Source organism: Cavia porcellus, unplaced genomic scaffold (assembly GCF_034190915.1).
Source record: "Cavia porcellus strain 051 isolate PalLab524CR breed Dunkin Hartley unplaced genomic scaffold, mCavPor4.1 scaffold_28, whole genome shotgun sequence".
Taxonomy (NCBI): Eukaryota; Metazoa; Chordata; class Mammalia; order Rodentia; family Caviidae; genus Cavia; species Cavia porcellus.
Genome location: NW_026947511.1, coordinates 32,363,146 through 32,600,555, shown reverse-complemented (window position 1 = coordinate 32,600,555; position 237,410 = coordinate 32,363,146). Strand labels below are relative to the sequence as shown.

The 237,410-nt window shown below is 42.4% G+C and overlaps 2 protein-coding genes and 1 non-coding gene across 10 annotated transcripts; 1 reads left to right on the top strand and 2 right to left on the bottom strand.

Moving 5' to 3' along the window:
• Positions 1–7,737: 7,737 nt before the first annotated feature.
• Positions 7,738–39,074, top strand: Dusp29 (dual specificity phosphatase 29). 2 transcript variants are annotated; one of them, XM_003473607.5, is made up of 4 exons: positions 7,738–7,850; positions 17,685–17,915; positions 31,183–31,403; positions 38,494–39,074. In XM_003473607.5, exons 2-4 carry the CDS (start codon positions 17,719–17,721, stop codon positions 38,721–38,723), a joined length of 648 nt encoding a protein of 215 aa, XP_003473655.1. In that variant the 5' UTR covers positions 7,738–7,850; positions 17,685–17,718; the 3' UTR covers positions 38,724–39,074. The 2 variants fall into 2 exon arrangements, with proteins under 2 accessions (XP_003473655.1, XP_063094768.1); XM_063238698.1 differs by lacking the exon at positions 7,738–7,850 and adding an exon at positions 12,241–12,315.
• Positions 39,075–43,327: 4,253 nt separating this feature from the next.
• Positions 43,328–235,462, bottom strand: Kat6b (lysine acetyltransferase 6B). 7 transcript variants are annotated; one of them, XM_063238696.1, is made up of 18 exons: positions 235,442–235,462; positions 217,044–217,114; positions 212,225–213,078; positions 111,218–111,326; positions 102,082–102,197; positions 101,762–101,843; positions 99,422–99,554; positions 95,818–96,746; positions 94,707–94,828; positions 93,057–93,172; positions 90,894–91,035; positions 87,676–87,837; positions 84,113–84,206; positions 58,290–58,521; positions 57,770–57,929; positions 56,835–57,161; positions 50,156–50,447; positions 43,328–47,219 (listed from the first exon to the last, which is right to left on the bottom strand). In XM_063238696.1, the coding sequence occupies exons 3-18, from the start codon at positions 212,843–212,845 to the stop codon at positions 44,695–44,697; spliced, it is 6,162 nt and encodes a 2,053-aa protein (XP_063094766.1). In that variant the 5' UTR covers positions 212,846–213,078; positions 217,044–217,114; positions 235,442–235,462; the 3' UTR covers positions 43,328–44,694. The 7 variants fall into 7 exon arrangements, with proteins under 7 accessions (XP_063094766.1, XP_023422529.2, XP_003473856.2 ...); XM_023566761.2 differs by lacking the exon at positions 235,442–235,462 and adding an exon at positions 230,759–230,897; XM_003473808.5 differs by lacking the exon at positions 235,442–235,462 and adding an exon at positions 230,442–230,578.
• On the bottom strand, positions 217,576–217,677 carry LOC111758023 (U6 spliceosomal RNA). Its single transcript, XR_002792264.1, has one exon. It is a non-coding gene; the product is annotated as a U6 spliceosomal RNA (small nuclear RNA).
• Positions 235,463–237,410: the final 1,948 nt, after the last annotated feature.

Sequence of the window (237,410 nt, the reverse complement as noted above, 5' to 3'; positions counted from 1 at the left end):
GGCAGTCGTGAGTTCGATCCCCAGTACCGATAAAAAGGAAAAAGACAAAAAAAAAAAAAAATTAACTAGACAAACTTCTAAATTAAAAACATCCTACCCCCTATATTTAGGTTCTGAAACCCATCAAGTCAAATTGATTCTATTTGTATTTATTTATTATTTTTTTGAGACAGGGTTTCAATACGCAGTTCAGGCTGGCCTCTTACTTTGTAACTGAGGCTGGCCTCAAACTCTCAGTGATCCTCCTGCCTCAGCTTCCCAAATGCTGGGGTCACAGGAGTAAACCAAAACATCCAACTGCCAAATGAATTTTAGAAAGTATTCTGAATTAAAATTGTACTATTCTTACTGGACTTGGGTCTAAAACACTGTAAATCCTTGTGTTGTCTGTTGAAAATTTGCTAGAGGTTTCATTCTGGATACTCTCATGTTAAGAGAAAAGGCAAAGGCCGGGACTACAGCTCAGTGACACAGCACCTACCCAGCAAGCACAGGTCCTGAGTTCGATTCCTGGTACCCAAAAAGAAAAGATCAAAGGTATGCACGGCATACTTTCTGTATTCAAATGGAGTAACTGTAGCAAAAGAGAGGCCAAGCCAGGAAGTTCAGCCTTCGGTTTCTGGCACTGTCACAAACCTGTGGGCGGGTCCCGTCCCTGCCTCTCACAGCTGGTCAGGCCAGAGCTGCATGCATGTTAACCGGGAGCTCTCTGCGTGTTAGGGCATCGGTCAGGAGAGGCTAAGGGCTGTGACGACGACATCAGGGCCTCGGCGGCCTAAAACCAACAAAGTCATTTCTCACTCGAAACGTGGGCTGATGGAGGCCAGGGAGGAAGCCTGGACCACTGAGGGGCAGATCCGTGCCTGCCCCTCAGGATGCAAGGGGCGGGACAGTCACAGGGTCCCCCGGCCTGCAGGGAGGATGGGGCATGGCCTGACACCCAGGAAGAAGCAGAAACAGTAGACATTAGTGACGGGGAGCAGGCGTTTCACACCAGGCGCTGAAGTTTCAAAATGTATATAAACACACGCATTTATGCACATTAACATATAAATTCTTATAAGCCCTAAAGTGTATATGCTGTCATTGCCATGTTACAGATGGAAGACTGGGCTTCAGAGAGCCTAAGTGCGCCTTCTCAAGGGCTCGTGCCTGGCAGTGGCAAACTCTGAACCCCACTTCTGTCAGCAAACCATGTTTAAAACTTCCAAGTCTTCATGCTGAGCTGGCCTGAGTGACTTATTTACCAAGAAAATGCAACAAAAATGACACGAGCTTTTGGGCTGGGTTAGGAGATATCTCAAAACCTTTGCCTGGTTCACACAAAACAGCTTCTCTAGGAACCCGGAGTCACCCACCACACAAGAAGTAGGACCACCCCAAGACCCCCAGGCAAGGGATGTCAGGTGCAGGTATGCACTGGTCCTAGACAGCTCAGATCTAACACCTGGGTGACACCTGCTTGGATCCGATGCACCATCATATCTGTTAGCTAATGCTACAGCGTGGCTTCTGTCAGCACCACGTGGAACAGAAAACTGCCAAACAGAAAGAGTATGCCTTTTTTCTATAGTACATCATCAGATAACCAGCACTGGGGTGGACCCTGGTGACCACTCAATCAGCCCTGGAGGAACGTGTGACTGACAAAGTCACAGTGGTCAGGTCCATCCTCCCCCAGCCAGAAGCAGGAGGCTGAGGCTGCACAGCTACAGATGGATGATGATGGCTCAGGGCCAGGGGCCTCTCCTGGACGAGGAGAGATGGAGGGGGCTACAGGGTCTTCCACCCTGGAATCGCCCGCCTAGGACCCCTCTCCTCCTGTCAGCTCACCTACAGCACTGTGACCCACAGGTTTCACCCAGGCAGGAACCTCTGGGGCCTAAGTAGCTTGGTGACCCTGATGCCAGGCCGCCCTGCCTGTGGAGTGACAGCAGCTGAGGGCTGCTGATCAGGCAGGGAGGAGCCTTGTGCAGTGGATGATTTGATTTCCTTGGGGTTAGAAGCACACTTTATTTAAGAGGAGGGCCGGGACAGGTACTGTGGCATTTGGGTAAGGAACTCATAGGCAGAACTGCTAAGGGGAAAATGACATGGGATGGAGCAAAAGGGCTCTTCAGATTCCTGTCACACCAGGCCACCTCCATGGACACAAGCACACAATGCAGCCGCATAATGCGCCCTTCACGCCTGCCCGGTTTCTGAGAGATTCCTCTATTGGGTGAGTCTGCTGTCCTGGCCGTGGATGGGCACGGCGTTGGTCAGCTCTCCATCACTGTGACAAACACCACAGATCACCAGCTTAGGAAGCGGAGCAGTTCATCCCGGCTCCGGGGAGATAACTCGTGCAGATGGGAGGGGCCACCAGTTTTAGGCAAAGGTCGAGGGTGCCTTGCGACACTTTAAGGAGGGTGTGGCCAGCACCCACAGCCCTGTGAGGGACTCGTGAGGGTTACCTGCAGCCCTCTCAGCAGGCCCCAGCTACCAGCAGTGCCACCCTGGGGCCGAAGCCACTAGCTAAGGCACAGGGGGGGAGATATCATTAGGCATCACTCAGGATTCTGCTGTGGGAGACAGACTGGGCTCGACTCTGAATATGTGGTTATGTTTGTGCTGATGGAGATCAAAGTCAGGACCTGGTGTGTTGGAGGCCAGCAGTTTACCACTGAGCTACATCCCCAGCCGCCTGAATACCACACAGGCAGTGGGAATTTACATCCTCAAGGAGCCACTGGTGATGGGGCTAAGGTGACCTAACACAACTCCTGCGGAAGACAGGCTGGGTGACCAACATCGCAGGCAGATGGTGCAGGAAGAGGAAGCTGAGACACAGATAGCAATCAGATATTGAGGGGGGCGAGGAGTGTCAAACTGGATTTTAGCTGCATGTGGGGAACAACTGTAATCCCAGCACTCTGGGAGGCTGAGGCAGGAGGATCGAAAATTCAAGACCACCCTGGGCAATTTATGGGCTTGGCAAGATTTTGTCTCAAAATACACACAAGGTCTAAGGATGTAGTCCAACATGAAGATTGTGGGTTCAGACCCCAGTACTGAAGCAGGGGGAAAGATGCCAGTGGATTTTAGAAACAAGTCCACAGCGGGCCTAGGAGAGACTGTACTACTCACATCCCTCTGGCTGCAGAGAACCTCCGTGGTGACCTGAGGACACCTGGCAGGGAACTGTGGCCACAAGGCTTGGGTCCTGCCAGAGGGATGGAAGAGGAATTCCTGTGTGGAACCTTTGAGAAGACTCTTTAAAAGAGAACAGTGCACCCTTCAGTAACTGGCAGGAGCGGGAATGGGACTGCAGGGCTCCCCACTCATCCTGGACATCCTCTACATGAGCCAGGAAGTGATGTCTGTTGTGTTTAAGCCACCATTTTCCAGTAGCCTGTGGTTGAAAAGAACCTGTGGAATCTGGCCCCTGGAGTCACCTTATCTCCCAGGAAACACTCTCAACTTCCAGGATAGTCTTTGTTTTGGTTTTTTAGACCAGTTTAGGCTGGTTTTGAACTCACTCTATAGCGCAAAATGTCCTTGAACATACAGGGATTCTCTTGCTTCAGCCTCCCAAACGCTTGGATTACAGGCATCCATTATTGCGCCCAATTCTTTGTGTTCTTATAATGAGATTTTTACAAGGAATCTCAGGTCCTGAGTGAGAGTCTCTCTTCTGTAGCTGTAGGAACCACATCCATTCATCCTGACTTCAGTCAGACCAAAGTACCACTGGGCAGTGTGGTCACTGAGAGAAGACAATGTACCATTGTGTCCAGGCCTGTCTCCGGAACAGCTACCATGCTGGGCTGTGTGGCCCTCTCATTCTTGATGTAGCTTTGTCCCTCTGGTGAAGCTGCATAAGGAGACCAGGACATAGTCAACCACCCTCCCACCACCAACTGCCACCATCAGCTGAGCCACTGCCCAGAAGAACGGAGCCCAGGGGACACACGGGCACAGAGTTCCATTCCAACTCTGTCCTTTAACCCATGTCGGCACCCTGAACAGATATTCCCCTGCCTCAGCTTCCCAGGGTGCTGGGATTGGGGCGCACATTCCCAAATTCTCCAGCTACTCCCACCCTCTGAGGTCTCCTCAGACTCATCAGTGGTCACAGGCCAGGTGGTTACAGGCCCTGAAGAGGAAACAGCTACCTGTAAACTCTGCTCCTCACAGAGGCGCTAATGGAGGTGCAACCAGACAATCCTGAGTAGCAGAGACCCTGCCCTGAAGACACCTGGAAAGGCCTGAGTCCGCTGGGGAGGCCACCGCAGCCCACAGCCCAGGCCCCGGTCTTCAGCCCTCTCCCAAGGCTGGCAGCAGGCTGGCCCTGTGTTGTGACAGCAGGGCGAGAACAGGTTGGATGGCAGAGGGGCGTCCAGGTCGGAAGCTCACTCACGACACATGGCACACGGTCAGGGAGCCCCCAGTGCAGCAGGGCGGCTCCTGTGAAGCTGGGCCCAGCGGGCAGAGGGCAAAGTGCGGCCCCAGGCCAGGTTCCCATCGCCACACTGAGCACGGGTCCTGTTCCTTGGGATCTGGACCTGGGCTCTCTAGGAGTGGGGCTGCTGCACCCCAGAAATATCATTGGCAGGAATGGAGATGGTGACATGTCCACAGAAGTGGACAGAATGATAGGCTGTGCCCAAGAGGACTAGGCACCAAAGTCCACCCCTCTAGGGGGACAGTTTTAGGGACAAATGCATGGGGTTGTGTGACCACAACTACAAGATATAGAACATTCTTCTCCTTCTCTCCCTTCTCCTCCTCTCCCTTTTCCTCCTCCTCCCCTTTTTCCTCTTCCTCTTCTTCCTCCTCCTCCTCTTGCACCTCTCCTCCTCCTCCTCCTTCTCCTCGTTTTTGAGACAGGGTCTTACAGTGCAGTTCAGGCTAGGTTTGAACTCCCTTTGTAGCCCAGGCTGGCCTCTGACTCAGTTTCCCTCCTGCCTCAGCCTCCTGAGTGGTGGGGTTACAGGTGTGCACCACCATGCCCAGCATAGAACATTCTTACCAGCATTGGGTATCAACAGCTATTTGTCTTTAGCCATCCTAGTAGCCGTGTGACAATGTCACAGAGTGTGTAATATCAGAGTTCACAATGTAAGGGGCTTATAAAAAACACAAACTGAGCAACTGGGTGTGGCGGACATGCCTGTACTTGGGAGACCGAGGCAGGAGGATCATGGACAGTCTGAGGCCAGCCTGGGCTACACAGTGAACTCAGGACTGGCCTAAACTATACAGCAAGAACCTGTCTCAAAACAAAAGCAAAAGATAAGCTCACAATAGGAGTTCCCATTTCCAGAGTTTTATGGAAGATACTACTCAGGACTATCAAAAAATTCTCTTTTTGGCTAGGAGATCGTTCAGAAAAATGTGCTGGTGGGCTCTTATGATGAGAACTGGGGTCCCCGGGCTTCCCCTGCCTGTGAAGTAGAGACTGAGGGAGCTGGCATGCTCTGCATCATCATCAAGATCATGACCATCATTATTATTTTGGTTTTCTGATACACGGTTATGCTTTGTAGTCCAGACTGGCCTCAGAACTCATGGTGATCCTCCTGCCTCAGCCTCCCAAGTGCTGGGATTAAAGGTGTGTGCCACCAGACCTGGCACTGCATAAGGAGAAAAGAAGCTGAAATGGTTCAAGGAAGAAGGATTCCTGTGAGTTTGAGGCCAGCCTGGAATCCATAGCTAGATCCTGCCTCAACAACAACAAAAAAAGGTGTGTGTGATTCTAATCCATAGGAGCCGGGACAAATGGCAGTGTTCACCCGTCTCTGAAAATGGAGAAAGAGGGTGACAGAGACTCCGTGCTAGAACCACACAGGCGATGCCTACGTCCATGCAACTGTGGGGCGGCTCCTAGATAGCAGCTCCATGACAGCGATGGTGGCCATCGCATTCCCTGCACTCGAAGAGCTCCAGGTGCACATGACCTCGGGGACCCCACAGGACACGGAGTTCATCCCGTGGCTCCTGCTCACCCTTCCCCACATGGGGCAGACTTGAGGCCCAGTGCTGCCCTCGGAGTTACACAGAGGTGCAGGGGTTCCTCTGGCTCCTCCAGGCCTCCTGGCACTGTGCTCTCCTGCTGAGCTCTTCCCAGGCTCCTGTGGAGCCTTCCCCGGCCTCATGATCTCCCGCTGCTGACACCCCATCTTGGGGGCCCTTCATGCTTCTCAGCCTTGTGAGGGGCTGAGACTCCCCTTGGACTCCTGCTAGAAAGAACTCCTGCCCCAGACCCTGTCTGCACTGGCACCACTGACACCCTTAGCTCCCAGGATGACCACAGCAGGATCTGGATCTTGCCGCGCTGAGCCCAGACCTGGACAGCAGGGACATTGGGCCCTGCCCTTTTGGCTTTGCTGGAGGCTCAGACTGTGTCTTTCCTTCATGAATATTCTTTGTAACAAAAAACCCATAAAAACTAAATTAAAAGTTTCTCAGTGAACAGTAGGATCATAAACAATGACTACATACATTCAGCGCAGCTGGCCCTGCAGGCAGGGACCCAGGTCTTCACTTCTTGAATAAAGTCATAGAGGACAATGTAACAACCTCAGGGCAAAAAGACTATGCCAGCTGAAAGGTGCAGGAGACTGGTGCACCCCTTAACCTCTCACACATTAAAATATGTCCCAAAGGAGCTGGGCATGGTGGTGCACCTTGTAATTGCAGCACTCAGGTGGCTGAGGCAGGAGGATCACTGCAAGTTCAAGGCCAGCCTGGGCTGCAAAGTAAGTTCAAGGCTAGGCTGAACTGAACTGCATAGTGAAACCCTGTCTCAAAAATAAATAAAAATAAATAAAATAAGATATGCCCCAAAGAAAGCCAGACATGACACATGCCTATAATCCCATCAGTCAGGAGGCTGAGGCAAGATGGTCACCACCAAGGCCAGCCTGGGCTACATAATAAAAACAAACAAACATTAAAAAATGGGGAAAAATGCCCAAAATGGGGTGACATGGATGGTACTTGGAACTGTAGAAGCCCTAATTTTACTAGAAATTCTGCCACTTGGTGTTAAAAAGAAGGGCTACACTGCAGGGCTCGGTGGGACGTTGTGTAGGGGAAAGTGGCTGGAGCCAATAAGCAGGAGGGACAAGCCAGAAGAGAGACTAGGGATGGCCTGGGGGATGTCGAACTGGGGGTGTTTGAGGTGCACTAATAAACCACACAGCATATTTCACAGCGTGGCCACGTGCTGGGCACCGTGCTAAGAACCAGCCACATTTCCTCCCTGCCAGTGTCCAGAACAACAGAAGAGGAGAACGTGCTGCCCATCACAGAGCCGAGGAGGACAGGCCTCCTAGCTTCACCATCCCCTGTGTGCGTGGCAGCCTTTCCATTGCTCCGGGGACAGCGACAAACCCTCAGGAGAGACTGCAGTGGAGGGGCCTTCATGCTGGATGCCCCTGTCCTCCCCTGGGCTCTGTGGCAGCAGACAGATCTACCATGTGCCAGCTATTTGAGGGCAGAGCTCACGGCAGGGCCTGCAGAGGCGACACCTGGCCTTGTCCATCCACAGGAAACAAAGCCGGGAAATCCCCATCTGTCCCCACCCCTGTGGCCACGCATCCTGCATCTGTGGCTGGCCCCAGGGACAGGCATGTGGGGCCCAGGTATGGGACTTCCTAAGTCAAGGGTTTCAGGTGACACTGGCGAATCATTTTGCAAGCAAATGCCACAGGTCTCCTCTCAGACTGGACGGCGCACAAGGTCAGCGTCAGCAGATCTGACCCTAAAAATAGGCTCCCTGATGCCAGTCGACAAGGCTGGCTGTGGGCTGCCACATGCCCACAGAGCAGCACCTCCTGGCCAAGCAGGTCCCACACACACAGGTAAGGCCTTGGGCGGGGACGCTGGGACCTCCTGGTTCTGCCAAGTGTTCTTGAGGGGCTTTTCCCTACTACTTCTGGGGCTGTGGAGACCAGCAGATGTCCTGGAAGTGTGAAAGGTTCCTTGGCATCGCAGCACTTTTCAGAGACACGATGGAATTTTGTCTACTTCCCTCTAAATCGAAGTTTCTGGTTCTATGACTATTTCTAAGTGATAACGAGGTGGGTTAAGATCACAGGGCCCTTCTGGGGTGTCTAGAGCATTATATAATATGTCGCTTTTCAACGAGGCTGTCCATGGAGCCAGCTGAGGGCAAAATCTTGGGGGCCTGGGGGCTGGGGGGAAGAGGGAAATCAATGTGACTGTGCTTGTGTGAGGGCAGCATGGACTACAAACGAGAGCCTGAAGCCCAGGGACCAGCCTGCTCCCTGTGTGCTGGGTAACACTAAGCACCAGGGCCAGGGCGACTGTTCTGGAAGCTTTTCCCAGTCTTGGTGGGAGGAAGGGGCCAGGCTGATGTGCTGATTGTGAGAGAGAGGCTGGTCCTGCGGTCAGAAGGGGGAAGGTGTCCTGTGTCTCCAGTAGAACTGTCTCCTTTGACCCTGGCGCGCTTGTCCTGTGGCCCCAGGTCACACGTGGGCCTGGAGTCCAAGAGCTGCTGTGTCTGGGACTCAGAGGAGCATTCCGGAGAGGCCACCAGTAGCATGGGACACCATGACTTTCTGTTGTCTTGCTCTTCCGGTGTTCCCACCTCTTAGTGAGAAAACCATTTTGGTTACACCAACAAACCAGAGGCCTCTGACGTTGACAAGAGCTGAGTCCTCAAGTGTGGGGTGCGGCGGGAGGAGGGAAGAGAGCTGGGGAGGTCGGTCACCCCGCAGGCCTTCAGGGTACTCAGGAGTCGGCTGACCCCAGCCCAGCTCTGTGCTGAGAACTTTGCCCGGAAGCACTCATCTCCTCTGTGAGGATGGACACCATTGTCTGTATTGTCAGGTGAGGAAACCGAGGCAGAGAGATTCAAGTGATTTGCCAGGTCATGCAGCTTAGACAGTGGGAGAGGCTGAACTGTGGAGTTCAGAGGCTGACAGTGTAGCCACTGGATGTTTTTGTTTGGTTTGGTTTGGTTTTTTGAGGCAGGCTCTTGCTATGTAGTTCAGGTGGCCTTGTGTGTAGCCCATGCTGGCCTTGAAGTTGTGTGACCCTCCTGCCTCAGCCTCCCAAGTGCTAGGATTACAGGTGTGCACCATCACGCTCAGCTTCTTCGGGGGACCCCGGCTGGTTTTGAGCCCTCCTCTTCCATGGGGAGGAGGGAAGGAGTGAAGGCTCATACCAGCACCTAGGTATTCACTGCAGGGAGAGAGCCCCCCCAAGCCCCTGTCACCACAGCAGGCTGTGCAGGATTGTCTAGGCCATCTCATGGGGCCCAACTTCCCAACAGACACCACCCCACACATCTTTTCCTACACTTGGCTCGAACACAGCTCTGGTTCCTTGGCTTCTGGCTCCAGGTCCCTGCTCTAGGAGACACCTGAAGCCCACACCGACGTACCAAGGGCTCAGCTTATCCCATTTACCCCAACAGCCAGTGAAGGGGCACTGTCCCCACTTCCAGATGAGACTTATGTGAGACGCTGGGGTCCCTGCCAGCTCTAGACACATTTTCACACCACCCTGCACTTGGCGGGGGGGAGGAGCACACAAATGTGGGAGGCCCAGGCTTGTCTTAGGAGCTCTATCTGTGACGAGTGAGTTAACCTGTTGACCTGGTTGGAAGGCAAGGCTGCTCCGGCTAAGTCTCTGTTGCTTCTCGTGGTAGATCAGTGTGGGTTTCCTCTCTGACCCTCTGTTGTCATCTGAAGCATGGGGCAGTTAGTCTACTTTGGAGGTCTCAAGAGCGACCTGCAGACACACAGTAGAAGCAGCCACCCTTAGGATCCCTTCCCAGGGGCTGGGCTCCTCTGGGAGCTTTGGCAGCAGCTTCCAGAGGAAGCAGACCCAGTCCCAGCCCTGCTAGGTCCAGGGCTCCCCTGCCTGGCATCCTGGAGCCAGGCCTCTGAGGAAGGGTTCCTGCAGCAGGAAGTGGAGGGCCCACAGCAGGGGCTGGACCCTCACAGTCTGAAATCCCTCAGGCTTCCCCTGACAAGGAGAGTTTGTTCTGAGGGGACACTGGGTGGGAAGCAGTTCTCCATGCTAAGCAGCTGGCTGCCTTTCCACACATCTCCAGAGGAGGCAAAGGCCTAGCTGCTTGGGGTTGGGGCCTACAGCAGGCCTGGGCCAGACGTCCCTCCCCACAGGCCCCCTCCCTGTCCCCACTGGCTGGTGTCCACCCTTTGTGGGAGAAGGAAAGGGTGTGGCTTCCAGCTCCCCACCTTCTGCAAGGCCCCTTCCGCCAAACCAAGACTAGGGAAATCAATTAGAGGAGTTCAAAAATTACCACCCCGAAGCGCTCTGAAACCATCTGAGGAGTTAATCAAATGAGTTCATGACATCGACACCACTGGGGGGGGGATATTCAATTTCCTCTCAAATGAAGGCTTTTCTGTTTTTCTTTTAATAAAAAGGATTTTACACTAATTCACATAATTGCCTCCTGTTACCCTACTTGCCAGAATCTAAAAGAAAGGAAAAATGCTTACGTTTGGATTATAGTTGCTACATTAAGAATTAAATTATAGGCAACAAAAAAGATTATTGGGTTTTCAAAAATAATTTTTTGGGGAAAAAAATCTATAATTTTTATTTTCTAGCTGGGATCGCTTTGGTAGATTTCAATGCATAAAAGCAAGCACTGACATAGCAAATTAAAATATGCACGTATTTATATGCGTCCACAGCTGCCAGCCCCCACAACGTACACTCACACCCCACAGGTTTTACTCTAATTGTCATTTGCCCAACCACAGTAAGGTTTTCACTTCTTGCAAAGCACATTCCAGACCCAACTTGGGTGGAGTCAGGAAGAAATGTGTGTGTTCATTCATCCATCCATTCATTCACCATGGTCCTGGGGATTGAACCCAGGGCCTTTGCACAGAGCTGCATCCCAGTTCTTCTCATTTTTATTTTAAGGCAAGCCCTTGATAGATTGCCCGGGTTGGTCTTGAGTTTGTTGTTCTGCCTCAGCCTCCTGAGTAGCTAAAATTACAGACGGTGCCACCATGCCTGGCTGTGTGCACGTACTTAAACCTAAACTAAGGTCCCTCACGATTCCGGTGCACTGGGAATATGGACACCTATAAATACAAAATAATCTCCAAGGGAGGGCAGATCAGAGTCTAAACTTTTCTACTGCACCCAAAATTTCTAGACATGAGAGACCCCTCTGGCCCAGCCCACCACCCTGGCCCAATCCTCTCCCAGGGCCGAGTGTCAGATACTGGGACACAGGAATAAAGCTCCCGTGAGGTTGAGTCAAGGAGAAAATGGTGGTGCTTCCTGTTCCCATTCTAGCGCCCTGATGCGACTGATTTAGGCTAAACTAAGGGGAAGCTGGGATCACTGAGGGAACCAAAAATAGCCTAGACATTCGATAGGGCTGGGGAACCCTCAAATCAGAGGGGGGAATAATTTCCCTTCCAGCCAGATTCTCCTTGAAGCCTGAGCACCCCACACTTGTACCAACCTCTTCTGGGGCTCTGCGCCTATTACTTTCTTTTTCTTAAGAAATTGTATAAGGCCAAGTGTGGGAGTGCATGCCTGTAATCCCAGCACTCGGGAGGCTGGGGCAGGAGGGTTGTTGTGAGTTCGAGACCAGCCTGGGCTACATAGTGAGTTCAAGGCCAGCCTGAACTACATGGTGAAACCCTGTCTCAAAAAGAACAAAAAAAAGAAAGAAGTCGTATAAGTTGGGGACCATCTAGTGCGGATTCCTCTGGTTCCCCAGGAAGCATGAGGGTCTAGTGTGACCTCCAGGACACAGACTTGTCCTCATGGAGGCAGGCAGTGCCTGGAGAGAGTGAGGGCCACTTGGGGCCTCAGAGAGAGTGGGCCTCGCCCTGGCCTCACTTTACAAGTGTAAGGTGTGCATCTCCCCGCAGAACAATTCTAAAATAGCGTCTCCCCAGGGTTTTAATTCTTTTCCCTCTGTATGTTTGAGTAACACGTAGTTACCACAGACAGTTTAGAAAAGATAGTTACTTAAACAAAAGAAAACAAAATTCACAGTAATTTCATTGCTGCAGATAAGAACATAGCCAGTGTTAATATTTGGTGACAACCTGGTGTGGTGGCACATGTGAAAAGCTGCTTTAAAAAAATCAAAATAATTTTGGTGACAATTATTTTTGTGTAAGAACAGGACCATACTGAAAAAAGTGCTTTTAAACTCCTAGCCTCTTCCCTTCAAGCCCACGACTCTTTTTCTTGTCTTTTTTGACACAGGGTCTCACTGTGCAGTTCAGTAGCCCAGATCAACCTTGAATTCACAGTGATCCTCCTGCCCCAGCCTCTCGAGTGCTGGGATTACAGGTGTGTGCCACACCACTGGCATTTTCTTTGCTTTCTTAAAATCACCTTTTATTCTTTGCTTTCTTATACTGTACCTGTCATGTATAAGAAATGGCTTTGCTGGGGATTTAGCTCAGCAGCATAAGCACCTGCCTGGATCCCTAGTACCCAAAAAAAGAGAAAGAAATGGCTTTGTCTAACACTGAGTTCAACCATGAGGGCCAGCATAGCTGTGGGGCACCTCCAGGTGACACTGGGAATTCCTCCTTCTCAGTAGCTTGGAGCCATCTGTCACCTGGAAACTCCTTTCAGGCCTCAACCTTCCCTTTCCTGTACCAAAAGGTCTTCTCATACCCCTTCTAGAATGTCCCAGGAAACTCGAAACTTTCTTGCTTTACTGTACAGAGTTGGTTTTGTTTTTTTTGTTTTTTTTTTTTTTTTTTTTGTACCAGGAATTGATCTCAGGACCTTGCACTTGCCAGGCAGGTGTTTATGCTGCTGAGCTATATCCCCAGCCCCAGCATTTTGGTTCTGTTTGATCCATTCTACCACTTCCCAGGCCATGCTGCAGGACTTTTTTTTTCCTGTCAAAAAGATCCTCAAATGGTGTGTTTCTGTTAAGCACAAGGTCCGTACTATAGATCTTAAAAATGACAGACCTAGGGCTGGGGATTTAGCTCAGCGGCATAAGTGCCTGCCTTGCAAGCAGGCAGTCGTGAGTTTGATCCCTGGTACCGATTAAAAAAAAAAAATGACAGACTTAACTTGTACACTGTCATTTGTCGCTATGGCTCCCCAGCCAGTCTCTTCCCCTGGTTCCCCAGCCAGACCCCTTGGAAGAGATTTAATTTTTCCACTGAAATGAATCACCCATCTCTTCAGCTCTGCTCCTCTGATTCACCACCTCCGAAGGCGGAAGTATTCACATGGCCACTGTTACTTTGGGGGACAGCCAGCAGTCGCGTGGTGCCAGAGCGGTGAGGAAGTGGGTGAGGTCAACTGTGACGTGTCTAACGAGCCTGCCTTTCCACTGGGCAGCACTGGGCTGCAGCGTTCCCTGGATGGCTGGTCCTGTAAAGACACTCATGAAAGAGGACTTGCAGAACTGCTCCAGAAAGTGGCAGGAGTAATGGGACGGACGAGTGTGTTCAGATCGAGGGAGGGTATTTTGGAGGAGATTAATGGCTGTGTTTTTACCGTAATCAACTCGTGACTTAAACATTCACTACATTATTTTGAACTCCCCTTGTAAAAGGCACTGTCTGCCAGTCATTGACAGTGACTTGAGCAAGGAAAGGGACAAACCCGGGACAACATCTGCTACCGCTGCCTACATTGAAATACTAATGCATGTTTTAGAGAAATCTGGTTTCCTGCCTTCTCACAAATGTATGAGGAAATCTAGCCTGCGCTCCTACACGGAGTGGAGTGGCAGCTCCTCCAGGGAAGTGTCTGCCCTTGTTCACGCTTCTGTCCCCACCTCCTTCTAAGGTCTCCTGCTTCAGGCTGACAGCCAGGCTATTGTTGGTTTCCTCGGGCTGTGTCATCTGCCAGTGCCCGTGAAGCATCCTGGCATGGCCATCTCTTGACGAGGACGTTTACAGAGGCCAAGCAGCCTTCAGAGCTGGCATTTGATTTCCTGGGACCAAATCTCTAACTATGCAGCTGTAACTGGAACCCGGAGCCGCTCTTGACAGCTTGCCTGGCCCTCATTATGACATTTAGCCTGTGATTGATATTGCGTGTGTCATGGAGACTTTGGCAGCTAATCTCGGGGTGGGATCTATGGAAACCAAACAGAACAGATTTGTCTTCCCTGCCATTTTGGCTGTGATCTGGGAAACAGACTCTCTTGGCCTCTCTGCAAATGAGGTATCTGAGAGCCATGCAGAGAGGGATGCACACAGCCGCCCTGAGGATTTGGAAAGATTACAGGTCTGCGGTTTCTGGACGGCTCCTCGCTTTGTTCTCTTCCCCATCCAGCGGTGCTGGGGGATAATGGATCCCAGAGCCCCTCTGCGTGCCAAGCTGCTCAGGGTGGACCGAGCCGCTTCCGCTTCTGTCTGGAAACGCAGCTGGGCTTTCAGCACAGAGGTGGGGGCCTTGGGAGCGGAAAGGGGCAGATGCTCAGAGTGCAGTGGCTCCAGCATCACCCCAAAATCACCTTTCTGAAGCCTCCGCTACAGGCAAGCAGGTCCAAAAGGGTGTAAACCACCACCACACCGTTTTTCACCCCCGGCACCAGCTGAAATTCAGGAGTGTCAGACGTAGGGTCCCTAGGGGTGGGGCACAAGGAAAGCTGTCACTGTGTGCTTAGGAGACCAGGGGGTCTGTACTGGTTCCTGTGGAGGAGCCTCGGCTACCCCTTGGGATGATTCCCCTTCCTGCTGGGCCCTGAGGTCAAAGTTAGTCCTTGGCTACTGCTGGGAGGAGGACAAAGGTCAGTAGCTCCCTGCAGGTCAGCCATGCTTCACCAGCCTGGTTGAGTCCCCACAAGGCCTCTCAGGCCTTTATCACCCATCTCCCTACCAACTCATTCATTCTTTTCTGCCTCAGTTCATCCATTCACGAAGGCATTTTCTCATTCAACAAACACTTCCCAGCCAAACGTGGCGGCACACACCTGCAACCTCAGCACTTGGGAGGCTGAGGCAGGGGGATTGATGTGAATTTGAGGCCACCTGGGCTACACAGTGAGTTCAGGGTCAGTCTGACCCAGCAAGACCCTGTCTCAAACAGCAAACACACACACACACCCCAAGCAAAGGTTTCCCTAGCCTGTGCTGTGTTCCAGATACTGAGGCTACAGAGATAAGAGACTCCAAGCTCGTCCTGCCTTCTCTTCGCCCTGCAGCTCGGGCCGAGCTCTGGCCCAGCCTCAGTGAGGAGATGGAAGGCCCCTTACTCCCTTTCTCTTCTCAGAAGCTCCTTGATTCTTTGACCACATTTCAGGCAAATACTTAGCGTCAGACTTGCTGGTTAAAACATAAGCTCCTAGGCCTCTGTCCATCTTTAGTGCCGAGTGGAACTGATGAACACAGTGTCTAGGCCACTCTTCGAGAGGCCCCAAAGAAGGGTCCCATCTGCCCTGCACTGCCTGCACCCCCGGCAGGAAGCACGCAGTGCAGGGGAAGTCACAAATCCTCACCTCCTATATCACCACCAACACACACTGCTAACCAGGGTCCTTCGGTACGTCTGCTATGGACTCAGTAGATCAAAACCCCCAAAGCTGGATTTCAGTCCTTTCTAAAGGTCTCACTGTAGTGCCTCAACTGACCCTCAATGCCTGGGTTCAAGTGACCCTCTTGTCTCGGCCTCCTAAGCAGCTGGCACTACCGGGGCATGTTATGGTGCACAGCGCCTTTTTATGAATTGTTTCAGAGGATTCCAAACACACACAAAACACACACAGTAACTGTGACCACTGTTCAACCCCAGCCACCACTGCCCCCAGCCAGCTGTGCCTCACAGCTTCATCAGGCTCTTATTTATTTTTTGAAACAAGGTCTTGCTACATAGTTCAAGCTGACCTCAACCTGATAGGATCCTCCTAGCTCAGCTCCCAGATGGTGGGATTACAGGTGGGCACCACCACGCCCAGCTCTTTCTCCTTTTATTCTTGTGTTGTTAGTAGTCAACACTGGTTGCGTGGATCCAGTCCCGCATCCTCCCTTATCACCTGGAATACAGCATCAAAGACAAAATTCCCCTCATCTCTCCAGGAGTAGAGTTTGTGTCAGAAAGGAACAACGCAAGCTAGATTCCAGTTACCCAGCTTCAAAATAAGGAGCTCCTCCCTTACCACCTCCCAGCAGTGAATAATTAGGTCCTTTGCCATCTCAGTGAGCAATGGATTTCAATCCGGCATTCTTTTTGTTATTTGTATTCAAGTGGTCTGCTTTAGATAAGTGGGAGCCTTTTCAAGCAGGATTCCGAGAGGTCTTTGATCCTAGTGGTCTCTGAAGCCCGACAGGCTCCTTTCCTCAGATCTATCTGTGCTGTTCACACCATGTCCACTTCTCCCTCTCCATGAGCAAGGGTTGCGTGCCGCAGGCACCTTCTGCACAATTCACCTCCTCTGTGAAATGGGGAGACGCACGCTGCCCACCTCAGAGAGCACTTAAGGTTAAACGCATTTATAATCGTGAAGAACTTGGAACAAAATGATGCATGCACAAAATTAGTACTGTTTAAGTACAGCCCTCACTCAGCACCATAAGCGATGGGTTCCAGGAGCCCCCAGGACACCCTGATGGACAAGGGTACAGGATTTGGGTCTAATCTTTGTATTTCCTCCTACGTACTTTAAACCAAGCCTGGATTCCTTATAACCCAATGCAATGTGTATTCACTGTGAACAGTTGTACACTGTATTGTTTAGGGAATACGTCAAGGAAAATAGTCTGTGAGTGTTCACAACAGGTGCAGTTTTTCTTTTTGGATGATTTTTGATCCTCAGTTGGTGGACTCCACTGACGTGGAAGAATCAGAATAGAAGGTTGGCTGTATCTGTCAAGTAGTATACAAATAAATAACATTGCGGCCCCACCGTGCTCCTCAGTCACCGCCTCTCTGACTCCCCTCGTGGGGTTGTGGGACTGGAGGTGATCATTTACTGAGCTCAGGGAACACCAGCCGCCCTGCCCCACACTGACTTCATTTCCAGGGGACAGTAAGAACTCTGCATTCCGCCAGCGGAGCCCGCCACGCTCTCCCACTCCAAGCCCCTTCCAGAGTGCAGGCACTGCGTTTCCTTGTTGAGACATTAGGGCCGCAGTGACCTGCCTCCTATGGTGACCCCTGCAAATGTGAGCCCGTGTCCCAGCCAGCCGGCCAACCGCCACACGGCCAGTTCTCTCAGTGTCCAGGTGTCATAGCCCCACCTCTGTGAGTGGCAGTGGAGACCCCGGCCAGGCCCGCTCTGGACACAGCCACACCTGCCTGTTGGCCAGCAGCTCTCTGTGGGTGTCAGGAGGGCCACCAGCCTGCAGGCAGGGACCTCCTGGGCTTTCTGATTCAAGTTTAGAACTGTCTAAATAAGCAGGATCCAGTCAGTAAAGGAAAAAGTAGGCATCAAAAAAGGGTAAAGTCTAAAAGAAAGGTGGGAAGGCACCGGATGCTGGGAGGATTTCTTGGGCCCAAATCCGTTCTGAGGTCTGCAGTGTGCAAATTCATCTCAGCCTCTGGTCTCCTGGCTCTGGAAACACTAGAATGTCGAGACGGTCATTTAACTGTCACCGTGGCCATCTCCACTTAGCTGTGTCCCTGGGTGAGTGTGCAAAGACACAGCAGGCGGGGCAGATTTGGCTTTCTCCTACTGTCCCTGTAGCAGCCACCCCTACCCAGTGTCCCCATCAACCCTCATTCTGACCCTCTCTCGTCAACAGCTGCAGAAAGGAGAGCAAACCCCTTGGCTCCAAAATGACGTCTGGGGACGCGAAGACAAACCTCACGAATGCCTACCCGCCTGCCAAGGGGCTGTTTCCGCGGGCCCAGGAAGCGGAGGCTGAGGACTATTGCACACCTGGCGCCTTTGAGCTAGAGCGGCTCTTCTGGAAGGGCAGCCCCCAGTACACCCACGTCAACGAGGTCTGGCCGCGGCTCCACATTGGTGACGAGTAAGTGCCCAGGGAAGGCAGCAGCCCGTCCCCTGCCGGCTCACCCCTCGTGCTGGCCATGACCTTTGGCTTTGGTTAGTTGTGCCATGCCATCCCTGTGTGGGTGCATCTTCATTTTACAGAAAAGCCAGGGCAGAGGCTTATTTCTGTCTTTCATAGGCATGCAGAGGGTCTGGCCACAAGGTGGCTGCAGGGTGTTATACTGCTGTTGGGGATGCTGACCAACATCTGTGAGATTCAATCAGCAGGACTGAGAGAGAAGGGAAGACAAAATGACCATTTTCCAAAAGGAAGTCTTACCTGAGACTTCCCCTGCCCCTAGCTGCAAGGGAGGCTGGGAACTGTAGTCTTTTATTTTAGGTGGATATAACAGCAGCAAGAATAACATCAATTGTCAGATTGAAGGCATAGCCCATGCATCCGGAATGATGGTCAGGCTAAGTCATAGTCACCATCCCCTTTTCTAGGTGTTACAGCCACCATTCCCCATCCCACAAAAAACTGACTATAGATCTTACTAGTAATAATAATGGCCATCATTCACAGAGTAGGATATCCAGACACTGTGCTAAGCACCCCACATATGTGGTCTCATTTCATCTTAAGGATAACCTAATAAAAAGCAGTTTAGTAAGTGCCCCTCAGGCCCCACAGCATGACAGCAGAGAGCTGAGGTTCAAGTACAGCTTTACCCAGTCCAGAAGCTCGGTCCTAACCACCACCCCAGCTCGTTCTCAGGCCTCCAGAACGTCAGCTCATGTTCCGTGTGTCCACGGAGCAGACAGGACAGGGGCCCTGCCAATGGGACCTTAACACACATCTTGCTGCTTTCAGAACTAGAAATAATTAATGGGCTGTGATAGCACATGCATGTAATTCCAGCACTCAGGAGGCTGAGGCAGGAGGATCACTGCGAGTTCCAGGCCAGCCTTGGCTGTGTAGTGAGTTCAAGGCCAGCCTGAACTACATAGTGAGACCCTGTTTCAAAGAACAAACCTGCTAGAAATAACTACCTAGCCAGGAAAATCACCAAGGCAGAATCTCTTATTTTTTCCATTTTTTTAAAAAAACGTGAGGCATTATACAAATTACACATTCCTATAATCCCAGCTACAGGCAGGAAGATTGCAAGTTTAAAGCCAAGCTGGGCAACATAGCAAGACTTATCTCAAAATAAAAAATGTAGTAGAGCACTAATCTGGCATGTGCATGGCCCTGGATTCAATCCTCAGGAACAACAAAAGTCAAAAGCTTTTTTAAAATACTAATATAAACTAAATAAGAGGTTACAAAAAATTGTGTAATCTCTTAATTTTACCACTAACCAGTATTAAGTTCTCTAGCATATTTCTACTGCTTCATGTGTGTTATTGCAAACATAAGGAAACATATAAAAGTTTCATTTCTTCTACACAATACTTTAAAAAAGGAACAACACCACACATACTCTTCTGTACTTTGAATATTCTATAACATAATCGTTTACTCAATCACTTTTATTTTATTTTATTTTCTCTTAATTTAAAGAGGATAAAACAGAATAAAACCAATTAAAACAAACCAGTGTAAGAGATGCAGGGCTTCAAAACATTACAAAATTGATAATAGTTACCACAATGCCTCTTGATGTCTTCCAAATAGCTGCAGATAACTTCAGACATAGTAAAAATCAAACAGAACAGAATAGAATAGAAACAGTAAAAACAAAACAATGAATGCAATAAAGGACTTCAAAGCAAGCCAATAGTAAATCCAAAATTGCTACCATAATATTTTTTGCTATCTTTGAAATAGCTGCTCCTGCCATCAGATTTGACATACTCAAACAAAACAAAAGAAAACCCTAACCCAACAAAACAATGGATATGATAAAGGAATTCCAAAACTAGACCATAGGGAATCAACAGTGGCTGCAACCCTCAGAAGGAGATCCCCCCTAGATGCCACACTGCGTACCGCTGCCCTCTGAACCTCTGAGCAGACCCCTGGCCCGAGACCTGCAAGGTCAGTGAAACACCACAGCACCGCAGGCATCCAATTGCATTTCACCTCCACAGCTATCATCACAGCCTGTGTGTCTCCGGATAAGCCAGTCACTTACAGAGCAGGTGGGGTGGGAGAGGTTGGTGCTTCTTGTTTGCCAGCCTGCGTGTTGGAGGGGGCTGGGGTCTGTCTGTTCCAGTCCACTGGCGACCCATGCATGATGGCACTAGTTCCAAGACAGGGCTTGCTTCCTGGTGTGGCCTTCTCTCTACCTGCAGTCCAAGAATGGCGCTGACTCACGGGGAGAGGCTGGGGTCTGTCCCGGATCCCTTTCTAGTTGAGAATATTAGGGTCTTAGGTGAGGGAACAGAGAAATTCTGTTTTCTCTTTTGCTTTTAGCTTCATTTGGTTATAATTCACATACCATAAAATCTATCCTTTTAAATGATACGATTCAGTAGTTTTATTCTGGTTGCAGACCTGGGTGACCATCACCACTATGTATTTCAGAATACTTTTATCACCTAAAGAGGACACCTGGAACCATTAAACAGCTGCCTCTCATTCCCCAGCCCCTGGCAAACACCAGTCTGTCTACTTTCTGTTTTTATGCATTTACCTGTTCTGGATATTTTGTATAAACAGAATCAGACAGTACTCGGCCCGTGAGGCTTGGCTTTCTTCCATCCTGCAAACTGTTCAGGGCTCTCCCAAGTCCTAGCATGGATTAATATTTTACCCCTCTGTATCATCAAATAATCTGTGTACTATTTTTGCAAATTTTCTGTAAAACTAAAATTTGTTTCTTTTAAAAAAATGTACATATACATTTCATCCCAAAATCACTTTCAGAAGCACAATTCACAGATCTGAGTATTACTGTATCACAGATATAAGAATATTACTGTATATGCACAAAATATCTATTATAACGCTAGCAAAAAAAGTGAACCTGACTCTTTTATCTTTTAATAATGATATATTAAATCTAGTAAATATATTTTCCTATTGTAAAAGCAAAGTATGCTCATCGTATGACCGGGCAAGTATTCATTCCATATGTGCAATAAAGTGATAAAAAAAACCCCTCCCCTGTAGGTTTCCATGGATTGTGATGCTGTTTGTAAAATAGCGTGGTTCCTAACCAGTGAGCATTCAGTAATGGTTAGCTATAACAATAAAAGAGAGGTTAGCAGAGAGAAGACAACTTCAATTTCTCAAGCCCATTGTTCCAAAGCCATATATTTCAGTGCATTTCCTCCTAGACTTCCTGTGCATTATTTTTAGTTGAGTAATTAATTTGTTTTTATGTATCTGTAACTTCATTGATTATTATTTTATCTCATGTTTCCCACCTAACTTCATTCATAAGCATTTCCTTTATTACAGGCTTCCCACACTGGGAATAATAACAGACAACATATCAGAGGGATAGGAGACCACTTATTCATTTATTACTTCCCTTGTTGTTGAACATAATGGTTGTTTCCATATTCTCACTTTTATAAACAGTACTGCAGCAGACAGCTTGATGCAGCATTTCCGCATGGAGGACATTTTCTTTTGGTTTCTTTTTCTTTTTCAGTACTGGGGATCAAACTCACAACCTTGTGCTTGCTAGGCAGGCGCTTACACCACTGGGCTAAATCCCTGGCCCTAGAGAATCTTTTCTTTAGCTCTAAGCTTAATGGTGCAAATGGGGGCAGGAGATTACGGTGTTCAAACTTTGACCACCTCTGTGTCTTTGGTCACACTGGTCCCTTTGCCTCAATGTCTTCCCTTCACCTTACCTCCTGGTTGATCTCCCTTCTGTGTTCTGTCCTGATCATTCTTCAGAGTTCACAAAAGTCCCTTCTGCCATGAAACTAGCTTTCTCTGATGCCCGCAGTGAGAAGCACGTCTCTCTCTGTGTATTATATATATTAGATAAATATTACAGATATTTATATAAATATAGATATTTATATTATATATAATATTTATCTCTCCTATGGCTGATAATAATAATAATGAGTTGCATTGAATTCTTACCCATGTGCTATGCCTTGGGCCAGGCTCATTCAGAATCCACAGTAACCCTATGGAAGTATATTATCACTCCCATTTTATAAATGGGCAAACCAAGGCTCAGAGAGCTCAGTCAAGTCAGTTAGAATTTCCTGGGCAACTTGCAGGGACTTGAAAAGGAAAGAGACTACTAAGTTTCAGGTCATACTACCAGTAAATCACAGAATTTATACTCAAAACCCAGGTTAAAAAAAAAACCCACCCATCAGCGAAAGGAGCATCTTGGTATGTAAGGAGAGAAGGTACATGTAGAAACATCAGCAGAAGTGTGTTGGAAAGAGTCAGGCCTGGAGTCTTGGCTCCGGCAATTATAGCTGCGTGACCTTGGATATATTATTTCACCTCTGCGCCTTCTTTGGTGATGTTATCGGGCTTTTCTCAGGGAGTGAAGATTAACTGCATGCAAACGAGCCTCAGAGCTGGGTCTGGCATGCAGTGAGTACCGAGCACACGCTTGGTATTATCATGGATCTGAGTAAGATCGCAGAGGACGTGGATTCCATCAAGCCTGGCTTGGGAAGATGTGTAGGGTTTCAAAGAAATTCCAGAGAGCAGGAGCAGGATGAGAAAGCCATGGAGGTGAGAACAAATCGGGTGATTTATCTGGAACAGATGGGACGAGGGTGGGAGAAAGCACACTTTCAGGAGGTCTGGGACTCAGCCGGCTTTCAGCACTGTGCTGTTGGGTAAGGCTGTGATAATCTAAGCTTCGTGCTGACAGGCCGGTGGCCTTCCAAGCCCATGGTGCATTTCTTACTCGTGTGACAGCCTGACTGAGCTCCACTGTGACCTGCTCCACGGCCACCGGAGTCTATCCCTGATCTGTAAATTGCTGGGATATTTTTCTCTCTTGCAACTGAGACAAAGAGACATGGAAAACCATAACTGGGAATTAAGGCAACGCGGGCTATTTCTTCTTTTCTGTTTTTCTTTTTTCTTTTTTCTTGTCTTTTTGAGACAGGGTCTCACTATGCAGTTCAGGCTGGTCTTAAGTTCGCTTTGTGGCCCACGCTGGTCTCCACCTAGCTACGATTCTTCTGCCTCAGCCTCCCGAGTGCTGGGATTGCAGGCGTGTGCAACATGTATTATTTCTGCCTACGTTTCACTGGACAAGACGCACATCCCTGCCAAAGTCTCTTGATGACAGGGCAAGAAAGTATAACCTGCCCCTAGCAAGGCACAACAAATATTCTAAAGAGAAACACAATCCACCACAGCTACCTGCTAAGGAGTAATGGCTTTTGGTAGCACCTTTGACCTCACAGGGCTTATGTTGTCACCTTTATTTTGCAGGGCGGGGGGTGGGTACTGCAAATTGAACTCAGGATCTCACGCTTGCGAGGCAGGCTTCACATAACTGAGCTAAATCCCTGGACCTTGTTATCTTTAAAAACAGTTGCTGAACTGAGTTTGATGATATGTGCCTGCAGTCCCAACACTTGGGAGGCTGAGGCAGGAGGATCATATAAGTGAATTCGAGATCAGCTCACGCTACATAGTGAGTTCAAGGCCAATCTGCAATATATACTAAGAGTTTGTCTCAAAAAAAAAAAGTTGCCATGAAGTTTCAAAGAAATAAGGAATGTGAAAGCATTTTGTAAATCATAAAGTAAAAGACAAATGCAAATGTTATTGCTATTATTGGAGAAAGGAATCCAGCAGGTAGGTCAGGACTGGCTTGTGCAAGGCTGAAAGCCAGGCAAGGATTTCGTTCAGGAAGCCACTGGTGGTGGTGGACATGTGGGCAGTGAGGATGCTTGTGCTTGAGACTGCAGGACCGTGCAACGCGCTGGCCTCAGACCTCTGCCTACATTCAACCAAGAAAATGCCACTGCCCTTTCAACTCGATGCAGCTCTGCCTACTGGGGCTCCAAAGCAAACACACACACACACACACACACACACACAGAGTCTGGGCAGGCTCTGGCCAGGTGCATATGACCTGGGTGGCCCTCTGGGACAGGAAGCCCAAAGTCAGCATCGTCTAGTACCTGTCTCTGATATCAGCCAAGGGTTCCTTCCTATGACGCCCACTCAACCAGGTTAACAAGACTCACAGAGACCAAACGACAGTGCAGTGGATTCTGGGACCACAGCAAACACACAGAGGTCAGAGCCCAGGCTGTGAGCAGGCCCAGTCCTCTGGGTCTCTTGGTCTCCTTGTAGGCATTGCCCAAAGCAGCGAAAAGCTCCACACTGGCTCCTCGGGCATAGAATCTCAGTTTAATTTGATATTTGCATTTGATCTGAGTTTTTCTTCCCAAAAGCACCTGAGAAAGCCACCTAAGAAGGTGCCAAGGCTCTAAAGTAAGGACAGTGTGGCTGCAGGAGTAAGGATGGGTGTCCCGGAGCAGCCAGGGCCACCCTCTGCTCCTGGAGCCTAGGCCAGGGACTCTTGGGACCTGCTGGGGGCAAGCTTCTCCCCAAGATGAAGCTCCTCCTTCTCATCTTTCCTCCAGGCAGAATGGCCACTCATCTGGGCCAAACACTGGTTTCTCTGTGGCCTTGGCAGGTCACCCAAGCTCTCTGGGCTTCAATTCTTCCATATATAGAATGTGGATTCAATGTGTTAACACTCACCTGATGCTTGGTATGGTGCATGCCACACTCACTAAGTGTGAACTATTACAGATGAGGCAGGCAAGAACAGGTGCTGGGCTTTGCCGCTGTGGCTCCTCCGGACAGCAAACAGCCCTGGGTCAGGTTTCCTCTGGACACCCAAGGCAGAGTGTAGGGAGGAAGGCGTCTCCTTCAGCCTCCTCCAGATCATTCTCCTCCCTTCCATTGACACGTCCCGGCCTGCCAGGGACCTGGGTGACCCCAGGTCTACAGATGCGGTTGCCATCTGTGCCCAGTGCCCTTTGGATTTCCAAATTTCTACAACATTTTCTCAATGCAGGTTACACCAAGGGGATTCACCAAGGGGCTGCATGGAAACTCCAAGACTCCATTGGCAATCAGCCCAGGAGAGGAGGGGACAGGTGGCCCTGCTGAGAGGGGGGCAGAATTCCCACAGGGAGTCTTCCTTGTTTGAGACACAGCCCCGCCCCCACCCATTTCCCATAATCCAGGAGGGCCTGACTCCGCCACACCCAGGGTGCTGCAGGTCTTGCATGGGCTGAGGTTCATGCATGCCTCCGGGAACAGAATTTATGTCCCCATGGCACGTGACCACTAGCTACGTGTGGGCTCTGGCTGAACATTTTGTTGTTCTGAGACTCAGTTTCTTTGTTTGTTAAATAAAAGAATGATTTCAAAGGTCTCTTCCAGCTCTAAAATAAAATTCTTTAAGAAACACCCTATTAAATAAATTAGGCTTTATTAGATTCAAGCACACACTTGTTTTATTACTTTTAAGTCATTCAAATTAGATTCAAATTAGGTTAACCAAGTGTTGCCCTCCAGAGAGCCAGGGACTCAGAGATAAGAATAATTCATCGGCTCTTATCAATCAGCAGCCCCTAAATGGGTGCTTCAGAAGTGCTCAAGGATGCTTGAAAGCACTAAATTTCTGTAATTTAAATATTCTCAGTTTAATCTTGTTCACATCTTTCATTTGCTTAGCAAAATCTTTTTTCTTTCTATTTTTTCTCCTATAGTCAGCAGGCGGGAAACTATCCCAGCTACTGTCAAAGTGCTTGCAAGTTCCCAGGCAGGGGGGCTCACATGGTAAGGCTGGGCTGAGACAGGATAACGGAGAGAGTGCACCCCTCTCCAGGCTGGGGGCTGGGACCCGTCCCTGGGAACCTGTGTGCTGGGTGCTGGTGAAAGTTGTGCTGTCTCTTAAGCTGTAGAGGCCTCAGGCAGTGCCCATTTTTATTAAAACAAAGTCTGGCTTTGGGGTTATCAAGAGCCAGCTGCCCTCCCTACATAGCCTGATTTTCCCCAAATGACTGTCGCCAGCATCCACTACCCCAAGTTGCTTTCCAGGGACCTCTCTGTTTTGCCCTTTTTGAGTCTGAGCCCAACAGACTCAAATTCAGATGCATCCCCAGCGCTGTGGTTGGGGAGACAGAGAGGGTTGGTGGTGGATGCAAATCAACCGTCTGTGGCAGCCCCTGGTGAGGAGAGTGTCACCTGCACAGCTAGGACACCTTCTTCCCCCAAAAGGAACTAATTTGGCCTCAAAACACAAGCAGCACTAATGACCGCTTCTCCAAGGTGAGCGCTGGATGGTTTAGGATGCAGCAAAAACACACCAAGGTTGACAGCTGAACGTGCTGGATGTAGCCAGAAAAAACTAGAAAAGCGAGACCCAGAACCTTCAACTACTGACACTGAGGTACAACTGGACTCCATTCTTGGGCAGGTGGCTGAGTGAGAGGCCTGAGGGTCTGGTGGTCACAAGCTGCCCAAAGTTTCCTAGGTCAAAGCTTCAGCAATATCAAAGAAAAGTCTCTCCTAAGTGCTAAGACAATAACATCAATGAAATCATTGTACATGTTTACACAGTAAATGGACATAGGGCATGTTCACTACTGAAATTTTCCAAAATGCACATGGACATAAAGAAAATTAAAATTTCCTCGAATCACCTCACCCAGGAATGAACACATTTTATGCCACTTTTCTGCTACTCTCTTCCCCCAGAATTTATCTCTGAACCTATTCAAAGCTTGAATATTGCATCATACAACTTCCCAAGCACTCTGTAAGGACGGCACCGGCTGTGTGAGGTGTGTCTGTCCACCAAGAGGAGAACACTGAGGGCAGGCGTGGTAGCACACCCCTGTGATCCCAGCACTCGGGAGACTGAGGCAGGAAGATTGGCAGGAATTTGAGGCCAGCCTGGGTTCCACAGTGAGTTTGAGGCCAGCCTGAACCGCATAGTGAAACCCTGTTTCAAAAAACAAAACAAAACACCTAAGACATTTCACTTTCATGTTAGGTGAATTAACTGAGATCAAAAGCTACGGAGGTGCCCTCTGTTTCAAAGTCCACCTTCGAGGAACAGGCACTATCAAGAGTCCATTGGAGAAGGAGGACACCCTCAAGGCCACACCCGGGGAGTGACATGTGGACTGCCACATGCAATAGAATAAAAAGGTGCCAGGCTGCAGGATACAGCCATCAGCAGACAGGAGCCCAGGGTCAGGTGTGGGAAATCAACCGGTCCTCTGCAGAGGCCAGGATGGGAAGAATCAGCATGACTGCAAGGGGACTTTATGCAGACCCAGGGTGGCTCATTGCCACCCTGAAAGAAGCTGGCAGGGGTCTGCACAGCTGCATAGTCAGGGCTTGCAATGCCTGGGCAAGGCACCCGCTGGCAGAGGCTGAGGGGTCAGGCTGAGATCAGGAGAATAACAAAGGTTTTTTTTTTTTTTTTTTTTTTTTTTTTTTTTTTTTTTGTCTTTTTCCTTTTTATCGGTACCAGGGATCGAACTCACGACTGCCTGCTTGCAAGGCAGGTGCTTGTGCTTATGCCACTGAACTAAATCCCCAGCCCCTAACAAAGGGTTTTAAGCCCGGATGTCAGAACACTGCCCAAGGCACTGCCAGGTGGGGCGTGTGCTTAATTGCCACTCCCCAGGGGTACAGTGGCAGCGAGCTTTGGCGACACCCAGAGAGGCCTGCAGGAGGCTGGGCCAGGGCAGAAGAGGAAGGGAGGGGTGCTGAAGGAGCCGGCCCATTGAAGAAGGGTGTCAGCAGCCCAGTGTGGAGTCAGAAGCCAGGGCTGGACCAGACGTTCTCGGGCTCCAGAGAACTGGGTCACAGCAGGGGGATGGCATTGTTTTCCTTCAAAACAAAAGGCCATGGGCCCAACAAATGTGTGACATGTTCAACCTCACTAAGACAAGTCGATGAAAGACAAGGAGTTTTTTGGCCCCTACTCATAAACCTAGCAATTCACTTTTTAAAAAAAATCTCAGCCAGGCGTGTTTTTCACTGATGTGTCTTACAGCTCACCTGTGATCCCAGCACTTGGGAGGCTGAAGCAGGAGGATTACTGTGAGTTTGAGGCCACCCTGAGCTACATAGGGAGTTCAACGCCAGCTTGGACTGCATAGTGGGACCTTGTTTTATTTTGTTTTGTGGTACCGGGGATCGAACTCATGACCTTGTACTTGCCAGGCAGGCACTTATGCCACCGAGCTAAACCCCCGGCCCTGGGACCTTGTCTTAAAATAAATAAATAAATTTAAAAAGGCAAGTCACATATTTTTCCTAGTGCATATGAAAGGCATGTTTATAATACATGGTAGTCTATCAAATTATTAAGGATTACGTCTAAAAACGTAATGGCCACGGCGGCACACACCTATAAATCTCAGGCACTTGGCAGGCTGAGGGAAGAAGCTTGCAAATTCAAGGCCAGCCTAGGTAATGGCAACATTTAAAAAAATAAACAAGGACGAAGTGTGGCGGCACAGGCCTACAGTCTCAGGACTCAGGAGGCTGAACAAGAGGATGGAACGTCCAGGCCCGACTGGGCAACGTAGAGATATCCTGTGTCGAAGTAACATAAAAAGGTTTGGGGGATGTAGCCCAGTGGTAGAGCACTTTTACAGCATGTGTGAGGCCCTGGGTTCCACCTCTATCACTGCACACACACACACACAAAATATATATATGTATATATGTAGATCTGTATTTATAGATATAGATGAAGCAGTATCTGTGAGGCAAAGTAAAGAAAGGTACTTGTACAACAGTATATAAAATACATAAATCTATCATAGAAATATAACAGGAGGATGTTACACCAGAAAGCTAGTACTGTAATATAGTTCTTTAACAGGGTAGCAGTATAGGCAGTTTTCTCAGGCAGATCATGTTCCCTACATTCTGCATCGCATATTTGTTATTTTTGTAATGAGATGACATTACTTCAAAAATGAACGGATTGAGTACATGTAGGATTTTTCTTCAGCAACCAGACATGAAGGTCTCGGCATCATCTAGAGTCTGCAATATGTTTTTCTCCCACTGAAATCTTTTCTTCTTTAGCAGAGCAGATAGGAGGACCCATGGTCTTTCCTCTGTGCCTATCACCTCAAAACGCACCTGTTTCTGTCTCCTTCCTATACAACATAACTGAACAACAAAGTATCCCGCTTGGGCATTTAACAAACAAAAGTGCACAGGACTGGGTAGCACCTCTGCCCCCACCCTGCTTCTAATAATTGTCCAGCTGGGTGCTGCTCCAGCTGGGGACAGGAGCCTGGGTGTCTGTGGTCCACCAGGCACTGTGTTAATTTGCAGAATTTGCTGAATGTGGGCTCTGGGGAATCAGGGCAGGGTAGGTCTCCAAGGAGTTGTGTGAGGACTCTCAATCTCTGCTTCTGACCCAAGCACCCAAAGGCCCTCAGACACCCTCCAGGGCTACTGCTGTGTCCTCATGAGCCCTTTAAGACATTCAGAGGGAACAAAGCCAAAGCCATTCCAGGGGTAAATGCAGTAAGTCCTGTGCACATCTGCCCTGATCCTTGACCCTAAAAGCAACTAAGTGTAAATTGTTATTTATTCAAACTGCCATTTGATTCTGTTGAAATCTAGCCGCTGAACCCAGAGAACATGCTTTGCGGTGTATGTGCTTCCTGTCAAGGACAGTTAATTTTAATTTTTCCACTGAGCTCAACCTCAAAGTAAGGTTGATTGCTGCTCGGCAAGATGGTCTGCATTAGCGGAGGCTTTAACTGAGTGCAGATCTGTGTCCCCAAAGCACGATGCTTGCTGGGACAAGAGGAAAAATGAAAACCAGACCTTTCCGAGGAAAAGTGCAGAGCAGACTGTGCTCTGTAATCAGGATGGCTGTGCCAAGCGCCGGCTGGGGCTGAGGTGCCGCTCCCCACCCTCTCCTCACCGCAGTTTCCACGGGAGTTCTCACAAAGGTTTCTAAAGGCTCAACGCCCGCGTTCAGCTTTCCCTTCTCCAACACTTGGCCCCACTGTGGTTCTTCTCATGGCAAACAAAAAGCTCCAGGAAGCCAGAGAGAGACACAAGGGTAGCCTTGGTAAAGGGCCAGGGCTGTTTTGGTGCAGCGCGCCCCCTGTTGGTCCCTGCTAGCAGCAACATGGTCACTTGTCTTCAAGTCCTTTTATCAATGGCCTTGAGATAGGCCTTCAGCTGAAGCATAACGTCACTTTTGTCCTCTTGCAGTTGAAAGCCCTTCCTCGAGCAGCATGCAGCCTTGTCTCTGTACCACTGAGCGATGTCTGCTCAAAGTCAGCCTCAACGTCTTTCCTCAAATTCTGTCTAAAGCTCCTCTTGACCCCCAAATATAGACTGGCATCCAAGTACTTCCAAGATCAAACCCCATGCTGCCTCTCCAAATTTTTCTCTCCTTATCGCTCACATCTTAGGCTCTAGGCAGGCCAGTCCCCTCTCCCCCACAGCTGGTCACAGCAAGTCCTGCTGTGACACAACCTGGCCCAAACTTTTCTCCCCCTCCCCCTCCTTGTTTCCTTTATGTATTTATTTATTCATTTTTTCCCTATACTACTGCAGCAGCCTCCACAGACCTAGCTCCTTCTGGTGTTTGCCCTTCTCTAGTCCCTGTCCACTCACCAACCAGACTGACCAGTCCGAAAAGTGAACAATGCTCATCCTTCCTCAAAGCCTAAGGCTTAGAGTAAGACCCAAGCTCGTGTCTCTGGCCTAGAGACCCACCATGATCCCAGCCCTGGCCCCAAAGTTAAGGCAGCCTCACTGCCAGCCTCAGGAATGCCCCCAAAGTCGGTTCAATCCATGGGATGCTCAAATAGCTGTCCTCAGAGCAGCGCTTTGCCCAAAGAGGCAAAAGACTCACTAAAGCAATCATTTCATACCCACGTTGTATCCACCAACTCTGTGAACATCAGTTCAAGAAGTTCACCTAGCCCCAACCAAACCCTCACAGGGAGAGATGGGCCTTGAGCCTCCGCACCCTGTTAATATAATACTCTAAAAGGTCAGAGGAGAGGCCAACTGTCAAGGGTATCCCAAGCCTCCGTGCAGGCAGTGCGGATAAACAGGTTATTCATTGGGCAGCGTTGGGCGGACGCGGAAGGTCCTCTGGATCCGGGGTGAATGATGACCCCAGGCCTGGCCCAGTGCACAGCCCACTCACTCGTACCTCCTTCTCTTCTCAAAATACTGAACAGCGGGCGGCCTGGGGTCATCAGAGCAAGAGCTCTGGGACTAGGTTTTGGGGCTTCCACGCGGTTCCTTTCCTTCGGGAACCTGAAGCCCCGCGGCGCCGCCCTCTCGCGACCCACCTCTGTCCCTTTGCGTCCAGGGCGACAGCGCTGGACCGATATGGGCTGCAGAAGGCGGGCTTCACACACGTGCTCAACGCCGCCCACGGACGCTGGAACGTGGACACCGGGCCCGACTACTACCGTGACATGGACATCGAGTACCACGGCGTCGAGGCCGACGATGTCCCCACCTTCGATCTCAGCGTCTTCTTCTATTCCGCGGCAGCCTTCATAGACGCGGCGCTCCGCGAGGACCACAGTAAGAGCCAGCCCCCAGCCCTAGACCACGCCCCCAACCCGAGACCACGCCCCATACCGAGACCACGCCCCCGCCCCGGCCAACCACAGACCAGGCCTCTATCGTAGACCACGCCCCTAAGGCACAGGCCAGTAGCGGGGTCTGAGTGGTTCTCATACCTGGTACACTGGGGTTACGCATGGGAGAGGGAAAGACAACTGAGCCTGTGGAGATTCGGGGTTTGAGGTCATGCTGCAGCAGGGGGCTCTGGCCTTGACGGCCATTCCGGAAAAATGGAATCGGAGGGTTAGAAGAAAGGCCTTGGTCTGAATTCCTGAGAAACTTTAACCATCCTTAAAAAAGGCAAGGGCGGCCCGGGTGCTTCCAGGCTGGGACTAACTGGATGTGAACTGTACCTCGCCCCAAACCCGACTTAGCCCAGGGCTTTGATGCCAGAAAACCTTCCGGGAGCTGACTCGCAGAGGAATCCACGGGCGATTTTAAAATTGTCTAGAAACTAGCCAGGCTCACGCCTAGCCCCAGCCTTTCCCAGAACCTCTTGGTGCGGCAAGGCCTCCGGTGGAAAGCTGACAATCTTAGCTAAACTGTATTCAAGAACCTGGAGTTTGCATCCACGCTACTCCAGTTTGCCAGCATTAATAAACAGTCTTTTAAATCTCAGTGATAGTCTTCACGTTCGCAATGTAGTTCTAGCTGTCCTAATTCAGGAGGGGCTGCAAGAATGTTCTGGAGAGAAGCATACAACTGAGCTGTGTGTGGGGCTCAGACAATACAGGTGTTGCTGCAGGGGCAGAGTTCAGAGCATTCCTCCGAGGCCACAGGGACCACCGCTCCTTAATCTGTGCTTTGACTTCAGCCCTGCCTGGGAAGATCACATCACTCAGGGCATCCAGTTACTGGGAGTCTCTCTTGCCTCCAGAGATTGGGATTACAAGGTTTGGTGATTGACCAACTGACGTGCTTTAGGAACTTGCAGCCTGGGGCTGGGCCTCAACCAGTTCTGCCAGATAGTCCTAGACCTCGACAGTCATCCCAGAGTGGCCATAGCCACCATCAGTTTGTTATTATTAAGGTTCAAAAGCAAGGGCACAGAGAAAACCACACGGAGCTGCTGAGTTGGTGTTGGAGGACGCCTCCCTTCTAAGCCATCTCTTCATGAATCTATTTACGGACGATCTTTGGCGTTCTATATATTCTGGGTTCCCAAGTGGGAGCCAAAGAGCAACTGGACTGACTCATCAGCAGGAGGTAAAATTCACCTCCCAGCACTTGGAGTTCATGGAGAACACGTTGGACACGCAGAGCAGGAAAATTCCACAGCAACCTCCCTTCCTGCCCTCGCTCACCGCTGCTGTGTCTTGGCCCTGGCCCTTAAGGGAAGGGGCCTGGCAAGCTTTGGAGAAGGCAGGGCTGGGATCACATTCCAGTCACAGAGTCACGAAGGCCGTGAAACTCAGGGGGAAGCCGTGACGTCTCCGTGCAGTGATGGGAATATTGATCCGACGATTCTAATGAGCAACAGCAATGCACAAAGCACGGGACCGGCACGCAGCAGGCTGGGGATGCGTTTGATAAGGGAGTCATGGGCTGTGGAGCACGTGACCCTGCCAGCATGTGCACACCATCACCATAAGGCTTCCGGTCCTAAAAGCAAAAGAGAAAAAAGACATTCCAACTTTGAACTTGTGTGACACTCCCTGAACGCCTGTTTTAGGTTCCTGGCACATCATTTTGAGGCAACCCCCACTGCCAGATCCGGAAAGACTCAGGCTCGGGAGCCGGATGGTTAAGCCTGGGCGGATCACAGAGGAGGCGCCAGGCTGGTGTGGGGATCGTGACCGCTGCACCAGGTGGGCAAAAGCACCCAGCAAAGGCAGGATTAAGAAAGAACAGTGCAACTGGGCATGGCGGCACATGCCTGTAGTCCCAGTACTTGGGAGGCCGAAGCAGGAGGATCACTGTGAATTCACAGCCAGGCTTGGCTACAAATGAACTGTAGAGCGAGAGCCTGTCTCAAAGAACAAAAAAACAAAAAAGCCAGGGCCTAAAACCCCAGCCTTTCAGAACCAGACAGCACGTAAACAAATGTGAGCTGTGGGGTGTGGGTAGGGGGGTGCTTGTGGCTCAGCAGGGAACCCCACATCCCCTTGAGGGAGCAGCTGCGAGTATTTTCTTGTAAGAATTGGTGCAAATGTGGCAGAAATCTCTGATCTGAATTTTACTTTAAAATCAACCACGGCTAAGGTGTGGGCAACAAACTGAAATTTCTTGAAGGATTGCAAGTCGATGGCTGTCCACTGACATCTGTGCCGTGGCCAAAGCCACAAAACAAAAGGCTTATTCACTCGCTCGGAGACAGAGTGCTGCTGGCTCAGGTCGAAGTGAGTGACAGGTGCTCGGCCTGCCCACCACGTGCAGCGGGTGGCCTGCTGGTGTCAGTCACGTCCCGGCAACCAGGGACACTGCGGTGGCATCACAGAGCTGGCTCTAGGCACACGCTTCTTACAAGCCTGAGCTAAGAGGTGTCACGCACAGTCTGGACCAAAGGGAGGCGTGCTCCCCGCACCGTTCTGTCTTTCCTGTCCTCCGTGGGCTCCTTTCAGCCTTGGCTACCGTGTCCCCCGCCCCAGCACGCCCTGCCCATTGTGTTTACTCCTATTAGTTTTACTTTCTTGCAGTGCTGGGCACTGAACCCAGGGACTCACACATGCTATTTGTTCACTCTTTTCAAAAAGCATCCCTACCCGGGGGTCAACACCTGTAAGTTCAGCACTCAGGAGACTGAGTCAGGAGGATTGCCTTGAATGCGAGGCCAGCCTGGGCTACACAGTGAATTCAAAACCAGCCTGCAGGGCCAAGGATTTAGCTCAGTGGCCCAAGTACCAGCATGGCATGTGCAAGGTCATGAGTTGATCCCTGGTACCAAAAAGAAAGAAAGAAAGAAAGAAAGAAGGGGCCAGGGATTTAGCTCCGCAGCATAAGCACCTGCCTGGCAAGTGCAAGGTCATGAGTTCGAGTCCCCATGCTACCTCCCCCAAAAAGAAAGAAAGAAAATTTTAAAATGTACCATAAAAGAAGCCTGCTTTCCAGCAGGAGGTGCCTCTCTGGGGTGTTTAAAACTGAGTGCTTTAGGTGTCACTTGCCCTCTCACATTGCCCTCCCTGCACCCTGAGCCTGGTCTCTGAGGACTGCCATGTCCCAAAGCTACTCAAGGAGCACTGCCATCTGTGAGCCCAAGCATTGGCTCCAAGGCAGGAAAGGAGGCCAGCAAGGGCCTAAAGTCAGGGAAGTAGGTGCTGAGGGGAAAGGGATGGAGGAACCACCTGGCAGGTGTGTTCCTGAGAGCGACGGGCTAACTTTCCGATCACCGCTGACCACGTGCAATGGAGGAGCTGTGGAAATTCTGGCCTGGGGTTTTCTGCATGAGAGTCTGTGAATTCTGTGAGTGAAAACAAACCATTCCTCTTAGGAAAAAAAAGAATATGAGAATTCACCTTTAGGTGAAGATAAATATCTAATTGACTTAGCATGTCATAAAACGTCTTGGTGTGTAAGACTAGCCTTTCTTTTAAAAGAAATGCAGTAAATTAGAAAATATCAGCATGCAGCAAAGACATTATTTTGTGACACTTTCTTGTTTGTTTTGTTTTGTTTTGAGGTAGGATCTGGCTTTGAACTCACTATGTAGACCATCGTGGCCTCCAATTTATGGCAATCCTCCTGCCTCAGCCTCCTGAGTCCTGGCATTATAGGTGTGAATCACCACACCCAGGAATTTTGGGGAACCTCTCTGACATGCACTCACTGACAATGCTGTGTAGCAGAACACAGGCTCTGTGTCACAGTGCTACGGGCGGTGTGATGACCTGAAGAATCGTCCTTCCCCTCCTCCCCCGGAAGAGGAAAGGCAACGGGAATGAAATCCTGGCTGGTAAATGCAGTAGGTGAGCTCTAGGGCCGCCACCACACCGAAGTGGGTGAATACGGCGGCTCCTTCTGTGCCCAGTTTCCAGCCTGGCCCAGCTGTGAACACGGCAGTGACCAGACAGCTCCTGTCTCCTAGATCTCTCTGGTTTTCTGGTTTCAGAACTCTTTGATGCACACCTGTAATCCCAGCACTTGGGAGGCCGAGGCAGGAGGATTTCTGAGTTTGACATCAGCCTGGGCTACATAGTGTGTTCAAGTCTGCTTGGACTGCAGTGAGACCCTGTCTAAAAAAAAAACAAGAATCAAAACAATCCACTGTTCAATCTTGCACGTTGAGGGCATCTTTTAGCATGATTTCACAGTGGCCTGCACTGGTTATTTGCAAAAGCGGTTCACTAAGTTATTTGGTTCTTCCAAATGTTGACACTTTTCATTGTAATTTACCAGGCAAGCCATGTTTGTTATTATCTCCCCCATCGGTATGGACATATCTTACCCGTGCTGGGAAACCGTCATTCTCCAGTCATAAGCACGAGTTTTCCATAGTTCTAATTTTTGCTTGAAAAGCTTGCATTTTCCCCCTGGTAACAAGTAGGTCTGTTGTTTTCTTTGTCACTTTGTTTCCTTTTGAGAAGACTTCAGCCAGATGCCCAAGTTTGAATGCCCACGGTTTTTCTATCATTTGTCCATTGATGGAAAAATAAGTTTGAGGAAAAGAGGGGGCGATTCAGCCCCCCAGCTCCGTCGTCCCCCGCGAGCTTTCCCTGGAGACGGGCGCCGTACTTGGGATGCAGCCAAAGAGCTGGTGCGTGTGTCCCAGCCCGCCACGCGGAACGCTGAGAAGCAGAGCCGGGCTGGCACTGGAGGAAACACATCCCCACTGTTTAACGGAGGATCTCCTCGCCTCTGTCCCACGACTTCGAGGAGAGAGCTGGGGCCGGGGCCATGAGCCACGTGAAGGTCCCAGACGTTCTGCCCATTGTTGCCTTTGTGACCATCGCCAAGGCAATGTCACATGTGCGTCAGCACTGTCAAAGAGGGGCTGTCACCACAGCACTGTTATGGAAATAGCGCTGACCCCAGGCTCTCCTGAGAGTGAGGGGGCGCCTCCCACTTGAGCTCATTTAGCTCATGAGAATATTTATCCTTTGCCTTTGGCCTACAGCAAAGTAAAGCCTCTCTCCTTCCTTCCTTCCTTCCTTCCTTCCTTCCTTCCTTCCTTCGTTCCTTCCTTCCACCTTTCTTCTTTCTTTGTACAGGGCCTTCACATTGAGCCCATTTCGCAGTCCTTTTCGTGTGTTTGTTTGTTCTTTGAGACAGGATCTCACTTTGTAGTGCAGGCTGGCCTTGAACTCACTGTATAGCCCAGGCTGGCCTCAGGTGTGCAGTGATCTTCCTGCCTCAGCCTCCTGAGTGCTGGGATTACAAGCATGTGCCACCATGCTTGGCTTCTTTTTATTTCATTCTATTTATTTATATAAAGACAAAGACTCTCTAAGTCAATAAATTGCCCGGGGTGGGTTCAAACTTGAGATCCTCCTGCCTCAGCCTCCCAGAATGCTAGGAGTATAGGAGTGTGTCATGATGCCTACTTTCATTTTTTAAAAACCTGACCATGTGATTTTTACTGAATTGTTTTGTTTAATGCTGATCTGATTTCGCACCCCTGCTTGAGGAACCTGAGGCTCCATAGGCTGAATGTTATTCACCCAGCAGGTAGTTGGTAGCAGAACCAAGTTTGAACCGCAGGCTGCAAGATGGGGTCAGGGTTCTGCAGGCCCCCAGGCTATAGGGATGCTCATGGACGCCACTGCCAACCATGCCAGTCTGCAGGCTGCACTCAAGGACTTCGGGGAGCGCTCTCTCCTCCAGGGTGAAATCCAGCAGCACAGCCATCGTGCACAGTGCGTGTGCCCCTCTGCCCTGCACTGCAGCCTGCGCAAGTCTGGGCTCTCCAGGCTCTCCCTGCCGAGGGAGAAAAGCAAGAGAGGGAATTGTGCATTCGCTGATCTAGAGACTCCTGGGAATAGTTGCATGGAAGGAGCGAGGCCTAGGAAAAGTGGAAGCCCTGCCACCGCTGGGCCAAACAGAGAACTGTGTCTCACAGCACTGAGGTACAGAACCTTCCCTGGAAGAAGAAACCAGCAGGACTCATTGCTCCTGGGAGCCCGGGGATTGCGTAGAAGGCTTTTCAATGAGCATCCTCTGATGTCCTATTTTATATACTTCAGTGTTTATTTATATTGCATATAAATATGCAAGATGTGATTGAAAATTAGAGTTTAAATAGACGGATTTATTACAGTGAAAGACATGGTCACGAATCTTCCTCACCCTCATGCCCTTTCTCACCACTGTCTTGTTTTGGGGTTGGGGGTACCGGGAATCAAACTCAGGATCTTGTGCTTGCCAGACAGGTGCTTGAACACTGAGCTGTATCCCACTTTCTAAAGCAGTTCTGGATGTCTCCTTCCCCAAGGTCATGCTGCTGTGGCCGATCAGTGTGCAGAATCCTTCCCAAACATTTCCCTTTCATGGTCATCTTGACCTTGGGGAGGAGCCAGATGTTGCATGGTGCCACAGAGGAATGTTTTTATGAGCCTGCCTTTCCGCTGGATAAAACTCAGCAGCAGCATTCACTGTGTTTCTGATCATGTAGAGACAGTCACGAAAGTGGACCTCTAGAGCTGCTCCACAAAGCAGTGAGAGCCACAGAACAAGTGCATTTGGTGGGAGGGTCACAGCAATGTGCCTTTTACTGTAATGTTTTTTAAAAATGAAATTGACCACTGTTTTTGATCATCCTGTGTATTTCCCAAACTCACATTCTCCAGCTGACTCAGGAGTTCTCACGTAGAGGTACTTGGGCAGGAGAGAACATGAACTCTGTTTTCCTCTTCTTCCTTACTGAGGCGGCAACAGGAACCCCTGTCATTTATGAGCCTTTAGTATGTGCCGAATATGCCCCAAGTGTGCTCTGCACAAATCACCTTCTCAGCAAGTGCCCTTGTAGGAGGTAGGGGCACTGCCGGTTTTGTAGCTGGGGGTCGGTTGTAGGCAGCCAGGCTATGGGCAGGAGGGGGAGAGTGCGCATCGGGACAGAGTGGCCTCCCTGGGCCACTGCGCACTTCAGCCAGCATTTCTTCTCCCCATCCTCCTGCAGATAAGATCCTGGTCCACTGCGCCATGGGCCGCAGCCGCTCGGCGACCCTGGTCCTGGCCTACTTGATGATCCACAGGAACATGACCCTCGTGGACGCCATCCAGCAAGTGGCCCGGAACCGCTGTGTCCTGCCCAACCGAGGCTTCCTGAAGCAGCTCCGAGAACTGGACAAGCAGCTGGTGCAGCAGAGGCGACAGGCCCGGGGTGGGGATGGCGAGGAGGAGCTGTAGGGCACCCCTCCAGGCCCCAGCCCAGACTCAAGACTGAGAGGGACAGCTGAAAAGCGTTCTGGCCTGTGACTTTGTGGGTCACAGAGAAGGAACAGTGAAACCAAAGGTCGATTTCTCCCAAGCTTACTAAACTTCCCAGTGTGTGCCAGGGACAGGGAGGACTCAGGGCCACCTCCTGGCTGAGCCCAGGACTCTGTCACAGCACCTTGAGCACGACAACCCTGGCAGAACAGGTTGCAGATGGCTCCTCTCTGCAGAAAATCGCCTGAGTTTTAAGACGGAGGCAGAGGAGGATTTGAAAATGCGTGGGCATTGTGTTATGATTAAATGTTTGCTTTTGTCACAAGGAAAGTCATATTCTTACAGAAAAGAATTTAAAAGTACAACTTGATTTTCTAACCAAGCATGATTATGGGAGAGTACATCCAGGTTATTAGGGGCCCCCAGGCACCCTGTGATTCTTCACCCACAGAACCCCAGGTAGGCCGTGATCACCCTCTGGCAGTGCTGCTCACCTGGTGGCAGTGGGATGTGGGATCCTTCCTCATGGAGCTGCCAGCACCCCGACAAACTCGATGCACTGTGGTAAATTTGGGCCGGCAAGAGCTTGGCTTTAAAACTGGAGGTGGAGAAATGAGGCACTCTTAGGGTCCTAGGATTCAGAGAAGCCCCTTTCATTCTGATCCCAGTCAGAGCAGATCAGATTGGCTTGACTTCAGGATTCACAGATGTGATTCCTGTGGACCGGGCAGCCAGGCAGCCAGGTGAGCTCTGGCGTGGGTTTGCTGGCCTGAGATCGAAGCCAACCACGAGGCTGTTCGAATTTTCACTCTGGAGAAAACGGTGGTGTGAAGTGGTCAGCTAGTAGAACCAGGAACTCTGACCCAGTGAGATCCCAGGGAGAGATGCTGCTGGCGAAGACTATGAGCCAGAAAGAGACAGCACTTGGGGAGAGCGGAGTGCATGGGGAAGCCTCCTCACAAACCAGGGCGAGGGGTGCAGTGCTACAGCTGGGCTGTGGCTTTTTGCAGGAGAGGAAGTTCTTGCTGGAATTGGGGCAGAGTCCAGGGATTTGGCAGTGAGGCAAAGCCACCTGGCCCTGCAGAGAGGACCTGTGGCCGAGACCTTGTGGCTGGACCAGTGTCCTGGGACTGCCAGGGAGGCCTCTGGGATGGTCACCCTGGCCCAAGGTCTCGCACAGACTCACAGAGAGACGACTTTCATTGAGACGCCTATGTTAAGAATGTCAGCTTGGGGCTGGGGATTTAGCTCAGCGGCATAAGCGCCTGCCTTGCAAGCAGGCAGTCGTGAGTTCGATCCCTGGTGCCGATAAAAAGGAAAAAGACAAAAAAAAAAAAAAAAAAAGAAAAGAAAAAAGAAAGAAAGAAAGAAAGAATGTCAGCTTTCCACTAAATTAAAACCAGGGACACCACCGGGGAGTCACACAGCAAAAGGCAAAGCTGATGGAAATGGAAATGTAGAGCGATTGGCTGGTCCGGGTGCAAAAACTGAAAAGTTCTGGGTGAACCAGTGACAGGACTGCACTGGACAGTAGCACACGGCACGGTGTGACAGCCCAGGCTGAGGACGGACTGCCCCACACCCTGGGGCGGGGTGGGAGAGACACAGCCCTAGAGGACCCCAGCTGGGCTCCCCGAAAGGCATCTGGTGGGCTCCTGAGTCAGGATCTTTGGGTCAGCTCAGGGCCGTAGAGCCAGCCAGCAGGTGCTTCTATAGCACCTGCAGTGAAGCGGATTTTCGTGCCGCCACCTCCCTCCGCGCCTCCCAGTGCTGCTGGGCAGCAGTAGCAGCCGCAGAGAACTCAGTGGTGCTGTCTGGTCTCCTCCCAGTGACTCCCAGGTACTGGACGTTTTTCTAGCATTATTTCACGTCTTCACAAATGAAATGTTTATTTGGCTAAATACGTATCAAGAACTTACCATCTGCAGAAAAAAGCCAGGGCATGGAGGGCAGATGTGAAAACAGAAGCATAGGTTGGAATACAGCGCAATCAGGAAACAGGTGCTGGGATGGAGGAACACGGGCAGCGCGGTGGACAAGGCCACCACAGGCAGGGCAGCTGAGGACATCGGAGTGGGCAGGACATGTGCTCAGCTGAGGCAAGGCCGGCCAGGTGAGGGAGGGGTGGAAAGGGCGCTAGAGAAAGAAAAATCACAGTGGGGTTTAAGCAGTCATGGTGTAAGCTGTGGTGGCCCACACCTGTAGTCCCAGCACTCAGGAGGCTGAGGCAGGAGACGCACCAAGAGTTTGCCTGAGCTACATAGTGAGTTCAAGGACACCCTGAACTATACGGCAAGACTTTGTCTCAAACAAAAATACCCCCCCCCCCAATAAACGAATGCAATCACTCTGAAAGAAAAAAATCACTTTGGCTGCAGGATGGGGAACAAGACAAGAACCCAGCTAGGCTGAGGACAGGAAAAGGGCAGAGGGCCCGGACCGGAAGACAGGAGACTGCTGTCAGGGGTTGTTTTGGAATCAGGCAGGAAGATGGAGAGGACCTACGAAGAAGGCAGAAGACTTGGTTCTAGGTGGTGCTTAGTTCTGAGCTTGGGGCTGAAAATCACCAGCTCGGTAAGTCACTGCCACCAAACCCAGGTATCCCAGGTCATCCCTGGGCTCTAACACTCACAGAAATGACTCCAACTGGAGCTGTTTCTGGCTGTTTTATTAAGAGGTGGAACTAGCTAAGAGAGAGGATGTGGCCAGGCCTGACTATTGCAGAATACGAACACTTACAGCCAGGCAAGGCTGTGGAGGACAACCCAGGGAGGGGACAGAGGGCAGCCGGCATTACTGAAGCCTGGGAACAGACTAGAAGGCACTGTGGCAACCATGCTCACACGGGCTGCACTGCCTGTAGACCACAGACTCACTCCCCAAAGCAAAGGCACGCCTGTTTATATGGTGCTGAAATTTTAGTGTCACGTATTTATCAGCTCAGTCTTTTAAGTCGCTGAAGTGACAAATCACGGCTTTTCCACAGTAAATGTTTTAGGGAGAAGCTGGGATTTGGAGGCCTGGATTGGCTTCAGTTTATGAATCCAGCCGAGCACATTCGGGTGTTTATATAGAGTCCTAGAGCCCGCATCTTCCAACCTGCAGACTGGGAGCCTTCCTGAGAAAGGATTCTTTGTAATAGCTGTCTAGCATGTTCTAAAACTGCACACTGCTGGAGGGATGATGCCTGCACATCTGGCCAGGTGTGCTCAAGCTGTTCAAGTGAGGTTGGCAACTTGACAAGCAAACTCGTTATAACTCTTACAAAGTGAGTGAAGGACACATTATTACTGGGTTTCTTGATGCGGCCTGTGAATGAATCCCAACTCACTGTGATTCAGTTCTGTGAAGCCAAACTCCTCTCTTCCAGGATGTCTGGTGTCAGCTATAGGCCTGAAGGGAAGTAACCAATGAGAGTGGAGGGGTTTGGAGGGCATCTGAACGGGCAATTTCTGCCCTATATGAAGCCTTTCTGGTGTTGGGCCTGTAGTAAGACCTGAGGCACCTCAGCACTGTCCTGATGTTGTCTGAGAAAGCCACTGAGATGTGTCCCCAAGTGAGGTGGGCACGCTGAAGCCCAGGCAACCTCCAGATGCCAGGGTGCCATTCACAGCCACAGCAGAAAGGAACAGGGGGGAATCTTAGCCCCCAGGGAAGCAGCGCAACAGGACAGGGACAGTTCCAAGGTGGGTCCTAGCCTGCCTCCCCTTTCGCTGCAATAGCCCGAGAGGAGGCTCAGCGGAAATCCTCCTCATCCACTTCAAGTGTTTATATCCACTGACTTTGCAGGGGTGGAGAGAACACACCAAAAGGGAAACTGGGATCCTGAATGCACCTTGCCTGGCACTGGGGAAGCCATGCTGCTGAGGAGGAGCCCGGCATCCCACAGCTCTGCAGCCCTGGGGTGCGTGGCTGTCCTGACTCTGCAGAGCTCCCACCCCGATGAGCATAGCCCTAATTGTTGTGTGTTATGCTGATGGTTGTGACTTGCTTAGCAGAGCTGTGAGCACGTGCTGCTGCAACACAGTGAGCTATCTTCACATGGGTGCTGAGCCCGACAGCCATTTCTAGGTTTGTTATTTGAATAATCAATGTTTCAATTCTTAGGCAAGACTCCTCGGAATCCTGTGCAATGTTGGTGAGCTTTTTTTTGGTCTGAATTTCAGCTTCTAAAGAAAACATACAATCATTCACAACAGAGCAAAACTTTCACACGCTTTTAAAGGACATAAAATTTCAAACGTACAGTCCCAAACTGGGTGCTTTTGCTACGGTGGCCCTAAACTCAGGGGAGTTTATACAGACTGTGCAAACAAGGCAACTGGTAATCTGTGCAGGATCTCTTTGCAAATGAAGATCAAAGTCAAAAAGAAAAAAACAAATTCACTTTATTTTAAAGACAATGATCGGCATACAGAAGGTATGCACTAGCATAAAATAAACTTTCATGAAAAGCATTAAAATCCATTATAAATTAATTTATTAAATAGGTATTTGGTATATGTGATGGTTTTATTAGATATTACTCTTATTTATTGCCAACCCTCCCCAAAAGTCAAAAACAAATCAGAAAATCTCATAACTCCAATTTACACTAAATAATTTATTTTCCCAAAATGTGTATGTGTTCTGAGATGTGACACTTGATACAGTTCCATTGGTCATTCTCTATCAATCATAATATGACAGGACACAAGAGGCTAAAAATGGCTCATCATAATTTATTTTATGTTAAAATGTACAGCTTTTTTTGTTTTTGTTTTTTTGTTTTTGTTTTTCTGAAGTAACTGACTAAAAAGAGAACAGATAAATACAAGAGTGTTGCTGGCTCCTATTTTATACAAGGGTTACGCCTCTCCTGCTTGGCCCTTACTGTCACCCTGTACAGGTACAAAGGCTACAAAAAAGGGAGCAATATAAACAGACACAAATAACTTTTTTGCTTTTTTACATGCGATTTGTAAGCTTAGTTTGAGCTATTCACAAGCTACTTCTCTATTTTTCCTTAAAAAATAACTCCAATATTTTATAAAGATAGAAAAATCTACAGATGGAATGAAAATGTAAAGTTAGAGGCATTTCCATAAAATAGCAACTTTACACCAAATTCACTATTTTTTTAAATCCTGCCAAGTATTTGGACATATATGAAATGTTTCAAAACCTGACAGATAAACACTGAGATATGCTTCATTCAATAAACAGAAGTCTGCATTTATAAAACAGAAAGCTGCCTTTTTCCCCAAAGAAATCTGTCACCAAAATGGAAAAGGGTCTCAACTTTACACCAAACAGTTAGCAATAAAACCCTTTTGACTAACCAAATGGGAATAGCTTTTATAGCTCTTTACAGTTTTATAATTAACAAAAATATAGTTTTTTTTTAAACCCTCAAATTAGGGTACCCTAATCAAGGCAAAAAACTTAAGAAATGGCTTACTGTTAGCACAACACTTGTACAGTACTACAAAATGCACTGTCACTAACAAAGACATTAGCGGCATGCTGAAGTGTCACCTTAAACAAAATATACAATAACTGAAATGCTAAAGGCATTTACATGGAGTGATGGGGAGGAAAAAAAAGCTCTAGGTTCAGTATTAAAACAGATAATTTGGGGGATTTGATATCCACATTGTTTTAAGGGAAGCAGGCACAATCAGTGTCTGCCTCCAAACTGTAGTCCAGAGAGAGGCCTTCCTTTGCCAAGGATTTCATATAAAAGTAACAGAAACCAAGGTACCAAAAAAGAAAAAGAAAAGAAAGAAAAATAACTTGTATAAGGCTTTCTGCTGCATACAGCTTTTTTTTTTTTTAAATAAATGGTGCCAACAAATGTTTTTGCATTCACACCAATTGCTGGTTTTGAAATCGTACTCTTCATAGGTATTTGTGCAGATCAATCCATCTGACAGTGATGCCCAGAGGGTGCTGGGGCCGCCCCGGCTGCCTACCTCCTCATGTAGGACCCATTGAGAGACTGCTTGGACATGCCCGTGTTCATGTAGCCATGATGTCCCGGCGCTGTGTACATCATGTTACTGTGGGGCGGGGTCTGCATTGGCTGCTGGGCATATGGCTGGGTGCCCATCATGCCCATCTGCATCTGCATAGGGTACTGGGGCGTCTGGTTCATGTAGCCATGATTGCTATGGTAGCCACTGTTCATCATGGGTTGGGACATGCTGTACCCATTCATGGCGTTCAGAGTGTTCATGTTCACGGAGTTGACGTTGTAGGCTGGGGCTGGCATCAGGTTCACACTCATATTCATGCCTCGCTGCATCGTTAAAGTCCGCGCAGGGCCCTGCATGGCTACGGTCTGGGAGCGCCCATAGATTTGTGACTGATGGGTGGCAGCGGCTGGTGACAGAGACGCCGACTTGGTTCTCATGGAGATGTGGCCCTTGCTGGCGATCTGGGTTTGCAGTCTTTGGCTGTGGGAGATGCCGATGTTGGATGCAGCCATGTTCCGCTGCAAAAGTGGCGGTGGCAGATTCATTGGAGGAGGAGTTAGGTTCGGGGGTGGGGTCATAGTAGCTTGTGCTTGGGGTCCCCCCGGGACAGAGTGTGGAGACTGAGAAAGCTGGACGAGCCCTGTGTTGCTTAATGGTGTAGACAAAGAGGCACTGTTTGCATAGGAAGTCACAGCAGCGGAATGGCTGTAAGGCAATGAATGATCAATAAGTGTATTAGTTAACTGCTGCAGTTTGGCAAGGCTGAAGGTGGCGGATGGCTGTGGGTAGTGCCCAGCCCCAAAATCACTCTGCCCCATTCGCTCATATAAGCCAATGTTGGCATTGCCCGCCTCAGGGATGTCGGCCAGCTGCATGGGCGGGGAGAAGTTGGCTGCCATGCTGCACTGCGCCAGCTGCTGGCTGCTGCTCGGGGGCCTCTCCCCCACGCAGCCCTGGGGAGACTTGACGCTGCAGGTCGGGGGAGAGCTGATGCTGGTCTGCTGCAGCATGCTGCAGCTCCCGCTCATGTTGGACATCTGCTGCGTGACGGCGCAGCTGCTCTGGGTCAGGTTGCTGGAGGTGAGGTTGCTATAGGAGCAGCTGTTCTGGGAAGAGCCGTTTCCACAAATGCTGCCACCCATTGTAGAGTCGTAGCTGCTTGGGTTTTCATAGTTCTCCGTTGTGCTCTCAATGCTGCCCAGGTCACTAAATCCGCTGTCCACGACTTGCTGGGAGTGGTCGGAGACAGACGGGACGTCCATCATTGGACTGGTTTCCATGTTCTGTAAGGAGGGCACTGAGATGGCGCTCTGGTCAGGGCTGATTTGGGCATAGCTGTTCTCCATGGCAGGGACGCTTGGGCTGTTGACAGAACGGACTGACTGGCTGGGATGGGAGTGGACAGATGAAACTGGGCTGCTGTGGTCTGACTGCTGGCAATCGTCCAGCGTTGCGGCGATCTGTGGACTTTGGTCTGCGTGGGTGTAGTTCTGTAGGCTCCTACAGGCCTCCTGCGTCTCCGCACAGTCCTGAAAGGTGTCGTCCTGTTCCCTGTTCTCCTGGGTCAAAGACTGAACCGCCTGGACAGTCTCTGAGTCAATCTCCAAGGTGGCCGTGTTCGCCTCTTTGAACTCGGCATCTACTTCCTCGCCGTCCTTCTGGTCTTGCTTCTGAGCCTGCTCTTCTGGGGGCTCCCCGTCAGACTCGGGTGCAGTTTCGGTGTCGCCAGCAAGCTCCTTCGGCTCACTGTGACACGAAGCCGCAACATCAACACCACAGTCCATCAGGACCTCTGAGTTCGAATAACTGGGCTGAACACTAAGGTCTAAAAAAGCCTCCTGGTTTTCCAGCACCGCTTTGAAGGCTTCTCTTGGGAGCTCTTCCTTCTCGGCTCCGGCAGACTCCATGTGGCTGTCGTCTTCATCGTCCGCATCGTGGTCCTCATTGTGTGCCGGCTCTTCGTCCTCTTCCTCTTCCTCTTCGTGATCATCCAAATGCACATGGTCTTCTTTTGCCACGGAAATTTCGGGTTCCACTTTTTCCTGATTTTTAGAACCATCTGGGTCTTTTTCTACAATTCCTTCTTCCTCTTCTTCTTCTTCTTCTTCCTCCTCTTCTTCTTCCTCCTCCTCTTCGGGTTTGATGAGATCATCGGACTTCTCGCCTGGTGATTCATGTGGACTCCCAGGCGTACAGGATTCCTCCCTTCTGTTCCCATCCCGAGGCAGTGGGGCTTCTGAGGTCTCCTTCACCTCCTGCTCCATCTCGGCAAGAGTGGGGCTGCTTTTGTCTTCGGAAATCTCCTGCTGCTCCTCCACTGTGACCTGCTCATCGGGCTCCATGGGCGTTTCTGGTGGGGTGTACAAATTCAGTTTAAATCCGGTCTTCCGCTCTTTGCTCTGCCTCCACTTAGACAGACCTCGCTTGGTTCCTTTTGGCCATGTTTGCTTGCACTTCAGAGTTTCAGGATTGTCTTTGCTGCCTTCTTTCAAGTTATTTGCATCTTCATCTGTATTGTCTTTGTGAAGAGACGGGGAGGGGGGAAAAAAGCAAAGTTAGAAGGCAAAACCAGACAAACCTGATCATTCCTCTAAATCAACTAGCCAGCACTGCTCTCACTTTAGCTTGATAGAAGTAGCTGGTAAAGACAATCAGGACTAACCTGGGATCATATTGTGGCAGAAGCCAAGAAAGGAGCCTTGGCATGGGAAAAATATATGAGCTGAACAAATAAGACATTCTCTGGATGCCTGGATTTCTTACAATTAAAAAAATTACTTTGAACACCTACAAAATAGGAAACGCACTGAAAAGGGAGTAAAGGTCTCATATCTCAATCACTGCCCTGGAAAAATGACTGGAGCCGAACTCCTGTATGAACCTCAAGGAAGTTAGCTACTGTTTATGGACATTTGCTGGATTTAAATGAGCTCAGATTATATTATGTGTTTTGATTTGAATGTTTGAATTTTTATGTTTTCTGGCATAAAAATAAATGGTGTATCTCTAAAACAGATGAGTAACTAAGACACACAAACATCATCATTTTTAGGGTCATCAATTTTGCATGATAACCTACAATGTAAGGCCCACAAAATTCCTGAACATTCAAAATACAGGTAATCTTTTTAGTACTCCTTTCCTCATAATGTACTTTGGATGAGTTTGCTGCTCAAATGTATTTACAGTAAGATAATTAGGAACAAACAATAATTGTAAAGTTCATTTCAGTTCAGGTAGCCTTATTTCTCTCTCTCTCTCTCTGTCCCCTTATCTATGTGAATAAACACATAGGGTTATACAAAAATAAGCAAACACTAAATAAGTATACACTACAAAACATCCATGCCTCAACATTTGTGGAAGGTTAGAACCATACTAACCTTCTAGAGTCACTGGTCAGTTAAAGGAAAATCTTCCTAAAGAACAACAACTATCTTATTAAAAACCCCACCTTGGCTGGGCATAGTGTGTAGGACCATAATCCCAGCTACGTGGGAGACAGAGGCAGGAGGACTGTAAGCCTGAGTCCATCTTAGTCAGCTAGTGAGAACCTATCTCAGAATAGAAAAAACTGAAAAGGACATAGTGGTGGAGCTCCTGTCTAACAAGCGGGAAAGCCTGGGTGGGGTTCAATCGCCAGTGTTGAAAAAGCAAAACAGCAACAACCAAAAACCTAAGCATTAATAAACACCCCGCCCTGTCTTGGAGAATAGGAGTAAGGTCTAACAATTAGAAAGATTTCCTTATTGCAGAATGGAGTGATTTCTAATCTAATCAGCACACCGCAGGAGGAGCTGGACATTCCTATGTAATAAAAGCATCATACATACACTTCCTGCAGGCTTACACACAAAATGACTATAGATTGCAGGCCACGGAGAATGATCCTTCAGCCTTACCAAGTCCTAGGCCTGGAATGTTTCCTTTCTATTCACAATAGGAAGAAAGAGCCACCAGTGGTTTGGGATTCAATTTTTTTTTTCTTTTTTCTTTTTTTTTTTTTTTGGTGCTGGGGATCAAACTCTCGACCTCATGTTTGCCACGCAGGCACTTATGCCACTGAGCTAAACCTCCAGCCCCCAGGATTCAATATTCTTAAGCCACTGGTTCTATGAACTTTCCTTTTTAGAAATACCTCTTTAAATCAGGAAATGAGTTTTCTGACAATTATTCTGAGTTAAGGAGAGAATCCTGAAAGGAACTGAATATAATACAGCCACAAAGAATTTCTAAAGGTAAATAGCACACAGTGGAGAGGAGTAATGGTAAATCTTCTACAGGCTCTAGAGAAGACAGCCAAAAGGTGGAAACACCTTCCCTATCTCTGAGTTTGTTGTTTATTTTTATTTGTTCATTTCAAGAAGCTACAGATCAAGGCTTGGTCTGTGTGTATGCAGGACAAAATGCTAGGCCCTCAGCAACACATGTTGTTGTTAACTAAAGAAGTTGTTAACTAAAGATGCTGGTTGTGTTTCCCTTCTTTTTTGGGGATCAAACTCACAACCTCATGCTTACCAGGCAGGTGCTTATGCTATGGAGCTAAATCCCCGGTCCACTGGCTGTGTTCCTAAAACTGGCTTTTCAAATACTAGAGTGGAACTGTGGTTCCCAGTGAAGTGAGACAGTCCATTTCCCAAACCATAATAGGTTCTGAGTAGTCATTTCGGAGCAGAAATACAGACTGTCTCAAAAGCCTTCATGATTCTGTTAGGAGTCAGTGCCCAGAGAGGCCCAAGATGGGTGCTTCTCAATAGGGCATCAAGGAAAATTCACTGGTGTTTGTATTTTTGTAGAGGATGAGGAAGGAAACGTCCCTCAACTTACGTGGAAAGTTACTTTCTTGATTTCTATGCTGTCCTGTGTTACCGGAGCTATGACTAAGGGTATGGGTGAATTCAGGATAATTATTCAGGGTATCTCTACTACTAATTATTAAGATGTACCACTAATTTCCTGGTATTTGTTTTCCAGGAAAAAGAACAATAACGTGCAATGTTCACACTGATCATAACATAGGTATGCCCTGAATTCCAAAATACTACATGTAAAGAAAAGTATGTATTATAACCAAGGATATGCAATGTGTTTCTTTTTTAAAAACTGTTACTTTATTTTCTGAGACAGGGTCTTATTATAAAGCCCAGGCTAGCCACAAATTTGTAGTAATCCTCCTGCCTCTGCCTCCTGAGTGCTGGGATTACAGGCATGTGCCACCATGCCCAGTCTAAAATGTGTTTCTTATAGACAGACTTCAAATTTCTGCAAAGGTGAACCCAGCTATAGGGAAGTCCTGAACTTCGGAAAGAAAGGACAGACACTGTTATGAATAAGAAAGGACAAAGGGCACTTATGTCAGGTGCACTGCTGTGACCTCCCAGCTGCCACCGGAACAACTCCAGGAACGAGCTGTGCACACAGTCAGCGGTGAGATCTGTGTAACGTTCTACTTACTTCTGCAGGGGTCACTGTTCTTAAAGCAATGATTGTCTTTTTCTTCCTCCAGCTCTGCCTGCCTCTTCTTCCCAAGCTGGTGCTGGAACGCTTTCCTCAGCACCGGCTTCTGGCTCTCCTCCTCCACTTCCAGCTCGCAGGTAGGCTCCAGCTGCGGCATCGGCCTCTCCTCATCTGAGTGGTCAAAGGGCTCGTTCAGAACTTCTGTCGTCTCCGAAATGGTCTCGGTTGTTACACTGCTGTTGATTCTCCTGCGTTTACGACCCCTTTTCTTCTTTAGTACAAAAGGCCTCTGAAATTAATTCCAAACGTAGTACAAATCAGAGCTCAGGCGAAATTAAACGGGTGAGTCAATGTGCGGCAGCCGTGTGCTGAAGCACGGCTGAGCGTCTCGCACGTAAAGGCTGCCGTGGTGCCTTTGTACTTAACCTTCCATTTGATGTTTAACGTCCCTCTCGGGCTCTGACTACACAGGCAAGTGTTTTCCAAATACAACAGTTGTTTGCTCAAGCAGATGCTTCGAGAGGGAATGGCCTAGCAGCTTGACAGTAGATTTTAAAAGCTAAGCTTTGCTTTCCTAGCATTTATGTTCCAAGTGGTATACTTGCTGGTTTCAATATCCTGCACACACACAACAGACACGCTAAGGTCATCACAGACCCTGATGATTGTAAATTTGCTAGCCATCAGGTCATCCACTGAATGCTTGATAGCTGTGTTTGAGGGGAGCACACTTCATGCAAAGCCTATTTGTCAGCGTAGGTGACTAGTCTACTCGTCTCCTTTCAAACTACGAAGGGACAGGGACGAGTTTTAAGAATGTATTTTTCCATTGCCTAAAAAGTCAACAAACTTATGTGGTTGTTGGCTACTGGAATGTGAGGAAATAATAATTTTGGAAAAATAATTTAATATGGATGGCATCTTAAAAAGTTAAAAACTTCTTCAAAATATTTCAAGTGGACAACAAATTAAAGATAGCAGAACTGTATCTTTGGTAACTCTTGGATACATTAACAAACCTCTCAGATTACTGTCTTATGATAGTATGTGCCTTCTTCAATGAACAGAAGAAGAGATGCATGGAAATTAATAAAACAAGTGCTACCCTTCTAATGCACATGAAGCTGATTTCCATGACAAGGAAGGAGAGGAGGGATTGACGTGGGTTATGGTAAAATAGAACTTTGTCTTATCCACAGAGGGGTTGGGAGGATGTACTCAGAAGAAAAAGGTATACATGAATTGTTTATACAATAAAATAGGATTTTAAGGCTTACCAAAAAAAAAAAAAAAAAGTTAAAAGAAGCCAGGTATGGTGCACACCTGTAATTCAGCATTTTAGAAGGCCAACGCAGGAGGATCAACAAGCTTGAGTCTAGCCTGGGAAATTTAATGGGACACCCATCTCAAACAAAACAAAAAATTCCAATCCTATGAAGAATGTAATCATTATGTTCTGCAAATATGTAAAAATAACAAAAAAAACAAACAAACAAAAAAAAAAAAACCATAAAGGCTGGAATGAAGCTTAGTGAAGGTCCTGGATTCAATCCCCAATATTGGGGGTGTGGCAGGAGGCTAAAAAAGACAGGTGTGGTGGCACACACCTGTGACCCCAGCATTCTGGGAGGTAGAGGTACAAGGATTGCCAAGTCTGAGGATAGCCCAGGCAGCTTAAAAGACTGAAAAATTTTAAAAACAGCTGGAGATGTAGGTGAGCTCGAAAAACCTTGGCTTAACCCACCAGTGTCATTTAAAACAAAAAAGTAAGTGGAAAGAAATGGACGTGCCTGACAAGCGCAAGGTTATGAGTTTGATCCCTGGTAGCTCTCCACCCCGAAAAAAGGAAAAAAGAAACAGAAGTGTTTATCTTTATGTAAGACACACTTTTTTCATTAGTATGAAAAGGGTAGCACAAATGACTCTCTAGAATTGTAGTGATAAAAAAATTTTTTTTTCCAAATACAAAAGTATTTAATGATAAAATTTCAACAAAGGACTAACAGGTAAATTTGCTGCTAAAATTGTTGGCAATGCAATGCAAAGAAGGGTTAGGGGTATGGCTTAGTGGTACAGGACCTGCCTAACAAGGCAATACTCTGGGTTTGACAGCCAGTACAAGTCAGCCCTGGTAGCATCTGCCTGGCACCCAGGAAGCCCGAGTCAGGAGGATTACAAATTCAAGCCCAGCCAAAACAATTTAGCAACTTAGCAAAACAGTATTAAAAAAAAACAAAAGAAAGAAAGAAAAGAAAAAATGAAAAGGGATGTAGCTCAGTGTGAAGGTCCTGGGATCAATCCCGGGTGCTGAGGTTGGGGGAGCGAATGTCCTGGTAGATTGTATCTAAGAATTAGTATGTAGTAATAAAGTATTTTTTTTCCAAATACAAAAGTAATGATAAAATTTCACACAAAGGACTAACAGGTAAATTTGCTGCTAAAATTGTTGGCAATACAATGCAAAGAAGCGTTTTACCTTTTTAATCCTCTGAATGTTTTTGAAGAACACAGATAGTAGGCCGTTTAGTCATATTCTTAATATGACATTTGTGCTTATTAATTTCCCTAGTCCTATCTTCCTTAAGATAGAATTTTCCCAAGCTGAGTGTAGCCCACATAACAAACAGGTTTCTCTTAGGTTGGGTCCATTCATATAGCTGTAGTCCATGTCATGCTTGGGATGATTCTGGCTTTTGATGTCTTTAGGACAAGCTCATCTCACTATATACGTAAAATATGGTCATTCTTCTCAAAAGAAATTAAAATATTAGTCAGAAGGCTGAGGTTCACTCATGGAATGATCTCTTCTCCCATTTTCCCGCAGCTACTCTCCCTCTGACCGCCAGGCCTGGAGAAAGAGCCCTGAGTCAGGGGACAAAAGTCCCTGCCCTGCATTCTCTCTATCTCGCCTCACTTCGTGTCACACATAGATACAGGACAAAGGTATCAGAATTGGGATAGAAATTACCTAAAGAAATAAACCACCCATTCACCTTCTTTACCAGTTCAGATGAGAGACGACATGCTTCAGAAAAACCATCAAGTTACTAAGGTAGGAAGAATTGCATTAACATGTACTTGGCCACGAACGAAAAATATCTGCATGAAAAATACCTAAAATATGACTTCCGGGAGAACATGGCGGACAGATAACAGCAACTACCGGAGGCTCTCTGAAAGACTCGGCTCAGAAGCCAGGAATGGTGCGGACTAAGGAGACATAAGCAGGTGGAGATATGCTCTGCTGACTCAGGAACAAACTGGGCTGAGAGAAACCAACTTGGAATGCATTCCTGGTGCTAAAACAGGAACAGAAAAGCCTCGGTGTGGAGCTGGACCCCGCGCCACTGTAAGCCGCGATTTGGGTTTCCCGCCGCGTGGTGGCTGGCTGCCTCTACAGCAGCTCGGCAAGGAGAGAGACGCGCAGAAGCTCTGAGAACGGCAATCTGCGAACGGCAGGGAGACGTGCACTGACTTGTGGTGAGGTGAGTGAGAGAAACTGACACTCTACCACAGTTTGACTCCAGCGGAGGACTTTCTGGGCCCCGGCAGTCCTGTGGGAGCAGGGCGCGGTGGTGACTCCAGCCACACATCCCCCTCTCGGGCGGGATTGGTGAAAAGTGCCTGGCCTGTGTGACGCTGCCGGCGGACCTGGTAGGCTGTCCCAACCCAGATCCCAGAGCCTGATGGTGGCCGGGAGGGGAGACATGTAGGCTGCCTGGTCTGTAACTCCCTGGTGCGCAGCGGTGAGCGGGAACACCTAACTGGCGCAATTCGATCAGGCTGTGGCTGACTGGGAGAGAAGCTGGGCCTCTTATATAAGCTTGCATATATAAGGAACAGAGAAGAAGAGGCAGCATGGGAAGAGGCAGCAACAAGAAAGGCTCCTCGGCCCCCAATTCTGAGAAACAGGCAATAGCAGACACCGCACCAATATACATAAGGCACCATATAGAGAGCCTCATAGACCAATTCAGGAATGAAGTTATCAATGACCTGAAGCTAGAAGTATGCAGAATAGTTAGAGAAATGCTAAGTACCACCCAAGAAAAAACAGGTGGTGGAATGGAAGAACAGAAAAAAAGGGGAGAATTGTTTGATGGAGAAAACAGAGAAAGCATAGAATACGTGAAGCAGGTTCAAAGGGACTACCAAGATACTAAGAAGTCTATAGAAGACTGGCATAACAGCTTGAAAGAAACTAAGGACAGACTATCTGAACTGGAGGGCAGACTTGTAATATGGGAGAATGAAATGAAAAACTTCTTAAAAATAACAAAGAAACAAACAGCAATAATACAAAGACAAGAAGATGATAAGAGGATCCATAACTTAAGGATTAAGAACATAAAAGAAGAAGTAGGGACACAAACAAGTGAACTACAAAAGCTACTCACAGAAATAATCCAGGAGAATTTTCCTAATTTAGCAAAAGGTAAAGATACTCAGATGTATGAGGCATACAGGACCCCAGCTACCTACAACCCAAACAGAGCAACACCCAGGCATATAATAATAAAAATTCCAGAAATTCAATACAAGAACAGAATATTAAAAGCTGTAAGAGACAAGAAACAGACCACTTACAAGGGAACACCCATCAGAATTACAACAGATTTCTCTGCACAAACTATCAAATCACGAAGAGCGTGGGGGGAAATAATTCAAGCTTTGAAAGATAATAATCTCCAGCCAAGATTGAGATATCCTGCACAACTGTCCCTGGAAATTGATGGAAAAACAAGGTGCTTCCAGGATAAAGAGGAACTGGGGGAATTTGCAACCACCAATTCAACTCTACAGAAAGTATTGCAGGATATTCTAAAAAAAGAAAAATACAAAGAACCCAGAAATAGTGGCGGGGAGGCCACAACGAATGGAGCAGAGAACAAAATGAAGAAGACAAACTGACAGCTACTGACAGAAAAAGAGCTCAACAGAAATGAGGCAGAGAAGATTGGATGATAGGAACAGCTATTTTGGAGAAAATGACATCTTAATAGGTAATACTGATTTAGTATCATCTTGTTTTGAAGTCTCATCTAACTTTTGTCCTTCTGTCTCCAATGGTCTAAATAGGCTGTATCTTATTGGATTTTATTATGTACGATAGTATAAGCAAAAACCTTTTAAAGACAAGGAGATTATACAGAAACCATTGTTCATTTTCTGTTAGTCGATTCTTAATACTCTGTAATGCTGTCATTCTCTTGAATGGTTTTACATTGTTTTGATATACTTAATGCTACAGTATACGAAGTTGTACTCAAGGATTTCAAAGAAAGAGACAATATGGTAACTACTTTTAGGTTAGGATTATCTGGTGGTGAAACACTATTCTGCTTAAATGGTTATGTTTTGATCTGCGCTGTTTCGTTGTTATGCCCTCTTTTATCTCAATTTCCACTCCATTGTTTACTTTTTTATCTTTATCCTTTTAATTAAAGGAAAAAAATTGCAGGATATATTATAGTAACCCACTTTGACTTTTCATTACCTTGATTTAAAGCCCTGTATTACTCTCACCATCTGGTTTTTAACTGATGTTCCCTATTCTGTTTTGCTGGATAGTATCAGGTTCGAAAGTTTAGGCATCAGCTGTGAAGATAATGAGATTCATTATGACGCCCATTCTTGTTGACTTTTATCTACTTTTGAAGACCTACAATGTCTCCAGTGTTTTGGTTTTGTCGGTCTTATTCTTTACTGTTTTGTTCAATTGTATTATAACTAACGATATAGGCAATTCTATTAGAGATAGCGGGAGGCATTATGGTAACCATTGTTGATCACCTTGTATTATGGTTTTACATTATCTATTATGTCCACCCTTTTGACTTGACCGATTCTGTTCTGTTATGTCACATTTGGTTTTACTCTCTTCCAAAAAAGTAATAAGAACCGTGGGAGCAATGAAACCCAAAATGTGTAATAGTCATGGTACAAAAGAGAGGAAAAGAAAGTGCTCCAAACTATATAACTGCATGTATATTTAAGTGTATAAGATAGAAAATGATATCACAGAGTTTTATTGGATCAATGAACAGAACTGTTTGCAGTATCATTGATGGAATGTTCACTTTACAAGCTTTAATTTTGTGACTTGAACAATTATTTCTAAGATGACAATATGTAATCCATTAACTAGTAATTTCCTACTGTTCATTTTTTTCTGTAAATCTGTATAACTTGTACCCTTTCCCTGCTTTTTTTTTTCTCTTTTCTTCTTAAATAAAATTAAAAAAAAAAAAAAAAGAAAAAAGAAAAATACCTAAAATACTTTGTAACAGTGCTATGTCAAAAACAAGGAGGAGAAACACCAGCGAAAGCCTGAGCTTCCAGTGACCTTGGCTAAGTCTTCTGGCGGCCCTAGGCCTCGGGTCATTAAGTGCTCTCTGGGGCCCTTTCAATTCCTATTTGCCAGTTACTCTACTCCTGCAGAACAGCAGGTGGCAGTGACTACTAGACTAGGACACTGGCCGGTCTCTGGTTTCCTGCTGTGGCCATCAGTAAACACCATCATGACTGTAAGGTAAACAATTATGGTATCTCATCACTGGGGCTGTGTGCACATAAACTACACTTGAAATAGAGAAAGTGAAACGAACAATGCTGGCAATGACAAATAAGAGTTGATTGAAAGAGACTTGCAGAGTTTCAATCTAAAGACACATACCTTTCTCTTTATAGCAACTGACTGTGGTTTAGTCAATCGTGGAGGAGAGCTTCGAATATTTTCTTCCTCTTCCTCATCTTCCTCCTCCTCTTCTTCCTCTTCTTCTTCCTCTTCCTCCTCCTCCTCTTCTTCTTCCTCTTCACTGCTCTCTTTAGCCAATTCCATCAGCTGCCCACGTTCCCCGGCCCCTGGGCGGCCCTCCGGAGAATGCAAATACTTATTTTTCGATTGTACTTTTGCAGGTGATTGCCTACTGTTCGCTCTAGATGACAGGATTTCCTGGTCCTCCTTTTCCCAGCAGCTAGCTTGTTCCATCAGCCTCTCAGCCTAAGGAGGCGAGAAATGGTGAACAGTGAGAGGGCAGCTCCACAGCCAAAGACTCTAAGAATCAATAGCAAAGGGTCTCTAAGTGACCCTTCACCGACTCTTAAGTCGGAACAGGACAGTCAGCCAGCCATGCAAATTCTGGCCGCATCATCAGAGGAACCCTTTGCATCCGTTAGGATAACAAATCAAAGGGGATTGGGTTTCCTGGGATACTTAGCATTATAAATGATGCAGTTAATTGATTTGAGTCCTTTATCACTACATTACATGCTCACTGGCATGGAGCACTTTAAGCAAGTTCATAAACACAAAGAATCGATTGACACTGCAGCCTAGGAGCTCAGCAACCAAATCTGATCTGATTACATGCTGTCAGGAGTGAAAAATGCCGCTCTGTGATCAATGATAAATGTTTCACTTTTCATACTCAATTCAATAAAATTATCATGTCTTACCATGCAACCTCAGTTAGGATAAATTAGTGCCATATCATTTCACAAGCACTCTACACATAAACAAGACTTTGACAATGACGGTAATGACTTTCTCAGCGAAGAGAGTTATAAGATTGAAGTTACACAAGTTAGGATAAAGAAGTCAATCACTACCTCTTTTTCAGCTTCTCGTTCTTCTTCAGAAACTGCAACATTAGAAATTAAAATTGGCGTCCACCTCAGACATTCTGGATCAAGTTCATTGACCCGGGAACAGGTTTTCAGCTTTTCCATGTGGTCCAGTATCAACTTTTCCCTTCTAATGATGACAAATCTGTAACGTGATAAGGCAGAACAAAGTGCAATCAAAAGCTGCAATTTCATTTCCCCTTCACACACTGACACATGCTAGTGTTAATATTACCCAAGTCAGACAAAAATCAGCAGGCACATGAATAGAAGGGTACAACAAAGTGAAAGAAAATAAGCCAAAGAGTATCATTTCCTGGTTTTTTTTTGTAGAATTTTTTTTTGGGTACTGGGAATCAAACTCAGGAGCTGCTTGCCAGGCAGGTGCTGTGCCACTGAGCTACATCCCTGGCCCAGAGGAGTCGTTTTGGTAACACCAGCAAAGGACCTATTTGATGGGAGGCGCTTCAGAGGCGGCAGCATTGCCCAGGGTCTAGGTACTCACCTGCCATCTCTCTTGTCAATCATGTGGAGGTGCTGCAGAGTGGTGGCAATGTCATGGGGGCACATGCCCGTAGCTCTGCTAATTGCCTTGATGCTGATGTGTCTCTCATGGTGGTGGCAGAGGTATTCTAAGATGACGCTCTTCCAATAGGCCAGGTAGGAGAGACGGCCCAGATCAGAGAGTGGCTTTTCAGGAGACCCTGCTTGGCCTTCTCTTCTAGAAAGCAAATAGCCTAGGGTAGAAAAGCAAAAGCCCACACTTGCTAAGGTGTTTCCAGAGCTATGAACATGAGCTGCAACAGTACAGTTAGCAACAAGGTTGAAACATCACATCAAGGAGGCGTATCTTTTTACGTATGAAGCCTCTTCCCAGGTAAGTGACTGGATCTCCAGGAAGCTTCTGCTTCTGCATCCTTTCCAGTGGCACTATTATGTCAGTTCACACAGAGCGCACTGGCTTCAAAACATACATTGTGGTGTACTTAACAACATGACGGTGTAATTAACAAAGCCTGAAAACTGAGACTGAAGACATTACTTCTGGTAAATCTCAACATCCGTCTCCTACCAGCTTGAAAGTCTTTCAAAAACTCAATGTCAAGCACTTACTCAGAAATCCTGTTGAGGGACCACCCCAAACATTAATGGGCAAGTTGTTTTCCACAGGAAGGACCTAATGACCCTTTGACAGCTGGGTCTTAATAAAAGAGAAGGGCCTCGCTGGGCTCAGAGTCTGCACGGCCTGTTAGTTTTAACTAGCCGGGTGATCTGAAGACCTGTTTTAGGACTAATAAAAGAATGTCTTTCAAGTCAACTGCTGCAGTTCACGTCAGCTCCGCTAGCTCTATTTTCACCTCTTTCATGGAAATTAATTTATAATCCAACCCCAGAATGCTACTCATACAGATTAAAAAATACACACAACATAAAAGCTCCTTAAATCAAATTATTTCATGTACACTCTAAAAAGCCCGAGCACATTAAGCTTCTGAACACATGCCGCAGCATCACTGTGAAGGTTCCTTGGCAAAAGAACTTTAAAATGAGGAAAACTTTAAATCCACTTGAAGGAATGAATGAAAGCTGGCGGCTGTCTCGGTAATTAAGAGCCACTTACGAAGTAGAGAAGAAATGCTGTAAGCTAATGATGTCTCCCTTCTCTAATTATCTATTTCAACAGCCTCACCTTCATGAACTTCCTAAAGTTAAACAAACATCACCACATACAGTAGGTGGCAGCAATTACAAAATCATGCTGCTCTGTGAACCACCCAAATCTTCAGCATTTTCTTCTTTATCTACATTTCCAAAATGGCTGCATTCAAGAATTTTTACAATTTTAGATTTTGTGTTACAAGGAGAAATCAGTGCCTCTGATGCATTTTCCTGCCTCTTAAAATCACTGCAAATAATGTAGAAAGATAGCACAAGAAATCCAACCTGAATGCTACAGGGATATAATAACAGCATTTTACATCTTAATGGCTTTAGTCTGAATGCTATTACAAAGAATAGGCATAAATTCAACATTAGCTTTTGCTGAAGTCTTTTGACTTGACTCTTTAACTCATATTTAACTGCAAAGTATTTGATTAAATGCAAACAAGTATCACCATATTTTACAGTCAAACCACTGGCGACGCGTCACCTGGCTGCAGGCTGGAGCTCTCGACAGCAGTGTCAGGAATGCTAACAGCAATGGCCGTGTGCTGCGCTGTGCTGTGCCACAGCCAGCCCTGTCTCGTCCTGTCAGAGGGAAAACCTCTCTCTGCTGCCAGAGCACGAAAGCAGCCCCTCAGAATGCGGGTAACTGTCACATCCATCACCTGCCTCCTAAGCGCTTGGCACATGCTGAAAAATGTGCTCAGCGGAAGGCTGCAGCTCTGTGCTCCTGGGGGACAGAACACAGAACTATGGAGAAGGAACTCTCCCCTTCTGTACATGAGATTCCACAGTTAAAAGCCCTCTGCAGTGGCTATGGAAATCCTCAGGCTTTCACTGGTTGGTATCTGAACCCCAGTTGGAGATGGAAACTTCCCCCTCTCCTAGACTGGCAGAAAGATTTTGCACAAATGAAGGCTTGGGAAGTTAAGTCTGTGCTGTCCCTAGTGTGAGTGGTGACCTTACCCTGGAAGCACAAGGGCTTTGTTCTGTGTACCCTTCGCACAGGTCCTACTCAAGACTGAGAAGCAGCACCAGAATTCCAGAACACCTTGCTTTATCCAGCTGTTCGTGTTTGGTACCAGGCAGGTACCAGTTCTATCTGGTGGCACAGAGGTGTCTCATCAGGGCCTGGACCTTGATGGGAGAGGCCACTCAATCTAGCAGGTAACCTAGGTCTTGGGCAGCACTACGCACAAATCTTTCAGCACTGGCCATTCCTGCCACAGTAAGTGGCTGTCTTCTGGACATTTCCTTAGACTCCCAACTGCAGCCCATGACTGGCATAAGCACAACATCCAGCGTGACAAACGCTGACCAGCACGGGCACGCTGAAGTTACTCGTCTTCCCCAGCACCCATCCTCCCTGGGTAAACAAAGGCCAGGCGGGAAAGAGAACTTCTGGCATGTACAGGCAGGAGGTGCTTTCCTAGGTGCCGGGAGAAAGTTGGAAATCTGACCTCTAAACAAAACACATCAGGCGGCTTTTCACGGTTCAAGTGCCAACACCGCAGAACACACAACGCCACCTCCTGCTTGGCCTGCAATGAGTTTCTCTTCTCAGATTCACAGATCATCAAAGGAACTTACAACCAGAGGGAGCAAAGGACACTTCTGCCAAGAGCCATGTGGAAGTCCACAGAATCCCCTCCCAAAGGAAGTTCTGGGTATAACAGTTATCTACTAGAACAACCAAAAGGACCACAGATCAATTTCTTAGGCCTTACTAGGGAAGTCACCTGCTATCTGATCATCTCTAGAGTTTAGAAAGGAAGCCCATGTCTGCTCAGGGGCTCTGTGGGCCGCTGGGGTGAGGCTGGGGGATACCACCCAAATGTCAGCAGCAGCAGAACCATCAAAACATAGGTGCCCCCCAGGGCACAGTGCACACTGTCAGCTCCCTAAAAACATAGGGTTTTAAATAAAAAAACTTCTTGCCACCCATTGCTTCTTCCTACTTTTTCTAGGATTTTCAAAACATAATAATGATTCAGCCCATCAACACAATAACTTTTGATGAGAACATTTTACTTATTGAGTAATTATAGGGATGTGGTGGCTTAAGTTACAGCTCTTAAATTTAACTTACCAAAAAGTTTCCAAATAATTGATCTAAGATGCAGGGAAATAAAAAGCACTTATCTTGGAAGCCGGTGTATTATCCTGAAGCATCTGAAACAAGTACAATACACCCCTGGTGAATAGATTCCCATAGTGCGCTACCACCTCTCCTCAACTCAGGGCACTTTTAACCAGAGAACCTCAGTTACTCTGGAAAACCTGGCTGTGTCAGTCGGAAAACAAGAGTGATGCATGGAGAACATATCCTAGCAGCTGCTGAGCTGGAGGTGCTGCCAAACGGTGCTAACTTGTGAGTAGGGGCCCTCCAATTAAAAACTGAGTGGCCCATAACCCCACTGCAGCTCTCCTGGCCGAGCAGAAATGGGCTTCCTCCTCTGCTCACTGGACCTACTTACCCAGGGGAAGGAAGGTGGGTAATGACATGTAGGCCACATGCTTCATCAAGGTGTTTCGTTGAGGGAACAGAACATGATCTCTACAAAAGTAAGCCTTTCTGAATTGTGCTACCTGGGACCCAAGTGTACCTTGTTTCTGTTAGTGTTGATTCTTTTATCATTTTTCCCCCCCTCTGGTACCAGGGCTCAAACTCATGACCTCACACTTGCCAGGCAAGCGCTTGTGCCACTGAGCTATATCCCTGGCCCCTCAATTCTCATAGTAACTAGCTTTGATATTCGACGTTTGAAATGGTTAACACTTTCCCAAGAAGAAAAAATGTGGTAAAGAGATGTGTTCATGGAGACAGATTCATTATGATAAGGAACTACCTAGAAAAGTTCAAGATTGGTTTCTATAGACACAAATTCCCAAATTAATTTAACTCCTGGCATAAAAACTGCCAGGTGAACCTTTATTCATAGGGACATTCCTTGCTTTTAAAATGAGTGGTGATTCGAGACTGCAGTGTAGCGTAGACCACCAGCAGAATAGTGTGCTCAGGCAAGGGTGTGCCTGTGGATAGGTCCCCCAAGCTAAGGGCGGCTGCCCTCCACCCTTGTGCAACTCCCTCTTCAACACCCTGAAGCCAAACCCCATGAAGATCCTCAACACAGAAGTGTAAACTTTGTCTCACTACTCAGTCTCAGCTCCTATCCATGTGGATTATGTGAGGTCAAGGTCACCAGCTGCTTTTAGGGGAAGATAATCTTCAAGATTACACATCTTTCATCAGACACCTGTTTCGCTCACCAAACCCTACTAAAAGGCTCACATCAGTAGGTAGCAATGGGTTTACAAACCTGGGAACAGACAGCAGGGCGGGGATTTATGGCAGCTCTTGAGCAGAGGAAATCTGATGATTCAAACCATGTGGTTCTCGCCTGGAAATGGCAATACACTGTGCCACTGAGCTCAGCAGGACTGGTTTCTGGGGGTGAGCAGCACTGTGATCAAGTGGATGAAGGCCCCAGGGGTAGTTAGATGCTGACAGATGACCTTGACAGGCTGGCTACACTCCTTAAGTTCTGCTACATCTCCTTAAGTTTTGCAGTTAGTGCAGAAGGAAGCTGAAGCCTAGTTCTCACATTGTTTTGAGATTATTGTGACCAACGTGAAAACTTATGTTTCCTATTTATTAAAATATCCTGGAAAATAAAAATCCTGAATTTCAGATATCTAAGACACCTCTCCTATAATTCGATGGGCCTGGTGTAACTATGTCACAACCAGAATACAGACGCTTCTCACAAGTAGGTTCCATTCCTGCTACTAGGTCATTGAAAGAGGAATTGTATATAGTATGTACAATATTCAGGAAAAGGAAATAGTCAAAGGAAAATTCAATGTGGTGACTTTCCTTTTATTTGCATAACTCTTACATGCAGTACAGTATAATCAGCAAAAATTACAATATTGTATTAAGCCACGTATACTATACCCCCCAAAAAGGCAATGAGGCACTATAAAGAAGATGTACAAAATTGCACCAAAAAAAAAAAAAAAAAAAAAAAGGGTTGTAAGTTTGGTCTGTCATTAACCAGGCAGGTTGTTCAATGAGGAATATATTGATTTTCAAGGTCCCAAAGTGTGGTTCCCTAGAGCACCAGCATCAGATTACTCAACAACCTCTTAAGAGTTGCAAATTCTTTTTTTTTTTTTTTACTGTGATTTGTTTTCATAAAGAGTTGCAAATTCTTAGATCTTAGGGCCCTGGATCGCAATTTGCGACTGCAGCCTCGGCACCTGTGCTTTAACAAGTGACCCCTGGCGATTCTGATGCATATGAGTTTGAGGACCACGCTGTAAATTCTGCTTTGCTCATTTTGCTGAGCAAGTTGGAAACCTCTTCATGAGGTAGGGGAGCCGCTGGCTGGATGGTGGGCGTGGAGGATTCAAATGGATGCCATCTTGCCCGGCTCCTTGATCCTGGACAGCTGAAGAATGGGCTCTCTACAGCCCTAAAGACTGAAAGTTACCCTGGAAAGCAAGAACTTGCTGAACCACTGCCTGTGCCTCTCAGCCTCTACTGGGCAAATAGTTCAACCCTTGCTACAATAGAGACTGTTATTTGGTGGATCCAGGCTGGGGCTCAATTTCCTGTACTGTGAACTACACTTGAACATCATGCATCTTGGTCTTCATCTTCTAAAACTTAAACTGTATTTACTTTTTTTAAGATGCTGAAGAGTTTTCGTGCATAAGAGCTATCTCTATAGCATTTACAAAGAAATGAGAACTATCACTCATTTCAAAATGTCAATTATCTCATTACATGTTTCCGTAATTTTTAATGAGGACACCCAATATTTTCTAAAGTGTAAATAGAACAATGAGAAGAGAGAATCCCACCACCACTACACCCCCATTTTTGTAAATCTCTTCAACTTCTGGCTTGAGAGAAGACAGCAGAATTCTCATACTTTTTTTATATCAGATCATGAAATTTCAAGAAAATTCCAATGTATATTGTAAGAGAAAGAAGGGAAGCTAGTCTTACTCTGAAATAGTTTTGACCTTGTGGAGTCCCTAAAGCACACTTTGGGCATTATATGAAAGATGAAAAGGAACTTTAAAAAACTGGACAACACAATCAGAGGTATTTGAAAGCCCTATGAGATGTACTGAGTACAGTAAGCTAACAAGAGGCTAAAAACCTTAAATAGAATCCCAGGGCCACCAAGCATCAACCCTACAACCTTGGGCAATTTATATAACCTCTCTGTGCTTCAGAACCTCATCCACAGAACCAAACACACTCATCTCTCCCAGCTGCTATGAGAAGTAAATGGGTTAATACCAGCAGGCAGAACAATGCGCGTCATACTGCTGCACCCCTATGGAAGTGTTTGCCATTATCAGTCCTCAGCAGACTGAGAGAATGCAGTCTCCAGATGGTCCTCGGGGTAACTAAGCACTCTTACATAAGGGCAGGAATAAAACTTGCGCAGAAGGAAGGGGGCAAACGGATCTACGGAGTCGCACTGCGAAGAGCCACCTTCCTTTTCTTGTTTTTGCCTGAGGAGCCTGAAAGCAGGCCACTGCTGAGGACAGTTTTAACCCCCTCGGCCCTCCCTTCCCCTCACCAGCTAAAACCCAAACATAAATTTAACTAAAGGAACAAAACATGGAAAAAAATTTCTGCCTCGGGAATGGTCTCAAAAACGTAGCTATGCAACGTTCCCAGCAAGCACAGTTGTGTGCCTCAAACTCTCACTAGCCTCGAAATCCTTCATATCAAGGTCTGGCAGGGGTGAACAGCAAGCTGAAAGATCAGAGAGACAATGGGCAGAATCCCAGCCTCTGGAGGCAGATCTATCACCGCCCTGAATGTTCTAGAAGACACAAGTGCATCCTTGGGAAAGTGGCCCAAGTCAGCAAGACCTGGAGCGGAGACAGCACGTCCGTGGGAAGGACACTGGCCATCCTGATCTTAGATGTCTCTTCTCCAAGGCCCCACAGGCTCCCCGCAGACACCCCAGGGTTGACCTGTGAAGGTGGCTGTGGTCTTTTTTTTTTTTTTTTTTTTTTTTTTTTTTGGTAGCAGGAATCAAACTCAGGACCTTGCACTTGCCAACCAGGCACTGTGCCAGTGAGCTATGTCCCTGGCCCACCGTGGTCTTTCTTACTGCATGATCTCCACCAGTCCAAGGCCACTTGGGGAGGACGGCACCCCTCAATAACTCCCTGTGGATGGTGAACAACAGCAGCCTCAGTCCCTGGGTGCTGCCATGTGGTGTGAAAGAGCTCCCAGGCCACATTGGGGTCACTGGGCACCTTCCACAGCTCATGGAGTGTGTGTGTGTGTGTGTGTGGACATGTACTCTCTTGAAGGGATGGTCAATCTGTGTGCCAGCACCCAGGAAAAGATGAACTTGCAAGTGGGGCACTGGGGGCAGGAAAGGGGACTCCTCTTCCTCTGTGGCATCAGCTGCATGAGGCCCAAACCCCTGCAACACAAGCACATCCAAAGACAAGGCGAAGTTTTTTGTTTTGTTTGGTTTGGTTTGGTACCGGGGATGGAACTCACGACTGTGTGCCTGCAAGACAGGCACTTAAGCCGCTGAGCTAAATCCCCAGCCCAAGGCAGGGGTATATTTAAACTGTGAAGGAGCTCTCCTCGGCTCCTTTTCCTGTCCTCTAATTTAGACCATGATTTGCAACTTGGGAGTTTAAAAAACCTACTAATGCCTGCCTCACCAACCTCAGTCTTGGCTATTTGAGCCAGTCTGGTTTCAGAGGTACTTTGGGTGACATTTACACATCCCCGCCTGCTTGAACCACAGCAGGTACGTGCATGACTGTCCTGTGGGGTGGCTTTTCATTAAGTATACTGGTAAAAGCCCTGATAAAAAGTGATTGGATCCATTTGTACCATCAGTGGTTCAAGCCTTCTGCAAGGGAGACATACAGATTACGGTCCATGAAAGTAAGGAAGGGCCTTGTGGACAATACTGGGCCTCAGTATTAAAATACATTAAAATAGTGAGGGCACAGCACGCACTACACTGCTCCAGTTTTGCCACCCTAAAGGGCTGGCGTGTCAGAAGTGGGGAAACTAAGTCACCAAGGGTTGAGGCAAGGCACAATGAAGAGAGTACTGTGATCTACTTCACAGAGGAGTCACAGAGGTAAACAACAGCCAAGGAGTATTTGTCAGTGTGTGGTGTGTCACTCCAAGCAAGCTCCTGCTCCAGTATATTAGAATAATTTTTAATCTAAGGAGATGACTGAGTATGAAATAGATTCAGTTCATCAATTTATTTGTTTAAGCAAACAAGGCTACCTGTGACACAGGATAAAAACAATGATGGGATTAGAGATGAAATCAGTCACTTTTGTCCCAACTAAAACCACTTTCGGATGGCAAGAACTAACAAAAGTATTTTTACTTAAACATACTTACAGCAAGGCATGATGACGGATGCCAGTAGCCCCAGCATTCTGGGAGCTGAAACAGAAGGCCTGCAAGTCTGAGCGCAGCCTAGTTAACCTGTGAAATACTGTTTCAAAACAGCACAGGTATGTGGCTCAGCACTAACCCTTTTTCAGTATCTAGGGCCAAGCAAATTAATAGGTAACTTTCAGGAACCAAGTCGTCCAGGAAACCAATCGCTTATCACAAATCTAAGTAAAGCTCCATTTTGTCATTTCGAGGCATTTCCACTAGATGATGATTAAGTAGCAGAGCCACTGCCTTCAACATGACAGAGATGAGAAGACATGTCAGAGTAACGTCGTCTTCTTTGATGTTTTCTGATTTTGCACAGTTCAGGCTACTTTCAATTTGCTTTTTAAAATGGGCATGGTTGTACACACCTGTCATCCCAGTATTTGGGAGGCAGAGACAGGAGGATTGTCACAAGTTTGAAGCCCATCCTGGATGACATAGTCAGTTCAAGGGCAGCCTGACCTACATAGATAGACTGTCTCAAACTCCCTACCCCAATTTGCTTTTTAAGATGAATTAGGCATTTAAAAATTATTTCCTATGATAAAAAGGTAAAAGTCCGCAACAGAGATTCAAACTACTTCACAAAATAACTTAGCAGTTCATACCTGGAAAAATGCATTGTGAGATTCCACTGGGGATTTAAATCCAGGGCCTCTTATCTCCTAGACTCATGCTCTATACTAACATCCATGCCAAAGGGAAAAAAAAACGCCTTTTGAATAGCTGACTTCCCCTTACTGTCAAAATTAAAATCTGAATAAAATTTTTACATCTAAGCTATAAAACCTGACAATAAGAATTTACCATCAAAAACTTGTAAGATTTTAAGTTCTTCATTACATACATTTTGACTAAAGCATTAGCTTCAAGCAAATGTCTACACAGCCCCGCAGTGCTTCATCTGTGAGCTGACCCTCTGCTGAATCACTGTGATTAAAGGTTCATGCCTGAAAGGCCAGCTAAGGGCTTGTCTGCCCACTTTTCTAGGACCCAGATTCTCTAAGTTCTCTAAGGGCAACAGCTGTCTGTACTAGTATCTAGGCATCCAGTCTAATGCTATCCAACAGGTGAACGTGGGGTTTATACCACTGTGGGTGCTGCCACCGACCCCAGAAACAGGTTCTGGAAGACAGGGTGACTGGAAGAGCGACTTGCCCTTCCATTTCTTCTCCCATGAGCCCTCTCAAGTCCTGGGTGCGTGCATGTATATGCCAGCTGTAATTTTTCAAAAATAGGACAAAATAGGCTGCATTTCCAATTCTGGATGATGAGCTTTCATACAGCAAACACAAACACAAAGCAAGACTGAAGAAAGAAGTGGGAATACAAATCTCTTTAAAATTTTCCTTTGTTTCCAAACAAAGTACATTTCAAGAGGGAGCTGTCATTCTTTGAGTCAACTTTCTCATATCAAAGCACAGCCCATCGGCTGATCTCACTGATCAAGCACTGTTCAAAGTGTAAGGCTAAGAAGCACCTCTAAGTCCTCAGGTTATGTACACAAACCACTCTACTTTCTTTTTTACTTATTTTTTATTTATCTCCCAAATGTTTTCAAGCATGATCTGAAGTAAAAGTCTCTGACAGTGAATGGCTGTGCCCACAGTGTTGCCACTGAGCCCATTTCCACGCTGAGCCACACACATACAAGATGGTGCGTGTGAGCTGGGTGGCACTGGCTTCTGGTTAAGTGGCTGGATGGTTTGTCAGGGGATTTGGTGTATGTAGCCATCCAACCCTTAAAGACACAGAAATCACAAAACCTCAACCCACTACAGCCGAGCTGTTAGGAAAACAGCAAAATCACCACTACCAGTATTAAGACATCAATAACTCCTCCTTCAGCTAGTAGTAGGCAGTTCATTTTTCTAAGCCCCTTAAATAAGCCACTGTTTAGTTTGACTATAAAATCCCAGCAGCAGGAAGAGTTGAGACTTTAATAACAATATGTTAGTATTAGCACAGCATCAGACATGATAGCGCAGTATTATGCCGTAAGCCTTTAGATTATGTAGTCACTGTTAAAGAATTTCCATTCAGTTTTCCAAGGATCAAAATGATGTAGTAGTGTGTTCAACAGTCATGTGTCTAATAGCAGGTAGGTGACATTCTAGTTAGGATGCACACAAGCACATCATATTTAGTGAGAAAACTATGGGAAAGTTTATTTTGCCAACTAGCTTGCACACCCTGAATTCAAGAACCACAAACTAAGCTCAAATAGACATGTAATAGCTGAAGTTCATTTTTAAAAAATCAATTCAATATGCTACACTGCAATCCATCAATCACAGTGCAATCATTTTTTACAAATCGAAGTACAACTCAGAAGCTCCTGCGGGGTATATCCAACTAGGTAGAAGTGTGTTATTATGGACTGGAAGATTGGAGGAGACTGAAACTGTAAATTATGTTACTGTCTCTTGTAATTACCTTGCTTGAGAACAGAAACAAACTTCCTGTGTAATTTTTCAGAGAATGGAGATTAAGATACAGAATCACTTTTGAGACAGTTTGACCTTTCAGTAGCTATTTAATTATGTGTGATGAGGTAAAAAAATGTTTATTCTTAATTTATAAAAAGGTGCCAGAGAGGCATTTCAAAGAAAATACCTCTAAAAAGCTCTAGATTATTAATGAAAATCTGGTGATTTCTCTTCTTTTCAAGAAAGACTTGTTGAATTTTTTGGCAAAATGATGTTTAGAACAAATTCATGGGCACCATTCCTTTTATTTGCTCTCTAAACACATTTGTTATGGTCCACAAATTTTTAACTGGATGCAACTGAAAAACTGCAGGGGTGGAAGGCTGTCGGGGAACTCGGAGGCGTCCTTTGCTTGGTAGCAAAAATCGTATTAAGTTTCTTAATTTCATGGGGAAAAGTTCCAGGACTTGGCAAACGGCAAGGCAGGACTTCAAATCTACGAACAGAGAATCATCTCTGTAAGGAGGAAACCTGTTTTTCAATACATAACCAGAAGAGTCTCATTTCAGCATATTTTAAGATATTCTGGCTCTTCATTATTATTTTTTTCATTCCCATTTTTTAAAAAATGTATTTTCTCTTTTTCAAGCACTGTTTCTACTGCCTAAAAATCTGCCATAGATTTGAGAACTGCTCAGGGAATGGGCAATTCCCTATGTACACTTAAGAGCACACACCTGCCAGGATTGTTTTCTTCACCTTGGATCTTAGCAAAGAATAAATAAAGTTCTCACACTGCAGCATCTCTTATCTCTTCCGGCTCAATGATGTATTTTCTCTTCATTCCATCCCTGTTCTACACTACAGTGCCTCATTCAAATCCTGCATTTCATCTCCATTATGTCAACATCAACTCAATCATGTTTTCCTAAGCTGGGACTGGAAGCAAAACTGACTGAAAGTCTGTTCTCCGGTGGACTAGACTCAATACTTGAAGGGTATGATTCTAGGAAATTTCAGAGCATTTCCTTCATGCAAAAATGGCTCTGTAAGCCAGGCAAGGTGGCTCACACCTGTAATCCTAGCACTCGGGAGGCTGAGGCAGGAGGATCCTGTGAGTTCAAGAACAGCCTGGGCTACAAAGTGAGCTCAAGGCCAGCCTAAACTGCAAAAAAAAAAAAAAAAAAAAAAAAAAAAGCTCTGTAAAGGTTGACATGTTGCTGATGCCATTATGCCAAATACTTGTGTACCTACTTTTTATCGGAAACCGGAAATGTGCAAACTCTTGAAAACATTAATGCCATAATGCCACTGCACTAAAGAAAAAACATGTCCGGTTTTAAGAGTTCCAAAACCCAAGCACCACAGGGTGCCAAGCAAGCACTACAGGGTGTCTCCCATTGTAAGAGAACTGCTGCTGCTTCTCCTCCTACTTTTTTTTGTTTGTCTTTTTGAGACAGGGTCTCACTACACAGTTCAGGCTGGCCTGGAGCTCACTTTGTAGCCCAGACTGGCCTCAAGCTTGCAATGATCCTCCTGCCTTAGCAGGCATGCACACCAGGCCCAGTAGAGAACTGCTTCTTAAAAACAACGCATACACAACACAGGATATGGAAAGTACACAAAAACATGTAAAACCTCCCACTTGTCCCAGCCAAGCAACCCTCCTTTTCCTCCTAAGTACCTATTATCTGAATTTTTACAGTAAACTTGTTTTCTTATATTTTTAATCACCAAAAAATATGTTAGTACCTGGTAACATAGTCTTGTCCACTAAAAAAAATTCAACATTTTTGTCTCTTTTAACTTTTTGGGTTCCTGCTCCCCACCGCCTTCTTTCCCTTAGAACTGATCTGCTTCTTAAACCAGGATGCTCTGCCCTATACTTTTCTCCACAGTGGCAGCCCGGGCCAGTGCAGACCGGAGTCCCTCATCCTGATCACGATACAGCTTTCTCTTTTTGTGATGTTTGAAGCTGTGGATGTTCAGTGTCTACACTGATTAATGTATTCTTTCCTTCATGCACTGCTTGGTTATCTAGCGGTGGTGTATCTTGTGTAATAAAGACAGGATAAATACTTCCTTTTGCCAGTTTTCAAGATAATGAAGAACTGGCACTTTGCTAAATTGGTTTAGTTTCACTATGACTTTGAACTTGTGAATTTAAATATCTGATGTTTCAATCCACTGGAATTATCTTTATATTTGTCAGCTTTTTCAAGCTAATCTCTGAGTCCTTACAACATGACCCTAATAATTTTTGCTTCCTTACTGCTTAGTGTGAAAAGGAACACACTCTAGTATACAAGAAACTCCTCTACTTCTGTTAAAATAATTACTCAATTTGCCCAACAAAAAGGCCAAATTCAAATTTACTACTATATAAGGGCCACCTTTATCACAGCTCTTCATACTTTTAGCCAAACTTTTCAATACTTTCTGCCATGTAACTATACGGCATATTTTTTTCAATGAGGACAAACAGCTACATGCATAACGAATGACTTTAATCCACTTGATCAGTTTTATGCACTCTGGAAACATTAATGGGAAACAATTTTGTTGAAAAACAGTTTAACTTTTTTTTTTTTTTTGGTATGGGGGTAACTCACGACCTTGCACTTGCCAGGCAGGCACTTACACCACTGAGCTAAATCCCTGGCAAAATGTAGAAGATACTTTTTTTTTTTGGGTACCAGGAATGAAACTCACGACCTTGTGCTTGCCAGGCAGGTGATTATACCACTAAGCTACATCCCCAACCTAACAGTTTATCTTTGATGTCAACCCAAAACAAGACTCAATTTAAAAAATTACAAAGCAGAGGTTTCCATACTGGTAAATATGAAAATGTCACATGAATAATACAATGAAAACATGTCAACCACAAATCCACAGGGAAGGAAAAAAATCAGATTTCTAACTAGTATTTTCCTAACTCATTTTTTAAAAAGTTAAGGAAAAAGTTGTTCTACCTGAAATAAATTGAAATTTTTAAAGAAGCTAGCAAATAAAAAAATTATTGTATAGCCATCTGGTATGTTGACTGCACTATTTAGAAATATTACCATTAAAGGGACTTAGCAAACTTTCAACTTAGAATATTTTACATAAAACATGTTTTTACTGTCATTTTGGAAACCTAAACCAGGTTTTATCGTACTAGTTGTTAACCAATCAGAATAAAACCCCTCTTGACCTTGTCTTAATGATGGAAGTGCGTATCCCTGTGTAAGAACATGAAGAGCTGGAAGCACTTCCACTCCACACTGCAGAGCCCCACATGTGCTGGTGACCGGGCATAATCCCTGCCCCTACGTCCCACAGGTAAGGACGGGAACCTCTATCCTGCCCTCTGCAGCGCCTGCACAGTGTATGGGAAGCATATCTGCAGAAGAAAGCGATGGGGCAGAAGTGCTGGTGGGATAAGTGTGCTACCAGAAGCTTGCTTGCTGCATGCTGCCAGAATGAGGAGGATTAGCTGGACTCAGGCTTCACTGATTCCCTCATCAAGCTTTACTGGGCACCTGCTGGGAGGGAGGCTTTGTGCTTGTAGCACAGAGGTCAGAGTTGAATGAGTTCCTGTCTTCATGATGGCATCGCTCAAGTTCCATTTCTGCTGGAGGTCAGGTTATTCCTTTACTAATGATGGGGAATGGAAGCTGTCCTGAAGTGGGTTTCAACATGACTCACTGTGAAGGCCCATCAGTGTTTGAAATAGGAACAAACAAAAGATTTGTCTAAAAAAAAAAAAAAAACCAAAAACCACCTGCTTGCCAAAACTTGAAAAACTCAGAGCTTTGTAAAGCAAAACAGTAGCTTTCAGAAAAAAATGAGCGACTGACTGCAGACCGTATGTTTTCTATTTACAATGTTTTCATTGAAGCAATGAATACAAACTATTCTATAAGAGCTATTTATTTGCACTTATTTATGACAAGCTAAGTTTAAAAAAAGATACATAAATAAATTGTTGGCTGCACTGCCTCATGCAACTCATTTCAATGCATTCAGTAACAGTCAACCTCTGAATAAATCACAGAGAGCTCAATTTTCAACCTTGATGTTATCTTTAACATATTAAAGTACATCATACTTCCGCTCAATGTAATGACACAGGAAGCGCAGGGGCTTTTTAGTACAACGTGTTCTAATGAGAAAATAAGGAAAAACAGCCATTTTCTTTATTATATTACAGACTAGAATCCTATTAAAACATATGTCATCATTACACTTGATTACCCTGATCAAAACAAGCCCTCCAAACCCCAGCACAGGCCTGCGGATACAGCTGCTGTGGCGCGGTACCTCCAAGTGTTGGGGTGATGGTTACTACGGCAGGAATGGCTGGAAGAAGCTGAGGATTATTACCAAGGCACAACTTGCTGTTCTTTAATGACTGCTCACCTGAGCTCACTAGGGAGGAGAGCTGCTGGCAAAGCTCAGTAACAGAGCTTTTCTGACAGCATCGAAGGGCTAACCTAATCAATTTTTCTTCCAAAAAATAAATGCATCAAGAAATGAATTGTCTGAGAGAATCTTCAACCAACTGCATGCAAATGTGACTGATGTCACAGGTTGGGTTTCTCTGCCCAATCTTCGTGACAGAAGCTGGGCTCCAACCAAAAGTCCAGGCCTCACAAGAGGCCAGGCATGCCTGACTTCACAGGAAAGTAAACCACTGATAAGACACGTTTCTTCTTCCTGAGAAGGTACGGTAACAAGTCTTTCCCATGTTAATTATTTAACACTATCTGTTCAACATATAACAACAACCTGCTAAAAGTCAGGTCTTTCCAGGAAGTGACCAAGCAGCAGAGAACACAGCTTGCTGTTAGGAAGCTTCGTTCAGTGAAGGATATGGATAAACATCAACAAGTATATAAAAATCTGCCCAGCTTTCTAAATGACTTCGGGCCTGGCCAGCCCATGGCTGCTTTGTTTTGTTTTGAGGTCAGTACCAGTGAAAAAGGATAACTGAGGCACCATCATGGCCCTCTTTGTGAATTTTTTATAATGCTTGGCATGCAGGCTAAAAACTGAGAGAAAGTGAGATATTTATCCTGCAGCACCTCTTGCCCAGAACAGTTTATGTCTCAGGTGGGTGCAATGTGACCTTTACCCCGTCATGGATAGAATTCACATAAATTCCAGGGTTCCATAATGAGGCAACAAAAGTAGTGAAATTTTGGCCACACCAAGGCTGAAGGGAACAATGTATCTGCTGCATGAACTCACCTTATGTCACCTACACTGTACAGAGCTGCCTAGAACAAGCTCCTGAGGAGAATGAGCCTCTGTGAGACAGGGTGGTAACAGCCCTGGTTCCTTACATCTGGCCCACTGTCAGACAGATACAAGTTAGCCAGTTATCAAAACTTCTTTCCAAAATTCCATTTCTAGGCAGGGTAAAATGCTGAAAACACTTTTTTGGGTGTGGGGTGGTGATGGTTTGAGTCAAGGTCTCATTATGCAGATTGGGATGACTTTGAATTTATGATGTAGCCTTGGCTAGCCTTGAACTAGTGGTGTTCCCCCCACCTCAGCCCCTGCAGTGCTGGCATTAGGAATGTGCCACCGTGCTCATCGCAAAACATTCTTTCTACTCAAAATGTGTTTGATAGTTTGGAAGTGGAAGCTCTTTTACGTAAAACAGTTTATTGACTGTTAAAGCTGGAAGTTGGTAATAGCAGGCAACTCAAACAACTGTGAAATGTATTTATTTCTACTTTCAGACATCGTATAACAGAACACTTAAGCCAGCTGGCCAGCATTCGAGACTCGGAGAAAGTTCTTTGTGTAAGAGAGAAGACCTGCTTAGCCTCCTGGCATCACACAGTTCTAGATTATCTTCTGAAGTCAGCTTTTAGGGCAAAGAAAGGCAGAGATGCAGGGAATAAGAAACCAGGGAGAAGGTTCCTTTCTCTGTGTAAGGGTCACTTCCTCAAGCACTCAGCCAAGGATGATGAAGAGATAACCTGGGAGTCTCTATGGGTGAGTTGGGCATCAAACCTGGATTAGAGACCCTTGAGATTGAACCGAGGGGAAGAATGAAGGTGGGGACAGTTATACCACCTAACAGTCAAGAGAGAAATGAGCAAAGGTGCTAACTAAGCTCCAATTTAGCTTTGCTTGAATCATGTGGTGGCGGTGGTGGTGACAGCGCGTACTATTTTCAAGAAAAGAAAGCATAAACACACCACTCGCCACTCTGAAGACAAGAACTAAATTGTTAAGTTGCACCCATGAAATTGGATCATCAGCACCCATCCACCAGCAGTGCACGTATCAGAGACTCCATTTTAGATAGTACACAAACCTCAGGAAGACAAGGGGTAATCCTCACAGGAAAGGCACCAAAGGGGACTTCTAGAAGTGACTGTTTAATTCAATCACTTGCACTTCCTGTGGGTACAGTACTGTTCTACGAAGACAATCCTGACACCACAGAATTATTTTCATATTGGATAAATAAAGCTAAGAACTGAATCCATTGACAAGTTTTTATGACTATTATTCAACAAGTAAAGGAATACTAATTTTAAAAATGTCCAAATGGTCAGCAAACTGGTATTTTACGTAACTGATACATATTTATAAACCTTTGGATGTCATTGTTCCCTACCCCTTACTCTTTTAGTTACATGCTCTAAACCCAAGGTTATGCCAAGGAAGAAAAAGTTAACATAAGACGTATAATTAATCAGTAGGTTTGAGTACTAAATATTCATTAGGAAAGAAAGTTGTCTTTCATGAATTATCATTTCTGAATTGACTCTTATTAACCCATCTAGACACTGACTGCATTTTGTTTAGGCCTTGATTTTCCTCATCAGCGCTGTCCCCTTCTTTACACACACAGCACAGCACACGTGCGCTGCAGTCTTCCAGTTTAAAAACAATACTAGGCTCCTGTGCATCTAGTAGCTGACAGGGGCACTTTTAAATCTACTTCTTTTCAGGTAAAGCCCAGGCCTCGGAAGTATACGCCCTATTCCTCTGGGGCACAGAATACTGGCGTGAGGGACCACGACAGTTTGTGGCCCTGTTTCCAAGCACTCTTTCCTAGCTATCCCTGCAAGCATCTATGTCAGCATCTCTGTGCCCCCAAACAGAGATGACAAAAGTAACCAAGCTCAAAGCTCTTTTGGAGGATTACGATAGTGTGTAACTCAGGTGACGATCTAGAAATGTAACCCTGTTTACGATCACTGTTACTGTGATCACTGTTACTGTGTTACCGAAATGCTGACCTCCTCCGACTCTCCCAGCCGATTCCCTTCGGACTTCCTTCCAGCTTTTGCAACCTTTCCAGTTTCTTGGATGAGCTCCTCCTTCCCTATTAGCCATCAGCTGTTGGAAGTCCACACAGCCATCCTCCTCCTTGTACTGTGACACACTGTCTCCCCGCTGCCTTGCACAAATCTATACTTTCAGCCAGCAGCACAGCACTCGCCCAGAGCTCCCGGTGGCTTCCTCCTCGCACTCCCTGCTGAGCACGAGGGTGTCCAAGCTCACACCTGGCATGTCTGTTGTGAATATCTTTCCCATTATGCTTGCTTGTAAACACTATTATTGTTTTACTAGACAGAAGTTGTACGTTTTTATACAGTCAAGTCCATGGCCATAGTTTTTCATTTCTTTAATGTTTACGATAGTCTTGATTATAAAAAACATCAGATAAGTAATTTTATGTTTGAAGCTGTACAATTTTTCTGTGGTTCTTGTTTTTATCATATAAATCTTTACTGGAGTTTCTCTGGCTTCATCCATTATGTTTTTTGCTCATGAGGTCATGGTATTGAATCCATCAGTTCTGCTGGGCTACACTCCAACTTTGGGCTTTGAGTGTTTTCAGTGTCGAGTGACCCATCCAGGCACACTGCAAACACACTGGAGTCATCAGCAAGCTTGATCACCAAGCAGGACTCAGGTCGCCTTCTTTTTATTAGTTGTATTTAGCACGGTACAGAGTGGGGTCCTCTAACCAATCAATGCTGAATTGGATGGGTAAAGAACCAATGGAGTAAATTCTAATTCTTCTCTACCTCCTAGTATGGAATTAGGTGAACACATTTTCACCAACACATACTGGAGTGAGGCTGCTGTCCCCTCTAACCTACAGGGGCCACAGTGTTCTTCTACCTATGATAGGCTCAGCTGGTTTTCTACAGGTCTCTGTTAAATCACAGCTGATGGGTGTGGTGAGGGGCAGGGTGTTTGTATCCTGCTCATACTGGTTCTGCAGGCCTGATTAAAAAGGCTTATCTGCTCACCCATGGTCAGGTCATGCAGAATCCTAAACTGGAAGACTGTAGAGCATGCTCCAACTGTGACACAAGTACAGTAAGTATGTCAGTCAAACGTGCCTGCGGTAACTCACTACGGCATCTTTGAAAAGCCAAACACTGGAAATAAATCTCTATGCTGTGTGTAAGGGAGTGCATGAACGGAGCAGCATACAATAGGGTGCAGCTGGACGGAAGACTGGCGAGCGGGCTGCATGGAGGGAAGGAAGCGGTGCAGGAGGGACACTTCTCTGGGGATACTTTTTAATATCACTTCAAATTTAAAAATCATGTTTGTTTTACACACTAATTTTTAAAAAACAAGGCAGTAGGGATAAAGAAAGAAGCTAAATTTTAAGCAAACAGAAACAAATAGGTCTACCCTTATTCCCAGGAATAATATCACATTGAAGGCAAATGCTGTAAATGAACCAAGTCAAGTAACATGTAAACATAGTATTTTGATTAAATACAACGAGTCAAAAGGAACTGTGTATGAACATTGATTTGTTGTTGGAACTTTGGTTTCACACGTAGAAGTTAGCAGTTCTGAAATTACTTAATGTACATAAGTCCAGGGCAAAGCACATAGATAAATGCACTGCTGATAATGAAGCTGAGTCAAACAGGTATAAATACTCATTCTTTTTTTTTTTTTTGTACCGGAGATCAAACTCACAACTTGCACTTTTCAGGCAGGCGCTTATGTCGCTGAGCTAACTCTCCGGCCCTAAACACTCATTCTTTTCTACGTCTGGGCTCTGATAGGGCTTAAATATAGTGGAAGCACAGTAGCAATAACCACTGAGAAACACACAATGACTTTCTAAGTAATAATGCCCACTATAAGGAACCAAGGCCCTTAGGACAACAGGCCGATTTCATGGGCGGGAAAGGAGACAGAATGGGATGAATCTACATCATTAAGCTGTCCCAGAAAGTAAGGAAGTGATTAAAGGATGGGAAAAAGTCAAAAGGGCACAAGAACCAATCCGAAGCAAAGCCTATAAAGTAATTCTGAAACAGTTTATCTTTTGAGGATAATTTGATGTTTTGGAACCATCAAAATCAATGCTACTAGCAACAAGTTATAACCATTAAAATAAAATAAAACCCCATACATTCATAATTACATGTAATTAATTTCACAAATGAGGAAGAAGAGAAAGTTGTTTCTTCTAGAATGCAAACTAATACACAGAATGAACAGAGGAACTGAAGAATATTTAGAAATGATTACCTCAAACAAAAGTCCTAGAGCTAGAACTAGCTGGCGAAAACTGGATGAGAACAGGGTGTTTACCTGATCCCAAAGAATGTCCTTACCAGATCTTTGCAGGGGAAAACTGCAACGTCCCAGTGAAGAAATCGAGCAGGCAACACCTCTGCCCTGTTATAATGTGACCGGGGTGAACTGCACTGCAGACAACACAACCTCACTATCTGATAATCATACCATAAGTGTGGAAACTGCGTCTCACCAGAGTGAAGTGCCAGAGGCCCAAATGGAGGAATACTATACAATAAAGAGGCTTGTACACCTCAAAAATGTCATAAAGAAGCCCAGTGTAGTGGCTCACTCCTATAACCCCATAACCCAGGAGGTTGAGACAGGAGGATTGCTGTAAGTTTGAGGCCTACCTGGGTTAAACATGAGTTCAAGGCAAGCCTGGACTACATGGGGAGACTCTATCTCAAAAATCAATCAATGAATCAATCAAACAATCAATCAAATTAAAAGAAACCAAAGTGAACAATGGGCTTCATTGGTGGTGAACTTATAGCACAAGGCTATGGCGGGCTGTTTCTCATCATGGAACACTCCCAAAAGTTTCTCATCACTGGACTGGGATCTTCTCTGGATTAAAGGAGATTTAAGAGTCATAATAATTAAATATGACATATGATCCTGCCCTGAGGGATTTTTTTTCCCCCTTAAAAAGGGGTTTTTTGAAGACTGGCAATAATTGAAATCTGAATAAGGTATGTGGAATTAAGATAATTGCACTGAGTCAATATTAATTTCATGATTTTTACAATTTACCTTTGAGTATGTATACAGAAAACATGGTACTACTTAGAGGTAAAGGTGCATTGTTCTGCAATTTATTCTCGAAATGATTCAGAAGCCTGATATAGTGGTGCATGCCTGTAATCCTACCACTATGGGAGGTTACAGCAGAAGGATCTTGAGTTGAAATGCAGAATGGGGAACTCAGTGAGTCTCTATATGAGGAAAAAAATGGGTGAGTGGGTAGGTGGAGCTCTCGCTGTGAAAGCCCTGGGTTCAACCCCAGGCATTAAATATAAATGAATATGCAGCTATATACATATATACATATGTATATCCATACATATACATATATACTATACATATACAATATGTGATGAATGATTGTGATAATAACAAAGTGGCTGTGATAAAATGTCAATATGCATGGAATCTGGCTGGAAAATCTATAAAACTTTATGGTAGTATTCTGATAATATTTCTCACAGTCTGAGACCATTTCAAAATTGAAGAGACAAACAACGAGATAGATAAGTCCCTGCTGGGTGGGTCTGAGGGCCTTGGGAGGAAACACACCAGTACTTGAGCACCCAGCAGAACACTGGAGAAAGCGTAGGGATTTGCCCTGCCTGTGGGAAACTCTGATGCAGAAACGATAAGAGTTTTGGGGACAGATGGTTCTCAGAACTCTTGGGATGCCTGGAGGAGGGTGGACAGCAGTCTGTGCATGTAAACTCGCACATACACATGTGCATGGATGGAGACAAGACATGGGGAGGGCTTTGCAACTTTCTAAGGAAGAGGACATCACAGAACCTAGGAGAGGGGAATACCTTTTCACCTATGAGAGTCACCTTTTCTTTCACTAAGTTAAAATTGGACAAAAAGTCACAAAGCCCACGAAATGGTTTATTTTATTTTGTCTATTTTGTTTTTATCGGTACCAGGGATCGATCTCACGACTGCCTGCTTGCAAGGCAGTCGCTTATGCCGCTGAGCTAAATCCCCAGGCCCACAAAATGGTTTATGAGAAGGGAGGGGGGCTGGGGATTTAGCTCAGCAGCATAAGCGCCTTCCTTGCAAGTGTGAAATATTGAGTTCAATATCCCTGTTACCGATAAAAACAAAAAAAGACCAAAAACAAACAAACAAACAAAAAAAGAATACTGTGGCTGTATTCTTTAGGGGCTGGGAATTTAGCTCAGTGGCATAAGCACCTGCCTTGCAAGCAGGCAGTCATGAGTTTGATCCCCGGTACCGATTAAAAAAAAAAAAGAGAGAGCAGGGTCTCAGGCCAAGCTCTACATGTGGTCTCCTGGAGTATCTTCCTCTGGTAAATCCCAGGTAAGCTGTCCTAGGAGGTGAGAGACAGCTAACTGCTAATTGCAAGGGTGACATTCAATGCCATTCACGACTCATGCACCTCTCTGGCTGTCGAGGAGAATGGAGTTCTAAGCTAAGTTCTTTATGGACACAATACACTATAGACCACTGCTTCCATGGTCACAGATGCAAGTGGCAGCAGTAACTTTCTTCCTGTCTGCTTAACCAGCAATCCCAGATGAAATAAAGGTTCCACTCCCGCCAGCCTACCTGCTTTGGAACCAGCACCTTAGGCACCCTAGTAAGTGCTCTACCAGTGAGCTCCACCCCAGCCCAATCTTCCTGCTTTATAACTTTGACTCACTGAAAATGTAAAGATCAAAAGAACCCATCCACAACCACAAAATAAAACTAAAATAAATAAAACCTTTAAAAAGTCTCTTAAAAAACCAGATCAAATTGTAGAAATTCTCCAATCCTAATTTATCTCCTTGCCATAAGCTCTGAATTATGATGATGTCTGAAGTAACAAGAGTTCATGTGACCCACTCCCTTCTTCAGTGAAACAGTAGATCTAAACAGTTTTGGAAACAACCGTTATTTTAAAGAACTCCCAAGGAAATGCTACTTTTTTTCCCAGCAGCATACTCTATCTTCTTTAATACTTTTTCAGACAAGAAATTCTTTCGGCTTTAAATTGAATTTCTATTGTTTTTACACCATTTGCCATACCCTTTGAGGGTCAGAAACTGTCTCCCCACTTTGAGGGAACACCAACCTCTTTTCAACTATATAACAACCTTTCACCACACTCCTTTACCCACATCAATGTAGTGAACGTCCAGGAAAAAGAAAACCTGGAACATACCCCAGGACAACCTTGCCTGGTCAGATCCTGCTGGGTGGCATTCATTCCAACAGTCCTTTGCCATCCCGAAAGAGTTCCATCGTGCTTTGTGGTTGGCATTCAAAAACACAAGGTGGACTAGGACTCACTGCACAGGTCACATAGACTGAGCCTCTCTCAGGGACACATCTCTGTTACCTGAGTAGTCCTCTCCTGCAGAACAGGAGAGCTCTGGGCTCAGTACTAGACCGTGCTGCACAAGAGACATGGTACTCTACTTGCTGTGTGATTCTTACCTGGTAAGTACTACTCATTTCTTAATTTTGGGAAAAACCTTATTGTGGGCAGCAAGCATATCACTTTGAATATTTAATTCAAATGAACAAAAATACATCTAATGTAGATTACTAAGGGAACTATCCTTAATGGTCACACAGAAGGGCTCAGAGGTGTGACACATACATCTGATCCTTAATGCAAGGGGTTCATAGGTGTAAAAATACAGAGCCAACAGAAATTGAGGAGCATCAAAGAGAAAGGATTTTGAGTGGGTTCTCATCTATGGGCAGGATTCTGAATGGACAGAGGTTAGGGAAGGAAGAAGAGGTCATGTCAAGGAAGAAACAGCATGGACAGGAATGGAGTGATGGTGGGGCTGGGGATTTAACTCAGCGGCATAAGCGCCTGCCTTGCAAGTGTGTAATCGTGAGTTCGATCGCTGGTACCGATAAAAACGAAAAAGACAAAAAAAAAAAAAGAATGAAGTGACAGAAGCTTGCTCAGCTATCTGAGGAAAGGCCAATTAGAGAATGAAATGGAAGGGGGTGTTGGAAGATCTTGAATATTGAACTAAAATGTTCACTTTCTTCTATACGCATACACACTGTCCAAAGTTTAATGCTTGAATGGCTGCTAAGATTACCAGGAAGCATTACAGTTAAGAATGGTGCCTGCAAAAAACGAAAACAAAAACACAAAACAAAAAGAACCTCTAGTAAAAGATAAATAGTTCTGCCTTTAGAAGTGATTACAGCTACGACTATAAAACAAAAGTGACGAACTGCCAGGATGATCCTTCTTAGAATAACCAACTTCCGAGATAACTAGGTGAGGAAAGAAAAGTTCAGACTAGGGTAAAAAATTGATAAACAGGAATATTATGTAAAACAAAAAAAATAACCTTTATGTCTCAGTGACTGATTATACAAATCACTCCAAAACAGCTATAGTTATTTTATCCTCAGACTTAATATTTTCCTAATAGCAAAGATTTAGATGCAATATATTTCCGCATCAATTTCTGTAAACATAATTACATTATGGTTTTTCAAAGTAATATACCTTATTAAGTTTACACGATGTGCTAAATTTTCCTTTCAGTTAATAATCAAACTACAATCCAATCTGATCAGCAGTACACACAATTCTGAGTGATGGATTTTCACATGGCCAGAAGTGACTGTTATCACAGGATATACTGGTCTTCAGGTTACCTGGATATTCTGAATTAATTTTCCAAGTGTAGGCTTAATACTACATTTATACATATTCAGTGCAAGATTAACAAGGAGAAAAAAGTGATCCATTTTTTAAAACGTAAGGCCAACAATACTGCTCAGCACCACAGCGCCTGCCTGGTAAATGTGAGGTAATGAGTTTGATCCCTGGTTACCCCCACCTCACCCCCAAAATCTTATGCATGTGGGTTTAACTGAGGAGAATCGGAAGACACAATGTATATAGAACTTCCTTAGGAAACTGATAGTTATAAATGCTGTAATAACTTCCATAATAGAAAAAGGAAATTAACACAAACAAGATGAAAGTTGTTTCTATTATTAAAGCTTAGGAGAGGCCATCTAAAGAGTTGTTTTTCTAAATGGAAATATCCCTTTCCTGCTCTGTACTGTACAAGATTACAGGCAAAATTTGAGAAAGCTGAAAATCCTTTAAAATAACACTTCCTTTAGATTTAATGGCAAATAATTGCCTCTTTCAGTGATAATGAACATGACCACCACAGAAAGGAATGCAATTCTGCAGGTTCATTCAGGGTAATGGCTTTGTGAGCTGGTGACACAGTGGAGAGATTTGGTCTCAATTTCCTAGAGTACAATAAGTGAGGAGCAGTAGAATTTTCACTGGAGGAAGAAATTTTCTAGCCTATGTAAATATAAACAGAAAATCCATTATCTATTGATAAAAACAACAAGGAAGGTTAATAAAGTTTTATGTGTTACTGTTGTAAGAGGCACCAGCTCACTGAGTCATGAAAGTAAATAAAGCACTTCACTTACTGAAATCAATGAGAAACCGTCCAAATCCTTGCCTTTGGTGCTGGGGCATGATCATTATGCAGGAGACATTATACTTCTGCTGGCAAAGCTTTTCCTGGGGGAAGGAGAAACAGATCAAGTATGTCAGAGCTCTGCTGAAGTGGGCAATTCCTGCATGTGCCGCTGTCCTTGTGAAATAGTGCACTAAGGGGAGGGAGTGGGGTGGGTGAGGATTACGCAGCATACTGAGTTACTCAAACAACTATCAGCTGACAACAGCCCATCAACTCCAGGTTTGCCTCTCAATTACTTCTTTATTCTTGAAAGACAGTACCACAAAACTCAAATAACATAGGAATAATGAATGCAAGGAAATAGAAATCAAATGAAACAGTACAGACAGCATGGAAGAAATGCTTTCCTTGCTCACACAAGTTCGAGATACAAAATAAAAACTCAGAGGTGTCCAGTGGATTAAGCTAGGGTTTAGACGGTAACCTTGCTAAATAGTAATTTACTACTCTGCAATAGCAATCTGCCTTTTGTTTTTTTGGGCAAACGCCTAGTGAAACTAAATTAGGAGACATGTGGGTAAATGCTCATAAATACATTTCTCCTGTGAATAAAAAGTCAAAGGAAAAAAACCCCAGAAATTAACCAATCTGCATCTCAAATCAAGTAAACCACACAAAACATAAAGGTGGCACAAGAAACCCCACAGCCTCAAACAAAGTAAGACCAAAATATTACCAATAGTCATTAACCAGTATAATACGGTGAGAGACAGCTCAGAGTTTTTGAAAAATCTGCTAATTGCATGGGTACAGCATTAGGACAGCAATACTTTATTCCAGGTACACAGAAGCCACCAAAACATACAGAGAAGATCTGGAAAAGGTTTTTGAGGTTGTGAAATACAAACCACAAATGAGATGACCACAAATGGAAACAACCACATAAAAGAATTGCTTCAGAACACCCAGATCTGTAATGAATCTATTTCAAAGATCACAGGAAATGAATGAGGAAAAAACCTTAAAGGAAAGAACTAAAGATTTCTTGGTGAAAAAGATGAGGTCCCAACGTTTACATATTTGCAGCTCTCTGTAGAGCCTTAAACAAATGAGGTGGAAGCAATAATGTGAGTCCATATGCTTAGAAGACGGATAGCCCAGCACTGCATGTACACACCAAGGGCAATCACACTTTGCAAAGTTGGATGAGTGGGTCACTCCATCTATAAAGAGACGTACTGTGAACGGGAACCACACATCCTAATGACATTACTTTCCTTGTATAGAACTACGTCCATCTTAAGAAGTTTAAATCTATTCAACAGAGATCCTTTCTCTTTAACACATGCCCTGACTGCAACAGGCTTATCTGGATACTCTAAGTGCTTCTCCAGTCCTTCCTATGTTGGAAAGTGATAACATTCATGAACCCCATATTACCCATTTCATGGCTATTTTTAAGTGGTCTTTCTAATAAGTTCTAATGTCTGGGTTAATATAACTCCAAAGGGCTAAAGTCCTTCATATTCCAAGTGAAATGTCAGCACATGGGTTAATTTGCACGTGGTCACTTAATATGGGACATTTTTAGATTATTTTTTTCTATCCCGCGAGAAAGCATCAAGCGCTTTTTTTGTTTGTTAGTTTTGTTTGGTATATATGTATGTTTTGTTTTTTTAATACAGGATCTCACAGTCTAGTCTAGACTGAACTTGAACTCACTATGTAGCTCAAGGTGGCTTTGATCTTATGGTAATCCTTCTGCCTCGGCCTCCAAGTGCTGGCTGACAATGTACCACTACAACCGGCTGAATCAGTATTTTGGGATACTAAGTAATGACTGCAGCTGCAGTCATCCTGTAGAAGATGGAAGACAAAGTGAAAAAAAGTTGAGTCTGTTCCAAATGAAATGGACATGCTTGAGTCAACAATAACTGTACTTGCTGCTATAACCCAGAGGCGAGTGCAAGTCTCAGGAGGAGCACAACAAAGGACATGAAGTCAGGCACAAGGAAGTCTACACGATGGGTGCAACACAACATGTCTGTCACAGCAGCGACACAGGAAGATCCTAAAACAGAGGCCAGGAGGGGCAGTTTGGCAAGAACACGTCTCAAAATAAAAATAAAATGACTGCAAATGTAACTCAGTGGGAGAGCACCTGCATCTTATGTAGAAACCCTGGGTTCTATCCCAGTATCACCAAAAACAATCAAAGTAGCGATCACGTTCTCACAGGGAGGACAAATACTACACTATTCCTCTTCATTCTCTGGGGAAAAAGATCTCCACAAACCTACATAAAAAATAAGGTGTTCTGCAAATTATACAAGTAGATTTCCTGTTTTCCTCTATGTTAACTATTTGGCATCTTTTGAATCTGTAATGTGCAATTAACATTCTCCATTTTCACTGTTTTTACCAAATTAATAGATTAAATATTTGGGAAAAATATTCCATGAGTATTTATTTGTGTTTATGGTCTCTGGCTAGATTGAGAAGTGCCTATATATTTTATCTTTTGATTCTCCAGGAAAATGTACTTCAGTAAAACCTACAGCAATACCTGGGTTTATCAACACTTCTGACTGTAAACAATTCAGTTTACAAACAAAAGTGTTCAGCAAAATTTGGCTTCTTTTCACAAATTCTGCATTGGGTGACAAAGACAATCATGGCCATTTCACTCAAAATTCATAAAACAAGTTGGTGAAAAGAGGTACCATGATATTTCATTTACATGTAGAGTCATTTATCACTTAATACGAAGAAAAGGTGATATAAAATAAAGTAGATAGTTCTGATAATTCACCTCAGGTTAGAACTCTTTTAATTACCACCTCTGTTTATATAACCATTTCCTTAAGTTGCCTAAGCAAAATTAAGGTAAACACCTCCCTGGTAAACAGCCCGTCATTCAGGCACTTGAGTTACTGTTTCTCAGCAGCCTTTACACAGAAGAACGGGAAAGAATGCTCCGAGTCACAGAAAAGCTGCACCTTTGGCCCTCCGTGAGTCAACCTGCCCAGGCAAACAGATGGGTAAGCGAGCAGTCTTTCTAACAGTGAGGCTGCCTTAGCACGTACAACAGAGACAAGGAGTAAGAGAGTGAAGTGGGAGACACTCAGGGTATCCCGACTGCCCCAACGCCAACGGGCTAACTCACTGCGAGCTGTGGACCACGGAGGCAAGGCAATGAGAAGGAGAAAGCGCTCTTCCATGTACATTACACTGATCTTTCAAGTCCAACCCCACTTGGGGGAAAGGGAAATAAGCTTAACACTTAGAGAATCAAACATGCTAGGTGGTCTGCAAAGCAGCAATTATAATGTCACGCAGATGCTGACAGTCAGCACAGCACTCAGCGACAAGGTCCTATACACATTTCCTAGGCACCATGCTCTTTTGTCTCTTGTCTTTTTACATGAGCTCTGAACAAGAACCTGTGCTTTTCAGAAACATGTCACTTATTCAAATTACAGCCATAAAAAAGCCCTGTTCAAAGAATTGGGCTCTGCTAAAAACATTTCAAAAAAAGAAAACGGAAGGTCATGCTGGCTCTAGTTTTACCTTAGAGAAGTATCCAACCAGATGACAGCCTTTTTCATCATTTTTTGTAAGGACATAAAAAAGGAATGGCTCAACATCATAATACAACGTTTTGTGGTCCAGGAATAGCTTGGCTAACAAGCAAAGGTTTTGGCAATAAATTTTGCTCATATTCCCATCAACCTAGCAAAAGAAACAGACAACATTATTTAACATAGAAATAACACTCAATATAAAATTATTTCTTCTCCACGGTATTTCACCAAGCATATAATTTTATTTCTAAATCACAAACTGAGAGATTAAAACACTCCATTAAATAAGCATAGAGTTAAACAGAAAACAGCTGTCACTTGGGCAATTCAGAATTCTACCTGTTCGCTAAAACTAGAGTAATTTAAAGGTAGTTTACATTTCTCTTTGAGATATCTAAAGAAAGAACAAACTACTAGTGAAAGAGTAATTTTTATCTGCATTTAAAAATGATTAAGCATGTACTCTTTATTTGAACCAAATAAATCTGAATAAGGAAATGTAAAGAGATCAAAATACTTCAACTACATTACACTTTATGTTGTTTTCAAAAGGACTGCACATAAAAATAAATGAACTGTATTATTTTGATTCCTCAGAAGTACGGATTAGCAAAAGAGGCTTCCATTTTGGTTTTATCCCAAGTATCATTTTAAATATAATTGGAAAAGATAAAATTTCTATGTTGGGAATACTTAAAGAGAAAGTGAGATGAATTTCAACCTACAATAAGTACCATGATTACAGTCTACTGCTCTTCAAAATAAAAGAATCAAGCTGTGATACTGATAGCTATGGACAGGAGGCGAGGCGCAGATGCCAATTTTTTTGATCAAACATAGTTACTTGTTGAAAACAGAAAGCACAGCAGATTCCCAATACATTTATTAGGGGAAATGGATATTTGCTCACCAGAGCTCTTTAACAATGAACTTGACCATTCTCAAATCTCTTGTGGACCATACATGTTCTCATATTACACAAATTATTTTTAGACTCCATATAACTATTTCCCTTGGATGAAACCTAGGTCCCACACTTAGCAACATAATCAAATATAGGCAACAGGCACAGAAGATACAATTCTCTCTTTAATTAAAGGCAGTTTTTATGTATTTGAGAATATGGTCCTTTTGGAAATTATACTGTATTAAAAAAAAGGAAAAATGCAGATGTATGTATCTGTGAACCAAAAATAAAGAAATGACAAAGCTAAAGTGAAATTCTAACCAGTTGCAAAAGGTCTAATATAAGAGGGATATATACGAAGACAAGAAGAGAGCAATCTGTGACCTCACTGTCTTAGTAAAGTAGTGTAAGAAAAGTTGCTTACCATTGGAGTTGAAATACAGGTATTAACACCAATTCTAGAAAAAGCCGTTGGTACTTATCAACCCAAATTCCTTCTTTACATGAATAAACTCTGCAGCCTTTCTTTTGCTGTTCACTCACCTCATTTCTTTATGTTCCAAGTATAAGTACTGGAAGAGCTGATCATTCTCACCCACTAACAAGATGCGCTACCTTCCCTCTGGGACAACTTATGAGCTTCAGCCTCATAAGCTGACTCATGCTGATTTATTTAATAATGACTTAAGCATAACAATATGCTTTGTCCCTCAGGAAACAATCAAATAGCAATTTCAATTTTATTTTGGTTAGAAGAAAGGATCTAAGGGATCCAGGAAGGAGACACGAGGTGTGAGCAACAGTGAAGTCTCAAGTGAGAGCTGCTCTCTCACCTTGACTGGGGAGGTTTGGTGGGGAGCTCTCAGCACAGCTAGGCAATGTGCATTTGGTTTTACTTGTAGCTTGGTAATTCCCGCTGAGACCAGTTTTGTTCTCCAGTCCCTGGGACATTTGTTTACATTGGGAGACACTTTTTAGTGGACAGACACACTTTACAATGTATAGTAGAGTCCTACAGTAATGAATTCGCAATCTTGGAATGTCCATAGCGTCCAGGCTAAGAAACGCTGCGCTCGTTTTTAAAGAAGAACTAACCTTATGAACCTTCGCCCCTTTCCCTTAAAGCCTGCCAAATGAGTCTGATGTAACAAGGAGAAATTGGATCCAAGTGAATAAAAAAAAAAAAAAAAACCAAGGAGAAGATTTTTAAAGATGGAAATCACACCTGGAATTTGCAATGTTCTATGGCCAGTCTTGGGAAGAACTAGTGGCTCCAAGCTGCTGGAAAGCAAGCTTGGTCCACACGAGGAACTATGACACCGGGGATGTCAGGCCGGGGATCTGAGAACTGTCAGGAAGAATAATACATTTCAGACTGATCAACTTAACAGAACCTAAAAGCTAAACTGTATGTCGCAGAAAGAAGGTCTGTCTGCTCCATAAGAAGGTTTCTTGGTGATAACACAGGAATGAAAAACAATCTGCACAAGGGTTAACAGAGAATGTAAAGCAGGGCAATGAAGTATACAAATGCTGTGAAGAGGAGAACATTGAGAAGCCCTGCGAAAACACAATGCCAGGAAAGCAACACATGAAATCTTCAAGGTATGACAGATTCTGCTAGAGTGGACCTTGAAACTGACAACGAAAACATGATTAAATAATGAAACCATAGAGAGCCAAAGACTTTCTGCTACTAAATCATTTCTGAAACTAAGAAATATTTTCAAGAAATCCAAATTACAGACATATGGCCACAAGGGGTTCCTGTGAATAGCAGAGTTCTCCAGGGGTGGCCATCTACCCAGATGGGAGGAGGCCCAACATCTGCTGGGGTCTCACCAAAAGGATTATCCACCCTGCCAAGAACTGGATGGAAACACAGGTGGTTGTGTATTGAGGAGATATGTACAGCTGCTTAATTCCCTGGAAGAATGAGCACCTGCCAGACATTGGCTGGAGCTGCCGAACAAAGCTAATTCTCCTGCCAAAGAAAGTAGAATTGACAAAGAGCTGAGGAGATCATAAATTCACTGGTGAATATGTGTGGTGCAGACAGGGTTTGGGGAAGACAAAAATGTTAATGTGATGGAGTGGGGATTCTCCACTGAGTGAAATGGCTGCCTAACATGATTAAACATTCCTGAAACATGGAGATATTTTAAAGAATGGTCTGAATTTTGGTGCCAAAATCAAATATACTTTGTAGCTTCTAGACACAAATCTCACAAGCACATAGTCAACAATTAGGAATATCAGCTTTCAAAATGCTGAGATTTTTATTTACACATTCTTACCTCAAATACTGAAAGGTCTTTCCTTCGGTAAATTTCATTTGCTGGAGGATGAAACCATCCACACTTCTTTGAGTGTCTTAGCAAAATATTTTTACTTTTCATATATTTAAGACAGAACTCACACAGGTAAAGCTTTGGTAATCTGTTAAAAGTTTAAAAGTCAAACACTATCAGACTGATGATACTGCTAAAGGGAGAGGAATTATTGTTTAATTTTCTCTAAGTCACATAAAGGCTATGAAAATATTTGAAATAATTTATAAAAAGCAAAAATAATTTTTAAAGGTAGTAGTAAAGAGAATGTAAAGCTAACTTAATACTGTTTGTCATTATACTCCAAAATGAGTGTTTAATGTTTAATTTGTAACCAAATCATTGGACTCCTTAGAAATGTTCTAGAAAGCAGTTTTCAGACTGGAGCCATCACTCTAAAAATTAACAATAAGAAAGTCACATGCTGTGATGTAACCATGTGTGTTTTCAAAACTCAGATTTAATGTTATATTTCCAAAAGTCTTTATGGTCAGTGCTATAACTACAATAATCGTTTCCTTAGTGAAGTCTCAATTTTAAAAGATGATCTGCATACTTATGAGACAAGTCCTAGTCCCAGTCCTAATTGCTTTCATTTCCACTTATGAATGAGGTAATTAAAGTTATCCTAGATTTATACTGCATCAAAAGCAGTAAATTGCAAGGCTCAAAGTCAGAAGACCTGAGCTGTTTTCTACCAATTCTGTCTGAGTAAAAAATACCTTTCTCAGCCCAAGGTGGACTTTTTTTTTTAACCTTAGAACTACAACATTTGGGGGCTGGGGATTTAGCTCAGCGGAATAAGCACCTGCCTTGCAAGCAGGCAGTCGAGAGTTCGATCCTTGGTACCGATAAAAATGAAAAAGACAAAAAAAAAAAAAAAAAACAACAACAACAAAAAAAAAACAAAACAAAACAAAAAAAAAACAAAAAGAACTACAACATTTGCTGGGAGTGGTAGCACATATTTATAATCACAGTCACTGGAGATTGAGGCAGGAGTATTACCACCCTGGGTACATAGTAAGTTCAAGGCCAGTCTTAACTACATAGACTTAAAAATGATAGAAGATTGGGGCTGGAGATTTAGCTCAGCGGAATTAGCACCTGCCTTGCAAGCAGGCGGTCATGAGTTTGATCCCCAGTACCGATTAAAAAAAACAAAAACAAAAACGAAAACCGAAAAAAGATCAATTATTATTTGTACCCTCTTCCTGCTAAAAGAAACTACTGTTGGTATTTAAAAGAAAATGTTTACATGTACTTCAAGGTCTTTGGGGTGCAGGAATGGGATTTTAAAGAAAAAAATACACAGATAATATGGAGTCCCAATCCTATAGCTAAGTATAAATTTTATTCAGTCCTCCCAGGCAGATAACTTAGAGTTATCATACACATTAAAGCTTAAATATATTTTAAAAATATTTAAAAACACACAGTTAAGTGATCAGGTTGAATTGCTTAGTTTTCCATTCAACTTCAACACCTTTCCCATCTTCATGCCTGGCCAGACCTCAAGTCTGGCAAAGAAAAGTGTAAGATTCTATTCTAGAATGCAAACAAGTTCAAGAACATAACAAGCTAAAGATCTGAGAAGATGAAAAGTGTACCCTGATATATCTAAAGGGAGAAATCTACTCACAATATACAGCTGCTTAAGGATATCTTGCCAAAGCCAGTCTCAGAGCAAAGCCTGACTGAAGACAAATGAAAAAATTCTGATACTATTATATTCCCATATTTAGTAAGTTACAAATGCCAATGAAAGAAAATACTTGGGAAATGATCTTAATACTTTACAATAGCTAAAAGATTACTTTCCTGATTTGATTTCCCATAAAAACTAACATCTGCCTATTAAGCAAAGAAAGCAAGCATGATCTAAAAATTTATAGGACAAGATTTTGTTTTACTTTTTTTTGCAGGGAGCAGGGAGGAGCCCAGGCACCAAGGATGGAACTCACGACGTCGTGCTTATAAGACAGGCACTTGTGCTGCTGAGCTATGTCTTTAGCCCCAGGACAAATTTTTATTGCTTTTGTAATCAAGAAGTAAAAGTATCTAATTCCTGCTTCAGAATGGAGAATTTTCTATCCTTACATGCACAGTCTACCAGATCTATCCCCTTACCTTGCGTATTCCTGTGGGTAAGGCGAGGAGTACCAGGTTTGGATTTCATATTTTCCAAATTCTATTACGGAAGGGTACCGGCCACAGTCTTCCACCCCACTTTCACACTCTATTTTCTGGTGAGGGGAAAGGGGATTATAAAATACACATAGTAAGAGTACAGTTGTCACAGTTTTGTTTTGTTTTGTTTTTTTTAACTAGAGGATACCAAAACCTATCAAAACCAGAAAACTAGCCTTGTGAATTTGCATGTTGTTAAAAATGCACTATAGACACTCATAAAATAATTTAACATTCATACATAAATAAACATGCTAAGATCTGACTGATTCAGTCACAATGCATTAAAACTCTGATTAAAAGATACAGGTAATATAGACGTGTTTGGTCCTTTTCCTCCACAGAATATTTATTTCAACTGGTTTCTTACTTGTTTTTTCTTTTTTTTTAACTCACGAACTCCCACTTGCCAGGCAGCCACTGTACCACTGAGCTGTAACTCTGGCCCTCCAACTGTTTTTAAGTAATCAGTTATGAAAGACGCAGTATTAACTTCATATTTCACTAATTGTAATGTATTGATATATAAGGTTAAAAATTCATCTGCCTGATTTATTGTGGTACCTTCAGCATCTAGTACACTGCATGACACAGAACAAGAAATATTTCTTGAACAAAAAGAGCTAATTTTACTATGTTGCAATGAAAGGATTATCCATGCGATAGTGGCTTTGAGAGAATAGCCTGTTGTTTACTGTACATCTACATGAACTTGAAGAGGCAGAAAAATCCTAACATTTAAAGGCATCAAATCAATGACTGGGGGAAATTTGACATTTGTCTTCACCAAAGCATCTGTTAGGGAAATAATTAGGAATGAGAATACTCCATAGTGCCTAAAATAAAAAGCATCCAAAGTTCTTGGCCCTTTTGGCTGCTACCCAGAGTAACCTCACAAGCCCAGAGTGCACATACACCGCCCCGTGTACACAACAGGGATGGGGTAGTGTACCTGGAAATACAGCCAGAGACATCACATGTGGGCCAGTAATATAAACAATTGAGAATAATCTAACAAATCTGTGTCTAAGAAGTGCACGAAACACCCCTACTTTACAATGTTCGGGTGTCAGTAAGTTAAGTATAGTTAATATTTTAACTGGAATCATGTAAAGAAATTACTAGACAGTGAAAATAGAAATGACTTCAATGATTTATGAAATACAATATTGCTCTCATCAATGCCAGAGAGTTAAAAATATGCGACATTTTTCATATGGCTAGCCATCTGTGTCGGGAGAAGCATCGGTAAATTGAAAGGCGATGTTCTTTTGGTGATAATTTTAAATTGTCATTTTCTAAGTTAAGGCAAACATAGTCAGAAATCTATTTTTTTCATACCTAGTGGTGTTTTTCCAAAATCTATCTCATCTAGCACTACTGCGGTCTATTTGGTGAGGCCAGCCGAGTCTTTTCCTACCTTGAAGAGAGGTAATTCTAGAAATGCATTGCTTTAGGGGACACAGTCAACAAAAACGAGCCTAGTGTCTATCAAGCCATAAGCATACATATTCTATGAAATCAACACGGTAATCTTGAAGCTCCGGGACCAAGTGTGACTCTTATTATAATGTGGTGCCCTGTCCTTACCTCCCAAGACAGTTCCTGGGCCTGTTTAAAAACATCCAAATCCTCTTCAGTAACGACATCCTTGTTTCCAATCACATTTACATCTGTATTTTCTTGTTTGATGCTTATTTTTATTTCCGTATCTGTTGTTTAAAACCAGCAGAAAGTGTATTCACTGAGCTGAATCGTAAGTAACCAGCATATATTACCATAATGGTGGCAAATTAGCATAGCGGGCAAATAGGGATCACTTGTTTTCTTTTTTGAGCATTGTAAGTAAGGTTTGATCTCTAAACACTGCTCATAGACCCAGCAGTATCCTTTCCATATTATAGCCAAATTTGTCTGAATTAATCAAGATCATTGTTTTACAACTTTATTTAATAAAAAAGGCAAAGTCAGAGCAATATTAAACAAAATCACATTTTCCACAGAAGATCATAAGTTAAATCAATGTCTAGTTGTAGCATTCCCATAATCGGTTTTGAGATAACAAAATCTACCACTTTTTCCAAATGATACATTTTTGCTTTTTGTTTCATACAGGGTAGCAAATTTAATGGGCCAATTTGTATCATGAAATTAGGAAATCTGTTTTCTCCCTATGGTGGATACACACACAGACACACTCAAATCCAAATGCACACGTCACAGAATCACAGATCAGGCTTTGTTGAGACGGAAGCAGATGGACTTTGTCATGAGAAAGCAATGGAGCAGAGGGAGATGACGAGCTGAACACCCCCTGTTGGAGGTGCAACAGCACGGGACGGAGTGGCGCTGCGGCAGAAGAGGCAGCATGGAGAGGACATGGCAGAAGCATGACAGTGTCTACTCATGCGGGACTACGAAGCCATAAGCAACGCTATGGAGGCATCTGGGGTCCTAGTGTCACTAGGAATGGAAATAAATTATAAAAGGTGGGAGAGTATTAGTTGGAAAAACAACATTTTGGAGGTTTAGTGAGCATCAGAAAAAGGTCAAACTTTCACTGCTTCTGTATGAAAGTGAAGTGAGAACGAGAGAAATAGCTAAGACCTATGTGACAAATAGGAATTTGTTTATTTTTTCTTGGGGTTGGGGAGAAAGGGACGGGGCGCAGGTTTGGTTGGAGCTTTGACCTTTTGCTTACCATCATCCTGATCAGGTTTAATCCTTCCGTCTGCCAAGCTCCCCTTCCCTGGTGAGGGGGTCCCCATCTGAGGGGTCACTTTATATTTTAATCTGCCTAGCATCCTGTGCTTTTTAAGGAAAGTTGTTCGCTTGAAGTGAGCAATTGCTTTAAAAATACGTCCTCTAGCCATCCCCCAGCTAGAGGAGGAGTGAGAAATAAACCTACTTCTAATATCTCTTTTTCCAAAGAAATGGGCTTTAGATTTTGCCGTGGAAGGTAAGTCAGTTTTACGACGCATACGTTTGGGTGGTGCATAACTTGGGTGTCCCTTTTTTCGAGACTGTCCCTGAGTGGTATAGATATGAGAAAGTCCATCAAAGAGTGCCTTCAGCTGGCTGTTATTGGTAAGACTGCTGAAGGAGGGCGCACTGGACTGGCTGGAAGAACTCTGGGGAGAGGTAGAAGAAGTGGAGGTGCTGGACTTTTGTGAACTGGGGCTCTGACCAGAGATGGGGTTTGGGGGTGGAAGTGAAGAAGGTGGAGGTTTTAGCTTTTGTGTGGTACCTGTAGCCAACACATGAGAAGTGCATGACTGTTTCTGAGAGACCTTTTTCCTTGGACGATAGTGCTTTGAAAAGTCAATTATTTCACCTCGTGATCTGCGACCATCAGGTGATGGTGTAAAAAACTTAGTAAGGCCATCAATGAGCCCTTTGGTTTTCTTGTTAACTTTAAGTGTAGAGGCAGAAATGTAGGTGGAGGTGGTGGTGATTTTGGTGGTGGCACCAGGCCGAGTGGGGTCTGTAACAGCCAATCTGCTGCTTGAGTCCTTCCCAGATGCAGCATGACCAGATGAAGGTGTGGTACAGACTTTAGTCTTTTGACCCCTACCAGGTGACCCCCTTCCTGTGAATGCATTCATGGATCCTTCATCACTGGTTACAGACCTAGGCAAAAATTTAGAGAATAGTATCAGCATTTAATAATAGAATTATAAAGGTATCTAAAAACAAGTTTATAGCAACTAGATGCATAGTCAATGTGCTTAAACTTCAGAGATTGAACTGAACTCCTAAGAACTGTTTTTGTGTATGTGCCACCACCTAGATGTTTCTCTGGTGAAAAGGTGACGGCAACTGTATTTGCCTGTCATGATTCTCCCAGGGCCCATCCAGCGGGTACACGAAGAAATCATTTGGACCAAAGGGCTACATAAGGAAGGAAAATTATGGACAGACTGAAGAACACTTAACGGTTTCATTATAATTAAATAAAAGTTATCCCCTATGTTGTCACAAGTAATTATGATTTTCTGAAATGTCTTTGTTAAAAGTACTAGAGGAAGTCAGTCATGTGTTACTCAGAAGCAAAAGAGTGAGTTTATTTAATCTCTAGTTAAAGTAATTTTTAACATAATTTGAAAATTCAGATAAATACAACGAATATGTCCATAAATTTATACTTTAAAAAGTTAAGGAAAAAAAAAAAAAAGATACCCTCTTCTACCAGTTTATGCTTAGGATAATGTAGCCAATAATACTCTCTTAGGAGAGAAGACAATTAATTACAGCATAAAATACTGCTGAAAAAAAGGACAACAATAGCAAAAAACTGAAGAAATGATTGAAGGAAAGCTATAGCGGGTCAGACATGACATGGAGAGTCTGGTGAAGAAGCAGCACATTTACCATGGTCATTATCAGACACTTGGCGCCGGATTCTGACTGCTATTTCCCTTCATTTGATGCTGGGTTCACACACACTGTTGTGACACAGCTGCCCACATGAACAGTGGCTGCATGCCTGCCCCACAGACCGGGGCTTGGGCAGTTACCCATTTCATAGCAGGATTTTGTACAATAGAAGCATCTGCATGTGAATTATGATGATACTGGGACAGAATTATGCACTTGTCAATTTAGCTGAAGGTTAATAATGGAGAAATGGAAGCCTGAAAATGGTATGATATTGAATTACAAAAATATCTTAAAGTAGTTATAAATAAAAGAACACATTTTAGGGGCTATTTTGTGCACAAAAATTTAATTTCTATGAGGCTCCTCTGAGTCGGTGCAACTGCCAGGAGCTTTGCTTGCTGCCATAGGTTTAACCAAATCAGGTGGGTGCTGAAGGTCTCTAGTGTCACTAGATGATTCCATGTGGGCTACCCACGAACGACTCATCCCACAAAAATGCTTCACATCAGAATGCTGCCTTGGACTAGATCTGAAATTGGCTGCCCCAGAAAGGATAACATGCTTATAAAGCATGTGAAAAGGAAAACTCCCTAGACTGTCTTAAAAATTCCTAAGCTCAAAGGACAAACAAAAAGTTAGGACTGGTGCCAGACGCAATTTTCAGCTCTATCCTTTGTTTAGAAAGTTTATATCCTAATTTGGTTTTTTTAATTAGGCCCCAAGGATACAGTCCCATTTCAAGAACAATGCTTACACAAGATGAATGCAAAAACATATAATTTCTACTTCAAATGATACTAATATGAAAGATTATATTTATAAGTATGCTTTACGTTTGTCTCTAAAAACTAAATATAAATCAATTTTAAAATGTCTGCTGGTTAAAAGATTTTACCTTTTCATAGAAAACTCTAGAAAAGAGCGTTTTCTGTTTCTTCCTTGGGAGATAAAAGTACAGGAAGATAATATTTTCCTGAGAGTAAATTAATACAAAGAATTACCTCAGGAAAAATTAGGGAAAAATATAGCAAGCAAGTAAGATTTGTAGTGTTTGTTTAAGGTGGAGGTAGAGCACCTGTTCATTTTTAAATCACAATGGCCCCTTTCACTACGGCTATAGAGATGGTGACAGCCAAATGGGTGAACTCTCAGATATCCAAGTGGACTGGTTTCATTCGTCAGCACTCCACTTCAAGCAGATAGTTCAATCTATAGTCTGTCTATACAGGTCAAAAATGAATTCATTTCACTTTTTATCTCTTCTCAACAATTCCAACTACGTCCTGCTAAATGCTGTACTGGGCTTTGGAGGCAATTATATGGTAACAGGATAGAGGAAGCAGGGTTATCAATGTAGATGTACAGACTGCTGGACACGTATTACGTCTGCACGCTTATGCGTGTGCCAAATGGTCTTCTTTGGGGACAAACAGTCATTGGCAGATTTCTCAGAAACTCCTAATTGGAAAAGAAACTTTAAAAAGGGCTAATACAAAATTAGTATCAGAAGTGTTTTTCGAAAATGTTATCTGGAGTGACAAAAAAGATTCACTACAGACATGGACAAATTTTTCATTTTTAAAAAATTCATATGCAATATTTACATAATTAAGCTTTTGTAATGCTCAGCCAGTGAAAAAGTAGGCTGAAGGACCATCTCCCAATCTTGTATTCTGCTTCCATTACTGCTGCTTAGAAAGTCAGTATCACAGCTACCGCCAACCAAAGACCCCATAATACCAACTGCAGTTTAAAAATTACTATTTCAAAGAAATTTCCACAGCTTATACAAGAGGAGAAATATTCCTCATCCTCTGAACTTTGAAAAATGATGCTAAAAAAAGCTGAATGGAACCTAAAGGGGTACAATCACCTATATTTTAAAGCACAACATAAAAGATTTCTTTGATAAGATCTCAACCTACAACAATCGTTGCTTTAATTTATTTTTCGGTCGTCCAATGGGTTTTGCATATCGTCGTTTTATTTGTGCAGCTTTCTCATGAAGTAGTTTTCTTCCCTTTTTCTTTGGTCTGCAGACTTGGCAAATCCACATCCCTGAATTAATATATATATGAGAAAAATATTTTAATGTTTCATTTTAGGAGAAGATATTAAATATAAACTGCAGCTGTTTTAGGCTGCCCAGGATGCCTGTATGCAGAACTTGAAGGAAGTTGGTGGTTCCCTTCCTCTGTCACTCTCCTCCCTCAGGAAGCCATCACTGTAGAACTTCCCGGGGGGCAGGGAGATGAGAGCTGAGTCTACTTCAATCTCACAAACCTTCTCTAACATTACACCCAACATGTCACCAACTCTCCCTTCACCACAAGGAAACTTGCCCGTCAGTAATTATCTAGCTTTTTAATTGGAGGAAAGAATTTCCATTAAATCAGCTTTTGAAACTCCTAGAAAAAATGTATTTGCTTTGTGATCTCTTTCTAGAAATTTTCATTAAAGTATCATTAAAGATACAAAATATGATTTTAAAACCAAAACTTTGAAATGTGGAGTACTATCTGGCTACAGGAATTGAAACTACACATCTGCACAGGGAAACAGACCAGTGGGTAAAAACTGAAAGACCAGAACTCATGGCTATAGACAAATTTAGCATATCAAAAAGGTTATAATTCAAATCAGTGGGGCATAAAATGATTCAATTAACTACCTGGAAGGAAAACAATTATTTCCTGTTTTCTAACTTACAAAAAGAAAAAAACCTTCTAGACAGATGTTACAAAAAAAAAAAAATGTATCTGAAAAAATATATGGATATTTAATCTGAACATGACTGACACTTAAAATGAAACCATGAATAAAAAGTTTCATGAATTTGACCAAATTTAAAAAAAAATAAACTTGTGCAGATTTGGAAAATGATGAAGGCCCCAATAGAAAATGATTAATGAATCAAAGCAATTACTTTACAGATGAAGATACACAGCCACCCCTTAATCAGACACAAAAAATGTTCTCACTACAGAAAGAAAAATTTACCAGACCTTTTTTCCTATCATCAAATTGGTAGAAGGAAAAAAATTTTTTTGCACAATAAGGCTGTATTTCAACACATTTAAGGTAGGTGTTGGCCTTAATAAGAGGAACGAAATTTTCTCATACATGGGTAGTCAGTCTAAAAACCAGTACAGCTATTTATATATGTGGCTTCTGACCCAGCAATTCCCCTCCTTAAGAATCAGCTTTAGGAAATAATTGTAGATTGAAAAAAATGGGCAGTATCTGAAATGCCCATCATAGCGAGTTGGTTAAATAAATTGTGGTTCATTTAAAAATGAAGCTGCAAAATCAGATGCCTGCAGGAAGCCGCTGGATTGTGTATGATTGAAGCAAGTTGAACGTAAGACAGTAAGGAGCAGTGAGACTATGGCAAACTAAAGCAAGCATGCCCCACCTAGAGAGCTCAGAAGTACTCAAGCGCTGTCCAAAGCCAACAAAGCTAATCTGTTGGCCTCAGTCATTAGATTGCCAACTCCTGCTCTATACTGTAGAATTTGGAACTTTTAATGATATGAGAATGCTTATAATCTATCATAACCTATGCTGTTATTGAGAGGGGAAAAGTAGGTCTATAAAACCAGGCATGCAATGCTCCTCTTCTTTGTAGAAGTGTATATGGAGGCGGTAGGAATTTCGAATTGATTTTTCTTTGAATTTCTTTTCTGCCTGTATTTATTTTCCATTCCTTTCACAATGAAAATGTATGCATTTCATAACAAAAAGGCAGTTATAGTGAAATGTTTATTATATTGTGAATTAAGGTGGAAAAGGAGAATTAGTTTGCTTATACAATAAAAATCTATATTCCATCAGACACAAGATTAATTGTTTAAAACATCAATTAATGGCCAGGAGAACTGTGATGGCTTTCTGTCAGAGACCTCTGAAATCATCACTATCATCATGAGCTGTGAAAATGCTTTCTTAGCTCTACTGCACTGAGTATGATGCAAAACATTGTAAACTGTTGAATTCGACAACTTAAACTTATTCTAACAGAGGTGTAGTCTTGGGAGAGAAAAGGTCATTTTATTTGCTAATAGGTCAAAATTAGAGCTCTTGATTGTATGCATTTCCCCAAACTAAATACTTTTACACTCTTCTGTTCATAAACTCAAGCATGTGGAAGTTGGGAGGGACAAAAAAATGTGAAAAGAGCCTGCATACCTCTGAACTTTGAGACACTAGGACAAAGCTAACAAGGATGTAATAAAATACATTGTTAATGTGGTTTAAAAGGTCACCTTTTGGCATTCTGGAAAGTGGTGGGTCACAGCACTCCATATGGAATCCTCTATCACAGGAGTCACAAAAAAGCATATTATCCTGGAATATAACATATTAGAGACTAATTGAGACTGAAACCAACTGCAAGATGCCAAGATTTCTTATATCACCAGATTCAGAATAAAACATAATCATGGAGTGCCAACTTCCCAGCTGCAGTTTGACATCTTAAGTATTTAACATTCTTAAAAGGCAGGTGCAACATTCTTTTAAAAAGAACAGCTTTAATACTAAATATTAATTTACCTGGAGATGATCTACTGAAAAGTATACTTACTGCATTTTTGCCTTGGATTCTACATGCACTGCATGTCTTGCATTCGATGCACTGCCACCTTAAGGCCTTTACATTTGTTGTTAATTCAGGACAAAATTTCAAACAGGATGGGTGCCCTAGAAGAACAGAAAGCAAATTGCCTTTTGGGAATGGTACTTTAAATTTTGTTTTGAAAATCTAATTTTCTACATTTAATAGCTACTAATGCCAGACAATCAACCTCAAGAACTCAGAAACGCAAACAGATCAGAAGGTCCAAATTTGCTCAGTTGTGTCCTACCTCCAGCACTGACCATGCCTAACAACCACTGTCTTTCCAAAGTTCTTGGTTTACACATATAAGACAAGCCTGAGTATAAACAAGTTCTGCGTGCTCCACGTGACGGTTACAACTTACAACAAAGAAGGCCAAACACTGGGGCTGCAACATCATCGTCGTCATTGTCATCATCATCATCATCAGAAGGAGGAGGAGGAGGAGGAGGAAAAGGAAAACAAGAAGAAGACGAGGAGGAGGAGGTAAAGGAGGACAAGGAAGAAGAGGAGAAGAAGAAGAAGTAGTAGGAATATAATAGAATAGAATTCCAGTAGAAGAAAAAGAACATCTTATTGTTGGCTAAGACCAAAAATATCTCACTGCATCTTATCCCTGGGTCCCTAAGTTTAAATTATAAAAGTAGGAGCAGAAATGGTGAATCAGAAGCAGTTAAGAAGATGACAGTCAGGTCAAATGGCATAAATCAAGAACATATCCTCTAAAGATTCCTTCTACTTTCCTGTGGTGAGCTTTCTCACATGGTTTCAGGCACATTTTATCTGGCAGTGTTCCACAAACCAAGGCTCTTTTTATTAAAGACATAGTCTTGCAATATAGCTCAGTTGGTCTTGAACTTGCTGCAATTCTCCTTCTCAGTCTCCTAGAGCTGGTGCCCTGCACTCACTGGCACACCACATCCTCTTGCTGGCCTCACAGGAGGCATCTAGACACCCTAAGAACCACCATCATGCAAAGAAGCCCACCAGCTTTTAGGAAGTAAGAAAGTCCTCCCTATAGTGTGTGTGTGTGTGTGTGTGTGTGTGTGTGTGTGTTAGTTAATGTAGGCTCTTGAAGGCAGTTCTAGTTAAAATCTGCCAGTCTTCAGTCATAACCCTGAGGAGATCTTCAAAGCTGTTTTTTTTTTTAATCAAGTTTTTAAATAATAAAACTGTTAGTAAATTGCATGTGAAAGAACTTATATCCAAGCTGCAAAAGAAAACTGAAGGGGAGCGGGGAGGCAGATTCTGCAATTTCAGAACTGTTTTATAATTTCCTGACTTTGGCAGCCTCATTGTTTAAATATGTATTTTGGTTTGCTGCCAAAAAGGTCCTCCTCCCTAAAGCTTAACAGGTGCTTCATAAAATTCCACCCACTTGGAGATTTGGCTTTTTGAAGTAAAAATATTCAAAATCAATCATCAATATGGTTTTAGAAAGGATACAATTCCTAAGTTAGGAAAAATCTAGACATCTGTACTTAAGATGTTGAGGAAGTAAAATGCTGTCAGAGGATTATGACCTCAGGCATGAGAGACACCTCTGCAGAGGTGTTTAACCTCTGACACCAGTCTTTTACAAAGGCTTCTCTTATTTAGGTGAATGAAAGAAAGAGGCTTAAATATACTGTATAAAAATGGTATCAATCACCTCTCTCTGTTAAGGAATGGCAAACAGCTTACTTGCTGTCTTTAAGAGTTGATCTAAAAGGGAGGAGAGAGAACAACTTTGATCAGAACCCCAACCCCATTGTAAGGGGGTAACTTTTAAAGACCAGCAATTTAAATTCCAAACTTTAAAAAAAAAATGGGTCCTACTGGCTTAAAAGGGTACCATACACTCTTTTTCTTTTTGTTTTATTGCTTCCTGTAAGTCATATATCACTGGCACGTATGACCTCAATTTCATGCACTGAATTTTTCTCTACATTAGAATCTGATTTTATATTTTGTAGTTTTTACTCAGTAACTACGCTAATTCACATTTTACAGCTTAAGATTTATTCCTACAGATACTCTGTTAAAGATGTACTTTTTAGTAACTATTCATTTTGAAAATTAATGGATATCATTTTACAATGAAAAGCAGGAAATATTCTGCCTCTTCTTAACACTTTCTCTCACTTTAAGTAATCTTACATCCCACACTTAGTATTTAAGCCCTGTCAAACACAGAAATCTTCACTCTATCTTTGTATTATCAAGAGACTAGGCCACATATCCTTTCAAGCTCTAAATTTTTGTGATTCTGTAAAAGATGTGAGGAACTTAAGAAGTATTTTCATTTCTCACAGCCAACTTTAAAATAATACTAAAGACTGAGTCTTGATATATTAAACGATCTATAGTAATAAAATGATACTATTAATAATGCAATTTCTTAATTCCTATTCAGCTATTCCATAGATGCAAGACTTTCCTCTAAAATTCTTGTTCTCTCTGGTAACACAATTCAGGGGTGTTTGTCTTTCTGGAGTTTCCTTTATTGCAGTGGTTTGCAATTTATTAGATTCGACAGCAATAATATGAATCCATTCACTTATTCATTGATTTTTAATGGTTTTCTGAGACAGGGTCTCATTGCATCATTCATGCTGGTCTTGAATTCACTATTTAGCCCAGGTTGGCCTCAAACTCATCGTGATCCTCCTGCCTCAGCCTCCCCAAGTTTTAGGATTACAGGTTTGCACCAAAACACAATCAGCTCTCATTCATTCTTATATGAACACATAAAAATAACTGTTAGCTTACCACAACTTTATCTAACAAAACCAAAAGGTTATCATACACAATTAAACAAAACCAATGGAGTCACAAACCAATAAAAATGATATTTGGCAAAGCACTATGGGGCAAAACTAGAAATACTTTTGGAGGAAATGCTATAGGTTCTATGGTACACATCCGAAGATGTCCATGCTCTAATTCCTGAAAGGTGAAAATAAATGACCTGTCTTGGGGTAAAAGGAACCTCGTAGTCAGGGTTTAAGGGTGCACACCTTGTAGAGATACCCTGAATTACCTGAGCAGGTCTGATCTAATCATAGGAGTGAGGTCTCACGAACAGAGAATCTCTTCTGGCTGAGTAGACAAGTAAGATGGGAAAGGAAAACCAAAAGGTTCAGAGCAGGAAGCGGTCTTCACCATCTCTGGGAGGCTTTTGAGACACAGGAAGGCTGTCACAAGCCAAGCAGTTAAGCTGGCTTCTAGAATCTGGGGACAGCCTTTATCTGACAGCAAGAAAACAGGGGTCTCAAACCTAAAAATGCAAGGGACTAAACACTGCCACCACACAAATGGGCAAGGTTAAGCACCCTAATTAAAGCAACCTAAGTAAAAAAAGTCACGCTGGGGCAAAGCCAAAGTGGCATATACTGTGTTGGGGGTTTTTGTTGTTGCTATTAAGACCGTGTTGCTGTTTTTGGTGAAGGAAGTGACTCAAGGTTGATGAGTTGTTCTAGATGTTAACTTTGAAGAACCGAGGGGGTGGACATGCTTACAAGTTTGGTAGGCATTTATACATAAGGGATCAGGAGAAACTATGCTCAAGGGAAGAAACATCAGGCCTAGGACAGAAATCTGAAGAAACACAAAGGGCAGAAAGCTGACAAGGAATTAGCAACAGTAATGGAAGGAGGAGGCAGAGAAAATATAGAATATGGCATTGCAGAAATCAAAGAGGCTATTTCAAGAGAAAAAATTACCAATGAGTCAAAATGTGGATGAGAGGAGTGTCTTGTGTGGACAGAAACATATGGTTTAGATTTTGATAACAACTGAAAAGTGAACCCTGGATTTTGATATTTAAAGTCACTGTTAAATCCAACAAGCAAAATTTTAGTGAAATACAGGCTTAAAAGCAAGATTTCTTCCATTTCTCCCTCTAGATAATATCAAAAATGCTTTTGGGGGTGGGCATAGTTTGTCTTCCACTTTCCTTCATTATTTATCTTTGAATTCTTTGTAATTGTAGGCCTGCTTTCCAACCTGATTCTGATCTGATTCTGTATCTAGTCTGTATGATACTGGATGACTAACCAACTAGCAATCACTCAGGCATTTTTATACAATAACCTCTAGAAATTACAGCTCTTTTAAAAATACATCCCTATCACAGGTTGTACGCATCAGCTCCCTCTAGAAACAGAAGGCACGAAAGGTCTTTGTCTTTATTTTAAAGCAGTGTTAACAGACAGATAAAGACGAACTTAGGAGAGATTTCAGGTCTCTCAAGAGGACACTGAGGCTCTAGCCATGGGTAACCCCCTTAGTACCAAGGCAAGGGCCTCTCTCCTTCTCCCAGCTGCATCTGAGCAGCCTTTCTTCTGCTTCCCATTTCAATGAGCTTCCACTTAAGATGATGCTGCAGTGTTGAACTGTACACTTATCTTTGATTTGCTAATTTGAAAACACACATGCACACAACTCATCTGTAAGTAAGATTTAACCACCCGGCAATCTGAGCAGCAGACACAAAATTTCATTTGGTATAATATCTAATAGTTATGGGAAGCTAATTAAATATAATTTGGTCTTAATGAGGCAAAGAGAATATAACAGTGTTAATTTCAAAGTAGGCTGATCCATGAAAGTCAAGTAAAAGCACTTCCTACTGGTAACATTCCCACAGATCTGTAAACTACCTGGCTGGGGTCACATTCAGTGTGTGTCTAATGTGCTAAAGTTACCGATCATCTTTGCATCATTATTTCATTAAATGCTCACAACAGCTCTGTGGATGCAGGTTGTGACCTTACCCTTCCGAAGGTACAGATCAGACACTCTGTAGATACATAGCCAGCAAGCAGAAGAGAAAAGTGAACACAGGGAGCAGACACCACTTGTGGACTCCTTGATCTATACTCCCCAACTCACATTTTTACTACATGTAAAGTGAATCATTCAAAAAAAAAACGTTTGCAGGACAAAAGTTAAGTTCTGGCTATCTGACCAAAGAACCATATCAAAAATAGAGAAATGCTGAATTGGTTTTACTTTATGATATAAGCAGAAGGAAACATTTATTACTCATGTCTAGGAAATCTAAGTGGAGTCTAAACGTGACATCATACAAATGGTACTTCAGATAGAGGCAACTAAAAAGCACCAGGCGCATATGGGAAACACATTTCAGAATGTTCTTCCTTATGGGCTGTATCGATATTTCCTTTTTCTGCTTTTATATGGGTATTTTTTCACATAAACATCTTATGTTAGGGATTCCTTTGATCATTACAGACAGTTTCAATTCAATCCTAAAACCAATGGATTCTTCTGAGTGTGAGACAGCTGCCATTTCCACAAGGTCATCTGAGGGTACCGACCAACCTGTAAATTCCTTTTGAGGGGATGAACTGACTATAATGATGGAGCTTTCTACCAGGATCAGAGGACATAGTTGAAGCACAGAGTCCATCATATTCTTTTATCTTTGTCATTACAGATGTATCGTGGCACAGTATTAAAACTACAAGAACCTCCGAACTGCCTGAAATAAGCCACACTTGGATTGACTGCTGCAGTGATTCATTCATTTATTCACTTATTCATTCATTGATATACAGGGCCTTACTCTGTGATTTAGTGTGGCCTGGCCCCTCTTCACTACGTAGCCCAAACTGGCCTTAAACTTGTGGTGATCCTCTTGCTTCAGTCTCCAGAGTACTGGAGTTACAGGTGTGCAACACCACACCCAACTCTGACCTTCTTCCATTTAAAGAAAACAATGGATCCCACTCATCTGATTTGCCAGTATAAATGAGAAAGGACCAAAAGTTTTATCTCATTCAAGTAGCCGAATCCAGACTGGCATTGCACACTCAGGAAGGGGTCAGTCAACCTGATGCAAAAGCCTGATTGCACAACAGGGTTCACAGCAACACTCAGATGCATCTTCTGCCTTGAACAAAGAGACCTGCTGGCTCAGATTTCTGCCATGACCCATACCTAGAGTCCACATACTCAGGTTCTCTCTACTCGAAACTAGAGGGAGAGACTAGCTCAAAGTTGACTCCAGTAACATAAACCCTGTAAAAAGTATTCTCAACCCATTTGTCTCTGTTTGTTAGAAAACGAGAAGGTATTTTTAGAGACAAGAAAGCAGAACACTACACCCATGCACCCCTAGCTTGACCTTGAAAAAGTATGAATGAAAAGAAGCTTCAGTAAGAAAGAAATTTCTGGTGACCTCAAAGTATAAAGGAGATCAGGCCTCTCTGTTGGCAGGTGTTCAATCTGGAAAGATGAAGAGAGATTGATTACATCTGAAAGTCTGGGGTCTACTGTTCAAAATTACACCTTGATACCCTCTGAAGAGGGCCTTGAAGCTAGGAGCCAGAAGATAAAATCTTGAATTCCATATTAACTCAAGTAAGTGTATCTCCTAAGTAAGAAAATATATGAAGGGAACTTTTCTTCCCACATTTAAGTATGTCTGTAACCTGTCTAGTCCTCCAGATAGATAATATAGAAATAAAGCAGAGAAGATTGTGCTTAAAATACTGCCTTAAAATCACAACAGGTAAACCCAAGATAAGAGAACACCACTAAATTGATCAAGCTGTTACAAAAAAGAATAATTCATTCAGAACAAGCCTTGTGAGAAAACAGAAAACCTCCAGAGGGAGAACTGATGAGTGAGGCCCTACCTCACCAGCATAAAATGGGTTTTGTGGGGTTGAAATTTATTAAACTGCACACACAGATAATATTTCCATGCCCTTTTGTCACTATCCATGATACCCTGGCCAGGGAAAAGAATCTTAATAAATCTGTAAAGCCCATCAAAAAGATTGTCAGAATGCATTTTTCAAGCAGGGTTTAAAACATGTTATTTCACAGCTTCAAGTGCTAGAAGCTGCTGAACCACAGAAGGCGTCTCAAGTAAAACCTTCATAGGAGTAAGAATCATTACAGGATACTGTCATTCCTCAGAATCAGAAGAGTTCCTCTATCCAACTATCAGCACTGTCATAAATGGTGAAAAGATTTTCACTTACTGGTAGCAATTCAGGACAATATCAAACATGCCGAATGGCTAACACATAGAACACACTTAACATAGTTCTTACCGGCCCTGGACTAAGCTGTTTGCTTCTGTTCTCTTATTTAATTCCCACGAAACTGAAGAACTAAGTGCTTAGTCCCATTTTTCTAATGAGAAAACTGAGGTTTAAAATGGTTACATAACTACTTTGAGGTGGGGAAACTGGGCTGCGGTTGGCTGCTGAGTTTCCTCTCACGCGCTAATGCTCTATGAATGAAGTGAGCGTATGCTGAATGAGTATGTGTGGCCTTTGCACAGATGAGTTCTGGTTCTGCTTTTTGTTTTGTCTTTTATTTTTTTAACTTTTTAGCGGTCCCGGGAATCGAACTCATGACCGCCTGCTTGCAAGGCAGGGGTTTATGCCGCTGAGCTCCCAGCCACTTCTGGTTCTGCTTTTTCACAATTCAAGGGAGACTGCCTGGCAAGCGTGAGGTCCTGAGTTCAATTCCTGGTACCACCCCCCCACACACACCCCCAACAAACAAACCAACAAAACAACACAGAAGCAATGATTGAAGGGGACAGAACCCAGGGCCTTAACAATGCATATTGCACGGGTGGGAAAGGCAACCATACCTGAGTTTGAACCAGGGTTTTTACACCAACCTACATTTCCAGACTATTTCAATTTTTTAAAATTAAAAAAAAAAAAAAAAAAAAAAAAAAGTTTAAGTTGATGAATTGCCCAGGCTGGGCTCAAACTTATGGTGCTCTGGCCTCAGCTTTCCAAAGTGCTGGAATTACAGGCATGCACCAGAACACCTGCCTTTTAGGATTACTGTTTTTAAAGGTAACTAAAACTAAGGAAAATAGTAGTTATTCTTGACTTACTTATTTTGCCACTATCGCATCAAACACATAGTCTTGTGCATGCTAGGCATGTGCTTTACCACTTAGCTATACATCCAACCTCAGTCACAATTTTAAATAAAATCTTAAAAGTTTTCAGTAGATTAGAAAACATTAAGTGTCACATAAACATAAAATGATTCATGTTTTGTAGTCCTGGACAGGGGTGTAGCTTGATGGTACAGTGCACACATAGTACATAGCACGCATGGGACCCTTGGTTTGATCGCAAGCACTCCCCATTTCCAAACAACAACAACAAACTAGAAACAAAACCAATTATTATTCCATCTGTTGAAATATGTGCAAGAGATAGACAGAAGGACTCAGGTCAAATACGTGCCTTAACATAAAGGAAAAATTACAAGTAAAAGAAAATTTTAAAATGTGAGCACAATTTACTTCTAAACTTCCATTATGAAACTGGAAATTTTAAAAACATAATTTATAAAACCTCATAGTAAGAAAACACAAAGGTGCCATTTTAGGTTCTCTAATTTGTCAGCAGCCCAATGTTCCTACCAGTGATTCCTTCATTTTTGTAATACCTTCTGCTTAGACAACCCTTTGACATCTTCTGCTAGGCAACTACAATTTCTTTCATTCCTATTTCTTGATTCTTTTAGTGAAATGTTTAGAATCTTGGCCTTTCATTTGGAGTCACACAGAGCTGCGCTGCAGTATCACATTTAACCAGTAGGTGTCATGACCAGAAATACTATAGACTCCAACTCCAGTATCTGTTTAAACCAAGGCTTCAAGTTACAGTAAAAAAATGATTCAGGTTCAATTCAGTTGACTTGAAAGCTTAAATTTCTCTACCATAAGCCGTGCATACACAAGTAGTCCACACTACTTGGGAAGCCGAGGCAGGAGTGCCTGAACACAGGAATACTAGCAAGACTAGCAACACAGGGAGATCTGGACTCAGTAAACAAGTGCCTCTCCCTGAATTTACCTTCCGCTCCTCCCTCCACACAGAATTATCAATGTTCTGTAAAAAGTGAAGCTTGATTAGAAATACTGATATTGTCAGTGCTAATATATTCATGCTTTCCTCTGCTCCTGCATTTCCTTTCTACATTTAAAGCGAAGAACTCTACCAAGTAATTGCTTAAATGACAACTATCATGTAGTTTTAATACATAAACAGCATTGAAGTTAGGATAATAAGCCACTATACAAAACACACATAAACATATAACTTACCACTACTGCCACAATCTGCACAGGACAGGAGTTCTTCTGGTTTCTTTTCACGATTGGATTCTTTAGTCCCCAAACAGAAGCTACATATTGGAATGGGATCAGCACGGGGCTGTGACAAAGTTTAAAAAAAAAAAAAAAAAATTAGCTTTCAATTAAAAATATAAAACAAGACATGAAGATCACAAGCAACTTACACATTTCTTGACTAAAGGAAGTCTGCTGAATTAGATTTGCAAAGAAAGATTTTATAATTAAAACTATCTTAAAATATTTTATATTAAAGCATTATCTGTATATTGAAGAGTATATTTAAGATTAAGAAGTAAATTTTATTAGTTCGATGAAATCTAAGAGCTATAAAGCTTATTAATATAAGCTTCTCAAAAGGACATTATTAAAGATTCCCTTGAAATCTCAATGATTCTCTGTATGCCTGTAATACATTGATTCATCTATCTATTGAGTATTCCGGTCTATGAATATCCTCCAGTCAAGTCAGATTATTTAAATAAACATCACCAAATGTGATGTAGGTACAATGATTCACTTACTAAACACCAGATCTAAAATGTAGTATCTTTTAAAATGATATATTAACAAAGAATAAGCAAGAACTAAAATTCCTGATTGAAAGACCATAAACAAGGCTTTCCTGGCACCAAGGTCTTGGAAAGGAAACCACACCACACCAGAGAACAGAAAGGAGATAAAACTTTTGATCTCTGATATTCCCATTTTATAAAAGAAACAAAAAAACATTTGTCTAACCCTCTACCTCTCTCTAACTCTCCATATGGAAATAGCTTTTAACAATGTATAAATCTACATACATTTTAGTGTCTCCATTGTTATTTACTATTATCAGCAATGCTAGCATTCCCTTCCATATAAATATAGCTGAATGTGCCTACAGATCTGGTCACACTATTTTGAACAGCCAAAACTGTATAAAAAAAAAATGTGAAATTTTATGGCATATTCAAAGCCTTCACACATGTTGTCTGCTAGGCATCTGAATGCTACTATGATGTCCTTATATTTGAATCTTTGAAACTCAAAAATTCAGGGCAAGAAATCCCAACATAATTACAAATGTTTTTAAATGTAAATCAAAAACAAGATCTGGTTAGGTCTCATTTTCTAACTATACATCCACATAGAATAAACCTCATTTGTTCAGCCATTCAATCCGAAATGCCCAATCCACTGCCTGGTTCATAGAAGGGACTTAAAATACATTTGCTAACTGAATAAAGCAGCATATGCTGATTTTTAAAAAAATCTATCTTATATTTAAGATGATATTTCAAATGGTTATAATGATTTCAACAAATGTCTTGGCTCACTGTGACAACATGTCATAAATCAAGAGTTCATCTCATGACCAAGCACTGACAAAACTGTTTATTATGACTGTTAATTTCATCTTACAGCATGAGTGTTCATTATCTTGCCCTCATTTTCAGCTTAATTTGTTCTTGTAATGTGCCCAGGCTCTACTTTTTGAGCTAGCTATGCAAATGCATTTTTGCGGCCCCACTTAAAACATAGATTATAACACATTCTGTACTAGGAAAACCAAAAAAGACAAGCTACAACAAATTGGTCACTGACTCCAGCCACAGTTTTTTAAATGCCAGATAATCAGCACTGCATAATTATGGATCCACAGTTATTACTTGCAACTGCTCAACTGCAGTACCTTGGGAACACTTTTGTTCCTTTAAATAGCAATTAAAAGAACAATTTGGTTTTAAAGTGACAACATTCCCCTGATAGATTCTAGCTAAAACACAGTCCTCCTACTAATGGGATTTCTGTTTTCTTTTGATAGAACAGTGTTCAAGCCACTGCCGCCTTCCTTGCGGTGATAAATAATTTACAAAATGTCACGTATCATTCATGCAATGAAACAAATCCAAATCTGCAATCCCATTTTTCTTTCCCAGATGAATTTTTAGCTCTAAGAGAGACGTGGCCATTGGCCAGCATTCAGGCTCATTTTTCGTTTTTAACTAAGGTAACACAAAGGACAAAGGTGGCTAGTAGTTCATGGCCAGAAAGACTGATGTCCCATACTCTGCCCAATCATAGAAAGCATAGATGCTATCACTTTGTGCCACATTCAAGTGAACCCTACCATGCTGATGTATGCTCACGATCATTTATTTTAAGGATAACTATCTCACAGTACTCTATAAAACCACTGCATTATACAGAAATGTCTGCCCTGCTGAATTATTGATAATTCAAAGCACTTTTTGCTAACCTCAGTGTAGCCGAGCCTAATTAACTTTAAAAAACTGTCACTTGTATGAAATGAAATTTTTACAGTAATGCATGTAAATGGGTCACAGAATTATTATGATTCACTATTCTGAATCAGACTACATATAAACTGTTTTTAAAAATAATCCCTTGTTAATAAAGTAAAATGGATTACAGTCAGAAAGAGATCTGAGTAAATGGCAATTTGATTCTACACAAATCCACTACAGACAAGTGATATTTAAGAGGTTTGAAAACAGAACACCAAATTTCCAAGTCCTTTACTCTTTTCTTTGAAAGTCACAAAGGCTCCTAATTTGCTAATCACATTATTCATCAAAATGCTTGGTCATTTTAAAGCAATTCCAAGAACCAACATTCATGGATAGTCTGAAGATACAAATTATGAGCGTATTCTGGGAAGCACCTTTTTCTCCTCCACTGTGTCATGGGCATAGGGAAGCTGTCAGGTTAGGGGCTCCTCATAATATTCTTCCATGTCATCACTGGTATCATCTTTCCAGTGACTTACACTTTGCTCACTTTACAGAAGAAAGGAAGAACCGAGAGATTAGGTTATTTTCCTAAAGTTGCAAAGGTTCACTGTGGCGCTGGGTCTCAAACACGACTTTCTTCCCCAAAGCCTTCCTTCACTACCTCCCCTACCCTTTTCCAGAAAAACAAAATGTTTAAGAAGTATCTTTTCATCAGTGGCGATGGTTATTAACTAAAATGTTCCAAATCTCTTCTAATCCTTCCCATTATAAATAGCATGTTTGTAAAAGTACTAGAAAGACCATCATTAATATGCTATTTTAGATTATTCATTAATTACAATCAGAAAAGGTACCCTCTCAACCACAAACATGTCAAGAAATCTGGTTGAAACCTCCCTTACAAATATGGCACAAACTGTCGTTGTGTGCTTCCAAGGGCTGTCCTGAAGGACTTAGCACTGCCTATTGGTGAGGAATCTAATACAGAAAACAGTAGGCAATTCAAAACCAAAGATATTCCTGAAAACAATTCACCTGGATTCCATAAAGTGTCATACAAGGCAACCCCTACCTGAGCCAGAAGAGCAAAATCAATTTCAGCAACAAAAATGGTAATGAAACAAAATTTATGGTCATTGGTTAGATTCTAGGTTTTTAAAAAAATAGCTATAGCTCTAAAGGATGTCACCAGCAAAACTGGGAGAATATACATTACTATTACATAATATATAAAACAAGTATCCAAATGAAAGTTTTACTGAGTGAGCATACTATGGTTATATCAGGCAGTGTCTTTATTCTTGGGACATATGTGATGAAATATTTAGAAATCATGATGTCTTTAGCCCTTAAATGAACCAGAGAGGATAAATCTAAGTGTATCTATATGGAGTGTTCAGAAAGCGTTAGAGGAAGCCAATGTGGTAAATGTTAATGTTTGATGATTGTGTCTAAAGAGTATATTCGCATTCATGTTATTCCTTTAATTTTCTGCATGTGGACAACTTTCCCAAACAAAAAGTGGGGGTGGTGGTGATAAAATAGTACCTCTATGCTTTCAAAAGAGGTTGAGAATGAATAATTATATAGTTCGGTTATAAAAATTTGTAAAATAAAGATGTCAATCCAATTACTGATTCACAGGAAATACAGAGGACAGGGACTATACATTAATCTATGAAGGGAGATGTTGGTATCAAAAGCACAGAGGGCAAATGACCCAGTCTCTTCAACACATAAATTACAAGGGAGGCAGAAAGCAAGTGAGCAAAAAATAGATGTAGACAAAGAGTCAGGAGATTAAGAGAGCTTTAAATGGCAAACCAGCCAATCACAGTGTCTGACTGAGCTTTATTTTAACCATGATTCAAAGGAACTGAAACGTTATTACCTAGTGACAAAACTGCCTCTACTGTCTCCAGGGTCTGTTGGGAAGGGGAAAACCAAGTGTCTCCAGAGTATATAAAATGAGGACCGACATGGTATGTCAGGGACTGACAGGGAGGTCTCATTGTTGTTCAACAAGAGAATGAAATCTTACTTTCTCCTCTGTTTTGCTTGTATTTTTCAATTATGGTAAAATACACATTAGATCATTTTAACAAGTATCACATGCAAAGGTTTGTGTGTGGAGCCGGATCTTAAATACAAGTCCCTGTTCCTCAAAGCCCACCGTTTTATTCAGTAGCATTTAGTACCCTAAAAACTGTGCAAACAGCACCACCATTCACTTCTACATTTTCCACCTTCTCAAACTGACAGTTTCCATTAAATCCTAGCTCCTACTTCATCCTTGAGCCCCTGCAGCCACATTCCCCTTTCTGTCCCATCCATTTGACTCTTCTTGATACCTTGCATAATAACTAGAGCCATATAATATTTGCTGGATTATTCTTGAGGTGCAGAGGCCTTTGTAATCAGAATAGGTCACGGAGAGTTTGGACAGGCCTCACCAGGACAGCGCACAGAATCATGGCTCTCAAGCTAGGAAGGTATCTGGGACTTTTCAAAAATTCTTTCCTGACTCAGTGCAGTGTTTTAATGGTTAGATAGCTGAAGAAACTTTAAGACCTTTCCAAGCTCTAATGTTTTATTGAGTCCACAATACTTCAAAAGACACTGAAAGAGTCCTTAGGATAGCCTCCCTTGGCTTTTCTGAGAAAACATTCCTTAAATTCAGGACAATGCATTTTTGAGAAATTTTATGTTGAGTTACTTTTATTTCTGCCCTGAAGGAAACATATGAGTGCTTGTTAGTCATGTAAGTCTAAGTAGCTGGACCAAAAAAAAAAAAAGAAAGAAAGAAAATAAGTGAAAAATTCTTGTACTAAAGCAGAGCCAGAGGTATGCAGGCTCATATCCTCTTCCTGACAATGACACAAAGGGGTTCTGCACAGTTTCCGGGTCCACTCCCAGTGATGCCGGATGGAGGCCTCTCTTCGCATAACCCTTTCTTTATCTCCCTGAGTTCTATAGCTTTAATGAAACTATTAAAAACAAGCCATCTTAGTAAACCATAGGTGTAAAAAATGAAACAATTCAGTGTCTTTCACCCATTTGTATGACACCGAAAGATGTTTTCAATTCCCTCTGAGTCTCATGAGGCCACCTGTATAAAGGTACAGAACAGTGTCCAGGGTCTCCAAGTGCTGGGAATGTCACTGAGTGAGATGTGTGTATCTGCGAGCTATGAAGCTTGATTACAATTACTGCAAAATTCACTTTGGCTATAAAAACAGAAAGACCAAGCAACTTCACTTGGTAATACACGTCAGCACAAATGAACTACTTTGCTGTTTAGAATTATTCTACCAAAGACTTCAATTCTCTGAGCCCCTGTGATGAATATTAACCTAAATTCTTTTTTTCTTTTTGCTTAAAAGAATGAATTAATCACAGAGTACAGTAATAGGGTAGAAAATGCCTCACCTGAGAGCAAAGAAGCCTGTAACTAATAAAGAAAAACTCAAAGGAAAACAAAAAACAGATGTCAAAAAAACCGACATGAATATAAAACCTTAAGTGAATAACATCACAAGAGAAAACAAAGATGAATGTAAGCTCACTGAGTATAAAAGAGCTCACCACTGGAGGGCGCGTACCCCTGAACCCAGACAACTCAATTCACCGATTTCCAACCAAGTTGTGCACTAGAGCTGTTGTAAGCCCCTCTGGCACCTCTCCTTTCTGCCCTTTTCTCATACTGTACTGAAATGTCGAGTTGAGGAGTGCTTTGCTGCTTCCCACAAGGCTGTTCCCAATTGTTCACTAGGGCACAACACAAGCCCTGCAGAGGTAGCTCCTCCCTGTGGTCCCAGGGTCACTAAGACAGGCACCCAGCCGATGCCATCCCTTCTCTCTCTTCTTTGTGGTGGGTTCCTCATTTCTTGGGAGTTTGATTTGGGTATCACCTTTGGAGGTGCTGTCCCTGAGTGTGCTGTATTCCAACGACACCATTTAGATCTTTCACATCCTGCCTTATTTTTCATGCCACTAGTCACTACCTAGCACATTCTGTAGCTATTTACCTATTTTGTTTCTCCTACTGAGTCATGAGCTCCACCACAAGGGCAAGGACTGTTCCTTGCTAAAGTCCTAGCCCCAAACAAATGGACACACTGATTTGAGACTGGGAGGCGGTCCCTCCAATTCAGCAGGTCCCAGAGTATTGAATCTTATCGTTTATTTTGATGATATCCCCCGTGACCATAAACAAGCAGGAAAAGCAGCCATCAACAGCAGGGAGGCCTCTACCATTCTTTAACAGTATTCACTCTGGAACACAAAATAAATGGCATTTATGTGTGCTATACACGTTCCGGGGCACAATTTCATGATAGGACCAAAGTCCTATTCAAAAAAAAAAAAAAAGTCAAGTGAGAAAAATGTTCTCTATTACAAGCTATCAACTAGTATGGTTTGCTCGCAAATGGTTACTGTCGTATTTAAGAGTGATGTGAGGCCATAACAGGTTGCCTATATAGTATGTAGTTGTGGTGACACCTTCTGCCCACCCCCACACTTTCCCCTCTCAAAAAAAAGCTGGGGTAGTGGCACATCCCTTTAATCACAGCTACTTCAGAGAAACAGAAGCAGGAGGACTGGAAGTTTGAGGCCAGCCTTGATAACTTACTTCGGGGGGCAGAGGCAAGAGGGATACAGGGGCAGGTGTCCTTGAATTTACTATGCAGCCTCTGCTGGCTCAAACTTGGAACCATCCGCCTGCCTCAGCCTCACAAGTGCGAGGATCACAAGCGGGTACCACCACACTCAGCCAGCCTTGGTAATTTAGCGGGGCCTTGCTTCAAAATATAAGTTTTAAAGTCAGTGGGCATGTAGTTCAGTGGTACAGGGGGCCCTGGGCTATATTCTTGGTATGTACTTACTACCAAGTAAAAAAACAAAAGCCAAATAAGATGAATACACTGAGTTGGGCATGGTGGTACACTCCTGTTATACCAGCACTTGGGAGCCTGAAGCAGGAGGATTGTTGCAAGTTCGAGACCAGCCTGGGCTACAAAGTGTGCCCAAGGCCAGCCTGAACTGCAATGTGAGACTCTGTATCAAAAAGACAAAAAGATGAATACACTGAAATGTGAATTTAGAAAATTAAAAAAATAAAAAAACCCAGAAACAAAACTACAAGATCATAGATCTTTACATTTTAAAAAATATAAAAAAAAATTACACTATCTTTGTTGCTTTGTAACTAATAATGAATTACTGTCCACAACATCATGACTGACGCATCACAAGAACACCGTCCGTTTTGATTTCAGAAGGACTTACATCCTTTTTCGCCACTTCAGCACTCTAGTTGACACTTATCTAATGAAGAACTAGACTTCATTTCGTGCCACTTAACCCACTTATTCAACTGATACCTGCTGGATGAGATTGAGCCCACTCCTAACTAGGACACAGATCATGCACACTCAGGAGTTTCCTTACAGCAATACACTTGACAAGAGTGTCAGAAACTCACTAACTCTAAAAGTAGGGACTTCCGGCAGGATCTAAGTCATATCTTCTTTTTTTTTTCCCCTGAGCATTACCTCAACCCTGTGAGCACCTGCACTAACTGTGGTCACTGTAGCTGTTCCCTCCATGAGGAGTTTTGGTGTCCAGTGCCCCTTGGACTAGTCTAGGTCTTCTTTCAATGCTCCAGGATAGAACAGAACTCTGTTTACAACATGACTATTGCCATTTTCTCTGCACTCAAGTGACCTTTTTATTTTATTCTAAGCCAATTCTTTAAAATGCATCCTGCATTTGGCCCCAAGTAGATGCTAAATAAATTTTTCCAGAAGATAACTGGGGATACACTTACTATAACACATTACACAGGCAATTTTTCCATAATTTTATTTCTACGATACAGATTTTCATCAGGTCCCTCCCTCTGCTCATTATAGTTCTCTGTGGGTAATTGGTTGTGTTCTATATCATTCCAACTGCTCTGTGGACTGGGCTCCTGGGTTACTCTGGGCAAAAGGATTTATTATTGTTAATGTATGGAGATCTTGAATGTGATGGCGGTACTTTATGTCCTTATCACAAAGAGAGGGTTTGCTGTATTTTAAGAGTAGGAGCAAGTAAATAAAACTTAATAGAAGTACTCGGAAGCACCTAGAGGTGCTATATTCATAACATATATTCCTTCTTTTTACATTTAAAGAGATCATTAAAAACAACAAAAAATTATCAACGACCACACATTACTGGGAAACTCCCATGTTCAAAGGCTGATTCTGAACACAATAAAAGTCAAGCTACAAGGAAAGAGAGGAGACTCTAAGAACATCAGCCACAACAGTTGTCAACTGTGTGGAGTTAATTGAAACGCTCACACCGTATCCTGTAGTCTAGAACTTGCTCTAATTAGGCAGGTGTACCATTTATAAACATGCTGATTAAGGAAAGTGACTCTATGGGAAGGAAATAGATCTAATCTTGAAGACTGCGTTTAACAATATCATGTCATTTTTTTTTTCTTCTTCCTTTCTTTTTTCTTTTGTGGTAGATGAAGGCTATGGATACTGGAAAAAGGGGACAATGAAAAAATTACCTTCTCTCAGAGCCTTCAGTTTCTTATCTGGACAGGGACTTGGCTTTTAACATTTCATGTGCAAGTCTCCCCTCCGCCCCTGCCATTACAAACTGCAGATATTGCATTTATCTTAATAGGGATCAAAGTCTGATTCAACACAGCTGGAAATTCAACACATGGTTACAGGAAGTCTGTTAAGGATTTACAAACTATTCTCGTTGGCAAGCATGTTATGATATTAAAAATATAAACCCTATATTTATATTTTATTAGCAATATAAACTTTTGATTTAGAAAAATAGAAATTTAAAATCAACTTGCATTCAAGTGTCACAAATCTTTAGTGGTTCCTTTTTAAAGATCGTTACAAAATTTCTCTCCAGTGATTTGCAGCCTTAGTGTTTCAAGAACCTTGACTAAGGCAGATGTCATCATTTCTTTAAGGATAAGAAAACTGACAGGGACATAAATACAAAATTTATCTTGAAAATGGCAAGAAACAGAAAGAAAAAATTGGGACCAAGTTTTGAAAATGCAATGCTGTGGGTAGAAATTCTGTACAGCAATTCATCTTTTCACCAAGTAAAGCCAGAGCACAGTATGGACGGCTAATGCAAAGGCTAATGCCAGCACAGAAGACAAGCAAAGCCAGCTGCTGCCTAGCAGTAAAGGGTGCCTGGCTTCAGTCCTGACCTCATCATCATTTATCTATACAGGGACCTAAGACCCTGCCCAGGCAGATTGTGAACTGAAAACAGAGACATCCTCATTACTAATCCTGCTAAGAGAAACCTGCAGTAAGCACTTAGAGGAGACACACACAGGCAACTCTACTGATCCAAACAGGAAGAGTGCAGTGATGAGACACAGGTGGGAGAGTAACAAGCTAGAAAAGCCACTTGTTAGTCTCAATATTGTCACCACAACCACCCCTGACATATTCCACATTAAGAACTGACAGTTGAGGTGCCAAGTGCTATTTAATATATTACAAATACTTACTGAGCACTCAAGTACACAAAAAAGAATTGATACTCTGAGGCTCTGTCTTCACAGAACCAAGGAAAACAGTGTAATTCATTACCACCCTGAACTCTTAACCACCCCTTCCTCCAGGACAGCTGTTGCATGGGATTTCCATGCCCCTCAATTTTTCACCTCTCTTTTCCTCTGACCCTTTCAATTATAGCATGCATACATAAAAGGAAAGAGGATTGCCTGGTTAATTACTGTACTAGCTTAGTAGTTTGGGGAGTGACTTCTGTGTGGCAAAAGATGTATCCCTTAGGCCCCTTTTGTAGGGGAAGTTCTATAGCTTTAGGCCTGGCACCATCCTGGGCCACACAGAAACATCATGTCACAGATGTGACTACAATGTCACCGTGACCCAGCAGGACCCAGAAAAGAGACACCAGCTTTGCTAAGGCTTTTCCTGAGGGCAAGAGCATACAGAAGCCTGGGGAAGTGGGGAAAAATTTATTAAGATGAGATATGCCTATGTACCAATTCCTCCAAGATGAATGTAATGAGTGTGTATTACAAAGATGCACTAACAATTAAAACCAAGTATACAGAAGCCTACGAAGGGTATACAGTAGGAAGAGAAAGCTCACTAATTGTGTCAGATCAGTAAATTTTGGCTATTTTAGGACAAAACTTAGTACACTGAGATCTCTGAAGATCACTGTTTGGTTTATATTAACTACTACCACATTGTTGTCCAGACAAGCCATCTGTATATTTCACATACACTGAAACGTGCAGTTTGCTGAGTTATTAATAAATGCATACATTTATAAGCCATACTCTGTCACAATACAGAACTCTTCACATCACTTGAATTCTCTCTTGCTCCTTTTTAGTCAAGGTTTCTCACTCTACTTTCTGCAATTGGTATTTTGATTCTTCCCACCAGTTTTATGTGATCTGTGTTAGAACTTCTCATACATGCAATCAGACACTATTGATTCTGTTACATGGGGATTCATTTCATCTTATAATTTTTTTTAAAGATTGATGCATATTGGTGCTGACAGGAATAATTGTGACTGAGGAGTAAGATTTCATTACAAACATACTAAAAAGTATTCTTTCAATATTTTACCAGCAATGCTTTATAGTTCAGGACAACAAAACAAATAAAACCATTATGAAATTCTTATACAGGTCTTTCTGTGAATATGTTTCCATTTCTCCGGATTAAATACTTATGTTATAGGTAGATGTATGTTTAACTAAAAATGCCTAGCCAGACTGATCAAGAAAGCAGAAAATGTATAGCTGATATTACAAGGAGTTGTTACTACAGACCTTAAAAGGATAAATAGAAAAGTGCAAATTTATATCAACAAATTAGAAAACTTACAAAAAATGGCATCAAAATAGACCAAATAACAAACACAAAGAAACAGAAAAACGTAAATATCTGAAATTTCATTTAGTATTCATTTCTGGTCTATTTGTTCAAAGATTTAATAATACAATACCGATTTTACATGATTTATTTTATACGACTTAGAGGAAGAAATACATCTCAATTAATTTTAGGAAGAATAATTTTGATACCATAATCAGACAAACACATTCTGAAAAGATCCACTATGAAACTAAACATGATTTTTCAAAACTGCAAAAGAAAAATCACCTTTACAGAGGTATACTAGTGAGGTATAAACCGTATAACAAAATGAACCCTTAAAAGGTTTGCACAAATGCATATGCTCATCACAATGAAGATGGAGAAAAACCTTTTTTAAATCACCTGCAAATTGTTCCTTTAAGCCCTTTGTCAGCACTGTCCTTTTGCAGACTGAGCCTACCACTTGTCTGCTTTCCTGCACTATACATTAGTTTTGCCTATTCTAAAACTTTGTATATAAAATATGGGATGTATGTTTACAACTTCCTTGTGCTCAGTTTGCCCACAGATTGTATATGTGTGTAGTTTATTCCCTTTAATGGCAAAAGGTATCTCATTATATCACTATATCTATGTTTGTTTACTCATTCACTTGCTGATATTTGAGCTTTTTGCATTTTGGGGGCTATAGCAAGAAAGCTAATATGTTTGTGTAAAAGACTCTGTGTACATATTCTCATTTCTCTTGAGTAAATATTGGAGTAGAATTGCTAAGTCATATGGTTAAGAGTATGTTTAATTTATAAAACAAGTCCAAGTGTTTTCAAAAGTACTTACAACATCTTACACTCCCACTTGGTATTAGTTCTTACAATTTTTAGCCATTTTATAGCGTGCCTGTCTCATTGTTTTAATTTGCATATCGTTCATGGCTAATGTAACTACTCATGTTTTCGTGTTCTTTAAGGCTATTTGTGTACCTTCTGTACGGTTTGTTAGAAATGGTCACTGTGGTGTATGACCAGATGCTCTTTCAGTGTGAAAATCCTTGAGCCATAGTTTGAGAGTGCCATGGGAAGTCAGCATCAGCGGTTACTCCCTCCAGGAAGTGCCTCAGAGGAAGTGAGCCACATCACCCCAGTACATACCGCTTCCTAGGTTGGCCTTATCCACCATGTGGTTCTGGCCATGTTACAGAGCTGCAGAAATATGAGAGTATGGGCATCAGGGGCCCATTCAGGACCACTCCGAAGGTCGAATCAGGGATCAGAGGTCCCTGCACAGTCAGAGCTGCTGTTGAGCTGGATGTCACTCACCATCTCTCTGTTCCAGAGGCAGCTCTACTGTCTGTCTTGTCTGCAAAGAGTGGATACAAAGGGCATGTTTCTTAATTAAATGTCTGGTCCACAAAGTATTATCTCACTGTCTGACGCTGGCAGCACCTATTCTTTGTTAAACTGGGTTGTCTGAGTTGTAAGAAGGTCTTAGAAATTGTATATACAAGTGTGTTGCATGTGTGTGTGCATGTTTGCCTCACATGTATTATGATTATGTTTGCTCAATGAGTGGCTTGTCTTTTCTTTTTCTTAAGAAATTCCTTTGAAAAATATCAACTTTAAATTGACGAAGTTTCATTAATTTTATTACTTTTTGTGTTCAACCAAAAAATCTTTACCTATCCAAAATTTGCGAAAGTTTACTGTGTTTTCTCCTAATTTTATAGTTTTGCTTTGTGTATTTAGTCTGTGAATCACTTCTAGCTTACTTTTGTGTATGTGGTAAAGTATGGAAAATGCTCATTTTACACCACATGTGTAATGAGGACCCTTTGTCAGATTTTTCTGGCCAGGCATGGTGTGTCTGCCCGTACATTAAGGAAGTTGGGAAGCTGAGGCAGGAGGATCACTGGACGCTCTAGGTCTGACTGAGCTACCTACAATAAGACTATGTATCAAAAGAAACAAAAACATGGGGCTGGGGATTTAGCTTAGCAACATAAGTACCTGCTAGGCAAGCGCTAGGTCATGAGTTCCATCCCCAGTACCCAAAAAAACCAAAACAAAACAAAAATAAAAACACTTCCTATTGAATGACTCAGTTTTTTGTAGATCCTTTGAAGGATCTGCATACATTTTTAAAACATCTTACCAATTTCTACAAAAGTGCCTGCTGCGGCGTTTAATGAGGTTATTTTTAAGAAGGGACCCTATGATATTACGGAGTTTTCCAATTCATGAACATGGACATTTTTCTGTTTATTTAGATCTCCTTTAATTTTTTTCGACAATACTTTATAGGTTGTAGGGCTCACACTTTGCCTGGTTGCCCACGACTTTTTTTTAGGATATGGTGGGTACTGAACACAGGACCTCACACACGCTACACAGTGCTTTACCCTCAGTGCTTTTAAAACTGTTTTTAGAAAAGGTCTTGCTAGATTGCCCAGGTCAGCCTCACTTTAACCCATTTTGCTGCAGCTTCCTGAGAAGCTGAGATTAAAGGTATGTACACCATGACACCTGCAAAGTTTTGTTTTGGTAAACCCTGGCTTTATACACCATGATCCTGCTAACTACTCTCCAGTTTTAATAGATCTCACAAATATTAGTGAGGAATTTATATATATATGATTATGTGGTATAAAACTAGAGACAATTTTATATTTCCTCCCCATTTATTTGACATTTATTTATTTGTTTGTTTGTTTGTTTGTTTGTTTGTATTATCGCACAGGTTAGGAACTCCACTATTATTTCACTGAAATGGTGAAAGGAAAAATATATCCTATATTGGATCTTAGACCAAAAAAATTCAGTCTTTCACCAATAATATGGCTATTTGTTAGGAATTTCTTAGATGCTTTTTTATCAGGTTAATTACATTAAATATTTCTAGTTGTTGAAAGCTTTTTAGTCGATTTTAAATTTTGTTGATTGCTTTTCTTTCTTTTTTAAAATTTTTAAAAATTTTTTGATACTGAGGATCAAACTCAGGACCGCATGTTTGCAAGGCAGGCGCTTATGCCATTGAGCTAAATCCCCCACTTGATTGCTTTTTCTTATACCATTTATATTTCCTTCATCTCAGAATACTGACAAACTGCATTTCTAGATAAACTCCATTCCAGATAAAACTCAAACTATACTGTTTTTGTTCTATATTACTGGATTTGTTAAATTAAAAGTGGTGTGTTTGGGTGTGTGCATTTACATCCATGAGGAATCATCCCTACTATCCTTTTCTGTTACTGTTTTTACTTAGTTTTCCTATAAGAGTTCATAAAATGAGCTGGGATGTGTTCCCATCTTGCTTGTTTTCAGGAATAATTTATCATTTGTATTACTGAAAGTTTGATAGACTTTATCACCAAAGGTGTCGTCTGTCTCACTTAGAATTTTCTTTGCAGCATAGTATTAAACTTAAAATAGTTTTTCTTAATGTAGACTATTTAGATGTTTTACTGTGAGTGTCATTTGCAGTTCACCGGGTGGGCATCCAAACACTTTTTTTCCCGTTCATCTAAGTTGCCCAACTTATTCTAGAGCAAACTCAGAATACTCATTATCTTTTCAGTATCTGCAACAATAATCTTGCCTCTCACTCATGGTTATTGGTAACTTGTGTTCTTTTCCTCCACTTTCAAAAAAATTAATCTAGCCAAAGATTCCCAAACTGTATTATGTTTCCTAAGGACCAAGTTTTTAATTCTTCTATTGGCCTTTAATAATATTTATTTACAGAAAATGTTGATTTTAATGCAGGATCTTAGTTTTAACATCATCCCTTATCATTGTTCTAGGACTGTGTAACTACTAAAACCACTACTTCCAAATAACCCTCGGATTTGGAAGGCATTTGCTTTCAGCTCTCCTGCCACAACTATATCACTCCTGGGAGCTGGGGTTGGGCTCATTTACACCAATAATACCTAGTAGTTCTTAACCAGGTGCCAACATCAGAATCACTGATGAAGGCTGGTTGAGACAGGGTTTCACTGTGCAGTTCAGGCTGGCCTTGAACTCACTGTATAGCCCAGGCTGGCCTCAAACTTGCAGTGATCCTCCTGCCTCAGCCTCCTGAGTACTGCAGTTACAGATGTGCATCACCATACCTGGTCTCAGGGAGGTTTTTTTTTTTTTTTTTAATCGGTACCAGGGATGGAACTCACAACCGCCTGCTTGCAAGGCAGGTGCTTATGCCGCTGAGCTAAATCCCCAGCCCTAAGTCTCACGGAGTTTTTAAAAAATGCCTAAGGCACAACCATGGAGTTTAGTTCAGCAGATCTGGGATTGACATAAGCATCTTAAATAAAACCCTTCTGAGAAAAACCAGGCATTGTAATGCATGCCAGTACTCCACATACTGGGGAAGCTGAGGAAGAGGATGGCCAAGTTCCAGGCCAGCCTACAATACATGGTGAAGTCATCTCAACAAAACAGAACAGTTCAAAAACAATTTTACTAACACTCTTTGTGAGAAATGCAAACAACTGAGATGTTGGGTAGTTTAGGCTACATAAAATATACCTGTAGGATATATTCCTAGAAGTAAAATTATTAGGCCACAGAAATCTAATCACAAGAGGTTCCATGGTGTCAAGTATTATCTGTTTGCAACTGTGCTGTATTCTAACTCAAACTTGTCTTTCAAGCTTTTTAAAAAGTAGATGAGGAGCCATGGGAATGTAGCAGTAAGCAACTTGGTTGATCATGTCTAAGGCCCTGGGTTTCATCCCCAACATGGGGGTGAGTTGGGGGTGAGGTATAAAAAATAGACTCCAAGTCATACTTTAAAAATAAGTAATTCTTCTTATCTTTTTTTATCTTAACAAAGCAGTGCCTCCACAACCAGCCATAACTTACGGTTAATCAAAGACCAGTGTTCTCATGCCTCTGACAAGGGGCAGGAATGTAGCTCAGTGGCAAAGCACCTGGCAAGGTCCTGAATTTAATAGATAGGTAGGTAGGTAGGAAGGAAGGAAGGAAGTAAGGAAAGAAGGAAGGAAGGGAGGGAGGAAAGCAAAAGCACCAACTAGGGAATGGAGTACCAAACCACACCTGCCTCCTAGCTAGGAATTGTTCCATCTCAGCAAATTATGTGCAACAATCTTCACACTAGAAAGCTAAAACCTGAAGCATAATTAAAGGGACTGCAATGTGCGCCTATGGACATGTATGTGTGCAGGTTTTAAGAAAATAAAGAGTGCACAGTAACGTTGAGATAAGGAGTCAAAGGAAATTCTCTATGAAAGTTTGACAAATCACTAGACTTTAAAAAGTCACAGATAATTTTTTTTACTAGTCTGCAAAACTTCAATATTCCTTTCCATGTTAGTGTCACAACAAAAAATAAGAAAAAAAAAATAACTAGAATGCATATTTCCATCTACAGGAGCACATTATCAGTACCATCAGGCATGGTTTTCTTCCTCCTCTGTATCCTCCCTCTACTTTCCACTTACTGGCAGCTGTTTAAGGGCCCACCTCACATGATACTGGCTTACAATCTACAACTAGCTGTCATTCCTAAATTATTCAGATGATTTTGGAGACAATTTAGAGGAACATGATGTACGCCATTCCTCCCTAACTTTAAAGTACAAACCAAATACTACGAAATCATTTTAAAATGTAGATTGTGGAAGACTGATTCTGGGATCAGGCTTGAAATTCTCCATTTCTAACAAGCCCCCATATAATAATAATATGGTCTACAGTTAAGCATCAAGAACACGGGCTGGCACCTTATAACCATGTGTGGTGGCAAACACCTGTAATCTCAGCACTGGGAGAAGCGGGAACTGGTAAGTTCAAATTCAGCCTGGGCACCTTAGCAAGACCTTGTCTCAAAATAAAAAAGGAGAAAAGGACTGGGGATATAGTTCACTGTAAAAGCCCTAAATTAAACGTTCAAACCTCAATACTAATGAAACAATGAATGAATGAAAACAGACACATACATACAATCCCCAAATAATTAAATTTGAAGTCTGTGTTACCATATCAATATGATAATTCACCACAAAGTAAATAAAAAAGATAAGCAGGAAGAAGTGGAATGATCATAGTAGTTGGTGGTGACAATGGTTCAAGTGGTTAGTAGTAGTTACAGGGACAGTAGTAGCAGCAAACATTTACAGAATGCATCTTGAGAAGATAGTCAGGCAAGCACTTAATCAGTTATTAAAATGCCAGATAGTAGCTACTGTCATCTCCACTTTACATGAGGGAGTAGAAGTTAACTTTCCCAGATGGTTAGGCTCTAGATAGCCTATATTACACAGTCTGCAGTTAGCAAGCTTGCCATCATCATATAGGTGTCCCTTGGTCTTTGTACAGAATGGCATCTAGGTGCTCTGCCCCATAAATAGCATTTTTTGGGGGGTGTTGTTTTGGTGGGGTTTTTTTTTTTGGGGGGGGGTCTTTTTGAGACAGGGTCTCGCTGTGTAGTTCAGGATGGTCTTGGACTCATTGTGTAGCCCAAGTTGGTCTCAAACTTCCAGCAATCCTCCTGCCTCAGCCTCCCAAGTGCTGGGATTATAGGAGTGCACTGCCACACCTGCCTAAAATATCATTGTTTCATTTTTCTTTTTTTTTTCTGGCATCAGGAATCAAACTCACTACCTCATGCTTGCCAGGCAGGTGCATTAGCCACTGAGCTAAATCCCTGGCCTTATGAATAGCAAAATTTGCAGATGCTCAAATACCTCATATAAAATGATATGGTTCAGTACACGCCTCCTTAGAGTTACATTGTTTAGGGAATAATGACAAGAAAGGAGTCCTTACATGTTCATCTAGAAGCAGACCCTACAGATACAAAGGGCTGAACTGTTAGTGATGCATGCAATCATTTCCCCATTTACTCGCTGGAGGAGGCAGATGTTTATAGGCCTTCCCTGCTAGCTCCTGGAAAGTTCAGGTTAGATAAACAGATAGATCACAGTGGCTGATCTGTTTAGGTCAAGGTCAGGAAGAATTTTTAGCTAGCACTTGACAATTCAGACAATCTGCCTGTTGATAATCAAGATGGTACTTTCACAGCCTACTGAAATGACGGTAGTTTTAAACCTCGTGGCTTTGTTAATGAAGGTGTGATAGAGTGGAACAGAATGCTTTTGAAGTTATTCTGAGACTAACCTTGGTTACAATACGAATTCCAGCATATTTGGCTTGGAAGCTACATTTTATGCTTTTTAGAGATCAAGCTAAACATACATTTCTCACAGAGCCCTGTAGAGTAACCTGATCTGAGCAGGGTGCTATAACTCACTGCCAAATAAAAAGCATGATCACTTTATTCCACATACACACAAATACCATTCTAGAATAGGCCAATTAATCATGAATATAACTTTTCAGACATTACATAATTTCACATAGACTTGTTTCTAATGCCTGCCAAAGAAAACAGCAATTTGTATCACTAAGAATAAATCTACACTTGAAGAGAAATGAAAGTTACAAACTCAAACCAGTGAAACTCTGGCCCACTCTCTCATGCCACCCTCCCCCAGAATTTCTCTAAGAACTTTATTTTACAAAGCCAGCACTAATAAAACAACCTAGAATGACATAAGCTATTAAATCACATAAGTGAAATAAAAATAGGGAAATCCAAGTAATTTTTATGCCTCCAAGAGTGGCAACCTGTAAGATTTAAGTAGTACCAGAAAAATTTATGATCTAGTCAACATGTATACCACATGGCACACTCCTGGCTCCTCCAGTGTTTTCTCTCCCTCCCTCCATATCTATCTCCCTCCACCCCCCGTGGATACACTGATCACTTAGTACTTTTTTTATTTTTTAAGATTCCACTTTCCTATCTAAATTCATTGTGGCTTTTGAAATAAAATTTTCACTGATACATCTACATCCTTGGCAAATAAGGAGTATGTGACTAATTTTAAAGTAATCCACTAATATCTACACTTAACATTTTCAAATACAAATATGTTATTCTAATATTACTTTTATCTTCATTTTTTAAAAGAATATGAACAACGAAACTCAGAACCCAAAAGCAGTAAATCATCCTTGTGCTAAACTTAATGACTTTAATGACGATCTATTAGAATTCAAAGACATGGGCATAATAAACTCATGACAGATTTCTCAGAATGGTCCCCTTCTTCTATATTCATTTTTAGGATGTTCTTCATACTATTGTTTTAGAAACAAAATCAATTTCTCTTCCACTTACATTTACCTAAAATAGGATAGACAAGAGCCTGGTTTCAAAATTTCTCCAAGCAGAAACTATCACTGTCCTCTTCATCGTAAGTGTGCAAGTGTCCACACACACACACCTGGCATTCTGGTTCTTTCAACAAGATCAGAGCATTAATGTCAGACTTTGGCAGTGTGCAGAAATAAGAGGTACAATAATTCCCCAACAGTTTAAACCCTGGCCTCACTTGTCAGAATTTTGTTCAACCAACTGTGTGCAACTGTGTGTGTGAGTATGTTTGGGTTTTCTTGCTCGTTTGTGTGTTTGTTCTGTTCTTCTGAGATAGATTCTCACTATGAAGTTTAAGAGGGTCTTGAACTCACTATGAAGGCTAGGCTTGCCTTGAATTTATGACAATCCTCCTGGCTTAGGATAACAGTCCTGTAGAACTACATCCAGTATCTTGCATGTTTCGCATATTAAAATGAGTATTATTTATTTTCATTTCCTAAAAACTTAGTATATTTCAATTCTAAATGTTTTCCCAAACAATGTAACTATACAGATGTGTTTATACAGATATATGTGTGAGAATAAGTATATGCACATATATGTATAATATGGGAGTGTGCTTTACATGCTCTCCTCTCAATTAATAAACAATAACACTAGTTATTGGATGCATGCAGAGGTGCACATTTTTACAGTAATCTCAGCTAACTCATCAGGCTGAGGCAGGAGTATCACAAGTTCAAGGCCAGTAACCTAGCAAGACCCTATCTCGAAATAAAAAATATAAATGGCTAAAGATTGTATGTAACTCGTAGTACAACACCCCAAGTTTCAATGTCGATATTACAAAATACATAATACTAGCTAATGTCAACTGGATGCTTACTATGTGCCAGGTACTGCATTAAAGTGCTTAAATTACTTCAATAGTCTTATTAAGCAGATCCTCTCTCTTCTCATTCCAGTCTTATTAAGCAGAAAAATACAGCACAAAAAGGTTAAATAATGGGCCAAAAGAGCACAGCTCCAAGGTACAGAGCTCAGTTTCTATCTCAGGCAACTGATCTCAGAACCCAATTTCTCTACCTTATGAGAATCCTAAACCAGGAACAAGAGCCAAAATAACGATGGGTACTGTCATCAGAGGCAAGTCAAGGGCAAGGGTCATTTCCCAAGTGGGAAGAAGGGGTGAGTTTCTAGCTGGGATGAACACCAGAGAGAGAAACAAGATGAGAGGGGGCTCTATTATAGCCAGTGTAGATGAAAACGACATCATCTTAAGTGACTGATGGTGAACCTTTTAGAGTCTGAGTGCCCAAACTGCAACCCCAAAGTGCCAACTTTGCAATTAAACCTGAATACTGAGGTTTTAGTTCTGATAAACAGCAAGGCAATTTGGCTCGTGTGCAGATAGAAAGGACTCTGCATTCATGGGCATGGGTCTAACAAAATGCTGGCACTTGGGAAAGGGTTCCAAAGACGAATGTAGCTGTCAGTTGAGAAGGCACAACTCCCAGGAATTGAAACCCTGTGGAGGAGGAGGCCTGAGCAAGCAGATGAGGGAAATGAGATAATGTGGAGCCTGCTGGTGACCGACAGTGACACACAGGGCAAACAGCTACAGCACATGCAAAAGGAAATGAGAAGCCACTGCAAAGATTTAAGGAAGGAGCTAGCACAGTCAGGAAGTTCACACAGCCCATTCTAGGAATCCGGAGGAAGTTAAGAGAAGGTGAAAGACTGTCCTAGAAGCTACCAAACTCAGTGGGTTTCTTGATGATTTTTTAAAGACTGCCATTGTCCTACATAAGCCTGTTTCTGGAGGGGGGAAATCCAGAAAGTCTTCTAAATTGCTAAAGAAAAGTTTTTTAAAAAAATTTAAAAAGCCAAAGTGCAAAGCTTCCAAGTGACTCATTCTGCCAGTACAGCTAATTGCTTAGCAATTACTGGCCAGGATTGTCACAGAGATTATAGACATTTTTAAGGTCTTACACTGTGATGTCTTCATACCCCTAAACTTTTATTTGTTTCTAGGTTGACTTTGAGCAAACTTCCCTACTCGTGCCATCAGAATAAAGATGATAATTTTTAAAAAAAATTGTTATCTCCTCCAATAAGCAAGAGCTATACGTGGCTAGACTACACATATGAATAATTTATACTCCCCCAGAATGGTTAACATGTGCGCAATTGTCCCAAAGATACAGCTAGTTTTCTTAACAGACCAGATCATAGAAATTCCTAATAGCCATTCCCATTTAGTTAAAGGGATAAAATACAAACATTTATGGAGGCAAAACAACTTTAGTAGCTTATTGATTTAGCTTTAGGAGTATTTCACAACTGAGTCCTTTTTAACAGGATACAACCAGAGGCATGTGTCTAATCAATACTGAACATCTACCTTGCAGTTGGAGCTCATGAATTAATCAACATCTGCTCAAACTCCAAACCATCAGGCAAAAAAACCAACAGTGACCTACATCTCTCTGAACACTGTAAAACCACACCAAACAATGTTATCGTTTATAATGACAACAACAAAAGGAAATCCTAACCAGGAGCACCAATACTGAGAGTCTTTATTTATGAGTTATTTTATTTTTAGGTTATCTCTTCTTCTGTAAGGCAAAGTCCTCATGGGCATCACTTCCTCTAAGTAGTAGCCTCATCAAGTAACACTACACATGAAATGCTTAGAGAAGGCAGGGGGTTAGCCCAAGGCCGTGCAGCAAATGGAGGATTCAGGGAATCTGGCTGTCCCCACTCTTATTCAATGGTCTATGATTGCACCAAACAACCTGCTTCCTGCTCAGCATGCAAAACAACACAGGAAAAAATGGTGGGTAAGCAGAAAGCCTTTCCTCATGAGCTGAAAATTGTATAAAGAAGGTTTTAGTTCTAATTATGGTCATATAATTACAGGCACTTTAAGGAGAAGAGCCCGTTTGTTCTCCCTAGTGTGAGCAACTCACTGATTCGGGCTCTTCTGAAGCCAGCAGCCAAGTGGCGGTGGCACAGATCCAGGAGTTCCTGGAGGAGAACAGATGGACAGCCATCCTAAAAAAGAGCTCCCTGATGTTGCCCGGCAATGAAATATAAGCACTGGATAATACACCATCTTCACTCAGGTGTTCTGTGGATACAATAAAAGGGTGCACAACGTAAGGACACATTTCTCACTCTGGGTAGCAGACAATAGCAGGCTCGTCCCCTTCTGGCCCTCCCTTCTAATGAGCCCATCCTAAGGCTTCCTTTTAGCACAAGTTCAACCCAAGCAAAGGTTTTTGTTGTTGTTTCTCGTGGAATTGGGTTAAAGGAAAATTCATAATTCATCTAAATTTCTAGAACATGTTAATGAAAATTTCTCACTAACTCATAATGATGTGAGGGATTTGAGGGCACAGAATCAAAACAGACCCCTTGGGTTCATCTCGTAGCTCTATCAATTTCTAGTGGTGGCACCCTAGCCAAGTGTTTGATTTCCACTCTAAGTTCCAGTTTCCTCATCTGTAAAGTGGGAGTAATGAGTGTTTCGGTAGAACTGATATCTGAAGCGATCCTGACAGGTGCAGGATGTGGTTAGCTACTCCAAAGATGTTAGTGGATATGAATTAATCCTTACTGTATTTCACGCAGATAATATGGCCAATTCACAGTTTTTTATACTCTCCTTCTTATAATGCAAAACTGGTCATAGTGGGTAATAGATGACTATCAAGCCAGCAATGGGGAGGTTGAGGCGACAGGAATGCCACCTTGTGGCCAGCCCTTGCTATGTAATGAGGTCAAGGGCAGCCTGAACTACATAGTAAGACCCAATTTCAAACAAACAGAAAAAATGAAATGAATATTCGAAGAAAAGGAACATTGTAACTGCAACACATTTCTTATTTTCTTCAGTAGAATGAATGTTCTGTGAGAAGTTGTAAACTACATTCTAAAAGGTCAGTTCTTCTACTCCTCTTAAAAGAGGAGGCAAAACAACTTGGCATGGTAAACTGTTTTTGAAAATTGTGTCTTGAGAATTACCCTATATTCATTCATAAATTGCATAGCTAAAGACTTCAACTTTACTACATATTTTTATATTTGATGTTAAAATTCAAGTTTTTGAATTTTTGTTTCATAAAATTAGTACAATAAAAATTGGGTAAAGCTGGTCCTTAGGGCTGTTCTAGGAAGTCAAGCCCTGATGCAAATGGGTGAGAGAGATTCCAGGAGAAACTAGTCACAGAGTAAAGGAGATGGACAGCAGTGGAGAGGGGTGGGTGGTGGCTATGGTAACAATGATTTGAGCGTACCCTCACACAGGGAGAGGAAGGAAAGAGGGGTCTTTGGATGGAAAGCCAACTAGGCAAGAGCTTCCAATGCCAACACAAAGCCTCCTAGTGACCACCACAGAGGGCTGCCCCGCTCCAGTGCCCCACAAAATGCTTGAGCAGTAGTCAAGCCGCTATCCTCTGGGATACTTCTACTTCCACCTGCTCATTTCTGGGCTTCATTATCTTAGTCTTTCAATCTGTTTAAATCAGTTATGCCTGTTACTATAATTAAGTACTTTGATCAAATATTGTTATTCAACATGCAGTAAACTATGTACACAAAAAGAGTTGTAGTCCCTATCAACACTTTGTTGGATAGTTTTTAGACAGTTGATTAGTAGTAAAGAAAAAAGAAAGAAAGAAAAGAAAACATAGAGGACTGGCGAGGAAATTATAATAACTCTAAGAATCGTGTATTCAAATTGCTTTACAAATACCTTTAGAGCAACTGAAATAGAGCCCAGCACAATGACACACGCCCTGGCCTAGCTAATAAATAGGGAAGGTGGGGTCGGGACAGATGATTGTCATTTAAGTATAGGACTTGCAGACCAGCCTGAGAAACAGAGCATACCACACTACCAAACCAAACCGAACAAACCCAACACTGAAAATCTCTGAAGAAAAAAGATGGGAACCTCTAACATGCTCAAAGAAAAGCTCAGGAACTCCATCGAGCAGTTGGTGTGATGTAAATTACCTCAATTTTATAAGCTAAAATATGAATCCAATAGAAACTATCGCATAGTATATATAGAACTTTTATTTATAAGTATGTGTGTGGTACTTGGGATTGACTCCAGAGGCTCTGGGGCTATATCCCCAGTCCTTTTTTAACTTTCTGCTTTAAGACAGGGTTTTGCCAAGTTGCACAGGCTAAGCTTAAATTTACAATCCTTCTGCCTCAGCCACCCAGAGTGCAGGGATTACAGGTATGCACTGTTACTCCTGGCTAATAATTTTATTAAATGTTTTGCACCAACTTTACTGATTAACCAACCAATTGCAATTATATAAAATAAGAGTATCTACTGAATTGATATTTTTTCCATGCTGAAAGAAAGTTACAAAAAAAATTATACCTGCATAAATGGGAAAACTTCTATTTGAATACAAATCCCCATCAGCTTCCAAAAGCCTTGCTTCTCATCACATAAGCCCTGGGGGGCATTTTATATCCACACTGTACCACTGCTTCATTTTAACTAAGTCTACAGGAATGAAAATCATAGAGAAATTAAATTCAAATATTTTTAAATATTTTTTACTCAAATTACTCATCTGTATACTGAATTTAAGTAGATATTTGCACTGTGTACAACAATTATATGTTGTTTTCATTTTATGTTGTGCAAAATATATTTGGAATAATAAGGTTCTAAGCAGACATTAAATATTTTCAAAGTGTCTTAAAATAGTGGAAGAAGTTTAAATAGGAAAATATATTTTGTGGTAGCAATAATTTTTCAAGTAATATAATTTGAAGCCAACTGATTTCAAGACCTAAGCAGGGCCAGGGATGTAGCTCAGCAGCATAGCACCTGCTTTGTAAGCACAAGGACCTGAATTCAATTTCGGCTACAAACAAACAAAAAACAACCCTACATAGTATTACCATAAAGAATGGGGGGTATCATCTATTAATACTCACTCTTTTTCCTCAAAGACGTGTAAGAATGAAACCTATTCTATATTAGTAAGGTCTGTTTTATTTAGTGTGATTTCTTTTGGATAAATTCTTACTGCTTTTACACACATATGAAACAAGCATCCCACTATGAACTATATATATTTTTCCATTAATTACTCAAAGCAGATGATTAACATAATTGCAAATAATTTGAACTAATTTTTTAAAATGTGATCATTTCACAAATAATTAGACTGCAAAACTAGTAAGAGATACTGCATCTTAGATTATGTCCTGTACATGAAGATAAATACACTGGGGGCACTGAGTCAATATATGACTAATGATAATACTCATTTATTTTTAAATACTTTATGTTCACTGAAGAATACTTATCACAGGATTTCACTGTATGAAATAGCATCTGCAACACAGGGTAGCAATGGAATGTTTTCAAAACAGAGTGCCTAGAAACATTAGCCAGCACTCTGGGGGGCTAGTATTTGGGGATTTTTTGGGAGGGGGGCAGGCGCATCTAAGAGATCAGACATTCTGATAAGAAAATTAAACTCCCAGAAATAGAAGAAACTAATTTCGCTCAAGATAAATGGTTACTTTCAAATTCATTAAGAGGAAAAAATAATGGGGGCACAGATAGGTATAAAACTGAAAAAAAAATATCCAATATAAGTGATAAGGTTCAAACCACTACCACTCTGTAAGCACTATAGGTAGACAGCATTTCCAATTTCAGTCTAAAACACTTTGCAAACTGTTATGTAATTAATTATAAATCACAAAACAAATCTTGACAATACTGAGAATGGTACTTGGACAAGTATTTCAAGCTCTGATATCTATCATACAACAAAACTGAAAAATATTCATCTAGGGAAAACAGAGGTTCTTGGCTAAGAGTTCAACTAACCATCTTGTACTTATCAAAGTCATCTGAAGAGGCATTATTCCAAGGCTATTTTACTATTGTCTAAAAACTAAAAAATGCACACAAAATGGTCCATTGTCAGTGCTCAATAAATACTTGCTGACTTGATGTCTTCATTTTTCAAGGACCATAAAACCTCTCAAGTTTTAACTATGCAACAAAACCAAAAGATCTTTTATTCTCCAAGAAATTAAGTTCATATGACAAATGACATAAATAGGCTAAGAATTTTAAGATCAAGACCAAGAACCAGGCTCTCAACTGGCTATTAACCAATGACTAAAACTGTTCTGACAGAACAGAAATTACAATATTTATTTCTTCTGCAGTAGAATTAAATTATTTTTCATTTCTCTTCCTGCATTCATCACCTTCAAATTAAAATCATGTACTATTATACCGCTTGATTACATAGCATTTTTTGGGTAACACTCATATCTCTTCTCTATTTGGATCACAGTACTAGTTTCTTGGAGAAAGGAAATGTGTTTTATACTGTTTACAATCTCTTCAGGATCTAATGGAAACATCAACATGTAACAGACTTTCAAAAAATGTCTTATTTCATAAGTAATATTCTAATGTGTGTGTTGTGTGTCTTTGCACTATTTGTATCTATCTGGCCTAGTCAAAGAATAGCTATTACTTTATTTATTCTGGTTTACAGATAGGATTAACAGTTACCAGCCAGGGTTTTAGTTCAGAGGTATAAGTGCCTGCTGGACAAGTGCGAGGTTGTGAGTTCAATCCTTGGTACCAAAACAGATAAATAACCAAACAAAAAATAAAACAAAACAAAAACAAACAGTTCTCAAAAATGTTAAACAATATAAAATATTTGAAAAGAACAGCTTATATTAAGGCAGTTTACTTTTCCTTGAATTTTTCATTATACACTGATCATTATCAGCCTTCAAACAATAAAGGACCCCAAGTAAAAGAAATTATTAAATAATACAGTGTCAGTAGGCCCTTTCTTTTTCCTGGAGCTCACTGTCGACTGAGCTGAGACAAGACAATTGGCTCAGGATCCAGGTCAGCTTATGTGAGCTCAAGAGGCTGGGCAGCTCTGAGGAGCTCCTCCTGGAAACACTGGAAAACAGCACCTGAGCACCTGGTCTGAATGCAGGGAGGCTGCACAGCTCAGGGACACAGTGCAAAGCTGACTGCGGAAACTGCCTGTCTCTATCATGACTACTACTGTGACAGTGGGCACTTGGAAGTGGCACAAAGGTCAAGGATGACAGTATGCATCCTAAGGTGGCCTGAGAAAGAAACCTGAGCAAGAGGAAGTGGTCAGGAGCAAGAGACTGAACAGATGGCTACTGAGCTAACCCACATCCCTTGAGGTTTCTTTCTCCCTTCAATCAATAACCCATCCATCAATATGTGTCCAGATTGGGAACTGGGAGGGATTTTAAATCATCTGTTTTCTAAAAAGGAGATTTTTCAATCTCCCAATAAGTTTCGCAGAGCCCCAACCACTGTCCTCCAAAAAAGTTTCTTAGGACAGAATCAAGTTGCCTGAGTAGACAAAGCATCTCCTGCTGAGTCCTTGGCTCCTAGTTCACAGCCCTGAATCCTCTCCAGAGAGGTTCTTTCCGCCCACAGGGACAGTGATGTCTCATGCCACAGGGGTTTGCTCCAGGCAGCACCTTGCCAGTGTGCAGAGGTGACTCCTAATTCATTAGCATCTTTACTCTGGTTATGGGGGCAAGAGAGAAGTAACGTACAGAAGCTTGAAGGTGGCTTGCCAAGCAGCTGTCTGGGGCCAACATTCTTTAAACTGGTAGAGAACTGTTAATTTCATCAATATCTTCGTTAAGCCACAACACTTGGGTCCTTGGTAAGATTCTAATTATATTTCAAGAATATGTATTCCAAAGAGTAGTAGGGCAATAATAATTATGATAATTCCATTGCTTTGCATTTACAGGCTTTACTTGACTCTTACTTCATTATTACATTTAATCTTCAAGCTCTGTGTGAAAAGAGAAAGAATAAGTAATCCAAAATGAAAGAATGGGACCCAGTCAGTTCCTGGGAGAGCTTCCAAAGTGAGCTGAGGGATGGGATCTAAATATTACAGTCACTAAACATTTGTCCCTGACCCTCATGTGAAGCAAAGGACAAAGCTCTAGGATTTCCCAGATAAAACATGATCCTTTCACTAAAGGAGTTAGTTGTCAGATTACCTAGAGCAAAGGACATTTAAGCCAGGATTTATATTTGCTTTGTGCCTTCATATGGAACTATTTCACTAGTCCTATTTATTTATTTAGAGACAGGGTCTCCCCCAAGTGGTTCAGTTACCCAGGTTAGCCTTAAACTTGCAATCCTCCTGCTACATCAGCCTCCCAGAGTGCTAGGATTACAGGCCTGAACCACATGGCTGAGTCTTGAAGGGTGAGTGCATGTACTAGACAAAGATGACCAAAGAATATAAGAGATGTCAGAGGTACAAACCTAAGAAAATGTCTGGGGTCAGGTAACTAAAATGTAGTCAATAAGGCTGTAGCTGTAGCTCACTGATAAAATAACTGCCTAGCATGTACGAGGCACTGAGTTCAATTCCCAGCCCTTAATTTAAAAAAAAAAAATGGATAGACACATACAATACATAATATGTGCTTTCTCTTATAAGTAAATTTTTAAAAAAAAATACGCTCCGTGTTGAGCTAAAATCTCAAGTGTTTATCTCTACGTCAAAGTCAAATTCAACAACTATTGGTGTATTCACAATATACACACTAACATACACTTTTGATCTACACATATGTACATATGCTACACACTCTCCATTATCCTAACCATACCAAAACCATAACTGGATGATTATCTGTGTGTTTATCTGCTTCTGCCTGCCATCCCCCAACACTACTAGGAGTTAGAAGTATGTACAGTCAGCTCTTCTGGTGACCAGAAGGCAAAGTCCAACACATAAAGAACACTCAATATATTTGCTAAAGGAACAAATGACACATACATATCAAGCACTCTGTTAAACAATTCCTAATCCAGCAGAATAATATGACACCTAAAAATAATGAGATTCTGTACTGAGGGTCCTAACAATTATTGGAAAACAGCTTTGGAAATACAGAAAAAGCAACAAATAAGCCAGCTTTGATATCTACCTACATCATCAGCCTGTTTGCACCCTAGTAAGATGTTTTTGCAACAAATACTCATTTAACCAGAAACTATATTTTTCTAAAGTGAAGGAAATTTAAGCAATAAAAGTGACTCCTTTTGCAAACATAGGTCTCACAAAATGCTGTGTTCTTTGACAGTCACTGTAATTACCAGTGCCATTGTGAAGATTATGGAAAAGAAATTTATAAAGATTAGAACCAGACTAATCCTAGACCCACCTAGGAAATCTCTTCATTGAAACTGGGGGCAACAGCAGAGGGGTGTGCAAAACAGGAAAAAGTGTATGGGATGATTATCCCATAATAAAAGAGGTTTTGCATTCTGGTTTGGATACTGAACCTAAAAGAGCTCTTTAAACATTCTATGAATTCCAATATCAGATCTCTATGCTTGCAGATATGAGCAAACAGTTTGTGCCCCAAAGGCTCAATTAGAATAAAGTTGAAACAAGGATGCTTCAATACAGCAAACTGACCAAGTCCATCAAGTGACTTCATCACTGCAGTAGGAAGCATTTAATTGGCATATGGAGAGGTAAAGGTATGATGCTTCTGGCTGGAAGGCATAAAATCTCAATTTTGATTTCTTTCTCTTTTTTTTATTTTTCTGGGTGGGGGGAACAATACCAAAGAAACAAACGTCCAATCACCACAGTAGGAAGTAAGCCACCAATTTCCTAGTTTTAAAAAGCCTGTCAATTCCATGGTTGAGAAGTGATACTTGTTTGTTTTGAGGTTTTTTGGTACTAGAGACTGAACTCCACCTCGTGCTTGTGAGACAGGTACTGTGCCACTGAGTTATATCCCCAGTCTGTGGTTTTTTTTTAATGGATAACTTTTTATTCCTTTTTCTTCTTTCTGTGTGCACATTTCAAAGTGTGCAAGTACATCCTGTAGATCGGACCTGGGGCCTTGTGGATGCTGGGCAACACTCTACTGCTGAGTAGCATTCCTACCCTAAACTTTGCATTTTAAAAACCTGACCACAAGTATGAAAGTAGGGAATATACAATTTATACAGTCATTTTCAAAGGTAATGGCCCTTCCTATCAAAGTTAAAACTCTTAATATGCTCTTAGCTTGTAATAACATGGTTCTTAGTCATCCCATTCTTTGAATCTTTGCCTAATACAAGCTTTTATTTGGATACACCACTCCCATTGATGTTTATAAGAATGTCTTGCTATTAACCTCTAACTCAATTAGTCACCAAACTGGCAGCACACATTGCTAGGGAAGCCAACTGCTTATGAAGGAAGTTTTTTAAAAATCTGAACAAAATGAGCCACATTATGACAACTTTATTTACAGTTTTAAAGAAGTATTCCAAGCCGGAGGGGGAGACACACACTTTTAATCCCAGCACTTGGAAGTCTGAAGCAGGAGGAGTGATATGAGTTTGAGCCCCGCAAAGGCTACATAATTAGTTCAAGTACAGCCTGAATTACATAGTGAAACGCTGTCCTCCCAAGAAAGAGGAGAAGGGGGTATTCCAGGAAATCTATAGCAATAAATTCATAGTACAAGCAAGTAACAGATCCATTCTGGTAGAAACACTATTCCTGGGGGCGAGACCTATTTTAAAAGTAAGACATTATAAAAGTAAGTTTAAAACTTTTAAAGGACCCATCTACTTTCTACCATGTGTCACCTCTTCCCTTTAGTGTCCCATTTCTCCCTCAGTTCATCTGAGTAAATAATTCCATCCTTCTAGTTATGCTGGTCACTCACTGCAAATTCACCTCTTAGAAAATTTCTAACTCTCTATCAAACTGATCAACAACCCCCCCCCCACCTTCTTCTTCTTCTTCTTCATCTTGGTATCAGAAATTGAACCCAGAATATCACAAAAACTTGCCAGGCACATGCTATGCCACTGAGCCACACCCCCAGCCCTGATCAACAATTCTTAATGGCTCTATTTCAAAATATTTGCTGTGAGTCTGAGGCCGGCCTAGGCTACATAAGTGAGTTAAAAGACAGCCTATACCACATGGTGAGACGGTGCCTCCCCGCCCACACCTAAATAAACAAGTAAATAAATGTCCTAAACACACAGTAATAAAGTACTTGTCCATGGTGGGCCATCACTAATGCTTGCACACACAGGGATTCACTGTAAGCCAAAAACAAGTTTACACTGGGGTCTCTCAGTCAGAATTAGGACGTAACATGAACAACTTCCTCCTTCGCATTACTAGTGCAAGTCAGAACACAAGTGATCAGTGCATTTAAAACATATCATGACGAGATGTCTGAATTACTGGTCAGATTGACTTAGGTCATCAAAATTGAGGTCCTAAAAAGAAAACCTGCTTAAGAGCTGTGGATTTAGCTCAGTAGCGTAAGCTCTTCCTGGCAAGCACCAGGTCGTGAGTTCGATCTCCAGTTCAGAAGGAAGAAGGAACGATGAGTCCTTTTGTAAAATGTTCTGATAAAAAACAAACAAAATAAAACAAAACAAACACACCAAAAAACAAAACACAGTTGCATGCTCTTGTGGTAAAGTTTTTGTTCTGAGTGCTATTCTTTGTATCTACCACTTACCTTTGCTTTTTTCAGAAGGGGGTTGATTTAGATAAAGGGACTGGAGGCATTTGTTTCCTAAACTTAACAGGTTTGGGTTTTTTTTGTTGTTGTTTTTGTTTTTTGTTTTTTGTTTTTTTTTCTTTTTATTGGTACCAGGGATTGAACTCACGACTGCCTGCTTGCAAAGCAGGTGCTTATGCCATTGAGCTAAATCCCCAGCCCCTTAAAACAGGTTTTGGTTTTTGTTTTTTAAAAAAAGATAATAACAATTATGTATTTCCCCCTACTATTTCATCACATTTGACTTTTAAAGCTCTAATTTCCATTTTACAGGATTATATTTAAAAACCCTGGCTAGGAATAATGACCATTATAACTAAAACAGCATCCTTATATTCAAATATGTTTTAAAAGGTAGCCAGTATTCTAAACCTACTTCAGACAACCCATATAATCACATGAGTTATTTCAAGAAAAAGACCCAGACACATGTACAGAAGCTAACACTAATGTGCTGTCCTTCCAATGAAAAGGTCACTGACCTACCAGTAGGAGTTGTCTTTGCTGGCAGAGATGATAGATTTGCCTGGTCTTATCTACATCCCCTGCTCTGTCCCCATAATGAGCCATAGCCTACATGTGCAAGACAGCTGGCAAGAAGGGGTCAGGGTCCGTGGCCATGGGCCAGAGGAAAGCTTCCCATCCCTCTCAGAGCCTGGACCTCTGACCTACGCCTCATTAGCACCTTACTCAGAGCAACTGAGCTGCCACAAAAATCAACCATGGAGTGAGCATTTTGTTTACAAGTGAAACAAATCAGGTCAGCCTGACAACCAGTAAGTTCAAGTGGTCACCAGAGAATTGCCAAAAGTACTCAAGAACAAATGGTGAGGAAGAATTACGATGGCTTCATAGTTCTGGTTTTTGTGTGGTGCCCACTAAAAGCAAGATGAACTTAGAATAGGAGACTGTAATATGCAAGTCCACTTCTAATATATCACGTATTCAGCACAAGTTCACAAAAGGCAAAAAAAAAAAAATCATTCCCCAGACCGCTGGCAGAATCAGAACTCCCTATCTAGACATATGATAGAAAAGCTTCAAAACTAAAATCCAAGAAAACATTCTCAAAGTCACAAAAACGACAGCTACCTTAAACTAGCAATTAAGTCAGAAGACAGTAGACTAATACTTTCAGTGCGCTGAAAACTATCCTGAATCCTACCGTTAGCAAAAATAATCTTTAAGAATAAATGTAAAAGGCTGGGGATTTAGCTCAGCAGCATAAGTGCCTGCCGTGCAAGCAGGCGGTCGTGAGTTCGATCCCTGGTACGGATAAAAAGGAAAAAGACAATAAATAAATAAATAAATAAATAAATAAATAAATAAATAAATGTAAAATGAAAAATAACTTACATCAGCGAATCTGCAGGCACAGAATTTTTTTTTTGAGACAGAGTCTCACTATCTAGTTCAGGCTGGTCTCGAAGTTCCATCAGTCCTGCCATTGAGATTACAGGCAGGCACCACCACACCCAGCTGCAAAGAAATTGTTTTCCTCTTTCAAGTCCTGGCTATATAGTCTTCTTTTGGTGTCTCCTCAGCACTGTCATACAATGAATGCACTGCACGTCACAGGCAGTAATGTGTGTTTGCTAACTAAACTGCTCAATGGTTCAATCACATTACTAGAACTACTAGAATGCATTATTAGACCAAGAGCAGAGATGTTTCTCTTTTCTTTACTTCTCTATCTCCCATGTCTAACAATGCCAGTTTTATAATGAGCACAACAAGAGATACTATAAAATGAATTCATATGATTATTAAGAGAACTTTTAAAATATTCTGTGCTACATAACTATTTGCGCCCTCTGGTCTTCCAAAGGGACAATAAGAGTCTTAGTGCTGTGCATTTAAAACTCAGAAACATAACTGGTGTGGCGGGTGACACATTCTAACAGTCCTAGCACTCAGCCTAACTCAGGCAATCAGGAGTCAGAGGCCAGTGTGAACCATTACCAAACTGAATGCCAACTTAAAAGACTACACAGTGAGAATCTGTCTCGACACACAAAATGAAAACTTCAGAAGTACTGATTACCGATTATAAACTAAATGGTTCGCTTGAAACCACTATTTAAAAAAGAACCCAAAGTTATTTCACAAATATGAAACAACATTTATTAGTAAAGCAAGACAAAAAGAGGTGGTTTGTAAGTACTGTTTTAATAGCATTTGTCCCTGTGGCTCCCCCATGCCCTGTTCTCCATTATATCAACCACCTGGCAGTCTGCAAAGCCAAGGGTCTTTCTTATGTTCACGCCACTGATGCCTTTATGCTTATCCCCTCCCAGTTCTTTCAATGGAAAAGTTGCCACTTTCTTAACAGCACAGACTTTCTTCTGAAAAGGCACCTAAATATGGTTAGTTGGTCGCTTTCTCCTCTCTATTCAGAGAGTGCAAAAAGTCTACTGAAGGAAGCACAGTGTGTTGACAGGGCTGTTCTATATGTTTGTCTACCTGTGTCATCACTTGGAAAGAGTCCTATGCTATCAATCCTCCTAGCTCCTAAATCTTAGAACTAATCTTATTCACTAGCAAATAGTAAGCCTCTAGAATTGTTAAGCTCATGAAAGAGAAAAAACAGGAATTCTAACAAATAGGAGACTAAGTAAGAACAACTAAAGGCAACTTGGGATCATAACTGGGTCCTAGGACAGAAAAAAAAACCACAGTAGGTAAAGAACTGGCAAGAGTACTTACTATACCAGTCAATTTCCATTATTAATTTCTTAGCATTTGTACTTTAATTATGAGGGTGGTGATCATTAAAGAAAGCTTAGTAAGGGTCTATGTAAACACTATACTAGTCTAGTTTACATAGTCTGTAAATGTAAAATTATTTCAGGGGCCAGGTATCTAGCTTGGTAGAGTAAGCGCCTGCCTAGCAAGCCCAAGGTCATGAGTTTAAGTCCTGGTACCCAAAAAAACAAAACAAAAAAAAAACACTAAAATTATTTCAAAATAATTTCTTTAGAAGTTATTCTGAAAAACTGCACACAAGACACAATTAAATGTCTTTTTTGGACAATGGTCTAAAAACTACAGCATCTGATATAGTACATGACACAAATTAATAATGGGAGAGGTCAAAGGAACCACTGTCACATGTGTATCTTCTAAATTCTTACGAAATATGATTTTATATATGCATGGATCGGGTATAATTAAGAAGAAATCCAAGCAAATAAATCATGTGAGAAGCACATGTAATACACTTGCAAATGTCTACGACCTGTGCAGTCAATACGGATACACAACTCACAGTTACTGCTCTAGGAATCCTCTGGATAATAAGGAACATAGTGATATACAGAGGAATATGCAAATCACAATACATGAAATTCAATATGAGACAGATATTTCATTCTGACACATCACTGTACATGAAGTTACGTTCTGTACAAAGCATTGTGCCACATGATAAAATAGGAACTGAAAAAAAATGTGCCTAATGAAATCATTTGAGATGATAAAAATACAAAAATGTGGGAGGTCAACTTAAAAATATGAATTACCAAAGCACCGTTCAATTTCCAACATGACATATAAGCGTAAGTACAAAAGCAATTCACCAAACAAGTTGTCATTAGGGGATTATGATGTCTCAGGATCACTCCAATGGTGGTATCAGTATACAAATTATAGACATTAAATATCACCATCACAAGAAAAATGAATGAATGTTAAAATCATCTCCCAAATGTGGACAATAGTAGCAGTGGGCAACAATATTGATTTGTGGTAGGGTTTTGCTTTTATTTTTGTTTTGTTTGTTTTGAAGTAGGGCTGGTTAACCCAGGAATTTACTCTTGAGCTGCATACTCTTCTCTAAATTGCTCAGGATGCCTTGCCTCTGGGCCCCTGGAGCTCAGGATTTGAACTGATCCACCTGCACATGTAACCTTCTGAAACTGTTTCAATTTCAGACAAAGGTTAACTTAATTGTCAGTCTTTCACTCTACAAAAATTCACTGCAACTTTATTTTTTTTTAATTTTATTTAAGGAGACTAAAAAGCAGAGAAAGGGTACAAGTTATACAGATTTACAGAAAAAAATAAACAGTAGGAAATCACTAGTTAATGGATTTCATATTGTCATCTTAGAAATAATTGTTCAAGTCACAAAATTAAAGCTTGTAAAGTGGACATTCCAACAGTGAGACTGCAAACAGTTCTGTTCAATGATCCAACAAAACTCAGAAAATTCACTGCAACTTTAAATGTTAGGTGATAGCCAATCTGGTGGCCCATGTCTATACTCCCAGCACTCAGGAAGCCGAGGCAGGAGGCCTGCTGCAAGTTCAAGGTCAGCCTGGGCTACAAAGTGAGTTCAAGGCCAGCCTGAACAGCAGCAAGATCCCGCCTCAAAAAGACCAAAATAAAATAAAAGTTAGGTGACCAAAATACGCAATGTTTACATTTTAAAACATTTGTTATACTAAAAAAAAAAAAATCGCAAAGCCATTAATCTCGCTCTCAAAACTCCCCATTGCATCCTACACACTGACCTATTATTCTTGCCACTTTCTGGGGTAGCTCTGGAAGCCCTCTTTGGCAAGTGTCTTTTCCAGGTGTGATATAAAAACACCACAGTGAATGCTGCTGCCGACTGCCTTCCAAAAGAAAGGCAGGCTCATAACAACAAGGTGTACTCTCATTCACCTTACTCACCAGCTCTGGCATTCAGCAGCTTCTGGCTCTTGCCAGACTCAAAATGACTAAACAGGGTAAAGCACTGACGGCACTGAAGACACTGAAGCAGTGGTGACAGCCGGGAATTCACGAGATTAGCTCAGCGGCGTAAGAACCTGCCGGGCAAGCTCAGGTTATGAATTTGATCCCCAGTATAAAATATATTGTTAATAATAAAAAAGCTGAAAGAATAATAAGATCCAAAATGTAAAATAAATATTATAATAACGAAAGGGAAAAAAAGTGCTTTAAAGGATATAACTGTATGTATGTTTAAGTGTGCAAGACAGATAACCATACTAAATTGTTGTTAGTTTCTCAAACGGAATAGTGTGTACTGTCATTGTTTGATCGTTCACTTTTTATGCTTTGATTTTGTCACTTGAACAACTACTTCTAAGATAACAATACGTAATTTATCATCTAGTGATTTCTTACTGTCATTTTTTGAAATTCTGTATTATTTGTACCCTTTTTACTATTTTGCTTTTTTCTCTAAATTGGAAAAAAAAAATTAAGCAGTGGTAACAGTGCACTCACTCAGAGAACTTCCAGACAGACCTCCTTCAGAAAGTACAAGAGTGATGGGATAACTATAAATGTTAAAAGCAAGGTGGAGCTGCCAGGGATATAGCTCAGTGGCACAGCAACTGCCTGGCAGGCATAACATCCTGAATTGATTCCTGTTACCAAAAAAAAGTGTAGTGTGCATCCCTGTAATCCCAGCACTCACAGAAGGCTGGTGAGGATCACCACAAGGTCAAGGCCAGTCTGTACTACCTAGTGAGTTCAAGGCCAGCCAGAATGATATAGAAGGACCCTGTCTCAAAACAACCAAAAAATAAAAAATTAAAGCAAAGGGAAGGTAGTCTGGGGGTGGGGGGTGTCAGTGGGAATCTTTTTGGAGGAGGGTCTTTTTGAGACAAGGTTTCACTGTGCAGCTCATGCTGGCCTTGAATTCACAGCAATCCTCCTGCTTCAGCCTCTTGAGAACTAGGACTACTGGTATGCACCACCACACACCTGGCTGTGCCAGTGTCTTTTATTACAGTAATAAAACTTTCAAATTTACATATTCACTGTGTTTTTCTAATATACTTTACATATGCCAGACCCTATGCTAGTAGTGCTGGGTTACAGTTCTTGCCTTACTGAATTTACAATGAAACAATACTAATAAATGTGATGAAGTTATGTTTATGAAAGACAAAAGGCAATAAAAGCTGAGAATCTAATCAGAAAGGGCTCTGGAAGGACTCAGCATCACCACCAAGTGCAGAGGAGGTGTGGCCTGGGTTCTGGCCAGCAGGGCACTATTCACGATGAAGACAAACAGAACGTGAACATGACCCATTCACTACAGAGGAAAACTCAGAACCCTGGAATGTGAGTCTGGGGAAGTGCATGCTATAGTCATCAGACTATAGCGTGATCCTTGGAAACACACAGACATTTACATGGGTGTTTTAAACAACTGATTTTCTTACATTCCATATTAATAACCTATCAGTATGATCCCACCATTATAAATACATACTTTTGTCAAAGTCAGAGTATGTCTCAATGAAAAGTTGTATTTTTCTGCCCTTTGGTTTTCTGAGGCAGGTTCTCACTACATAGTTCAAGCTGGCCTTGAACTCACTATATAGTAGCCCAGGTTGACATCAAACTCATGACGATTCTCCTGCCTCAGCATCCTGAGTGCTGGGATTACAGATAAGTGCTACCACACCTGGCTGAAAAGTTGCTATTTCAAAAGATTTTTTGTGTGTGTGTTTAAGGAACTAGTATAAATTAGTCTTTGAAAGCAAAACAAAATGTGTCAATGGAAAAAAAAAAGTCAACTTGCACTGAGTGTAGACCAGAATCACATTCTAACTATGCTGTACTTTTAAACTGTCAAATTCAAGAGAACTCATTATTAGAGAAATTCTTGAGCCAGCTGCTTGAAAAAGTTGCCAATTTTGGCTGAAGTCCCTTGCTCATAAGATCCTAAAATTTTCCAAAGGAAATAAATTGCTTTAACCTCTATAGTAAATAAGAATTAAATGTGATAAATATTGAGTTAACTACATCCAAATTACTTCTAAGCATCTAATATTGAAAAATTATGTTGAAAGCTACTCACATAACAATTCTTCAATTTAAAAAGAATTCATTTAAATAATAAATAAGAATGAATTTATTTCTCATATTTTGTGAGAACAGCATCTGTTTTCTGTCACAGAACTTTTAATTTCTGGATAAAGTAATTATACTTTGCAACAGTAATAAAGCACAGTGTTACCCTGTGCACAAAATCCTGCAGACTTGCTAAATAAATAACTCCTGGCTCTTGCTGGGCTTGACGGACAGCTCTACTGTACCAGCTGAGAGAACAGACAAGCAGGGGACATAACCCCTGGCAGAGCTGGGCCTTAGGTAGGAAGCCTTGGGTGTTGGGGTCCTGGCAGGGCAGGGGGCTTCACAGTCCCAGAACCTATCTGTTAGCAGGCTGCGGTGGTCTGGATGCAGGTTAAGTCTCTGTCCCTCAAAGGCTCCCAAACTGGCAGCTTCGTCGCCAGTGTGATGATGTGAAAAGATGATGTCACTTTGAAAGTGATGGAGCCTCCTGAGCAAGCCCTATCCCTGCAAAGAATTATCATTGTTCTTATGGGAGCAGCTGCTCTTTGCCTTCCTGTCTTACCATGCTGTGGCTCCCCTGGCACAAGATCCTGCTGCGCCGTATCGTCAGCCTCTCCAGCAGCCAGACAGAGTGCCTGACAGAGTGCCTGACAGAGTGCCTGACAGAGTGCCTGACAGAGTGCCTGACCGTGGACCCTCAGCCTCCAAAACTGCAAACTGAATAAACTTCTTTTCTTAATGAGTTCCCTCATCACAGGTACTTCACTGCAATATCAGAAAATGGACTCAATGAGTCTTTGGCATACAAATTTTCCTTAATATTTGTGCATTCGCCTCCATTAAGGTGGAAATTTCTAAACTAAAAGTTGTTACTAGATTAATGTTGGGTAATGTGCTTGTTTAGCAAGATCCAAGTCTAATAGAATCCTTGTGAATTCTAGAAGTAATTATATTATGAGAATAGTTAAAGATCTACATCAACATTTACCACAGAGATGCTTAACTTGGATTTCCCTAACAAAAGATATCCAGTTACATAACATATAAAATAACTATACTGAACAGCATATTATACTAAGCCGCCCCCTACGTTCTCACATCCCTGCACTTTCCCTTCAAGCCCCAAATTCATGTAACATTTCCCTTGATACTTATGTATCTCTAGGATTATGACCTAGCTACCATTTCCAGGTAGATGTATTTTTTCTCAATTAACTGATCGTCTCAGCCAACAGTATAAGGCCACTTCAGTTTGCAGATGTTACTGGCTGCTTCAGCTGCTGGCCTCCCTAGGGCGGATGTTGCAGGCAGCCAGGTAGGAGAGCACCTATCAGACCCCCAAGATCACTCTGCTCCACAAGACATGCACACTAGTTGATCCTGACTGCGATTACATAATGTCACAGAATAAGAAATAAAGGAATGCGTCCTGATTACTTATACAAAAAATACAGCTCTACATATCACAACCTCTTTTGTACCGGGGATTGCCTAAAAACTGGAAATAGCTGCCCATTTTATATTCTTAACTGCATTCTCAGCTGTTACAGCCAATATGAAGGAAAGAGAAAAGAGAAGGAAGCAAAATATTTACTCTAAAAATAAACAGGCTAAAAAAAAAAACAATGCTTCTAACATACAGAATCTATTTTTCAATAAATCATGAACGCTTATTGAATTTTTCCTAGACTATAAACATAACTTCCAAAGATCATGTGATACTTTTCTTTTTAAGTATTTTAAAAGATAATTTGAAATGAATACAAGAATCTCAAATTTTACAAAATTGTAACTTAAAAAAAATCACAATGAGATCTCATGAGAAGTCAACAAATTTTCTATAAAAATATAGTCTAAAGTGAGTACAAACAACTATTTAAAAGTCTTTTAAGACTCACAAATGTGTGCACACAGGCATGTTCACACACCAAGTCATGTGTGTTCCTGCTGCTATTTAAGAATATGGAGCTCAGAGGAATGTAGTGTTCACCAAATATCCTCATGTGTCATGCTCAAAGAAAGGCAGTTATTTGGAACATTTCAAGTGAAAGATGTTGCAAATAAATTACTCAACCTCAAATTTTATGTTTCTTTTTTGTCTTTTTTGACAGGGTTTCACTACGCAGTTCAGTCTTATTTTCTGAAGAGCATTCTTTTAAGAGCAAAGAAAAGAACACAAGACACTTTTCTATCACCAGTCACAGAAAGGGACGGAGCAACGTGCAAGGCAGGCTGACTGGGTCAGAGCCCAAGTTCCAGATCAGGGCAGCAACTAAGAGTGCAGTGTTTGTGCACAGCTGTGTGTGCACTCCCAGCCACTTCTGGAGCACACGTGCTAGGGCATCATCAGCTTATATGAGTTCAAATTCCAAGAGGACCGACCAGCAGGCTACGTATACACAGGCCATTATGTGAGAAAAGTTAGGAAGCCCAAAAAATGTCAGGTCACATGGGAAAATGCCACCAAAAGGGGGAACAAAAAACGAACACAAACTGGGGAATTTATTAGTAGGAAAATGGATATAGTTTGAGACCATAAAAAAAGTGAAGTAAATCAGTCAAACAAGCTTAAATATAACATGATATATCCTTTAGGGTGGTGAGAAGGGTCTTCTTGACACAGGGTTTCACCTATGGAGTTCAGGATGGCCTTGAACTCACTTTAGCCAGCAAACTCCCAGCAAACTTCCTGCCTCAGCCTTCCAAGTGCTGGGATCACAGACCTGTACCACTACACCCAGTTACATATCTAATCTTATGAGCAATTCAATACATAAATAAAGGCCAAAATAAAAGATGGGGAAAAAAAGAGTAAAATAATTATCATAACCCAGCATGAATAATTTATCTAAAAGTACTTTTGCTGGGCATAGTGGCACATGCCTGCAATCCCAGCTCTTAGGAGGCTGAGGCAGGAAGACTGCTGGGAATTTGAGTCAACCTGGGTTACAAAGTGAGTTCAAGGCCAGCCTGAAATGCAGAGTGAGACCCTGCCTCAAAAAGACCCAAAAAATTAACAAATAAGTGTGCCTTAATTTAGTGTAATGGTCTTGTATCTTTCATATGATTTCTGCTCTGTTAGTCTGGCTGTTAATCTGTATGCATGATAATTAACTTTATAATGACTTATAAAATAAATAAGTGAATCTGACACTGGCTCAAAAACGGGGGGGGGGGGGGGGGGGCAGGTGGGGGGTGATTACCCAGGAGTTCAGTTAGTGCAATGCTGGCCCAAATCTGATTCATTTTGACTTCCATGCAGCCCAAAAAGACCTGGACAGGAAACAATGTTATGTACATATAATCTCCTGGCAATCAGTGTAATCATTACACACACACACACACACACACACACACACAAATAAATAAATTTAAATCTAAGAAAAAATACTGTAATTACCCTCACGAAAAACTTCAGAAACACAGATTATTTCCAAGTACCTCAAAATGATCTCTAGAAGCCATGCTGATAAGCATTAAACTTTAAAAATTAGCTAGGCGTGGTGGCTCATGCCTGTAAACCCAACAGTCAGGAGGCTGAGGCAGGATTGTTGCTGAGTTTGAGACCAGCCTGGGCTACAAAGTGAGCTCCAGGCCAGCTGGAACTGCATAGCAAGACCCTGTCTCAAAACATGGGGGAGGGGAGGACAAAAACATTAAGCTCACTTCTTGATAACATTGTCAGACACTTAAATACAGAAAACATCACAAAGCTGAAGTCAGTGACACACAGCTGTAATTCCGGCTGCTTGGGATGATGAGGCAGGAAGATCACAAGCTCAAGGGGAGCGTGGTCACCTCAGTGAGGCCGTTTCTAAACCAAGATTTTTAAAGGCTGGGGATGTAGCTCAATGGCACAGTGCTTGCCTAGTAAGCACAGGCTTTGGGTTCAACCTGTCCATATCATAGAAAAGACCAGGCCAGACCAAAGACAAAGGAATCCTGCGATTTGAAAAAGGCAGGTAGCAGGCATTTATGCTGTAATTATGAAGAGAGACAAGTAAGTTAAAAAGCAGCTGACTTCCCTGACTGACTAAAAAGCTACAGTCTATCAAAAAAGCTTGAAGAGCAATGACAAGAAGAGGTCTTTCCCTTGTCCCATCCTATTCACTAGAAGCATGACCTCAATAAAGCAAGAGAAGTAAAGCACTGAAATCCTGAAGGCAGAAAGAGCAAGAGAGACAAAAGTGTACCACCTGCTCCTTTAAAGTCTTTACGGGAGGGGCTTGTGTGTACACCAGGGTTTCACTACGCATGCAGTGCAGGTTGGACATAACTTGTGGCAATCCTCCTGCGTCAGCCTCTGAGTGCTGGGATAACAGAATGCACCATCATGCCCAGCTCTGTAAAGTCTTTTGGATCTAAATCACTGGGATGAGGCACACTGCTTATCCTGTAAATACTAAAAGTGCACCACAAAACCTCTACGAATAAAGACCAAGTATGCACTATTTAATATGTACGCTGAACTTGGGAGAAGAAATTAATGTCTGCCGTGGAACCTAAACCAGTCCTAACTTAAGCCAAAAAAATCTCTACCCATAACACTAGGCTAATGTCCATGCAGAACCCAAGAGACTTAATGGACAGGCTGGGATGTAGCTCAGTGATCCAGTGTTTGCCTAACATACATGAGGTCCTGGGTTCAATTCCTCCATCTCCCAGCCCAGGCTAGGTAAGAACTGAGGGAAAGCAGCACACTGCCACAAGGTTAGAGAGGTTAGTAGGGAGCTCAGATACAACTGAGATTACACAGGAGTCAAGTTAGCATGACCGCTGGTCAGGATCTGACGGTGGCTGTCATGCTATTTATATAAAGAGCTCAATGGGGGACAATTTTTCTGCATAACCAATTCTTACGTAGAGAATGGACCTGGCCTTATTTATATTTTAATAAGGCCTACATGACCACTTATCTCTTCCTGTAAACATTCAAATGTCTTTGGGTCTCGATTGCCTATTTTGTTCTGAACCTCTTTGCATGCAGGTTCTATACTGTGATTAAGAACTCTTGTGCAGAGAATCCAAAAGAAGAGAAGTTGAGGAATGATTCACAAATAATTTGAGAACCAAAAAAAAAAAAGAGCCAAGTCAGAATTTGAGCTGAAGTAGGCCAGGGCCCTGTGGCATCCCTGAGAAAAGGTAAAAGTAATAAAAATTACTGAAGGAATAACTGATAGGAAGTTGCTTAATATATACATTGGAAAAGTAGACAATCAAAAAAAATGTATTTAATTGGTCCACATGAAACTGCATTATTGGTCCAAAAAAAAAATCAAGTGTCAGTAATTGTACAAAGTTCCAACAAATAAATAGCTATGGCAATGTTCTGCCCTGGAAAAGGGATGAAGCAGATGGCTGGCTTCCTCCACGTGACTGCACTGGAGAGCAGTGGGATCCTAAGAAGCCTCTGGCCCCGTGTGAAGGATGTGCTGTGACAAACAAGCCCACTAAACAGGGAGGTGGAAACAAGCAAAGTGAGCAGGAGCCCTCCCCTTCGGGAGATTTCTGTGCCAAGTGGTCCCTGATAACCCCTCCAGAATGTTCCACAGGTTCTTGCCAAGAAAGTTAAAGCAAATTTTGGCAGGCTTGGCTGGTTCTGTCTGTATAAAAATAAAGACAGGTAGCCATGAAGGGAATGTATACAGAAAAGAAAAGAGACCAGAAATTCCTGATGACGGGGGCTGGGGATTTAGCTCAGCGGCATAAACGCCTGCCTTGCAAGCAGGCAGTCGTGAGTTCGATCCCCCGTACCGATAAAAAGGAAAAAGACAAAAAATGACCATCTCTATCACCATCCACACGTTTTCCTTGGTCCCAGTGGACTCCCAAAAGAAGCCAGCAGGCAAGTGATGGAAATGTGAAGAAGGACTTACAGCCCCCACCCCCGAGGTGTGGCAGGGGGTCTGGAAGGAAGCCATCACCGGAGGCTCAGACCACACACTGTGACAGCAGGGCTTGGGGTGGGCAGTCTGGGACAGCAGGATGGAGGACTTCCAGAGATGAGCTCCAGACAAGCCTCGTGAGGACAGGAGATCATCAGCTGGAACAGTCTCGGTGGTGAGTCATGAAACATGGGCTGAAGCCAGCATCGTGAACCACCCAATCAGCAGGCTGAGGTTTATACCACGAAGTCAGTTCATGCTAGTCTTTTAAGAACATGTGACAGATAAGATGGAAGGCCAAAGCAAGAAGAGCAGGAATTTCAAAGTACATGAAGACGGTTATTTCCTTGATATCTGAGTTTCTCTTGTCCTCTTCACCTTTTATAAAATCTACGCGCCTTCTCTCTTTTCACTACACATACAACCACCCGGACCCCCCAATCTGACTTATGCAAAGTGGGCCTATGGCTGACATACCACAATATTTGGGTTCCAGACACCCCCATCACTGTTTTCTTATTAGTTCATTGTTGCTTCACTTTTTCTATTTCTCATACCGGACTTGGGGTAAATTTCACTCTTACAGTCCATATTAAAAATGTCTCACTGGGCTGGGGGTTTAGCTCAGCAGCTCAAGCGCCTGCCTGGTAAGCACAAGGTCATCAGTTCGATCCCTGGTACAAAAATAAATAGATTTAAGTATATGTAATTTTAACTAAACTGATTTTTCTACATAATCCTCTACCATAATAATATTAGACCACGTCCACCTAACATTTCTTCTGTAATAAAACACACCACCCCAGGTCAGTGTGAGAAGAGCAATTAACTGCACATAAATTTGTAAACTTAGGTATGAAATTGGCATTTCAAGGAGTGGATGGAAGAAGTGATACACCCAGAATACAGGCGATGTGGGAGTACCTTGTCTGTAGAGAATTTAAAAATAGTACTAAACTGACTAAGAGACAGTCTGCTTTATATTATCAGCCCACACCAGCAAGTCTAACTCCGCCTTGCTTGGGCTGCCTGCTCCCGTGTGAGACTCTTCTTGTTGATCCACAGTTGCTCCCTGTCATACTGAATGCAGTAGAGACTGCCTTTTAACTCTCACGCAGTGGGGAAATGGGCTCAGGGAGGCTGGGTTAAATGGGGAGATGAGGATCCTGCCAGGGAAGCCAAGTGTGCATGTCTGACCCACACACTAACACCATGCAAAGAAAATGAGCAAAACAGCAAAAACCCGGGTGTGGCTCAGCCCGGAGCCAGCGCTGGGCCTGGGTGTCACCTTCCATTAGCCTGCCATCCGCCTTTTCCATCAGTCAATCAGCAGCTGCCTGCCTAAGGTTCAGGGAACGTTTTTTACTTATTAATTTGTTGCCCATTTCTTGACAGCTTCCCTAGAGTGTAGCGGGTTAACTCTGCCACAGTCACTGTGGCCCGAGGCAATGATCTCTCACCATAGACAGGCGACTGCGAAAATCCACTTCATAAAACATTTTGGACTTCTTGGTGTTCATTTCTGTGAGCAAGGACATCTTTGTTTTTATGTACTACAAATTTCCCATAACAGAACATTAATTTTTGTAATTGCTTTAATTCTAGACCAGGCCTTTTACTGGAAGACATTACACTGAGAATACAGGATATAAATAAATAAAAATAAATACATTTCTTCACTGACTAGTAATTTAACTATGCAAGTGACTCATGTCCTCTTGCCAGTTTTTCAATGTAAAATTAAGTAGAATCTTAAGTCACAATCTTTAAAATCCCAAAGAAAGAATTTCTCTTACTAATCTAAAATTCTTAGATAAGCTACAACAGAGAAAAAAATCCCCTTTATCCTATACTCACCAATGAAAAGGAGACAGATTAGAGAAATAAAATTGCTTTCACAAATGTAAATTTTAAAATCAACACACACTGACTGTGAGTCACTTTTGAGATAAGAAATAACTTCCACACTTGGACTTCCTCAGCTGGATGGGCTGACACAGGTAACAGCTCAGTTGGCAGCAGAGCCCAAGAGCCAGGCAGGTGTGGTGAAAGAATTCTACGCCACTCCCCAAGTATCTATCTGCCACTGCACACCTCCCTCCCAGAGAGGTCGGGCAGGACTACGTTCAGAAAATGACTAGAGATCCGAGAGACAGCAAGGGTCAAGAGATACTCCAGCTCAGTTTGAAGAAACAAACTGCCATCCTGCTGTGAAGGTGTAAGGCTGCGAAGGCCTTTGGGAGCAAAGAACCATGGTGCTAAAACCACAGCGCACTACATTCTGCCAACAATCAGCCGGCTTGGAATAGGATCATGCATTGCAAATAGGTGTTGGCAGTCCTGGGCATTCACAGAACTGAGTCTTGGGCACACCTGGCCTCATGAAAACTGTGAGGTCATATATTTGCATTGTTTTAAGCCACTAAACTGTGCTTATTTCTTATGAAGCAAACTAAACTCAAAACAGTGACTCTCAGCATGACAGTAGCCATCTAAACACTGCCCTGTTTGGTGACACTTAACTGCTGCCCTCCTCAAATCTCCCAGTTTTGATGCTAGGCTCACCAATACACATGTATTTTTTCCCACACGGGTGTGTCTCAGGAGGATAACATGGGGCCCACTTAAGCTGAGGATGCCAGGCTCTGAAACGTGCATCTGCGGACACACACATACTTGTGCTGGCCTGCTGACTGCCCACGCCAGTGTCACTGGCTAGGCTAATGTGAATCTGCCTCACATGGTGCGCTGTTCTTTACATCCACAGAAAATCCAACTGAAACCTGACAAAACTAGAATGAGCCAGATTTTGGCTTATATGCATTTCTATTGCCATAGATGGTAGCTCATAGTTCTGTGGGTCAGAAATGCAGGTAAGGGTGGTCGGGTTCCTGGTATAGAGAATCACAGAGCCAATATCAAGGTCAAGGGCCAGGCTGGACTGCAGGCATCAGGAATCTGTGAGAAAGCAGCCACTTCCTGCTTTCCTTTGATGGCTTTCAGCTGGAGGTCCCACTTGCTCAGCCCCGGGCACCTGGCACCCTCCTTCACACATAGTAACAGCACAGTGAATTGAAGTGAATCCTACTCATGCTTCAGGTCTCTCTTCCCACACCCAGGGAAAACTCCAGGATTTTTAAATTCTTTTTATTTATTTGTTTGCTTGCTTGCAATATTGGATATAGTGCCCAGGGATTTCACACTAGGCTATAATCTCAGCTCTCCCACCCCTTTTTTCCCCTTTCTTTAATTTTAAGACAGCATCTTGCCAAAGTATGGAAACTGTGCAGGCTGGGTTTGAATTTGCAATCTTTCTGCCTCAGCTTCCCCAACTGCTGAGTTTATAGGTGTGTCACCACATCCAGAGGAAAACCGGTTTTTTTTGTGTTTTTGTTTGTTTGTTTGTTTGGTCTTTTTCCTTTTTATCGGTACTGGGGATCAAACTCATGACCGCCTGCTTGCAAGGCAGGTGCTTATGCCCCTGAGCTAAATCCCCAGCCCCGAAAACTGTTTTTAATAGGCTCATGTGGTTAGCTTAGGCCATCAGTATAATCTCCCCTTGGCCGAGCAAGTTGTTAGAATCATAGATCTATACCTCACACATTCCCAGGTTCTACCCATACTCAGAGTCGAAGGTATTATACAAATGGCAAGGCCATCTGAGGTCAGTCTGAGAATTCTGCCAACCAAACCGAACCATGACAAATCCAACAAGGTAATGAGTGCTGCCCTGGGAGGGCTCCTAAAACAGGAAAAACTGGACTATGGCCATACCACTGTGAATATGCCTGCTCTCGACTAAAAGAGAAAATACAGCCTGCATCCTACAGGAGACATCTCATGCTCCACAAGCACTGCCATTTGAAGTAGTTTTAAGACAATTTGGATAGCTTACTATTCCTTCCTTTACCCTTCATGCCACCCACTGTTTATTTCCTGAGTTAGAACCTTGCCAATGGATTTTGCACACTTGTAACAAATATTTACTGAACATTTACATTAAATGAGACACTGTCAAGTACTGAGAAAGAGGGAAATAATAATTCTCTTAAATAATGCAAGACAAGAGAAGATAATATAAATGGTACCATATTTAATATCAGTTAATGACAAAGAATTAATAAAATATTTAGGCCAAACTCTACAGCTTTTAATACATGCTTCCTATAGTAGATTTTATGGTTTGTGCCCATATGTCCTCTCGAATCCTTATGCAGTCATGGGCCAGGCTTCTTGAGTTTATGATTCATGGTCCAATGCTGAGATTATAGGTGTGAGTGCCACACCAGACTTTGGGCAGGTAATCTGCACACAAAATAAGAGGGAAAGAGGCTTGTGCATGCGCTCTTTTTCTCTCCCCTTTTGCTGTTGTTGCTTTTGTTGTCTTCTGCTGCCATGAACTGGCCCCCTTCTACCATGCCACCCTGCCTTGGAGTCAGCTGATTATGGACTGAAACCTCCATCCACAAACTGAATAAACCCTTCCTTCTTCCTTAATTTTGGGCATCAGGTATTTTGTCTCAGCAAGGAGAGAAAATAGATATTTTAGAGATCCTCACATTAGGTGAAAGGATCTCTAAAACATTACTGCTTATGATTCCACAAGGAAAAATTAGAGGACATATACCAAAGTGGTTACCTACTTAGCAGTGTTACAAGAAATTTTCTTTACATGTTCAATAATTTTTTTAAACTCTGCCCTGTTTTTCAAAGTAAGTTTGAGAAATTCATGTTATTTGTCCCAACCAATGTTTCCTGTACAGCAAAAACTGTCCTGTCCAGCCCCTTGCCCTGGAAGCACAGGCAGTTCCCACATGGCACAAAAAGGATTACTCACTCAGACCTCACTATCTGGAATCTAAACAAGGAAATAAAACTTGTTAGCAGCAGGAGCAAGAGAGTTGCAACCAACTGGGGCCTAAAGGAAGAAAGGAGCAGAGCAGGCCCCAGCAGAGAGGGAAGGCAAGGGTACCCAGAGCCAGAGGGGCTGAGACTGGGCAGGTGGCTCAGGGTGCAGCAGGTGCCCAGCCAGTGTAAGGCCCAGGGCCCAGCCCAGGAAAGCACAACCCAACAAACAAAAGCCAGAGCCAGAGAGAGGCTGAGCGATGGTTAGGCAAGCAAGTACAAGAGCAGACAGAAAGATAAGGGAGAGTGCTCAGTCCTCTGGTGCTTCTCTGACTTCTGCAGTTTCCAGCCCATTTTTTCTTCCATTTGTTTCAACCACAATGAGCCTAACTAAAGCAACATTGAAAACATTACTTCCCAAAGCTAAAAATTAAAACAAAAGACAAGTTTTTAAATGTCTTCTAAAAGACTCTCTTTTGGAATTTTTCAAAATTTTCTTTCCTAAACATGGGAATCTCTGACTCTCCCCACTCCCAGCACTCACAAACAGAACAATCCTAGGCAGAAAAGGATTTCCTATTAGCCACGCTATCTCCACCAAGACAGCAGCCTTATTAAATTACAACTGTTTGAACAAGGTCAAGCACTCAGAGTTTAATTCAGAGTGTTTCCAGGTATAATGCTGTCAGGTCAACTTAAACAAGCCAACAGAGGCTTGGAGCCTGATTAAATATTAAAACAGAATCTTTCACATCTGTTTTTACCCAAGGATGAAATTACTGTACATCACTTCAACCAGCTCATTAATACACTCCACACACATCTTTCCTCAAAGGTTACAGGAATATCAATGCTTCAGAGGCCTGCAGTGAAACTGCCCACACAGTGAGGTCAGCGCATACTTTAGAGAACGTCAATATTTCTTTATAAAATGTGAAAGATAATCAGTTAGACAGAGACACATTTCAAATTAAAGGATGAAAACCTCCATGAAGATAAGCCAGTTGCTTTTGATCTGAACCTTTTAATCATTCATTCAGTTGGCTTTGAAAGGTAACTTGATAGCACACGTTGAACACACATTTTGATTCAACAGTAATTATTTGACAAAATGGAGGGTTGTCACATTCAAATAGATGGCCACGCTGATTTCTTTTTTTAACTTACAAAGCACAAATATAAAAAGCACATACTGACATTTCTAAACAGCAATGCTGCCTGGCACACTCTGTGTACACAATTTCATGGGGTGTTGAGAGGGAGAGCAGCTGAAGTTTGCTACTTGCAAGAGTTCGTAACAGGGGACAGCACCTGGAAAAACACCTAGAATTAACTAGAATGGTATGCGGTGTTTGAAACTTAACCAATCTACATGCAGGGAACAAATGTGACACCAGTTTGCAGCTCTGAGATATTTTGTATTGAGTGTGAGAGCAGGTTTAGGGCTTCCCTCTCCTCTCTTGGACATGACCTCTCTTTTCACCAGGGGAGTCCCAGGAGTTCTTGACAGCTGTCAGAGTGCCTTTGCACCCTGGCCACTTGGATAGGCACAACCTTCAAACTGCAGATCGCAGGGCCTGGAGAGAGGGGTTGCCCTCAAGAGTGGGCATTTGCATCAAGCAGAATGCGTGCGTGAGAGAGAGAGACAGACAGACAGACAGACAGACAGACAGAGAAAGAGAGAGAGAAACAGACAGAGACACACAGACACAGAGACAGAGAGAGACAGAGACAGAGACAGAGAAAAGCAAAGCCTTTGGCACCTGGCAGGGCACTCAGGCAGCAGTCTTCCAGGCCCTAGCAGACAGCCAACATGCAAGCCATTCTGGCAGCCTGGGCACAGATCAGAAGGAGGCAACACTGACCACATCCTGTGAGCAACTAGAGCCAGTGGAGCCTAAACCACCTCTACTTTCTGTTTAACATTAGATATCTATAGATAATGTCTGCCGTGAACAGATAACACTGTTATCTACATATAAGTGATAAGGCAAGGAGACAACACCTAGCCCAACCCAAGGTGCAGTTTAATTCAAACTCCTCTAAGAACCCCACTGAGCCCCAACCTTTCTCAAGTCCTTTAAACTCCATTTCACAATACTACCTAAAGATTTTATCTTGCACTGCTTTCCTACTGCTTCATATGTGTATGTGATTTAAAGTTTTAATAATCTTATTACTGTATATTAAAAAGAATCAAGAGGCCAGGAATTTAGCTCAGTGGCACAGCACCAGCCTGGCAAGTGTGAGGACCTGTAAGTTCAACTCCTGGTACTCCATAATCCCCCTAAAAAAACTAAAAAGAATCAAGGCTACTTAAACATAAGCTATTTCAAATTAATTCTGTAGAGATAAGGATGACAAATTCTAGCTATGTAACATATGAACAAAATAAACGTTAGCATTGATGACGCTTGTGGAATCTGTGACACTACCATTTCATATTTTTTAAGAAAACAGACATCTATTCTATCTATTCAGAAGTATGGGACAAATTTCACACCCAAAGAAGAATTATTACGGTGCCCAGAACTCAAATGATAAAACCTTTATATTCTAAATTATTAAATTCTTTGAGCTATGGAAAAATTACTCAACAATCTTTTATTGAATGATGTTTTTAAAATTCACTTAGGATAGTGGTATATTATTCTGTTTTTAATACAAATAATAATTGCTTCCAAAAACACATGGAAAAAAATTTTTTGACACAGGGTCTCCCTGTGTAGTTCACGGTAGACTTGAACTCACAATGTAGCCTAGGTTGGCCTCACAAACTTGCAGTGATCCTTCTGCCTGAACCTCCCAAGTGCTAGGATTACAGGCCTGTGCCACTACCCCCAGCCAAAATTTTCCTTCTTTGGACTCACTGACTCTAAAGGAATTATTTCACACATGGATACCAAGGGTTCGGTTTTTTCCTTTCCTTTATATTTGAAAATGAAGGTGACAATGAGCAAATAATTGTTTTACTTTTCATTTTCTGACACAGTGGGGCAGCACACAGCATTCCAGCGGGAGCAATATGAGGTACAGAGCCAGGACACCCACGCTGCAGTCCTTTGCTGACTGGGCCAGCCGAGCCTTGGCACAAGGCACAAAGCTTCCTGGGCCCTGCTTCCTGAGCTGCACAAGGAGAACATCTGTCTCACATACCACACAAGACTCAGTGAGACGGTGTGGTACAGAAAATAAAGAAGGGCTGGGCATGCTGTATATACCTGCAATTATAAATTTGAGCCCAGCTTGGCAATGTAGGGAGACTGTATCAAAATAAAAACTTAAAAGAGGGCTAGGAATGTATTTCAGTGTAAAGGCCTAGGTTTAATCCCCAGTACTGTGCCTCCCCATACATACAAATATAAGTTGATATTTACTGCCTAGAGAAAGTAAATTTTATATCCTATGTTCGAACATGATCTTATTTAATCTTCTTCCAATTTTATAAATTTTTTTAAAAGCTCAAAAAAGTTAATTCTAACTTGTGCAAAATCTCATCGTGGGTAAAAGAACCAGGTCAGTCAAATGCTCACACTCTTCCTGTCTGCAGAACACAGAACTACAGGCCTTCACTCAGAGCAGATCCAAATTCTAGGGGGTTTGGTTTTTTCTTTTTTAAAACCAATACAATTTGGTTTTTTTGTTTTTGTTTTTGTTTTATTTAAAGAAAAGGAAACAAAAAAATACATGGAGATTTAAAAAAAAGGTAGAAATAATACAAAATTACAGAAAAACAAACGGTAAGAAATTGCTGGCTGATAAGTTACACATTGTCATCTTAGAAATAGCTGTTCAGGTTATAGAATTAAAGTATTTAGAATGACATTCAAAAAGTGACCCTACAAACCATTCTGCTCTATGATCGAACAAAAGCTCAGTAATATGAAAAACCAATACAATTTGTTTAAACAATGAATGTCCTATGGTAAGTATTTTGCTGTTCCCATTTCATTAAATAAACTTACAGAATTATTGCTGACAAAGAAGTACAACAAATACATACATAAGGGCCTATAATGTTCTGTTAAACAAAATAATGTGTCTATTTGTCTGTTATCCCTGATATGGTTAAAATCTTAATCTAACATGCCCCCCCCACATCTGCAATTATAGTTGATTTTCTATGGAGTTTTTTTCAAGTTCTCAGAAACAAAAAAGCCCCCAAATTACCCGCTATGTGAAGCAAAAAAAAAAAAAAAAAAAAAAAGAAAACATGGATTCCTACTTACATAGGTTCCTTATGTACAGTTACTGAATGCAAATTCTGATGAACACATTTACATTTTTAATAGGTTGTACTTTTTTAAAAGAACAGCTGAACTTCCTGACTCAAGATAGAAGTCTGATACAAGCTGAAAGCATTTAAAAATCAAGTCCATCTTGGATGAAACTCACTGCTTAGACACAAAACAGATGCTGGCCTCATCTTTTATATTCTGTAGGATACAAGCAACATGCCTTGCTAGAGGAAGCAGAAGAAAACAAGTCTCTTGGTAGCAATGAATGATGAGATTTTTCTCTTACCACAAAGCTTAATGCAGGTGATAGGTGGCATTCAACCTAAAGAACTGAGGAATGAGCATGGTGCCTTCTCCATGGGGAGGAGCGGCTATAACACAAGGCTGGCACACAGGCTGCAATTTCAGGTGCATGGTGCCTCCTCCCCCAGGTTCAATGCACTGTAACTCTCAAGCCCTTCTTGGTGGCTTCCGGTTCAGGCCTCCCTTGCCACCTCAGGCAGGCAGAGAGAAGGGAGTGCACGTCAGGATGCATCAGTGCCTGTCCTTGTTTCATGAGTAGAGAAGGATGTAGTAAGCCAGAATTTGGGCTCAGAAAATTTAGGCTTTTGATTACTTACAAAAGAGGCTCTCTGAAATTTTAAGTCATTAAATTTAAACATCAGTGGTTAATAAAGCACCAAGCAACTTAACAGGAAAAAGAATCTAAAATATGGCAGTCTCCTACCATACCTAAATTCATCCTTAAATAACATAAACAAGTGGAGTTGATCATACTAAATGTAAAGTCAAGAAATCCTTTGATTATCTACCTACACATACACCACAGAAAAAAACTAAAAAGAACTTAACAAATGAAAATCATCATAAGACTTTGGTCGAATACATATAACCTACCCAAATTATTTCAATTTGGGTATAGTTTACTCAAAGCAAGATTTAAAGCAGCAGATTTTAAAAAGCAGGCTCTATTAACAACGTTTCATTCCTCTAATTATTGTTTTTATAACAAAAGACAAAGGCACACAATATAAATCTATAAAATCTACAATTAGCTGCCAAAAATCTTACCAGATAAAATTGGAAAAGAAAGCGTATTTGGAAGCATAATTGGTACAAAGTCCTGTTATCTTATTTCTAAGATAGCATTTGCTCTTTCTTTATAGCCATAATCACTGAAAGTACACAGACATCATAGGCCATACTGTGGTAGCTGGGGGCACAAGGAGCTTGCAGTGCTGAGGCGGAGGAAGAAAGTTATAAAAAGCCTCCCGGTGCTTCCAGACACGGGCTCCGAGCAGACTCTAGGAGGCTATGGCAGAGAAAGCAGCTGGCTGAGTGACTGGAAAATCTTCATATCTGGGCTGAATCTTAATAGAAGAAAAGAAGGAGCCTCAAAAACAAGGTCAGTCAGGAGGGAAAGGAAGACATTTCATATTCCAAGCAAAATAACTGTGTGAAAGGGCACCGAAGGACAGGTCTGACTGCTTTTAGGGAATCTTTGGACAAAGGAGGAGATGTGGGTGGAATAAAGAGAAAGAATGATGTTAGGTGGGCAAAGTGGTGCACACCTGTAAACCCAGGACTCTGCAAATCTAAGAGGAACACAACAAGTTCAAGTCCAACCTGGGCAATATTGAGATAACATGACACTATCTCAAAATAAAAGAGCTAGGGCTGTAGCTTGGTACTGAAGGCCCTGGGTTCAGTCCTCCATGCTGGAAAAGAAAGGGGGGGGGGCGCGGCCTGAAGGACATAAAGCTGGAAAGGTTGATAAGAAGACTATAGAATAAGCATCTGCCTGACAAACACAAGGACATGAGTTCAATCCCTGCTACCAAAAAAAAAAAAAAGACTATAAAAGAAAAACATTTCAGTCAAACTACAGAATTAAGTCAAGAAAACATATCCTACTCCTGAGGAAGACCTATCATTATACTTCCTAAATGCTTTGGTAGTTCAAAAAACTTTATAACTAAACTGATGCTTCAACAATGAAAAAATATTATTAAGGACGGATTAAAAAAAGTAACTCACAGGCTGGGAGAAAATAATTTCAAAACATGTATCTGATAAGGGATAGATATAGATATAGATATAGATCAAAAGCTCCTACAATTCAACAACAAACCTGAACTGGACATGGTGGTGCATGCCTGTAATCTCAGCACTTGGGAGCTGAGGCAGGAGAATTGTCATGGGTTAGGTCAGCCATGGATTATACAGTGAGTTCCTACCTCAAAAAGCAAAAGAAAATACAAGAAAATCTGGTTCAAAAATGAGAATGACCAGGCGTAGTGGTACATGCCTGTAATCCCAGCACTTTGGAGACCAAGGAGGATAATCATCATGAGTGCAAGACCAGCCCAGGCTACAAAGTGAGTTCAAGGCCAGCCAAAACTGCATAGTGAGACCTTGTCTCAAAAAAATTAAAATAAAATAAAATTTAAAAAGGATGAGGTCGGCTGGCAATGTATGTAACTCCGTGTCAGAGCCTAGCAAGTACAATAGTGAAGAGTTCCACTCCCAGCACTGACCCCCCTCCCCCCAAAAAAATTGGGCAGAAGGCTTATATAAACATTTACCCAAGGAAAATATACAAACAGCACACAAACATGTGAAAAGATATTCAGCACCTTAATTAGGACAAATCAAGGCCACAATAAAATATCACCTCTGGCCAATCAGGATAGCCAGTATAACAATAAATGAGATAAAACTTAAAATGTTGAGGATGTACAGAAATTAGAACCCCTGTGCAATGCTGGTGGGTAATTTACGAACTCAAAAACTAAAACTAGAGGCAGGCACAGTGGCTCACACCTGAACTCTAAGATCCTCTGTAGAGTGAGACTCAACAATCATAAGTTCAAGACCAGCCAAAATTACTGACTGATATTGGCTGTTTGGATGATTGACTGATAGACTGATTGACTGAGTGAAAAGAGAATCACCGTATGACCCAGCAGCTTCATTTCTGGGGTTATATCTGAAAGAACTGAACATTAACCTTGGTAGCCGGAGGGTATCACTCACTGGGTAAAGTGCTTGTCAACAGTGCCAAAAGCAAAACAAAACTCCCAGCACCTAGAAGAACTGGCTGTGTACTCAAGTCTACTGCAGGATTATTCGCAGTAGCCCAAAAGAAGAAGCAACCTAAATGTCCAAAAGAAAATATGGGATATACATACACTGGGGTAACATTCGGCCTTTAAAGACAGAAATTGAAGTCTCAGAAACCAGAACATACAAGGGCAGTACTAGAGGCAGCAGTGAGGGGAGGATAATAAAGCTTTTGCTTTGCAAGATAAAGTTCTGGAGATCTGTTGTACAGCAACCTGCAAGTTTACACTTACTGCGCTGTACAGTTAAAAGTGGTTAAGATGGTAAATAAAAACATGTTTTGCAGTACCACAGCTGGAACCGAGAGCCTTTGCATTCTAGGCAAGCACTCTATCACTAAGCTACCATCTTAACACAGGAAATCTTCCCCCCACCCCTTTGGCCCCATTCAACAAACAAACCAAAACAGCAATGTCAAAAGAACTACATTAAATTTGAAAAGTTTCAGACTAATTCACAGGAGGTCTGTAATGCCAACAGGACTAATTTCTCAGCCAACACAGTAATTGCTAGAAAGTTGTATACATCAAAATCTTCAGGGTATAAAATAAGAGCAAGTGCACTAAATTATAAAAACCCAGCTCTAGTCCACTGATTGTGCCATCACGGCAGGTTATTTCAGGGTTCACTAGCTTATCAGAACCACTGATTTCTAGCCAGAGTTTTAAAAAGAAAGCATTTGGGTTAAATAAACCCAAAAGGTATGAAACAGCCAATCTAGTCTAAATCAAAAATAATATTCACTTCAGCCAACGTGAAGCAGTAGGAACAGATGCCCAGAGGAGGAAAGAAGAGGCAGTACTAGGGTCTTCTGCCTCTTGCTGGAGGATCTGAGCAGGTTCTCTGCAGGAGTGATCCCTGGCCCAACCCTCAGTCTCCTCTAGGACCCTGCTTGTGGCCCGCCCTCCAGACTCTTCCTGTTAGGGTTCTACACCTGGCAGGCAGCCAGCTGCCCTCCAGAGGCCACCTGGACCACAGGAAATGGCAAGCATTAGTGCTGTCCTCCCTCCCCACACACTGTCTTCCAGGGGCAGCTCTGACCACAGGGTTGTTTTCAGATGAAGAGAAGACACCAGTCTTCCTATCCAGGCCCCAAGAGAGAGACACCACACTCTCAAGAACTCCTTCCCAGGAGGCCACTCCAACCTCACACCGGCACCTGGCCCCTATGTAATTCTGCAGCTCAGAAAGCCGTCAGTTCTCCCTCTTGGATTCAAACACATCTTTCTGGATTCATTCCTCCAGGACACTCTGAAATTCAGCTCTATTATTCAAATAATTGCACAAATAAGTCCTATTGCACAAAAAAAGATGTCAACACTGCTAACTCAAACTGCTGGTTTGCAGGCTGCATTATTATATAATGGTTTGAACTATTAACCAGTGCTCTGAGGTTTGACTGTGTGCACATATGGTAGAGGTATGGATGTAAAATGCACACTTATAGACGGGCAACAAAGCCTACCTTGTTCACGTCAATGAGTGCTGCAATCAAGGAGGAAATCTCAGTGAGTCTATAATTCTACCACACTACTGTCTTGTATTTTCTTATACCGTCCAAATTCCATCTCCTACATGGAAGTGGCCAGCAGGCTAAGCCTAGGAGACAGAGCTGGAAAAGCCCGCATGGGCTGTGCCAAAGGTGGACTCTACCACTGCTCACTCATGGGTTGCAATCTCCCTTTCAGACAGACATTCCCTATCTCCTACCCTAAAGAACTCAAAACACATGCCTGGAAACCACCAGCAACGACAAACAATGTTATTTCTGTCAGTCCACATTACATGTCAATATTGTTCCAACTAAAAAATAATTTATAAGGCATAACTCTGATCTCTACCACAGCCTGCCATCATCAGTCAGAGTCAACAAAAGCTGAAAGCTTCCCGAAGGGCTAAAATCGTTATGGCAAGACTGATGACAAAGATGGCAGGAGATTATTTAATTTTTTAATGTCAGATCATATTAATTGTCATGTTTAACCTTACAAACTGCTCCTTATTAAAATATTCATTTACTAATGATAAATAGTACATGTTGCAACACATTTGTGAAATCATTTAAGACATCACAGATATAAATGAGTAACTCTTTCAGTGTAACCTCTTGTACCATTTAAGGGAAAACAAGAGGATCTGACAAGTTACACAGTGGCAAGAAAAGCCAGCAGTGCTGCCACATTTCCCTACTCCAAAATGACTCTAATTCAGACTTTAAGGTCAGCTCAGCTCAGCAAGGCACCTGCACAGCCAAAACCAAATCAGGAAACTGACTGGAGGTTTCCTGCCAAAGGCAGCACTTGAGGCACTAATGCCAGTGAACCAGGGTTGAGTTGGCAATGGAAAGGCAGCCAGGCTTACAAGAAAGGCTGTCAGGAATCGCCAGGGAAGGAGAAGTCTTTCCAAACTGCACCACCGCAAGGGAACAGAGCTCAGCTTCCCAAAACCTTGCTCACCGTGCTCACCCTACACTCATCTTGCTCCATAACCCTTTCATGTACCTGACCACTTGGTTAAACTTCAGCTCATTACTCTTATGAATGGGACAATTACTAGGATATCTTTTGAAACTGAAGTAGCTTGCAAACACTAGAAAACAGAATACAAAAAAAGTTTGTAGCACGAAAGTAATTCTGAAATTGAACCATTTATAGACAGAAAACCCCTGTGCCTATGTAACTTTCTGTTTTTGCTCATGTAACCCTAATACAGAGTTTAAACATACTGTAAAATCTTAGAAAATAAAGTAGTTTGATTTTTAAAAATCAAACCAATAATAGCTTAAAAATACAACAACATGAACTAGGTGACCAAAGATTAAACCTAAGACAGGAGTCTAGTACAAATTCAAGACCAAATTCCTAGATCTTTATAACTGGCTCTAAAGTATCTTTTCCAATCTAAATTTCTATTGCTTCCCTTTTAAAAACCTGTTCTCCAAAATAACTACTCACAACCCTCATATTCACTGTGCATAAAACAGTGAGACTGCCTGCCTTTCCTTCTGCATCTTTAATTTAAAAATTGGAGGCCAGTATAGGCTACTCAGGACATTCAAAGCTAACCTGAGCTACACAGCTTGTGAGACTCTGTCTAAAAAATAAAGGTGAAGGATGGGATATACACACACACACACACACACACACACACACACTCCCCTAAATCCTGCCTTTCTTCCAGTGACTAGCCCTGTGAGGTCTTGGCCAGGAAATCTGCCCTACTGTCCCTGGAAGAGCACATTCCTTCCTGCGCTTCCGCCAGCCCTATTGTCCTCTGCAAGGAGCAGCTACACGCTCGTCATCTTTGCGTCACCACTAAACCAGCTTTCCACGTGAGTATCTTCACAATGCCACTCTTACTTCCAGAGAGACACCCATGCCCTGTTCACACTCTAGGATCCCCACTGAGGACCCCTGGGCCTCATGGCAGGTCAATTCCTCCTGCGCTGGGGTTGTGGCTCTTTCCTGGAGGCTACCGCTCTTTAGTTTGACCTGCCTTCTGCCTCACCACCTGACAAGGCTCCCCACACCTCCCTCAGTGGGGTAGCTCGCCAGATGGTCACCCTGCAGTCTCTTCACAGAGAGCACAGGTCCCTAAGGAAGAGCTGACCTGGGCTCTGCAGCTCTGCCTGCCCCCTGTCTCAGACCGCAGCTCTCTACTCTATCCCACAGAATCTTCACGCTGCTTAACTTCTTAATGGACCTGAACAATCTCTCAGCCAGCCCGGCCTTGAAAGTTCTGAGACAGTAGATTACCAAGCACAAGTGCCAATGCAGGCGAAATGGTTCAAGTGGCAGAGGCGGAAAAGCATAATTAACAACATAAATATACCTTTAAATTTTTAAATTACTAATTATTGAACATATTCACAGTATAAAAAATAACTCAAACAATATTTAGATGATACGCATGACACTGCATCCATCTCATCTGTAGTCATTTTTGAGCCAAGGTCTCATTAAATTAATTGTTTCAGTTGACTCTTAATTTGGTGATCTTCCTGCCTCAGCCTCCGAAGGAGATGCTACATCATGATCGTGCTTGTTCTGTACTCTTTTCTCACTATGTTGACATGGCCTTCATCAAATTTAACCACTTAGAAAGTCCATGACGTTGTTACCAAAGCCACAGACAGTGCACAAACTATTTGCAGAAGGGTCTTTATATTTTCTGTGTCTAACTTTTGTCTATTTCATTTGGCCTATTTTCTCCTACTCTGCAGTTGTCTTTTAATTATATTGTTGGAATTGTCTTTGGTGACAGACATTTTAAATTTTTGAGCAGTCAAACTGCCATCTAGTAGAATGAGACAACTTACATATAAGATATTATTTTTTCTAACATGAAACCCATTCCCTGCAAACTTCTCTAGGTTCTGCAGCGAATACTTGAAGTGATACAGGATTCAATCCCACGCCCACACACTGGAGAATTTCCACACAGCTATCCTGACCCTGCCTCTGAAAGAAACAAGTGCCCAGCAGCGCTCTGCCAGCCTCTGGCAGCATTTCAGGAAGGGACTAGCCAGTTTTCTTTCTTACCTGGGGCAGAAGCCTAACCGATTCCAGCCTTCCTACTTGTGCCAACCTGACACTGTAGCTCATGACCAGAGACCTAAGAGCATGGGGAGAAGCAAGCCTTGATTACACACTGTTCAGGCGGGGCCAGGGGTGTCTGGACACCTTGTGGGAAGACTGCCACCCATCCCCTTCTGCGGGATCACATCTGTGACCTGGCAAAAGCCAAGCCCAGGGTGCTTGGGAGCTGGTAAGACTAGATCCTGGTCTGACAGGTCCAGCTGCCAAGACACAGTTCCCCGTTCCCAGGGAGCCAAAGGGAAGGCTGGCTCTTCTCCTTGCATGCCTGTACCATGACAGTGGGTCATTAATTCACTGCAGCGCCCTCCTCCACCCCAAAACCTCCCTTACAAGATATGCCATGACCAAAGCTCTCCTTTATGCCTAAACTTCACACATGAGGCCCCAAGGACTGGCCTAACTGCCAGAAAAAGAGGGCAGGACACTCACTAGGTTCCAAGGCCACTGCTTCCAAGCAGGGCTTTAAAGTCGGCTCTGGTTCCTCAATCAGTGGAAAACACTGGGCTGTGGACTACTTTGCGACTACTTTGGGAACAAACACACTTCTGCTCTGAATCCATCATTTATTTACCAAGAACACAGTCATTAACAGGTAAATAAGATAGTAGAGAGTAAGAAGAGATGTGGGCAATTCCTCTATGGCTTTTCACTTGTTCTGGTTTTCCCACTGTGAGCAGCGACAATTCAAATACTGAGTATCAGTGGGGCTCTTGCCCAATTTGGAGGAGTGAGAAGGCTGAATTACTGCTGTGACTTTTCAATACTCTGGCTTACAAATAATGTCTATACTTCTGTTTAAGAGAATACTTATAAATTCCTGACTACTGAGCCAAACAGTATTTTCAGCAATTACTCCTCACCTCATGAGAAGACCTCTATCTCATGTTTCGAACGTCTGTTCGAGCAGACCTGAGCCTGAGCAGTTTGCTCAAAGAGACATGGAACTCAGAGTCCTGCAAGGCATACACAGGAAAACCCCAGGCCCACTTCAACTTCTTTTTCATCTTCATGTTAAGCCTGGTGCACAGTTTAATGTTCTCCTGATATAAACAGCTCTTCCTAGGGCCCTTACAGCATCCTGAAAAGCACAGAGCTGAAATGGTAACAGCCTGATAAGAACCCCATATGCACACTGCTGGGCCTTGGAAAGAGCTCCTAGCTGCCTGACTCCCAAGGCTGTCCCAAAAGACTCCCCAAACAGGCAGTTCTACCTAAGTTTTTCTCCCCTAAGTGTTTCTCTCCTCTCCCCTCTACGTCCCCCAGACATTAAATGTACTTTATGAGAGAAAATATTTATCTAGGTATTTGTTGAATTATTTCTCTTTAAATTTTTTGAAAAGTTCCTAGTCTTTCCTTAGTTGTTTTTTGCTTTGTTTTGTTGTTTTGTTGTTTTTCACTGGGAATCAAACTCAGGACCTTGCAATTGCCAGGCAGGAGCTTGAGCAGCTGAGCTATATCCCAGGGTCTCTTCCCTTAGATTAAATAATAGCATAATCCATTGTTCAGTTTAACATCCAACATCCAACCAAAAACAGGAACCTTGGAAGCCTTAGGGTGCCATACTTAGGGGAGGTTTTCTATAGATTCTAGATCTGTACTGTCCAACTCAGTAATTACTAAACAGATGTGACTATTTAAATATACATTTTAAAGAAAATTTACAGGTTAGTTTCTTAATCTCATTTGTCACATGCAGCTATCATTGCTGGCCTGTGCTGATAAAGAACGTTTTCAGCAAACAAAGATCTTTGGACAGCTCTGTTGTAGGTGCAATATAAATCTCCGGTAAAGAATCCTTTCTTATAGCTAGAATCAAATCATTGAAGAGCAATAATTACATTCTAAAAAATATACTGCTCCTTCAATTAGAATAACAGAAAAGAAAACCCTCACTGATGTTTACACTAATAGTTCTGTCCTATCACAATGAAAAATTGGAACATACCCTCAATCCATCTAACTTCAACTGCCAGAAATTAATGCACGTGACAGTACATTCTTGGGGTTGCATGAATTCTCTCTCCTCACCAATAAAATTTCTAGCTAATAGTCACTTGAAAAACTAATATTTATATAACTCTTAACAACTAGACTGAGTAGAGTTACAAAGCACACACATTGAGCCGGGCGTGGTGGCTCACTCCTGAAATCCTAGCACTCGGGAGGCTGAGGCAGTAGGATCGTCGTGAGTTCAAGACCAGCCTGGGCTACAAAGTGAGCTCACGGCCAGCCTGACCTGCATAGAGAGACCCTGCCTCAAAAAGACAAAAAAAAAAAAAAAAAAAGCACACACGTATAAAACTGAATCACCTAAGTGTCTTAAGATTTCAGAGTTTACCCAGGAATAGTGTCACACATCTATAATCCTAGTGCTCAAGAAGTAGAGACAGGAGGATCGCTCTTCCTTCCAGGTCAGCCTGGATTATATAGTGAGTTCAGGCTGGCCTTTAACTCACAACAGTACTCCTGCCTCAGCCTCCCAAGAGTACTAGGATTACAGGTGTGCCCCACCAAACCTGGCTGCCATGAATATGTTAAGTGAAAATGTAAATTAGAGCAAAGCAAAAATCTATGTGCAGTATCACTGTTTCTCTTATTTCCATTAAATGCCAACATTTCTAAACACAACTTAGAAATAATGAGTATCTAGGAACATCTATTCTGGTACAGAACTCTAGGAACAGAGACTCAACACTACATGGTTCAAAGTCTCAGGGAGCAAAGACCCAGTGTGTCAGCATGAAAGCTTTTGCCTACACAAAAGAGGGCTATAAAGGGCTTAGTTGTTTAAAACAACAACCACCACAGCAACAAAGCACTAGATAACAGCAGGCAGAAGAGTCAGCCCAGAGGGAGAAGACAAGATGACAAGTCTTTCAATGGTATCAAGGGTAAAACAGCACTAGTGCTTAGATTCTTCTCATTTGTAGAAGGGGCCTGTGATAGCCCATACTCCATAATAAATAAGAGCTTTACTTACTTGAGGTCATTCACCAGCTCTTACCTGAAGGATTACTCAAAGAACCCTATGACTCTTACTGTGGCGTCCCTAAACTTGAATTTCCTACTAAAGAAAGGTCAAAGGAAATCCGTCCCTAAAAAACTACAAAAAGGGCAACAGGAGGTGCTGCGGCCAGTATCTGAGAGTGGTGATGTCAACTTTATGGTTTCACCCTTTTGCCTGCCAACCACCTCCCCTTCTAAAATAGTGGTAACCCTTTTACACTTGCCATTACTCTGTTTCAACAGCTGTCTGTCACCTGGTGCCAAACTGTATTTTCTCCTCTAGGAGGGAAACATGTTCCAGGACACAGCAGGAAATCCTCAGACAATGGCAGGCAGAACCCTACTGGAGGAGGCTCAGTCACTGACCTTGGGTTTACCAAAAAGTTCAAATGGTGAAAATCTCATCGCAGGAAGAGAAGAACAAAGGAAGAACATGCTTTCTCTTTCATTTCACATACACATTATTTCAATTCCATTGCCAACTATTTGTAATTTTTTTTGTAAACTTTCAGAAACTCAAGAGAACACAGGGCACGAGTCATTCTCCAAATAGCCTCTAAACCATGAGGAACACGAATTCATATGCACACTATTGGTCAATGAAATTTTTACTTAGTTGTTTTTAAATGAAGCAAATCCATATGCCAACCAAAAGTGTCTCATAGGCATGTCACTGATTCTGATAAGGATTTTTCAAAATTCAGAAGAAAATATGCAGACCAAAAGCATTAACATTAATATTAGCCCTTATAAAAAAAGTCTAAAAGGCAAAACAAACTGTTCTAACTAGAATATCAAGTCTCTTAAATACTAAGTTTCTTTACTCAGTCAGATATGAGGGAAGAAATTAACTTTTAGGCAAAGATAATTTGTGAAAGTAAGCAATCTCACAAAATGCTTATCTAACGGAGTCCAGGCAGGCTGGCTATAGCATCTCTAACGACAGTTAAACGCCACAAATTACTATGAAATAGGTCTGGAAATATGTGGCCCATGTAGAAAAAGGATTTAACAAAGAAAGGTTTCTTCCTAAATTACATTAGTATTCACAAGGCTGACCAACTTGCTATAGATACACAGTAAGGCATTTACTAACAAGAGAACATACCTGAATGTCACGCTCCTTTATTATAAAACTATCAGAGACTAGAATTATGAGGCACAGGGAAGAATTCCAGAGGATCAGGTAAAAGGATGGCTACAGAATGAAATTAATGTTGAAAATTAAAGCTCAAACGTGTAACAAAATATAAAACACGCAGACAGTTTTAGAATGATGTGAAGAAAAAAAGGTAGGGAATTAATGGTGACATTAAGAGAAATCCGTTTAAGCAGGGAGGGTAGGGGAAATCCTGAAGAAGGAGCAAACAAGAACGCCAGGCAGGCACCAAGGTACAGGCCTATAATCTCAGCATTTGAGGAGGCTGCAAGTTCAAGTCCCGTGGAGGGCAATTTAGCAGGACCCTGGGAAGGACTGGGGAATTAAGAGTAAGGTTTGCCTTGCACACTCAGCAATTCTACTCCTAGGTTCACAGCCTAGAAAAAGCAAAATGTATCCACACAAAACTGGTACACCAATGCTCGCAGCAGCACTGTTCATAACAACCAGAAAACACAAACAACTCAAACGTCCATCAAGTGATGAAGGAGGAACCAAAATGTAGCACATCATGCAAGGGAACATGTGGCAACAGCTGGGCATGGTGGGGCACACCTGTAATTCCAGCATTCGGGCAGCTGAAGCAGGATTGACTGGAGTTCAAGGATGCCTTGACTACATAGTGAGACCCTGCCACAGGGGGGAAAAAAAATAGGCAGAAAAAATGAAGCACTGACACATTATTCTATAACTGAGATGAACTTGAAAGCATTATGTACAGGGAAAGAAGCCAGTCCAAAAAAGGCCACATAATATATGACTACATGTCTAATTAAGGTCTAAAATACACAAATCCACAACACAGAGATCAGATCAGAGGCTGAGGGAATCAGGGCCTAGGAAGTGACTGCTACTGAATATAGCGTTTCATTTAGGGTAATAAAAATAAATTAAATTTAAAAAGAATTAGATAACAGTGATAGCCATGTGCCTTTGCAAATAAACTAAAAAGTACTGAGTTGTATGCTCAAGAGGAAATTTTATGATGTGAATGATACTTCAGTAACAACAATTTTAAAAGTTTAACCTCAAGATTGACATTATCTAAAGAGGGAGAGATAGATATGTAAATCAACAAATAGTTTTTCTAAGCTTCCAAAGATCCTAGTCTTTCCTGTTTCCTGGCTGAGAAGGCTGAGGCCCAGAAACAAAGAGAAAGGGCCGCGACACATGGTCAGCAGGGTGAGGTCCGTCATTTCAACCCAGCCCCGGCCCACCGACTGACTTGGCTCTGGGCGGCAGCGAATGGGCAGGACGCCCTGCCAGTGCCCCATGTTTGTCTGCCCAATGGACAAAGGACAGCAGGGCCATGGAGTGTCACATGTAAGTAACTTCATCCTGACCACTGTAAAAGGCAAAACTAAAATTACTTAACTCAGTGTACCTTTGCCGCGAAGAAGGTCTCCTACTAAAGACTCAAAAGCTTCCAGATGAGATAGCAAGACATCACATACACAAAAGTAAACTATCCACTTTTCTACTGGCAAGATTATTATTTACAGGGAACAAAATGAGATGTGAAACTGTACCCCAGGGACCAGACCTCTGTTCTGCACCCACTGCCCCGCAACCGTATTAGCGTATTAGCCATGTCTCCTGGCTTCTCAACACACACACTGCCCTGGGTCCCAGGCCAGATTCTCAACACTTTAACCCTAATCCCTCTCGCACACAATCTACCTATCAGGTTCCTAAGCACAGATCTATCCTCTCTGCTTAAGATACCATCTGAATCCCCTACCTGGACATACTGTCTCAGCTTTACGGCTCACTCTCCACACCCTTCCCCCGGCCTGCTCCACACGCCGCAGCCTCCACCGCAGGTGCATGGATGCTGATCAAACCTACCTACCATCCACTGAGCTTGCTATTCCCTCTCCCTGCAGTGCCTTCCTGCCTCTCAGGTTGGTGCTGACTTTAAATCTCACCGTAAGTCACCTCCCTCTGCAATGCTTTTCTACCAAAAATAAATGTATCCTCATTTGTGTTTCCAAGGCAATTTATTCACCCCATGGCCTTGGCTTTAGCATCACTTGTGTAGTTGGTTACTGCACCCAGATTTTCCCAGGTTGACCACTGGGTACCGTAATCCATAAAAGGTAGTGGTTAAAATGTGTATGCGTGGGGTTGGGGATTTAGCTCAGCAGCATAAGCCGCCTGCCCTGAAAGCAGGTAGTTGCGAGTTCGATCCCCGGTACCAATTAAAAAAAAAAAAAAGTGTATGTGTACATATGTGTGTGCACAAGAGATCCACCCAAAGGCCTCACACATTCTAGCATGCACTTTATCAGCTGAGCTACACAATCAGCCTAGAGCTCAATAAATGAGAAAGTATGAACTCCTTAATGGGCCATGACTGCATAAGAGAAACCACACAGCCTCTGAGTTCCATAAGGGAACAAGTGATGTCTCTCTCACTGCTTGTCCCTCCCACAGGTAAATCTGAGGCACCCAGTAAATATTTGCTGAATTTATTATCAGCACAACTCCTTAAAAAAATGGCACCATTAGACAATCCACAATGTGGGAAAAAGTGTTTGCAAGCACTTCCTTAGACAAAGGATTACTATCAAGAACATACAAAAAAACTCAAAAAAAAAAAAAAAAAAAAAACAAAACCAAAAAAACAGACCTCCCAAATTTAAAGACCCAATCCAAAAATGGGCATCTGAGATGAACAGACAGTTCTCAGATGAAGAAATAAAAACAGCAAATACATGAAAAAAAAAAAAAAAAAAAGTTCAACATCACTGGTCATTTAAGAGATGCAAATTAAAACAACATGGGCGGGGGGGTGGGGGGGGACAGGACACACTGAGATTCCATCTCACCCTGGAAAGAATGGCTATTATCAAGAAATCAACCAGTAACAAATGCTGTGGGGTCGGGGGGAAGAACCCTTCTCTACAGTTGGTAGGAGCACAGGCTGGTGCAACCACTGCAGTAATCAGTGTGGAGACTCCTCAAAAAACTAGGACTACAGGTCCTAGTTTTCCTCTTTGACCCAATTATTACTCTTCTGGGTTTTCTGCCCAGAAGAATTAAAAACATCATACCACAGCAATATATGTGCACTCGTGTTTACAGCAGCACAATTTGTATAGCCAGATCTTGGAAACAACCTAAATGTCTATCAACCAAAGAATGGATTAAAAAAAAGATAATAGTATTTTTATACAATGGAGTACTACTTAGCCATAAAGAAGGATAAACTTGAGATGTTTATAAGTAAGTGGATGCAACCAGAGACCACACTCAAGTGAAATAAGTCAGACTCACATGTGTGAACACTGTAGGGTAAGAAGCTGAAAGAGATAATGTGTGTATATACATATATGTAATAGATAGTTAAGATAATTATACTTTAATTTCTCTTAGTTCATTGAAAAGAAAGCTTTGTGCTAATAGTTTTGGACAATTAAATGCAGATATTTTATACTCTGAGTAACTAAAACACAATGTATTAAACATTGTTACCCTCTAATTATCATGTCTTGAAATTCTGGGGGCTTTTTTCTCTTTAAAGTAAAAAGAAGTCTCCAATGGACTGGGATTCAATGCTATCTTTGAGGGCTAAGCCAGGAGAAAGGTCTTGGATCCGAGTTTAGAATCATTCAGAAAGAATTCATTTTGAAACATACTACTTCTAATTTGCCTGAAATACTCCTTTTTGTACAACCAGAATGCGTTATTCTTACAATCAGATATTTCCCTTCAATGGGGGAAGGAGCAGAGTGGGAGGAAGACTACCAATATTATTACTCACTGATGATTATACAGGATTAGAATTCAAAATAAATTATCACTATATTCCGAGGCAAAATATCTCTCCTTAAACTTCGAGGCTTCCTTATCTGCAATAAGAATTTTATAAGCCAAAATCATTTTCCCCTTAGCTTCTAAGATGTTTACAAATAAATTATTCATTCTAGACATGAAGCTTATCTGTTCTTTCATCTTAATTATTTCTGAGGCTTTGAAAAAAGATTAGCCTATTAAGCATATTTTAATAACCGAAGCAACCTAAAGTCATTTTTGGATGCACAGTGTAATCACCCCAACAGCTGAAATTAAACGGCAGCACTTTCTACAGAATCCAAAGTGTGGTACAAAGCCCTGCCAAATTACGTATCTAATTTTTGGCAAAAATCAGTCCTCCTTTTTTCTAAACCATTTCAATATATTTTAGCAAGCTTTATAGCATCAATCAGGATTTTTTAAACACTGCATACTTAAAATTTTTAAAGTCTTCCTTTTGTCATGCATTAGACAGCCTAAAATGACACAAAACCCAGACACGCTTCTGATGAGAACCATGCAATAAAATGTCTACTCAGATAAAAAGTTTGTCTACATGATAACTACACCAAAAACATTCCTCACAATAAAACTATGCTTCATTACTTCAAAATACCTGAGAAACAGTTACTACAAAAGAGCAACCAGGAAATTATAGCAAGGATTAGCTTTCAAAACAAATTTTTGTCTGAAAAAAATATAATAGCAACATAGAAAGAACACGTCCAAGTGTTCCCTCCATAACAGAGCAGATGCCTTCTAGGACACTGAAGCCTATTTTTCTACTATCATGGCCTAAGAAAGAGGTGGGGGATACTTCTTCATTTTGGGAGCTCTTCAAACAGTGGGCAGTGTTGACACAAAGCTGCAAGTGTAAATATTTGTTCCCTTTTTAGTTTATAAATTTCATGATGATAAAATTCTGTATATACAGCGACTAATTAAAAAGGAATCTATTTGCCTTGTAGGATGCTTGAGGTTGTGTGTTTATTCGAAATGAATAAAATGGTACATACTAGAAAGGAATAGGGATTAGAATTTTGAACTTCATTGCTTTAACAAGCCCCTCCTGGGAATGAAAAAAGATTTCATTTGTCAAATCTAATAAGGTTTTTCAGATGATAATTTGTGTAGAGATGCAGCAGTACCGTAAAAATTATTATCTCCCACTGACCTTGAAAGTAAGGAAGAATGATATGTGATCAAGAAACAGCAAATTAAATGTGTGAAGGAAAGGAAGACAATTTTCCATTACATTGACTTTAGGGTCACTTGACATCACCATTTAACGGCAATCTCATAACAAGTTCCCCTGGCTGCTCAAGATTGCTTTAATGTGCTACTGAGAACTACCTCAAAAGGAGCTGATTACCACACCGCATACAGAGAGGACACCCAGGAAGTACCCCAGTGGCTACTCTGCTTCTAGACTAATCTGGAATCAACACCTTATGCTTGAACTGATTTCTCTGCATAGCCACTACCATCACAAATGACCACAAATGGTAAGCTCTTACTTTGCACCAGAAATGTTCAAACTACTGTTTAAATTTTTCAACATTCGCTCTGTAAAATGAGTCCCAGTATCACCAATTTATCACCAAAAAACAAACAAAAAACCCTCACTCTTTTTAAGTTTAAAGTATGTATCTCATGTGTCTCATGCCTCTAGCATATAACACTATCAAGTGATGTCTCAATGTGCATCCATCAGCTGTGACAATCACAACGCTGCTAGGAGACGTGAGAAGGGGCCAACCTGCACAGGAGCAGGGGCAGACAGCATTAGGAACTCTCTACCCCTTCTGTTCCATTTTGCTACAAACCTAAAACACTTCAGCGCACAAACACACGGCTTCACGTGTGCACAAACCGAGCCAGGCATGGTGGTGCACAGGAATAATGGCTTCTCAAGAAAAGCAACTTCACCCACCCCACGACCCATGAGACACGGGGCATTTGCTGACTGCAAGCCCAGAAGTGGAGAATAAATATAAAAACAACTGAGAAAAAATAACACGGAGTGGCCAATAGCAGTCACCCGAGCAAATCTGTCTTCTGTTTCTCATTCCCACCAGGTCTGCAGGACATTGTGACCACAGTTTCTTCTATGCGGTCCTGAATGTGGCTTTCCAATTTTTTTAATGGCAGCTTAGAGAAATACATTTTACACCATGACCTCCTCTATTCATATGTACATATTAAACTAAAGTAGCAGTCTGGGCAACAGGACTTATGCTTTTAACACACAAGTAATGCTGCGATATTTTTATGCTGATTCTCTTCCTTTTCGCTGTTTACCGATGACAGCAGCCCACTATGCTGATTTCACAATAAATTCATGGGAAACAACTCAGTTTGAAGAACACTGATTTCATGCCTGTGTTTTGGTTTTCTGGGTCAAGAGTAAAACTTCTGCTTACCCCTGATAACTTTCGTGAAGTCCCTTTATCTCTGAGTCCCACCTTATTTGTGAATGAAAGGCCTGTATTAACCATTCACAGAATGGCTAAACTAAGAAAAATGGGGATGCAAACAATTTAGGAGAGCCCCTCATGGTGCAGGTTTGTGAGCCCAGTAGTAAACAGAGTGAGCTCAAGGTTAGCCTGTCTGGAACACTACCACCCCTCCAAAAAAAGAAAAGACAAAAACAACTTGAGGAGATTCTACTGAGGCAGGTGTTGTGTACCCTGTAATCTCAGCACTCGGGAGACTCAGCAGAGAGGCCTGTTGTTGAGTTCAAGGCCATCCAAGCCTGCACAGGGAGTTAGAGATGAAGGCGCGGCGTGAACTACATAGTGAGACCCTGCCCCAAAAGACCAAAAATAAGTGAGCACAAGGAGATTCTATTCTATAAACAGTAGACTGCAACATTAGGGAGCACCAGCTCATCCCGGCATCTCATCTAACACATCAGCTTGTTTGCTTAGTTCCCCCTTCCAAACATATTTCAGCTCTGTCCTCTTTTTTCTCGGCCTCACCACTATTACGGCTGCCTCCATCCTCCACCATCACCAAATTCTCTTTCTAGGCCCGTCCTGGACTCTTGCACCTCTACCACTCCTCCCCATGCAGGAAGAACGAGGCCACTCTCCTCACATTTATGGTACGTTATCAAACCTAGGATATCTGACATCAGTACCACACTGCTAATCAACTCCATCTCTGCCTGTTTTCCCAGTACAGCTCCTTTATTTGAAATGCATGAGACCAAAAGTGATACCAAGTTCAGACTCTAATACTATGCAGACATTGCTGGTTGAGTTTCAGATTCTGCAGCATTTCAGATTGCGAATTTTTAAATAAAGGATGCCCAATCTGTACTATTCTTCTAGACTTCTCCTTTCCCAATCAAGGATCACATATTCCATCTGACTGTCACACCTCCCAGTGACTTGAGAAACACAGATGATGATGCTGTCCTACTCTCCCTCGCTGTTCTTCCCAGTTCTGTTTCCTGTGGCCACATTAGCCATTTTTCTGTTGCTCAAAGCAACTGGGACCGGCACTGGCCCCTTCTGGGGACCCCTCTCTAGCTCTCATCTTTCCCAGGGACTCTCCAGAGCCCATGCAATACAGGCAGCACTACCCCGTCCCCACTTCACTCAGTTTCCTCTGTGATACTTATCGGTCTGTCATAACCATGTCGACTCACTCACTAGCTTCTCTTCTATGATGTAAATTCCCTGAAAGCCTTGCCTCAGAAGAGACAATTTTTCAGTGAAGCAGTACAGTCTATCATCTCAGCACTCTGAGAGCTGAGGCACAAGAATCAAATTCCAGACCAGCTTGGGGAGGGGGGGGGATTAAACACCTGTAGATAGAGTTCAGTGCTAAGATCTTGGGTTCAATCCCTAGTTAAAAAAAAAAAAAAACAACTTTTTAAACACATTTTTAAATGAGTGCAACTGCTAAAAAACAAAGTGGTCACACAAATGACATCACTACATAGGTTCCACACTGACAGGTGCATGCCAGTAAGTCCCCCTCTCCATGGGACAGAAGCACTGGTGGTCACACTTGGGGCATTAACACTGCCCTCAAGGGAAGTGTCAAGGAAAGTACCCAGGCTCACTATGCTTGGATGAGAAACCTGAATGAGAAAACCTGCAATTACCAAAAAGACCTGAATCTCGACTTAGATCAAGATTTTGCTGACACCTGTGTGGCCCTAACAGTCTCTGGGGCTCAATTTCTTTATATGTTTAATAAGGCAATATCCCCTCATGGCCCATCTGAGAGGACAAGATGGTTCAGTAGACAGGGAGTGGCAGCCCTTCCAAAAGAAAGGGAAACAGGCTCCCGAGCAGATGTGAGGAGAAAACCACGCACAGCACACAGACAAGCACCACAAAGCAACTGTCTATTCACAGAGACCTACGAAAGGTGCTCTGCAGGGTGCTCGGCGCTGGAAGGCGGGGCAGAGCGAGGCATGTGTGCACCAGGAGACCCCTGAGACTACACACTCGAGCTGCGCTCAGCCACACAGGCTCCTGTCCTTGCCCTCGCTGGGCGGAAGTTGCACCACACTGTGGCACTCTGCAAAAGCAGAGGTTTGCTGCACAGTCTGTCGGATCCTCACAACCTGGAGATTATACTCTGTCCAAGTACCTTCAAAGCACAGTGGTAGGCAGTACTGATGATTAAAACCAAGACGTGGTCTCTATCTCTAAGGAGCTTACACCAGCCTAAAATGTCAAGGTTCACAGATCTGAAGACTTACAAATCCTACCAGTACGCTCGGTGGACATGAAGAACATAATACAGTATTTTAGAGGTAGGGAAATGTTCAAAGAAAGGGTAAAAAGTTTTGCTAGAATTCGAAGGCAGTGCAGCATACGGCCACTTGAGCGTGTCCCCAGCTGCTTAACATCAGCAGTTTTCTCTTTGCACTGCATCTGGCACTGGTTTGCCAACCACAGTCACATACTGGCATCTCCAGGACAGGAGGCACTTCTGACCACGGACTTCACGTCAGCACAGGTTCCAAAGCCGTGTGGTTACTTGGGTACTTGTGGTACATTTTGCCACGGGGCAAGATGACATGGGACAATGCATGGGGGGCCCCTCTGGAAGAACCCTATGAGAGTTGGAAGGGGAGGAGACGCCTGAGGCAGAGACCAGAAGGTGCCACAGCACAAAGCTGCAGAAGTAAAAGGGTACATGAGGGGACACTGATGGTTTACGTTTGTTCGCCAAGCTCTGAGGCTGATCTTCTACCCTTACAAAAACAACTAGCTTTTTAAGTGTTAGAGACTGGAAAATGCTTTAGTTTGATTCTCCCCATTTTGTTCTTTCAGCACAAGTGTCCACATCACTTAAGATGGGTGTAACAACAAGCAGTTAGCTTTCTTACACGTCTTAATCCAGTACCTGATTTTATCTCAGACCTTTCTAGTGATCACTATATATCCCGGGGGTATGATTAACACAGTTTGCCCTTTGAAAAATTTTACCTTCAGATATCATAGAGCATAATCATTTCTTTTATTCTCCAAACATTTCCATTCTTTATTTGGTTTCATGAATTCACAAACATTTGACAGGCAAAAAACAGAAGCTAAATTTTTTTTCAATAGACAATTACATTTAAACAAACAAACAAACAAAAGGATCAAAATGGATCTATTTGAAATTAGCTGGCATCTGATTATGAAATTCACTGGAATTGTTAGAAAAAGATATCTTTATCATTGATCTTCTGAGATTAAGACATGGAGGTAGCAAAACCAAGTTATTCAACTCCAATGTGCAAACCACGGTTTGCCTTGGAGACTTTCAATTAAGATCTGGTTTACAGTCTCTCCAAAACATCTGTAATATCAAAAACTACAACCCATGTCTCCTAATCAGCCTAAAAACACTTTGGAACACCTTGAATCTACCCAGTTGTTTCTGCATAAAAAGCACAAGAGACAAATGGAAACTTAGCTTAAAAAAAAAAATCTGGCCAATAAGTAACTACTTGCATTCACTCAAGGAAAACAAACAGATACAATCTCTGTCTTCATGCCACTTTCCCACAAAGAAAGGAAAGTTACAAAATAAATATGTAATTATAGATTGTAAAAGGACTGAGAAGAAAAAATATATAGCATTTGCTTGGAATAGCTAAAGGAACCTTATCAAAATTGGGAGATTTGGTGCTGGGGATTTAGCTCAGCGGCATAAGCACCTGCCTTGCAAGCAGGCGGTTGTGAGTTCCATTCCTGGTACCGATAAAAATGAAAAAAAGACCAAAAAAAAAAAAAAAAAAAAAAAAGGGAGATTCAAAGAGATGGGAGAAAAATTTTAAAGAGTGACATTTAAAATGGAAAATATTTAGAAAACAGAATGCAGGGAGTACGAGGAAGAGAAAGAGAAGTCAACAAGAGCAATCCCTCCCTGCAAGTTGGAGCCATGCTCCAGCCGCTGGGAGGAAAACCAGACCCCAGCCTTTTCCCATGAGTCCACCCATTTGTGGACTGCAAAGAACAAGAAGAAACAAACAAGCCCGCCCTCCTTGCATGTCAGCACCATATGCAGGCCAATGGAGACACCAGCCCCTTCTGAAGCTGCAGGCAGGGAGACCAGAAGAGCCACCCCTCCACTCCCTCAGCTGTAAGCAACCAGCTGATCCAGAGAAACACAGGCTGCAATGATACCTGTGTTGAGGTAAAATACAACTTAATGCTTGTAGTATTTAGTGTTCCGCTGACTTTGCAGGCCTAAAACCTAACATTCAGAGGATGATATACAATGTAGCATCTATAGAGGATCTCCTTCTAACAGTGGTAGCCATGGTTTTGTTTTGAAGTCTTGAATCACTTTTTGTTTAAGTCCTGTCTTATTTTGAAGTCCTGTATCATATTTGTTGTTTTGCTGGGTTGGGTTTTATTCTATTTTGTCCTGTTTGGTTTTGTTGTATCAAAAGGCATGGGCAGCTATTTCAAAGATAACATGATATATTATGGTAGTCATTTTGGATTTTCTAATATCTTTTGGATTTTCTATTATCTTGTTTTAAAGTCCTTTATCGCATTCATTGTTTTGTTTTTATTGGTTGTTTTGTGTGATTTTTACTGTGTCTGAAGGTATGGGCAGCTATTTTGAAGATAAGGGGCATTATGATAACTTTTGTTGATTTCCTATTATCTTGTTTTGAAGTCCTGTGTTACACTGTTTCATTTTGATTGGCTTGTTTTATTTTGCTTGATTTTATTCTCTTTAAAATAAAAATTACCAAAAAGAAAAAACAAAACCAGAAGGCCCAATTGCATATATGCTTTCATTGTACTTGTGCAAAGGACACGTAGAAGGACAAATCTGGAGGGGAATAAGCAAAAACAATGTTTTTGTGTGAGATTCTAGGCAGTGTTGCACCCTTCAAATTTCTTCCTTAATTTTTGCATTGCTGTCATCACATCAGTAAGCACAGTCACAGAATCAGAAGCCTTCAGGAGGACTGGGACATTATTAGTTCACTCTTACGCTTGATTGTTAAACCTGTGGTTTAGGAACAAGGCTGATCATTGCAGTGCAGAGTACAGTGTTAAGTCTAGAACCCTGGGCTCATGAAAGGACTGGCTGCTAATTAGCTGTGTGATACTGGAATCTCTAAGGGAGGCTGTTTTCTTGACTTTTTAAATTTTGTTTTGTTTTTTGAGACAAGGTCTTGCTATGCAGGTCAGGCTGGCCTCAAACTCCTGCTGATCTTCCTGCCTCAGCTTCCTGACAATTAGGATTATAAGCATGCGTCACCACATGCAGTTTTGGTATTTCATCTGTAAAATGGAGCTAGTAGAACCTGCCTCACAATGTGGTTGTGAGGATAAAATGACACTGCATATGTGAAGGGAAAAGTCCAATGCCCAGCACAGAAAGTGTTCAGTAAGTGTCCGTAGATGTATCATTCCTAACATAGAAAGCTGAATGAAAAAGTGAGATTCGAAACCAAAAGTCTCTTCAATCCAAATGACATTAACCCAAGTAGGGAGACTACATGGTGAAAGGTTCTTGCCTCGGTAGAAATTATGGCGGTGGTCTACCGTGGCCAAAGGCCAAAGCAGGAAGCCTACCACTTCCTGCTTCTTCCTCAGCCTGAACTGCAACCCCCCTTCCTGTTTGCGCCCAAAGAAAACTGCAATCAGCTCCTCGCGCCTCATCAATGCCGCCCTAAGCACCATCGGGGTCAGAGGTTGTATGCATGTTCCACGTCCCAGGAGAGAAAGCCAGGCCACCGGCGGTCATGGACTCCTCTCCACGTCCTTGGAGTAAAGGCTGTTTTTACTTTATATTCTCTCTTTCATGGCTCAGACAACTCTTTCATATGGTTCCTCCTCAATCACTGCCAAAGGATTTCTCTCTGAAAATAGGCAAGTCAACTGATAGCTTCAGCCATGTTCTGTGGCGCTCCATCCACTAAACCTTGAGAAACACTGAAGAATGACTTTAAGAAAATTTCTCCTGGAGGAGGAATGAGTCAGAGAAGGCGAACCATTTACTAAAAATAAGAAAGATCACCTTTACTATAAATGAGGCCCCCTGAAAATATTTTCACAAATGGAGACCAAAAAAATCATTAAATATGACAGATTTAAAACAAAACCATACAAACAAAAAGTTATATACCCAGATTGCCAGCCAAGTATATTAAGGTATGCTTTTAAGATTCTAGAACATTTGTTGTAATGAAGTGGGGGTGGGGGGAAGCAACTCCAGAAAATTAAGAGATGTTTATAACATTAAATGTTATGAAACAATATTTTCTTCAACTTAAAATATGAGGTAAAAAAATTGTCAAGCTTTCAGAAAATATTCAATAAACTGTTTGAGTCACTTAGTTAATTGACCAAAAAGTTAAAAAACTTTCTGTCCATTCACTTCCACCAAAACAGAAAACTGTCAGAAGAGTGGCTTTCAGCATTACTGCGCTGAATACCTAGATTAGACTGGCCACCCTTAAGATAGGCTTTGTGTCTTCAAAACTCAAACCAAGCCTCACAGAGCAGCTGCTCACTGACCAACTGGGCTGCAGAATTCAGCAAGCTACAAAAGGTTACCTTAATTCAATAAGATAATCAGCACACATCCACCCACCACCCAGCGTCAAACCATCTGCAGGGCGGCAGAGCCAAATGCCTGTAACACAACTGGCAGTGTGCGCCCGGCTTCGGGTCCCTCACGTCAATCAAATTTCTCTCTCTTAGCAACACCTAAAAAGAAGCTGAACTTTCAGAAAATCTCAAGATATCACGATCCAACAACTTGTTAGTAGGTTATTTTGAGTGCCACTGAGATTTCCAGGCCAGATGGGTAATATGTTTTATTCAATTGAGTCTTGTACTGGGGGATAACAAAATGTAAGACAGACACGATCTGGATCTTTTCATTCTTCAAGAGGCAGAGCGTCCTAGGGCCTTCCAAGTAACAGCAGGAACAATGTAGCAGGGGAAAAAAAGAAAAAGGGGGAAGAAAAACACAGAGAAAACCCAACTGCAAGAGCAATCTCAAAGAGGGACTGACATCTGCTGTAAGCCAGGACAGCACCCAGCTAAGGATGTATCTGACTGCAGTTACAAAAACAATCAAATGATGATGGCGACAACGACAGCAGGTCAGCAAAGCATGAAGAAGGCATGACGGGCACTAGAAGCAAAAGTCAATATGGAAGTTTTGCTTTCTTCCAGCATCCTACTACTGCCCGATGCAGCCCTTCCCAGAGCGCAGGCTCGGTAGCCAAGACTGCCTTGGAGGAGCCTTGAGAAGGCTCAAGCGCCTCCCCATCTGACCTAAGGTGACAAGGCTGTTCCCCTTGACATTTCCTGCATCTCCTCCCAGCAGAAAGCCTCCGTTTGGTGCTAATGTCTGCAACACCCCTCTAATGCTCGCTAATCTTTTCGGGGAATAAGCCTCTGGCTCAAAGCCTTGGCAGACAAAAATATCCAGCTACATTTTAATAAAATATTTTAAGTAACTTTTACAGTTATTTACACCGTCTATTTATAGCAAAGAATGCCTCTTACAGTGATGACACAAACTTTTTCAGGAAACCTACTAAATAAGGTAAGACAATGTAATTCTTAAATGTTTTAGTAAAGTTTATTTTCCTTTCTTGAAAAAATGTCAACCTTATGGAAAATCTGTAGTGTAACCAACACTTCACTGAGATTCACCAATTATTCACATTATTGCCTCATTATCTTAATCTATCCTTAACTATACTTACAGCCATATGTTCACACACAGTCTCTCTCTCCCTCTTCCCCTCCCCTCCCCCTCTCTTCCCTCCCTCCCCCGCTTTGGCTTTTGATGAATTATCTAAAAGTATACTGCAGACAGCATGGTACTTCACTATGAAATACTTCAGGAGACCCTCCCCTAACTCATAAGGGCATAATTCCTGTAATTATACTGGCATTGTCAGACTGGAGAACATTAACATTAATGCCACTAATGTCCCTGCATATCTAGATGAACTCAAATGAGCCCAAATATCCCCTCAAAACCCTTTTTGATGCTTTTTTCCCCCCTTACATGACATTTAGTTGCTATGTCTTTTTAGTAGGACAATCTGAAAGAAAACATATAGCACATGAGTCTCAAAAATTGACAACAGCACACCCTGGCTTGAGAAACACTCAACTAATTGCTGGCTTAAAGTATTGGGATAGGAGGAAGCAATCATAGTAAACATGAAAAACTGCTGTGAGGCACTAACCCATGTTAGTACAGTACCCAAAACCATGAAAGAAAATCTTTAACATCTTTTTCCATATACAACCCAGATATTTTTGTACTAAATACATATTAGTTTTATAACTTCATGAAAGTCAAAAACACCCTAAAAATTTAGAATTGTTCATATTCTTAATCATACTCTGCTGCCAGAACATTTCAAAGACTATCATCAATCCTTAGATATATGTGGTTTCAATTTAACAATTTTTCTCTCAGATCTGGGGATTAAACCCAAGACCTTCCTGAGCTACATCCTCAGTCCTGTTGATTTTTTTTATTTTGAGACTGGTTTACACTCAGTTGCCCAGAATGGACTACAGCTTGCTACCAACCCTCCTGCCTCAGCCTCCCACACTGCTGGGATCACAAGCATGTACCATCATGCATGTCTTTAAAATAATGAGATATAGTAAAGACCCTGCCTCAAAAAATAAAATAAAATAAAATAAAACAGTGATTTTTTAAAATGTAGCTTAAATTAGTTTTATACTTTGCTACAAAACAGATTTGGATATACAGAAATATCCATTACAACGTAAAATTCTTTGAGCTGTGCATGGTAGTACATACCTATAACCCTAGCACTCTAGGAGGCTGAGGCAGGGGGATAGCAAGCTTGAGCCTGGCCTGGGCAATCTGCTGAAACTGTCTTAAAAATGAAACAAAGGGGCTGGGGATTTAGCTCAGCGGCATAAGCGCCTGCCTTGCAAGCAGGCAGTCGTGAGTTTGATCCCTGGTACCGATAAAAAGGAAAAAGACAAAAAAAAAAAAAAAAAAAGAAACAAAAACATCTTTTTTAAGGCAGGGGATATAGCTCAAGAAAATGGCCCTGGATTCAATTCCCAGTACCACCAAAAAAAACCATAAATAAATGAATAAACTGATTGATCAATCCATAATGAACAGACATGTTTCTAAAATGTCCTGAATTTTAAGGCTTAAAATTTAAAATATATCAGAAAATTTATTATTCAAAAGCACATCATTCATTAAACCAATATTCCATGAAAATGTAGGATTCATACCAAGAAGGAAAAGATGGTTAAATTATTAGGAAATCAGTGTAATTAGTTATGATCAAGAAATAAAGGAAAAAGGGTCCGGGGTTTAGCTCAGCGGCTTAAGCGCGTGCCTGGCAAGTGCAAGGTTGTGAGTTCAATCCCCAGTACCCCCCCCAAAAAAAGTGGGGGGAAAAATGTCTATAAGTTTTGAAAAAGACTGTCATAAAATTCCTATCTGGGAGCTGGGGATTCAGCTCAGCAGCATTAAGCGACTGCCTTGCAAGCGCATGGTCATGAGTTCGATCCCCGGTACCACCAAAAAAAAAATTCCTATCTAATGAAATGTCTGTAACAATGATAAAAATGTTAGCAATACTATGTTTAATGAGGAAATACTGATATGCACTGCTACAATGTTCTTTATTGTTGAGTTATTTGCTGATAAAATTATACAAGAGATTCACTCCCCAGGATGGGAACAACAAAAAACAGGTGAGGAAGGAAGAACAAAGAATTCTAAATGAGAAGAGGAGGCTGAGGGCAGCACTGCAGCAGCTCCCACAGACAGGTGCCCCATGAGCTTACACCACTGCACAGCCTCCAGCTGCCCCGGGGACGGGGACGGGGACAGGGACAGGAGTGACTGGCTGCCAGGAAGCAGAAGGGGTGCTCTAGGGACAAAAACAAAGTTCCGGAGCTACCTTTTGCCTACTTTATGGATGGTTTGGCACTAGTTTTTGAATTGTTAAACAAAAGCCAACAAGAAGAGGAAATAAAACTACCATTATGTGCAGATCATAGCATTGCATACCTGGAAACTTAAGGACAACAAACCAGAAATAATTATCAACAAAAAGTTTAAAATGGTGACTGGGCACAAAATAAACATACAGAAATAAGTAACTTTCTTGTACTAAAAAAAAGCAGCCAATTACAAGATGTAATAGGAAGTGTCATACTCACAAATTAATTAAAGAAAGTTTAAACTGCCAGGTGTGGTGGTACCATTTTTTTTTTGTAGCCCCAGCACACAGGAAGCTGAGGCAGGAGGATCACCATGAGTTAAAGGCCATCCTGGGCTACAAAGTCAGTTCAACCCCACCTGAACTGAATAGTGAAATCTTGTCTCAAAAAGATCAAAAACAGAGGCTAGGGATTTAGCTCAGCGGCATAAGCGCCGGCCTTGCAAGCAGGCAGTTGTGAGTTTGATCCCAGGTACCGATAAAAACAAAAAAAAGACAAAAAAAAAAAAAATTAAAAAGATCAAAAACAAAAACAAAAAAACCACAGTAAGAAAAATCCAGGTAAGAGTGAAAAGATATGCCTTTTCTTCAACCTAAGATTCAGTGAGTATCATTCTTTCCAAATACTGAAATGTCGATAAAATTATCAACAAAAACTTTGGAGAAACACTTCATTCTAAAGTCCATAACAAAAAAAAAAACAAACATTATTGGTCATGAAAGTTCTGAAAAATAAAGCAGTCACTTACTAAGAAATAAAACAGCCTATGAAGGTACAGTAACTGAAACACTATGGTAATGATACATAGGTAGGTAATTTAATGAAATGAAAATAAAAAGTCTAAAACTAGATGTACATATATACAGGAATTCAGTTTATAATAAAGATAGAATCTCACAAGTTAAAGAAACATCATTCAATGAATGGTAATCGGACAGCTGGGCTGCCATCTAAAAACATCTAAAAACAGTAAAACAAAATTAGACTTCTATCTCATTCCTCAAAGCAAAATAAACCCGAGGGACCAAATCTTCAATAAAAAAATGAAAACATAAAAATATGAGAATAAGTAGATTTTTTTCTCATGATACTGCAGAAGGGAAGGCCAATGCACAAAACACAACTTACAAGTCATAAAAGCAATGTGACTATTTTGCAGAAATAAAACTAAATTTAAATTGTGTAAATCTTTTAACCTAGTCATTTAATGTAGGGTCACATCAGACAGACTGACATGCCAATATAAGGATATTCACTTCCACAGTTTACTCCAGCAAAAGACAGCTTTACCTACTACCTTGCCTTAGGTAATAAAAAGAAGATATCTCCCTATGTAGTATTACAGACTAATCTCTAAGATGTGAGATACTCTGCTAATTATAAAAAACAAGTTGTCAAGTAGGTGTAGTGATACATGCCTATACTCCCAGCACTTGGGAGACTGAGGCAGATCACTGAGAGTTCGAGGCCAGCCTGGAGTTTAAGGTCAGCCTAAAAAGTTACAATTTATATAATAAATGCATAGGCATGTAGAAGGTATCTTTGGGGAAAAAAAAACAAACAAGAAACTGTTGATACTGTTTGCTTCTAAAAAAAAAAAGAGAGAGACTGACCAGCTCTCTGCAGGACAAAAACAAACTACTTTTTCTACATCTATCTTTTGCTAATTCTTGAATTTTGTGCCACGTGTGTGTGCGAGTACATGTGCATGTGCACGTATGTGTGCATATGTGTGTGTTGCTGGGAATCAAGCCCAGGGCCTTGTGCACATGACAGACAAGGGATTCACCACTGCACTACACCCAGACCTTCAAAACTATTACTGAAGGATCAGTTTCATTTTCTTTTCTTTTTTAGGAGGAGGGTGTAGGAGCAGGGTGGTAGAAAGGGCACTGGAGATTGAACTTAGTGGAGTTACAGTGTTTTTCTGTTCTGTTTTAATTTTGAAACAGTCTTGCTAAATTGCTAAGTTGCCCAAGCTACCAGGCAAGCTTGAACCTGTGATTCTTCTGTCTCAGCCTCCCACAGTCTTGAGGTTACAGGCACATACCACCACACCTGACTTTATTTTCAGAAAGGAAAGCAATGAAGGTGGTTGTGGAGAACTGAGCTAAGAATTCCAAATATAAAAAACCAAAATCTTTGCGAAATATCACCACTACATTATTAACTTTCTAAATTCAAATTTTTAAATCAATCTTTGTTTCCTTTTTTTTTTTTTTTTTTTTTTGGACAGAGTCTCACTATGAAGTACAGGGTTGGCCTCAAACCCATAATCGTCCGCCTCAGCTGCCACCATGACAGCTAAATTCAGATCTCTAAAACTTTGCACTTAACAAGGCCCAGGTCACTAGGTTCAAACATTATTTTTTTTCAAATGCAACAACATTAAACATTAACAAAGAGCCTCAAACTATATCCAGTATTACATCTACAGAAGTTCAGAAGCAGGAGACAGAACCTAAAAGTCTTGTCACTGCATTTACAGAAGAGGAACTCATACAAAGCTGCCATCCACCTTGGGATACAGCTCCTTAAACCTGTACTCACAGCATGACACCCACGACACTATAGATGCCCTGATGTAGCCAACTCTATCCTGGTCTTTCGGAACACCCATCCCTACAAAACATCCTCAGAGGATTTCTAGATTGTGTACTCGGGAAGGTTAAGGCAAGAAGACTATACATTTGAGGCCAATCTGGGTAGCTTTCATGGCTAGTCCGCTATGGCTGTTATCTACATGAACCCCCACGTGTTTCCAAAATAGATTCAGGGTGTATGAATGTGGATTAAGGGTGTGATATGCTGGGATTAAGGGTGTGGATAATGGAAGCTCCATGCCAGCTATGGGTGGCACCAATCAATAGGCTTGTGGCCTGGAATGAAATATACAGGGACAGAAAGAAGGCAGGCTTGCTTCTGCTGCTTGCTGCCTGCTCTGCCTTGAACTCTTTCTCCTCTGCGATGCCCCAAATGAGGGGGTGGGGAGGCAGGTTGGGGATGTAGCTCTCGGTGAAGGCCAAATCGAGAAGCCATTCCAAGACAGGGATGTAGCTCAGTAGTAGAGTGCTTTCCCAGCATGCATAAGGCCCTACATTCAGTTCCCAGCACCACTGAGAAAAAAAGGAAAGAAAAAAGAACTTCCATAATGGTGGAGTAAGGACCTCCAAAGATACGCTCTCCATAAAAGAAACAAGAACACTGGCAAAAAAATCTATCATGATACAAGGCTCAATTTATCAAAAAAGCTTAACAATTATAAAACGTTTGCATAGCAGGCAAGAAGTCTCAAAATACATAAAGAAAAAGTGACACTCCTGAAAGAAGAAATAAATGGTCAATTCCATAATAATCGACATCTTCAACACTCCACTTCCAATAATAGGTTTCTACTAAGCCAAGTTCAGTAAGGTAACAGAAATCCTGAACCAATGACAAACCAAACAGACCCAGAAGACACTCATATTAACACTCCACTCAACAAGTGTATATTCTCAACACACATGGAACATTAGACCATTTTAAGCTGTAAAACCAGCCTTAATAAATGTAGACAGCTTGGGAAACATACAGTGTATATTCTCTGCCCACAGTGAGACCCTTCTGTGTGTGTGTGTGTGTGTGTGTGTGTGTGTGCTTGTGTGTGTTTTGAGATGGGGCCTCCTTGTGTATTGCAGACTGTACTTGAACTTTATATACAGAGCAGGCCAACCTCAAACTCCTGCCTCAGCCTCCCACTATGACCAAAACAAAATAAAAACTAACAGCAGGGGCCAGGGATGTAGCTCAGTGGCACAGAGCCTGCCTGACAAACACAAGGCCCTGAGTTCAATTCCTGGTACACATACATACATACACACCCATACACACACACACACACACATACACATACACATACACATACACATACACATACACATACACATACACATACACATACACCAAGAAAAAAACAGCAGAGGTAAATTTAGGAGATTCACAACCCAGGGTAAACCTTGGAGGGATACTGGATGAGAAGTAAAACGGTTGGACTCCAGATGGCATGGCAGGGTCATAGTCTGACGGGGAGAGTTCACTTCGTGCCCTGCAAGAAGGCCACTCTGCCCAATGTCACACCTTAATACACAAGGATCTCTGTCAAATAGACTTTCATGCTACTAGAGCCAATATCTAATCGGTTACAAGAACCCTTTTCTACATCCATAAGCAGTCAGTCAAAGCCAGGCTCGCACACAAAGCCAGATGCATGCCTAGAGGGCCCTGGCTTTCAGGAGCAAGTAATTCAGGAATCTCGCATTGTAGAAAGTCTGGGGACCAGGAGCATTATACAATGGAGGCCGCTGGCCTCTGCCGCCTCCCTACCCCCACAAGTAACATATGAGGCTATGTAAAATGCAAGTAGGAAATTAAATGCATTAAAACCTCAAGGGCTGGGTGTGAGGCTCAGCAGCAAAGCATTTGTTCAGGATGTGAGGCCCTGGGTTCCATCCCCAACACAACGAAAAATTAAAGTTCAAATGCAAAAGAGGAGCACCACAAAAGAGACTGAGATTTCTGATTGATAAGTCATGTAATTTTTTGAAGCATCATAAATTAGTAGGAAAAAAATTTTAACAAATGATCCTATCATAGCAGCCCTTTTATGAAATTCTGTGTAGCCAATTATAGAGCACTTGGTTATGTGCACAAGGCCCTGGGTTCCATCCCCAGCACTGAAGAAAAAAAACAGAAAGATATATTCCAGCATTCACCAAAATAAAAAACTGAACGCAATTTCTAGGATCTAAGCACATAACAAAAGACAAGCAAAAAAGTAGAAAGAAATATTAGGAAAGTAAGGATGAGAAATCAAGCAGATATATCCACACTCCTTTATCCAATGCCAGAGAATATAAATTAATAAAGACATACAATGTTTTAACAATACATTTCAAAGGCTTTAGAAAAAGTATTCATGGTCATAACCCAGGAATATACCTCTTTGAATAATCTCTTTTATGGGGAATAATTACCTCCACATAAATTTTAGTACAATCCCTCAGGAAGCTAAGTGAGTAAGTTTGCCTTGAGGTTCAGGTCGGCCTAGTGAGTTCAAGGCCAACCTGAACTACAGTTGAGAGATCCTGTCTCCCTCACCAAAACATAAAAAAATTAAGAAGGAAACTATTTGATAATGGCAAAAACATCCCGAATGTTGAAAAATAAGGACGTAAGAAATACCATTTGGACTTTTCTTTCTTTCTTTCTTTCTTTCTTTTTTTATCGGTACCAGAGATCAAACTCACCACTGCCTGCTTGCAAGGCAGATGCTTATGTCGCTGAGCTAAATCCCCAGCCCCACCATTTGGACTTTAAAAGCCACACTCCAAACAATAATCAAGAACACAAGAATCAGGCATGATGGCTATAATCCTTATGACCCAGGAGGGTGAAGAAGTAGAATCAAACATTAGAGGCCAGTTTGGACAACTTAGGGAGGTCTCATTTGAAAAAGGAAAAAAAACTAAAAATTAAAAAGAGAAAGACTTCTATGATAAAAATTACAGTCCCATGGAAAAGATCAAAGAGGACATCAGAAAATGGAAAGGTGAAGTTCTATCATACACAGGTACAAATTCTCTATGATAAATGTGATCATTCTGTGTATCTAAAATGTACCAATAAAATTTAAATAAATAAAGGAGAAATGACCAGACAGGGCTGCACATGCCTGTGGATCCTAGCAGTCAGGCCGAGTTCAGAGAATTCTGGCAAGTGTGAGGCCAGCCTGGGCTACAAAGTGAATTCAGGACCAGCCTGAATAGCACAGTGTAATCCTGTCTCAAAAAAATAGATAGATAGATTCCTGTGATATGATCTTTTGGTATATCTAAGTTGTATCAATAAACTTAATTTTTTTTTTTTTTTTTGGTTCCAGGGATCAAACTCACAACTTTGGGTTTGCCAAGCAGGCATTTACGCCACTGAGATAAACACCCAGCCACCAATAAACTTAATTTTTAAAAATAAAAATAATACCTGTAATCCCAGCACTCAAGAGGCTGAAGTAGGAGGATCATTGAAAGTTGGGGGTTTTTTTGTTTTTTGGGGGGTTTTTTTTGTCTTTTTCCTTTTTATCGGTACCAGGGATGGAACTCACAACTGCCTGCTTGCAAGGCAGGTGCTTATGCCGCTAAGCTAAATCCCTAGGCCGGGATCATTGAAAGTTTTAAGACCAGCCTGGGCTCAAGGTCAACCTGAACAGTATCGTGAGACACTGCCTCAAAACAAAAATAAATAATAAAAATAAGAAAAAGAAAGTAAGGTGGAAAGATATTTCCTACCCCTGAATAGGCAGAACCAATATAACCAAAATGGTTATAACCTCCAAAACTGTGGAAGTCCCCACTGCAAAGGCTAGCATTGAAGCTAAGCATTCTGACTGCATAGCTACTCACTCACAAAATAGCTTTAGAATGTTGACAATTCTTTCAGCAAGATGCCTTTAAGATTGTTCCAACCCATAAACAGATCCTGTTTGCTCATCTACAAGAGAAAAGGAGACCCATACCATAGCCTCCCAGAATTTCTTTGGAGGGTGGAGGTGGCACAGTACTAGGGGATTGAACCTAGGGACACTCACTGACTGAGCTATATCTCCTGCATTTTCTTTTTAAAAAAAAAAAAAAAAAAAAAAAAAGGCCACAACAAGCTGCACAGAACATCCTGGAACTGGGATTGTTTCACCATACCTGGGATTACAGGGACGGGCTGCTGCATAGTGACACCCCCAGGTCTCGGTTATTTCCTGATTACTGGGACAAAATATCCAACACAAACAAATTAAAGAAGGACAGGTCTCCTTTAGTTTATGGTTTCAGCCCATGTTCAACTGGCTTCAAGGAAGAAACAGGATGCTGAGGGAGCTGGGGGAACATAAGGTACTCAACCCAAGGTGGCCAGGAAGCAGAGACAGGACACACCCTTCAGCTCACATCCCAATGGGCCACCTCCAACTGGGCCTCATCTCCTAAAAGCACACTCAGCACCTGAACTCTAAGTGGATGAATCCACTCAGGTGCACAGCACCCCATAAACCCACTACGTGAGTTTCAAAAGGCATTTTAAGATCTCAACCTAGGGACCTTCAACAAGTTCTAACGCCTGGCTCCCACTCCCAACATTAACATTTAACCAGCATAGGACGGGTTACATTTAAAGCAGTCCCCTCCTCAAATTAAAGCATTATATAAATACTGGCTATTATTCATTCTTTAAAGAAAATTTCAATCATACTTAAAACGAAATCATTCCACGAGTTATTTGAGAATGAATCATACAATTGTATGTCTTGGCATATTTTTCTCAGCTGCTTAAATTACCATTTGAATGTGGTTTACTTTTTAACTTTCACAGTGCCTTGTATAGTACTTTATATGTTATAGTAACTCAGGTATGTATTGATTTCACCCAAATACAGACGCCAAGAGTGATAAAACAGCAGCCCACGTGCCACAGCTAAAAGACAGCTCCAGTCACTTCTTTGGTCTCTTTCTTTGTCTGTAAAAAGTCAGTTAATAACAGAACTTATCTCTCAGACTCCACATAAAGCTACTTTTGTGTATTTTAAAAGCTAAGAACACTACATGAAGGACAGTAAGCAGTATGTGCTTCATATAAGTAACTTCTTGCATGTTTTCTATAGAGCCTTAAGACAGAATATGAACTTCACATAGCTCGCAAGGCACAGATACATGTCTTAAGTATGTCTATTTGCATTTGTTGTGTGCCATGCAATAAGTGGGGAATTTAAATGACTTCAGACATAAACCATGGATTTCAGGAATCAAGGCAATTTCCAGACAGGTCAGTCAGTATACCTAAAAAGCCAGGCTGTGGACGTGTGGCGTACCCCAGTAATTCCAGCACTTGGGAGGCTGAGGCAGAAAGATCACCTTGAGTTCAAGGTTAGCGTGGACTAACACACTGATGAATTCAAAGCCAGCCTGAACTATAGAATAGGATCCCATCAAGAAAATAAATAAGATAAATATGAAAAATTCAGTACTCTAACAAGGCTTCTATAAGGGCTAGGAAAAGCCTCAGTACAAGTGCATGCATGCATGCATGCCTGTGTTTTCTCAACATTAGCTATTTATTTCATTTTGTTTTGCAATCAGAAGGTAGAAAAATACATACAATTCACACCTGATCAACATTCTCCAAACTTCCCAAAGGCTTGTGTTCAGCACTAACAAGATTTATTGCTAACCAACATGCCATGCTAAATTGAAATTAAGATATTACACAATTTTCCAATAAAGAAGTGATTTTCTAAGTTGGTATAAGTGCTTTATGAGGATGTAATTGTTGTCATCTTCCTGGATTTCAGTAGCTGGTGGAATATGAGATAAGTTGAAGGTTTACAGAAGGTCAGAGCTCATCAAATGGAAAGATCATCTGTTTTATCAGGCCTAGAAAGCATATTTACGGGCTGATAACTATAGTGATTCTTTAACGACTGGAACAAATGGTGTTTTCAAAGCATTCCAACTAACTGCAGCTACTGTGAAAGATTCTGCTAAAACACTAGTAAATGAAGGGAAATAAAGGATTCTAGAGGCTCCCTGACTTAATTTTATATTTATTTTTGTGAACTTGTCCTAAGAACTGAAAAATATATCCATCTACCTACATGTTATTTTTCTTTTTTAAATGAGTCAGTTTCTTTTTCAATCTACTTAAGAGTTATCTAATTAAGGATTTATAATTAAAGTAAGAGGTAATCCCAGCACTTGGGAGGCTGAGGCAGGAGGACTGTTGCAAGTCCACATCAGTCTGAGCTACAAGGTGAGCACAGGCCAGCCTGAACTGCATAGTGAGACCCTGTCTAAAAAAGACAAAAAATAAAATAAAACAAAATTATTCAGATGTTAACTCTTTAAAGTGTCACTCTTAACTTGCCTTATGTATGGGGGGGGGGTTGAGACAGGGTCTCACTATGCAGTTCAGGCTGGCCTTGAACTCACCATGTATCTTAAACTAGCCTCGGCTCCCAATCCATCTACATCAGCCTTCTGAGTGCTGGGATTAGGAGCACATGTCACCACCCTTAGCAACACCTTTGGCATAGAAAAGTTAACAGGACTAATCAGGTGAGCCCAATCTAATCATAGGACTCCTTCAAATGGCAGGAGCCTATCCAGGCCGCTGTCAGAAGGAGAGGAGACTGAGGAGGAATGGTCAGAGATGCAAAATTACTGGCCTCACAGATGGAGGAAGGTGACCTTGACTTAAAAGAATGAGGGCAGCTCCTAAAGATGGAAAAATCCAAGAAACATATTCTCCTAGAACTTCCAGCAAAGAATGAAATCTGCAGTCACCTTGATTTTAACCCCACGGGGCTCACTGCCCTTCTTACCAACAGAACTAAATATAATAAATTTGTGTTGCTTTAAATTATTAAGTATGTGATTTGTTACAGAAGCAATAGGAAATTAATATTCACAGGGTAAAGGTTAATTACATGATCTGAAGGCTGTACTGATTACTTCTTAATTATAAAATTAAAATGTGTTTTTATTAAAAAACAATCTAAAAATAAATAAAAATTAAATTAAAAAAAAATTTTTAAAAGATCTGCCAGACCAAATGATCAAATAAACACCACGGGTAACAACAAACCTGAAATTATTTATTTTCTGATAAAACACAAGAGGAAATAAACATCCCCATGCATGTAGTAATTTTGTTTTATCTTATTAGACAAGGTCTCACTCTGTAATTCAGGCTGATCTTCAACTCACTGTGTAGCCCAGGTTGGCCTTGAATTTGAGATGATCCTTCTGCCTCAAATCTGGGATTATGGGGCTGGGGATTTAGCTCAGCAGCATAAGCACCTGCCTTGCAAGCAGGCGGTCGTGAGTTCATTCCCCAGTACCGATTAAAAAAAAAAAATCTGGGATTATAGGTACATACCAGGCTGCCCAGCCCCTACTCAGTTCTTGAACTCATCATTCCCGTTTATGGTTAAGAAAGGCGAGGAACCATGCACAACAATCACGACTGGCCATGTCTCATCCAAACCTACTAGAGAAAGGGTTCAGTGGTGCCTATGACTCAGGCCCACATTGCTCGGAGTGTCATAGGTCACCAGAGCAAGACAGCTCCTTCCCAGAAACTTCCCTACGTGAACATGGCAGCTGACTGACCTCAAAGATGATGAAGCCCATTGCCTTCCCTTGAACTGGGCAAGAGTACCTGAGATGTCTATGAGCTCTTCTGAAATATGTTTTCCCTGAATGTTAAGATTTTTCAAAGAAAATGAAACAAAAGTGAAGGGAACATATAGGACCGAGAGATGAAGGATTAACAACAAAAGACCTCCCTGATGAGAGGAACAAGAACTGTTATGTTTGTATACCTACAAAAATAATACTGAGGAACAAATATGGAAGTTGTAAATAAAATTAAGTTCCCCTTCTAAAAGGCCTGTCTAGTTACAGACAGGAAAAGGCCCAGCGTGGTTTCAATGTATACCTATGCTGTTTCTAATAGAAAAGACAATCAAGCCAAAACAAACATCTGTTAACCAGTTAGGTTTGCTAATGAAACAAAGTTGCAGCTGGTTTATCAAAGATCAAAAGTGAAGCAAATTAAAGAAAGGATGTTAAGAACAAAGCTCCTTTCTAAAAATTAGCGGCTGAAGATTTTAAGCCCACTTGTCAAATTAACAAATCCTTCCTGGATTTTACATAGACCACTGATTAGTATTTATTTGGTATGTTTGTAAAGACCAGCCTCACAGTTTGGATATTTATCATTAATTCTAAAGCTTTATCTATACTGTTCACTTTGCAGATTTTTCAAAACACTACCTTTCACAAAATAAAACAATAAGAAAAACCTATAGTCTGCATTGTATTCCAATAATTAAAAGGTTCACTCAGATAAATAAAAACAATAAAATGCAGTCTGCCACTCCTGGAAACTTCCCTATTAAAGTGGTCCCAAGCACAAGCATTAACAGACACACTTGGCATTTCACAATATGCACAGCAAGCCTCCTTTCCTAACATGTCCAAACTTCTATCACCACCAACACAGTGGGATAGGAGCACCTAAGTAAAAGCACACTGCCCTCATGGCCTTGCTAGTTCAAAATGCCACCAGCAAATGACATCAATGACTCAGTTGCTGGCTTGAATTTGGTAAGCTAAGTGATGTTTTCATGCTTACAAACATTAAGAGATGGGAGAGACAAATACCCAAGAGTCAGATTCACATTTTAAGTGCTGATGTGAAGCCAGGCAGGTTGTTACACCTGTAATCCCCGCACTCAGTAGGCTAAAGCAGGAGGATCACTGAGAGTTCAAGGCCAGCCTGGGCTATATAATGAGTTCAAGGTCAGCCTGGACTACAGAGCAAGACCCTATCTCAAAAAAACAACACAACACAAAATAAAACAAAAATTTTAAATGCTGGTGTGGCTAGAGAACAACTTTAACCAAATCTAGTGTAGTTTAATGTACAGACAAAAGAAAATGAAGAAAAGTCATAAATTTTATAATTGAAATATCCTATTGCAGCTATAAAACAATCACTTTTCCTGTGTATGAGGAATAACGTACAAAGATAAAATACCGAAAAAGAATATAAACCTACATTTTGAGAAACATTTAATATACATTATTTGTTACAGTTTGGAGGGAAAGGATAAAATCTTTGCCCTCTAAGGGACAATCAGAATAAATCAGTAAACAGCACTTCACTGTTAGTTTTGAAGTTATAAAATACCAATTTTTCTTAGCACTAAAAGCTGTCACAGACAGGCATGCTATAGTGGCACATGCCACCACTCTTAATACTCAGAAAGTGAGGCAGGAGGAACACTAAGCATTTGAAGCCAGCCTGGGGCTACATAGTAAGTTCAAGGCCGGCCTGAACTACAGAGTAGTCTCAAAAAACAAAACAAAAACTATAGTTCAGGGGGCTGGGATTTAGCTCAGCGGCATAAGCACCTGCCTTGCAAGCACGTGGTTGTGAGTTCCATCCCTGGTACCGATTAAAAAAAAAACTATAGTTCAGAGATGATTCCCCTAGGACTGAGGGACTCTGCCCCATCACAGAATATGGTGGGCTAGCGAAAATCATGCACATAAGGGTCTGAGTTTCAATCTGTAGCACTTCTAAAGAAAATATCACAAACATAGCTATTATAAGCCAGACAGGTACATGGAATACAAGGGCAAATTTCTGGAAGCTGTTGATACCAAAAAAGTATCAAAAATATCTAAGATCTAATGAGTTTAAAAGAATACTTAACATTCACTTAAACTATCAAATATCCTGACACAATGTTTCTACTTTACCTGAAATCTATTTCCTGGGAAGTCTAGACAGGTCATATCTTGATAACAGCACAGAAGTGGAGCAAGCAGTCATGCTTCAGTGCAACAGAAAGCCTCAGCCACTCCGTCATCTTCCCTGACCCCCAGCTAGCTAGCTGGAGACCGTCCTAGTGCTCTCCACAATGCCTCAACACCTGGGACTACCTGCTCACAAAAGTGGCCCTCAGACACTGTGCGCTTCTGAAGAACTTCTGTGGCTTAATTACAAGAACAACATGAAAATGAACCACAATTTTCCTTCCCTGCCCCGAGAACAGCAAATATTTCTGATCTACCTAGTCCTTCATATTATAATAGGCTCAGTTTGACTTTAGTGATTCTAAAACTGACTTTTATCGACACCTGTTTCAAATTTCAGGTTATTCTGAAAAGTGTATTTTACAATACTATTAGGGCTTTATCCAACTTTTAGCTGAATATGCAAAATTAAGCATTGAGATGTGACACCTTTAGTGCAAATGACACCAATTCAAGAAGATCAACAGAGGGGACAATGTCTGAATTCTTTATAATGAACACATTAAAAAAATACACATATCTCTGCCTAAAAGATCCAGAGTTGTCTGAGACCACAGATGATTCCCCTAGGACTGAGGGACTCTGCCACATCACAGAACACGGTGGACTAGTGAACAGTCCTACACAAAGTACACGCTACTGTAAAAGTTCCAGTGACATATGACAAGGGTCTACTCTAAAGCAGGAATGCCATCAGACTGGAGAAAAAGAGCAGAAAAACGCTGAAGGAATCGTCTACCAATAAAGCTCTCAACAGCACTTATCCAATCCAATAAACTGACTGAGGAAAGACGTCCATGATCTTCCTTCCTCTGTGACAGAAATACTGCACAAAATACTACCAGAAACGCCGATAAAGAGGTGAGGGACAGAAAGAATAAACACCTGAGTAAGCCAAGACCACAACAAGTGATTATGAACATTGTTTTTTAATCAACAGTATCACTGTTTATTACTGTCTATCTTTGCAAGCCAATTTTTGTTGTTGTTGTTGTTGTTTGGCAGTACTGGAACATGGACCCTAGGGTCTCGCACATCTGTTTCATGTCTTTAAGAAAAAAACATCCAATTTCTGTTTGATACTAGAGATGCCCCGCGTTCCAACACTACCAGCTCAGAAAGAGAGGTCTCTACACTGGAAACATACCAAGATTTGATACTTAATGAATTTTAGGAAGATATTCTCAAATTTTAAAAATCTGTTTAACAGATTTTATAAAAATGCTAAAGCACAAATGTTCAAATGGAATCTTACTGCTACAAAGTACGTGATGAAAACTGAAATCTCTCTTAAAATATTTGACTTTCGAAAGTCCTCATAATCTGACCTAATTGAGCTTTCCCACTTTTAATGAGAAACATGAATAGTATCCTTTAGGAGTTACCTCACCAAGTCAAAGATAAAGTTTTATCTTCAGTGGTTTAATTCATTTCCATATCACCTCACTAGAAAGAGCTTTCTTAAATAAATACAAAGAATTTATGCTAAGGAGCCAGTGAAGTAATACCCAATTTGAATTCTAGACTATCTGAAGATGTGCAATTACATTTTAGAAAGAAGGGTTCTATTTTAACTTCCATTGTATTCCTCCTAGCTGTCTGAGTTGGAATGATGATGATGTTAAATCTAATTAGAGATTTACTACTTGCCCTACTGCATTCCCATCTTGCTGATATTATAAACAGTACCTGCTCTTAAAACTGTAATAAGCAAAAAAAAAAAAAAAAAAAAAACTGTAATAAGCTCATTGTGACCAAGTTTAAAATGCTGGAATTCTGTTTGTAGGGGGAACTGCTCTGAACCATCTGAGGAACTGAGAAGAGACTTTTACTGCACACGCAAAGCCACCTTTGTGGGCCAGCAGACTGCCCCACAGAAAACAGCTGTGGAGCTGTCCTGTCCTGCAATCTTGGTTTTCTGACCTACCAGCTCTGCAACTAAACTTAAGGGAAATTGCTTAAGCTTTAGGCCTCAGTATTTAATCTGTAAAATAAAGATAATAATCTGCCTCCCTCACAGTTACTGTGATAACTCAAAAAGACAATAAGTGTAAAGCACTAGGAATAGTGTCAGCAGGAACACTTAAAAACATTAGTTATCTGGGCTGGGGATTTAGCTCAGCGGCATAAGCCTGCCTGGTAAGTGTGAGGTCATGAGTTCAATCCCTGGTACAAAAAAAAAAAAAATTTAGTTATTGGGTGATTACATACCTATAATCCCAGTACTCAGTAGACTGAGGCAAAAGGATCACTGTGAGTTCAAGGATAGCCTAAGCAACATACTGAATTCAAGGCCAGCCTGTACCACATAGTGAGACCTTGTCTCAAAAAAATAAAAAAAAAAAAATTAGTTATCATTTTTACCATTTTCTTTTCTTTTACAAGTAAATACAGCTGTTCAACAAAAGTAACCAGATTAACAGCCTCTCTCCATCTCTGAACACTTGTCATTTATATCATAAATTTCCTTCCACAATGCAAACAATAACTTTTTTTTTTGTCTTTTTCGTTTTTATCGGTACGGAGGATCGAACTCACGACTGCCTGCTTGCAAGGCAGGCGCTTATGCCGCTGAGCTAAATCCCCAGCTCCTAAACAATAACTTCTAGCACATCAAGAATAGCGACAGTCTCAACTATTAAAAGTCCTACAACACAAAACTAGTTTAGTCAATATGCATAAATACAGGTCCAAGTTCAGCAGACCAAGCAAGAATAATCAAAAATAAAGAATTAGCATATTATGGTTTAATATGAGTAACAATTTCTAAGCTACAAAAAATATTCACATTGTCAGGTGCAGTGACACATACCTACAATCCAACAACTCAGGAGGCTAAGGCCAGAGGATCCCGAGTTTAAATCAGACTGGTAAATCTGGGGGGTACTGGAAATCGAACTCATGACCCCATGCTTGCAGGCAGGCACTGTGCCACTGAGCTATATCCCCAGCCCCAGACTGGGTAATTTAGCAAGCTCATCCCAAAACAACAAAAAAGGGACTGGCGACAGGAAGATTCTGTCTGTACTCCTACCACTCTGAGGCTGAGGCAGAAGCCTGCAAGTTTAAGGACATTTTGGGCTGCACTACAAGTTAAAGAACATCCTGGATTAAATAGTGAGACCCTGTCTCAAAAGAAAATAAAAAATAAAAAAAAAGCTGAGCATAGTGGCGCCTGTAATCCCAGCACTCCAGAGACTGAGACAGAAGGATCATTGCAGGTTTCAGACCCGCCTGGGCTACAATAGCCCAAGGCCAGCCTGCACCACATAGCGAGACCCTGTCTCAAAAACACCAAAAAGGGGGCTGGGGATTTAGCTCAGGGCATAAGTGCCCGCCTTGCAAGGGCACCGTTTTGAGTTTGATCCCTGGTACTGATAAAAATAAATAAATAAATAAATAAATAAATAAATAAATATTAAAAGAAAAAAAAAAAAAGGGAAAAAGAAAAAACAGGCATGGTACATGCCTATAATCCCAGCACTCAGGACACTGAAACAGGACGACAGCTGGAGTTCAAGGCCAGTCTGGACTACATAGTAAATTCAAGGCCAGCCTGAACTACATAATGAGACCTCTCTGAAACAAATAAAAACAAATAAACAAAACAGCAGCTGGGCATGGTGGCACACATCTGAAATCCTAACACTTTGAGAAGCTAAGGCAAAAAGATCGAAAGTTCAAGCCTGACCTGGGCAATTTATCAAGACTGTCTCAAAATGAAAACTAAAAAGACTAAGGATATTTCTGTGTAAAGGCCCTGGGTTCAATCCCCAGTATCCCAAAATAAGGAAAAGGTGGAAATGAGTGCTAGGGAAATAGTACTTTCTGGGTTCAATCTCCACTACTGCCAAAAAATAAAAAGTTCACATTGCCTACTCGATTCTAGATCGTTTTTAATAATCTGATAAAGCTATAAATCTTGACCTAAAAACACAGAGGCACTGACCTGACCTTCACATTCACTTTCAGGGGATTTATGGGCCACTACCCAGGTTCGTTCACAGATTCCAGGTTAGGAATTTCTATTACATTTACTTAGTGGATGTCCATGGTTTTATAAACCACTTACTTGTTTTGTTTGGTTTTGTTTTGACACAAAATCTCACCACACAACCTAGGCTGGTCTTGAACTTGTGACCCTTCTACCTTAGCCTCCCAAAATTACCACTTTTAATCTCAGATGGCAATATGTTATGCTGTAGTTTAATCAAGTTTTTCAAGGTAAAAATGCTGTATGTACAATAAAAGCAGGTTGCCAAATTGGCTTGAAGAGACTTTTATTTTTACTTGTTCTTTTTAAACAATTATGATTACTCAGTATAACTAATCTCAAAACTACATACGGTAAAACTTCTAGCAGGCATTTTCTCAGCTTCTCTCATTAAATGATGGTGCTAACTGGACACAGTAAAGATCAGCATCATAAAAAGAGCAGTTGCAATTGCATGCTAAGCAGTAAATTACTCTGTTCTCAACCCTAGACACTTCAGACATGAATTTTCCTTCAGACTAAAAATAGTCTGTACAGACGCTGCCTGAAAAAAATATGGTAAGATTGGCAAGAAGTGACAGGCAAGGGTAGAGAGGATAGGAAGGGCACTATGGAAAATTCACAGTGACTTTCTATCACAAGTGAAAATATTCTTAGTATCATAAAATCATCAAAACAAGGGGCTGGGGATTTAGCTTAGCGGCATAAGCACCTGCCTTGCAAGCAGGCAGTTGTGAGTTCGATCCCTGGTACCGATAAAAAGAAAAAAGACAAAAAAAAAATCATCAAAACATAACACTAATTAGAGCAGGGCGTGGTGGCTCACGCCTGTAATCCCAGCACTTGGGAGGCTGAGGCAGGAGGATCCATGTGAGTTCCAGACCAGCCTGGCTACAAAGTGAGCTGAAGGCCAGCCTGAACTGCATAGTGAGACCCTGTCTCAAAAAGAAAAAAGGAAAAAAAAACACTAACTTGGTTGAAGGGCTTCGATGAGTCCACATACTGGATAATTATAAAGCACTGGCATACCTTAGGATAATATATTTAAAAACAAAGACCCATTCTTATCAAGAAATGGCTCTATGTTTCCTTGGAGTACAAACTTTTGTGAAATTATTTAAAGAAAAACAATGATGCTTAACATGGCTGTGTCAGACACCAGGATTAGGATATATATATATATATTTTTTTTTTTTTTTTTTTTTTTTTAATAAATGTTACTAAGAGAATTTCACAGCTTTACCTATTTCTTTATGCTCACATTCTCTCACAAGGAACTGGGCACTCATTACACAAACACAACAATCATCAACAGATTGTATAACAAATGTTGTTAAACACTGAGATACAAATACAGCTTTAGGTGAGTCTGTGCAGAGGCAAGCCACCTCACCCTAACTGGTATCTAGAGCAGGTCTTTCTCCCAGAAGCTCGGACAACCAAAACAGAGCCCAACTCAGGGTGCATGGTTTCCAAAGAAGCACAGCTTTTGCTAACACTTGTGTTCAATCCTTTCTAAAACTGTCACTGGATGACAGAAGCACTTTTTCTACAACAGTAGCTAAGATGATAAATTAACTGGTATCACTGTGCACATTGCCTGAAGGACACAGCCCAAAGCTGGAAGGACTGAATTATGAACAACTCACTGCTGGTGGCTGTGAGACAAAAGAAAAAAACGCTACACAACCAAAGACTCAAGAGTACAGCAGATTTAGAAGAGTAATTCTGTCATTTATCTCTTAATGCTACAGAAATAACCTAAAACCCAACAGTATAATGAAAGATACTACAGGGCACAAAGTAAAGTAAACTTTCACCTAGTGAGAACTGATCGATCAATGATACCAAATGGAAATGAGAGGAATTCAGGGCATATATTAAAACAATTTCCATATTAAAATAACACGTCTAAAAAAATACAATACAATGACACATGTAGCCGAGCATGGTGGGGCACCTGTATTCCCCAGCTGCTTGGGAGATGAGGTGGGAGGATCGCTTGAGTCCAGCAGTTCTGGGCTGCAGTGGGCTATGCTGATCGGGTGTCCCCACTAAGTTCCGCATCAATATGGTGACCACTCGGGAGCACGAGACCACCAGGTTGCCTAAGGAGGGGTGAACCGGGCGCAAGTCCTAAACGGAGCAGTCCAAACTCCCATGCTGATCAGTAGTGGGATCGCGCCTGTGAACAGCAACTGCACTCCAGCCTGGGCAATATAGTGAGACCCTGTCTCTTTTACCCCTTCCACAAAAGCTGTACTTGGGATATACTTCACCAGTGACGACTCCTAACGATTAAAAGTCAATTTTAAAAAAATAACATAAAATAACACGTCTGGAGGTTCCTCTCTGAAAATAATGAAAGGAAAAAATATAACGGCCTTTCTTAGGTTTCTGAAATACAAGCCCCAGCCGTGGTGGTCCTCTCAGGCATCGCCCGTCAGCAATGAGGGTCATCACTGCTAACTCCCAGCCAAGGAGTCAGGCAGCTCTCAATACACTGTAAAACAATGTACGCGTCTTCAAACACAGAAGCCTGCTTTGAGGCCCTGTACTTTATTTTTATCAAAATTTACCCAGATCTTTGGCCCACAAGAACCCGAAAGTGGGTAAGTCAGAAGAGCCGCGCGCGGAAGCGCAGCAGGCCCCTCCGCACTTACCTGGTCCTTCTCGTGGGGGAGGAGGCTGACCGGCGGGAGCGAGGACGGGAAGGCGCTGGGGCACTCGGGCGCCGCCTTGCCGTCTGAACCCCCATAGTTGACCCTGTACTGCGGCCCGTCCTTCAGCAGCCTCCCGTTGTTCACGGCGCGCTTGGCGCCCAGGCGCAGGCGCTGCTGAAAGGCCGGGTTGGTGGTAGTGCTCGAGAGATCGCTCTGGCTTCTGAGATACTTCTCGATGTTCTTCAAGGAGGAGCCATTTGGCTCCTCGAGCCCTTCAATTGCTCTTCTTAAAAGTTTATTCCAATCCACATTACGCAGATCATTACATGATCCTCTCGACCCCTTGGATGACTTAGGAAAAGTGCCCGGCTTGACCGCTGAGAAGCGCCCCGGGTTGTCCGGGTCCTTGTAGGAGGCAAGGCCTTTGTTGGTGACCTTGAGCACGGAGCCATCCTGGACGCTGAGCTCCAGCTGCTCAGAGACCGTCTTCTTATCCAACCCATGGGAGGCGCTGACCGCATGGCAGATTCGCTCTTCTGAGGGCCTTTGCTTTTGCTTTTTGATTTTCTGTATAGCTTCAAGAATCCACTCTGTATAAAGTGGGTTTGCAAGTTTTACCATGGTTGACAAATGACTTCTTCCACACAAAAGTTACCCATAGAGGTTCTCCTTGTATTTAACAGGACTTGAGCATTTGAAAGTCGTTTACAACTCAACTAATGGGCAGAGTATTCCAGACCATGCCAAGCAACATCTTAAAAAATCCATCCTTCAGAGATTCAAAAGAGGACAAACAGGCAGTGGAGAGAGTACTGCATTCAAGTGAAGAACATCTTTAACTAGGAAACCAAGACCTTAAAGGATAAAAAGGAGAAAACACTCTTAATGATGAAATGTCTAAAAATAAACATTCCTTGGTATTACTTTTTCAGATGCAAAATGACCATACAAGTAATGACAGCAAGTATTGTATAACACAGCCACAGCGACTATTATCTATCCAGAAATTTGGGTCACAGTCTGAGAAAGAATTTTTTTCAAGGATTTTTCACTTATTTACATGAAGACATTTACAGAGCATGCAAGAGATCTCATCTAAATTATATACTTAATGGATTGTCTACTGAAATTAATAAACTGTCAGTGGACTATCATATGTAAGTTTCACGGACATGAAACACCATCAGAAACCCAATGTGAGGACACAGGCCTATAAGCCCCCAGCACCAGGGCAGCTGACGAAGAAGGGTCACGAGTTGAAGGTCAGCTCTGCCTACACACTGAATTCAAGGCTGGCTTTACACTTAAGACTCTGTTTCAAAATAATAAAAAAATTTATTATTAAAAATAAATTATGATACAAAAATTGGATGGAGGCCAGGCATGGTCATACATGCCACCTATAATTCTAGCACTTGGGAGGCCAAGGCAAGAGGATCACCACGAGTTTAAGGTCAATCTAGGCTACATAGTAGTGAGTTCAAGGCCAGTCTGAACTATGTAGCATGACCCTATCTTAAAAATAAAAACAAAATGTTAAACGAAAAAAGAATTTTAAAAAGCAGCCAGGTCGGGGCTGGGGATTTAGCTCAGTGGCATAAGCACCTGCCTTGCAAGCAGGCGGTCGTGAGTTCAATCCCCGGTACCGATAAAAAGAAAAAAAAAAAAAGCAGCCAGGTGTGGTGGCACTCACTTGTAATCCCAGCCTGCGGAGACTGAGGCAGGTAGATCACCACAAATTCAAGGGTAGCCTGGGTTGAAAAATGAGTTCAAACCTAGCCTGAACTACATAGCAACACCCTATCTAAAAAAGAAAAGGTAATAATAATAAAAAACTTTTAAAAAGCAACAATCCTGCTTTCTTCAGCTAAGTATTGTTATTCTGCAAGTCTCACACATACTACAAAATTTCCGGCCTGGTCATTTTTCCTTTTTCCAGTGCTGGGTGTCAAAGTCAGGACCTCACAGGCGAGGCAAAAACTACCAGCGAGCTACGCCCCCAGTCCTGACCTAAACCCTTCTAAGGAATTGGATCCTCTTATCCTTATGGACAGGGTCTGTGTGACACCCCCTGACCTCCAGGCATGAGAACTGAAATGAATATAGAAACGTTATGCCACCCTTTCAGTAAGAAGCATGCTGGCTATCTCAGTCCTAGTGAGAGTTCACTCACAGCTGAGTCCAGGTCCCTACCATCTACTCCTGCAGACCACAGGGAGCTCGCCGAAAGGCCTACACACCAGGAGAAACGGCCCTGGCCTCAGAGCTGCACACATCTGCACTCCAATCTTGTTCTCCAGGGATGACATCCACTGCCTTACTTTTATAGTGTGCTTGCTTGTCATTTACTCTTCAGCACAATTCTAGAGGTAAGCAGGCTCAGAGGAAGATGGAAGTCACCAGAGGTAACTGCCTGTGGCAACCTTAAAGCTCTAAGGCTGCATTTCAGAACCCTCGTCCAGCATAAGCCTGCCCGCTCCAGGCGACTCTTCCTATGCAGAAACAGCAGAGCTCTGACCCCAGCTCCAAGACGGCTGGTAAGGAGACTTGCAAGAATCAGTCTCCTTCACTCTGCCCGCAGCCAATGCTAGTGCTGGAGCACCCATCTACTGGGGATGCACGCCAACCCCAGGGCACACCTAAACCTATGGGGAATCTTGAACCCTTTTGTACTGTTCTCTTTAGTTCTGCAACTCTTTAGTTCTGTACTGTTCTCTTTAGTTTTGCAAATTGGGTACTGGAAGAGTTTAACAACATGGTAGTTCATAATAAAACAACAATTATAACAATAAACTGTAATAAAGACTATTTAAAATTTATGAACTCCCTTTAATTATCAGTAGTCTGGAAGACTGAAGCAGGGGGTTGCAAGTCTGAACGCAGCATGGGTAACTTAGCAACTTAATGAAGTTAAGAGCAGAATTGAGCTCAATGCAAAGGCCCTAGGTTCAATTCCCAGTACAAAAAAAAAAAAAAAAATGCTGAGGATGTAGTTCAGTGCACAGCACCTGCCTGGCAAGCAGGAGGTTCTGAGTTCAATCCCTGATGCTAAACTAACTAATTAATTAACTAAATTACTAAATAAACAAGTGTGTGTGAACTCTTTATTACTGGAATTTTCCACTTAATATTTCTGGCCCAAAGCTGACCACTAGTAACTCAAACTATGGAAAGGGAAGCCACTGATACAGGAAGACTACTATGTACATGTCTTCCAGAACTGCTGAAAGGATGAAGTAAACATGGTATCTAACATAGGGTGGGGAGTAGCTAACCAGCACTTCTACTAAATACAATGTGTATGGGCTGAGGATTTAGCTCAGCGGCACAAGCACCTGCCTAGCAAGTGTGAGGTCACCAGTTCAATCCCCTGTTTAAAAAAAAACAAACTTTGGCTAGATATGACAGGCTTTCAAATATTTGAAAACAAGTATTTTTCATCTATAAACTGGACATGGTGGCACACACACCTGTAATCTCAAGAGGCTGAGGCAGGAGCAGCATCACATGAGTTCAAGGCCAGCCTGAACCACACAATGAGACCCTATCTCAAAAACAAAAAACAAACCAACAAACAAAACCACTAACAGCTGTGTGTGGTAAAACATGACTATAAGGCCAGCACTGTAAAAATATCCCAAGGGCCAGGTACACAACTCAGCAGTACAACACCTGACTGGCAAGCCTGAGGTGCTTTGTTCGATTTCAGGTACCTCCTCCTAAAAAAATCCCAGCACTGTAAAGTTGAGACAGGATAGTGCGTTCAAGGTCTGCCTGGGCTACCTGGTGAGTTCAAGGACAGTATATGCTACACAGAGAGCCTCCCTCAAAAATAAACAGCACCCAAATCCCTCTCCCCCAGCAGCCCCAGCTTACTAAACCACTGATACCCGACTTGACTCTTCTATGTCACATTCCCCCAGCATGGGGCACTTAGCTGGGTTGCTCACTACTCTAATGCTTATCCTAAAATCCAGCAGTCCAAGCCTTATTCAATTATAAATGCAACCCCAAATTGCAGGAATGTTCTTACCAGCCCTGCCACAACAGCTATGCTTACCACATAGTCCAACCAATGCCCAGATCTATTTTCAAAAATGCTGTCAAACTCAATCTTCCCATCCTTCTCTTGCACAAATTTAAATGCTGAGATCTAAAGTTTATTACAGTTCAATTTCATCTTGTTGGCTTGAGTCTATCTTCCAACCTGCTAAAGACTGTTTTGAATCTTGACTCTGTCATCAAGGTCATCTGCAAATCTAATAAGTACTCCCTTTTGTGTCATCACATAGATCACTGACAAATATGTTAGGCTTGGAATACAGTGTGTTTAGGAATGAAGTTGCTGGCTTTTGCCGAACAACCACTGTCAGAATAGAGCATAGGAATCATTCTGTGTCAGTAAGTTCAGAACAGGAAACTGATCTCTCCAAAGTGCAATGGTTTGTCACAAGTTCATTAGAAGGCATTTTACTGTATCCAAGTAATTCTTTCATCCTTCATCATTTATTCAGAATGAATCACAACTAATTTAATTTGACTGCACAATATATAACTTCGGGAAGCAAGAGAAGAGGTCACAGGAAAGTGGCCAATAATATTGCAGTTGCCTACAGACTCTTTGGTTACACAAGCGAAAGGACATACATTAAAACAAAACACATTTCACAACTAATAAATACCCAAAAGGCACCTTTATGACAAGCTTTTACCACAGTCTACGTCCACAATCAAAATAATCACTCATATCCATTACCAACACATTTCAATAAGACTGACATTTTATATCTTAAAAATGTAATAAAAGAAGGGAAAATACCAGAATTGGAACTCCAAATGTTTTTAACAGTCCGTGACAAAAACGAAGATTGTCCAGGTCTTCAGGCAAGTCTGTCAAAAGAAAAAGAATAAATATTTACTTGGGCATAGGGACAACTCTAATTCGGCAACCATCTACAGAGCTTTCCAACTATTATAAACAAACGCAGCTCCACAACCAACACTGCGCAACTAATACAAACAGCTGCTGTGTGTTCATCAGTCACTACAGTTGGCAACATTTTCTTCCAAACCATTAAAGTATATTTACGAACACAGAATTCAGGACAGTAAATAAAGTCCCAAGCAAACTACCCAAAGAAATATGTCACTTTTTTTTCATTGTACTAGCAATTGAACCCAGGGTCTTTGTTCTGAGCTAATTTCCCATCCTTTTGTATTTTGTATTTTGAGATAGGGTATCCCTAAATTGCCTAGGCTGGGCTTGAATTTGAGAATTTCCTGCCTCGGGCTCAATTTCACTTTAGGCCAGACCTGTCCTGTACATTTTATTTTTTCACATATCATCAGCATAAAAACACGAAAGTGTCAAAAATGTGCACGTCATCCTTGCTCAAAGGCAATGCTAATCTTCTCTGCATATTCCAATTTAAATATATGTGCCGCTGAAGCAAGTATATGTACTCCTAATTTTAAAAATCAGGCTGGTGAAAAGATGCCTAAGAAAGAATGCCACTATAAGAAAAATTCCACTATTACTCAAAATAGCCAGGCAAACATGGGGAGCAGGGGATAAAAAGTTGTCTTAAAGTCAGCATTAATTTGCTCACGCAGCATTCATTATCTGTCCCAAAACCACCTGGCACCTAAGAACTGACTGAATTACAGATATAACCAACAGCCTCACCTAAAGGATAAATATGTACCAGTTTCCACCAATGGTAAATGTATACTGACACAGTTCACGTTTTAGGGTATAGTGATAATTTTTTACTTCAGAAGCAGAAAATAAATTTAAAAGTGACTGTGAGTAACTTTATTTTGATATTATACAAAACTACTTCTAAGCCATCTTAGATGCTTCTTCCCTCCCCTTCCCCCACCCACCAGCACACACCCTACTCCTCAATTTAATCTCAAAATTAGCTCTCATCTGACACCAACCAACAGAGTTAATTAGGCAGAAGCAGATGTAACTCAGCAGCTCTTTGCTAGGAACAGAATCAGAGTGTTTAAAAAAAAAAAAATACACAGCTAGGAGAGGAACAAAATCAGAAGTCTCTTATCTGTAGCCAATTCTGAACTTAACACATGTATATTATCCACTTTGTATATTATCCACTGCAAATTTTTTAATCGTATGCTGATTTGTTTCTGACATCCCACTGGTCCCACTAAAATTGGTGTAAGCTAAGAGAATAGATTGGAAACCAATTTCATACTAGCCTAAGCAGTATCTAACTAGAAAGACAAATCTACAGGAAAAAAATGCATAATTCATTCAAAAGACAAACAGAAATGATTTTTTTTCCTGACTCAGAATTATCCACACCACTTGTCTTTTCTCAGAGCACTGGGACTTGTTTCATATGTAGATAGGACATTCAATCACAAGCTAAAACTAAAATCATTATTCTCTTTTCATTTTTTTCTATAAAAATTGAAAGTTGAGCTAAAAGTCTATTAAAATGTTGCAAATCACTCCATATTAATTCAGGGAATTCATGCTAAATCAAATTAAATTATTCTATCTTCTAAGGTTGTTGAAGCACTTTATTTTTAGCTACAAAAAAAAATCAGCAAATTATATGGTTGTATCAAATAGTCTTATAACACTATTTACATCATTCATTACAAACTATTCTAAACAGATCTAGAGAAAGGCACAGTCCAACACTAAGCTTTTAGCTCCACTGGTATTATATAAATATCAACACTATTCAGAAATATTCATGTCAGCGCTAGAAGAGTCAAAATATCCTGAATTGTAAGTATTATGTGAGTCCTCCTCTAAGCTTTTACTAAAGCTGTGTGTTATTTCAAAATCAATGTCATAACACTTGAGTCATGAGATTATAGATGCACCAAAAACAGCAGGGAAAAAAAAAGATTAATAATAGAGTTTGCTCTTTTTCCATCCTGAGTTTTACTTGCTCAGTTATTTTTAGCAGTCTTACTTTTACAAGCTCCTGGGTTTTTTTCAAAGCCCACTGCATAACTTAGTGAGCATCCACAAATCTTAACAATAGCTTCCAAAAACTACAACATAAACAGTTTAACAGAGGGGATCTTGACTTCTCTTTCTCTTTCCTCTCTTACTGCCCAGCACAGCCTATTGGCACAGTGGCTTAAAATAGTATCCTCAATTAACAGGTATCTGTCACTATGACAACATCAAACACCATCCAGGGGGCAAGAAAGGCTAAGGGAGGATGGCTACAGTCAAAACACAACATACACATTTTTTGAAATGTCACAACGAACTCCATTAACTTATATAATTAATGAGTTATTTTAAAATCCATCATTCATATGATGAAATGTGCTTTCAAATCCTAAATGTATCTGTTTCCCGTAAAATTAATACTTGAGGTCCAAAACATGTGAAATGGGAGGTGATGTTATAAATACCAATCAAAAGCTATCACTTGGCAAAGCGTGATGGCACTCACCTATAATCCCCAGCATTTAGGAGGCTGACACAGGAGGATCACTGTGAAGTCCAAGCCAGCCTGGACTACAAAGTGAGTTCAAGGTCAGCTTGAACTGCATAGTAAGACCCTGTCTCAAACAAAACAAAAAGTTAAACACAGAATTACTTATAGGACCTGTACTTCCACTTCTAGGGATGTACTTATAAGAACTGAAAGCAGTTGCCAGGAATTTGACTCAGCAGCATAAGTGCCTCTCTGAGAAGCATGAGGTCTTTTTTTTTTTTTTTTTTTAGTACCAGGGATCGAACTCATGACTGCCTGCTTGCAAGGCAGGCGCTTATGCCGCTGAGCTAAATCCCCAGCCCCTAAAGCATGAGGTCTTGTTTGATCCCCGGGTACCAAAATTAAAAAAAAAAAAAAAAAAAAAAAAGAATGAATGAATGAATGAATGAATGAACTGAAAGCAAACACTCAAATAACTCAAGTACAGGGAAACATATATTTCATACAGCACCATTCACAACAGCCAAAATACCCATCAACAAATGAACAGAGATGATCTAAATGTGGTGTTATCCACACTGCAGTATTATTCAGCCACAAAAAAGGAATGAAGTACTGATATGTGCTTTTACAAAATGGTTGAACTTGAATCATTTATGTTGTAACAGAAGCCAGAAACAAAAGGTCACATATATAAATCTGTTTTCAGAAACACTCAGAGCAAAACAGGTATGGTGGTCCACCCTGCAATGCCAGCGCTTGGGAGGCTGAGGCAGAATTGCTCCAAATTCGAGGCCAGCCTGGGCTACACAGTGAGTTCAGGGACAGCCTAAATTACAGAGTAAGACCCTGTCTCAAAAAAACAAAAAACACAAGAAAGAAAGAAAGACCAACCGACCCAGAGCGCCTGGAGTGGTACACACACCTGCAATCACAGCATTCGAGGCCAAGGCCCAGGCAGGAGGACTAAAGCCAAAGCAAGAGGATCACCACAGTGAGTTCAGGGAGGCCAGTCTGAACTATAAAGACCTTGTCGTAAAAAACAAAGCAAAGGGGCTGGGGATTTAGCTCAACGGCATAAGCGACTGCCTGTGGCAGTCGTGAGTTTGTGAGTTCGATCCCCGGTACCAATAAAAAGGAAAAAGACCAAAAAAACACAAAGCAAAATACCCAAAGTAGACTGTCCACAGAAAAATTGGTTGCTAAGGTCTGGGGAAGGGGGACATAGGAAAAAACTGTTTAAAATGGATGGTGTCTTTTATTTTGGATTGACAGAAATATGTTTCTTATTTTTTGTTAGTACATCTCTCTTGGGGGGGGGCGGGTCTGCACATATACATAACACATCTTAATTCTTTTTCGTCTCCTTTCCTTCCTATCCCTCCTTGCTCCCTCCAACTCCTGTCCCCCTTGCCATCTGCAAAAGTACTCTGCCTCAAGAGAGAAGCTTGAGTCCATTGTAAGAAAATGGACCTACTTGAGACCACAATGTCAAGTGAAATAAATCAGACACACAAGTTTAAGTATCCCATGATTTCACTTTTATGAGAAATCCGAAGTATAAATAAAGCGTAAAATAAAAGATAGGGTATAGGGAGGGCCTTTTTCAAGTGAAAAGGAGAACAAGAGATGGAAATTGAGCCAGGCAAGAAGATGGCCCAGTCCTGTAATCCCAGCATTTGGGAGGCTGAAGCAGGAGGATCACTGATGAGTTCCAACCAGTCTGGGGTATAAAGTGAACTCAAGGCCAGCCTGAACTGCATTGTGAGATCCTGTCTCAAAAGACAAAAAAAAAAAAAAAAGATGGAATTGTTTTGGCATTACATACACACAAGTCACACAACACTGTGAATGTACTAAATGCTATTCAATTGTTCATTTTGAAGACTCATGTGAATTTACCTAAAATAAATTGTTTAAAAATACATAAATAACAAAGAACCAAATTTTTAAAGTAATTCCAACAAACGGGATATGGGGGATCACACCTGTAATTCTAGCACTATGGAAGGCTAGGTAGGAGGATCCTAAATTCAAGCCCATTCTGGCCAACTCAACAAGACACTGTCTCAAAACAAAAAATGTAAAAAGGGTAGAAATGTAGCTCAGCCCTGGGTTCAATCCCTGCTATCTAACTTGCAAGGATCCCCCTGCCTCACTCAGCCTCCCAAGAGTGCTGGGATTACAGGAGTGTGCCACCACCCTCAGCCCTGTTACCTGTGTTTGCTTTGATCTTTGTTGTTGTTATTTTGAAATGAGGCCTCACTATTTTGTGAAAGCTGGCCCGAAATCCCTGGGTTTAGGTGATACTCCTGCCTCGGCCTCCCAAGTGCTCAGACTACAGGCACAGGCCACTGTGCCCAGCTTCTGTGCCAAAGCAAATTCTTTCTCATCTCCCTAGTGGCTTTCAAACAAGACCCTCTGGTCATTTGCAGGAAAGAATTCTGGGCACTACTTACACATAACTACTTGTGGCTTAAACATTCAGGGCTACTACAGCCCCTTACATCCAAAAGAGGACTCCATGCTAACAATTTTGTTTACTGGGCTCCCCCATAGGATTTCCTTCAAAGATACAGCTCCTCTGACCTCAGAAGGAAGAAGTCTGAACAATTGAGGTTATTCCTTGCTGAAAACCTTCATTGTAGATGCAGAGAACATGCCCTGGAATGGATGGGATTTAAACCAAACAAATGATACAGAACTTGGGAACCTCCCAGCTCCTCCACTCAAGATCAAATTCTTCCTGGCCCAGGGCAAGTGACGCTCAGAGGTCACACATCTCTTTGTCTCACAGGAAACTTTTAGCTTTCTTACTACTGGGAGTTGGTTTGGTTTTTTTAAGACAAGGTTTCACTATGTAGTACAGGCCAGTCTTGAACACACTCTGCAGCCCAAGCCGACTTTGAATCTCCATCTTCCTGCTTCAGCACCCCTAGTACTGGGATTATATAGGTAGTAGCCACCACGCCAAAATTGACTCTTCATTCATTCACTACTTACTATTTTGCTAGACTTCCAATTCTGTATTATGTTTACTTGGATCTTGCTCTTATCTCTTACGAGACTGTACAATTCTTAAGAATGCTTGATTCATCTTTGCATGGCCCAAAATTGGCCAGGCCCAAAACTTGACCATAAATTGGGTTCGGTAACTATTTGTTGCCACAGCTTAGGTTGCACAGTGAGTTCAAGACCAACCTGAATTGCACTGTGAGACCTTGTCTAAAAAAAGCAAACTGAAAACATCAGTGGGGTGAATGAAGGAAGCGAACAGAAGAGAAAGGACAGAAACTAAGAATGAACTGTCTGGCAAAAGGGTCATCAGCATACATGCCTACTGCCTGGAGCAGGTGTGCAGAGAAGAGGGATAAGAAAGTCGGTAGCTGGCGATGATGGTGCATGCCTACAATCTCAACCTGGGCTACACAGCAAGTTCAAGGACAAACTGCAGTTCAAGGACAGCCTGTGCTACACAGTGAGAGCCGAACTCGAAAAAAACAAGCAAAGAACCAGCCGTGGTGGTACACACTTGGGAGGCTGACACAGGAAAGGCCAGCCGGGGCTACATAGGGAACTGGGGCCAGCCTGGACTACAAAGCAAGACTTAGTCTCAAAAAAACCAAAACCCAAAACAAACAAACAAAGCCCACTCTAGTGGAACATACCTGTAATCCTAGCACTCTGGGAAGCTCAGGCATCCTACTATTATCACAAACTTGAGGCTTACTTAGACAACTTAGTGACTCAAGATCTCTATTGACTTAGGGAGACTACTTCATTTAAAAAAAAAAAAAAAGGCTAGGGTGTGGCTTAGTGTAAAAGCCCTGGGTTCCACCTCCAGGAGCACAAAATAAACACATATACACATAAATTGAAAGCAAAAACAAAAAGTTGGCTATGACTAAAGACAGACTGCAGCATGTGAATGTGACAGATGTAGCAGGAATCTACTGGAGGAGCAGCCAACACAATAATATACAGTGCAGTGTACACACACACAAATCTGCTGAATGTCTGAATCACTGCTAGCAGTACCTAACCACTACAAGCCAGAGGAAAGAGTGGCTTAAAGACAAAAGTAAGTACTATTTCATCTCTCCACACATCAATCTTGTTCAACTTATAAGTCTAATTCAGCAGCGAACCCAAGCAGCCACTCAATAAATGTGAGTTGGACTGAATATTTAATTCCCTCTCTTTTTAGGTTAATACTAAATTCTTTCCCACTACTCATTAACATAGAGTTTTCAATTCATAAGCTAATAATGTTTTCTAAGGATTTCTAAGAGGCTAAATCACCATGAAAATTATCATTTCAACTAATACATATTATATTAATTGGAAGTTTAATTTTTCATGTCATGCTCTCCTAGTTGACAATATCCTTGTTATGTCATTAAACTGTAATTGTGTAAATCTGCTTCAACAAACAATAACTGAACCATCAATAAACTATTATGGCTTCCATAATCCCTAGCAAAGATTAGTTTCAACATCATCATCATAAATTAGTGGAGGCATGTCCCAAATCTCCCGGTGAAACCCAGGAATTAGGTTTGCATAGTCATTTCTCCATTTAAGCGCTCAACAGTTTCAGTCTCTAAAATTTAATCACGCTGTTAGGAACCTCACAGGAAATCTGATCCCTTGTAAAACAGAGGATTTTAAAGAGAAGATGAAAAAGTCATTTGAAGTCAACAGGCCTTTGGAACCAGGTTATACTGATTAGTAATAATGATAATTAAGCACTTTCACCTAAGAAATAATCTACTAATTCGGAGTGTCTTTTTTTGGCATTTGAAAATGTCTATCAATCCAAATTCCTCCCTAATTACAAATTAGCTTTTAGCTAGTTCTTAATGACAAAGGCTGAGAACAATGTGTTAAGAAAAAATGAATTTTTAAAGATTATTTTGGAAAAAAACAGACCCATGCCTGTAATCACAGCACTCGGGAGGCTGAGGCAGGAGGACACAAGTTTGAAGCCTCCCTGAGATACATAATGAATTCAAGGCAGCCTGAACCACACAAGAAATCCCGGGGGGGGGGGGGGCTAGGAAAAATCAGATTTCGGGATATTCTATTAAGATGTTCAGGCTAGAAATCCAATACAAATTAGGGTTCCCTTTTAAGAATCAAGAAAATCATAAATCTACTTTTAAAAATGAACACATTTGTTTGCTACTCACTTTAACATACAAAGGATACTTAATCCCCTTTTTGTACACTAGTGCACACTGCATTAAAAGGAAGATGGGGCTGGAGATGTAGCTCAGAGGTAGAGCACTGGCCTGGCAGAAGCCAGTTCTGTGTGCCGTCTCCAGCACCAAAAGAAAAAGAGAAAGAGGAAAGGGAAAGGATGTTTTTCCTCTTTGATTCTGAATACTGTCAAAAGGTAGGTTTCGGGAATCTTACTCAACAGGCAGGTGTGATATGACGGGAATTAGTGTCCACACATCCAGATCCCACTTTGCCAACTACATACATTTTGGGATGACTGGATATGTTACTAAATCAGTATGTTTCAGCTTTTTCGTCTGTAAAAATGAGAACGCATAACTGTAAGGAGTCATTTAGATAGCAAATATGAAAGAAGGAAGGATGGTGGCAGGCCCATAGCAGGAACACAATAAAATGCTAGCTCATAAAAGCGAAAAGGGCAACACAGTCAGCTGGAGACCTGTAAAATCTAATCTGGCTCAACTTCTGGCTATATGACCATTTTCTCCTAAGGGACGGGAAGTCAGCACCTGGCTCTTAGTTATAGCTATAGACAAGTAAAAATTCAAGACAGAGAACAGAGGAAAGTGAAGAGAGGCAAAAACAGATTTATAATGGCAAGGTTGAGGTCAAGAAGTGTATTTTACTCATATATCTTTTAAGGTCAACAAAGCTCTTAGGAGAGAACACTGTATAGAAGAATATCTTCTTGACCTCTGGGTAGGAAAAGACTCTTAAAATAAGACACAAAAAGCCCAAACCATAAAGAAAAGACCAATAAATTTGACTCCATTAAAATTAAGAACTCCTGTTCATTAAAAGACATCATAAAGCAAGTCAAAGAGGCAAGGCAGAGAAAGGAAAGGATCTGCAACATACACACAGGACAAAGGACTTGTATTCACAGTAAATAAAGAACTTCTAAATACCAATAAAAGACACAAGGACCAATTAAAAGTGTGTGTGGCAAGGGGTCTGAACAGGAACTTTAAGAATAAGGAAACACAAATGGCTAATAAATACATGAAAAAGCTGTTCAGCGGGATTACTAATCAGGTAAATGCTGGAGGGAGCACAACTTGGTAAAAAAACTTGGGAAAACAGTTCTACTGGTGGATACAATCTATGAAGAAAAGCAGACCTATAATGAAGGGGACCACATGAGCATCCAAACCTAGACACTTTGAGAATTAAAGATGTTGTAAATACAATGGGACAGGGTAATTACAATAAATGATCATCCTGCCTATGAAAACAACTTCTTTCCTAGATGCACACCTTAGAGAAACATGTACACATGGGCCCCACATGCCATGGATAAGAATACTCAAAGCAGCTTTGTTCACTGTTTTTTTGTGTTGTTTTTTTTTTTAATCAGTACCGGGGATCGAACCCACGACCGCCTGCTTGCAAGACAGGTGCTTATGCCGCTGAGCTAAATCCCCAGCCCTGCTTTGTTCACTGTTGCCCCAAAGTGGGAACCACAATATACAGCAGCAATGGAATAGACTACCTGAGAATTATAGTATACTCTCCTTCTCTAGTCTACTAGAAAACACTTAAGAGAACCATGGGTATCGTGCTTAGGAAACACAAATTAGGGCATGATAGATAAATATTCCTTAATCCCATTTTTCCCGTCCATGCACCACTTAACCATTCCACAAGCAAACTCTGACCACTATAACACACACATTCCTACTTTCATAACATTCTTTTTCTCTCAAAACAAATGCACCAGTGCTTATGTACGTGGAAAAGCAGGATATCTTCAGAGAACCACAGAATCGAGAACCAGATCACTTAAGTCTTGTTCTAACTGGCAAACGGAAGTCAGTAAGTTTCTCAAACACATTAAAATTACTTATCAGGAGCCCAACAGGGTTGGCCTAAACCTGTAATCCTGGCCCTGAGAGGCTGAGGCAGGAGGATCACTGCAAGTATGAGACCAGCCTGGGCTACAAAAGCGAATTCAAGGCCAGCCTGAACTGCACACTGAAACCCTGCCTCGAAGAGCCAAAAAAAAAAATTACTTATCAAACTTCTCCTGCTTTCCATTACTCACCCTGCTTACCTTTCGTTCACATTACACCTCCCAGCTGACACGCTCCAAACTGCGTTGGCAAGAAATGCATGAAATAAACACATGCTGCCTGGGGAAGGACATATATTCACTCTAATCAGAGGCCCAGGCCTGGCCAGTAAGCAAAACTTCTGACCACCAACCATCACCATCAGCCAGTCAACCAAAAAGCAGGTAGTCCAGGCTGGTCTTGAACTCAGTGTCCTGCCTGTGTGCTGGCACTTCAAGTGTGCCCTCAGGTAAGAATTTTATCCTTTCTGAAATATTCTTTTTTGTTGTTTCAGTACTGTGACCCAACGTAGAGCTTCATACATACCAGGTACGTACTCTATAATTAGCTAAATCCCTAGCCCTATTTATTTTTAAAACAGGATCTCAGGCTGGGCATGGTGACTCACACTTGTAATCCCAGCATTCACAAGGCTGAGGCAGGAGGACTGATGCAAGAGACCAGCCAGGGCTACAAAGTGAGTTCAAGGCCAGCCTGAAATGCATAGCAAGACCCTATCTGAAAGACCCAAAAAGGGGTTGGAGACATAGCTCAGTGGCACAGCGCCTGCGTGACAAGAGGTTATGAGTTCAATCCCCAGTACAAAAAAAAAAAAAAAAAAAAAAAAAAAAACAGGATCTCATTGAACTGCCCAAATAGCCTTAAACTTGGGATCCTGCTGCCTCAGCTTCTCAGAGTAACTGAGATTATAGGCATGCATCACAGTACGCAGCCCTTTCCTTAAAAGCGAAAAACAAGCCAGGCACCGTAGCACAAGCCTGTAATCCTAGCACCTGGGAGGCCGAAGCAGGAGGATCCCCAGGAGTTCAAGATGAGCCTGAACTACATAGTACATTCAAGGTCAGCCAACCTGAATTACAGAACAAGACGTGTAAGGAATTTATGAATAAGGGGGAAAAAAAACATTTTATTTCAGTGTCATGCAAGAAAATCTAGGGTACAAAAGACAAGGGAGAAATGTATTTTAAAAAAAAAACTTTATTGCAACACCACAAAACAAACTATCCTGATATAATTAATTCCCACTTGATACCTCCACTCCTAAGCATTTATGCTCTTGAACTACTATACAGCTTGCCTTTCCTTGTACCTCCACCCCAAATACACTTCTTGTTTGTTAGTTCACTTTTCCCATTTCCCACATTTATAACCTTTATCGCTTACCCCTTCATAATCTCTAATATTCTCACATCCCAACACTCTCTCCCAACTTCTGGGCTTCAAGTCTTTCACCGCATATAGGAAGCCATCTGTTATCTAGCCTCTCCTGTCTTCACCCCTCATCCCCCACTCCCTGCATTCTGTAGACACCAAAGTACCAGCAACCCAAAAAAATACAACGTCCTTCCCCAAGGTAGCCTTGTCTTTTCTTGAAAAACTGGACACTCCTCCACCTTCAAGACTCAAGTTTCATCTGGCTAAGGAAAACTCTGTTTCCCGAAATTTCTTGACCTCCGCGCACGGGGGACACAGTTCACGACTTACTGCGGGGACCTATGGCCCAGTCCTGCCCAATGTCTCCGCAACTGCAAATCACACACACACACCTGCGCCCCCAGGAGATTTTCTGCTACAAATATATTTTGCAAGTTAGATGCAGCCTCCTTGCTCTCCACTTTTTTCATATTAGCATCACTTTTTTAAAAACTCTCCCAAATGTAACCATTCCACCCTTCCAATTTTTAAAATGCTCATTACACCCCCTTCCTATTCCAATCTGCAGCTTCACCCAGGCAGGTGTTTCCCATCACAGCAAGTGGCCCTGAACCCCAGGACAAGACTCCTCCCGACGGCGGCAGCTACTCTGCAAAGCTTTCCCAGCCTAGGGCACATCCACCACACCCACACCACCCTGGCTATGCCCCTAGACAACTCCTGTCTCCCCCTCATTTCACCTGTCTTCACAGCCCTCGGCCCCGGGTCTGCACCTCCAAAACTGTATCCTTCCCTACTCTCTCTGAACATCTTCCACACCTCCAGCGTCCCCTCCCTGCTAACCATCGCCAGTCCCTCCAAAACCCTAGCCGGCCCCCCACCGTTCCAACCAGTGGCCTCCCTCACAGGAATCCCCTCCCTGCCCCCCGCTTTCCGACTCCCTCAAACCCCGCCCCCAGCGATTACCCCGCCCCTCTACCATTAAGTCCCGCCCCTTGCCCTGGAGGCCCTGCCGGGGGAGGGGCCTATCCCTCCTCCCCTTTTCCCCCGCCCCCTACCGTCACGCTGAGGGGCAGCCTGACCCCGCGCGGCCCTGCGGTGACCCTCGCGCAGAGGCCTGTGGGAGGGGCGTCGCAAGCCCCCGACTTCCCCCCCAGGTCCCCCTCCCGTCCAGTCTCCTCCCCCAGGGAACGCGCGGGGTGGGTGACAGACCTGGCTGCGCGCCACCGCCACCTCGCCTGCCGGGGGCGCTGCCGCTGCCTGGAAAAAAACCCACGGCTGCCGCCTGGAGGAGGTGCCGTCGCCTCCGCCACCGCTGCCGCCGCCGCCAGGGATAGGAGCTAAGCCGCCGCCATTTTGTGTCCCCCTGTTGTTGTCGTTGACATGAATCCGACATGACACTGATTACAGCCCAATGGAGTCTCATTAAACCCGAGACGCGGCCCCGCCTCGGCGCTGCTCCATTGGACGAAACCACAGACACTGAAGGCCACCCGTTGGCCTCCGCATCTGTCCGTCATACATTCACTAACCACTCCGAAGCCCATTGGGGCAACTTCCTGCCGGTCATCTCGCCTCCACATAGACACACCTCTCGACCCATCATCCCCCCTCCGGCACCACCCCAGGGGAGGGTCCACGGCCAGTTCCAATCAACAGCCCGCTGGGCCCGCCTCTTCCGGGCACCTATTGGTCCAGCCCTTTTTCTCGCTCCCAGACACCGCGGCACCTCGACTTCCCCCTCTTCGCCCCTGTGCCTCTACAAATGGATTGGGTCTACGCGCAGCAGAGGCGCTTGGCTCCATTGGCTGCAGGCAACGCCAATCAGGAGCTTTTTCCCTCTCCCCTCCCCCACTCAACCCCAAAGCCCCTAGCCCGCAGCTAAAGTTTGTGTGAGAGCTGATCGCTGGCGGCGGCCGCAGGATTTAGGGGTGGGCGCGTGCGGGCGGGCACGCGAAGTTAAAATTCGAGGTTCTCAGTCGTCAGCTCCCGCGGTGGAGCGCGCGGACGGGCGCGCCGCCCGGAGCGTTCCATCCCGCCCCCTCCTCCACCCTCTCTCCTGTCCCGTCCCGGGCGACTACTCGCCCGCCCCCTGGCTCGCACCCTCCCCCGCACACACACCCCTACCCTGCAAGCCCCAGGCAGGGTGCAGGCGGAACGCCGTCGCTGCAGCCTCCTCGCCATCCCACGCCGAGGGGGAGCGAGCCCCTACCCACCGGGCGTACACCCCCCCGGGCTTCACACTCGCCCGTGTCTGCAAGCACGTGCACCGTTCGCCGCTGCCTCCGGCCACCCCGGTCCCCGGCTAACCTCGCCCGCAGCCCGGCCAATCGCTCGCTGCCCTTTGTTGCTGCAGCCCGGGTCTCCCCGCTGCCTTCCTCAGCCTCCGCCTCGTCCTTTGCCAGCCGCCCGGGTCCGCAGCGCCGCGCTCCCCCCGCCCGGGACCCACCGCCGCCGCCTCCTTCTCCTCCTCCGCCTCCTCCTCCTCCTCGGCTCCGGGCTGCAGCGCACAGAGCCCGAGGCAGCGCCGCCCAGCCCCGCTCCCCCCGCGCCGCCCGCCAGCCCGCCCGGCCCGGCCGGGGGCGCAGCCCGGACCCCGCCCGCCCCAGTCCCCGCCCCGGGGGTACCTGCCTCCGCCCCGGGGGGCTCCGCTCGCCGCCCTCGGGGAGGGCGGGGACGCCGGTGTCCGCGGGAGGATGGGGACGGCTGGGGCGGGGAGTGTGCCCACTGGGGCCGGGAACGAGGTGCGGTCCTCGCCAGCGCGCCCCCCTCCCGCAGCCGTGGGCCCTAAACTTAGTCCTTCGCCCCGGCCTGGTGCCCTCGGGCGATCGCGGCAGTTTTGGGGTTGGGACGCCTCAGGAGCTGTGTCTGCCCTGATCGGGAGCAAGAGGGAGCAGTGACATTCAGCGACTGCGGACAGGGCACGGCGGAGGCATCCCTGGGTGGGAGTGGGGATGTCAGGCGCGGGCTGGCGAGGAGCTGCCCCTCCAGATGCCCTCTCCCAGCCTGCCAGGGGCTGGCGAGCTCGGAGCTGCGTTCTGGGTGTTTCTTGGGCTGTGCAGCTGGATGGCAGGGGCTGGAGGAGGGGGAGATGGCTGGGGGCCCTTCCCCCCTCCTCCTCAAAAACAGCGCTGTGAAGAAGGCTGATGGCGAAGTTCGGTTTTCCAGGCTTCCCCTGGGCCCCCCGAGTTCCTGAGGCCCACAGGAGGGAGGCTGGGGGATCCTCTGGCTGCCCACGCCGGGCCACACTGCGGCCTCCTAGTTCCCTCCAGACTCGAGAGAGTGGCCCTGGCGCCTCCCGTGTGGGTGGGATGCTGAAGGAGGGCACTTAAGAATATGGGAAAGGTAGACTAGAGAAATGGCTCCGAGTTTGGGATAGAAGTTTTCCCTCCCAGGCGCCATTTCTTTGGGAGGGGGAGGAGAACTATGGCTCAGAAAAAAAGCACCAAGTTTCAGGCCTAATGGCCTGGCTGGAAAACCACCTGTTGCCCAAAGTCAGCCCCTGGAGTTCGGGCAGGCTTGGGCGCTGGTGGGGTGGTACAGGGTGCTGGGGGAGGAAGCCCGCGCCTGCCTGCCCCATTGGGCTTCTTGTAGCCCTTAACTCTCCATTAGAAACCACTGAACAACTACCACTAGTAGGTACTTTGTCAGAACAACTTATCTTCGCTCTTATCTCAGACAAACAAAGCAAGCAGCGACAGCCCTGTCCTCAGATGCAGACCACAATCCTCGCTTCACTTTTAAAGATGGTCTGCTACTTTGGGGTGTGAGCTCCCCTACTTAGGCATCTTAGCAGCAAGGTGAGAAGGAGCCTAGACAAAGGGCACAGAGTTGAATGAACGGATAGGAAAAGGGAGAGGGGAGCAGGAGAGGTGTAATCCTACACTCCAAACTGTCACCGGTTCCATTATAAAACCCTTTTATAGGTGTTTTATTACTTGGTTGTTAGTTTTTAAAACACAAACCTCTTTAGATTAAATCTTGGCATTCACAAGCTCGGCCCAGGGAAACCAAACACAGGGAGAGCTCCCATGCTTGGCTACTTTTGAGTTACATTACAGATAAAACAAACAAACAGCAGGTTGGGTTTCCTAAGTCTCTCCCTAACTCTTTCATTTAGATCTTCAGTAGCTTGCTCAAGGTGAATTTTTACAAGCCATTAGTTTATAATTCAATCTAGTTCATTCAGGTATTTCAAAGAGAATGTTTATAAGGTGTGGGTTTGCTTTTTGTTTTTTTTAAATAATGCAGGTGCTGGGATTTTTATTCTCCCTGAAGTGACTAAGTAAACTTAAGAATCCTGGCAAACTCTTTATCCTTTTTTTTTTGTTTTTCCCTTAGGGCCTGCCCACATACACTTTATTTTGTATATTATATTTGAGTCCCTTGGACCAGGTTTTATCTCAAGCAATAAAAATGAACCATATCTTAATTACAAGCAAGTTTTAAGACCCCACATCTGTACACTCTTACATTAAGTACATTAAGGAAGTAACTAAGGATGATAAAAGCCAAAAAATTCACATCTTAGATGTCCTCATGCAGTGAGTTGTGGAGGACTTGGGAGCACCATACTCGCCAGTCTTTCTAAGGAATGAATGTGTTACGCACATGGACCTCCAGTGCTTCAGAAGTGAAGGACTGCCAGGCACAGTGATGCACACCTGTAATCCCAGCACTCAGAAGGCTGAGGCAGCAGTGCTACAAGTTCAAGGCCAGCCAGGGCTACACAGTGAGTTCAAGTCCAGCCTGAACTACTGCTTAGTGAAACCATTTTGGAAAGTAAAAAAAAAAAGTGGAGGGACCTTAGGCAGAAATGAGTCATGGCCGTGGGAGTGCAGCTCAGTGGCAGAGCTGTTTGTCCAAGGTGCTGGGTTTACTCTCCAGCTCCACAAGAAAAAAAAAAAAAAAGCGGGTTATGTTTGCCTAAATCTGTGCCCCTGTCACTCCACAGGTGAACACAGAAGACAGAAATCTCTATCCAGCATGGTGATTGTTTTAAGGCTCTGTTCTTGACAGAGTTAGCTTGCAGAGGTGTGGAGAGACCAGGAATCCAGCCCTCCCTGTAATATTCCCCTCTAGGGTTACTGAGCTTTCAGAAATCTGGCTCTTCAGGTAAGTGGGACTGAAAGGATAAGAGACCTAGCTAGATACTTAATGCTTACTCCTAACCCTCTCTTATCTGTGGGATCTCAGGTCCTCTGCTGAGCAGAATAGCTCAATTAAGGAGCTAACCCAGAAACAGTTTGAACTGAAAACCAAGCACCGTGCAAAGTTCTGAGCTGACTAGGCAAGAGGACCACAAATCCAGAGTTCACCAGGGTGGTGGATTAGCTCAGCACCGGAGAAACCCTGGCCTGGCCTGTCAAGGCCCCCGTGGGTTCAGTTCCCAGCAGCGACAGAGTTCCTCAGGCCTGTTCTCTAACCCCCCAACAGCTGAGGTGGCCAGAAGCACACTGGAAGGACATGAGAAGGAACCCAACCAGCCCCATCAGTAGCTCTGGAACAAGACTTTGAAATCTACATTTCTGACCCATAACTTGTCTTGAAGGTCATGATCCTTAAATCCAAGAACTGCTGGCTCTTCCATAACCAGAGAGCAAGTGTCTTAGCCCATAGGACTATGACTAGGATGATTCCATAGTGTGACCTATTTGTCCTTGAGTCCTGAATAAGGATAAAAAACAGCCAAGAGCAGGAACAGGAGGGAGCCTAAGGCAACAGAGGCTTGATCTTTTAAATTTGTTTACTTGCTCTAAGGCAAGTTAGACAAACTGCCTGATAAGAAGTATCACATTCCCTGGCCCTAGCAAGTCACAGGAAGGAAAGTGGTAAGGCTCAGAGACCCTGAATTTATTTGTCCTGGGCCTAACCCAGGATGAGTGCTATTTATGTTCAATTAGTCACTTCAATAACATTAGTGGGGGGGATGTGGCTCAGTAGTAGAGTTCTTGCCTCCAGTGCACAAGCCTAAATTTAATCCCCAGCACCACAAAAAAGAAAATGATAAATTAGCAGCTCTAAAAAACAACAACAACAAAAAAAAACGAGGTCAGGGATTTAGCTCAGTGGTGTAAGTGCCTGCTTAGCAGGTGTGAGGTTGTGAGTTTGATCCCTGGTACCAAAAACAAATCAAAAACATTAGAGGAGAGATGGCACATACCTGTAATCCCAGGTACTCAAAAGGCTGGTTGGCTGAGGCAGGAGGATTGCCATGAGTTCAAGACTACCCTGGGTTACATACGTTGAATTCAAATATAGCCTGCACTGCATCATAAGACCCTGTCTCAAACAAACAAATACAGTAAAAACAACCTGGGTGTGGGTGGCGCGTGTCTGTAATCTCAGCACATCAGAGGCTGAAGCAGGAGGATTACTGGGAGTTTGAGACTAGTCTGGATTACACAGTTCAAAGCCAGCGTGAAATACACCTTGGAGAGAGGGAGAGAACAGAGACACAGAGATAGACACAGACACAGACTGAACAGGGCTGCAGAGGCAGCACAGTAGCAGAACATCCCTGGGTTCAGCCCTCAATACCAAAGGGAAAATTTTTAAACCCCTTTCCAACTGCCCCTTGGGATCCTCTGCAAACAGTGACAGGAACTGTAACCATGTCTAGCTGCTACTTAGTCCAGGTAGGATAGAGAATGGAGGATGATCAGTCAAACCATTAAAACTTGTTCAAATATCAGTATTCTGCAAACATACCCTGTTTTGTTTTGTTGTATGTGTGTATTTTGGTTTGTTTTTGGAGGGTTGATTTTTTGGAGTTTTTGCTTGTTTATTTGTTTGTGAGGATTTTTGAGACAAGATCTTACTGTGTAATTCAGGCTTTGAACTCACTATGTAGTCTAAATTGGCCTCAAACTCCTAGGGATCCTCCTGTCTCAGCTTCCCAAATGCTGGGAGTGCTGAGATTAAGGAGTATACTACAATGCCCAGCATACCCTACTTCCTGCCAGAAAGCTTTAACGCATTCTGGTTAAGTTTAAACTTATCCGCGGTCCCAAATCGAAACTCTTTAGTCTACCTCTTTATACCTGGGAACCCAACAGTTATCCAAACTCTGGCATCTGCCAGCCCACCCAGCTCCTCCCCAATCCAAAATCCTGCTCCCCCTTCCCTTCCTCCTCCTTTAGAGCCTCCAAGCAGCCTCCAGTCACTGCTGAGCTGTCACCTCCTCCCGGCAGTTTTCCAGGTCTTTACAGGTGGCCCCAGGACACTGAGCTCGCCTTTGCTCTAGCCCTGAGCTCAATAAGTGATTACTTGATTATTTGTTGAATCACAAAGTAAATAAAAGGACTCACCCAACACTCCGGTCGGCTTTCAGGATTGTTTTTCTACCACACGGACTAGCTCGCTTCTGCTCCTTGGGCCTCAGGAGTCAGGAGAGAAAGAAATACCACCCATGCCTGCGGTCCTTCCCGCTGGCCGCCTCAGAATCACCTGAGCAGTTTAGGAGCTGGCTGGGCCCGAGGCTCAGCAGGCGCCAATTAAATTAGAATATCTCTGGGCGGGTCCATTGTCCGGATTTTTCCAAAGCACCCTGTGCAGTCAGGGTGGAGAACCATTGATTTCCAAAGGCCAGGCGGATGCCTCAGCATCCAGTGAGGAATTCTGACCCTAAGATTGAGAGATTTAAAAGCCAGGTGGGTGGGGAAAGATTTTTAAATTAGATAAATGTTGTTAAAAGGTCAGAGTTCTGGTTTTGAGACTCGAAAGCCAGAGAATGTTCCACTAATTCCAGTAATCGTAAGAATCTTAGCCGGGCGTGGTGGCGCAGGCCGGTAATCCCAGCACTGAGGCAGGAGGATCAGCCAGGGCCACACTGGGAGTGAGTTCAATACCAGCCTGAACATAGAGTGAGACTCCATCTCAAAAAAGAAAGAAAAGCCAGGGATGTAGTTCAGCCGCACAAACAAGTGCCTGCCTAGCAAGCGCAAGGTTTTGAGTCCTATCCCTGGTACCAAAGAAAAAAAAAAGCAGTTGTAGTCAAGCCTCAAGTCCTACAATTTAAATACTGAACCTCAAGTCTCTAGTTCGCAAAAGATCAGTATATAAAATACCTTTAAAAAATGATGGAAAAGCCAAAAAAATGTTTTTTGAGACAAGGTCACACTATGCAGTTCAGGCTGACCTTGAATTCACTATGTACTCTAGAATGGCCTGGAACTTGCAGCAATCCTCCTGCCTTGACCTCCCAAATGCTAGGATTATAACTGTGTGCCACCACACCCAGCAAAAGTTTTGAGTAACTATTTTCTACTCAATTTTGGGTTGTTGTTTTTTTTTTTTTAAAGAACTACTTCTGTTCACTGTTTGTGTTTTCAGTCGGTACCAGGGATCGAACTCACGACAGTGCACTTGCAAGGCAGGCACTTATGCCTGCTGAGCTAAATTCCCAGCTCTATTCCACTGCTTTCTTTTTTCTTTTTCTTTCTTTTTTTGGAGACAGAGTCTGGCTGTTTAGTTCAGGCTGGCCTGGATTCACTATGTATCCTGGGTGGCCTCAAACTTGTGGCGATCCTCCTGCCTCAGCCTCTGAATGCTAAGATTATAGGCATGCACTACCGTGCCAGACTTTGGTTTATCTTTATATTCCCCAGAATGCCTTGCACATGTTTGGAATAAATGATGTCAAGTAAAACTCATCTTCTGATCTGGTATCTCTTTTAGTTCACACATTAGACTACAAGCCTCATATACTTAAATGTTTTATATATAGTGTTTAACACATTGTAAGCATTCATTAAATACATAAAGTAGCCAGGTGTGACGGTGCACGCTGTAATCCCAGCACTCAGGAGGGTCCTTCGAATTCAAGGTCAACCTGGGCTACAAAGACAAAACCCTGCCTCAAAAAGACAAGAAAGAAGATAGAAGAAAGAAAGAAGACTGGCTGAGTCACTCTCCATCCCTTTCTTTCCCTGGGGTATCTGAGAAGTCACAGGTTCCAGATGATAAACTCTGGGCTGGGGCAGGGGCCACTTGTGTGAACCCCTAAGTAGCAAATGAAGCCAGCCTTCCTGCTTGCTCTGACAGAGTAATAGGAAAATAAACCTGGCTGTGCTACAGCACCAGAGACTCTGAAGTCTTGCTGAAGCCACGTTAAAACAGCCTCTTTCGAGTGTTGTGGTGGTGCATGCCTGAAATCCCAGCACACATAGAGACCAGGCAGGAGGATTGCAGATTTAGTACCAGCCTGGACTATGTAATGAGACTGTCCCACCCATAAAAACCCCACAAATCCCTTCTTTTTTTTTTTTTTTTTTTTTT

Excerpts from the sequence above, each read along its gene's own strand:
- Kat6b (XM_063238696.1), bottom strand. The coding sequence starts at position 212,845 with ATGGTAAAACTTGCAAACCCACTTTATACAGAGTGGATTCTTGAAGCT. Across the intron at positions 57,930-58,289 it reads ATTGACAAGAGAGATGGCAG|ATTTGTCATCATTAGAAGGG; the intron begins GTGAGTACCTAG and ends ATCACGTTACAG. Across the intron at positions 57,162-57,769 it reads AACGAGAAGCTGAAAAAGAG|GCTGAGAGGCTGATGGAACA; the intron begins GTAGTGATTGAC and ends TCGCCTCCTTAG.
- Dusp29 (XM_003473607.5), top strand. The coding sequence starts at position 17,719 with ATGACGTCTGGGGACGCGAAGACAAACCTCACGAATGCCTACCCGCCT. Across the intron at positions 17,916-31,182 it reads CGGCTCCACATTGGTGACGA|GGCGACAGCGCTGGACCGAT; the intron begins GTAAGTGCCCAG and ends CTTTGCGTCCAG. Across the intron at positions 31,404-38,493 it reads GGCGCTCCGCGAGGACCACA|ATAAGATCCTGGTCCACTGC; the intron begins GTAAGAGCCAGC and ends ATCCTCCTGCAG.